General features: G+C 41.0%; 4 protein-coding genes across 6 annotated transcripts; 1 reads left to right on the top strand and 3 right to left on the bottom strand.

Moving 5' to 3' along the window:
• The first annotated feature begins 8,134 nt into the window (after window positions 1-8,134).
• Window positions 8,135-11,309, top strand: foxb1a (forkhead box B1a). The gene is given in 2 exon segments (XM_063911546.1): window positions 8,135-8,826; window positions 8,829-11,309. Coding segments are annotated over 2 exon segments (939 nt in total). The 5' UTR covers window positions 8,135-8,441; the 3' UTR covers window positions 9,383-11,309.
• Window positions 11,310-40,506: 29,197 nt separating this feature from the next.
• Window positions 40,507-44,731, bottom strand: LOC134860230 (annexin A2-like). Of its 2 annotated transcripts, none has more exons than XM_063877120.1 (13): window positions 44,628-44,731; window positions 43,950-44,007; window positions 43,756-43,849; window positions 42,925-43,019; window positions 42,710-42,823; window positions 42,443-42,533; window positions 42,148-42,227; window positions 42,009-42,068; window positions 41,628-41,721; window positions 41,448-41,543; window positions 41,232-41,290; window positions 40,881-41,003; window positions 40,507-40,803 (listed from the first exon to the last, which is right to left on the bottom strand). In XM_063877120.1, the coding sequence occupies exons 2-13, from the start codon at window positions 43,995-43,997 to the stop codon at window positions 40,744-40,746; spliced, it is 1,014 nt and encodes a 337-aa protein (XP_063733190.1). In that variant the 5' UTR covers window positions 43,998-44,007; window positions 44,628-44,731; the 3' UTR covers window positions 40,507-40,743. The 2 variants fall into 2 exon arrangements, with proteins under 2 accessions (XP_063733190.1, XP_063733199.1); XM_063877129.1 differs by having other exon boundaries at window positions 43,950-44,146; window positions 44,628-44,673.
• Window positions 44,732-44,948: 217 nt separating this feature from the next.
• Window positions 44,949-53,237, bottom strand: ice2 (interactor of little elongator complex ELL subunit 2). The gene is given in 16 exon segments (XM_063897873.1): window positions 44,949-45,335; window positions 45,849-46,092; window positions 46,620-46,670; window positions 46,966-47,050; window positions 48,280-48,409; window positions 48,496-48,668; window positions 48,756-49,545; window positions 49,648-49,760; window positions 49,763-49,825; window positions 50,415-50,574; window positions 50,850-50,966; window positions 51,170-51,304; window positions 51,397-51,516; window positions 51,604-51,952; window positions 52,051-52,152; window positions 53,113-53,237. Coding segments are annotated over 16 exon segments (2,805 nt in total). The 5' UTR covers window positions 53,127-53,237; the 3' UTR covers window positions 44,949-45,176.
• Window positions 53,238-54,417: 1,180 nt separating this feature from the next.
• On the bottom strand, window positions 54,418-223,046 carry roraa (RAR-related orphan receptor A, paralog a). 2 transcript variants are annotated; one of them, XM_063909074.1, is made up of 11 exons: window positions 222,756-223,046; window positions 114,447-114,476; window positions 69,660-69,745; window positions 67,940-68,081; window positions 64,996-65,391; window positions 64,235-64,356; window positions 64,001-64,133; window positions 62,914-63,021; window positions 61,843-61,953; window positions 61,523-61,635; window positions 54,418-61,128 (listed from the first exon to the last, which is right to left on the bottom strand). In XM_063909074.1, the coding sequence occupies exons 1-11, from the start codon at window positions 222,907-222,909 to the stop codon at window positions 60,964-60,966; spliced, it is 1,560 nt and encodes a 519-aa protein (XP_063765144.1). In that variant the 5' UTR covers window positions 222,910-223,046; the 3' UTR covers window positions 54,418-60,963. The 2 variants fall into 2 exon arrangements, with proteins under 2 accessions (XP_063765144.1, XP_063765152.1); XM_063909082.1 differs by lacking the exons at window positions 114,447-114,476; window positions 222,756-223,046 and adding an exon at window positions 100,331-100,476.
• Window positions 223,047-260,593: the final 37,547 nt, after the last annotated feature.

Here is a 260,593-nt window from a genome sequence, read left to right on the forward strand (position 1 = left end):
TACAAGTCTACAAGAAGTACAACTAAAAACTGAAAACTTTGCACACCGAGAGGCAAGCAAAAAAGTTAAATCAGACCTTATTCATTAAGCATATTTACCTTTTTGTTATTACTTTTTACACTTTTCCACTACTTTTGTGGTTGGTACTTTTTAGGGAAATGTTATCTGAATGGCACTCACTATCTCGCACCTTTTGTTCCTCTTATCCAATCAGAACACAACAATGAATGAAGGCACACACAGTTCAGGCTCCGGTATCAGTCTGTCATTGTGCTGTTTAACAGTTGATTATTCATTGCGTTATTTCTCGGCATACACCCACAATATACCATACGGACATTTAAAAAATATGTTATTTTAGGAATTCAGCTCTTTATTTGAGTAGTTTACGATTTTGTTTGTTTTTGAAACTTTGTATTTTCTCTCGGAATAGCACCGTGGAGAATCATGAAAAAATGTATGGAAAGCTTTATAGAGGTTGCAGTTTAAGGCAAGCCTTTAATATGTGCATCAATTATTCTAAATAGAAACATTAGAGGTATGCATGTCAGCTGTATTAAAATAACACACCTTTCATAGATGACATGTTTGAACCAAATCTCTGAATGTGTTATTGAGGACTTTTTCAATAGACTTAGAGATTTAGTAAGATATCTTTTCTTCATGTACATCCTCTCATCTTAGTTGTTACGACTCATGACATCTGGCTATCCAGCTGAAAGTTAATTATTTGGGATTGTAATAGCTTTGGTTTAGGCAGGGGATATGAACATTTCCCCAGCTGATAAGGCTGTTAATACTCTGTCTGTACCTTCAGTAGAGCTGTGACCGACAAAGAGATCTCCTGGCATGCAGCGGTACTTGACATTTCATAGGATTCCTGCTGTGCTTTTTCCATCAGTGCATTATAATAGCGTAAACCTGAACTCTTGATTAAACTTGTTTGATAGAAATGTAATTGCATTCTTTTGTATGCATGCAGTCTGTGTGTATTTCCCATCTATAATTCAAATGCTTTCTCACATGGAGTACTCGCTCCTGTTCGGGTCAGAGTCAACAACATTATTTTCAAGTGTAACCCCTTAAGGGTTCAGTAATCAACACCACAGTTCACTGGTTCTATAACTATCCTTCAAAAAACACATCTTTTTGTATATCAGCTGGAACGCTGCTTCAAGAACCCTTAATGAACCTGATGCCAGACATAAATACATATTTCTCTCTAGACATTAGCCATGCTTTCCAAGGTCCTTGGCCGCCAGCTAAGGGTTGCATTCTTACACTGAGTGTCACAGCAGTCTGTTGGAATAATGATGCCGAGTCTGCACTGTGCCCTTCCTTATGAGCGTGCTTTTATAGACACACAAATATTCAAGCGTTGCCTTAATTAATATGGCAAAATCTTTCTGCAGGGTTGTTTCCTGCGACCTTTTGATTAGCCGTGGATTAACAGGACCTTTATGTTTTCCTCACCGCACCAATGTTTTCAGCACAGGTTAGCCCCCCTATTACTAAACAAATGAATTAGTGCTTGGAAATGTGTCATGCATATTACCTTTCAGCAGGAGGCACATTGAGCTGGTCAAGCATAAAGGAGCAGTGCAAAGCGCACCATGCAACATCACTTGTTTGCGTTTCTCTTTAAAGGTCTTTGTGATTTACTGTGAGGCTGGTTTATGCTTAGCTATGCAAATGTGAGTCTTACAGCAGCATATATCACACACCAATTAAAATATATCAATACAAGTAGCAAGTGGTGATTGGTCATTGTGTTAGTCACCCGGGAGCAAAGGTACTGCCTGCGTGGCGGGAGTCCTGTCTTGTAAAATATAAATACTAAGTGACAATGAAACAAGGAAGAGTCCTTTGTCTCTAAAACAAAAGCCACCTATATCTTGTAGGTCAGAAAAACACAAGAATGATGTGTTCAAATGTGTCTCTCTTCTGCTTTGATAACTGGACGTCAACATGTGGAGTTTAAAAACTTTTCTGTTTAAAATTTCTTGTGATATCTTTTTCTTTCCGTTACCTTCCCTTTGGGTGTCCCCAGCATCAGCCTTGTGTTTTTGTTTACGTGTGTTGTAAACACTCCTGTATTGTGTTGTTCTGGTCTTTGGCTCTGTTAGCCACATCCTTGGAGACCAGGCATTTCCCTGATGTATAAGATGAAAGACAACAAAATGCCCCTCATTTGGTCCCAGTTGGTTAAGCGTGTTCTGATCACTGCCAAGGTCTGGATGAACATAAGCCACACAAAGGACCGTGCCTTCCAACCACACCAGCTCACAATAAAAAAGGGATTTGCCTCTGTTAGATGTCTAATATGCCAACCCCCAAAGGAAAGACTTGTTGGTGGCTTTGCCAAGGAGAAAACAACAATGTCAACTTTCCCTGGATTGATCCCAGAGTTCAAAGATTTTATCCTTCATTAAAGCATACTTTACAAGTGTCATTAATTCGGGGCAAACAGCCAAAGTTAAAGTTTCCTCCATTACTTCCCAATTCAAAGATAATAGAAACAAGACAAACGGTTTAAGGTTAAATCTACATCATTGACCTAAAGAGGTTGCAATTTCACTTAAAGGGACATATTATTATCTATTATAGTTATATTATTATTGATTGTACTTTTTACCCCCAGTCAAAAGCAGACATTTTAAGGACATTTCACATATAGACGTTTTAATGTTTATTCACGTCATTATACTTTGATCACACAATATTGATTTGTGTCTGTAATTATATATACGGAGTATGCCCCTTGTGCTTAACACAAGGAAATGCATCTATTTACAAACGATAGAAACTCCACTGTTGTCACACTCAAACCTTAAATGTGTTACACTAGCTGAGGCAATTTCTTTTTTACGTATACAGTTGGACAATTTTACAATCAACATAGTCAAGCAAAGGAAATCAAATATCCTGTTGGCAATACACTAAATCCACTGAAAGTTAACATGACATGTTCACTTATTGAGGCATTCAGTGCATTTGGTATGTCTAAAATCTGCTGCAGAAGTTCTCATTGTTCTACATTCTCAAGGCAAATTCTTTACAGAAAATATGGAAAGAGGAGTTTCTCAAACACATCGGGGATTACTGAACTAGGGTAAATTATGTTGACAAGGTAAATGCATCAATGGTTCACCATGTCACCTGACTTCCCGAGCACTTCCTCTTAATGGCGTGGCGTGAAATGGCCTTTTATACATCCGTGCAAGTGACACCAGGGAAAGCCAAATGCAAAAAGCTGAAAAATAGGAATTTACCTCTTATACTAGATTAAGTGAAAGCTAGTCACCTGCCATCTGGATTTGTTGTACACAGTTCTGGGTAGCTTTAAAAGCCTTTTTCTCAAAACTTGGTATACTTTTAATAATATTTTATTATACGGTGTGATCCTTGATGCAGAGATTCATACTTATCCACCTCAAAGCCTTCCATCTCATTTGTTATCCTCTGTGAAAGGTGACTCTTTGTATGTGATTGAACCATGTTAATTCATACTTCTTTTATTTTGCCCTTTTATCTTTCTGCTCAATGGTGAAAGTTCACTGTTCTGTTGAGTTTGTTGTTAATATATTATGATCTCATATTGTTTAATATTGCATTATTCTCTCATTTTCAACAATATATACAGTAACTGAGAATTATTGTTCATATGAAATTAGTTCATTATGCAGTGATACATAGTAGAGTGAGGGTTCCTGCATTTTCATCTCAATATTGAAATGGACTCGTCATATTGCTATTCTGTTTTTTCTCTCATCTTTCTTCCCATTTTACATTTTTCCTGTCTCACCATCTTCGCAGTGACTTTGTTCTTGCTCTTTGCTCCTTCCCTTTAATATCTGCCATCTGAGTATGTGTAGTTTAATAGGATGATTTGTTGTTACGGAGTCATCTGTCAACAAAAGCTGAAATGATAAAATGAGAGAGTGAGCGGCACTGTCTTGTCTGTAATGAATTATGCAGTGGGTCAGGGGCCTCTGTTTTGGTTACAGTCGACAGCACAAACACGGACCTCAGGTAGTACACTCATCAGTCCTGCTGTTTCTCACCATATGGAGTCAATGAACTGGGACAGCCTCCCACACACACACACACACACACACACACACACACACACACACACACACACACACACACACACACACACACACACACACACACACACACACACACACACACACACACACACACACACACACACACACACACACACACACACACATACACACACACACACACACACACACACACACACACACACACACACACACACACACACACACACACACACACACACATATGCACCTGCAGAATCAAATGCATGGTAACACAGTAAATGTGCTTTATATTGTCCAAAACTCTCCCATTTATTCTTCCAAGTAACAGTGACATATTTAACTATTAATTATACCTTTGAAGTCATACATTTATTTCAGGCACACACGATTTTAAACACATTGTTAGACATAATAGAATAGATAATTGGTCAACCTTTATACCTTTTTTTTTTTAAAAACGTCTTCCAGTGTTTAATTGCATGAAACCATTCACAGACAAATTAAATGAGATGTTCCCGCCTCTGTACAATTGAGATATCGGTTACAGATGATGTGCCGTATAATGAATACCTAATTTATGTAATTAGACCATTAAGCATAATCCGAGCATATGTTGTCAATGCCCTGAGGTCTTCTTCCAGGTAATTCCCTCTGATGTCACCCTAGAAACAACTAATGGGCCGGGCTGCTGCAGGACTATAATCCCGCTGTTTGATAAAATAAACAAAAGCAAAAGCAAAAGCACATTCACCATGCTTTGAATTCGAACATATAAAATATGCTTATTCTGATTTCCTTTTCTGCTCAAAAATCCCTATTCAAGAGGAAAGCATGTTAAGATGGCCTTTAAATAGTGTGAATATTCCGTCATATAGGCTAAATTTGCCATTGAGGAGGTTCTTTTGAGAGCCCTCTGTCTGCTAATTAATTGTCATTCTGCTGAATATTCATACCTTATCATCAGCGCGTCCTTAATTGCACCGTAAAACATCTCTGGGGGCTGAAATCACCACGGACTTAATTAGCAGCACAGGCCTATTGGAAGGGTTTGAGAGTCACATTTTGCAGCAGACAACAAGGTGTAACTGTTTTCACCGAACGTGTGTTTTAACATACTAGCCAGGTAGATAACAATCCCTTTTAAATCCAGGCCTGCTCATGATTATCTGCGTGAAACAAAATTTATAAAATGAAATTGCGGAAATGTACACTCGTAATTAACTTGGATTATAAATGTTTGTTTTAAAAATGAGAATGTGTTCACCTCTAGCGATGATTTGTGTAGGCTATTTACAGGTTGGTTAGTGGCCTAAATATACATTGCCTACAGTTAGCAACCTGCTCTGAGAAACTGCAAGGGAAAGTAAAAAAAGAAAAAAAAGAAATCACGTAAAATTATATTTTAGTGCCAAGAAAAATGTAGACATACGTTTTCAATACATGAAATAAAAAATTAAGATCCAATGCGGATCATTTTTGCTGCTATTAATTAGTATTTATTTAAGCTCATCCCCTGAATAAATGTTTTCCTGTGTAATTACCATCACCTTTAAATTTCTCTTAATCGTTCCCTGAAAGGCAGATTTTTCCCTCTCCGTATACTGGGTGGCAGCATATCTCAACTCGATTCAGTGTGACAATATTGTTTGGCTATCATTCGCTGCTTTAGGATGAATGGCATCGATCCTCTTTTAACAACATTTGTTTCCTATTGTGTTCGGGGGAGCAGCAGAGGAGGGCAGACGTGTGAAAGTGGCTGTTTGATTCTCTTTTTCATCCCCATGACCTCAGCTTTTGTGTCTCGTCACCCTGGGAATGTCACGCCTCACTACTCTACTTTAAGATGTTTCAGAAAGTGCCCTTTGTTTTCGCTCCTCTTTTTTGAAAGCTCACACAAAATTGTTCTTGGTCCCCCTCCTGCTATAAAGGATACTTCAGGCTGAGGCACGGTTCACAAGTGCAATGCAATTTGGCTTATCCCAACCTTTGTTCGGGTTTCTACAAATGACCAAACATAGTGCAGACTTGATCTACTGCTGCTTGAACTCAGGAGTTTGGGAGCAGCTAAAAACCCTATTCAGATTCAGAGTCATGGTGGTATTTTCAGTGTGTGCATTCGACGGGGACAAAAGGTCTACCAATATCCCATAACCCTGAAGCTCAAAAAGCCACACCGTCTGTGTGTGTGCAGAGAAGAAAAACGTACTGCTCCTCTGTGGCTCGGTTGGTTAATGCGAGTGTTGCAGGTTAACTTGGAAGGTAGCTACTAACTTGGTGTGGCAGCGAGTTTGCAGTGCAAACATTAACAAATAAAAGAGACAAAGATTAGTCATTTCAAGAGTATAATGTAAGATTAAGCATCATGCGTAAAATTGTTCATCAAAGGATTTGCATCCTTCATTGTTTGCGGAGCGATTATCAGCTCATATTAAACACATTTCAAAATCATATTCTTTGCACGTAACAAAGTTAGTCTACCGATCTAAATTATTTGCATGCACACCGTAATAATAATCTGAGTGACACCCAATAATATATGTTTTTGAAGGAATGAATAGGCTGGATGTCAGAAGATATTTGGTACTTGGCAGTGTGTTGTCATTATCCGCGGAGTTTGAGATGGGTTGACTTGGCCACTTCCTTTTGGGAAAAAAAAACCTTTTCAGCTCAACATTAATGGGAAATGACAGGTGTTAAAAGCCACTCTGCAGGAGAAGAAAAAAGAACTGCACACTGGAAGTTTTAGACAAGACACTTACCACAAAAGATGCCTTAAAATAGGCCTTTTATTAAATAACGTATCGTATAAAATGATTTACTCAAACTGGATAATTTCTTTGGAATGGTCCTTTTCTCGATATATTTTATGTATTAGTTCAGGCTTTCAGACTGTTACACAGTGCTTATACAGCACGGGGGAAGCTCCTCTTCAGCCTGCCTCGGTTTCTGGGTGAAAATAGCTCGGTGTCCCCCGCAATGCGATTCTTTTCGTAATCCGTCAGACTGGTGATGGGGTGCATTGTGGATTTATGGGGGGAAATTAGCATAAATTATGAGCAAATCTGCGTGTGCGTCTGTGTGGTCCCAGGCATTGCAAACCCTCCAAGCGGAAAGGTGGCCCTGGCCAAAAGCTTGAATAGCAATAGCTCAAAATAGGCTTCCCATTTGGTTTTCACATTCATATAATTGACTTATGGATATTTTATACAGTTTTCACCACACCATCCTCAAGGGTTTATTTGCATTTCTGAAGTACTTTTGGATCTTCTTTACATAAACACAATAGACCTGATTGCCTCATGAAGTTTCAGTTTGAACAGCGTTGTTTGCATTGTGTTGATGTTTTCATATCGTCTACTTCCTCTGCGCAGCTCTGGGCCAAATTAGCTGAGCAAAACTAATAGTAGGCTCATCAACAAACTTGCTCATGGCAAATTATTTTGTATGGCATTTCGTAAACAATGTGAGGCTGTAATTAGAGCTGAGCGATATGCATTTTACCAACATTTTATCTGTTAGATTAGTGTTCATTCAAATCCACATCATAAAAACGGTTAACACTGGAGAACTGCACTCATTGCACACACCACTGCACAAACAGAATAATTTTTAATAATTCCATCTATATATCAAATATAATACACACCTGCATTAACAACTATACAAAAAGCACATTTTATCACGTAATATAATTTAATTACAACATGCCGTATATTTTTTTTCGTTTCCGTTAAATCAAATTAAAATGTTGAATTGACACTGTAAAGTCCGCTGAAAAAGTATTAGCGCATACCTTCACACACTGAGTGCCATCGCAGTTCAATTCCGGTTGCCGAGCCTTTTCACCCCTTTTTCTGTCTTCAAATGGAAATGATTTCCATTGGCCCAAGGTGTCCATGTAAATAGGTGTAAATGAAACCAGATTATGCCTTCCTCCAAGCCCCCTCCTCCCATGGCAATTGTCATGTGATAGCAAAGAGGTGGCACATTAATGGAGCGCCTCTACAGGGGTCTTTTCTGCTCATGTCACTACATAAAACTATCAGATGGTTAGAGGAAGGCCATGGAGGCATCCACTTAGCTCGTCTTATCAAGGACGCCAGATGAAGTCTATTCAGCTCTGCTAGCGGGACAAGCTGACTTACTTTGCAAGAAAGACATACAGCAGTCGTCCCTCCATAAATGTGCACCGTCCGCCCTCCTGCACACTGCAGAGGCGCTCAACCTGCCTGTTTTACGCACAACGCAACTCCAGCCTTAGCGGCATTGAAACTTTTCTCCGTTGTAGTTTTCATGAAGATCGGGAAGCTTTCATCAAGGAACTAAGGGAGACTACTTTTTTAATTGCTTTTCTTGAAAATTTCGAGGATGCCTCGCCCGGGAAGAAATACGTACAGCGACCAGAAGCCACCTTATTCCTACATCTCCCTCACTGCCATGGCCATCCAGAGCTGCCCGGAGAAGATGCTGCCACTCAGTGAAATTTACAAGTTCATCATGGATCGATTCCCTTATTATAGGGAAAACACTCAGCGGTGGCAAAACTCTCTGCGACACAACCTTTCCTTCAACGACTGTTTCATTAAAATCCCCCGGCGCCCGGATCAGCCAGGCAAGGGCAGCTTCTGGGCTCTGCACCCCAGCTGCGGGGACATGTTTGAGAATGGAAGTTTCTTGAGACGCCGCAAAAGATTCAAACTGTTGATGTCCGCCGAGCACTTGGCCCAGAGTAAGCAGTCAGATGCTGCCCATTACCTCAGCAGCAAGCCAAGCTGAGACTGAGCGCCCTGGCAGCCTCTGGCACACACCTGCCCCAGATGTCATCTTACAATCTCGGAGTGTCTCAGTCCTCAACTTTTAAACATCCATTCGCCATCGAGAACATCATCGCCAGAGAGTACAAGGTCCCAGGGAGCCTGGCGTTCTCCACCATGCAGTCCATGTCTGCCGGGTACCCGCTGCACAACCAGCTGACGACAGCCTGGCCCCACATGTACAACACCAGCATGATTGACACGGTGGCACCGATCTCCATGGCGAGCAGCGACTACAGTGCCTATGGCGTGCCCATCAAGTCCCTGTGTCACGGGGGACAGTCTTTACCGGCGATTCCTTTGCCCATCAAGCCCACCCCGACCTCCATGGCCGGCTTCTCAGCATTACCTCCACACATCCCCGCGTTTCTATCAAACTCTCCGCAGTCTCTGAGCCCGACGTCCCCTCAGACAGCAACGAGCCAAAGCAGCCCTGCGACCCCGAGCGAGACTCTGACGAGCCCCTCCACATTGCAGTCTGTGGCGGTGCACTGACCAGCGTGACTGTCCCCAGCAGAACAAGCTGCTGGCCGGCTCACAGGCCGCTTTACCAATCCCAAAGTTTATATTTTCTGTCGTCGGAAACTATCAAGGCGAGTTGCAGTTGCATATCGAATTATTTGTGTACGTGTTGAATGTGTCGCTTTAAATTGTGTCATAGAAGTCCAGCACAGGATCTCACAGCGAAGTATTGCTCTTGAAAATATAAATTATTTGATAGTTCTATTTTTCAGTTTATTTGTGAAATGTGAGTGTTGAAAGTGGAGTTGTTTTGGCACCATCAACTCTGATTTTAAGTGCTTGCAATTCCCGTGGCAGTTTTTCAGTTTTATCAAATAGCAAAACTTTTGCACCGTTTCTGTGTGACCACTGTAATGTCAATGAAATTGCGAGGCAATGCCTGTGTTTTTTTGCTTTTTAATACTGGAATGATGGATAAGGGTATACCAAATAGGAATAGGATTTAGATTTGTTCTTACCATCCCTGTACAAAAAAAGAAAACAAAACGAGTTATTAAATCTTTTCAAAAATGGAAAAGTAGTATGAGACTTCCTCAGAATGCAAGATGTGAATATTGCAAATAACTGATACTGAAATGTTGTAAAATGCACTTTTTAGTTTTATGTTTTAGATATCTATTTTCCAGAAAATGTTCTGTGAAGAATTTAATTTAAAAGGCTGTGGTGACCATGTTATCAGATGCTGTAAATTTGTACTTTTGTTTTTTTTAGGTAAAAGCATGCATTCTAAAAATTTGTGTTGGTACTGTTGTTGTAAATGTTGTTGTTTGTTTTTGTTTGTTTATTTTTTGCAAGCATGCGTGCTTTCGAAAAGTGTGCAAAATCTGCAATGAATTGGAAAAAAATGGTCATCGAAATATTTTCTCATTAAAAGTGAAGTAAACAATCAAACATGTTTCTGAAAGTTTAATGTAAGGCAATGTCACATATTATTATTATTATTGTTGTTATTACCACATTATTATTATTATGATGATAGATCTTAGGAAAAACGGTTATTATTCAATTGCCAGAATTATTTGAAATATCTTTATCACTCTTTCATTTTCCTTCATCCATATTTTTATTAAATGATAAAATGAAGTAAGTAAATTACGTTAGGTAAAAATAATGCTTACTTATTCAAATTCAATTTAAATTGGCCCTGTTTTCAGACCTGTATGATTTGAGTGTGAGAGTACTTCAGCAGCAGTGGGGAGAGAAATGAATCGTGCAGTCGATTAGGATGCATGGAGTTGCAATGCCATGGTCACAGCGCAGACAACTGGCCTCATTCATCACGCTGTTGGCTAAACACAATTAAGCCCAATAATAAACAAGCATTTAAAAAGATGCAACACAGTGTCCGAATTTCTGTTGTTGCAGAATATTGACAAATACCAAATAAACAAGTGTCATGAAGCGTTTTCTGACCTTAAATCTACCTTTCATTCGTGAGAATTGTATTCAACAGGTTTACAAATACAGACGGGGAAAACAGATGTAAAAACATTTTATAATTTATTTTACATTCCTTTATTCGATTTGTTTGCAGGATTAAAAAAAATAACGCGCTTTATTTGCCTCCCCTATAGAAAGCAACAGCCTATTTCGGGGTATTAAACAAATACATTAGAATTCCGTCACTTTATGCAATCGAGTAGATCAAATAAAGGGTCTCGGGCCACTTCATTCTCCCTCATTCACTTGAATTGAAAGTGCAGAGAATAGCAAACTTAGACTGGGCCACCAATGTAGATTTAGCCTTTTTTCAGCAAGACAAAAAGACTGATTTTTTTCACAAACACATTGCTGACTGGGGAACTAGGAAACGAGCTGCAAGACCCTTTTGGAATTTAAATCCACCCCTCCCCCATGGACTGTTTGGACAACAGTGTTAGTTTTTTTTCTCCTCCCTACTTTGTGCATCTGTGTGTGTAACATTAGTCCTGACTCTGGATGATTAAATGTATTGAAACTGCAACTGCAGATTACAAGCTTTAATTTTAAATCAGATTTTATTTTTTCTGGTTAGGCTATTCAATTAAATTTAAACAATATTAACACATGCACATCACTTTTTCATTGAGAACATTAAAGCAATGACTACTGAAAAACACTGCAAGACCACATAACTACACATTTAAACTTGTGATTTTTTTCTAGTAAATTGGATTTCAGTGTACTTGTCTCATTTGGTGTGTATTGCACTCTTCTAAATAAAACTGTTGATGTTATATAAATAGATCAATGTCTTAAAATAACCTGTGTAAGTCATTCATTGTATATTCATCACGGCATGTGAAATGTAAAAATAACCCAAAGTTATTATTTGATGTATTATGTGCTGCTCTGGAACATAAATGCAATATTCAAAATGCAACATCCTGTCGTCCTATAATAATGTTTTGAGACACAGTGCATATAGGCAGATGTTCCAGGGGAATTACTGAAATGTTGTCATTTAAAAAAAAAGACTCTTTGGTTGGCACTCAAACGATTTACTGAAGCACCTTCAGCTTTTTGCACAAAATGTTCCCGTGAGCTTTTGAATTAAAACCCTGAGAGAGAAAGTGCGAAACCACAGGTTACAGGTGGGAGAGAGAGGAAACTCCTATTAGACCTCATCATAGCAAACTACTTTAAAATTGCAATACTTAGTGTGGATTTCTATTAAATAAAACATTTAAACAATACTGTTTCTGGCACAACATTTTTTTAAATCTGCAAACAAGGCCCTAGAGTTTTCTTCCATAATAAAAATGTATTATTTTCTTAGATTTTGCCTACTGTGCAGATCATTTATTCCCATATTTTCGGTAGCAACACTATGAATTTAGTTGTCCAAGTCTGCATTGTCCTTGTATTCTCAACTATGTTCCACTTAGACAAAGAAGAAGGTCATCTTAGGCAGGGGATGAAATATAGACCACATGCAAAACCTCAATGTTGTAGTTTAATTAAAATAATTCATTAAAGTGGAGGCCCTAGGTAATTAGCATGTATAATTTATGATTTGCTTAATGCATGCAGGCAGTGGCCTCTGCAATAAACTCAACTTAACCTCAAGTAGGGAAGTGATACGGACAGGGTGCTGTTATTTACTGTGTGTTTATTGTTTGGATATTTGTCAAAGAGAAAGCACATGTTTCATAAAACCCTGGCCGTATCTGGCTTCCATGCACACAAACAACTTATTTGTTTATGAGTTTATCTTGTGGATTTATGCCCACTCATACGAGGAGCTGTCAGGTCTGTTGTGAAGGGGATATATTGGGAATAGCCTTCCTTTTTTTCCCTTTTTTGACATACATTGTGACGGTTATACCACTGGTCACTAGTGTTGAAAAGTAGTTTACTCTGTTTCTTTGAGCTGACAGAATGAGGACATGGATAAACACCACATGGTAGCTTCGCTCCTCTCCCACAGCAGACTGTCAGCACTGACTTTTAGAAAAATAATCAGTGATAGACAAAACTTGCATTAATTATGCTCGGCAAATGTGACAAGCCTTTTGACATTTTGAAACATGGCTAGTGGCTATATTTTATTATTTCTTGCAAGTACTTGTAGTTTTTTATTAAAACAACAAAGTAAAACCAATATTTTCCGATGGTGCTATGGACCTAGTCAACAGATTTATTTTAGTGGAAAATAGAGCAACGCTGTTTTCTCCTGATGGGAAATACGCTACTAAATGCATGCTATCATTCTTTAAACAAGTCTGTACACATAATACCCTACATGCCTGTATTACATTTTACACTTAATTAGATCAGTTTACACATCATATTTCTGTTCTATGATTTGAAATCAAATATAAATAAAATGTTGCATGGTGATTTTGTCCTGCAAATGAATTCCTTACGGTGCACATCATCATTATGAGACTCTGTGGTTGAGTCATCAGTCATAATGTGTGACTCCCAGGTTAAATACATTACATGGCTGTGTCAGGGGGCAAAGGGCAGGTATAGTGGGCAGCTCAAGGGAGAGACAGAGGGATTCAAGGCTGGCTCAGCCAAACACCCATGTGTGCATGAAATTAGAGTGTCAACATCTGATTCATGCTGCTGGGTGGTGACTGTGAAACAAATTATGTCAGCGGGTGGCAGTAGCAAAAATTCCACTGAGCTGCAGCAGACGTGGAATTTACAACAGGCCGTAGATTCTGTTTAATAAACTGTGATAAAACTTTTTTAAAGAGATAAAGTTAAAGATTGTCATTTCATCCTCAATCTCATCATACAGTGAGTGAAAATGCATTTTAAAATAATTGTTTTTTCAACTTTTTCTCGAGCTGCAGAACCTGATATTTATACTCTCTGGTGGGAGTGGGTGTTGTAAAGAAGATCTAATGGTTCCAGGAAATGGGGTGATAATTGTTATTCAAGATAAGGATGCATATTGTCACTGACACAGTGTGAGGTGCAAATGGATGAGTTCCTATTCTCTGACATTGTCAGCAGCAAAGAAAGGTTCTTATAGAAAGAAAAGATGTCTAAATACATTTTTAAACAGTAATCCATCTTTTCTGACTCTGGGTGTTTCTTTATTTTTCTCCATTGTTCTGTGGAGTTTCCCAAAACTGTAGGATACTGGTTTCACAGTCTAGTGACTTTCACAAACATATTTTCCATAAACAATATATGGTGTAACACGCTGTCTCTGAACACAGTTGGATCTCTTGTTATTGGATCCTGAGTGTGTGCAAGTGTTGGGCGGGTTTAGACATGTTAGCCAGACAACCAACAGAAACTAATACATCAAACTTCAGGCTCCAGTGCTGTCAACCTCGACCTCCAGCCATCACATCTGACATCTGTACTTCTTAATTTCATCGTTAAAGTGGGGTCAACAAATGGTTAAATTCTGAAATGTTTGGGCTTGTATTTTGGCTGTGTACACATAGGGCAACAGTTTCTTATTCGGTTGTGATAATTGCCGATCAATCTATTTTCCCCAGTGTTAAATTTGGCATGCCTGTAAAAGGTGTGTTCTGAGAGCAAAAGTGCTTGCTCTGTCTCAGCTTGTCATGTGTAGTCTACATCTGTTACACTTGCAGGGTATTATATTAGAGACTTGTCTTTTAATTCAAACAAGTCCAGCAGCTACAGTTTGACCAAATGCGTGTTCAAGCGGAACTTCAGTGTGGGAAGCAAGCTTAATACAAACATGCTGCTTTAATGAAGGTACTTAACAGATTTGACACTACAATGTTTTTGCTTCTCAAGTGCTTTAGCTCTTACGTGTTAGAACTGTAACAGATTCTGTAGATTTTTAGCAGCCTGCCATTTCCCCTTTCAAATGTGAGACGAAGAGCTAATTTATCACCATTCTTTGGCATCTTATCGTACCCTCTCCAGCCATAAACTAACACTTGCACAGGACTTCAAAGGTGCGCTAGGTAGCAGAGGTGAGAAAAGGGCCTACATCTACTTGGGGCCAGTTCCTTCCAGAGATGAGATGGAGCTGATTAGCAGGAGTGTGCAGCGAGCCCCGTGGGGGCAGCAGCTGGAGGAGCAGGGAGAGGTGTGAGTTTTGACAGCTCCTGTCTCTCCCCTCTAGATACTGCAGGGTCAGGGCACCCACAGCGGGCCCGGGCTCTGCGCTGCATAGGAAGTCAGCAGTAATTGCTATTCAGCCAGTGGGACAGAAACAGTGGCAACAATAACCAGTGAAGAACACACAACCTGTTTCCTCTTTGTCTTGATGTGTTTGAGGAAGGATGCTACCTCCTCTCTGACAGAACAAAGCCGCAATAAAGTTCCCACAATCAAATACCGTCTTGAAGAAGTAACAGAGGAAGACATTTCATTCTGGTGTAGCTGCGCACTTTTCCTACCCCAGAGAAGGTCCAGATGGCTGCTTGTTATTGCATAACAAGGCTGCATTGTTTTGTTAATGTAACTTCATCTGTCTTTGATGTAATCTCATGTTGGCATGGCCAGTGTGAAAATCCCCATCAAGTGCATGATCCAGCACTACGCTCATTGTGATTGTGATAATCTCCTGCATTGAAATTCCACTTTGTTCCTTTGTTTCTTTGTCAGGGAACACAATGTGAGGTTAATTAGCAGCCACTGGTAACCTCTGCGTTCCTGGATCCTTCATCACAGCTGAAGTGTACTCTTCACTGGGGCTGCTGGCACCAACAAGACCAAACACAGGGCCTTGAGCCAATTGAAAGTGAGCAGAATATAAACGCAGCAGCAACTTAATCCCTTTCACACTAACACACAGACTCCAAAAGTATCAACTGTAATTGTTTTCTTCACGTCATTAATTGCTCCAGCCATTGTTTCCTTTCTTTGAATGAAAGTACACAGAGAACAAATTGACTAAACCAGACCACTATAAATTGATAGTTGCAGAAAGGTTGTAGAGATACAGTTTTCCAAACATTAAAAGGCTTTAATGTGGTTGTTATCTGATTCCAATGTGTCACAGTGTAGTTTTTTGTTTCTTCTGTGGTGCAGAGGCTCTCAGCCGCGCATTTATCTGTAATATTGCCCTTCCGCCACTTCAGATCTCCCCATTCCCTGGTGGTCTAATTTATGTTAAGTCACAAACCTCCCCTATGGCTGTTTTGAAATGTTCAGAATGGAGACTGTGTGCTCCAGGTTTATGCCAGCACCACAATCCCCTGTATAATTGTTCTCTATGGGAAAGCACATCTCAGTGAAACCATCTGCAAGTCCATGGGGCAGTTTCCTAAGAATGAGTGGACTTCTTAGGGGGTTCCACTGCAATCCAGTTTCTCTTGTGAAGCAAGTAATTAATTCAAATCTCAGGAAGTCAATAGCTGCCTGGATCAGAGGCACGTAGCACACAGCTGCTGATACCTCCGAACACACTGCTTGTCTTCCCAGGAAGTCGCCAACAAAAAGGTTACAATGGGCGCACACACCCATACAAGGCTCAGATAACACTGGTTTTCAAACTGTGAATTTTGTGTACTCTTATCAACGTTTGTACTCTTCATTATTCTAAATTGTGGTGATGATAAGAGTCACCAATACTCTGGGGAAGTGGGGTTCTTTATGAATGATGCAATGCACTGCCATTAAACAAGCTTTCAAGGTTACAGTATGTTGCTCCTCTAGCTACAATTATTTTACCAAGCTTTGATTCGTCCTTTCTTTAAATTAATGTAAAAAAATATGCCACAGAATATATTTCTTTTCACAAAAAATGTATATTACTTGGAAGCTCCTTGGTTTTCCCAACTAGTTGATAAGCCTAGATGATGATTTAGAGGATGCTTTGCAAAAGTGATAGAAGTTCCTCTAATTTCCTACTTTTGGGGGGTTATTTAAATCATTAGCTAACGCTCAGAATGATGAAATATGATGAAAGAGCCAGGGCAGCACTTTAAGAACCACAAATGAACATGGCTTGCTGGTTTCATCCATCTTTCTTTTCTGCAGACTCTAAAGTAGAGAAAATGAGAAGAAAGAGACAGTTGTTATTTCTTACAACAGTTTATGCTTTGTTTCCCTATTGAGGAAGGATTCCAAAATAATTATTTGAAGGTGTATTTTAGAGCAAGTGTAGTTTCTTAGACTTGATGGTATGATCTCCGAGCTGCAGAAATCAGGGAGTGAAAGAGAGGGAAAGTCTCTGATTCACAGGCAGTAAACTTCCCTCTCTTCTGCTTCTGGAGACGGGGCAGGGCCAAGCTAAATGCCTCGCTGGGCTGCTCCCTACAGCTCATTGTTATCCAGCCCTTGGAGGAAGCCACTGCTGTGCTTCCAGCCTGTCTCTGACAACAAGTGTAAATAAGGATCTAAATAACAAACAGAGGAATGCAAGCCTGTGTGTCACAGTGAGCTTCACAGGGCTGCGCTTTAGCTTAACGCTGGCCACCTTAATGACTCGGTCAAAGGGAGCGTGCAATGGTCCGCTAATTTCTTTTCTCTGGCATCATTAGATGGCACTGTAGTGGACAAATGAAAAGAAAGGCCAGTGTGTGTGTGTGTGTGTGTGTGTGTGTGTGTGTGTGTGTGTGTGTGTGTGTGTGTGTGTGTGTGTGTGTGTGTGTGTGTGTGTGTGTGTGTGTGTGTGTGTGTGTGTGTGTGTGTGTGTGTGTGTGTGTGTGTGTGTGTGTGTGTGTGTGTGTGTGTGTGTGTGTTAGTTCTTATCATGGATTACTGCCTTTGGTCTTGACCAAAGATCTACATGAGAAAATGAGCACAAGCAACTACATTGTTACATGTGTCTTAAATGTTCCTTACACTGTGAATTGGGCTAATATATAAATCAAATTTGAATTTGCATTATGTAGGTCATTGGAGGACTTGTTGCATTTTAACACCCTTCTTCTATTTCTGCAGCTTGATCTTGTGTTGTTTAGTCATACCAGTTTGATGATGAATGTCTTTTGGAAATAAATACCTCTATGCAGAATGATTGACACCGTGTATGGGCCCTGCAGCAATGAAGGAATTACAAGCCTAATTTATGATTCAGGTGTTAAGTATTTCAGATCGTGCTAGATTCCCAGCTTTGTCCTTTGTTTTATTATTTATTGGAGGACTTGCAAAAAGAGAGATAGGATTTGTTTTTGACACGTCAAAAAGTAATCTCCCTGCAGCAGCGCTCAACACCTGAAACTTTTTATAAAGTAATTATTTATGTTTCTCTTGAGAGCAAAGTAAACATCTTTGTTTGTATATGATTTCCCAACTGAGACTCAATACCCATGGTGTCACCAGAGACTTCTTCCACTTGACCTTTGACAGCCAGGAGCCCCTTCTTCGTCCTGCATGGAGTGTGTGTACTGCAGCTTGATTGAGGGTCCTCGAGCATATCGGCGAGTTATGAGTCCACCTCCTCCTGAAACTCACTGCATGGTTTGGCGAGAGCCTTGTGCATGGCCTGGAGAAAGGGCTTGCCCTTCTGGCCACAAATCAGCCAGGGAGGCAAGCTTGTATCTTCAAAGGGTGGGCTTCCCCCTGGTGATTTACAGCCCCCACAGAGACAAAGTTAGGCACGGCCACTGTCTCTGCACCTGGGCCTTTATCAAGCAGCCAGGATGAGCTCTTTGCAGAAGACATTCAAATGTACAAGGAGCAGATTAGGCTGACTCAATCTTCTTTTGCCCAGCGAGAGGGAAAAAAAGAAAGAGAAGCGGCTGACTTCAAAAAGACCTCTTTCCTTCGGCTTCTTGAATGAGTGAAAGGAGGTCGCGAATGAAAACAGCCTTGTGTATTCAAAGTGCTAATTCACAACTTATTCCTCTAATACACTCATGAAGCACTTTTAATTGTGTTAGTTCGCATTCCAAAGACATGTTTGTAGCTTTTAATTGGTGGTCTCTTTGAAATCATTGAAATGTATGACTTGTGGGGCCAACTTAAACAGTTCTCATGTGCTTGGCTTGGAGGGTGGCTGGCTATTATCCCCAGGCCTGGGTGGTACTCAAATATTAGCTAACAGATTAAAAGTGATCTAAATATAATGGATGTTGCTTTTTTGTAAGTCATTTTCATTAAACTAAGTTAATTGCATAATTGCACAAAGTTGTTGTGATCATTGATGGTTCCTGAAAAAATATTAGATGATAAGTAAGCCAGTTTAAATGTTAAATGTTTAGATTAGAGAAAATAAAAGGCGTATAAACATATTGAGTCACTTTTTGGGGAGTTATGACGCTGTGTTTTTCAAGAACGACAAACTATATTGAAGCTTTTATAAATAAGAAACCAGAGAAGCAGTTTAATATCATATCATTGGATTAAAGTGTAGTATAATTTATAAATTCAATTTTCCAACTGCAAAAAAAATAAAATTATATATCTTTTAGAAATATTTAAATGTAGGTCTTAACTTCTATATTATAACTGAAAATGTTCCGGATTATATGTATTTCTGTGTGTGTGTGTGTGTGTGTGTGTGTGTGTGTGTGTGTGTGTGTGTGTGTGTGTGTGTGTGTGTGTGTGTGTGTGTGTGTGTGTGTGTGTGTGTGTGTGTGTGTGTGTGTGTGTGTGTGTGTAGGGGAGGAGTGCGGGCTGTAGCATATTCCTCTGTCAATCTTCACACATGTCCATAGTGTTCAATACACTTTGGCAACCTCTGCAGGTCTCAGTTACTTTTTTCAGATAAACTATGGACTTCTTTCTCCCTGAAAGAATTCTTAAGCCATTCTGCCTTCCTCCCCTGAATCATCCTTTAATCCAGAGAAAAGACCCCGAGAACTGGCTGTCATTTAATGCTGCCACTGCCAGGACTCTTAGCTTAAATAAAGTCAGTGTAGCATGAATCTAATTCTCTGGATGTATGGGCCCGGGACGGTGAATGTTGCGTCTGGAGAGCCAGTCCTCCTAAAAAACCTCCGTGCGAATGCCTGGCGACTGCACAGTTACCCACGGTGAAAGGACCACCCACTTAGGGTTGAGAGGGGATTTGAAGCTCCCTGCCTGCCCATTCCTTTCCAAGCCTTTCTGATACTGTTTGCAGCTCATCCAATTGTGCCACTCTTAACATTGCTCTATAGCCCTCTGAAAGCAAGCCCTAACTGTCAATCTGTCTTTAAGGATGATACCCATGTGTGTGTTGATACATCGTGAAGGATTTACTGATGACCCTGAGTATATTTTATTAGATCTTGTTAGTCGTTAAGTTCATGACAAATATAGACTTAGGTAGTATTTCATTTTGACTCTGCTTATACATCTTATGTAGCACAGAGCTTTGCTAACATCAATCTGCTTTACATTTTATAAGATGCACGGAAAAAGTGATATAGGTTTTAGAAATTGCTATTGTTGTTACTACCAAATTAAGATGGAGAAACTACTTTGAGGCACTTTATATAGAATTTTAAAGTAAGAACATTATTTATAGCTTTTCACAAAAGCACATCCAGAAGTCTTAGTACATTTTAGTGCAGTTTTCTCAATTGCTCCATTAGTTTGAATTTCAATGCTCCATACACAACATCCGTGGGGCTTCTCTCTTTGCTTTAGCCAGTTTTCTTTGAGGTCTTGTATATTTGGATTTCCCGCTTCACTGCTCCACCCCAACATGTTCATTTTCAACTGCCCATCTCCATTTACAACCTGTTTTTATCAACTTTTTTCACAAAGCGAAACAAAACAGAGGGAGGGAAGCCTCGCTGCTTGTGGGGTGCTAACACAGCCAGGAACATTGTCCATGAACTTCTCCTCATCTCTATCCCCCAGTGTTATAGACAAACAATCCTTTCCATAAGCAGTGGAAGGGGTCATGGCGTTAACAGAGGGAGGAATGCTTTGGGGAGAAAATATTGTTCAGCAATGACACAGAAGTAATTTGGGTCTCACTGAGTGATTTCATCGGGGCCTTTTGTTGCCTCAAAGTGTTTGACCTAGAGGTCCCTGTCAGCCCTGTTGTTAATGGGAGCCGGAGCAGAGTGACAGCCCCAGAAAGTAAAACATTTTACTACTAATAGCGGGCCTCCAGAGGCTTAGGCATAAATATTTAAGCTCTTCTCCCTTGTCCCAAATACTGGGGGGTCTCCATGGTGCATTTATATATAATGCAAGAAAAAGAGCAAATATATCCGATAGATGCTACTATACCGGCTTGTTGCTATGCTTTTCCCAGAGTTGCTTAATAAAATATAAGCCTGGTAAAAGTTTTTCTCTCAGCAAAAATATTCACAAGTCCTGAATTTTCTTTAGATTCATCAAGCTCCTCACTGGCTAAAAATATGAACTCCCATCATCAATGAGGTCTGAGAAGATTTCCCTAACATTGCAAAGGATAAAGAAAAGGTACTAGCTTTGGCCTATTTCTCAAAGTAAACTTCATTAAAAAGGCTATGTGGCTTGTGAAGGTGGTCTGACGTGCCCTGAATGATGGTCTCCACAAACAAAGCTGCTACACAAGCCATCGAATTATCTCTGTCAAACTTTGGCGTAATCTGAGCTGATCCTCTTAAAAATATTTAAATGAAAACATTTGCACATCAATGGGCTCCATGGCAACGCTGTGTGTATTCTTCTTCGGGGTGCCTCTTTAACACTGAGCTTTAGAAATGCACATCTCCTCTGTTGTGTTGACAAACAACAAAACAAACAATATTAAATGGAGGAGCTGAAGTTTTTCACAGCGTTGATGGATAGAGGAATCTGAAAGGCCGAAGGAACCCGAGTTGAATGAACACTCAAGTTCGAGACGCTGGTAATTATATGATTGGTGCTTAGGATGTGTCGTTATACATGGGCTATAAACCAGAGTGAGAGCATTTTGAATAAGAAGACCAAGGTTGTGAGAGGGAATCCAATGCAGGACTCTTCATAAGTATTCACTGAGCCGCCTCATCAGTACTTCATAGCTGAAAATGATGGCTCTCCACAGTAAGGCCTGTGAGGAATAGGATCTCTCCCCCTAGTGGAGGAAAAATAAATCAGCAAACATGAACCTACAATCCTCTCCCTGCTCAGGTTTTACCCAAACAGCTCCGGCGCCTTCTGAATACATTAAAACATAAACTCAGGCATTTTCACGGGTGCAACTGTTGCAACAAAATGTGATTATGTTTGTGAAAATAATAGTGCTTCCGTGGTACTTCCTCTGCATTCTGGGAAATGGGTGATGTATTAATATAGCTCGTGGCTCAATTGGGTTTTGGATGGTAGATTAATTAATTTGTGGCTAATAGGCACAAACATGAGAAAACAAACTTCTTTACTTTAAGCTTAGGCTGTACATGCATCTAAGTAAGTAATGTAAATTATGCAGACTGTGTTGATTATTCTGACAAAGAGGTTTTTGTAAGAGGTGCTTTAAAAGATTACTCTTTCCTGGCATTTTATCAATTGCACACTTCCATAAATAAGTTATGCTGCAGATTTGAATTATTAGTCTGCTTTGCTCTTACAAATATTGAGCGGTGATTAATGACACGGCTTGTTTATAAGTGAACTATCATTAAGTTTACAATTCAATAACTTGTAGACCATATAATACACTCTGTTACCTGTTTGTACAATATAAATATGAGTCTTTAAAACTGTCAGTCTTTTGCAAACTATCAGTACTCAGTCTTACCCACAATGCAAAAGTTTTGGAGATAATTATTCTCTGCTGTTCTCTAAATCTGCACTTTTATCTCCCCAGAAGAAAGTAGATCTCTGATGCAATACAAAAAAAATATGTGGGGTTCAGCTAAGCCTTGTAACTCTGCTGCAATCCATGCCTGCAAACTGATAGCTTACAGAAATAGAGCCCCCCCCCCCACCACCCCCCGGTCCTCAGTATAAAATGTGCTTTAATCAGCAGAACATCAATTAACAGTTGGAAATAAAATGTCACCTTGCCGTTTCAGGGGAGAAGACTTCCCCCCTCAAGCTTTCATTTGGAAAACTTTTGGATTCTTTCTTATGGTAATTTTCTGATTGTGCTGTGTGCTAATACCATTTTCATTTACTCGGGGTGTTAATTATATTTGCAAAGTTTTCTAACTCAACAAAGCAATTGGAACCAAATAGTTGTATCAGAAAATGTCAGTATTTAAACATGTTTCTCCAGGGATCCTGTTAATCTATGTTTTGTATTAGGAAATGTTGACAGAGATTTCCTTTTGATACAACCAAGATGGATTAATTAGAAAACACTGATTAATTAGACAGTCTGGAGAATGTAATTACACTTTGAGGGGATGTACATACATGTTAAGGCTTTAAACTACAATTACTTTGACAAAAACTTTGATGTATAAGCTCAAATAACCATGCAATACCTCTACAAAGTCTGGTTTACTGCTAATTTGGAAAACTCAAGCAATATGTGTCACATCACAAAATACATGACTGATCATAAGCATATTTTCACTTAAACTAACCTAGTACCACAAAAATATTATTTGTAGAATACTATATCTACATTATTTTAAATGTAATACAAATGTCATGCAAAAAACGTTAGTCAAAGACAAATGTTTCAGAACAATATATCCACTTTGTCTGCAGATTTGATCCAAATAATGGCTTTGAAACTCAAAAAGCATGATGGATACGAGACTCTGCTGTGGCGGGAATGTGCATCATATATCAGCGAGTCCTGCCTGTGTGATGATTCTCTAAAGTTAAACAGCCATAAAAGGCTTGAGAACTCTGACCTTCACAATCTAACTAAGCAAGAGGAGCCAATGATGTGGAACAGACCCATCGCAGCACTCACATGATGATAAACTGCGCTCCAGCTTTGCTAAAAAATAACTGTATGTCTTCGATGACATATATAGCGGCAGCATTTCAATACGATCCCAATTTATTTTGCACTAAAATGGTTTATTGTCGGCTATAAAGCATATGCAAGAGGCGGAAGGACGAGGCTGCTTCAGTGCAGCGAGTGTGTCTCAAAGGCATTTTGTTCTCTGTGCAGCTCAAGAGCACATCTCAGTGATGTGCCTCAGCTCCAACATAAGGCCGTAAAAACGATCAAAACTTATAAACCTTATCATTAGTCTGCCTCTTGTCACTCATTCCTGCTACTTTACTCACAGTTAGCTGTTTTTCGCTCCACGACTTTCTGCAAACTTGTGAAAAACTTCTATCATGAGTGGGAATTGTGGAATAACAAAAAGTAATTTGATCTCATAAGAAGTGTTTTGTAACAAACCCCCTCCACCACCACAATGCACCACGCACAAATTCAATGAATTTACAGACATTTAGGCTCCGAGCAGTATTTGTCACTTTATGTCAAAAAGTTATCATAGAGAATATAATGGGGGGGAGGAAAGAGGATTTGCTCGTTGTGAGGCTTGTGTGGTGATACAGGGTCATTTACAACCCTATAACATATTCAGACACTGAGCAGATAAGCGAGCGATACATCTTTCACCATGCCTGCCCTTCACACTTGTCATAGCAGCACCATAAACAGCATCCATAACAATTGAGCCCACAGAGGGAAAACCTCCAATATGCAGAGGAGCCGGGAGCTAGGGCATACTTTGCTAAGAAATAGATATGCTTTTCAAGTCGTTGTGAAAATATGAAAAACATTGTTCTTGTGACAAGCGATACATTCAGCAGGAATATTATTCTGCTGCAAACAGCCCTATTATTAATGAATAATGCAGTGTTTAGTGAGAGCGTTCTATTATTTGTATACTTGGTAGAGGAAATCTTCATGGGTATGTAATTAATCATAATTAAGAAGATTTTGACAAGAGCTTGGGGATGGAGCAGACAAAGCCTCTTACTATATTCCCAGGGAGGGCACTATGAAATGATGGGAGAGGTACGCAGGCAGCTAATGAGATGTGTTTCCAGCACTGTAGGTCTTGTTATGATCTTTGGTTTCCTCTGTGTTAAGGGAGATCATGGAGGGTTACATCCGCTGGCTGGAGAAGGGAGGATGCACACCTCCTTGTTTTTCTTAACCCCCTCCTTAGATCTATTACAGTGCAATTCACAAGGCTAAGTACCATTTAATTTAGTCGCCCTCCCATATTTATCTTCTGCTCGTGATTTATGGGGTTCAAATCTATGTGTTGAAAATGTCTCTTTACTGTGTCGCTCCACAGATTTTCACACTATGTTGTATAAACAGCTCATCCTTCCTCTGATTTTTAAATGTACGTCATGATAATTATTTACAAATTATTAAAAGGTATTTTCTGTGTATATTTGTGTTGTTTCTGGCTGAAGGATTACGATTTAAGCATGGCAGGAAAACATAAACAAAGTATGAACTCTGATATCTGTAGCTGTATGTTTGGTACATTGTCTACAATCAATCCATTGCATTTCCCTGCACACTACATATGTGCCTTTATGATTATATATTGCTCGTATTCATCCTGCTTTTAATTACATTTTGATTTGCTCCCATCCTTTATCTTTCTTTTCTCAAATCCTTATATTTCATAATTGTGTTTTAACGGAATTTCAGGAGAAAGTCTTGCATTTCACTTCACATATATATAAACTGTGTGACAAACTAATCTTTGACACACACACATGTTATGTATCTTCCTTTTACTATTTATGTTCATGTATTCCTCCCTTTAATGAAGAGACAATTCTTACATTGTACTGATATTGTAGTGTTCTAAAATGTACAAAAACAAAATTGAGCTGTTGCTATTTATTACAACACTAATAATTTGGCAACAGTAAATTAAAACAATCATGATCAGCTTTGTTGTTGAATATGAAGTATTTTTTGACACGAAGTACAAGCAAGCTCTGTTGTACTTACATGTCTAAGACAGGTGCGAACACAGTCTCAAATTACACGACTTGAGAGAGAAACACTGATAAGATGGAGGTCAGGGACCTCAACACAGAGGAAAGTTCCTGGGTGACAGCAGCTTGTCAGCACAGGCCTGACTGGCTGTGTTAAAGGTGTGGATAGCCGACTGTTTGATGAGACACTGATTCTCTTAAAGTCCAGAGTGTTAGAAGAAGAGGCGCCGGTTTGATGAATGACCCAGGCCCTCAGTACACCTCTCTAATTTTTCTTCTGGAACTGAACTGAGCTTGTCTGTGTCTGCGCTGTTGCTTAATTGCTCTTCAGAAGCAGCGTTCGGAAAGTGAGATGACAAAGTGAGCATACCATCTGCAGCAGCTGCTAACTGCAGGCTTATGCCCCGAGAGCACACATTCTGTCCTGACACTGGCATTTCTCACTCTGCACTGCTCCTCCGGTCAGGAGCAATAACACCTCAGGTTGAATAATTGAGACAGGCGTCATCTACAAAGAGAGCCTGAGGAGAGATCGCCTCAGGGCAGCATCGTTCACACATGTTCTGTTTGGTTTGGATGCTGTCAATAAAGAAACGGTAAAAGATGAGAGAATTGATTACCAGCCTTGTGATTGTCGAGATGACAGGGAATGTGATACTTTGTGTAATAAGCGGAAAATAGTGGAGATTTGTTGAGTGATCTGGAGAGCTGTCCCACTTGGCGAAGAGCTGAATTGTGTTTGATTTCATAAATAATTGCAGTCATCAGGGACACACATTGTTTTAGGCTTAACTGTGTTGTTTACCCATGCCACATGTCTGAGGGAGAGACACTGTTGTGGATACACATCGCCCTCAAGGAATCTTACCAAGGGCCCACAGTTGGCAAGTGTATTAAAGGCTTTTCCAGAGTGTGTGTGGATGTGCGTCTGCGTCTGCGTGTGTGTGAATCAGTGAGGAAGAGAACTTAAAAGGGGAGAGAAAAACAACATGCATCGAGTACTTGAGGTGTTTAGGCGAAGCTGTAAGCAAACACATCCGTAGCTAATGAGGCCTGGCATATGGAGGGATGATTGGAATTCATCATAGTTCACTGTTGCGGCAGTGCAGGAGTGTTACACTCCATCACTAAGACAACCACTATAGACACGTACAAAAAAAAGCTGTCTTTTTACCCCAGTGTTAACAAATTAACCGACACATATGTGGGCCAGAGAAAAAGTTGAAAAGAAAGGTGATTGATTGTTCCCTTGTTGCCTTCCTGTCAGCTCGGTTTCTGTCAGCAGAGGATACATGAAAGATGGAAAGCATTGACGCCTCTGGCCCAAATCCCACTTTGCTCTCACAAATGTAGAAATTCTTCGAAAATAACAAAAAAGCAAGAACTTTTCCCATCCTCATGACCCCAAGAGTTTTCAGAATAAGAAGGAAAGGGATATTACTTTTGGAAGAGGTGTGGTGCTCACTTCTACATTTGTTCATCAGAGCCTTGTGAGGAATTCTCTGTGGTGGACTGTGTGTGTGTACAGATGTGTACACTTGCATTCATGTGTGTGCTAAAGAGAGCTGAGAGGTGGAGGCTGTGGAAGAGAGACAGCTGATTAAGAATCAGTGTTGGTGCTTCCTCTGCGTGTGTTTGGTGCCGCAGATGAAAGGGAGTGGAGGTGGAGGTGTGGGTGCAGGTGCTTCAATCTTTATCTGAGTGTCTCCCTGCACAGTGGAGGGACTGATATGTCCCTATTATTAGTGAGTGCCGATAGTAACCCCTCAAAAACAGCAGCACAGTAAAACCGGCATGGTGCCAATTAGGATGGAGCAAGCAAACATATGCCTCTTTCAACAAAAAAAAAGAAACATCCTGATGAAAGTGCGTATTGATGTCATAAATTAGAACAATAGATTGTTGGGTGTTTGTGTGTAAATGTTTAATTAACCTGCTTGCCGACACCACTGCTGTGCTTAGCAGCTTAGGAATCAATCTACTTAGCAACCCATTTAACAATACAAGGCCTGCCTTGTGACACATTCATTGGGGACAGCCGAGCAGTTGTTAATGTCTTCAAATTAACAAAGCCATTAACCCAAGTGATAATGGTCTGTTTCATGTGTATGTGCAGGTTGTCCAAGGACAATAACTCTGTATAAAAGCCAGGTCTAATTTTCTTTATTGCTTCAGGTGAATTATCCGTACGGTATGTTAATGATCACAGACACATTCAAATCAGGATGCTAATGACCGAGGATGTGTTCAAACTAGCTGTATTTAATCAGGAATGAAAACGGGGAACTGTTGGTTCGAAATGTTGATTATAATTAAAAGAGTTGTGTTGATCCACTTTGTGAAATTACCATTTATTGATCACCCTCAGCTCTCAGTTTTCACTAAAACAAATATTTACCCAGACTTTCAATACAGAATGTGAGCGTTGTGGATACGGAAATCTTTAGACAAATCTTGATTTTAACAGCCATTTAGTTCATGGTTTTGTGGAACATAATAGTGAACAGTCTGCACGCCCCCTCCCTTTTTCGCAGAGATCACAGAACACAGAGGGGGCCATGATGACCCCATCCCAGAGGAGCCTGCTGCTTTGCCTGCAAGGTAAAGAGCTAGGATGCAGAGGAGTTTTTTGATTTAATCACCGTGCTCCACAGTGCACAATGTGTACTAGGAGGAGATAGCAATTATAACGCCCGTGCCGGCCTGCTGTCCTGCCTGCGTGGTGATGCATTCCCTGGGGCGTCACAGGGAGACGGTGGCGGGGGCAACGCTACCATGAAAGAGAGCATAAATCCCCCGCAGACACCAGGCTTATCACTCTGCACTAAGAGCCAATGACGAGCCGCATCACTGGGGCGTTGCATCACTTAGTTAGTGCCTCAGTTTGAGCAGAATAAACACTTCAACACAAGGTGCAGGCTATTTTTGTGTTTTCTTTTGTGTGCATTTTTCTGCCAATCCACAAAAATTCCAGCACCACACTGACCCAGTTTACCTTCCTGCTTCAAATCGATTTGATTACACAGCTTTGTTTACAGTGGTTTCACATTTTCCCTTAATCCTCACATTAATGCTATTCTCACAGTCCAGACTTAAAGAACCCCTTTGACTGTATTGTTTATACTGAGAGGAGAGGATACGGTATTATGATACAATATTGATATTTCCATAAATAAGTACTAGTGCCAGCTCTCCCACAAACTACCTTCGTCAGACTTCTTCACACTGAGAGGAACTAGCTCAACAACTTTTCATATTGGATCAATCCTACAAGGAATATTGTTGTTTATTGGCAAACATCCTGACACATCATCATACACAATGAAGCGGGCATGAATAATTAATATGCTCTCATACAAAATATTCACTCGCACTCCAATGGTGTTTACTCCCCTGCAGTCATCCATACTGAGGATAACCTCTGCTGTTTAGAGGAGCTCTGCGTCTCACTTCTCTGCTGCTGAATACTGAGAAGTTACAAGAGACACAGTAACAACATAAAAGCAGCGAGAAATAGATCAGTAAATACACTGCAGCGCTGTTTAAAGAGTGGCTCGAAAACACTGCCATCGTGTTTTTGGAACCAGGAAAAAATTGTGCAGTGCAGCAGCACAGCCAAGAAGAAACTGCAGAGAGACTGAGGCTTAAAGGTGGGTACAGGTGTAAAGAAAATTAGCTTAATCTGACTTTTGGCATTTAAATACAGGGCGTTTACACAGAGGACACATTTTTAACACACTAAAACAAAGGTTTCTTTAATAGCCCATAAAAAAAACCTTGTTTAAATGTGTCATTTGATTATAATGATGGCAATCTTTTTATTATCTTGAGGATACATAAGTTACTGTTTTCCTCTTTGTTTGGTGTGTTTGTTCAGGTTTGGCACCAGCTATTAAAACATGTTTGAATAAGATGTAATCTTATTGGCAGCACAGATTCATGGCGTTCTTCCATAAGAACCAAATGTTACCTAAACTCATTTTCAACTACATGAATTATGCTCTAGACAAATTGCTGTTATTGTTAATATGTGTGCTACATTTGAGTAAATTCATATTAAAGTTAGTACCTCTGGTTTAGACAAAAACTAACAGACTTACAAGTGAATTTTGTATACCTTAGTGAATGTAACCCAGTTGGGTCCTGTATGCATGTACAGCTGCATATTAAGCTGGAGACTGACTGACTGATGGAAGATGGTGCAGCCCTGGGGAGACGTCTTTGTGGGAGAAATGACACTCCTCTTGTAACTGTCTCGGAAGTCAATGCTATCACACTGTCAAACTCAGAACTTGCTTCCCGCATTTCTTTTATTTCCCCCCATCTCTGCATTCAAAATCATTCCCACAGCCTACAGCTATGAGCGCAGACTTTTAGTGCACGTCCGCTCTAGACGGGAAGTGTGGGGGACGGGGCGCATCCTGGGCCACCCTCACCAGGGAAAGTGACAGCCTGGATAATTGGCACTAATCAAGTGACTGCTTGTATTGAGAGAATGTCGCTATCTGCACACAGAGAGGAACAAGGTTGACCCACAGAGGTAGTGCCCAAGGCCCTTACTCTCCTACAATAGATTCTGTCAATCCGCAGAGTGTGACAGACATCATCTACCAGTCCCTCTTTGGTCAATATGCAAAAAAAAAAAGAAGAAAGTCAGAGATAAAGAAAGAAAGAGCGAGGGGGTGGTGGTGGGAGAGGAGGGGGAGTAAGAGACGTTTCCTATTTCACATGAAATCTAGGATGTTATGGAGTGCATACTACATTATTCTTTTTTATAATTTCTCTTACAGCTATTGCTTTGAATTACAGAGGACTTTTTGTCAAGAGCGAGAAGGAGATGAATCAAAAATTCATCTGAAGAAGTTCTGCATATGGGGTGAGGCGAATATATACCTCTGGTGGAACCAACATTTGCAAAAGTTCTATCTCCTTAAGCAATTATTAGCGGTGATAGTTTGACATGTACAAGAGTTGTCAACAACTGACTTTAAACAAAGTACAAAGCAGAAGTAAACAGTGCCTTGGGCAAAATTAACTTGGGGGACTAGCCACCTCATGAATTATAAATGACCATCTATTACTGCAGTGAGTGCTACTACCAGGAGGCTTCATTCATTGGAATAGACTAACCTATTTTCAACACATCTGAAAGTCAAGTGACAGTGAGGCAATAAAGAATGCAGTTCAGGGAAAAATGAGGCTGTTATTTAGTAAACGAGTTGTGTAATTTCTAAATTGTACCAAACTAACCATGGAATACCCTCAGGGGGTTTGTGTCATCTGTTATACGCGTTTGCCTACTAACTGCCATTCACTTGCAAATGAATTCCCTTCCCAGAGCACATTTTAATCCATCTAATTAGCAAAGTGGCCTATACATAAAAGCCTATGTTTTATCTTTTTAATCTTCACCTCCCTGATGCTGCCTGGAAATAATTGAAATTATGTCAACTAAGATTATATCGAGCCAGGGTGATTTTGACAAACTGGGCTTGGACTAATTTGTCCTCTTTGAAGATCCCTGTGGATGAGCGCTGTTTGTTTGAATCCCGGGAGAAACAAAGTTTGAACTTAATAACAGAAAAAAAAATCCACAGGTTCATTCAGTGCTTCTTCTCTTTACATACCTTCAGAGAATTTCCTTTGTTATAATTCTCAAGGTGGAAATATGGTGCATTTACTGACCTGAGACGACAAAGAAGAGGGATTACAGAAGCTCCCCGATGCAGCTGTGTAGGAGCCACGAGGAATCTGGCTGGTCAACATTGATAAAAGACGGCAGCGTGTCTTAACCAGGGACTTGTGCCTGCCTGCGCTTTGTGGGCTCTGCCTCAGAAAGGTGGTGAGACATCTGGATTGGCACCTCTCTGGATACACTGCTGTACCCGATGGAGAATAGTGAAGCCTGAACTGATGAAGCTCCCTTAAGAGCCAGGCTCCTACCAAAGGCTTCTTTAGACATGCATAGAGAAAGATGCTGAACGTCACTTTAGGATCTTAGAAATATTAGACTTGATTATTTTTGTCCATTTAAGGAAATGAGTCTCACCTTTTTGTTTTAGTTGATTAACAGAATCTTTATAAGGCCACAACGTGTCAAATCTATGGAGCTGGGCCGCAGATGCTGAGAGGGGCATCAGTTTCTTCTCCTGTCGGATAAACACAAGATGATGAAGTTGCACTAAATCTCTGCAACTGAAAGGGGAAAATACTTTTCCTGGTCTGACTTTTACTGCAGACACAACAATAAAGACACACTTTGCTTCTTTTTTTTAACCCCACATTCCCTTTATCGTCTTCCTTTCCTTTTTGCAATTTGCCAGTCTTTGCACAGCGTGTGCATCTCTGCCTCATCTTCAAAAGACCAGATAATACAATCTTTTTATACCAGTGGAAATAAATACAGTAGGGAAACAACACTGTGATCTAGCTCTACAAACACTGTGATTGGCAGGTGGATGGCACAAAGAGGAATTCAAGCACAGCTTCACACATTAATTGTAGCTGCTGTTAAAGGATGTTAACCAATATATATTCAATGCTCCCTTTTTAGACTCAGTTCTGAGGAGTCACTCTTCAAGCATTGCAGTGTTATGTGAGCCGCACCGCTGTAGATTTCAGGAGACTTGAAATACCTTTTTTAGTCGGAGCGACACTACAGAACAACATTCCCCCCCAGCTGTTTATTGGCAGCAAAATAAACTAAAATAACTTCAGTTTGTTTTCAATTGAAAGTGTTCATAAATGAAAATAAACAGCACTGCAGCTATGTGCTGCCGCATTTTCTTTCCCATAGAAAATCTACACTGTGTATTTACTCTGTATACTTTGGCACATCAGTATTTCATTTTCTTTTATTTGGTTTTGAGTGTTTTGATAAGATCAAGAATTATTTATCACCTTGGACACACCGAGGCCACTGTGCTTTGTTGTTTCTGATTAAGGCCTTCAGATACTATGCTAATCTGACGAACACAGGGTATGGTGAAGAACTTTACAGATGAAAGTAGCTGTGCTCTGATAAAAGGACAGTGAACACAACACCGCATAACATTAGCAAGGTGGACTTACTTCTACTTACTTATAATTGTCCAACATGCCTGGGAGATACACAGATGAGTTCACGGGACACCAAAAAAAAAAATCCTCGCCCCTTGTTTTGCATAATACTCAGCTTTGCATGGAGGCGGGGAGGGGCAGCAGGGAGGGGCAGGTGCCAGTGATCTTCCCACTGTCTCCAAGTCATTTTGTTTATCATTCAAATGAAAACCTTGTTCCATTATCCATGAGGGAGTGGGAGTAATGTGTTAATGTTCCTTTCTCATGGCTCGTCTTCTGGTCCAAGCTGACAGCACGGCACACATCCATGTCACAGATGATGAGAGACAAAAGGCAGACAGAGGGCGGCAAAAACAGGTAATTACTTCATACCTACACTTGTATAAAGGCAACTCCCCTCAGCATTCATATTTCTGTGTATTATAATTAGGCCAACCAGGCCACGGTGTGATGTTTGAGGACACACAGACTTTGGGACTTTGATGAAATGTGAGGTGTCAAGCAGACATGAAGGGACCTCAGCACTTCGCTGTGTCTTGTGTTTATGCTGCATGCAGTAAAAGAGTCTCCTCATAGGGCTACAGTGCCTTCAAGATGCTCTACGTGATTGATTATTTAGTGGAAAACTGTACAGCTCATATCAGTGTGAAGCCAGCAAATAAAGTCAAATAACAAGGGAGAGTGCAGGTCTGAGGGAGGGAAAGATCTCAAGATGTTTTTGAAGCGAGACAGAGTAGCCAAAGGCGAGTAGATCTTCACGCTTTCATATCCCCCCTTTTTAATATTTCTCCCCTGTTTTAATGATGTGCTTCCTATCCTTGAGTAAAGTTCTTCATCGCCAGTGTTTTTGCCAGAGAGGATTTCTCTCTTTGAAATAAAATGTAAGTATATATTTAGTCTCCTAGTTTAGAGGCTTACAGGCCAAGGAAGGAATTCAAATTTGTGCTTTTGTGAATAAGCATATTGACGGTTGTCTGGCTATTGCCGAAATGTTAACAATATATTAATAAACAGTGTGTGAGCTTTGCTCTTAAGCTTTGCTGCAGGAATATGAAGCTTCAGTTTGTAAATTAACAAAAATAATCAAAAACTACTTTCCTCTCACTTTCATCATCTGTATGTTAATGAGAAAAGAGCCTATGAAAAAAACAATATGCACATAAGAAAATAAACAGACATGCTAAGTGTGTACATGATATGCATAGGTATACTTTGCATAGAGAAAAATCTAATATTGATGATACAGGAAAAACCTCCAAAAGAAAAACACAATGAAAGCCAAAGCAGCAGGCGGTTGTCATTACTGCACCTATAAGTGTCTAAGGCCCTAGTATCAAAGCTGTCTCTTGGATGTCACAGCAGTCTGCTCTCCTTTAAGCATTTCTATAATGAAGGCCTCTCATCACTCTCCGTCCATCTCAATTATCAGTCCGAGCCCTGCGCTGCCAGTCCCAGACCCTGAGGCCGACTGAATATACCTGCGTGGTTTTTTCTCCTCCACTAAAAAGCGCCGGGTGCACTTGAAAGGACACACAGCTAGTAAAGTTTGCATATGTGACATTTCTTAGTCCGTATCAGGGGTCTCTACCAACTCAGGATTTTGAAATCATTAAAACTGTAAGACTGCCAACTAAAATTCAACAGAAAATGAAATAAGGGAAACAATGGAAGAATGTGTACTAAAAACACTCAAACATTGACTTTAATTACACGTATTATGTCGACAAATTTCACATAACTGTATTAGGTTTTTTGAAAGCAATAATATTAAGCAAAATAAGAAATAATAGCTCCAACTTAATATTATTGCTTTCAACTAACCTAATATACTTGTGTGAAATTTGTTGAAATGTTGAAAGTCAAGGTTTTAGTTGTTTCAGTGTATTGCGAACGAGCCAGGGTTTATATTATTTACATCATGATTACAATGGTTTTACAAACAACCCAAAATTCAAAAGCCAAATATTCCTTTATAGGATTTCTGTTTCTTGATACTACGACGCACTATATAGTAACTAAGTCCAGAAAAAAGAGTTGAAAAAATGTGTCTGTCAACATCTCACAAGCCGTTAACAAGCTATAACATTCATAGTTTACAATTCAACTATGAGAGGTTTAACAGTATTGCTGAACCTATTGTTCTGTTGCAAAATATTAACAACTTCCTGGCAAAGGCGTTGAAAGGGAAATATGTATAGAAGAACCCCCCCCCCCCTGTCTTAAGGCAGAGATAGCCATTGCAAAAGTGCTGGTTCAGTCTCTGTCTCTGGGCATAGCTTTGATCAGTCCCACCTCAAGACTTATCCTGGAGGGAGCACTGCACTCCTATTCTCCATGGCTAATCATACTTCCTGTCTTTGTCTTTATGTGCTTTAGACAAGCGTCAGATAGAAGCACAGGAACAGATTTGCCCTGAGAACATGGAGAATAAAGCCTCTGGTTGTGCTGCAGCTCGTCTTCTCCAGCGGATCTACTCATGAATATTTCTACTGTTATGGAGTGGATTTCAACCCACTGCTGCTTTAAGAAAAGGTGCATTTGAGAAAGGAGAGAACAGCCTTTCAGAGTTCATGATGCCAGGGTAAATGCCCTGTATGTCACCTGACTGTATTTTTAGCTGTACCTACAGTTATTGATGACAAGGTCAGAGGTTAAATCCATCTGTACTCTGAGCCACAGTCTTGCAAACCAGAAGAGACATGAGTAGTGAAATGGTTAAAAAAGTAATTTCACATGCACAGCATATTCTTTGGGCTCAGGCAATATTGCTCTGCCTGCCACCAGTGGCACTTTTCACCAAGAAACATGCTTTGTGTATTTCAAGTGAGTACAGAAAAGACCATTTCCGCCAGGAGCCAAAAAGAATGAAAAGCGATAGACAAAAATCCTTTTTCTTTTTTTTATTGAGGGGGGGCTGAAGGCGATGAAAACCATCTTGTGTTCTATTTTAGAGCTGATTTCCATATCCATGGCCACCTGAGGGAGGTCAGGCTGCCCTGGCCAACTTCCTCACAGGGAGAGGGACTGACAGTGACAGGGACACAAACCAAAGCACAAACCAAATTCTATCCTTTCCAACAGCCACGCCACTCACCATCCTCACTGGCACCACCAAGACTCTCACATGGAGAGGGAACTGAATCGCCACAAAAGAAACAGAAAACAACAAAATCATTTTCCTTTTTCTCCACTCTTGTTTTTTGTCTTCTTCTGCTTCAAAGCCTGCAACTCTCTGCTGCGCCCTAGGGTTAATTAACATGAACCAAACAGTGAATGATCAGAGAGAATGGGAAATCTCTAAAGGTTAAGTGTCACATGGGAAACGTGTTGTCAGAAAAAGCAGAAGACTAGGGTTTTTTTTCCTTTCCAAATGAGAGAGTAGCGTTGCACGAGGAAGACATTTGTAGACACCTTTCCAAAACTTTGCATTTCTCCTGTCAGAGGAGGCAGAGCTTCACAGACTGGCTTCAAACAATATCTGTAATTCTGTGAGATTTTGACGAACAAAAGAACTGCAGTTTTCTCTAACTTGCTGATCTTTCAATGGATTTACTCTCCTTTTTGTATAATAAAAGAACACACAACACAACTCCATAAAGTGAGAAGCAAAAGCTGGCAGAAACAAGCACACATTCATCACAAAGTTAATCACTGCTTTTAAAGACCTACTTATTGAAATTGTGTCTCCTCTTGGTTTATCCCTAGAGGGAAAAAAAGAAAATGACTTCATGAGCCACAGATATCCTGGGTAGCATGTCTTGCAGGTGAAATAGTGTGATTTCTCTCTGTTATAATTAACATGGGCTCCTCTTCTCTCCCTGTGGCTTGTCGCTGACATTTGGTTCATGCTTGAGTGTCTGCCTAGCTGATTTCAATCTCTTGCATGAAGGTGAGGCTGTGTGTGTGTGTGTGTGTGTGTGTGTGTGTGTGTGTGTGTGTGTGTGTGTGTGTGTGTGTGTGTGTGTGTGTGTGTGTGTGTGTGTGTGTGTGTGTGTGTGTGTGTGTGTGTGTGTGTGTGTGTGTCTGTGTGGGTGGCTGGGGGGGGGGGGGTCCAGTGGCCAGTCTTACAAGGACATTGGTGACAGGGCCTGTCTTCAGTAGATAGGATTAAGCATCATGACAATATGGATTAGACACCCACTCATTCAATCCTGAACCTCGAACAGGTTAAGAGGTTGAAAGCCAAATGTTGAAACACAAATGAGTCTTGTCAGTGCCTCTGTGTTCTTGCAAAATTGCATCATGTAAAAGGTCATATCTCACTCACGTCTGAACACATATTTTGACAATTTCAAAATTTATCACAGCGATCTCTACACATTGTGTCTGCAGTGACACACAGTATTGATTTACACCTTGCTTCGAGGATGAAAACACCTCAGAATTTCCACCTCATCCACCGCTGCAACAAGCCTTATTTTACATTATTACATTATGTATGCAGGCTTGAGTATGGATAATGGATGAATCTAAAGCAAAGCAGTTTAATTACCCACCATCATTCTGTCTCACATAGCTGCCGAGCACACATCTTATTAGCCATGGTGTAAATAAACATTAATATGCCACCTTGATGAAGTCTGTCCTCCTCCTGCAGCATCTTGGTATATTATCACCATCACTGCAAAATACACACACCCAATCTGATCTGGTGGCGTGTGCAAACATCGGAGGAGCTGCTGACGCTGGGGCCAGACCATTACAACCACTTCACAGAAAATTATCATTAGTGCATCTGGCTGGAGGCCACGCAGAACCATCAAAAGATTAAACTGTACACACACAGAGTATGCACACATGCATCCTGTAAGATATAAAACACAAACTTATGTCAGACATTTGATCAAACCAAGAGGATCACAGCAAGCCTGGATCTTTCTCAGAAAATTCTGTTGCATGTCGGTCCGGCAAGTGGCAGAATAGGCACAGGGGATGAGGGCTGTCTCTGTAGGCCAACTGAAGGAAGGGAGACAGTGGATACAGATAGAAAGCGTGTAGGTTAACCAGCCACAGGGTATACTCATCCCTTCAGCACACGGCATGAGAGGGAGCTTCAAGCAAAGAGAAAAGTCAGCATTCAACCCAGCCCTGAGCATCAAATACTGCTGATCTGATAAACTATATAAAAGTCTGCATATGTCTCCAGGCTCACTTTTTGAAACAAACTGGATTGTTACTAGTAGCAGACATGATTGATTTAATCTTCATTAATAGCAAAGCATCTTTCTTTTAATAAAACTGCGACTTATGAGTAAATACTGCAGTGAGGTTAAGCAGCAACACTCATAGCTGGCATCAAGTAAAACCTTCTTGTGAACTCTTTTGGCTTCTTAAGATGACAGAAGCTGAACTTTTCAAAGACATAAAATGTGTTGCATGTACACAAAGCCCTTTCATAAACTTATCAAATGTCTTTTTTTTGTCTGCAGATGGACTGACTGCAGCCAAAACCGAAGAGGAGACAGGCCTTATTCTGCTCTCTTATGTTGTTTCAATTACCAGTGTACTGTACAAAGGAGGCAGTCTGATGGCATGACGAGTGCACAGCGCTCCTCTGCCTGTGCTGTTGTCTCAGTTTGAGTCTCATAAAAGGAAGCGGGCCTGACGATGCCAGAGGCAGAGGATCTGGCTCTTCGGTCTGCGCCGAGAAACATCAGCAGAGCGCCTTTCTTTAGAAGGAGATGTCCTTCAGTGTGGTGCCAACTCTCCCTGGGGCAGCAGCATAAGACACAACCTCTTATTTACCATATGCAGGATCTCTGCGTGCCCTTTGCGAGCCGGGATATTCAGCATCACAAAGACAAAGGCCACGCTTTCACTGAAGAAGCTGTGGTTTTGCTGAATTAAATAATGATAATTAAGAAAATATTAATCAAACTCTGGCTCTCACGACTCTGCAGCTGTGTTGAGGGAGCAGGTCCTGCAGCTTAGCCTGTAGGAGTTCTCATTTAGAGTATGCCTGCGACCTATAGAGCTGCAGGCAAACACACACTCACCAACACACACAGATGCACACAATTAAAAGCAGACCTTGGTGGCCTACTACTCTATAATTAAACACCCTTTGGTGCTTTGCACAAAAGTCTGAGCTGGGTTCAGATGTGTCAAGGAGAGAGAGAGAGAGATGAGAAGAAGCTGTCGGTTTTCTAAGTTGCAAGTTCTGTTCAATGCAATGAATTAATAAAAAGCACAAACTAATACCTTCCAAATGTGCAGTGGGTATGACTGCGGGCCGGCAGCAGCTATACAGCTGTACTGTGAAACTTTAATGCTGCTGGATGCCTGCAGCGCTGCCTGGGCTTTGTCTCTGAGGTGAAGCGGGGGAGCTTTCCACATGTTCAATCTAACTGGGACACGTATCAGAAACAAGGAGAAGGATTTGTCTGACCTTTCAGGCTAAAACCACCATGATATCACAGCCTGACAGCTGGATTAGGTTCCTTATCAGTATCTTTGATTATCCAAAAAAACAAAAGTAATAAGAAATCCCCTTTCCAATTCAAACCTGTGATTATGGTATTATTCTTCACCTTTTAGGCTTTAGAGTGCTTGTCATTTGACTGTAGTTGTTATGGTAATGTGAGGTATTCCATCTCCTTCCCTGCATGCTCTGTGTTTGACATTCATGGGGTTAAAGTCCTCTGAATGATGAAGTGCCAGCGTTTGGGACAGTAAATTGCATCGTTTCAATTGAGAAGAGAGTTCCCCTTGGGTTTGCTGGAGGTCCCTACGGGCTGGCCTTGAACAGAACAGCATGTTGTACATCTATATAAAAAAGGGAAAAATATGGTGGTACTTTCCTCTTTATGATGCAGGGATTAATCTGTCACCACATCCTCGCATAAATCTCACTCTCTGCTTTGCAAAATACTGTTTTACCTTACTTTACACTATATTTTATATTTTTATTGCCTATAAACATAAACCATCACAAAGGGCTAATGTTCTCATCAATATTATTACAAAATGATCATAAATCCAGGGCCTTGTTAAAATGTGAAGCCCTTCTCCCTTCTCAGTTATTCAACCAGTGAAAATATTGGACAGAAGCCCTATTTTATCAGGCAATTTCTCTCACAATAATGGATGATCTTCTATCATATTTGAGCCACAGTACACCACTTTGTTTTAGATTATTAAGTCTGTGCGCTTCCCCTCACATCCTTCTCCTCATCGCTGTGTTCAGCAGCACTGATCTTGCCTTTTGGGGCCATTTTTTGTTATACTTCAGTAGAAATGCCTTGACAACACTTTGGTTATTTCATCCTGAGAGACCACAAACTAAACAGCAGAAACACACTGTATAGAAGCTTGTTTAGCGGTATGCAAATCATCTTTGCCGGAGGTAAAATTAACATTTTTAATTAAAATATTAGCACCAAACAAACACAGAAAAACACACTAATGATTAAATCATCTTGATGGAACCTCAAAGTGCAAAAGGATTTATGAAAATATCTTGTATGGACTTTACAGTGTGTTTCATTACTTACTCTGTGTGCTGCTGAAGTTTTGGATTTATATCCAATCAGTTAAAATGTCATTAAAATATCACAAACTGCAGTTTTATTATATTAACCTATTTCGTACAAATAACATCGATGCCCTCTGTTTCTTTTTTAAATTGTAATTAATTTACTAATTTAATACACACGAAATAATGATAATGGAATATATAACATTTGAATTTATTTAAAATGTAAGATCTCTGTATTTCTTCAGATGGAGGTTTCAGATGTCATAAGGCCTGGGACACAGAGGAGCTCGAGCTGCACTTGTTTTCAATGCTACTGTAGCGCCCTCTAATGGTCTTCTATGTAAACATCAAGCAAGAGAAAATAGGTTGAATGGAAGAAAGTGAGGTACAAAACTCCAATAAGGCAACTTTATTGCTGTTTTAGTAAAACAAAGTTAGATTTAATACGCACTCTTCAAATATCAAAAAGATAAATGCATCTTCTTCAATGTTGCATTCAAAGCGCACAGAAAAAGTAGGAAGGGCTTTAACCAGCTGTGTTTGTTTTGAGTATGATATTCATAAGCCCACCTTTCCAGTACACCCCTTCCAGTGTCAGAATTTGGGTCATTTTGACACCATTGATTCATTTTTACTGCTCTGGTCCGCATAGGCCGAGCAGCACCTTCTGGTAGTCACCCTTGGTGTGTTCCTGCAGAAACAGAGCAGGTGAGAAGGGCTACATGACAGAACAAGCCTTACTGTAAGTCAGTTATAGAGCACACCTACCAAAATAGTCTTTTGCAAAGACTCTCCAAAGTTGGTCTTGTATTCACAGCAGATCTTCTGCAGGTCCACCTCGCAGCGTGACACAATAATCCTGGTCACGATCTTCTCTTTGGCTCCTTTACTCTGAGCAGACAAGCACAAGTCAGCACTTACAAGTTGTTCGTTTCAGACTAAACTTCAGCAGCTGATGCAACGCTGCTGTAAGATCACTTTTGCCAACTTCAAATTCTGTGTTCCTGCAGCAAAATTGTTCTTTCACAAGCAGATGTACTTCTGTTCTAAAAAAAGAAAACAAAGTCTGGCCCTCAAAATAGCCACATTTCCAAAAGAAGAAAGAGAAAAGCACTGTACCTTCATGGCTTCATTGAGTCGTTTGGCAAAGTACAGCTGTTTGTTTTCAAAGCACTCAACTGGAGCAAAAGAAAAACAGAATAAACATCCCAGTTACACGTTCTGTAGTTGACAGATGATTGTCTTTTGTGTTTTAAATGTTATTATTTACTTCATATATAGAATAAAAATAAACGTGTATTAATGACATGAATATACGATAAGAAATGTGTGTACCTAGCACCAGGAAGGACTTTTGCAGGTCTCCTTTAACCTCTTTCACAATGCTCTCCTGCATGTCGTAGGGGCTGTAACTCTTGTACCTCTGAAACACTGACAAGCAGAGAAAAAGGATTTAGTTATTGAGAATACAAAATCAATACTTTTGTAACAACAAAAGAATACAGTGCGTCTTACCTTTTTGTAGGTGGGATACGCTTCTCTCAGACATAATGGAGATCCAGGTGGGCACATCAGTTCCTCTGATCTTCACCCCAGCCTCATAGAGGGCCTGATAACAATCAGTAAAATAGACATGCTTTATAATGGGACATGATGGTGATGCCACTCATTTTTAGATCAATATATCAAAATAAAGTTATTATCTTATTCACAAAACTGCCAACTGCATACACTTTTACCAAATGATCTGGGGCTTTAAATCTCATTTGGACATTTCAATTTAATCAGTGGTGAAATGCAAAAACTTATATAAAATATACAATACAATTAAAAATGACAGATTTCAAATGAATTGAATTTAAATTTCACAAACAAAGTAATAAACGGGCAACTTACTCGGGCATCTTGATCAATCTTTTCATAGTCTACGACAGCGCATGGAGCTGCTCTCTTGGTCTGAAACAACACAGGACTCAGGTCAGTTTAAAGTTTATAATGTTACGATAATCATGAAGACGGGCACAACAGATCTCACCTCCACCAAAGCCAAGAGCAGCTTAGCGAAGTTCCCAGAGGTGTCACCAGCCACGTCTTTCTCCAAATCTTTCTTGAACACTGGGGGAAACCATGAGGTATTTAGATTTCTGTACTAATAGTGTTCACATAGCTATGGAAAGTGTGGTTCGAGAACATTCATACACGTCTCAAGACCTCTGAAGTGAGCCTAGGTTTGACATTGTACATTAGCACAATACCCTATATGTGAGGCGTTATACATTGCAATGTATTTACAGCCCTTTCTATGAATGCTTGGCATGTTTTGGACTCACATTCCTTGTAGACCTTCTTGATCTCCACCAGTTCCTCATTGCTGCGTGAGCACAACACCTCAATCAGTGTTTCTTCATCTGTTCCTGCTCCCTGAAAGAGACAGAAATCTTTGTTATTGTCTATACATGATACTTGAGGATATACACAACTCAAAGTTAGGGAGTAGCATTAAAGCAAGTTCTGTCATTTGTCCAGTAGAGGGCAGTGTAGCCCTTCCGTTAAATCCACTGATGATGAGAAGCACTGACGCAATCTGTGTCCTTTACCTTGATAGATCCTCTGATCAGTGAGGCATCGTACTGGGATGTGCTCTTCATCAGTCCAAGGATCACTGTTTCCAGAGAGCCAGACAGCGCTCCCTTCAGGGCTGAGATCATGTCCTGAAAATACATCAGTGTTACCCTTATGTATCCATTACTGTTAAAGCCACCACAAAGTTAAAAATGTAAAGCATGTTGGATTTTATTGAGGCTTACTGTACCTTCTTTGCTCTCCTCTCATAAGCAAAAGCAATGTCTCTCCTTTGTGAGTAGGTACGCTTCGTTAGGATGTCGATGATGGTCTGCTCGTCCACCCCTAGTGAGAAAGACACACAAACATTACACACATCGAGTTAGACATGGGGGGATATGGTGTAAAAACTGGATTATAAATGGCAGTGTGTCAATATATTATAATGAGTGTTTCTATGGGGGGGATGTACAGTATAATATGTACATTAACATTTTGAATAGGGATAGCTCCTTTTTTTTCTCTTTTTTTTTACAAAGGTTCTTTCAGAGATCCTTCTGTCTCACTTTTGGGGAAAGGTTGTTCATTTTCTGAGCAACCTGCTAACACTTATAGTAAGAATCTAAGCCTTCAGGCAGTCTGTGTGCTGAAATTATAAGCGATGAGGGCCTACACATTACAAATAGCAAGTTTGGAGTCATTTCAACATATAACGTGTTTGGATTTAGCTTAAAAAGTGCTTTGAGAAAAATAAACAAATACAAGAATAGGCTGGCAGAAGGGCTAGCTTGCTTTATAACATGATGTGGTCAAGGTACTTTCCCAGATCAAGCCTTCATGAGTAATGAAACATCACGACATGTTGAACATATAATTCACAACAACAAAATGGTGGAATGTTGAGAAGTAAGCGGTCTGTTGCCAACAGAACAAAGCTCTGCCTGCTCCGAGGCTCAGACTTGGAGGTGTTCCCGGCATGGTCAAAACCATTGGAGCCAGGATGCTGACTCATAAATACCAGCCACTCATCAGTAGGAAGAAGAAGCAAGCACTGATTTTTTTTTTTTTTTTTCTTTCTTGCCTTTGGTTTTAATTGCAGTCTCTATTCTAGCAGCATCTGTGTCAGGGTTGATGTCCAACGCAGGGACCACGGTGGGGTATGTGGGTTCATTGGCCTGCGGATCCAAAGCACATTAGAGTGAGATGAAATTGATGCCATGTTATTTAATGTACATCATGCATTGTATGAAAAGTGAAATGAAGATGTGACATTACCCCGATGTTGAGACAGAGCTGTCCCAGGAACTCTGATACCATAGCCATTTTGACTGTCCTAGAAATGATGACAAAACTGTCTCAATCTTGTCCTCAAATCTGATTGTAATCCTATCACTGAGTTGTTTGAGCTGCAGGCATTGGGTGATGTTTGTTCTGTCTCAAGATATAGTAACTTCAGCCCACCAAGGAAACGTCTATTAAACAGAGGTTGTTTTACTGAGTCACACAAATCACTGCGAGAGACTTTCTCCATTTTATCAAGTTGATCTTTTGTTCTCACTTCCTTGCCACATTCACATTTCTGGTACAAAAGGTTGGCTACTATTAAATATCCATTATATTAAAATTATTATTGAGTCTGACACACTCCTTCACACTAGCCCCGAAGAGACACACCCTGGAAAATACTACTGTACTGCAGTCAACTAAGTCCATTCACAGACACACAATGAAACAGGTTAGAGGGCTCACACTGACACATTCTTACTTAGACAAAACTCAAGAAAAGTAAATACAAAGCATGTTTGCACCAAAGGAAATGGTGTGGAAGTGATTTGCTCATGACTCATGACTGCAAGTTGGAAAATTGCCTTAAACCTCCCCTCGTTGTAAAGTTCATATATGTTACAAAAATGAGTTAGTCCACAATAAAATGTACAACTTCACTGAACTTACCTTAGCTGTCAACGTTGAGATGATGCAGAGATTTGTCCAGGTGGTGTTTGAGTGGAATGGGTGTGAAGGTTTATCTTCCCGACAGAAAAACACCTCCCCTTTCACCTCCCCTGATTCAGACTCCCTCCCCTTTTCCATGCTCACATGACTCCACCCTGTCCCACTAGATACCACTGGAAGAGTTGTGATACTTTGGTTGTTTCTCCCAAAACACTATAAAAAAAAGTTACTGGAGCCTCTGAACCCTCAGGAGGTTTTCAACGTGATGTCATAAATTCATTCATTCCACACAGGCAGTTATAAAGACACACTCACATATGGTTTCTTAGACAACGTTTATTATTTATCTGTTTTCACAAAATATAATGACCAAAATGTACAAAAATAGAATATAAAGAAAGTTATAGATTCTGCTCTTAAAGTGCTTAAACGTTCACATTTATGTTCAAAGTCTTAATATAATACCAGTATGAACTGATTTCAGGGCTTTCATTTCCTTAGCAGTACAGGTTCAGCTCCTCTTGATATTAAATCCTTTTGAATGGGACTTTAAACGGACTTCTGAAGTAGGTTTTTAATAAACCTGTTACGCTTGGCTGCACGTTTCTTTTGATTTCTCTTCAAGTTGCCTCCTGTGTTCGGGTTGTTCTTTGCCCATCCAGCTCCACGGTTGTTGTACTGCGAGGGCGATGACGCCTGTTTCCCTGTCTGCTAGGATGAAGGAAGTTAAAAAGAAATGTAAATAACTTGGACTAAATTAATTTAGGATCATACATTATAACTGCAAATTATATGTTTATGTGTTATTCTCAAATGTACAAATGTTGCTGTTTGAAAAGCTTGCCATTGTGGTTAACAATCTGAAGATGTGTAAATGTCTTGCTATGTGCAATCAGACAGGCATCCGATGAATGTCTCACTACATCACTAACACGGCTGAGCAGTTGTTGATTTGGCTCTCTATTGTCTCTGCTGTTAGCTTTGGACATGGGTAGGAGAAGTATGCAGCGGTGCACTGGCTCAGCTGGTCTGATAAGAACAGGACTGACGGTTTTGCACCCACCGGTATGCATCTTGGGATTTAGAGAATCCCTGAGAATGGGTGTATACTTCTTCTGGTTTCAACACATTTCACCTCAGTGTACTTCTCCTCTCATGACCTCTATAGCGGTTGTTTCATAGTTCCATCTGTCAACGCAATAACGTAAATCCGGTACAAACCTGCACAAAGGGTTTTGGCGGGAAGGTGCAGGGGACACGTCCGTGTTTCTGGTGGAAGGGCAGCACCACAGATGGATCAACAGGTATCCAGGGGAAGAGGCCGGAGGTCGGGGGCTGAGGGACGGAGCTGTGGACCTGCTGCAGGTTGTATACCCCCTGACTCACTTTCCCATTAGCCACTTTTAATAGGGTCACAAACGGTTCCCCTGCCTTGTGCGCAATCAGGTACCGTCCTTCCTCTAACCTACAAAACCAAATTAAGTCATTGAAGGTGTGTTAGTATGAGAACCCACACACTGAAACATGTCCGAACATTACGAGGGGGGGGCGACAGAGCCTTAAGAAAGCAGAAGGTGACACATGCGTTATGTGCTATTGAGTAATCGCTTGTGTAACCCTACAACACGAAAACATTAAGGCAAACTACTGTCCTTCTATTAGCCCGAGGCTGACAGTCATGACTGTTTCATCATTTCATCATCTGGAACAGAGCATAAAGACAGCGGAGCACAGATAATTCATCTGCAGATGTTGCTTGGTAACTAAACAACAGAACTACAGACAAAGACCCAACCCATCTCCAATTTGGACAGTACACCCATCAAACCACATTTATATATTTCAATAGTTTTACACATTAAATATGTTGTGTGCTCCCTGTAGACCAAAGACATTTAAAACTGTAAATGCATGCCACTACCATTCTTGTAAGAGAGCTCAATAAATAATCTGCATTCAAAGCTAAGATAAACAATGTCCCAATCAACTTACCCAGTTAGCTTTTTCAGTAGGTGGTGCAGAATATTCAGAGACTTCGAAGGCCTGTGGATGGAACATTAATATTTCAGTCAGTTTTGTTTCTGGCAGGAGTTTTAATCATCAACACCAATTCAGACAACTAGAAGACATATTAGAAATCAGAACCAGAAAGCCTTTATTTGTTCCACAGAGGTGAAAAAAGAGTGTAAAAAAGCAACAGGAGCTACCGTTGATGAAAATGGCGTGGGTTTTTTATTATGCGAATACTTAATACAACTACATTCATAAAGGTATAATCATACAGGGGTTATAAGATCAATCCTAAACATCTGCGCACATCTGCTGTCAGGACACTCACTTGAACCCACAGGAGATGCTCTGTTTCCAGTTGTCGGGCAGCTTTCTGAGCAGAGCGACTTTTGATGTGAGCGCATTGATGTGAGCTGCAGAGACAGAACGGGAGGGTGAGAGACTCGCTGAGGAAAGATCAAGAGCTAATGAGCGCGCACATCAAGAGCTTCACTTCATCATCAATGCCTTTCCTAGTGCTTACTGAGTAATTAGCCTGTGTTGGTTTGCCAGCATTGTTACAAGCTTAAGTGGGTGGTAAGAAATGCTTATTGGTCCTGCCTCCCACTCCAGCATGTAATGCCTGCTTATTCCAACAGTGCCTTCCTTCAATTATGGACTTTTTTTAGAGCCTGCAACCATAGCCATAAATACACTACTGGGAAAGCCACATGATAAACCACATGACGAAGTACGCAGCTCTAAGCATAGAAGGAAGTCCTTTACGTGGGAGTTATGGTATAGTTTCATAAAGCTGGGATGTTATTACTGTGTTCTCACTGGCTGATCATTTTCTAAGAATTCTGGGACAGAAAACCGAGGGGATTTTCACTCTTTAAACACAGCTAAGGTTTTAAATGCCTGATTAAGGGGGACATCCACTTTTTGGCAAAGGTATTTCTGAGTATAAGAAAGCAGTATATTAACGTGTTGTACTGACACCAACACTAATGCTCTGGCCAGAATGTCAGCTATGCCAACGGACTGGAAAGGGGTGGGCTTTAGGGACTCTTTTTTGCCTAAGCCCTTCATGGGATAGAACAAATAACCATTATGCTGTCTAGATGACGGTGTACAGACCCAAAGAGAACACCTACACGAGTCAACAGATAAATTAATCTCTCACAGAATACAGATCAAGTCTTTCTCTGAGTCTTGAGCAACAGTAACAGTAAGCAGTTTGGAAAAAGTATTAAGAAAATTCGACTGAAGTTCAAAACAACATTTAGCTGAGCTCTGCAAACTGTGTTGTCTGTAATTCCCCCATAATCAAATGTGGCTGTAGTTATGGCAACAAAATAAACTTAATCAACACAGAGACGCAGCCGGACAGTGAGTCATCTGAAGACTATTCCATTGGTTTGTGGGAGGATTTGCCATGTTGACTCTACTGAACCCTCTGAAGGAGGGAGAGGAGAAAAAGCTTGTTTCTTATCCACATAAACAGTACTACTATTATCTTGGTGGCTTATATGTTAAAAGAAATTAAAGACTAAAAGCGGTACTCCCTAGAACACAAGAACTGAGCATTTTGGTAACATTCCTGTCTCTATTTTCACTGAAAGAATATAGTATGGGGTAAGAAGAGCTATAAAAGTGTTACCTATGCAGGGCACAGTGCTGGAGTGGAGCAATGTCTCGGTCCACAGCTGGCAGGCCTCACTGCTGTTCAGACACTCCACACCATAACTCAACTGGTACTCCAGCTTGGGCAAGATATGCACTGGCACATGCTGTGGTGAAGCAAAGAAATTGAAATCAGGCTGATGAAGATATTGAGTTATTTGTGACTTTTTGCAGGACGAGTGAAGACTAATACCTGGTTTTGGTCGTTTTGGCCCACTCTCTTGGTGTGGGTCAGTGACACAGAGCTTCGCACCATGAGCAGCAGGTCCTGCACGCTGTACAGCTTGTAGAACAGGTTGCCTTCTTCTGGAGCAACGTAATCTTGCTCATCTTCTGCACCAGCCTGCAGGTCTTCTGACAGTAGCTCTGTGGGTGGCAATAATGTACAATATGTTAATAAACCCCACAGAGAAACAACTTAAATCAATAAATGAAAATTCAATTGCCACCAACTTTTGTGCTCTGTATTGGAACTGTTGACCCCTGAAGCAGAGCAGCTCCCTCCATCCTGGTTGTGGTTTCTCTCCAAATATGAAGACACACTGGGCTTAACCAGAGACGTAGGATGGGAGTGAACTGAGGGTCCCCCACCTCGGATGGGTGAGTTAATCTCTTGGGATACGGGGGAGCTTTTGGCCGTGTCACTGCCACATTTGAACATGGCTGTCTGCATGCGCAGGATGTCGCCCAACTGGTCGCCGGATACCTTTGCTTTTTTGGATTGTCGTTTCTGCTTTGTTGCTTTTTCAGGGGAAGAACACTCTGAATTTAGAGAATCAGATGCGGGGGGGTCTGCATGGACTGGTGTATTAGCAGAAGACACAGAGTCATCAATGACCAAATTTTCCTCATCAGAGTCTCTCATAAAAGGTGAGTCTTCGTCACACTCCTGAGCAGAATCCGGTCTCATTTCTTCACTTTTTGGTGCAATGGCTTCCTTCACAACTGGCTGAGTTCTCTCCTCTGTGACGGGATCATCCTCACCTGCCAACGAGGTGTCCATCTCTTCTTGTGAACTGCTGCTAGCGTTTGCAGGATGCTTACTTGAACGTTTAGTATCAGTTGAAGGAGCAGAAAGTGAAGCTTTTGTTCTTTTAACACATGCATCTTGCTCATACTTCCCTTTTGCCGTCTTTGGGGTTTTAATAGGTTTCGTCTCCCCAAATGTCTCCAGGTCAGTAAGGTCCACCTCAAAGTCAAGACCGCTGTTTTCACAAGACACTACATTTCTTTTTGAGCTCTCCTGATTGAGGAACAGAAAACCAAATGATTAATGTTCTAATCAAATTAGACCACGTTAATGATATTACTTACAGGTATAAAGTGTGTCTGTGCGAACACATACACAGAGTTGCTGCTCATCCTCACGAAGCTCCGTCAATAAATGGAAGACATTTTTACTTCCATTCTTCTTGATGGAGAGCTTCAAACTCTCCTCATGGAAGACATGGCTCCTTCTTTCATCGTCATCTCAGTCTTCAGAAGGGGTGAGTCTATATACACAGTCTTCTTCTGTTTACTCCCTGGAAATAAAACATGTGAAAAAAAGGATCCGTCAAATAGTTCCACCATGAGGCCACTCAATGTAAATACACGCTTACTGGATTTCATTAACAAACATGATTAAGCATAAAAAATGATATAAACTTTTATAAACATTTGAATAACAATCCCATCCTTTCATATAAAATAGCTATTTAACAGTCTAGTGAAATATAATTGTTGCTCTAAAATTTAAAATCACTTAATGTGAAGAAATGCAAAAGAGTCACTGAATAAAATAACATAGTAATATGCATCTCCTATTATAGGTCTCTTCTATACACACTGCTATTTGTATCTTTGATATTTATGTAGCAAGGTAAATATCTGGGTTCATCAATCTAACTAAACTCATCTTTAGTGCAAATAATTCATTCCAACATCTGGCTTTGATAAGATACAATTGGATAATTTTTTAAGGCATTTTCGGCATTACTTGTTTCAAAGTATTCAGCAACACTAAGTAAAGAGAGAAAAATAAAAGATTTCTACCCATGCGAAGCAAGCCCTATATTTGTCCTATCTATCGTCAACTATACCAGCACGAGTATCTGAATGATGACGCTGTACCTTCTCCTGGGTTTGACTTGATCCAAACAGGCAATTCCCATTGCTCTGCAAAGTCAGGGCCATGGTTATCTAGCAGCTTTACTAGGGCGTCTCGAGTGAGACACACGTGAGGCTCATAACGAGCACACAGGCTGCTGGCATTAACATCACCGCTGATTGTCTGTGGGGGAGAACAAGACTGGGTCAGGCAACCAGAACTACAGTCAAACCACTACAGGTAACTTCACAACAGTCTACTTCTAACAGGACATCTTTCAGAATTATAAACACAATTAGCACTGGTTATGCTCAGCAATACATGAACACCCTCTGGTGTCTTTTGTTAAAACTGCAAGAAGTGAAATGGTGTAACAATAGACCTGCGGTCATGAATCCCATTCTAGCAGTAAATCAGCTTTGTGACTTGCTAATTAAAAAAGGGAGACAATTGCTTACAGCGTGCATGTCCTTGGCTTTTTTAGCTGGAGGATTCTGTGATGAAACACTCTGATAATCCGATGCAAGCTGTGCATCAGCAGGCACCATCGTGTGGTCTGTAATATCCACATTGCCCTGGAGAAATAAAGGGTACAAATATGGAAATGAAATGGTGAATAAACACCAAAAAGACGGTTTCTGCAATTCATCACTTCAAGTTGCAAAGGTTGAAAAGAAAACTGCACAATGGCATAATGAACAACATATGAAGTGGTGACCCTACACATCTGTGACTGGAACAGCTCCTGTGTGATAGTAGCACTTCAAAAGTTCATTACCATGATCAGCAGCTGTTTCTCAAAGGTCAGCTTCAGCCCAGGGTTGAATGTTCCCCCGGTCAGACTAGTCATCTCATAGATCTGGTAGAGCTCAGGAAACGTCCTTATATGCTCCAAACACCCCCCAAAGAACTCCTGAAGAACAAATGAAGGCTCTTATGTTTGAATAGTTATGAACATAAATCTCACAGGGCTGATAACGGGTGCAATCCTCGCAGTATCACTACCTCTGAATATTGCATGGCTCCCGGTGTTATGAAGTTATAGTCGTCAGCACATATTTTTGCCACATCTTGCAGGTACCTCATGAACTGCATCACTTCACTGTTCACACGTGCCTGCAAGTTCTGAAATGTTAACAAAATACATTTAGAAGAACATCTGGAAAAAGGACAGGCAGGATTTAAATACCATTAAGGAGATAATGTAGATACCTGTGGAGGATCACTCGCTTTCTTACTCATCAAAAAGCCAAGATAAGTCTTCTGGTCTTTGACAGACAGGCTGGACAGACAGGGGAAGGGCAGTCTGGGTTCAGGGTAAACAGCACCTGCCTCATTCTTAATCTGATGGAGCTTGACTCTCGATTTCTTTGTATCCTTACATTCTGTTGCACCCTGCACATCAATATCTGCACACGGATCGTCACCATCACAGCTCTCCGAACAGGATTCACTCTTGCTGATGCAACTGTTGCCTTTAAAGGCTGCAGCATCTTTTTTAGAAGAAGAGGAGGAGGATGCTTCTGAAGTCCCATGATCCTGTTTTATGTTCTGTACAGGACTTGTGGAAGGAGAAAAAATAAATATTTAGCCTTTAAAAACACAGTAAAAATGCTCTTGAGCTGATTTATTACTTTAAATGTTAATTCATCAACAAACCTTTGAAGAAACTCCCACAGCTCTCTTATATTGGGTGAAAGTGAATATTTGTCATAGAGATCTTTGGTAAAGAAAGGAGCATCAGGGACTGGGGGGTCCTCCCTTACATTTAAAGAAGAAAAAGAAAACAGTATCAGAGGCTCTGCATTGAGCCACACATATGCTACAGTTTCTCTGTCGCTTTTGTAGGTGGGCATTTTCTTTTGATATACAAGACAGTGGAATTTAATGAGTGTCTCCGAGGTTCTGTTTTAGGGTAGTGCTCATTATAAATGACCATTTGAACCAACGTAATAGATGACTCAGGAGCAGTGTCATTCTTTTCTTTTTTCCAAAATATACCACTACTGAGTTTTTGTGTATCAGCAAGGATTTTGACATGAAATTGATCTTCAGAAGCTGGCAACTCATTTTCAAAAGCACACACACACACACACAAAATTCAATTCCATTTGTTATTCCCTGTCTTATATAGTCCGTTTTAGAGCAAGAACACATTTCTATATCTCTATTAGTTATGGTGGTTGGTTAAACATCACACCAATAAGACAGTAAAACGATGTCTAGTCAAATTCTGGAAGTTAATTCAAGTCTAGAGTCAACAGTTAAAGTTGTGTTTGGCGTTAGTTAAATAGTTTAGGTAAATCTAGGAAGGGGGATATTTAGCTATGGATTAGCTTTAAAAAAAAAAAGGATACAAAACTGTTTAAAACCCAACACAATAAGTCAAACATCTCGTACAATTAAATCAATTAGTTTTATTTATTTTATTTTTTATAATAGCTTGACTGCAGCCAAGGCTAGCATGGTGCAGCTCTCTGGTTGAGTCTTCCCTGCTACCGACTAGCGTTTTAAATAAAGCTACGTCAACTAATAATGCATGCTGTCGGGTTTTAATGCTAATGTTTACCAGTAGTAGCTCACCTTTGGTTAGCATAGCAAGCGGTCAGTCACAACACTACCCTTTTAGCCAAAATTAAATAACCACAAAGTTAATTGCTTTAGTGCCACACAAACTACCATTGACATTCTGCTGACGTGTATAGTAAACATATGACTTACCATACTATCTCCATTATGTGCACACTAAACAGAGGTCTGCGTAAATAATATCATTGACGCTACTGTAAATATGAGTTAGCCACATGTGTTAGCAAGCTAACTAACGTTGGCCAGGTGACATTCTTCGTGTGCTGAAATTATGTTGACATTAAAGCGCTCTGTGGTCATTGCTGCCCCCTGCCGGACATCGACAGTAATTCATATGTCTTTTTAGTGTATTTGAATACAGGTCCCTCCTTAAAACAACATTCTTCTTTGCACCCTGACCTTCTTTTTATTTATCAACTTTTTACTTAATGTTCAAAAAGTATATTGTTTTCCTTGTAAAGAAAACATGTTATTCTTGTTTTTTGTTTCAAAAGGTTTATGAACATTACAAATGTATATTTATGTATGTGTCGTTATTGTACAAAGCTTTGGCCATACTGTATGCCATTATGGTCTTGCACTTGACATCCTTTTGTGTCTGTTTCTGCAGGCAACAATATCTTAAGATGCGTTTGAATTAAATGTCTTCACTCAAATTATTACAGTCCTTTTTTCTTGCATTTTCCAACCTAAAATCACATCATACCAACACAAGGTATATGCACCAACATTTTAAAAGATATAGGCAAAATGATTAAATATAGTGTCCTAACAATAATAGTATCATTTATATGAATATGTATACGGGAACAAGGTACTCAAAAACTCCTATTTGTCAACGTGGTGTCAAGAATTGAGAAAAGTTATCCTCTAGAAATATCTGCTTTTCCAATCATATGCACATTAACATTTTGAAGTAACCAAAGACTCTAATACTTCTCATTTGACAGATTTTCAAATTGTATCATGTCAACGTTTTTTTTTCTCCAACAAGTGAAACATGTCAAGACCACCACCAATAGATTCTCACGTTGCTTAATGGTTTTACAGCCTAATGTCTATATGGCCGATGATGTAGTTTACAGTCAAAGTATTTTTGACAGGTTCTCTCTATCTCTATGTTCTCTTAAATATTGTTTTAGTGTGTGATTAAGTTTATCTTTGCCAGTTGCACATCAAATTGAGATGTATTTATTTATACTAATATGTTTTGATCATATAGAAATTGGACAATACCTAGGTTACATTGGTTTGAAGCGGCTACATCTGATGGAAACATTGAAAAGTAATTTGTATGGTTAAGCTTGATATAATTATTGTAAATTAAAAACATGCAATATGATTATTAAGTTGAAAGGAGAGTGAGCTGAAGAGAGATTAGACAACAGAGACAGATAAAGAGTCAGAAAATAGAAGCGCATTACAAGCGGTAAATTTTATTATGGGATAACAGCACATAAAGCACATCTAAAATCGATGTGTCCAATGCACTTTTAATAAAGGTAATATTAAAGGTACAGTTTCTAAGTACAATATAACAACATTCATATTAGAATGAAAAGTATTTAAAAGACAACATTAAATTTCTTATTTTTCTTTACAGCTGTATTTACAAAATGAATCAAAATACTTATTTTCATATTTAAGAATCAGACAAGAAGGAGCAAAACTACATTTGTGAATAGACTACCTGCTAAAGAGACTTCAAAAGAGCTGGATAAAAAGTTACATGATCATCTGTCCCCATTTTAACATCAGTAGCAAACGTGTGACTTAGAAATTTGTGAAAACCACACACTAGTTTCAGCTTTCCCATAACTTGTACTGCTTTTGCATGGAAAAAGAATGCACCCCTGCTCCACCCCCCCTTCATGTTAATTTACCCTAACCATTGAGCGCACATTGAACACAGAACATTAAAGAAATCCAAATGTATGCTTGTATGCCTCTTTTATAAACCCATACAACTACTCGATATACAATGCATTAGTAAATCTCAGTGAAATAAAAAAAAGTTGATATAAAACAAGCACAACGTGAAGAAATGTGGGTTGCCTGTAAGTTTTGCCTGACTAAAAAAAGGTGAACTTTTCTATAGCATTGTCTGCGAGCATTTATTTCACCATTCAAGATCAACATGAAACAAACTTCCCAGTTAAGTTTTCAAAAAACAAGGTGAGGGATGACATGTACACTCTAAACGGACCATCTATACACTGAAACCCTTTAACATAGCGCAACAACCCATGTGAAAATTATTAACATCACATAAAGAAAGAGTCTGAAAAAGCATGTGAGTTGAGAATTCATCCTCGTACAAAATACATTGTCACTTCATTACACGTCTGGAAAACCACAAAAAAAGACAATCAAAACCATGTATGCATCTTGTTACACCGAGAGGCACTCAGTGTGATACGTTGTGTATTATTGCAAGCATATTCTCACTGATATTTGCTACAGAGTGGAGAGATAAGGTCAACTTTGTCCTCAAATGGCAATTATTTCATGTAAATTTGTAACACTTTATGTGGTGCAAGAGGTTTACACTACTGGTCTGAATACACCAGACTTAGGATAGTCCAAAATGGGGAATAACAAAAGCATACTGACGCTGTTTATTAAAATCCAAGCACCACTTCCCTGCATCAGGTGAAGAACTATGCAGACACAAGAGAGGTAAATATTTAGTATCTTAAAACCTGACAAACTATAGCCTCAGTGAGTGGTTTTACAATCAGACAAAGAAAAAAAACCCCACAATATACTGCTGTTTCAGTTTGACTATTATAATTTTTCCACAAACCAGAAAAGCAACCTTAAATAGCTTGTTAATTAGCAGATACTAGCTTTGCTATAAGTCATAAGGAAATAAGTGCCTTACCCCAAGACGAGCACACTGATACAGGTACTGGCTGGGTATTTTTTACCATTATCATTTTCATTATCTTTATTATTTATTGAGTCCTAATATCAATAATACATTAATATGCAATGAAATGAATGGACTAATAGGGTGGCCAGGCTTAGGAATCAATACTTGGTTCACAAAATTAACTTACCGAGCACCACACATCATGGCAACACAAAATAAATGTCAGGACACCCTATCTCTATCAAACTAATCCTAAAAGAAGGAGGCAAACTAGAAACAGAGTTATCGTACAATATGGTGTCATTGATAAACAGATAAATAGTTTCACTGGGTAGGCCTTAGTAGCAGTATTTTCCTCTTACTTATACAGACAGAAATTTAAAGCTACCTTTATACATGTGATCAATAATAACATTAAATATTGTGAATAAACAGCAGAGGATGAGGGAGAGAGAAAGAGTGAGAAAATAAGATATACAGCATACAGGCCATGTCAAGTTCTTAGTTCTCCACCTGGGAACGGAACCGGTCAAATATACAGATGAAACATAAAAACATCCACGAAATCAACACAAAATGAACCAAAATGTGATAAATAAGAGGTGTATTTACATGCAGATGTTCAAAGACTATTATGCACAAAAGAATTAAAAATAATACACAGACATATATTATTGCTTGACATTCGATTATGGCTAAAAGTTGCTTTTCATTTTTTCTTTTTAACTATACTCTTAAACATATTTTTAATCATAAATCCTTATCAGCTGTGCTTTGGAAAATGAGTTCTGTTAAAATGTGGCGACTGACTCATAATTCTGGGTAACACATCGACACTCCAGCACAACGTTAAGCGTGACATAACGCTGATCTTCACAATTTACGGCCGAGAACACTCATTTTCACAATTTACACTCCAGGATTCATTTCATTTCTTTTCAGCTCAGACCGTGGCTGCACTGTCTGGACTGACAGCGAACGTGTTTTCTCTGTGAAGCTGCTCAATGTTGCCTCACAGCGTTCTGCAGACTCTGAATTGTTGAAGGCATTATGTCACGCTTTTGAAACCTACACCTATTATGGATGGATCAAACCGAGCATTTCCAAAACCTTATATTCTTTAAAAAAAGTCCAAAATAAAATCCTCATCCATATAACCCTGTTCCTTTTGTAATTATTAAAGCCTTGTCTGGGGTTTATTTTATTCATACACTTTGAGAACAAACAGGCACACACACACACACACACACACACACACACACACACACACACACACACACACACACACACACACACACACACACACACACACACACACACACACACACACACTATTGCTTTATACAAAGACAACAGAGCAGAGACAGAAGGACCAGCACATTTTACTGTATACTATACACTGATTGAGTAGCACACTTAGCATAAATCCCTTTCTAAAATGGGATATCTCAAGTGAGAATATACAGAAGGACATCACTTTACAGGCCTTTGTGAAAACGCAGTTAATGTTTAGACACAAGTAACCATGTGTCTGATGACCATTTTCTGCTATCCTGTCAATATTGCAAACATACTAGTACATAAGATGAAAACAGAGTGATGGGGCTTGAGTAAACATCATCAGTTTGAGTCAGCTGAATGAGTAAAGTCAATTCAAATAGAGTGATGACTGCACTGTAGAGACCCGTAATTGTAACACAAGGCATATTGCTTGTTTTAAATATTGTAGAACACATTACATGCCACTTGAAGGAAAAACAAATGTTCACTTTATGAGAGAAGTTTTGGTGGTAGACCTTCGCTGATAATATTAGAGAAAATACTGAATTATTTTGTGAGCATCAAGCGTTATTACAATAGCTTAAAACAACAGAATAATTTTCAAGAAACAAACCGATTTATGATTTAAATAAATAACAGGATATTAGCCAAACCTCCGGCTCTTATTTATTATCTGAACAGTAAGTACTGTTCAGTGTGCTACGCCGTATCCTCTCAAGCGAGTGCTTTGAAGAGATTTTTAAAGAGCTCATGCATTCAGATGAGAGCTATTTAAATGCTCTGCATCTGTCCAGAGGAAAGCGAGCTGCTTCTTCGGTCTACCTGTTACCTCCCTGAGCGTTCACACCTCTTCCTCCCTCAATGCTCTCACTGGCCCGCTGGGCCTCTCAGCCTGGATTGTCTAGCAGTGTTCCAGACGGGTTTCTTTTGCTGGGAGACTGAGGTTTACTAGTCGTAGAGGGCTTGTGCATATCCAAATAACATTGGATCAAAACAGAGATTATTACTTAGGTACAGCATATCTACTACAACCCAAACACAACAGATTTAGTATTGCATAAGAATATTTGGTTTTTCTAACAAAGAGGGTTATCATTTTTAAAGACCCTGATGACACCGTTTTTAACCAAAGCTGATTTTTTTTTTTTTGTGACAAGAATATGCTGTGTGTTGATAAAACTGCAGCTTGTAAAAGTGATGGGGTTTGTTATTTTTGAGATGAGATTTTATTGAACTTGACCGCAGGGGAGCAGTGGTTTTTTGAGTGGCTGGGGGCCCCTTAGAGACATTAATAATAATGTAAAAATTGTGTTAAATATTCAAATGTTAAATCTCAACCACTTCTCATTGAACATCCCTGACAAAAACACAAACTATACCTATGAATACAAACAAATGTCCTCTAAAAACAAAAAGCGCAAAAAGGAACTCTTCCCTGAGGGGTGACAGCACAAGGCATTAACACCTTGTACAAATTGCACGGCAGAGGAATGATAGTGTGCAAACAGAAAACAAAAGACAAACAACTGGATGCTATGTTACGGTTGGTGACAGATGTATCAACATGCTTTGTTGGGTTTCTAAAGGGATATCATTTTTTTTCCTTTTTCTTTTTTCTCGCTCTTTTTTTTAAAAGATATTTCTAGAAGCCGCTACTGAGATTGCTGGAATGTCTTAGGAATCCATTCTACGTTATAGACGAATAGACTGGAAAGCAGAAGCAACGACTACTGTTTGGCACATCCAGGGTTTTTTCTACCACTTTACTACCACAGTGACAAGAAAGACACACTCAACAAAACAGAAGCACAACAACAAAGCATTCTGAAAATAGCACTTGTCCTACCATTTTTATGTTTCTCCCCTAATCATACAAAGAACAGCTAGTCTAATTATTGCAGGAATATAGTTAAGTGCTACCTGACATCTTTTTCTCTCCCTTGTTCTCTTTCATGAGTTTATTAACCAAAACATGTTACAAAAATAGAAGCTTTACTACCAGACAAGGCTTTGAATATTCACTTTCCCTTCACTGTTTCTTCTGTGTCCTGTTGTGGCGTGGCTGAGGCTGAGGCTGCGGTGAGAAGGCAGATAAAGTAACTCAAAAAACAACAAAAAAACACACCAAACATTTTGACAGAGGCTCATAAATGTGCTTTAGGGTCAGACAGTGTATGTTTGTCATTAGGCTGTCAGCTTGCCTGCTGTATCTTTACCTTCCACTAGATGGAACAATTGGATTACAGTCTATGTGTGTGCGTCGCTATGTGGATCTATCCAGTCCGACCGCACGGTGAGGCTGGGATGTTTCCTTGTAGCCTATTTTGTATGGTAAAATAAGAACCAAATATAAAAAAATAAAAACAATGTTATGAACGTCATGCTGTCACCAGGCAATACCGCAGTTTCTTGTCTTTAAAAAAGGTTTAAACAAATGCAGGTCCATTCATAACAAAACTAAAGAAGGCTGCAAGATTGTTACGCCACTGCAAGGTTGGTGGCTGTTTTAGTATGTGTTCACTTCTGCTAAAAAGCATTATCAGATCTATATTTTGACAGGGGACATGCAGGTTGAGGTAAAAGGTGATAGAGCTCCTTTTAACCTGCCTTCTCATCTTTGCCTCTTTGTTCACCCACCAGCAGCCTCACGCTAACAGACAGGCCTTGCACTTCCACACCATAATCATCTGCAGCTCCCAGGACTAGCCTCTGTGACCATGGTTCAACTTGTATTTCTTGTGCACATGCAACACATCACTAGGTAAATATACAATTCTTAAATTAAAGAAAGGTGTAAATAAAAGTGCCTTATCAATTCAACAGTTAAGAATGGCCTAACTACTAATATCATACATGTTATTTAAAATAGATTCTATAAACATTACTTTTTTTCTGTATAGTAAGTACTTATGACCATATACCCTGTAGTACATTATAAAACAGGTGGAATGGACCCTTTTCATTGTGTTGGTGCCCTGTGCTTTCCAGGGCACCAGTCCAGAGAAGGATTAATAGCAGATGGCCTTACATGATTTCACTATGCAACAATGGTGGATGGAGTCTTTGACAGCTAAAATCATTGCGTTTTCATTAGAATTACCAGAATTCTATGTTTCTTTTTTTTTTTTAACGATTGTCCATAGAGAGGTGCCGATTGCATCACCATGCCGACAGACCCTCCCTCAAAGTCGCTGTGAGTTTTCATTCCCAGTACTGCGTCCAAAATATATTCGACTGAACACAAGAGAAAAGGGGCTGAACTTGACCAAAATGTGCGCATTTTAACTTTGTTTCAGTTGTGGGGAGGTAAGGGATAAGACTATTCAAAGTTTGAAGGAGAAAACACTTAAACGTTTTGGGAATGCAATTTGAAAAATAATACTGATTTTTGCAGATTTATCTTCTAATTGAAGACTTCTTCAGCTTTTTTACTTCCAAGTGACTCAGTAATAGTTTGTACTATTACTGAGTCATATAGTAAATCATAATAAAGGCAATGCAATAAATACTGGTGAAAATGATTGAATAAAGTGAATTATGTCAGAAATGCGCAAAAGAGGGTCAAGTTCAACCAGACAGAAATTATTTGTCCCTATTTCCTCTTCAGGTCCCATGGGTTGTTGGGTCCCACAAGTCTTCCAAAGAGAACTAAATTCAATAAAGTAAACCTTGAGAATCAACTCCCTAAGCCCTCCCCTCCGATGTAAAAGAAGAAGTTGAACAGCGTGCCATCTGTCCGCTCTGGTGTGTGCAGGGCACCAATAAAGTGTCTCAGATTCCTCCTCCACATTCCCCTACGGTGGGCACACTGGCACCTGGCAGGGCTGCTACCCGTCAACGGGCATGGACTGCTCAAAGTCTGATCCGAACAGCTCCTTGTATAAGGGAGGGAAGTGGGCACGCACAATGTCTGGGTATATTGCTTTGAAAGCGGTAAGCTTCTCTGTATGCCTACTGCACAGCGCTCGCAGTGTCGACACTTTGCATATCAACTGTGGAGAGAGAGGAGACAGGCTGTTTAGATTCACGGGGAGGCAAGGACATGGAGCAATCGTAGTGAAAAACATTCCTCCCTACAGTGTATTCCCTCTCACAAGGGGGCAAACAGATTTGTAAATATTGAGACAAGCGCTCAGGCGCAAGGAGAACTTGACAAGTCATATTATGGGGCAGGTACAATTGATAAATTGCCCGTTCTTTACTGATAAAAAGGCATTTCATGTAACATTACTGTACTTCCTCTGATATATGTCTAAGTTTAATCTATCTCACTGTGGATAAAGATCCTAAACAGTGGGAGATTACACTGCTACAAGTTTAGAGCCTGCTGAGCAGACAGCTACTTTCAGGAGTAATGGATGTAGTGTGTACTGCTTCGCACTGTACCTTTGTAAGAATACCATCCTCTCTGTGGTTCTTCTGCAGGACGTGCTGGAGGGCCAGTTGGATTTTCTGCTGGAGTTTCTCCACCTTCACTTTCTCCTGGAGCCAAGACCGGTCTGGAAAGGTAAATTATAATAACTTTTAATTACTGTAAAAAAAAACACACGTAGGCCCTTGAAAAGTCAACTTGGCCCAAAGTAATGATGAAGTGGCACTAATATAAGGAACTAATTGACAGAGGAAACAGGAGGGCAACAGCGATCCTTATCGTGCTGATTGTTCGTCTACCTATTTTTTCTCTTTGCTCTGTGAGTGACACCTACCAGCAGACATCAACACGAAGGCGGAGAACAGGGCGATCTCATCCTCAGACAGGTGCATAGAACACAAGTTTTTCCCAAACTCGAAGACGGAGCTGATCAAGTCGTCACAGCCTGCCACAGCAAAGGACACAGAGAGAGGGCTTAGGATGAGGAAGACCAAAGAACAACATTCACTCTTGATCTTTATTGGGAGAGAGGCACACAGGGAGCGGAGAGGAAGGAGAAGGAATGAATAAGAGCGGCATGCTGACAGCACATGGGAGCATCTTAAGCAGAACAGGCAATGCTTTTACTGAGTTTTGCCTCCCAGACGAGTCACTTTTGGCAGTTGGGTGGTGTTATGCAAGCCAAAATGAGGTCACTATTGAGGCTTTTAGTTAAATCAATTATCGGGGATAGAGAGAGACAGCCGGATGCCACCGCAGCTCGGGAAGCCCATCACTCTGCCTCCCCCGCCGCAGACCCCTCAGTACAGAACACACAGGACACTGGGACTCTTGAAGCCGGGACACATGCTCACTCGCACACAAGCAGAGAGGTAAAAGGAATGGAAACGTACACCAAGAAACAGAATTCAGCATTTCTACTACCACCATGGGGACACATTTACATTTTTCTCCGTCAAAAGGCAGTCGGAAATGCAAGAAATTCCATCGTGACAGTGAAACTAATGTCATGGCAGTCAAACACGATTGCTATTTGCTTTCACCTGAGATGTTTTATATCAAACTATCAATGATGGTTTTGATAGCACTCTCCCTAAAGACTCTTCGTCTGGCTTTATGTATTCCACAGTTACAGGAGCTACTGTATATGCAGCAGAGTCAGGCTAACATCTCTCTTAACCATAAATAACCACTGCAGAGACAGCAATTCCAGGTGAGGCTAGGATACATGCTCAGGGTTGGCTTCCAGGCCTCCAGCAGTGTGTTAAACAGAACAGCACACTCTAATTTTGGCTATTACACCAAGGGAAGGAGTGAGACACTGCAGAATACAAACACCCACATGCAAGCTCATTCAAACATGCACACCTCCACCCACACACACATATACACCCACTCCACTTACCTAATGACTTGAACACATCAGGTCCGGCATACTTTCCATCAAAATAGACGGTGTTGTTTTGCGAGTCAAAGGCACGGCACATTCTGACAAACACAACTTCCAAAGAGCCTGTGGAGACAGACAGGAACAAGATGCTGAATCTGAGCGTTGTTTTCTTTTTTCCCCCAAAACAGTTACACATCAGTAAGGAGTGCAAAACACATGATTGTGCTTTGTGCTATTCTTCAACAATATGAATAACAAAACCACTTTGAAATAAAGAAGCCTGCCTTCAAAGGAAGAAAAAGAAACACTTCTGCAGATGATAATATCATAGACTGAAGGCTATTCTTCCATAATAACATGCCAGATAAAAATTGCCCTTTATTCAGTAGTGACAGTGCTTATTCATTCAATCTTTATTTAGCAATATAGGTAGAGAATTTATTCCATCCTGCAAATTTGAAGCACTCTGTGGGAGTGGATAAGAGGATCAAGAAAATGTAACAGAAGCCATTACTGCCTCTAAGGGAGATGCCACTGTTTTAAATGTCATGTCTGACAAGGGATCTCAGTCTTTATTTCAATATTCATATTGGCTGCGCTAATGTAAATAATACTCAGGGAAAGACCCGGGAGAGATGTTTGTTTGCTGCATGCGCCGTGTGTTTGTATCTGTGTGTTTGAGTATCTGTATTTATGCATAAATATAGGTGACAGAACGCAGAGAGCCATTGCTTTATTTAATATTTTCTTAGTATGTGTTCACGAGCAGCTGAATAAGCAGACATCATCGGTGTGTGAAATAAGAGAAGGGAATGTCAGCAGTCATGAGAGGCATTATCTGAGCTTAGAAACACACTGCTTATCTAATGCTGTGTCCGTTGCTGCTACATGTAATGGACAAAACAAAATAGAGGGCGACAGACAAAAAGAGGAAAAAGGCAGGGTGGGGTCTCTTCCCTGTGACACTGTCTGTGCGTGTGAAGAAGAGGGCTTTGTGCAGTCAGGTCAGCTACGCCCTTGTGACAATGCCAGAGGGGGGTGGTGCTGAGGGTGGTGGTGGGTGAGTTTGACGGCAGCAGGCCATGTTGACAGGCTGTCATACCTGCTTTCAGCAGCACTATCTGATCGTTCTGACACAGCTCCATGAAGCCGTCGATGCGCTTGGCGAACTCCACCACATACTGAATGGCCTCCGTTATTTTGATAGCACACAGCTGCCACATGACTTCCCGGGGCTAAGAACACATAGGACACAGAATAGGTTATCTTAAAACAATGGATTTGATGACTGTAACTGCTGTGGAGGCCAGCACAGGCCCAGTTGTGGTCAAAATACCTTGCTCTGGTAGCTCTCCACCTCCTCTTGCAGGAAGGCCTGCCAGGTCATCTGCTGCAGCTCCTCCCTCAGGTACTGACATGTCTCCATGTGGGACTTGGAGATGTTCTGGGCCAGGTGCTCTGCAACACAACCGCCGTCAGAAACCCACAAGATTACAGTTGAGATCTAAATATTGCTCACAAGGCTACATATGTGAAAACGAAGACCTCACTGCTGGAATGTGCCACAGGAAAAGAAGATTTATTTACTGAGCTTTCAGAAGGAGGAGAGGCGGATACGCGTGGGCTTTTTTTGACTGGGAAAAGGCTTGTTGACATTTCCTTTTACTGCCTGCAGGAAGCTCATAACTTAAGGTTGAGGCAAAGCCAATCTAGTTATGACACAAATACACAGAGAGGAGGAGGGGCGCCACGTTACTTACTGAAACAAAGGTCACATTTTCTCAGAGAGAAATATTGAGTATAAGAATTTAAATGGTTTTGAAAACACATCTGTTAAAAGGAGTTCCTAGGCACAGGGGAGCCTAAAAAAATGATTTCCCCAGACGCCTGCCCTGCTGGATCCTGATTGGCCCTAATTAATGGAAACTAATTACAAAAAAGAGGCTCTTTTAATGAGTGTTGGAGATGAGTCTCCAACCTCCTGCTATTTTAAGCAACCTTTGTGTCGTTTGCCCCACGGTTGAGTTGTTCTCCCCCCTCCTCCATTTTGCTGTCTCTCCTCTTGCCCCCCCCCCCCGTCTCTTTCCTGCTCCTTACCTAGTTCAGCCATGGACACTGTAGGGGAGGTTTCTCCATTGGTGAAGGAGCAGTAAGGGAAAAAGCCAGAGCCGGGGGCAAAGTCGCAGATGGGCTCCGGCTTGATGCCGTTGATGTCCAGGCCTGACTGGTCAGGAGATGGCTGGATGTCCAGGTAGAAGCTGCTGACTGCAGAGTCCGGTTTGCTGCCATCAGGAGTGTGACCATCCATGTAGCCGCTGAGGTCGTCATGGAGCTCTGTGAGGCCATTGGCTGAGAGGCCATAGCTAGGTGTGAGTGGCTCCGCCTCTCCTGGCTGTTGTTGGTGTTCACGCTGCTGCTGCTGCAGCCGGTGCTTCTGCACCTCAGCGTACAGGCTGTCTCGCTGCTTCTTCGACATTCGGCCAAACTTCACCGCTGTGAAAGGACAATACATAAGTCAAACTCAAGGGAAACATCACAAGTTAAGTAATATTACGAGTGGGATGGGTTACCATCAGAAGAAGACTCAAATTATATCTCACATAGGCAAAATTCTACGTACCAAAAACAAATACTCGGTTTCTCAATCTTCCACGCAATTACTTGTTTGGCCAAGGAAAATATTGAATACCGGATTTTTGGGCATATTAATTCCCTATTTGCAATAAAAATGTGTATATCATTGAGAGATTTGTGCTTTTAATTACACAGTAACACAACACTAGTCTGTCTAAGTCATATGTTACTTTTACAGGAGGAGATGCCTGCTAAAAGCATCTTACTCCACTATACTGACCTACAGTACAGTACATAAGAGGGATATCATCTTTAAACAGATAACAGTGACAAAAAATAAAGTAATTCCCATATTTCAGGAGGGATCAGTAGTGACGGAAATGATTACTAAAGTAAAGAGGCAAAAGTGGTAAGTGACTAACAGCTTACCAGCCACTCAAACATTAAACCGGCTAAGTTAGTTCCTCCTGTTTCAAGGCTTCCAGACTAAACATTGGGACTGAGAATGAAACTCTTTGGCCAGAGTTTTGGCCTGGCAGGATGTCAGCCGATCACAGTATGTGTGTGTGTGTGTGTGTGTGTGTGTGTGAGAGAGTTTGTCTATGCACAGTAGAAGGTGAATTGAGCCACAAGGAAGAGAGTGCAGGCAGATGGGCTCTGGTGTGTTGAGTGAAGGCAAGAGTCACCTTCGATGTCCTGAGTGTGTGTGTGTGTGTGTGTGTGTGTGTGTGTGTGTGTGTGTGTGTGTGTGTGTGTGTGTGTGTGTGTGTGTGTGTGGCTATGCAAAGGCACTCATAAGTGCTAATTTACTTCTGTGTTCATTCTCATTTATGAATAGTTATGCATGAGTGTGTAACTGAATTTAAATAGTGTGCATAAAGAAAGGCCAACCTCTGTTCATGTATGTTCAGGTTGTCTTGTATCCCTGTGAATTCCTTTGTGTGTTTTACTAAAATAGAAAATATTAGAGAGGCTTTGTTCTGACAAATTTACCTCAGCTCAGCCGAGTCTGGACTGGCCTAGCCTGGCTCAGCAGGAGCACTCCAGCACACATCCCCACCTGTGTGCTCCCATTACAGCATCTCAGGTGCAGCAGCCCTAATGACAACCTCTAACAACCTCCTATTTCATCAAACCTAGTTTCTTTCACAGCAACAAATTAGTCCCGCAGACAAAGCACTCACCTGCTACTGGCAGACAATGAACATAGACTGCCGTCTTAGCATGTGTTCATTTTACAATTATATTGGGATATGTCTTGTGTCTCTTTGAGAATAATGACGGTCATTATCTGTATGTGTGTGTGTGTGTGTTTCCTCTGTCTCCATACCTAAATATACAAAGTCCTAGAGCTGCATCTTCATTATCAATTAATCTGCAGATTATTTTGCATTGATAAACCAATTCATCTTTTGGTCTACATACGTTAAATGTGTATCCCATTTCGTCAAGTCTTAAATAAATGATATTCTCTTTAATTTGATGAGAAAATAAAGAAAAGCAGCAAATCTCAAATGTTTGAAAAGGCTGAAAACACCAATTTTGGATGTTATGTCTTTAACTTTTTATTGATTCAAAAAAATGTACCACATACTAAAGGGCCAATAACAGCTAAATAAATAAAAGCTCACAGGCTTTAATTACAACCGTATGTTGCCAGCAGTGGCTCAGTCAGTAGGGGCTTGGACTGGGAATCGTAGGATCGCCGGTTCAAGTCCCCAAACAGACTTGAAATATGGAAAGTGAACTGCTACTTGGAAAGGTCCCAGTTCACCTCCTGGGCCCTGCTGTGGTGCCCTTGAGCAAGGCACGGGACATCTCCAATCCCCCCTCCCCATTGCTCCCCGGGCGCTGCACGGTAGCTGCCCACTGCTCCTAGTACTGGGATGGGTTAAATGCAGAGGACCAATTTCACTGTGTGTGCTCTGCTGTGTGAATGTATGTGACAATAAAGAGGGTTTCATCTTCCGATTCATCCTCCGATTCAAATAGTTGCAAAAGAGTCATGATGTTGTTGGTTTTACAACTACTCTTTCTTGAATATACCTCAGGCTCAAAATGTTGACCGTTTACCTCTTAATATACACCTACAGTATATAAGAAAACTTTTGTTCCAGTGCATACCAAGAAGTTGCACTTCCTGCTGTAAGAAGATGCTGACTAATCCTCTCCTTTTCTGTGTAATTGCTAATTGAATCCAATATTCACTAAATCTTATCACAAATAACCACTATCAATAATTTCCTGAAAATTACAAAATATATTTTGATCTCCTGAGGACATTAGTTTCTTCTCTTGCTTGCCTTCATAGGGAGGTCAGAGTCCACAGCAGCTTCTCTAAAGCTTCAAAGGCACTTCAGCAGAGCAGATCCTTGCCCACACAGGGGCTTGAACCTGGGCACTTCACCTCCCCTGACTCACCATGTCACCCTGCTGTTTCTACCCACCTTTCCCATTTCCCACTTACCATCTCGTGACATGCCCACTGCCAGGCACTTCTGCAGCCGGCAGTGCTGGCAGCGGTTGCGGCTGGTGCGGTCGATCAGGCAGTTCTTCTGACGGGGGCAGGAGTAGGCTGCATTGCTCTGCTGACTCCTCCTGAAGAAGCCCTGCAAAGGAAGGGGCATGGAAACACTGAGGGTGGAAAAAATGTTCTGGGCCTGCAGAATCAATTCATGTCATCATAGAGTTTTAGTGCTGACAAAATTCATTACTGATTGATAGTGATTTACTATATTCCTAGTGGTGATATTTCTATTTTACTGCTGCCAAACATTAGGTAATAATACTACAGTGACAGTATTTTCCTGGCTGTTATGCTGTAACATCTGGCATTCAAAGAGCGCTTCATTTCACCAGTGTGTACAGCATGAGGGTGGTGTGTTTGGGTAGGAATGATAACAGTGGATGGTATTTTTCTTCAGTGGGGTTATTAGTGTTGATTAACGCAGCACTGGCATGTGCAGTGCTAAAGGATTGCGAATGCACACCGACTGGATTCCTCATGCTTTGACTTAATGAATTGATTCCAGCACATCATTAACATGCCCCACTCCACGGCTCCATACACATATGTCTTAATTAGCTGCTCATTGGCTGTTTAATTACAAGAAAAACAGCTGACAGCTGCCAAGTTGCTTTATAATGGACGCCATTATGGAAACAGGCTATAACTGCCAGTGACAAGCAGCACTCTTTAATAATGCTATGATTTATGGTCCAAACTTTTGTACTCGCACATATCATTAAAGGCCTCTCTGCTGTGGACTAATTAGCAATCATTAAAGATAGATTTCAGCAGTTTATTCTTTAGTGGTTTGTTCCTTCCAGCTCCTGTGTGAGGGAGAGGAGCACTGGGAAGAACTGGTCCCTCTCTCTCTCCTTCTTTCTATCTCTCCCCCTTAATATACACTCACACACACATACACACACACACACACACACACACACACACACACACACACACAGACACACACACACACACACACACACACAGCAAAGGTGCAGGCTGGCTGAGGAATGCTAATGATGTGCTTGGTGACAAGCACAGGGACAAGAATACACTCTAAGCACAAAATTCCCCTCACTGTGAATGGCTGGCGTATTTGAAACAGTACAAAAGGCGGCTTCAATGGAAGCAACACTGTAGCAAACAGCCAACAATCTGTTATAATTCAAAGCTCTCTCCTTTTGATCATTTTATTTCAAGAAGAGCAGGCTGCAGCAGAAGCAAAAAAAAATAACAGTGAAAAGACATGTCCCTGGGAGGGAAAGGCAGAGCAAGGCAGAGAGATGACTCTGTCCTACTAATTGTAGTTTTCTGTGATGTCCTCTGTGGTGCTTGACCACTTTAATGATCATGTTCTATGTGTTTACGCTTCGCAGTCCCTTTTTCTAAATCAATGTAAAACTTTGGAAACATTTTCAAACATTTTTCCTAGCAAGCAACTTTCTTTACCTCCTCAATTTTCCCTGTCTTCCCCCTCTAAGCTCTCCTGTCACACACACACACACACACACACACACACACACACACACACACACACACACACACACACACACACACACACACACACACACACACACACACACACACACACACACACACACACACACACACACACACACACACACACACACACACACACACACACACACACACACACACACAGTCTCTTGCTGCTTACCTTACAGCCTTCGCATGTTATCACACCGTAATGGATGCCTGATGATTTGTCTCCACAGATCTTGCAGGGAATTATTTCGATTTGAGCTGCAGAGAAGAAAAGGAGAAAAAAAAAAAAAATAAATACAAATCAAGATTTTGCTGTCACAAGTCACTGTACAACACCCTCACCATGGATCCATGTTGGTACATGAAAGAGCACTGTGCTTCTAAAAACATCTCGTACGGTGGCTTTTGAATCCACACTTCCATAGAGCATTAGCTGAATATTTACAGAGTTGGAAAGGTGTGTGTGTGTGTGTGTGTGTGTGTGTGTGTGTGTGTGTGTGTGTGTGTGTGTGTGTGTGTGTGTGTGTGTGTGAGTGAGAGTGATTGGAGAATTTTAAGTCTTCACACGCAGCCAATGTCAACACAATTTACACAAGGAAAAACCCAACTACCGATAACTATTAATACAGTGCAGTAGTACTAATAGTCTTGTGCAATGACAAAGGCTTATTAGGTCTCATGAGGCAACATATTCGCTGATGGAAAACTTGACTTCTTGAAGCCTCTTAAACTTCAAAACCATAAAAACCTCAGGAGTTAATCCACTGCAGCCACAAAGACCCACAACATGGCTACCTTGCAGCTACTGTCTTCTTCTGTCTATGCCACAGGGAAAAGTGTTCAGTGGCTGTGATGTTGTGTCGTTGACAGGCCTGTGATATACCCGCCATAGAGGACAAAGGCACAGAGAGGACATGCCTCATCCATCGTTGGCCTTCTCTTCAGGAGCGGACCACAGGGCAACACAACAGAACACACACACACATCAGAGACACAGAACTCCCAGCTCGTCCCACTGCTCTCTGCTTTATCACTGGAGCCACCGATGCTACATCGCTCTCCACCTCCACCTCCCCCTCTGCCCCCCTCCCGCCTGTCTCTCTCTCCCTCCGGAGATCTCTATCTCACAGCATTCCTCCAGATCTCCAGCATCTCAGTCCCACCATCCCAACAGTGCACTGCAGCGCCAGACGAACTCCGCTATCTGATCTAAATCGAGGAAAGATCCCCGCAGGATATTTCCTCACCATGTAATGCTTTTTCTGCAACCAGCCATGCAGCCAACCAATCAGAGCTATTGCAACACAAGTCTTTACCAATTAGGGTAGGAATATTATGATTTTTGCCTTAATAAGATGCATTAAAAATTATAATAATTAAACAAGTGGAGATACATTCACTATGTCAGAGCGTTACATCAGCCTCTCCCCTCTAGCCAGGCCTAACTGTCTCTTGCCAAGACTAGCAGCTTCAAATATCCCTCGTACACCTTAACATCCAACCTCTTTAAACCAGTTTGATCACATCAAAAGTACTTCTGCTAAAGTTCAATCCAGAGATCCCTGCCCATTTTAATCATCTGCCTGGGAGCTTGTAATGTGTCATGTGGATAATGTCCTTGTCCCTGAGGCATGCCCGGGAGAGGCCCTTAACACAGAGCCTCTAATCCACTAACCCCGGAGCCACACTCTATTCATTCAGGAATCTGTGTCTGTTCTCCTCGCGCTGCTGGAGTCAACAAGACCGGCCATGTTTACATGGAATTAGCCTACATTTTAGTAAAATGAACAAAAGGGAGTGGTGGAACATGCACAATTAATTCTCCTCCAGACAACACCTCCTGCGATTTGTGATTCTCACATACAATAGAGGGCACTGCACCTCGTCGGCCCGGATTAGAGTGAAATCCAGTCAGTAGGCGGGCTGTGACAACCTAACTGAGAGGGTTAATTTATAATTAATCTTTTCCTTACTGTGCGCAATTGCCTGTTATTTCGGTAAGGTCTATCTCTGTATGAGTGCACTCTATTGTTTGTTTTTGTGTTCTCTCTGCATGAGCATTAGCAGTGCAGTGTGTTTCGACTCCTTTAGCGTTTTCAGCCTCATTACTTACATAATTTGTTCTGACATGCACTCACAACAACTGAAGCGTGCTGTAATTATGACTAGCTGTGGTTATGGTGAGCTAAAGGTTGTAGTGACAGGCCCCAGCCATTGGGTGGCAGTGCAGGGCTGTGCCTATGCTTGTCTTGCCAAAGTTAAGCCAAGCTTCCACCCACCCTATCCAGCCCACAGGCTTTTGGCTCTGAGCTCCAGCCTCTGATAGCTCCAGGCTTAGGCTGCTGCTTGCTTCCCCCACCCCCACAGCATAGCTCTGAGATGCCTTCATCTCTCCTGAAGAAGCGGAGCTGGCCAGGCGCTCGCTCAGGCCTGACAGAGGCTGTGCCACATCAGGTGAAAGCAGTGGGAGTAGAGACGCGGGGGTGCCAGGCCGGGCAGGGCATACACAAACATGAGCAAGCCTCACAAAGCCCTATCTGCAGCAGGAAGACCTGAGTGCACATAGCCTCACCAGCTAACAACCTCTCACTCCACCACTGCACAAGCCCATAGATGCTCAGTGCACTCAACAGTAAAAAGGGTTTGTCTCTGGACCGGCTGAGGAAGACTCTGTAGTTTCTTGTGTAAGAAAAGACCTCAGTCTGAACATATAGTAATTTTCACAGTAGGATAAGCTGCTTTCACAAAGATGTGGAGAGGGGGGTCAAGGAGAATAAATACCCGGCAATGATACAATGGAGATCAAATACACCATGAAGTCACCTACAGCATCAGACTAAGTCAGTGTTTGTATATCTGTATGAGTGCAAGTTGTCCTCTTGAGTGACTGGTCATGGGGCCCCTAAGCTACACTTTGGACACTGAGGATGATTTAAACTGAATTCACAGCAGAGAGACATTCAAACAAAAAGGCCGGCGCTTATAAGCACTCCCAATCTGGCGGTCAATATCTATTGACATGAGCTGCGGTGTTAACTGCCTCTTGGTGTGAAACAGGCAGCTGCTGGCTCGCTTGAGCTTGACCATCGCAGTGCCACTGATCCCATTCACTGCGCCTGCCTGCCTGCTTGCCTCCCTGCCAGCCAGCACTGCCTGCTCTGTTTACGACATCAAAGCCAGGCACAGTCAGACGGGCAGCCATGCTAAAGCCTATCCCCGCAGCCTGACGCTCCTCATATACTGCGAGATGGCCTCTGCACGCAGGCCACTTCAAAGACACCTGCTGAGATGCCAAGATTATGTGTGATTCACACTGCAGCACAATCACACTGCGCATAACCATAAGGGCCGGACTGTGGCTAAACACTGATTTCCTGTACGCAGCATTGCAGCCTGGCGTGGGTGTCTTGGACAATGGGCATGGCAGAGAGAGGAGACAGTCAAGCCGAATGCTAAGCCTTGTTCTTTGTCTGTCTGTGGTTGAGCAGTTCAAGGACACTGATTCACCACACCAGCAGGCCCTTTGAGGGGATGACGTGTCACTCAGAGCACATGTACAATAGGGCAGCTAGGCCTCCTCTTGTTCACCCAGTGCCCTTCACTGTCTTCTGCACAGGCCTTAGATCAACCCACTGCTTAACTACACTACATTATCAAAGGCCTGGAAAGTGACAGTCAAATGTGAACACCCAGAACAATTTGCCAAATGCACACTAACAGCTTACAAGGGCCCTGTCACCGTTTATATTTTTATGAGCACCGGATAGACAGACTACGTCAGACAAGAACACTTCCTCCCTATGCACAGCAAACGTGGTGCTTCATTCAAGAAACATGAAATCATTCACAGGACAGGTTGAAATTGTGAAGCGGAGAGATGTATGGAAAAAGTATTGAAATATTTAATAATGCTAAAACTCGATGAAGATGAGCCACTACCTTTTACAATTATATTGTTTGAATTTTCAATCTTGCATGCTTGTAACCAACAAAAAGCTAAAACTTAAAATCCTACATGCTTGTGCAAACATGGAAAATCAGTTGTCAAAATGTCCCGGCTGTTCGCACTGAACCCTTGGACTACTGACATAACGTCGAAGGATTAAGATTATCCCTTACATTACAGACCCATGCCCAGGCCACCGTCATAATGCTGAGAGCTAAACCCATTACTCGATTGGACCATTAAATCATTTTCTCATTGCCTGATGATTCATGATAGGTGAGCACAACAAATGAGGTCTGAAATCAAGGTTTCTGTATACTGACCTGTCTGGCGTTTTCTCTTTTTATCATTGGCTCATCTACAACACACATTCTGAAAAAAGATGTGAAGCAGTTGTAGAAAAAGATCCCACATTTGCCTCTGCATGGTTGTGTGTGAGTGAGTGTATTGGTGCGTATCTGTGTGTGTTGCTGTGTTGTGTTGACAGCTGTCAATGACAAGAGTGACGCAAGCCAGCAGGCTCATGTCAGACATTATGTAAGGAACTGAACAGGGCACAGCATTATGAGCAGATTAACAATGCACTTCCATCACAAAAACTGTGTTAATAATACTTGCCCCCTTTTTTTGCAACAAAACCAAAATAAAGCTTTAAAGGATCGCATTCCTGCTTTCAAGACTGCTATAAAAAAAGTCTGCATAACAGAGCATTAACACATGGTCAACAGACAAACACTAGAGGCTCTGAAACAGCTGGCAAAAGTGCACTGAGCAATGTTCCTGCATCATGATGCGCTGCGAGCTATTCATTTGCTACATGAACTTCCTATTTGGTGGTAGAGATCAGCTGTCGGTTGATAAAGAGTCTTCTTTAAACAGATACCCATGACAGTCAGATCTCGTTGTAGAGAGACGACAGCCTAACAAGAGCTGGAATCAGGATTCTGCCTCGTTTCATCTGCCAGGCTCTGCTGTCATGTGAAGCTGAGCAACACAATACTTTTTTATTCCCATTTATGCAGCAGAAGAAAGGTTATTTGAATGTCAGCGGCAAAGGACAGTCGTGGCACGCAACACAGGCTGAATAGTATAAATGTGTTATTTATTTAGGGATGGGGGCTGTTGGCATATTACCATGGAGCTGCTCTAATGGCATTTGCTGGTTTGTAGCACAAAGACACACAGCGCTGTACAGAAATTCACCTGCAGACCGAAACTCTGTATCATCACTTTAAACAGCGTCCATTCAACCTATAAACATGCTGAAGTCATCAAAAAAACATTCTGACCAGAGGGATAAGAGCAAGGAAAGACATAATTGACACATTTTGATGTCTCTATGCAGCGTCTTGCTAATTCCCCCCAATCATTTAGCTGCCTAAGCACTGATCCCCCTTCACTCGAGACCAGCTATATTTGAAGATATTTCCGGTGCAAAAGATAGGCTTTTTAAGCCTTTCCCTATTATTCCTTCATAGCAGTGCAGTGACTTTGCTAATGCTCAGGTCTGGACCCTCACCCTGGGTGGCTTTTTTGGATGAACTCATGCGTACATCTCTGTGTTTGTTTTTGTGTGAGGCCCATTAATATTTCAACACCGCCCAACTCTAGATGCCTGTACAACACAGCAGTGCTTCTCTCTTCATGTCTCTCCCTGTATTTACTTGACTGTTTTATTGAAGTGCATTCTGACACCCTCTATGAGGGGGAGCAGGAGAGGGGAAGATGTATTCCCAAACCGCAGCACAAGACATCTCTCTCAATGTCTCTTTCTCCACCGGCGTAACAGTAATTTGGGCACTAATTTATGTGTTGTTGTGGCAAAGATTGACGAGCTTCCTGACTGGGAGTCTGCACGCCTGCACTCCAGGGGAAACAACAAAAGCCTGGGTTTACCGAGCAGACGAGCACCATGAAGGGTAGCATGTGTGCGGCGCTGCTCTCCCCTCCCATATCTGCCCCACCTGAACTCAAATCTCTCTCCCCATCGCTCCTTACCTCCCTCGATCCATCTTCCCCCACCTATCCCCATCTTGTCTGTGACTGCAGTGACAAGTGAAGTTGTGACCGGGTGCTGGGGACCGGAGGGCACGCCCCCTACGTGTGCGTGTGCATGTGTGCCAGGAGGGAGAAATGGTCACACTGTTTACTCTGATGGCAAAATACAATCTGTAGACAACACTCACTTATGCATTCTATCAGCCTGTAGTTAGAGAGCCATGAGAGCTGAATAAAAAAAATCAGGGTTGCAAATATTTACATGTTTTTGTCTGACTATTTAGATCATTTGGTTTAGGTCCTTCCTAAATTCAAATGTGATAAACCCTCTATTATAATGACATGCATTTTTGAAGTGGAATGGACGTTTTTACAAGTCAGAGATGCTTGTGCATTGTTTGCTTTACTCATGCATTGTGCAGAAAGGCATCGGGATGCACCGAAGCTCAAGATCACTGAGGCTGAAATCACACAGGGCCGACTGATTGACTGGTGCAGGAGCCGCTGTTTGAATTCTAAGCTTTAGCTGGGGATCATGTGATGCTTCTGAACCTTTAGTCTGACCACTTGCACTAAGCAGGCATTGGTTAAAGCCTTGATTGTGGTACAGTGCCTTAGTTAAGCACCTCTCAGCTCCCCATCTCCCAGCAGGGACAGCAGCCTAGTCGGCTCCTTTAGAAAAACACAGGAATATATAAATAATGAATCCCTCAAAACATCCACTGCAATTACACGCAGAAACCTTTACATAACAACAAAGAGCCTTGTTCCATTGCACCAGGGAATTTGCTACTGCCACACTCTAAAACTTCCTTCCTCCTATAATTGCTGCATTAGTATGCATTTTTTGTAAGACAACCAGGATTCTGCTGTTAGTTTTTGAATTTCTTCTGTTTCACACAAAGAAATCAAAACTTACACCCATACAACTTCCTGCATTGTCTTTTTGCCAGAGGCTTGACAGAGTATATGAGCATTTTATTTTTGCATTTTAAAGACTTGAAAAGTCAATGTTTGGATGCTTCAGTGATGGTGGATATTTAGGTGGAGTAGTGGGGGTAAATGAGGAGGGAGGCTGGGGTTCCCGTCTCATGCTGCTGCTCAGGGTCATTGGGTCAGAGGCATGCAGCCAGAACACACATGGAGAGCAGGCTGAATAGTTCAGCTGACAGTAATTGTCCCTCCGTGGTGTCCTTAGGAAAACATGGATCCAGACAACGCAGCCCGGCTGCACGGGCCAGATAGTAATCACAATCTTGATTTGGTCCACAGAAGAGGGGAGCTCTGCATAAGCCTGCAAATATGGTGCAAGTCAGAATTTCCATTGAAGTTGACATCAGCTGAAACCAGCTCAGTGGAAAGGCAGTATACATAAAAAAAAAGGTAACGTCATCATGTAATGTCGCTACAAAAATAAACATAATAAGAAGCCACAGCGTAAAATGTGCATTCATCAATAACATTGCTTTGATTTTGATTTTGATTTATTATTTCAATTGTTATATTGTTTCCTCTAAACCAGGAGTTAGCATATCTAACTGCAGATAAGAATATCAAAATACAAATACCTAAGACTACATCGTCAGTGAGCTCCTGCTTTATAATGCGGTGTTCTTCCCCTACAGTTTGTTAAAGTGTATATATCAATGCACGTCACCCTTATCGTTCATAATAATATAAGATTGTAAAACTTTAAATTCCCAAAAGCTCCTAAATCATATTGACATGCACATTATTATTTGAATTAATTTCAACCTAAAAAATCAAGTCAGTTTCCAAGACAAGCAGATTGCTTTGCCTTTAATAAATTCCCAAAGAAATGCTCTGCAAGTTTAACAAACGCTGCACACAGCCCTGCCTTTCCTCCAGTTTTTTTTCCCGGCTACACTGATGAGCACTTTTTACAGAAGCTCTGACATTCTGCTTGAAGGTCTTTGGTTTTCATCAGCTGAAAAAGAGCAGGCAAGGACAGGGAAGATGAATGACATCAATGGCTAGCCGATACTACCAGGGACGTGTGATTGAGACAAATGAGCCTTGTTACATTAGCTGGTGATACTGAATCCTGCTGCTCAAAGATCCAGAGCTTGATAGAGCTGAAACTAGAGGCACCCAACCTTTCCACAGATCACTGGTGTCATGGGGCCCGAGAAGAAGAGCTTTTCTCAAAGAGCCTGTGCTTCACTGCGCTCACACTTTCCGTTTTTACCTGCACCACTTTAGTTTTTCCTCATTTTAGGCAAACTAACATGCTGCTATTGGGCCTTCAAATATTTTTTTACGCCCATTTTTGCAGGTGCAGGGGGAGAATATAAATGAGACGGAGCAATTATCTAATCCATATACAGTGCCCTAGCCTATTAGTGTCTTAATAATTGACTGGGAATACTTCCATCATGCATCATTTATCTTCAATGCTGCTAAATGTACAAAATGATTCAACTGGAACGTTTTGATCGTAAACCATGCAAAAATATTTACTTGCGATGAAATTTGAAAGTAAAAAAAAAAGAAAATCAATCTGTTTATTTCATTTTGCTCCTGGCAGTATCAGGGGCGTGATAAAGTAGTCTGAGGCGATGAATCTCAATGGCTTGCTTAAGTGTCAGCACACTCCTATGTCACATCAGTAAGTGCTTCTCTGAACGGGCATCAAGTGATATTTGATGGGCTCGCAGCAAAACACGTGAATATATTATATAGCTATATCTAAAAGTGTGTGTGGCTTTCCAGAAAAAAGTGTATTTAATTTAGTAATAACAATATTTTAAATTAACTTACCTTTTATTATGTATGCTTCTTTACCATGGGCTATACAACAGTTTTTAAAAATGCATTATCATGGCGCTTAAAACGAGACCTTGTTTCTATAAATGTTTAGTTATTACAATATTTTGAGCTCTCACTGAGAAGATGCAGAGCAACACAGCGTGGTCCTCCCTCTCCTCCAGTTGTAGCAGACCGTATGAAAGGCATTCCTAGACGACAGGGGTGCACGAGGAGTAGCTACTGCCACACAGAGTTCACAGACTGCTTACAGCATGTGAGGCACATTCCCTCTGCACTGCTGTTTTCATAGTCCTACAAACACTGGCCTGGTTTTGTTTAACATGGCAGGATTAAGCATCCATGCGCAAAGCATGCCTTCCTCCTTGCACGCTTCTGCTTACAGTGGAAGGCCGGAGCACTCGCAGCTACCTTTTGCAAACCCAGCTTCCCTGGACCCTGAGCGTCGGTGAATGTGCCATGGTGCTCTAATCCCAGGCAAATAAACAAGTGCCAAGATTAATGATTGCGTAAACTCATCCCAAAAGCTCTAGAATAACAATCAGCTCTTCAGCTTTTTCTGCTGCCATTGCAAAGGCTCTTTGAGTCAGCTGAGAGCCAGTATATCCCTCTTTCCTCTCCTGCTGTCTCAAAACAGCCAGGAATTGTCCGGCTATGTTGCTTCATTAACAACAGAAAGCTGTCAATATTTTCCGTATGAGAGTGGGGGTGTATGCAATGGTGCACTAGGAGGGATTTTTAAGCCAGAGCAGGACATATGGTCTTTCACAGATCGCCAGCTCTTCGCTTTTTTTAGCGAAACAAGTCACTGCATGTCTGGCCCTCAGCACCAGTCTTACTTAACACACATGTTGAGGCCATAACAAGGATGTGAAAAAAGAGAGAGGAGATTCAGACGCAGTTCTGATTAATAAATAATTCATCATGTGTTTTATTACAATGTCATCTTACACTTGAAAAAGACATTCAAGAATATCTCCTAGAGGACATTAGAAGTGTGTGCATAGCAATATATCACACCTATAACAGACCAAACATGGCCATTAAAACGACATTAGGAGCATGGACAGTCCTCTCATCCCTGTCATCCCTGGTCTGCGACTACAAGGCGAGCTGCTTTGTGATGAGGGGGACGAAGTGAAGACAAGGTGAAAAGAATAGATAGAGAGAGTTCAGTCCACTGGTCCAGGGCAGGGGAGCGTGGGACGTTCAGATGAAGTGGGAGGCCCCTCTCCAGGAGGTTGCTCCTCAGCATGAAGGCAGAGGCAGCACCCCGCCTAATGAGGGGTGAAGTGGAGCCCCCTGCGGGACCCCCCCAGGCACATTCATTAGGAGATGAAAAAGCGTTTTCCGCAGCAGAGCAAGTGCCTGTCTTTGTTCGGACATGTTTAATTTAGGGCCATATGAAAACACAAGGCCACACTGGCCAGGTCCGCTACCATGGGTCGGGAAACTCAACATCACACTAGGTGAGTGAGCTGGAGCTCCACTAAATGAATGCGCAGAAACAAATTATGGTGTTTCCTTTTGAAAAGGTTTAGGGTTTGATACCCCCTTATAAACTAACAACATTGAGATCATTAAACGGTCAAGTGCGCTGATACTTCCAACTATAAGTTAAAAGTCTGTTGTAGACAGGCTATTACAGAGAAAATGTGCTGCTTATCACAAGTTTCATTCCCTTCAATGCATTGCATGTTGTTGCATCTTTTTGGCTCCAGGCTAAAATAATAGATTCATTTAGCCAGTGGTGGTTTGTGGAAGGGAACCAAGGATTATGGTAATGCAGCACTGAACGCTGCAAGCAAAATACGGTAAAAGAGAAATTGCAGCAGTACGAGACACAGGAAGAATATCGGAGAGGTTAATTTATATGATTGCTCAAATCTGCATTCACAAATGCATCTTGAAAATCTCATATCGCACAAGGTATGCTGTTTGTATAGACAATAGAAAAGACAGTGCTTCTTTCCTTTCACTTCATGAACAAGGGCATTACAGGGTATCAATCTATGGTGATTCAAATACATGTGCGCTTATCACAGTCGCTTATCCTTGTTGCAGAGGAATCCTCACATTTATTAAGGCTGTCTTCTTGCCTTGTTAGATATGTATAACCAATCTCCTGTAATTAGCAACTGCTAACCTTTGGGGTGCTAATCCTCCATGAATTGTGGATTTGTACATCAAAGCCCACACTCTCCCATATAGCTGGTGCTTGAAATTACACTTGATTTGAAACCTGCAATTATTTGTATAGCATGGATGCAAACAGTCTCCTCTTTTATGTCTCTGAGAATCCCGTGGGTTTGCAGTAAAGAATCCTTAATCCACTCCAATGGAATCCAAATATAGAGTTAACACTAGCTCCCTAAAATTTAGATGCACAGCCAAGAGCCTGCTGTGCACGTAAAGTGGAGAAAGCTTCTCTCCCTTTTTTCCCTTTGCGTAGTTAAGATTAGATTTCCATATGCATCATAAGAAGCAATGAGGATTGCCCAGGGGTACAACTCAACCATTCTCAACAATGGAGCATGGCTATGCTTGTGATGTTGTCCTTTTCACAAGCAAAAATTGGTAATATATTAAATAATCAATGGTCTCGCCTCTTTGTTTAATGTAATCATATGTCCAGGCCTCTGTCGACGGGGTGAATGCCCAGCTGTTTAGAGTCAGCTACAATTTGTACTCTCTCCCATTCAAGGCCAGTCTAAATCCATTGTGCAAGGAGGGAGAGATTATAGAGAGGGAAAACAACTGATATAGCTTCCCACACACACGGGCGCACACACACACACACGACACACACACACACACACACACACACACACACACACACACACACACACACACACACACACACACACACACACACACACACACACACACACACACACACACACACACACACACACACACACACACACACACACACACACACACACACACACACACACACACACACACACACACACACACACACACACACACACACACACAAAGTTGATGCTTTTGCAGGGAGGATGCCTGAAGCATTTATTTTCTTTAATGAGAGACAAGAGTCTCACATGTGTCAGTGATGCACAGCATGGGAACAATAGGATGGGCTTTAATTCCATCAATCTACTGCATTTATCCTTGTATCACATCAATACCTGTCAGTTAAGCAGGATGAGATAAATCATGTCAAGCAGGCGGAGGCAGGGCCACACTGAGCTCAGTAAATATGCAGACTTAAAACTCATCCTAAAACTCGGGGGGTGAATGCGGTTCCACACAGTCAGTGACAAATTTAGAGCATGGGTCTTAAGCGAGGAAATACAAGAGATTACCTTGTGAGACAACATGACACAAAGATCATCCTTTCTGCAACTACTTTAGTAAGTGATTAAATAGCTATGAATTAACAATGATGTTGTTAGGTACTTAGAGGAAACGCTACACCCCGGCTGACACCTAAGCCTCCCATGGAAATCTCTTTACTTACTTCACTGTAACAAGGATCCAACAGTTACATTCTTTTACCATCCTAAATGGGAACTGACACCCCACCTTCCGACACCTGACATAAAATGCATACATACGCGGGCAAAGTACCGGTAAAGGACATGGAAAACTTGACTGTGACAAGCAGCACGGAGATTCATACAGCTCATCCGTGAGTGTTTGTATGTTCTGTATGCACATGATGTATACTATGTGTGAATCTGAAAAATACCAGGCAGCGGGTTCTTAAAAAATCTTCCCACATATGTGCAATAACATCAGATTTATCATCAGATAAAAAACATATAAAACACTTCGAAGATTGGCTTTGAGCGATTGCAATAACCCTGTAGGGCGGCCAAATTATGATTTATGTACTTTGGCTTGAGAGTCCATGGGGCAGTAATGTACATGTCTATGGTAGCTGGGCTCCTCACTGTAGCATAGGAGCGACTCAGAGAGAATACATTTGGTGTAAAATTGCTTCATCTGTTTACAATTCCATTTGGAGTTTATGAGAAAGACAGGCAAACACAGCCTGATATATTGCCCCTGTGTCACGGCATGGCAGGAGCATCCACACAAAGATTCATCTCTCACTTAGAAGCCAAATGATACGTCTAATTTGCTGCGAGCACAGTTATTTTTAACCTCTCCAGCTGTCAGATAATGGAGCTTGACTGTCAGCGCTGGTGTGTGTGAGTGTGTTAAAAGGTTGCAAACTCTTTTCAATTTACCATTCCCTTTGAGTGAATTACAAAATGCACATTCCCATTAGTGCACCTGATTGACATTGCTTTTTCTTTTATCACAACCAAAGGGGGGGGGGGGTGTTAAAAAGAGTTGACTGTATGAAGATGGAGACTTCCAACGGCAATCTAAATTTGGTTTTCACATGCTTTACTATTTCTTATTTTTGCAATGCCTTGAAACACTCCAGAAATCACACAGAAGCGAAGGTTGTTTTTGTGGTTATTAATTGGACAATCATGTGATGCCTTTTAAGACTATCCCAAATAATCCTTTTGTGCAGTATGCTACCGTACCATCATGTCAAAATCTGCTACTTTGCCTACCCGTGATAATTGTTCCTACATTATTCAAACCCCATTTAGGAAGGTGAGTCGTGCTTCATATTGGCAGCTTTTATTCATTTAGGTATTTCTGTCTGACAAGAGCAAAATCTAACTCTAAGAGCGGCAACAGTGTTAACTACCTATGCAGAGGGCCGGTTACATAAAGCCATTGGAAACAGTTCTTAATCAATGAGTTGGCATTGGACTGCAGGCTGGTGTCAGTGGTTGCACTGATGTAATTTAGATGGACACTAATAGATTCCCCAGCTTCTCTTTATCCAACATAGGTGTGAATGATTGCACCATCATTGTTAAGGGACATTCAACATTTTTAACAGGCAGCACTGGTTAGGCTGCACTGACATAATAAGGTAATAGGAAAACATCATGTCCTTAAGGCATAGGAAGATCCAAAGGATATAACAAAGGGCTGGCTGTGGGTAGCCTCACAGAGACATGGACAGAATACAAGAAGTCACTTCAGTCTAGTTTCCATTTACATTCACAAACCCTCTATCCTTACCTTATATAGAAAAAGTGGATCAGTCAAACACCAAAATAAAGTAATGTTCAAATCATAATAAATGCAGAAGGAAACCCATTGTTTGCCTCACACAGCTATCTCATTTTCCTACTGTAAACATTTCTCCAGTGAATGACTACATGTCCACTGTTCCAATAACCAGCTGACCTCTAATGTTTGCTAACTCCAGCTTAACAGCGTGTTATGTAACAGAAGTGAAGGGGGACATGTGGGGACTGAGCTCAGTTCACTTCCAGCAGGCCATCAGAGGCAGCCGCCTGCTTTGCTCCCTGTCTTTGTGTATCATAGTGCTCTTGCAAAAGGTAGAGCATGCTCTCAGTGGGCAAGGACACTTCAGATTGACCAGGTCTGACTTCAGCTCTAAGGTAACTCCAAATACAAACCATACACTGATGGCACAACCCCAGCCTCTCTCAGCCCAGTGCTCACTTGAGCAGGCCTGGAGCTCAAGTGAACTGTTATAGAATAGTTCCTGACCTCAGTGTTAAACTATAATCTGCAGTTGTTATTGCCTTTAAAGCGCCCTGCAAGGAGCTGTATCAGAGCAAAAACTGCTACAGTATGAGAGGTGGAAAAGAAAGAGAAAGTAAGATTTTGTAGTAACCTGAAATGTGGCAAAATAGCTGATCTGAGATGCATTATACGATCAGGTTGTTCTTTTATTTAAGATTCCCTTCATTTGGAGTAAAATTATATATATTTCAGTCATATAGAATCTTGTTATTTTGAATCAGAAATTAAAAAATCATGAGCTGCGTTTGAAAGTGAATGTGCTCCCAAACAAAAAGGGGCATCATCTTTTTTTATTCCTTCAAAAGATGCATGCTTATCAAAACAGAATTTTTGCAAATAGGCTGATGTTGTACAATGCTGCTCTTGCTCAAAAAACCTGCTGAAAAAGCCTTTGTGTTTTCTAACCAAGCACTCACAAGTGAGAAGCCACTGTATCGTTAATAATGCTTCCATATTGCCATATTGGCAGTGTGTCCTACTTCACTTCATAGGCAGCTAAGCTTCATACTCAGGTGCCAACAGTAGTGCTCTTCAAAGGTTACATAAGTAGCAGCTAATGGTGCTGGGTCAGTATTTGGGATCTAATCCTCAGCTGCAATTTGATCCACAACAACAACTTTCTACATGTTACACTGGCCCAGCAGGAAACACAACAGTCTTTATGAATCAAAACAAATCATATACAGTGTGACTAGAAGGAAGAATGATTTCTCTCTCTCTCTGCCTACTTGACACACTAGATCCATTTCTCTGCCTGTTCAGTTGGCACAAACATCGCCCCGTTACAAAAGAACACAAGGCTTGGGGAATTTTCTAGGAAACCCGTTGCCGTTCTCCTCCACGCTTGTTAAATTACAGAAGAGGTCGCAGCAGGGGAATTCGGAACACAGCTACCACTCAACATCGGCAATTCTCCTGGTGTGTTTGTCAACATTGATGCCATGTGTAATTGCCGTAATTGTCAGGTTAAAGCTCGGAAACATACTGGACGTTCTTTTGGCAGGCACAGGGCCATGTCATTAAAAGGACATGTTTCTGGAGGCACTGCCGAGGACACACAACACACAAGCATGTTAGGACGACAGCTCGCCTGATAAAATGGCTGCCTCTTATCTCTACTATGCATATGAAAGGCTTATGCCTTCTCCCTGACAGATTCTACGCCTCATCACCACGGGATTTGTCCAGATACACCAGAACAGAAGCTGGGAGAAAAACAATGTATCACATGTATAGCTTCATCTTAACACTGTCAACTGATGTTTGTGTGTATCTGTGTGTGTATCTGTGTGTGTATCTGTGTGTGTATCTGTGTGTGTTTGTACATACTTGCTCACTTAAGAAAAATACAGAGTGAACATGAACTCACCAAAGCTGATTTAATGCCAGTTTGCTTTGGATAACATAATGTGTGTTTCTCTCCTGCCCAGTAATTCCCAGTTCATTGGAGGCACAGGGAGCTTGCCATTCCTGGAGCAAGCTTCAATTAACTCTGTAATCTGTAGTGAATGCTTGATATAATAATGATATAGTATCTATAATCACCATGATGAGGTGGGGTAGAGTGTGCAGAAAAATAATCGTTTGTATCATCACCGCTGGGTAGCATCATTATTAATCTGACAGCACTCATAAAGCGCTTTGTTTGTTTTCTCTGATTGCTCTTTTACTACCAAAATAAACAACTTGGCTCCTTTGAGTTTCAGCAGTATAATTTGCTGGAACAGCAAAGGCATTTATCTATAAATTTATTTTCAATTTGAGGTAAGCTGCAGTCATGAAAGCTAAATCACTACCAGGGAGAAGATTATTCTAATTACTAACCAGCTGTCGCACATGCTGCATGAGCACAGGATGTGTCAGAACACGGAGCAACCAGTAATCAGTTTCACTGAATCATTTGAGCACACATTTACATCTTGCACTAAATGTTAAACATGAAATTGTCTCCATTTGTATGGTAATGTTGTAAAACTAAAAGAAGCGTATACTGTACTGTAACAGACGTGAATGGATCTAGAAACATAGATTTTATGGTCAATTTGTAATGCAATCTCAGAAGCTGAGTGTTTATTTGCAGCTGAAATAAGGCTCATGATATTTTAGTTTCCACTCAGATTATTCTGAAGGATAAGTTAACTAACGGCATGCTGGAGTGTGACTTGTGTACGATTAATGTAATGTTTATTTGAAATTGTAAAAAGCGAGTCCAAAGGTATGCTGTGATCCAGCCACACAGCAAGCTAAGAAGGCAAAGTAGGAGAATTTTCGGTCTTTTCCGAGCTATATGTGAATTAGACCATAATGCGAGCATGGCTCGGTCCCTAGGGTTTTCTTTGCCATTTTGCACTGCTAGCGCTGCAATCCCCCTGACAGGCCTGTTTATGACTGCTCTGCTATCAGAGGGCTGAGCAGAGCCAGGGACGAGCCTTCATTAGAGATTAAAGTGACCGTCACAAAGTCCAAAATCATCGCTGCTTCCAAACAGCAAGGCGAGGGGAGACACTGAATAGGCTTAAGCTCATGCATCAACAACAACTCAGTATCAGACGGATACTCTGCTTAACCCACAAGTTCCTTTTAGATTTCAATATGCATTCCTGACTGAAATTTCTAGACATTTTTTAAATCGGATAAAATCAATCTAATGGCGTAAAAACAGAGATGCATTTTGGCAAATACCATGCATGACATTACCTTTTTAAAACAGAAGCACTTGAAGTATGGATATGTGCGCTTCAGCAGCCACATTTGTAACAGAAAAATAAGGATGTACTACATGATATCAAGATTAGCTGCATTTTATTGCCTGTTAGAACTATCATATATGATTTCAACTGACCACTGCGGTTTAGAGTGGAGCTTCTCGCTTTTACTGGAAACATTTATACATCTCCTGATCCAGAGCCGCTGGACATTAGTACTGATAGCAATGAATAAAATGAGGCAGAATCTGTGTAGCTGCATGGTATTCCTGGCTTTCTGACCATATCCACTCAAGATGTCTTCCCCTCCAAGGCATTGTATGCCATGTACTCATCCATCTCTTTCCCAAAACCCTCATAGGACTCGCAGAGAGGAAGATGCTACTCTATTATAACGGTTCTGTGGGGAAAACTCACTGATGAGTTTAAATTCTGAAAAATTCTTGAGTTATTTTACACCTACACTGAAGGGAACAAAGAGCAATGTAACGCATAACAATACTGCCTGAAAATAATGGCAAATAGAGGTTGAACAAAGCATCAAAGCCATTATACACATTACGCACTCATTCCTCCTTCCATCAACATTTTTCCTGTAACTCCAGAACAAAGCAGCTATTCTCAGAGGAACATGAAAGACAGACACCTGTCAATCACAGCTCCTGTGACTCTATATTTCCTGTGTCAGAGGCTGCAGGATGGAGAAATGTGCAATATTCTGATAATATTTCATGCAAACTAATGCAAGTCAGAACACTTCCCTGCTGGCCAGAAGGAGGGGAAATGAGAACAGGTAATTATCGGATTGCCTCAAGGCAAGGAATGATAGAGATTGCAGAGAACGGGATATTTAGCCCTGCTAATGAAGGCCCATGTTGTGGGAGCACCAGGAAGGGGGAGCAGAGGGAGCTAGGCTGAGGCTCAGCAGGAGGTAGAGCCTGATAAGACCATCTTACATAATGGCCGCATCCAGGCCCAGCTCCCTGTTCCTCACGTTCTCTCCCATCCACCCTGCATGTCCGGCCAAGGGAGAGTAACATTGCTTCAGTATTTCATTTCCCAAAACATGACCATTTAATATGTTAATCCACACCAAGTATTAACATTTACAATGTTGAGGGCTGGGGGTTGGGCCTGTTTACAGATGCACTGATGCAGACAGCGGTTGCAATGCAAATGGTGACTGCAGCATGTTAAATACAGTTAAATACATACAAAATTGTTACTGATTATATTTACCAAAGAGAGACAAAGAATTTAGTAATTTCAGTGATGGATCAGCCCCCACTTTGTGCAGTCCATTAACCCTACTGAAGGGTTTAGGTTAGCCCATCACGAAAGACATACTTAAAGCGCTGAAAAATAAAAAGAGATTGCTTATTTTGTATATGCAGCACTTCCCCCGGACGGATATGAAAGTTTAATCATGGCATTAGGATTCACAGGCATTCCCATGCCAGACCTGCTTGCAGACATCAGAATTGCTAATTTGCTAGTTTGCCCAGGAAGGGCTGGCTGCTGGGTGAGGAGGGGATGAATGGAAACAGGAGTCTGATTTGTCCAGATAACCTTGAACCCCAACGCTCAGCTTCCTGTGGATGTACGGCGCTCAATCAGTCCCTCTTTATCATGTTGATCTGAGCCGCTGTCCACTGCAGCCGCCGCGCAGCACCGCGCTCACTCTTACCTGACTACTGAGAGTGTGATTACCGATTACAAAATCATTTCCTGCTCTCTTTCCTGCCTGTTCTGACACAGCCATTAACTTGCACTCAAATGTTGTGAATGAAAAAATAATGCAAAAAGATTGCTTTTGAAGTCAATCTTGGCTCTGCAGTAACGTCCCGATCAGATATCTACATTAAGCCAAAACAAAGCCTTTGACAAAAATCACAGTAATCGTGGCTCGGTTTCTAATCTGAATAATTAATTCTTATTGCTTGTGATGAGGGGCCACCGGAGACAGACATGATAAAGAAGAAAGGTCCTGACAGGGTTATGAGTCAGCAGAGATGTGAAATTCAAATTGGCCAGGCTAAGCAGTTTGGAGCTGATGGTGATTCGAGTAGACTCACTGGTCAGCCCTACAGTACAGTACAGGAGCCCAGGGCTGAAAGATGGTGCAGTTTCTCATGGGCACAGGTGCTTTATCAGCAGACCACATGTAAGGGGTGAAGCAGGAATAATTGTAAGCTTCATCCAATGATACGCTGTACTTCCAATGTTACAGTAAATTATAAAATATCTTCATACAAACAAAGCGTTCTATTCTTTTTTTTCCAATAAAAACAACCACATCTTTATAATTAACAGTTCGAATGCTGTCCAGAGTCTGTCCTGAGCGGACCTGTGCTATATACAAAATTAAAGTGTAGATCTATCATTGGCTGAAGATGAAGCAGCAGGAGCAGGACTCTCACTGTTTTCTGTCACAGCCTCAGCTGTGTGCACACAGTCTCCTTGCACACTGCCATCTTTCACTCAGCCAGGCACTTGCCTCCTCACCCACTGCGCCCGCCAGGCCCGGGCAGCACATGCCACTGCCAAACATCCATTTACTCCCTGCAGGACTTCTGCGTATCTGAAGTGAACCTGTTTAAATTTCACTACACTGTATGCCCGACACACAGGTGAAAACCTGTTATTTTTTCAGCTGCACATACAAACACACACAATTCACATTATGAAATGCTTGGTTTAAATATCAGCTTTGATAATTTCTCCAGTAACACCCTGTCAAGCTGACTGGCTAGACTCAACAGAGGGTGGTAATTGCATCCCTGTTGAGAGGCCTGTAGCCTGCAAGGGTTTGTGTGGAATCACTGTACACACACATGGCCGCTGGATTCAGCTAGCTATAGCTGAAAATCATGCAGGCAATAGCCACTATTCAGTGTAAATGTGCATCTGTAGGCCTATGTTTACCTATGTGTTAAAAGGTTCAAGCTATGCGAGCAAACATACAAACATTAATTGGCTAATATATGAGCAGCATGACCTGATTACCACAGATATGTTCTCTCTACAAAGAGTCCCACCTCCAACATCTTAGCCTGGAGGCAGGTTTAATGCTTACCTGCAGATGCTGCCTTTGTCTTTGAAGTGGAGCGATGGATGCAGCAGAACAGATGGAGATGTTGGATGCTTTCAGGAATTATTAATGGCATGCTATGATCCCACATGACCTTCAGCAAATAGTCTCCCATCACTGGAGTACACAGGCGGCTCTGCACATCCATATTGTATTTAGACAACACACCTGGGTCAATGGAGGAACACCGAGCCTTCATTACTCTACTTTGAGCTCTAATCCTGCCGGGACTCTGCTTCCTTTGCCACTCAGAGGCAACGCAAAAGCATCCAATCACATTAAAACACAATCATATGTTTCAGGAATAGATTTGAGATTTATGCAGCAAACACACTAATTCCTTAAAGCTCAATTTGTTTCTCCCACAATGAGAACCATACACTGGAATTAATCTGCAGAAAGCCTTTCCTGTAGTTTTAAAAATAAACCCTTCATCATTGAAGGCTTTTGTGGTTGCTCAAGGGATATGCTATTGTGACATCAAATCTATCTAACGAAAGTACATCGGTAACAGCCATAAAATATCTGTTGCCTATGGATAGCATTATGTTTACAGTCAGGACTGAACAATATCAGGATTGCCTTGGAGAGAAACGGAGCTGCTGAAATGAGCCACCTCTGCTTTTCCCTTTTATGTGATAGAAACGACGAATGCAAAATAACAAAAAATCTGGAAACTTGCTCATGTTTATGCATATCTGTAGAAATATTAAATGTTTACAACGCTGGAATTACTTCCTCCTGGAACCAAAGAAATAAGTCTAACTTTTTGATTTAAAGTTGACAGGATAATTCAGATTAAGACCGTTAGACATATAGTTGGATTGTTTACTGTTTTCTACCTCAACTATAGGAAATTACCAAGTCCTTGCTAAAAAAAAATGTAGCTTTTGGGGCCTTTTAATTTTTAAATTTACTTGTATTTGTGTCAGTGCGTGCTGTTAGCATGTGAGATTCAGGGGCAGCTACTACTTATTCAATCAGTAAGTGAGACTGCCCTCCAGGCACATTCATGTAGAAACAAAATTCATTTACAATGGATGCAATTAAAGCCTGGAGCTGCTTTGATCGCTGGCAGACGTGTTACGCACCATATTGAGGTATTGTTTTACTTTACTGTCACACGCTGATTCTAGAATTGGTCCCAATAGTTATCCAAGCACCTTGCATGGTACCTGACTACCACTGACGGGTGAGCAAATATGTAAAGCTGTTTTACCTTCTGATGGAAAAGCAAAAGCTAAGAATACAAGATTTAAAAAATGTAACTGCACACTTTCTAAAGGATATTAATTATTTTACTGGAGATCTCTTAACGCCTTTTGATGAAGCACTTACTATTAATCTGTTACAATTAAGATTTTCTTTACATTGGAACCATATTCTAAAGTGCCTTTATCCAGATTCCTATGCACAACTGGCCATCTCAAAATCCTTCGTTTTGCACACTGTTCTTTAAATGCATATTATGAAAGAGACATGTTTTTCTGCTCTCATGAAGTTGTGCCTCAAAACATAAACATCATAAATAATATGGATATCTCAAGGCAAAGAATGGCAAGAAAAAAAGATATGAATTACCGTAGCACCTGTATGTGAAGATGAACAGTACATTGCCAACTCTGAACTGAAGCTGCCGTGCTGCAACATAGGACCGGAATGTGATGGTTTACACCTGTATAGGTACAATTGAGGTTATAGGGTTCCTGTATTAAAGGGGAATAGCTGGTTATTAGGATTAGGCAACAATGCCCTGCTATGTTTGTACAGTATGCAAGGTCTGCAGCCTTCAGCTTCTCGAGAATAAATACTGTGGTGGTGCTCTCATAAGACACTGCATGTCTTCAAAGAGCTACATCTAAGGGAGGAATTGATCAGACACTTTTTCTCACACTCGGTAAGAGTAGAAAGGAATAAATTATTTGAACAGTGTCTATCTCCTTATATATACCACAGCCTCTGATTAATTACCTAAGGGCTCTCTAATGAGAATGTGTAAATGAATACAATGTTAATCTACTATGTATACCATGTTTACTCAAGTTTGCTGAGGCTCAAGAAAAAACAAAATCCCTTATGTATAAATTATAATAATCCCACATCAAGAGAAAGAAAAAAATCCATGGTGAGATCAAAGCAGAACGGTCCGATGCAATCATGTGTCAAAAGATAAAAAACAACTTCCTTACCCACTCAAATGGGCAAGGTATGTCAAACGTACAGTAGTTTGATCATCCTCAATTTGAAAGAAATCTGCTTTACCCATCTCCCATCATGCCTTTTCTTGTTTCCCCTCTTGCCTTTGGTTTATCTGCAGTGACAGCTAAATAAGATTCAGAACAACAAGGCTGATATGACGAGAAGAAATATTAAGAATGGGAATTCTCCTGTGCTTTATGTAACAAAGATGTCACTAAAATGAAAATCTGACATGATAATCCTGTGGTTAAGCAATTCCTTTCCTAAAATAAGATTCCTAAAAATACTATAACAAGCGCAATACATTTGCTATAATGTATACATTCATACATGTGATAATAAAATGTTATATACATGCAATAAAACTCAAATTCACAGTGACAAATTAAACCCTGGAAAAAATTAAATACAAGCAGACATAGTCTGGGAGGACCCCTCCCCCCATCACATCTCAGACACCGTGGTTAAGTCTCTCACATGGAACATATTTAGTGTCTTTCATCACAGCAGTGAAATACCTGAAACCTTTCATTTACACGAGACAGAAAGAGCAATAGCCATTTGTTTACTGGGACTGATGTTGGCACATCTGGAACTACATTAGCTTAATTGTTCGTAGTAAAGCCAAGCTCCGTTACACAACATGCAGTAAGCCTTCAAATTCAAATACACAAGAGCAAAGGACAGTTATCTTCCTTAGGTTATTAGACGATGCATATCTTATACTTCAGGTAGTGTTTTGATTGCAGCTGGAACATGTGCAGTATTTGTATTTTCAATAGGCAACACAAATTCAAAGCATTTAAGCAATAAGCAAATATGTAAAACTGTGGGTGATGCGTTTGACAGTTGGACGTCATTAGCAGTGGGCTCTTCAGCTTTGATAGTAATTGAGATTGCTCTGTTTGGGCAGATTCCTCTTCTGTTGCCCCAAGTCACACATTAAAGAGATTAAAACAGCCATCAGCGCAGAATGAACAGGACTGTCTTCCTCTCGTATCCAACTATTGACAAAAAGAGAACTTAGAGACGACAGCCACTTATTTGTAACCAAGCGACAGATCCCTGCAAGCATATAAAGCAGGAGTGCGAGTCTCTTCGCAAGAAAAACTCTATTTGTTTCCTTGTGACAGAAATCCGTTGAATGCCACATAAACCCTTAAAAGTTTACACGAGGACACATTTTGGAGAAGCTATTTCTTTCAATTTATCTGATGTCTTTGTCCCATGTATTGGATTCTTGGAGCTGTGGAAATGAGCAAAGGGAGACTTTTTTTTACATCAGGGATAAGTATCCTTTTTCTTCAAAAATGATGCTCCTGCAAGAGGGTGATCATAAGCACATCCCTTGACTTTGAGCGAGGGTCTTTGCTGATGCTGCTGTTGTTGAGGCTGGACCAGGCTGAGCTGAGCAGCCAGGTTGACAAGGACCTGTGCTCAGCACGAGGAAATCTCTCATCCAGAAACAAGAAGCCCAGGGGAACAAAGACAACAATATGCCAAAACACCCACTTGAAAACAATAAAACAACCCAAAAAGAGTCAGTGGTGTGTGATTGCCAGCTGCACTCCAGATTACCAGGCTCTCTGAGAGTATTTCAGCAATTGCTGAGAGCTGTAGCATCATCTCCAGCTCCTTAATCAGTTCAGTCGGAGAGGGATGGATCCTGACATGCAAAAGGCTCAGCACGATGGGGAATAAACTCATAATCAGCAATCAGATATTCCACATTGCCAGAGGGGGCGGGGAGCTCATCTCAGATAGGTCAAGTATCTCTCCACAGCCAGTTAACCCCTTTACTCCAGCTGGGAAACATGCACGCTGTCATTGTCTAGGACACTTATTGTTTATTTGGCTGTATTTAGACCGACACGTGCAAAAGAAATGCATTTTTTCTTTCTTGTTTCAAACTGAGTAAATACAGTTTCAATTTGAAAACATACTCTACAAGCCTATAAATGAGGTTGGATTTCATTAAAGCACCATGGCCCTGAATAAGCCATGTGCGGCGCCTTTAAACAAAGTTCATTGCCTTGCACATTTTACCTCCTTTCATCTTTGTAATTAGCACTGAAACAGCATTTCTTTTATTTCAAATGAATGCATGTGCATAAAAATCAATCTTAAGCAGACCGTTCTAGCAAGGCTGTTTTTCTTTGTTATTTATGATGATAAAATTCCTTTCATGAATCTTAGTTGGGGTGAGGAGGGCCTAACGCTGCTAACCTTGAGAATTTGTTTTTCCTTCGTCCTGCACCGAATCCTCTGGGAGATTCAAACATGCTCTATTAAATCTGCTGCGGCAGTCAGATATAAGTTAGGAGGCTGTTACAACTTCAAAAGTCTGTGGTGGAGATTATTCATATGATTTGTCTTTCTTGAAGAGCACCCCCTAGTGCTCAGGAGGCTTTTCGTCATTGCAGTGTAAGTGATACCTTCCTACAAGTAGAACCCCTAATGGCCTCTGCTGGGACATGTAATCAAACGCCTCACACACTTCTCTCCCTTTTGTAATCAAGCGGATGAGTGCATGTTGTGACAATCTTTGTTATAACGCTGCCTGATCCCTCATCTCATCAAAATTCCATGCACCTCTCAGTTTTCTTTCTTTGTTCCCTGCCAGGATCCCTAGATACCGCACTCGCTCTCCATGGAGCGGAGGCGAGTGTGGCTTAGTATGCTGTGACCTCTGACCTTTACCAACTCCATAACTCTACAGCATGCTGCAAATTGGCAATGCGATCACTATTTACAGTCAGATTCCATAGACGTCCATATGTGCAACCTAGGTAATCACTTTCAATGAAGTTCACAGAACATGGCTATAACCACAGCATAAGAGCTGAGTAAGCCATGAAGGTGACAGCTCTTATCAGTGGCTGTCACTGAGAGCTCCTTTTTAGTCACCTCAGGTCACATTAACACCAGAAATCTACTCCACTCTCATCTCACCTCTGCCAGGCTGACACTGGAGGAGGATAAAGGTGATAAAGCACACAAACAATGCTTCTCTTCTTGCCTGCTGCCGGCATGCTTGCCTAGCAGGGAGATCTGATTACAACTGAGAAGAGAGCAGCTTGGTGTTTCATGGAAAAGCAGGTCAACTGGAGAGTGCTGTCAGAGAAAGGGAGTCACAGGCCTGATGGAGGAGAGGAAAAGCTATCCGACACAGCGGGGAGAGACGGAGGTTTGTCTCCAGCTGTACAGTAATGGGCTTTATTTACTCTGCCATTAAAAACAGAAAGGAGAGGAGAAATGATGGAAGTGAGTGGACTGAGTATAAGACTCTAGGGAGGGATGCGTTAGTGTTGTCTGGTGTTCCTGCTCACCTTCTACCTCTTTTAGCGGTTCCTCCTGCGTCTCCCTCTGGCTCGCACACAAGAGACGGAGCTGCCCCACTGCCAACACCTAACTCCTTATGTGTTTTTCTGTCCTCAGTGTTTGAGTCAGACAAAACGCAAAATCAATAATGCTTTTTCTCCCCCATTTCCTCTTTGATGCAACTTCAAAAAGCCAATGGACAGCCCTCCAGAGGCACAGAGGAAAAAAGCCAATGGTACGAAACACGCTCAGAATAAAAGTACAGCGGGGAAAAACTTTCACCAACACCCTTCACTCTCCTAAAACACTTAACTTCTGAGCCCCTGGTGGCAAAACCTATGAGGGTAGAACAGGCCACACGAGGCTGAAGAAATGTTCTTTTTTGTAAGTCCCGGCTGAGAATATGTAAACTTTAAATGAACAAAAACCGATATAATGGTAATGAAAAGGGTTTAATCCCTACTCTTTGTTAATACTTCACATTGAAGTTACAGGAATAAAGAGAAGAAAAAAAGAAAGTGAAAATGTTCTTTAACTCCATGGACTGTGGTATATGATTATCTAAGGAGTGCTGACAGAGGGAGTATTCTATCAGCACCTAAATGCTGCATGACAGGGAAGCACTTCAAAGGATCTATAAGTGACTCCTGAAATACTGAGTGAAAGTTAAGCAGGAAATGACTCTTAAGTTAGAGGCATTTGAATAAGCTCAGCTTGGTGTTTTACCTGACAGGGGAGCACAATTGAAAAACCTGATTGAACTCGTTGTGAATGTTTCAGAATGAACAAAAATGATCTATTTTAGCCAGATGGTTATCTTGAGCTGCGGCTGTATGCAGTACCCTGCTGTTTGATTGGGCATAGGACAGGGGAGTCATTTAACCTCGCCTGCGATTGGACTAATCTGTCAAAACAACAAGGTGTGACTGACAGGACAAGATGACTGACGGGGCTGTCTGGCACCCCGGGAATGGCTTGGATGGAGTCGTAGCTTAATGTTTGTATAGTAAAAAACTATACTTGGATGTAAAGCTTTAAAAAGACGGTATTCAACATCATTTGGCTTCCCTTTTAAGTAGTGTATGGGGAATACACACTTAAAAAAGATATGAACAATTGTAGTTTTTTATTTTGTATTGATAGTTATTATGCACTTCTGTAAAAGTATTTTCAGAATAAAAAAGATAAGTTATTTGTTGTTTGTATTATCTATATATTTGTTTTATGTAAAAAATAAAAATGTAAAAAAATGGATGATGTTACAAACAAGCACGCAGCAAATCATGATTTTTAAAAGTGGAATTACTAGAGGCCAATATATAAATCATAAACAACAGTAAATATTAGTAACTAAAATAAACTATATAAAGTTCAGAAATTAGCACCCATCTCCCATTCTCTCCTCTCCAGAGTGCACCTTCCTATCTACCCAACTACTGTGGAGCCAAATCAAAAATCCATGCTCTCAATGGGCAGTCAATATCTCATTAAGCAGTCCCTCCACACACACACTCAGGCAGCCAGGATGTTGGTTTCAGTGTGCACACACAGACTGGCACAGCTCACACACTTTAATAACCTGTGGGGACGCCATCACACTTCCTCAGCCAGCAAGAGACCCTCCGTCTCAGAGTGAGTCTTGTTTGTCTTTCCTCAGCTCAGATATTATCTTTTCAATTTGACTAGGACATGTAAATGATCCCTTGAAAAAAGTGAAATTCAATTAAAACATCATTCATAAATGCACACTTTATGAGATACATCATTTGAGGGGAGTGCAAAATTTAATTTGATATTATTTGTACTGGTATTGGAATTATATTCACATTCAAACTCAAATTAATTTAGTCCCAGAGTAAACTAAATATGCACACTTGTTAAATATTGTCTCTTTTTAATTGGGTCTTTTATTTTAGTTCCTTGCAGGAGACTTGTACTATATTTGCCTTCACCTTAATCTGTGGCGATTTCTCCTTAAGCTCTCCATGTCCTCAGTCTCTAAATGGATAATAGCCAATCTTGTTAACCTCTGCTTTAATGTGTGAGGGCCTGCAGCACTGGGTAGTGAACACTTCAATCGGCCACTGATAGAAAGAGACAAAGGGTACCAAATCTACAGCAAACATTTACAGCCTTGTTAACATAGCCTCAAAGCGCCTATCACAAGACATTTGGCTTTACCTTCTCTACGGACCCAGAACATTTTTTACAGTCTAGTACACACTCGTGCTAAATCACATATTTATGTGCAGTCTGCATGCACAGTAGGGGCTTACAGGGCCTTGCTTTCGACAATTTAAAACATTACTGCTATGCATTGGCGGAAGAGAAATACAGATCTGCTTTTTAACTAAAAGTATCATTACTATACTGTAAATCTGAAAGTATTATCTGGAAAATGTACAGTATAAATGAAGAGAAAGTAGCTCATTTTGGTGTAAGTATATTTAACGATACATCAATTCTATTATATACTATTCTATTAAATCACGAGTATTTCAATGTTTCTATTATTCACTACAAAAAATTGTGAGCAATGTTATCTACAGTTACCCAACTCTTTAAGTGACACCTTCAGAGGTCTTTCCCGAAAACAATCCAAACCTCACAACTATTAAGATTTAATTGAAGTAAATATAAGACAGTGGTTAATTGCTTAATCCTTTAAGCTCACATTTTACACACTATAGATTTCCAAAAATACAACATGGAGCAGAAGAAAGGGAAATACTCAAATAAAACAACTACCCGAGTACATTTACTCAGTTACATTCCATCGATGCTCCTACCTATACCGCACAACGATTGATACTCTTCATGAAGAGTACACAAGAGGTACTGAGAAAGAGACGCACACTTTACCTTTACTGTCAATCTACAAATCTACACATCAAACAACTTTCTTTAATTATGTAATTGGAATTTTCATCCTAATTGTGCTGAGTAGGCTGGCTAATTTGCATGGGGTAATGAGAGGGATGTTTCCATTACAGGTAATTAGGTACTTGAGAGGCGGTGGTGTGGTAGAGAGTCTGAATAGAGAGGGAGAGGTGGGTAGACGGGGGGTGCAGTGGAGAGACAAAGCCACAGACATTTTTGGTACAATATATTAGAATTGTTTTTGTAGTGCACAATAAGAAAAATCGTTTTTTAAACACCGAAAACGCATGTGCAAGTGTGAGCAGTAAGGAGAAGATGTGCATGGAAAGGGAGCAAGTCATTCTTCTGTTCATCTATTTCACTGACCATTTTCAGGAAGAAATTACTACTGCCGTTTAAATTAGTTTCCAATTATACAGCTTGTTCACATTTTAATTTAATTTCCGACATGGTCACAGTGTCCTATCATGACACCAGCAGCTCCTATCAAACTGAAAGCACCAAAAAGGGTAGAGACAGAGCTAAAAGTAGACGAGAAGACAGGCAAAAACTGGCTAGGTGTAACTTAGATATCAGTATGTCTCATCTTTAATAACATGACTAAATCAAAACAACATAAATATATACATTAATTCAAGAAAAAAAGAAACATATACATTAAAATGCTGTGTATGCAGTGCACTTTGAAAAAGTCATAGAAAGCTAAACAGCACTCCATTTTATCCAAAAATATATGAATTCATAAAGCCCTTCACTATAAATTGCATATAAAGGACATTAGGTCAAAGGACATTTTTCATAAGCGTCTCATTGAAAAATAGATACAAGGCTGCCCTTCCTTTCACACATTTCCCAACTGAACATGAGCCACACTTTATAAATGAATTCTCACACACTGTGATCAGCATGGAAAAATAAATTAACACTGTTATTAGAGTCCCACACAAAAAGGAAGATATTTAACTAGAATCAACATCAACATGACTAATATTGACAGTAATAATTACATATAATCGCACATTTTTTTTAAACATATATTTTTATATTGGTATAAATTAATAGGTGTTCACACAGTATGTTGCATATTCTACAATGCTATTTTGTCTTAACATTAAATAGGATTTATAAATAAAAGGGAATTTATTTCTGGACAGATGGGGAATTAAAAGAGCAGCAAATATCAAATGAAATGATCATTACTGATATTCCTCGTTGAACACAGAATGACAGCTGCTTGTGCCTCCTCGTGGTTATTGTGTTTGACTGAATCATGAGCAGATTTATTTGGATATTTCCACATTTCTCTATATGGAATGATGAGTGTATTCATATGTGCAAAGAAAATGATTATGTGCTTGTGTGCAAGCATGCATGAGAGAAGTGTGTGCTGCACTGTATGTCTGACTGCACTTTCACTGTCTGTCTGCGCGGATGCGTGTGTGCGCATGTATGCCTTCATGATGGAGGGGGAGGAAGAGCTGGGATTAAGCATACTAGATCAACATCATAGCGACTGGGAGGACCCAGTCCTGCACTCATGTACACATGTACACCCGACTGCCCCAAAAATAGGTCAGTGGAACACAACACACTATCACACACAGATGAACACACACATGCACCGGTATCAACTCATAGAATCAAAGTCTGCCAGTCGCGCCAGTGTCTTGTCGCCCGTCTGCAACCCACGTTTAGCACTGCCACGCACATCTTCACGCGGAACAGACACTTCCTCTGGACTGGAACAACAGGATTAAGAACGGGGCAGAAAGAAAAAGCGACAGGAACCCCCGCTCCCCCCTCTCTACGCCCTTTTCCCCCTCTCCCTGCATGCTACCTTATATCTATTCCAAATAAACTTCTGTTCTGAAGCTCAGAGGCTGTTCTTGTCAGAGACGTGCAAGAATTACACCGGCTGTGGCTTCCTCAGCACACCACACAACAGTGGCAGCCAGGAAACACTCAGATGAATTAGAAAAATCAAAACCAAAAAGTACCTTTTTACATTTTAGAAGTTAAATCATTACAGCTCAGGCTGTTTTTCTGAAGTAAAACAAAAAAGAAAAATCTGTTCATGCATGAAAAGAAACATAAAGAAAGCATAATTCACTTGAACACATTTTAAAGCATTGTTTTACTGTATTTCTTTCTCTCTCCCTCCCTCCCCCTCTCACTCTCTCTCTGTCACACTCATGCCTTGCAAATGAAATGCAAAGAGTTGGCAGGCTATGAATAGCGGAGCCATACTTCCCTACTTGTTACTCAGGGTGCAGGATAAGCATGCATTTTGCTCTTACCTTTCATAGCTGAAATCACAAAATACATCATTAAGCTTCGAGTCCATAAGAGAACAACTATCACCAGCGCAAAGCCCTCCACTGCTGTCTCAGCAGCAGCTGGCCAGCACAGCTCTGTCTCTCAGCCTCCGAGCATGACCACACCAGAATCCATGTGACTGTGACATCAGTGTTCATGTCTGACTGCTCCCCACCCACTAGCCTTTGATTGGCACAGCATGCAGCCAGTAGGGGCGCTGAGAGCTCAGGCAGGGAAGCTGGCCCTTTTCCCACTGATTGCAGTCAGAGCCTTGTGTACCGGCTTGCTAGACACAGCACACTCTTGCTATCTCCTCTGGTTTATCTTTTTAGTGCAAGGATAAAGTCAGTTCTTGCAGACATCAGTTTTTCATGCTCTTGTTCTGTCCCTTCTACTCTTTTTCTTCCTTTAAAAAATGGTGCAATGTCAAGGATGAGAAAAAAGTCAAGGAGAGAATAAAAGGCAAGCCGGGTTGAGAGAGGGTTGAAAGAGAAAATAAGCTAAGCGAACAACAGAGAGAGGAAGTTATGATAAAGGAGTGAAGAGTATGGATAAGAGGGGGATCTGTATTTTTTCTGTGGCTCAAAGATGGAAGTGCTCCGCTCCTCTCCTCCTCCCTGTCTGTAGATTTGAGTGATCAGTGTGAGGCCAGATGTCTGCGAGCAGCGGTGGGCCATACACAGCGAGAAGATGAGTGGAGCCTCAGCTTCCATCCCTGACCTCTCAAAGGACCTGCATGCCCCTCTCTCACTTTCACACACACCGACGGCTTTCATACACTCTTTCTGACAGGTGAAGAAGGGTAGATAGTGACGGAAGAGTTTAGATGATCCCCTCCACCCCACAGCGACCGGGCGATGAGTTTCCTGCTATAATTTCTCCTTCACTCCCCCCTGCGCCCCTCGCTCGCGCCCCCTGCTTCCCATTCCAGTCCCTACCTCTCCGTCTCTCTACTCCCCCTCTCCTCGCTCATCCTCTCTCATATGATAATCTGTTCTGACTCCTAACCAGCTGCCTCTCTCTGATACAATATTCTGGTTTTAGTGCAAACCAGCCTTGGCCAATAACCACGTTGCATTTGGCATTTCCATGAATAAGCTGGCGCTCATATCATCTCGTCTCAAGAAAAACATCATGCAGCTTCGGTTTCAAGCGCTACAATATTTGTAAACTAAAAATTCAAAAGGAAAAAGTATTTTTTTTAAATACCAGATATATTTAAAATTTCGATATTTTAGAGGCTTGTTTCAGATTCTCTACAGAGGTACGATATGAATAATACAGCAGCACTGTATCTTTGCAAGTACATTTCAAAGCCTCCAAAGGGCAAGCATTTCAAATTAACAAGGCTATTGTAAGAGACATTTGGATTCATTATTTATTCTCATTTTACACACTAAATATCTATATTCATCTGATGCCTTCTATTGTGTTCTGTTCATTGAATAAAGGTACTTCTAACCACATATAAAATGGAAATGAGGACTCAGCAGCTTGCAACATAAATCTTCCCATGACAATGTTTCATTAGGACCTCTATGATCCATTAGAGACACTAAACACATTAACTCACATTGTGTCAACAGTGGTCTCTTATTGCACATCGTCTAATGAACAAAATATCATTCAGAGGCTGATAGCATCAAATGAAGCGTGCCTGGGATACAAAGTACACGTAGACACGCCGTGGTAAACTATTCAAAACAATGTAATGTCAGAGACAGAGCAGTTGTCTCATCGCCTTGCTGCTGTCTCCCCATTATATCTTCAAAGTTCACCAGATGAGTCAGGGCCAAGTCCCACACAGGAACATGTTTAACTGCCACTGTCTGTGGTTGTCTCTCAGAAACTGGCTGCTCTAAAAGTGTTTTCTAAAACAACTTGGCTCAATACACTGTGAGCCATGGTTGAGGGGGAAAAAAAAACATGATACTGCAGCAAGGGTTACGTCTTCTAGCTGGTTATCCAAGAGCATCTGAGAGGAGGATAACATCCATATAACCGTCTGAGCCCCAGGAAAGAGTTGGAAGGAGCGCATGTTTTGTCTTCCTGCAATCTACGCAGTGAGGATCCCAGAGAAATCTCTCCATGTTAAGAGAGTTATGAAACAACTTACACTAATGGCTATTTCCATCATAAAAAAAAACAAAAACCTTTTAAATGTTGTTTCAAAATCAATGTGGCACAGAAAAAAATTAATTTGCTTTTCACAGAACATTTCAGTGTACTACAAGGTACCAAAGTCCCCATTGTCCCTTCATTTGTCTTCTCTATCCACACTTTCACGTTTAAAGGGTTGGTTTACCAACATAGCAAAATACATTCCATACTACCTTTTACCAATGAAACAGTTCCTGTAAAAAGCGTTCACAGGACTCTATATTGCATATGTAGGGTAAAAGGTTTAACTGACCATGATGCACTAGTCTGTTATCCATCATCTCCTGTCATGTCTGTCTTTAGCTATATCATAAAGGAATAAGATGGCCTTCAAAAATCATTATTTTCAATACTGTTAGCTCCACTAATACAATTACAGTCATTGTACCACAACGATCCTTTGAGAAAAAACTTGTAAACCAATCTTGATGTTGTTCCACGCTTTCAGCTCAACAACAAATATACTGCCTCCAACTGTATATAATTGTGCTTAAAAGACCAGGCCTCCCTAAGGAGAAATGTTTCCTGCAAAGCTGCTTCATTTGCTCTTAATCACGCTCCCCCTTGACTGCTCCACATTAGCAGTGACAGTATGCCAATACCCTGCTGATACTTTTTCATTAGGGCATTGATTAAGCCACAAAGACTTTGATGGTCAAAATGTCTGCAGTTAATAATGGGTTAATTGTATTTCATTTCTTTTCATCTGAATTTGAAATATAAGTCGAAGAGCCTACCTCACTAACACTGTTGTGAGCGGGGATAATTGAATGAATGCATGAAGATTGCGTGTACTGTCCATGAGTGTGTTGCATTGTGTACACGTGTATGTTTCTGTGTAGTGCTTGTGAAAACAGATATCCCTCTGGGAAAATTCATCTAAATCTAACTAATGCAGTTGCGATGACTCCAGGAGTGACTGGTACAGATACTATACTGTACATTTAGACCAGCCTGGTCATGTGTCTCACACTCCTCTTGGATTAATTCAAGCAAATGTATTTACTGTAAGCAAGCCCTGAATGGTATTCAATTGAAATGAGGTGCAGAGCAGCCATGGTGCCCCTCTATGAGAGGAGAGGATTGGGGCTGATAATGGCCTCATTAGCAGTCTGTCAGTAGCCATTCCACGCAAAGACTCAGCATGCAGCTGATCCATGTTAACTCTAACAGCTCCGGACCGGCCACAAACATCTACTCCCCGGCCTTTGACCCCACAGGATAAACAGTTATGGTCTTCTTCATTCGGTGTCTCGATCTTGTTGTGAGGTGTTTTAAAGAGTCAAGGCTTTTTATTCCACCACAAGAACCACCTGGGTGTTTGGATCCGCCATACCCTGCCTGAAGCAGCGGTAGAATTAACAAGCTTCAACAGGCACTCCATGAAAACAATACAGATCAATTTAATATAGATGCCAAGGAGAAGAGGGCATAATATTAGAACCATAACAGCACTGACCCACACCACACAATCATAAACCAATTTAGGGCCATTCCAGGCAATTTCCTGGGGGCTTCCACTTGTGGGAAGACTTCAATAAATCACACAGACAACAAAGGGAATATCTATTTCAGTAAAAATAGAGGACAATATGTCCAGAAGACTGTTGGGGGTTGCGTTTAAAGACAAGTTTAAATAAGAGAAGTGAGAGTTTAAAAACATACTACATGCAGCTGCTGTGTCTGGGTTTATTCTGTGCTGCTACAGGAAATGCTGTTAACTCATTACAGCTAATGGATTTTCCATGGAGTAAAGCAGTGTGTGTAGTCTAAAAGGTAGCAGCTGTAGTTAAGTCTTGTGCTTTTTACAATCTTAACAGTAACACTCTGATCAGGTGACTGTATACACTGCCCTCCTTTATATACACAGCAACCCCGGGGCCAGCTCAGCTCTATTCTCTCTGTTTCTATCCGTCACTCAATACACACACACACAGTCACAATATTTATAGAACGGCAGGGTCAGAAGCAAGAAATATGAAAGTATCTCATTCCTACATAGGTGAAGTCTACACCCGTCAACTGTCATGTAATCTGAATCAACAACACAGTACTTATAGTGAGTGGTTGACAAGGCTATAGCCTTTTGTTTTACAGTCATGGTTATTTATAGTATAATTTAAATCTTTATTTTCTTTTAACAAACACAAAAATAGGAGCCTCAGGTATTTCCAAATCAATTCAATCAAATTGTCAAAGAGAAAAAGTACTGTCACTGTGGTAACAAACCCAATTTGTCCTCGACAGACTGACCACACTTCACATGATTTATGGCATGCATACCTGCTCAACATTCGCAGGTTACGAGAGGCTGTGAACAATATTATGAGCACTTCACTTTAATGAAAACATCAAAAGGCTTACTTTTTAGTCAATGTTTTGTTTCGTGGAAGTTAAGTTGTTGCTGTTATTTCTCAGCTCGATTTAAGCTAAGTGAAATGCCATTTCTGCCTGTCGGTGGGCACTTCAGCAGCAACAACAGTGTTTACAATCTGCTCACTGGAACTAGATGTTCAGTTGATGAAAAAATATGTGCTTCATTCATTCAACAAAGGTTATCATTTCAGTGGCTGGAATAAATCAGTTTATTTATTTGCTTTATCAGATGAAAAGGCAGTGTTAAGGAGGGATCATCAGCGCGGCTGGAGTGCTATCATATATCTCACGGAACAATGTTTCAATAGATCAATAGAAATCAGATTTAACAATGAATTGCACTGCATCTCCTTTGTGCAAAACTGCCCTTGGGGACAGAATGGAAAGGGATAGGAGGAAAGAGAGAGAAGGAGCGAGAGGGAACGAGGAGGGGAGATTATCGCAGGCATGGCAGTCTGTGTGAGAGGCTTAGCCTGGCTAGGCAGGGAGGTGGAACCCTGTGAATTCTAATGAACTGGCAAGACTCCCCCAAAACCAGCTCCATCTCCATGGCAGGAGGACGACAGGAGGGAAGGAGGAGGTGATTAGGAAGGCGCAGCCCCTCCACCGCAAACCAAACAGAGCAGGTCATTCTCCCTGTGATAATTATGGCTATAACCAGGCATGAGGGATTGGTAATGGACCTGCTTATTCGTTATGCCCTGCAAACGCAACCACTGAGCCTGTCAAGGGGAAAACCATGATGATGTGTTTTTCTCTTTTTTCTGTTAGTGTTGTGACTCTAGTAAGAGTTGCGATAGCTGTTGAAAAGGGCAGCAGGGGAACTTGGCCTTTGAGGGAGAAGTTAACGAATGAACTTCATTATTGAGGAGCATACCAGGGAGACCCCCTGGAGTGTGTGATGTATTACCCAGCGTCAAACTTACACACTCCCCTAACATCACCAATATAGCCCGACATAAGCTCTGGGGGGAGGTGGGCGTGTAAACTAAAACAGTTAACCTTCTGGCTTAAGGCTATAGAAGGAAATAAGATGATAGAGAAAGAAAACTCTAATGTACTATTTTTGCGTTAATAAAGTTGTTTTCAATAGAAGAAAAATCTATTTTAAAACGTTAAATCACTTATTTCTGCTGCTTTTAAGCTGAACAATTCCACCATTATTCTCTCTATTGAAACTCCAAAGTGAGTAATGAGGCAGAGCCGTTTCCTGTGACTGCTCAGTGCAGAAAGCCTAAGAAGAAAACTGTTTTAGTTTAAACTAACACATACTAAATGTTCTCCCTGTGACTTCAGGTAATGCAGTGGGTCCGCTGAGGCAGTCCAGATCAACGTAATGTAGATTGCTCTCATTTATTAAAAGCGGCTCTGTTGAAGCATGAAAGCAACTTCTCCTAAGTTCTATGATCTTTATAAAAACAAGGGAACCACCAGAGGGAATAATGTTTTCTCAAGATTGAGGGAGATCTTCAGGCTATGCGCGACTTGCACCACTTAGCCTCCCCCTTCCCCTCCTACATGGGGCCTGGATGGAGTTTCTCTATGGTGGATGGGACGAAGGAGCTCTTTTACCGGGCACTCTCTCAACACTTTTACTCTTGACTTATGAGGATGCCATTGGTGCGGGGGAGTGATTCATCACTGGGTGTGCTCCTCTTGCACCCTCACACATTAGTAATGTGGTCCGCTGAGGAGGAGTCCTGTCATCAGTCTGTACCTGGACCCTCTGAACAAGGTAGGTCAACAGGAGGCAGCAGCGGCTGGCCCACTTTTAGTCTTTCACAGCACCTTTAAGTTTCCTCCAGCTCTGCCACAGCTCAGCCTGACGGACACAGTAAGACCAGCCTGGAGAAGGGGGGGACACTGCCTCGGCTGTAACTGGTGTACCCGCTATATCTGTTGACTCAGGGAAGCTTGGCCAGGTGTAACTTAGTGAAATGTAAATGCAAGGAGGAATGGTATCTTCATTCAAAATATTAAGTGTGAAAGCAAAACAATTAAAATAAAATGTATATAGAGAAAAACAAACAAATGATTCATAGTTAAGATGAAAAGTTCCCAGACTTATCCATCTGAAACCGCCTGGGGATATTTCATCACAAGACTCACTAGACTTCTGTAATACAGAGGCAACAAAATAAGTGGCAAACACATGATCGTCTGTTCTTTAACAAAAGGCATAGCCACTTTAAGTCAGCATAAGCCTTTGACCTTAACATAGCAGGTAATGCACATTTAAATACCTACCTCAGTATTCATGTTTGTCATTTTACTTGTGAAGATTAGGTGTAAAAAGGCTATTTGAAACCAAAACACAGGATTAAGGGATAATGCTGCTCTGTGTCTTGTGAGTCGACCTTGATTCTGTAATCCAGCACAATACTGGAGAACAGCATATTTCTCTCTCTTGTACGTTCAATACTCACACTGAAGAACAGCTCATGCTGATGTAATGGCAAAAGCATAATGGTGCCAAGTTGAAAGAGAAAGTAATCTGAATTAAGGGGCGCTTCATTGTGATGTTGTATTGTTGTAGAACTGGAAATATGATTACAATATTTGAACAAATACTGTTGCCAGTACCTTTACATTGATTTGGTTTAAAAAGAGGCTAGGTGAAAGCATAAGCTGACATTTTTTTTGCATGCTAGAAAGGAAAAAAAAAAAAACATGTAGGTGAATTGATTTGAATTAGGCAGACCTGCACTTTAATGACCATGTTGAGGAATGAACTTGATCTTTAAAGTGAACCAACCTGCAGTCGGCCCCGGCGTTATTAAGGACTGCGCCACTTAATCAGAGAGGACGCCTATTTAGCAAGGAGCTAACTATGCAGGAGGGACCCTCGGTGGCACAAACACATTAAAGAGCACTGGGTCACCTGACTGGCGCAGGTACGAATACATGCTCTCCTCTCTTCTCCCAATCTGCCTTATTTTCCTGACTGCATTTCTCCTTTCCTGTTTTTTTTTCTTCTTGTGCTGCAGACACAGTAGAATAAAAACCTGCCTTTGATGTCTGGGATCCTATAATGCTGAGCAGTAGAAATCCGCATGCCTGTTATCTGTAGAATCTTAATGATGACGGCTAACTTCACAATGGGTTAACCGCATCCCTCTGTTCTCTCACTGCACACCCACAGAAACGCAAATTAATGGCAACGGGGAAAAAACAGCATTTCTCTAGTAAAGCAGATTCAACAAAATGTGCACAATGCGATCAGCACAAATGTCAATGTATAATATCACCAAAAGCTTTTGTGAGCACTTCTGCTTTCTTCTCTGTCGATGTTACTTTTTTCCCCCTTCTTTAGCATCTGAGCAGAATGACATTATTTGTCGGAAAGATGAGATCCTCACTTTGAATGTATCTAATTAAGTTAAATAAAGATTTCAAGCTGGGTATACAAACACTCTATTTTGTTGTGTTTTGTCCCAACATTGTTTTCTTTTTTCTTTGTTGCACTGTGACAATTCTGATTGTTCTTGAAATGGTGCTTACAAGATATTTCAAAAATATTTTATTATATGGGACATCTTACTCGTTGCATGGTTTATTCAACAACATTCTTTTGAATAATTCAGGAATGAAATTATGTATGTTAATTTTACCCGTCTTTATTCATGCATAATATTGCATCAGAGTTTTCCCATCCTTAAAATCCATAATGGGATATTTCTGACAAGAGTTTTTTTTTTTTGTTCTACTTCACTTTAGTCTAATTTTGTCTCAAATTGCAATTCAGTGAGAATTGAAGACCATTAATATCAGATACATGCTGGTCAGAGTGATAAGCTCTGAGAAGGAGATAGTCAATATGTATAGCTGTGACTGAGGAACTTGATGATGGCACAAGGACATTTAATTATGGCCCACATCTTGAAGCTTCCCCATCAGCATCAGTCAGGATCATATCTGGAGGAGCTCCATGACCTCCGCTTCTGTCGCCCTCCATGAATCAAACCTTTCATTACATGCTGACACTCTTGTCCTGCACTGATTTTGTGTACACCATGGGAAAGTGATGAGACATCGGAAACCTGATGAGTGACGGATAACCTGCGCTTGTGCAAAGTCTGGCCGACTGTTTGCCGCCATGAGCGCCAGGCCGTCCATGCCCTTCCAGCCATGCCAACTGCTTCGCCTGGCAGACGCCACCTTCCCAGCATAGCCCCCGGCCCCTCTCACCTGAGGTGGCAGACATGCGGCAGAAGAGAAATCGCCCGCAGCAGATGGGGCCACTTACTTTGGCTGGCCAAGCCGAGCATTGTGTCCTTGTCACATGTCACTTACTCTTGTTTTCCGGTCTGACAACACTTCAAGACAGGGCCTTTCAGTTTTCATTGAGACACAAAAGAGTAGGGGTGAGGAAAAGCTGACGAGGCCTCTCTTCACTCCAGCTCAAATTCTCTGAAAGAGCCAGCACCAAGAGAAGAACCAGATTAGGAGCCAACAAAAGCAGAGCTCCCCCACAAAAAAGCAGCCGTGCACCCCTACAGTTCTCCTCACCATTCTCCTCCTTATAAAACACTCTGGGCCCCAAGGAGGTGATAAAAGAGAAGCGTCTATACCCACAGAAACATATGCAAAAAAAAGGCATGTACAAAGGCCATTTGCAATTTTACAAAATTGCAGAAATACTGCTTTTACTGAAAAAGGACAACCTGCCATATTGTGTTAGAGAAGAAAGAGTATGGAAGCAGAGGAAAAATGGAGAAAAATCATGCTGGCCTGGTTTACGACAAATAGATAGCTCTATTGATTTCCCTTTTACAGTGACTGTCCATCCCTCACTGTTGTGATTACACTGACCTATTTCAGAAAAAAATAGCCACCTATTATAGATTATACCAAAATGTCCAAAAAGAATACTGTTTTCGTGGCCCAAACAAATAGAGTAGGATGAAACGTAACCTACAGTAAAGAGGGAGAAAAAGATTGTGTCAATTTAAGTGGTCAATGTTGCTCTGGGAGAAGAGGAAACAACAAGTTCTGGTACCATGCTGAGAATCAAATAACAGAAAGAGTGGCTGTGCTTACTCGGGCCATGCACTGTCAATTTCAATCCTAACAAAAAAGGATACAACATTAAAATATTTTCATTGTTGCCCAAACAACGCTTAAACATGATAATGGCAATTTTATAAAGTTGGAGTTATGTTTGGTAAGAACAACAGAGTATAACATGTATGATAAAAATGTAATGCACTATTGTATTGTGTTTCTTGCTCTAATACACTACAGCACAGCTCAGTGTTGTATGCTTTGTGCTGATGATTCCTCTGCGTCTGTGTGTACTGCTGTGTGTGCTCGTCCTGCTCCACTATGTCTGTGCTGCGCGTCTCACTAGACTATCTCTCTCTGTGCGTAGCTCAGGGGACTCTGGCTGGCTGATCTTCATTATCAGCCCTAGCTTAACAATGTACTGGATGCACTTCCCACATGAGTGCAACTAACAAATCCCCACAGAGCTGAATCAAGGCAACAATGTGATGAAATACCTTCAAACAGCCACTGAGCATGGAACACTGAGCTATGCAGAGACAACTCACACCGCCTCGGGCGATTCCACAGGAGTGCGCCTGTTGCCAAGCAAAATTAGACAGCAACTGGGACATATTATTCTCCTAAATTGGCAATGTACAGCACTATTAAGGACCATAAATCTCATGTTTGATTAACTGAAAATATCACAACTCACAGAGCCAATGCTTTGTATTCCACCGCTCAAATGCTTTACGGAGGGAAAAGCTGCCATTGTGCTATGTGAACACAAAGATTATAATTGAGATTAATAATGCTGTCTGTATATTGTTCCAAACATCCACCAGAATACTTTAATAAAAGAAAATGCAAATGCATAAAGACATGAAACCTGCAAACTTTTGCGTATGCTCAATGACTGATATAATTCACTATAATTCTGCACTCTTGAGTAAAGCCCCTTTTCTTTTTTGAGACAGTGCCAAATAATCTAAATCATCTAGTTCCTTTATAACAGACTGGCTGTGCTATTGCTATGTGAGACTGACGAGAGAAACTCAATACAGGCTGCTAGCAAATAAATGAAGATGCAGGAGCGAGGCGATGTTTCTCAATCAGTGTAAGGAGACTGTCACCAAAATGGAGATAAATATAGAGTGAAAAAGCTGGGACCCTGTACAACGTATCTGTAAGACTGAAGAGAGGAAGCCTCATTGGTCTCTTTTCTCTCTTCCCGGAGTTACATTTGTACTACTGCCTCCCTCTGGCCACTCTTTTCCCAAACTAAAGTCAAACACACACTACATATAGCATACATTACTACAGTTAACTGGCAGAAGGACAAAAATAATTGTGAAATATAATGAAATTAAATACAGTGACAATGCATGAATAGTGCATGAATTATAGTTGTTTGATTTAAAGTGTGTTTAGGATGCTTACAGCACTAGTTCATACTGAAAATTCAGCTCAATAGTGAGTTTTCGGGACAAGCTTTTGGACTTCATTAAAACATTTAAAGGTTTTTTGTTAAGCATTGCAAACATTTATCTTGTATATATATATTTTCAAATCTGATATAAAGCACACTTAAAAAAACAAGCAGCTTGATATTGTGTATCATAGTCAGTCAGACATCAGTTTATTGTACACCTACAGCTGCAAGAGAGTGAGAGAGAGAGGATTAGCTGTTGGTAATCAGGAGATCGGCTGTCTTCGAGGAAGAGCATCCTGGCTACACGACCTGAGTGTTAGCTAGCGCTCTGTTTCTCGAGCTGTGAGACAGAGCCCCAGACTGCTGATGGCAGATTAGAGGTGAAGCGTATAATCTCAGAGTAATCAGCTGCTGCATCTGATCCTGCGCTCCACACCACCATCTCTCCACAGGTCCAAACAGACACTCATCTATAAGCAACGCTGCCTCGCTGAGTTCAGCGAAGGTGACACTCTATATCTGGTGTCCGGCTTCAAAGTTAAACTACAATGCGAAAACTAAGCCCTTGATCTTTTGCTATCACCTCTGTTCCAGGCAGTTTAAGGGACACATCAAGTCAATATAACCAAGCATATGTAAAACTGTCAGGGAAGTTTACAGGAAAACCACAGCTGACTTCTTGCTGAGAATTATAGCTTTGTGGTTAAAGACAGAGCTGGCGAGGGGCCACCCGTTATGGTAAAAAGAAGAAAAACAAGAGAGAAAGAAGAAAGAAAAGAGGGTGATGCCTCACACTGCAAATCTACGGAAGACTTTTTAACGGCCAGAATTGGGAGACGACAACACAGTCATTGGCACAATGATATAAGTATATGTTTTCATCTAGAGTACTTCACCTTCTGATGGGCTTGGTGATTAGTCCAGCCGGGTGGATGGAAGAGGCGAAGAGGAGGAGAGGAAAGGAGAAGACAGTGGAGGAGAGGAAGAGGAAGAGGAAGAAGAGAAGAGGAAGAAGAGAAGAGAAGAGTAGAGAAGACAAGACAAGACAAGACAAGAGCAGAAAGGAGAGGAGAGGAGAGGAGAGGAGAGGAGAGAGGAGAGTCTGCCAGTGAACAGCTGCCCCTGTAATTTATATTGATGAGGGGACTGGCATGGCGGGGAGCTTCCAGCATTTTGATCACTCAGGCAGAGTGGGGAGTTAGTCAGAGACACGGCCCATCCCTGTGGTCTGGGTTGGACTAGGAAGACCTCCTAAACACACACATACACACACTTGCACACACATGCACAAGCATGACTGCCAAGCTCACATTACGAGAGGCAGTGTGCACTGTTGTAGCGGGGAAGCCAATGTTTTCACTTTCGAGAACAGAAATAGATCTACAGCCCGATTATTAACATGTAGGGCAGAGCGATGTCCCTCATTATTACTCCAGCAGCCATATGATCACTAGGCTTCTCTGAAAAAGACCTCCCCTCCATATTCTCAATGACCATTAACTGGCCCTTGAACTTCTTCTTGTGCACACAACTCTGACAAGGTTTTACAGCCGCTTCCTGTCTGTGAGGCACAGCAATCAACTACTTGTTAAGGGGCTTTACTTTGATTTCCGCACATGGACAAGATTTGAATATTTCTCACAGATATGAGGCAGCGTAGTCCAGTCTCTGCCCAGGACTTTGAACCCAAGACTCCTAAATCATGCTCTTTGATATGAGCCCCCTTCCGGTGTAGAGGTGCTTAGTGCTGCACTAATTAAGATAGTGGAGCGGTGGATGGTCGGTCAAAGCGTTTCTGTTCTACCTTGAAGATATTCTGACACAAACATGCATTGCACACACACACACACACACACACACACACACACACACACACACACACACACACACACACACACACACACACACACACACACACACACACACACACACACACACACACACACACACACACACACACACACACACACACACACACACACACACACACACACACACACACACACACACACACACACACACACACACACACACATCAAAAAAGAAATACCACAGACCCTCCAGACAAGCAAATAGCTTAACACACAATCATGATGCTGTTTTGACGGGCTGTTTGAGTAAGGTAGAGCTGTCTAGTGTAGAAGATCATATCCTTTGCCCCGCTGTCTGATGTAAGAAAGAGCCAGGGTGTTTTACAGGGTGAGATGCAGCCTCTCACAATCTGAAACACTCCGACCGCTCTTACAGAAAAGCCCTCTGGCCTTCCCTCTCCACAAGTTTCATCAGAGTGATCAGAGGGAAAGGATAGCCTTCAGGGCTAGTTTCTTCCGTTCACACAGTGGGGTATGAACACACACACTAGCTGTACACACGCTCAAACAGAGACACACTGCAGTACACTACACAAAAGCGTTTTTACATGCCTTTTCGATTGCACTTCACACGTGTCAAAATACACTACAAATCTCCTGGAAATCATTGATTTTAGAGGTTTGACTGTTCATCAATTCTTCATGAGCTGACTCAAATTGACAAGACAGTGTTGGTTAGACAAGTCGAAGCCTGTGTACTATTGTTGTAGAGCACAATGAAGTCTTGCATCTTACATGTGAAACGTGTCATATACTGCGTTTGTATCTTTCAATTGCAGTGATATGATCTGTGCTTGAAAATACAAACTCTTGGTAGTTAATGCAGCCCCAGAGGTTACAAACCACCACACAACACCACATCCGCGTTGCTCAGCTGCAAGGCCTTGCAGAAAACAAAGAGGTGCTTCAGCACACAGTCTACTTTTACGGTGCGTGATTATCAAACAGTCATGAGACTGCATCCATTTTAATTTCCTCTCTGGGGTTATCATCTAATTTTCTCCACAATAGAGAAGAACGAAAGAGTGAAAGTGTGTGGCACGGATCTAATTGAAGGTATCAGTTTATTGCAATACTAGTGAGGCTACAATATGCATAAAGGCACTGATGAAAGAGTCAGCAGAGATAGCAACACGATGTTCTTATCAACGCTATTGTATTGACGCACAAACATTTGTTTCTTCCTATTTAGTGTCTAGAACGAAATGACACTTTTACAGCTTCAAATTGAACAGAAAATAAAAGTAATTACAAAAAAAGATTTGTACTCACAGGTATGTGTCTTCTTTGTTACTGAGATACCTGCAAAGAGAAAACAAACAAACAAACCATAAAATATATATAGGAAAAAACAATAATATACACAGCACAAAATATATTTTACACGGAGCTCTGCTCATTGCTAAAAGAGGATAAGGATGGTGATGATGAAGAGGTAGACCCTGTGGTCCAACAGACTGTCACTGTCCAAGGTCACTGAGGTGGCAGGCCCAGGGCAATTATTTGTGTATGCTGGTGTCTGACCTGAGGCCATGCTACATCAACATCCACGACAAGGTGGTGAAACTCTATCCTCTCTGGGCAATGAATAAAAAATTATACTAAAACAAACAACATTTGGAATGCTAATTGTGCTGGGCAGTCACACTGATTGGACCCGAGCACATGACTAACCCTTCGGCCCAGAGCGGGATGGAGGCACTTTGACCTCGATGTTGGTTTGTTAATCCTTTATTTAAACACATAGTCTCATTGAGATTAGGATCTCTTTTTCAATTAATAACACAATGGACAAAAAAACATATAAAAAAGCATAACACATAGCATAAATTAAAATAAATCAATGACAAAATAAGTCAGAATATTTGTATACACAGTTAAAAAGACAACTTTAAAAGGAAACTGTTTACCCATGAATGATCTATTATTATTTTAAGAAGATAGTGATTGATAAGAGAGTCAAAAACATACACATCATATTGAAATAATCCCAGATTCAAAATGACTGGTTAATATCACATATTGTACTTATACAGTAAGTGAATTATTAGTAGAATTAAAAAGACCCAAAACAGACCCTAGTGGGACACCTTTCCTGACAATATATCATTTTTCACCATTAAAATCAACACCCCTAGACCAAAAATTCTAGACTAGTTTATTGAAAACCTTTAAATGAAAACGGCAATGTTCATGATCTCAAAAGCTTTAACAAGTGAATAAAAAGCAGAGCACTGACAATGACAACAGGCAGTTACAGGGCTCTGTCATCGTATAAATTCAGCCAGCCAGACAAGCTTTTGTGCATTAAAGACTCAAATCATTTAGCCAAGTATGTAGTTTTGAATTTGGACGGTAATTATTTTAATCAATGAGACAAACTTTCATCGATGTAGAATTATACTGCATATAAGAGTAAGGTCAAACATATTAGCAAGCCGTGCTGCAATTAAATCAGCACTGAGGCAGAAAAAATGAGGGATCTAAATCATAATCATCTCCAGTCTTCTTACAATTAAACCCACCAGTTTGTTATGAACCTCAATCTGAAAGTGAGGTCTGAGAGAAAATATAAAACCAGTATAGGTGGAAAAGATGTGTTATACTGTACAAAATACAAGATACAAGTAGTTATGTGTGTTGTTGCAAACTGCTTATCAAACAAGTTGCCAGCCTGAGCACTGTGAGTCAGACCTGGCGGAGGCTGAGGTGGAGCGGGGCTGCCACTGCTCATGCTGCCTTTCCTCGCCCCTTCGGGTGTCAACTCATCGAGTGAGCCACTTTGGTTCTTGCTGTGGCTCCGGCTGTTTCTCCTGTCTGCAACATTGGTCTAATGCCCCAGGAGCCTGAAGCAGGCGAGCGCACAGCCAGCCGTGGTCCCCAGCGGCCAGTCGGATGCTCATGCTTTGCAGGGCGATAGCACACTAATAGATCCCACTTGTCATGCGGAAGCAAGGGCTAATTTTTCTACAGCTTGCATTTGAAACTCGGGGGACGGCGAGTTGACATGATTCAATAACTCTCTGTAAAAAGGGCGTCTGGCCGGAGATAACAATGTTTCAGACACGTTTGAGGGTAAATGAGTCAAAGAGCAACGAGGGGGAAAACAAATAAGCCCTTCAGCCTCCTATAGACATACACTCAGAAACACATAACTAACATCAACTCCACGGAGCAGAAAGAGGGAAACAGTCACCTAGGGGCCAGCAGTAGTTGATGCAGCTCTAGCATTGTTCCAGTGCTCAGGGCCAAAAGCTTCTGCTCTGTCCAACTGTGACTTTACGCAAGGAAAAAATAAACAGTAGTCTAGTCTTAATTCTGCAATTCAATCAAATGACATGGATGCCAGCAAGGGTTGATGGTCCATCAAAGAGCTGTGGTCTCAAGGTGCTGCAAATAAGGCAAATGTAAAAGCTTATATTAAGCAGTTAACTGGCTCTTGTCTTGATGGGTGAGACAACCTCTTACTAAGACACACAGCTGGTGTGCTTAGTGGAAACTGTAATAGAAAGAAATAGCGAATAAGCAGCTTTTTCCAGGCTGTTTGTCAAACTTGTTACTGTCACAAAACACAGACTATTTTAGGGAAGCCTGGAACAATCAGTTATTATTTAACAATACGCCATTTATTTCAAATAAAATGTGACATATAACTGAAAAAAATGGCTTGAGTGTCTTTGGTCTGACCACAGATCTTAAAATGTTATAAACCACTATTTGTTATGCGAAATGTCTTTCGCACAGTAACAGAAAGTCACACGTCTGCATGAGAGAGAGTGTTTAAGATATATGTGTGCTATCGCCCAATGTTACCCACAAAAACCACACTGACAATACTCAGTAGCTGTCTGCTGTCACAGGCTGGGTACTAACAAAGTAGACATGTATCTGGCACTGTGAATTGTCACGTAAACCTCAGATCTTCAAAGCTACTTTAAAGATGCAGTACATAAACAACCATTATAATCATTACATATCATTTTTAATGAAATGAGGCCCACCAGAAATGTTCATTATAGTGCAATTCTGATTCTTACTAAACTTCAATTTACCACACTGTAGTGCAAATGCTAAATCTAAATGCTACAAGAGGTCAAAACTATTAGAGGAGGAATATTTACTGTTAAAGTACCCTGCGGAATTCTTTATGTAAAGAAACTGTTTTGTTTACTGATCTTTGGACTTTTCTATACACAAAGGATTGTGTGCATCTCAAGGTCCTACAACATGTTCTAAGAAAATGTGAAGAAAAACAAATGTGAAACCTGCTTTGTTAAAATCTTCAAGCATCAGGTTTCACCTCTCTTATTTGCTACCTGTTGTGGCGTGTTATTGGTAAAGGCTGGGAAAATGCAATACCGTCTTCAGTCAGCAGAAATGTGTATCACCACATTGCTTGTGGTGTGCAAGTGTGTCCTCGTGCCTGTGCTACAGGGGACAGAACAACAAATGATTTATCTATTTTGCACCAACTGGTCAGAAACTCTGCAGCATACCTTTAGAAAGGTGTGTTAATAAGTTAATAAAGAAACATATTCACAGAACTATATGCTATAAATCAAAAACTTCCTACAGAAACTCAGCCAACACAGTTAGAGCATGTTGTGTGTGTGAGGGCTTGTGTGTCTGTTTAATAAGGAGCCCTGACAAATTGAGTTTGTCTCCCACACGCAACATCATGAACACCTAATGATATGAAAACAATTTCTTTCATCAATTCGTTCTAAGGTGCGCAGAAAAACTATTCTATCTTTTTACAGCAAAGCCACATTTGGCCTGTTGCTACGCAGGTTAGAGGAAGCAGGAGGGGTGGTTACTGGGCCCACTTCCTCCTCTGCGTGTCATTCAGAACCCTGTGATTGGAGGTGGCAAGGAGAAGGGGCCACAAAGCCAATGAGTGAGTCAGGCGGTGAGGAAGAAGGAGTTCGCTCTGGGCGCTGACATTGGCAATGCCTGCCAGCTCATGTCTTCTCCACTGGATGGCAGGTTCAGAGGTCACTGTGGAGGTGAAGCTCTCCTTGGTTGATTAACAGGCTGCTGTAAACATGCTTTCAACTTAGGTATCAACGTAAATAACAGCAATGTACTTTGTGGAGATTATTTCTACAGGTAATAAAAAATATTGAAGTTAAAAGGCAAAATTGTTGTCTGCACGAGCACCTGAATTCTAATTTCCACATTACCATTTGTCACAATGGAAGAAGGGACAGTTGTCACTGTGTGGCGCTTGATCAGTCATATTTTCTGTAGCATTGGTAAACAATTCAGCATACGTTCCTGTGAGACATCACCTATGCTATAGAGGAAAGGAGGAACTGTGCAGGTGACTGGAGGTTAACCTCCACCACATCTATCTGCAGGGCGGCACACATCCTGTAAACATGCCACTTAGACAGGAGGAGAGTGAGTCTGGCTTTTGGCAGCCACAGTTCTGCAACCGGCTGTAGAGCGCGGTGCCATCGCCGGCGTCTCAAAGTGACAGCGCTGTAATGAAGTCTGAGGCACATGGCAGGCTGTACGTCATAATTTCAGGTTCCTTAAAGCCTGACAGGGAATGATTATCATGGATGGTTATTGTCACCCTGCCTCCCTGGGAGACGAGGCGTGCTCTGGGGTTGTTGCACCGTGACATTCAAAGTTACAGTCTCCTTCATATAATGGAGCTGTCCTCTCAGCGCGCTAATGGGAGCGATCCATTTAACCTGTGCCAGAAACACACAGACGAGGAAGTTCCTAATGCGAGGCCTCTCCCGTGGGGACGTCACACTCCCCCCCTGGCTGCTCCCTTCCTGCTGCTTGATTCATTGACTGGCGCTCCTCACTTATCCTCATTCACTGTTCAGTCTGGGGAGACAGGGAGGCTTGCATCCTGCCGCCTGCTCCACATGCCACTGATGCACGCCCGCCGCACACAAGGACACAGCCAGCGCAACGGCCCCAGCTGCAGGAAGAGACAGCGAAGGCCCAGTGAGGGACGGGATAGACACCTACAGGTCAATACCAAAGGCCTTGGAGAAAACCAAGAGTACACAGTCCATACAGTTAATACGAACTGTAGAAAAAACTGTTTAGAGGAGGTTTGGTTACTGTCCTGTCTTAATGATGGTAGTTGTATGGGAATGTTAATTTTAGGCTACTCCTGAGGTTGCTGCTTAATGATGGTGCCTAAGCCATGGTCATCTTAGGAATGATAGATCTAGCCACGTTCAGTAGTCCATCTTGTAAGTGCTGCTCCCTGCCCGACTGACAAATTGCTGCTACATTCCTGAGAGAAAATAATTAGAAACAATGAATGTGTTTCTCTCGCAGCCACCATAAGCCTCAAAAAACATTTTTTGCTGTTATTCTTGGTACAGTAAAAATGTAATTTAGGATCAATTCAGGCTTGAAACAAACTGTAATATTCATTAGGTGACTTGTTTAGACAGTCTGTTAGGCAATTGATACATGTATCTAATATGTATTCAATAAAATAGTGTAGTTTAGGTTGGAAAACGTAAAGTGCAGAGATATAATGCAAAGTTACTCTTGCCATAATGTAACTCATCTTATCAAAAGTCATAAAAAAAGATGGATGAGCTGATTCTAGGACCTCTGTGCTGTTTCAACTTTAAGTGTCTTTGGGAAGGCCAAGTTTCATACACAAAGTCATTTAAACAATCCTCCTTTTTGCAGTGACACACTTAGCCTTATTAGTTATTTTACTGCTATAAACCATAAATGCAAAAAAATTTAATGATTAAAAAAGCACAATGATTCTAATCAGCTGCCCCCTAATATACTAAAACACTTAATCCATGGAGAGGCCAACTCTCTGGGGAGGCTCAAGAGAAAAATGACTTCCCTGTCTCCAGGCGCTGTTATTTCTGGTCATTTCTAATTGGTTTTAACTAAAAGCAACCACTCAGAGACTCCACAGGTTACTCCAATGCATCACTATGGAATTGTCTGCAAATAGAAGATATACATCCAATTTAGTTTTAGAGGACACCACAATTGTCTTTCAGAAGATGAAAGGAGAAAGGGCAAGAAAAAAAGCATAGATGTCTTACTAAGGAAGACAAGAAGTCTAAAGATCCCAACGGAGAGGCGATGTCATCAGAGTGACCCTGAGATCATAGAAGCCTGGGCTGACTTGAGGTACCATGTCACCTGCACCTCGCCCCCTACAAATGTCTCCCAGGCCTCATGTACAACGTCTCCCCCTGTGCAGTTCTGCATTGCTGGGCCTGTTTGTCTCCAGGTGATTCCTCAGTGCTGTTTGGTGGCTCGTGAATTATACATTGCAGCAGAGGAATTGACGTGGCCCAGGAGGGCCGAGAAACAGCAGGCATGGCTGGGAGGCAGATTGAAGACTCTGACGGAATTTTAATTGTACCGCAGGGAACACCGCAATAAGTGCTATTGTTATTGGTAAGACACTGCTGCACGGGTTCACCAGCCGAGAGCTTGAAAAAAATGACAAGATGCAAAAACGACTCAATGTCAAAGGCTCTAACATGGTGCCAACAGTAACTAGTCTGAAGAGTATGGTTCACATCAGTGTCGTACTACTATGTATCATTACCCTCTCTACACCCAGTATACATCTGCAACATGTTGAGAGGACCGGTGAAGGTTGGCTACGGCAAAGGAAAAAAAAACTGAGACATGTACAAACTAAAAAAAAGAGCAGCTCAAACAGAACTCTCAAAGGCATGCCATTCAGTTTTATGTTGTGCGATTCTGTACTGTACTGCAGGTGAAAAGCCAAAATGTTGGCCATTCTATTGCTCTGATGTTGTTCACTCTGATCCTGGCTATAGCTGAACTATACAGTTATTCTACTCTGAGTGCAAGCTGGTCCCAGGGGGCCTGACGGATACAGGAAGGCCCAGAGTGTTGGTCAAAGTGAGGCCAGGGGCACAGGCAGGCCTCTGTGTACTCTCTGCGCTTGCGGGTCCCAGCCCAGCGGTAATCTCCCAGTGATCCTGCTTCAACCACACATGAAACCCAATAGCCTTTCAGTCCGCACCATAAATAAAGATAAACCACATTGAGCAGACCACCCTGGCTTACTTTACAGCAGTCTGGATAGGCCACCAGTGGGTGTGTGTTACTTTTATATAAAGGTTTTAACTACAGGTGTGAAATGGAGGGGTTGTCAAAGGGATGCTAATTTCAAGCTGTGTAATTAATAGATAAAACTATCATTGAGGCCTTTCAGTATTTTATTATTTACACAATGTACAATGAAACTACATGACAATTGCAATTATTTCAAATCAGAGGTTAGAGTTTACACATGTAGATTTCTACTTACATTACAATAGCCCTGCACAAGTAAATCTGAAGGGAAATACAATTACCTACAGCTCCTGAGGCAAACACTCCAGTTATGCACAATAGGTTGTAAGAGTATTACAGTCGACCAATAGAGATGTGACCCTGAGGGCTCACTTGTTCAGAATTGCTTAAACAATCACAAGACGCAGCACACTGCAGTTAGATGAAGAGGATCTCTTTCTACAGTTGGCTTAAATGTGCTTGTTTTCACTTTCACTGTTTTTTTTCTATTTTTGGTTTCTATACTGCATTATTATCCACAGGCCATCTACTTCAGGAAACCACAGCAGGAGGCAGCTTTTGCTTAAAGGTTAATGTAATTTGAACAGATAGTGTTTATTTGACTCCCCTGTATGAGCTTGATGTGCATTGCAAATCATTTAAAAAATATCGGCTAAAAAGATGGGATTAGAACAAGTGAGTTGATATGTGATCTGACAGTAAGTGACAATCTGTTACCGAAGCTGTCCAGGTCTGTAAACACACTGAGCACACACTCCTGCTTGAATAATCAACTGGGACTAGAGCTTTGATGACAAACTAATGTCAGCTAATATCAGCTCTATAAAGGCTGACTCAGAAATATATTGCAACCCTTTCATTACCCTCACTCATTCAGTCTCAATTCTCATCCGGTAAAGTACAGTACAGCAGACACTCGTCTAATGAACAAGGGTCTATGGGGAAGGATCACTCTGTGCGAGTGTGTTGGAAGTCAAGGTCCCACAACAGTGGACTCGTGGCTCTGCTGATAAGGACTTGGCTGTAATTGCTCAAAAGGGAGGGAACTGCAGCCCCATTAGGTCTGGTCTTAGCACTTGCCAATAAGCCAAACGGCCCCTCTGAAGCCTCCCATGTAATGAAAACTTCCTATGAGATAAATTACATGTCTGTCAATCCACTAATTAATATCACAGACTCGTCTTTTTGGCTTCTCCACATTAACAAAATGGGAAAGAGGTTTTTGTGAGCACTCAAAGCCAGAAAGGAAGGAAGAGCAGAGGCAAACTAGCAAGCGCGCTCCTACTGTGATTCACTGCAGTCATGGTCGGCACTTAGTGCAGCATCTATTTTTCATGTATTTCATAATTAAAACCTGCGAGTTCTATAAGCCCTCCATGCTCCATGCAGATCAAAGGTAGTCCTATTAGCAGGGAGTTCATCAGTAGAGCCACTCTTCCATTTGCCAGGCAACAGAGCCATGCTTATAGCACAAATATCCTGTAATTACACACATGTGTGATAACGGGACAGCCACAGAGCTGGACTATGATTAATAGAACACAGATCACAGTTTCCTTCTCCTGTTCAAAGCTAACACAACAGAGGACTTTACACGAGAGGATAACCCATGCGTAGCAGATAAAGAGGTTGATGAAAGACTGAATACATATTTCACACATCGCCTCTTGTGCTGCAGGTGGAGTGTGATTCAGTTTGTTGCCTTCTGCCTCCCCGCTGCATTCTCTATGTAAATGTAATCGGAGGATAACACAGGATAAAGCTCTTCAGAGCCAAGACATGATGCCTCCTTTCTGCAGGGAAAGAGGGATACAAACCTACCTCACATGGTATAATCAAAAAAAGGGAGCTGTGTGATGTTATTTATTCGTCCCATTGACTCTTTGGTAACTTGATGTCACAAAGAATACTGGGTGGAAGCTCAGTTTGATAAAGATTTGTTTTCCCACCAACACTAGAAAGCTAATCTTTTATTTTTAAAAGATATAAACAAAGGGTATATATACCGTTAATACCTTTGGGTGGTTTTATTCTGTTAGATTTTATTCTGAAATATAGTGGAGTAGAATCAAGTTTCTTATAAATTATATATTCAACCCAAGTCCCTCAAAATGAGGATTAAATATAGTACTTATATAAAATGCACTCTTCCCACTACTTATGTCTTGACCACTTCACCGCCCATTATCAAAGTCGATCAGCCTCATACAGTGATTTAAAATGTAAACATTTATACTATATCGGAAAACTGCCTACTGTATCTTGTTGCTACAAACAACACAGGGCGGTGGTGGCAAAGTCCATAGGCCTGGGAACTGGATGGTCACCAGTTCAAGTCCCCGAAAGACCAGGTACTACTGTGGTTTCCCTGAGCAATGCACCGTTCCCTACACTGCTCCCCGGGCGCTGTGCATAATGGCAGCCCACTGCTCCTAACACTAGGATGGGTCAAATGCAGAGACCTATGGGCGGTGGTGGTGAAGTCCATAGGGACTTAGCCTGGGAACTGGAAGGTCACCAGTTGAAGTCCCGGAAAGACCAAGTGCTACCGTGGTGTCCCTAAGCAAGGCACCATTCCCACTGCTCCTAACACTAGGATGGGTCAAATGCAGAATGTAAAATTTCCCCTCTGTGGGACGATTAAGGGGTCCTTCTTCTTCTTTCCTCTCAAAGCTTCCTGCTGTCAAGGGGGTTATTCTTATTTCGTTGCATAACGATGTCAGAGGCATCACTTGGGGTGAAGTCATATGAAAGAGGAACTATAATTAGCCATACAAGCATTTGCACACTCATAATCATTGCGGTTGAAATGTTTATGATTTTTTTTTGAAAGAATAACAACTCTCCACTACAGAGCCAAGTTAACAGTACGGAGCAAGCCAGCAAACATCCTCCAGGCACATGAGGTCAGTCACAGTACATGGTACACTTCCCCTTATTATAACAACTGCACAAGGTAACAGGAATGGCCAGTGTGTTTTTTAAGTAGGAAGATAACCACGGTAATATACACTCCAAATGTTACACAATAAAACAGGGCATTGTTCCAGGAGGCATAACAGACAACATCCTGCAGCCAGGCCATGTTACAGAAAGAGACAGAGGGCAGGAGTTCTATACCAGGAAAACATCCAATCAGCAACAGCTATCCCAAGGCTGGCCTATAACAAAGGCACCTTCCCTGAGGTTTTCAGGAAGGTTTTGTTTCATACTGCCCATTCTTTAACAAAATAATCTACATTATATTATTTTTCATGCAACTATCAACATTGTGATACAAACGGCACATACTGTAGTTAGAAGAGCATACAGTATAAAGAATGGCCCAGTACGCATCACAGACATCCACAACGTATGCACAGACAGCCTATACTGACACTCAATGCAATGAGAGTCAAGAGGGGTCTGAGGTTTAGGCTGAGAGCGACTATAATGCAGCCACAGCTATACATCCTCAGCAATATAAAAGCTTGCAGTCGTGGCGGGCAGTAATAATTAATAGCATAGTCTATAAGCATTCCATTAGGTGCAAGCAGCTGTCATAAACATCTTAATTAATTTACAAAGCAAGCAACTAGGGAATTATGGCGACGTAAAAATCTGCTTCCCTCTGCCGCTCCATAGCACTGGAACAGATCGGGCTTTTAAATTTTTAAACATGCCTTTCATGTTCTCTAGAGCACTAAAAAGCCTTTGAACAGTCAGCTTGTTAGGAGATGCACCTAGCAGCCCAATACCTACGGGTCGTCTTGCTATTCTTTTCATACAGTGACAAGAGGTTTTGGGCTGCTCTTTGCAGCTTGACTCAAGGAATCTCTCTCTTCCTGTACACCGTCCACCCGAGCAGTTTATATAGTGACATAATGTTTTGTGTGCCAAACACTCAATCTAAGCTCCATCTGTCCATATTTATCAGTTTGCCTGTATGTTTCTATGGTTTTCTCTTTTTTTTATTTTTACAAAGAATACAAACATATTTAATTAACCTACAGATGAGAAACAGCATCCATTTTTCCTAAAGTTGCATATTTGAATCTGAAATATAATTGCAAAAGCATTAACAAGGGTTTCACACCTAGAACAAAGCCCTCGCACTGTGTGCCTTATGTAATAGGGACACCCTCCTGAGGATACTGCATGGTGCAGCTGACAGTGGCAAAAGAAGGAGGATGCCACTCTTGCACTGCACTGTAATCTGGGCAGTGTAGTGCCACAGCACGGGTCAGAGTGTTGTGGTACAAACTGGCTGCCTTACCTGCTCTCACTCAGAGAGGGCAAGATTAGACTGGCCACTCCATTATTGGAGAAAGGCTTAAGAGCATTTCCACTTTCAGAGCTAGGATATCAGCAGCTTCTGACACTAAGCAGGGCTGACCCATCATTTTGGAGGGAGCTGAGAAGAAGGTGTCAGCTTTCTGCACAGAAATGCGGTCGGGTCTGGGCTTGGAATCATTAAAAAAAAAAAGACACTACAGTTGAAAGAAAGAAATACACAGCACACACGGACATCAATAAATGTGTGATTATTCAACTAACAAACACCGCCCCATGTCATTAATATACTGTATATATTCACCATCTGCAATTACGAATCAATTTAACATCTACAGTATGCCATTTACCAAGCCGACATTGAATTTTAATGTGCCCATTACTCTCTGATGATAGCCAGGCATCAAATATCCCTTTTTTCTCACTCCCATTCTAACCTGTCTCTTTCTCCCCATCTCTCTCCATTTCAGCCCATGCCATATTTGCTTAACCCAGTCAGTGTGACAGCACTCAATGCTAAAGCACTCCCAAGGCAGATGATCAAAGTCAGCAGTCAATTCACATTACAATGCATTGATTTGATGTTTCCTAACCTCCCAGGCCTTTCTCTAATGCTGCCAAGGACCTTCAGGATATTTCTCAGTGTACCTCCTTTCCCAGCTTTTCCCGGTCTACTCTCTCTTTATGTGTGTGTGTGTGTGTGTGTGTGTGTGTGTGTGTGTGTGTGTGTGTGTGTGTGTGTGTGTGTGTGTGTGTGTGTGTGTGTGTGTGTGTGTGTGTGTCTGTGTCTAACTGAAAATATGGTTGACAGAGATGTAACTCTGGTCTTGTTTGCATATGATTTGATATTCAGTCTAGTTCAAAACAGACGGTTAAAAAAACAACAGGACTGACTTAAGCACAGCAACCATTCATCTGAGGGGCGACCACTTCACAACTATCCTCCTTTCACAAGGTAATTACTGCTCTTCATTCACCTGCTGTTTCAAATATTGTTTTAGAGTAAATCACTCCCTTGTTCTCATATACCACACTTCGTTTGCTTCCCATCACTTATTCATTTGCAGCTCTTTATTGAGTTGGCTTCTATGCTTTACTGACTGCCATTTCCCTCTGAGGGGGATGTTCAGAGCACTTCCATGTTTTATTCAATTATGAAAACCTAATATGGTGGAAAGGTGTGCATGGCGCTCACTCATAACCATGCATTATTTCACACAAATGTATTCCGCCTCTGTTGATGGGCAGCAGAAACTTGATCATGTTTAGGCTGCACAGTTGCCATGTTTAACAATTGAATCTATTGCAAGTGTCTTGCTTTTGGGTGGGAGGAGAATTATTTTTTTCTCCACTCAGAGCTTGTCAAAATGTGTAAGCGTCATGGCCATGGCACAGTGACACACTGACCTACAAGCACAAAAGAGAACTTTGTCTGCTGTGATAAACACACACACACACACACACACACACACACACACACACACACACACACACACACACACACACACACACACACACACACACACACACACACACACACACACACACACACACACACACACACACACACACACACACACACACACACACACACACACACACACACACAGAAAGAGCAGGGGGAGGAGAAGGAGAGAGGGAGTGTGTGAAAGAGGAGGAGAGAGGAATAAGAACTATTGTTTTTATGTAAGAGAGGCATTCCTTAAACAGCCTTAGTCATCATGGTTGTGTGAAGCTACCTAGCTCTTTAATTATTCCTCAGAAGGCCTACGAACTCAGCGCGGCATGAAGAGCGCATATTGATTTCTGACTGGCAGATGGGACACACTGACCTATAGCAATTCACAGAGCAGGTGGCTGATCAGATACCTCCTACTCATCTACAGAGCAACAACAGAGCAACAGTTAAGTCTGACGATTAGACAGGTAAGTCAAGCTCAATAGTACTTTGGGTCAGACTACAGAGGTAAGATGCCCTGTTGTTTGGTATCAATTGTACACAAACAGTGAGAGGCACCTATTGCGTAAAATCACAGTAAGAGGTCCCGCCAACGGAGAGGAAGACAAGATGAGCTAAATGTTATAAAGCTGACTGTAAGGACTGGGTTTAAAGAACCGTTGATGATGAGATGTGGGGAAAATATGGACAAATATTTATGTTTCAATGAACTTTAAAGGAATGAAACCAACAATTGGTTCCATTTACTTTTTTGATTAAATAATTGTCTTTCTAATTTCAAAGAAACATTTTCAAGATGACGTCTTTAAAATGTCTTATATTGTTTGAGCAGTTAATGTTTGTTATCATTCATATATTATGAAGTGATTATCAGAGTTTGTCATTCAAATAATCAAACAATTGATTAATTATATCATCACTTTCGCAAAGTTTAAGATTCATTTTGTTGTCGTTGGTTAAGCTCCTGTATACATACGGTGTGTGTGTGTGTGTGTGTGTGTGTGTGTGTGTGTGTGTGTGTGTGTGTGTGTGTGTGTGTGTGTGTGTGTGGATGAAAGGGAGTACTACAGCAGAGATGGAGTGTGCCGTGTCTGCTCAGCACATTTACATACGGTAAGTTCTTTGCCCAAAAGACCAACTTTGAAGAAAAAGAAGGATATTTAGAGGACATAATCAAAAAGAACTGTAAGAGCTGATATTTAACATTATGGTGTTGGCTCCTTGATACACTCAATATGTTGTAGGATAATAAAATGTTTCAATTATATATCAAATAATCCATACAAATGTGAAAAAGGAGTGGAAGGCTTTAGTATAAAAGTCCATCTGTCTTGCTAGTAGCAGCCGACTGCTCATCTTCTGTGAGGTCTGCATTTTAAAGTGCTACTCTATTGTAATTTTATGAGGGGGGCTGAATGCAGAGCCAGAGCCCGGTCTGAGCTGAGGGGAGAGAGGGAGAATTCCCCTGCATGGCAACACACATTTAAAGATGTCAGCCCCTAACTGGAGAACAGTCATTGAGGTGAACCCACTAACCCCATGTCTTCCGCACCATGTCTAGCCAGCCTGCTCTGGAAACCCCCGGTTAAAAATGCATTTGGTGTGCATGTAGCTGCAGCGATGGGCAGACCGTGCTATGGGGCATGGCAGGCGAGCTAGTGGGCTCACATGTGCAGCTCACAATCCTGGTAAGTGAAATGCCACTACTGTATGCCTTATCACCGCTGCTTCCCCTGCACTTACATAATTTACACAAGCGAAGGGAGGGGAGGACAGCAGGGGGGGTTGGGTCGAAGAGTAGGGGGAGGGGGGGGTTAGCTACGGGGAGCTCACGTCCAATTGCGTTTGGCCATGTAGAGAGACAAACACGGCAGGATGAGGGGAGCTCATGCCACAGCGGGCTTTGATGACTACATGCTGAGACGCCCCTACGACATGCTGATAGACAGCAGAAAGACCCCACCCCTCCTTTGGATTTACGAAGCAAGCAGAATATAGACGCAACAGGAACAAGGCAGAGAGTCTGAGCACATTAGAGGTGCACTGATCCAAGACCTTGGCATGGTTATTTATTAATCAGCTGAGCTTAGCTAACTGCCTGCTTAGATGAACAGCACAGGCTTGTGGTACATTGCAGCATCAGCCACAAGACAGCGAAACTGTTGACATAATGCAACTTAAAAGACATGATGCGTTTACTTCAGAGAAAGCTGTTTGCCAAGGCGATTTTGTATTTCCGCATACTTTCATGTAGCAGGTCTTACTTTTCCATTAATGATCCGAGAGAGAGGGAAAATAATACAATCTAACACGGAGGACACACAATCTAAAGCTTAGCACTGTAAATCTATTTGTGCTTATTTGGCTGCAAAACAAAACATTACTTTGTGATCCAAAGTACATACTGTCAGAGTGTACAGCAAACAAAGAATGTTTGCCCATTTGCACACTACTCATCTCCTAGGGTGAAATACGTGATGAGTAACAGCACGGCGATGTTGTCGGTAAATACAATCTAACATACACAAAATCACCCTTTTCATGTTGTACTTTTGGAGTTCGCTGGCACCACAACACCGAGCGCTGACAATGGTTTTTTTTCGCCAATTTCAACACCTCACAGTTGGGGTGTCAGCACATTGAAATGGTGTTGAGAAACATAGCCTTTTAACTGAGAAGAAACATCTCGGAGAAAAAAAAAATCCAGAGAAAAGGAAAACAGAATGGGATGCAATTCTCCAGAGTGTATCCCCCCCATGTCTCTTCCACTGTGTTTTTGGCAGGCCGGGTAATACACAGGAAAGCACTGGCACACAACACTCTGTCTACCTGAACACAAAGGGAAACATCTCAGCCTGGAGTTTGGGCTTCAGAGACTAATAGGAGGCTTGCACATCACCAGAGGGAGAATACGTGATACGCTGTCCATTGGCTTATACTGTTGATGCAAGCTTTACAGAATGAAGTGTTTGTGTTAAGTTCTTCATTACCGGGCCCGGCCGTGCCGCAACTGGCTGGGGCACCTGCACCGTACGCCGGCGACCCGGGTTCGATTCCCGACCCGTGGTCCTTTCCGGATCCCACCCCGACTCTCTCTCCCACTTTCCTGTCACTATCCTATCCAATTAAAGGCAAAAAGCCCCCAAAAATAACTTAAAAAAAATAAATAAAGTTCTTCATTACCTCAGGAGCAATTTAAGGAGGTACCATGAAGGAGTGATGGAGGCTTCGCAAAACATTTGAGGAACAGGCGGTGTACAGGAGATGGTGTACAGGAGAGGTAGAATATAGATGTGGTCATTACTACACCTTCCTTTCATCATTTCTGAAACTACCTCACACTCTCTGATTCTAACAGACTTCTGCAGCACTGAGCTGAGAGCCTAAGCCTCTTGGACAGTTCATTTAGGATAATACAATGATGAGAAACGGGGAGGGGGGGGAGTATGTTTACGTGTGTGTGTGTGTGGGGGGGTTTTCAAAATCATGTCTGATAAATGTATCTTTTCAAAATGTCTCCTCCTGACTCACAAGCATTTCAAGTGAGATGCAAAACATGTCAGCAAAGACAAAAATGATTATTTTCCTAACCTGCTAAAACATGAAAAGGCAATCTAAAGTGCAGACGTATAATTATTTTATGAATTCAAACAACACAAAAAGGATATTTCAAAGACATTTTCACATAAAAAAGATGGAATAGAAATGATCTGGGGGGTTTTTTCCCCCCTTTCTTCAGACTTCAGAAAAGAGAAATTTATTTCTGCCTTCATCTCTAAATTGGATGCAATTTATTGCCTCTCCAAAGCTCATTTTTCACTGGCTTGCAGGATCCATGGGCCATGGCAGGCAATGCGTATCTGCCCGCCTCCCCTGGCCTCGGGTGCTAATATGTGGAAACTGGCCTGGGGATATGGAGCTCGACCAATGGAAGAGGAGGCAGAGGGACAGAGGAGAGAATCAATCCCTAATCGCTGAGGAGTAAGGAGTAGGAAGGGAAAAGAGGAAGCGGGGAAAAAAATCAGGAGAGAGAAAAGACAGAAAGCAGTGTGTTTACCAGCAGACATTTGGGTGCTGTCAGCTGACTGCAAGAGCTCTGGGATGTCTGAGAGAAAAGGGAGTTATATAACCAGGCTGTTAAAGCAGGGGGAGAGGGTGAGACAGACAGACAGAGACGAAGACAGAGAACGAGAGGACTGGAGGGAAAACACAGAGCCATTTAAAGTGACAGGGACAACATTATCAAAGCAAAACATACATGGCGCTGCCTGCACCGACACCAGACAGAGGCAGGTGAATGTCCAATGAGCAGGGATCTCTGGTGATTAGTTAAAAATGCAAACGCCAAACAGATGTTAGCACAGGTCAGAGGTTTTTACATCCATCCTGTCTGCATTATCTTGGCACATGGTGTCATGTAAACAATGCTTGCATGCCCCTGGAGCCACTTGGTTGCCTGGTTACCTGTGTACTTTTTGGGCTTCATCCAGCTCTACAGAAAATAATCTCAGATATTCCAAGCTGCACCACAAGCCAATACCCACTAAAGCCACTAATAGCCTCTAAAGGTCCACTCAACCCCGGAGTGCCCACCCATCGACTACCATTAGCATTGCACTTGAGCTGGACTCCATCAGTTTGGTTTGTGGCTCACTGCAACCTAATAATTAATCTAATAGTGTGGATGTTGCAAAACAAAATCATTATTTGAGAAATGTGTAGTGTTGTACACCTCACACGCTGTGCAGCCACACATGAACATTAAGTACAGTTAGCTCAAGGTGCATTCTGTCCTGTGACCTTGCTGTTACACTTCCGCAGAGCAATGAATAACTATCGCATTTCTTTGGCTGACAGCTGACACCACGAGGCCCAGGTGATATACGAGACATGACAAGTGATTCTAATTAAATGTAGAGCTTGTGGATGTAAAGTGGCAGGAAGGGAACAAATCCTGTCCAGGCAGCAAGCGGCAGAGCGGCATGCTTGCTCCAAACGAGATGAGCCGGGCTGTCAGGGCTGCCTCAGCTGTCCTGTAAACCTGGGCCCCGCTCCCCTGGGGGACTGACAGGTTTCAGCTGGAGGGGAGAAGGCTGCACCGCAAGCCTCGTACCCCTCCACAACAACAAACACATGACACACACATACACAGGCAGTCGTGATGCAAAGCAAAAGCCATGCGGACCATGTGCATTTGTCACATAGCTGTGTACGAACAAGGTACAAAGCATGGCCGCCTGTATCCTGAGCCGAGATGAAGACTGTCATCTAGGTTCCGGTGTGATTTGGTGGCTAAATAAAAAACAGGCTACAATCACAAAGAATCAATACATACAGGAAGCAAGACACCTCTGTTGAGGCTGCATCCCGCTTGTGTTTTCACCGTGACTGAATTTATCCAGCTCAGGTGGAGAACAAAGGACTAGACATGGTGAGAGTTTTTTCAGACTGCCAGGTTTGTTTTTTCACAGCAGAAGACCCAATGGTACTCAAGGCAAACATGAGTGTGTCAGTATGTGACACAGGACTGCACTTTACAGAGGACACTCACAGGGCCGTCAGCTTCCCAATCAGACCCCCGGAGACAACCCTCACCAAATCAGTTAACCTTTGACCCATCTGGAACAACTTGGGTGGGGCCCGAGAGTCACGGTCAACCCTGCTGAAAGACACTGTGCATCACGCTCCTTTCACTGACAAATTGTCATGTTTGATGGCGTCGGTCCACTCGGACGGAGTAAATGAAGAAACATCGGTCTATCATGAGCCCATCTAATGCCGGCCGAGATTTTTTTTTTTGATAAATCAAAGTCATGGCTCAGTGCTCCCTGTTCTTCACAGCAAACCTGGAGCTCACTTCATGAATCCGGCTTACAACCTGTCGATTTTGTTCATTATGGAAGCAATGCTCATAAGAAATGCGCACAGGTGGCCTGGGAAATCTCTCATGCAAGTTATTTTAATGAACTGAGTTTGGCTAATGGACAGATGATAATAAAGAAATTTGCACTGATGGAGAATGCAGCAATATTTTCAACTAGTTGTCAATAGTTTCAATTTATGGAGAAGTCTTACGAAAATGTATTACATGTATAATTTTCTCTTGTTAAAAGCCAATATTATAATGCATTTTCTGTTATTTGCTATTACTTGTAAATGTAAATGTGTATTAAAATAAATACAGATAAATACAATATGCTACTGGCCTTGTATTGAGAGAACAGTTGATATATTGATCCTCAAACCTTACTCTTGCCAAGAAAGTGTATTTCCCAAATCTGTTCCAAAACTCTCACAAAAACCCCTCTGTAATACTAAGTGGACTTCCCTATAGCAGCTCAATGTATAGTGATACTCAGGATTAAGTAACTGTCCCCAAATAACATTCACAATGCGACTTGTTTGACTAACAAAACCCTTAAATGAAATGTAAATAGCACCCCATTCTGTTTTTGTGTAGTCGAGTTAGTTACCCCTTTCATTTGTGACATCTGTCTTTTTCAAACGCTTGCTGTGGGGCCCCAGTCCCTTTACTCCTTTGGCCCCCAGCTATACAGACCCTTCAGCTTGCCCCGCCTCCAGTAAAGCCCACAATCCCTCTATTTTGGGTTCCTCACAAAGCCACTGATGTGATTATAGAGGATGATGATTGCAGTTACATAACAGAATCAAATTAATTTGTGACCTGAACACAGCGGTGGCAGCAGGAAATCACTCAGGCTCTCAAATCTCCCTTTCTCTTGGTCGCTCCTGTGTTCCCTATCTTCACTTAACACCCCCCTCACTCCCTTTTCCATGCCCACGCTGCCCCCCGCTTAAAACACACAGACACACCCCTCTCTCCTCCCTGCCCCTCCCTCTAGTCAATTAAAGTCACATCGAGGGATTAACAGGAAGTAGGTCAGTGGAGCATTGCTGGGGGAAAAAATGCAACAAACCACGTCAGAAGTCACTGAATCGACCTTGTGAAACACAGACCAAACTAGTGGCGGTGTGTGATATCATCCTGTCTCCACCAATGCTTGGGCTTCTCACTGAAGTCAGGTTCAAATCCCACGGACCAGGCTTTGCCCTCAACTTGATTTCTCTGCAGCTCACGGGAAACCCCCCTGGAGGGCAGCCTAGGGAGCTGGGCTTTGGTGGCGGACACTTGATACCCTCTACAGAACGCTTTGTCTCCAGTCCCCCGAACAGATCCTCTTCAAATACAGGATTATAGCAGGGCTACAGGCAATGAGAGCCCCATAGCTCCACTGTGAGCAGACAATGCCAATAGCCACCATGTGAGGCAGAAACAGTATACATGCTGTGACGCTTTTTTATCCCTCTCACACAGTTCATGCACAATGACTGAATGCACGTTTGAACTGCCTCTGACCCATTCCTTCTGTACTATACAGCTGCCACCTTAATCTCCTGCCTTTATAGTTTAGTCTCAAATCTGCACCTGTATTAGCATATGAAGTATTTATAAATAACAGATTGGCAATCACTGTAATTGCATCACATACTGTAAGAGGTATTAAGTTAACAATAACACGGTTTCTTTTTAGTAAATTATACATTTTTGCTGACCATTTTCACAGCATGAAAGATATTGAAAGCCACTTCTTTTTATTCTGTTCCACAGGGTACAAAATCAATACGCTCATAAGTCTGTATTTGTTATGGTCAATGTAAACGTTATTATAAATCTGAATTGCTTTCATTGTGAAGACATTTTAAGAAATGTTTTAATTAGACTGTAGCTTTTGTTTGAATGTAAATAACAGTCATTTATTAAATTACATTCCTTAAAATAAATGTCAATGCGTGTTTAACCTGCCCAACTGTTTCTGAAGGTGGAGTTAGAAGTGGTCTCCTCTGTGAGATGAAATCTCAGCAGGGGAGAGGGTTGAGCAATGTCTGAATGGTGCTGCTGTCAACATATTGTTCTGCATTTGTCCAATTTAATCAGCCTCACATTCACCACACTTTAGTGGAGTGAATACTAATGGGAAACAAAGCAACAAGCTTGTCATCTCGCACATTAACAAGTGAATATTACCTGAGCTATAGTTCCACACTTACCAGCTGTGAACGACTCGACTAATAATGTAAAATCGGTTTTCTCTGACAGTCAAGAAAAAGAAGGTGACATATCTAATTGTACCGCAACACCGGACGCTGTAAGTCATTTGTTTACCTTCTTGATAGCAACAGAACAACACTTTTTTTTAGGCTGGACACTAAGAACAACAGAAAAAAAAAGTCAGTGTGACACTACAAAGTGTAACTTTTTTGATGGATTTAATAATAAAAATGCAGCACATTGTGGTGTCAGACATTTGTGTGGTTCATCTTTATATAGCAGGCAGGCATTTAGATGTCATTAAACTACAACAAATCAATTGAATAAATTGATATTATTTCAAATGACTACATTGATTTATTTCGTATTTCATTTAGTGTTTTTCACAAGCTCATCTTGTGTTTAATCAAGCTTACGAATCGCAAATATTCATCACAGCCCCTCAATCTGATAAATCTCTCCCCACCTTTAGGGTTTTCTTCCATTAGAAGATGTGACAGTTATTTCATATGCATTTTGCTATGTACGCATATTTTGTTATAAATAATATGGGAACAGGCCTCATATCCTTTACATACTTGTAGTTTAGACAAGAACCGTTCAGCAGATATAATACAGCCATCTCACTAGTCCTGAATTTTTGTTGTAAAGTACTGTTTCACATTTATCAAGTTCAAGAGTTACATTCAACTATCAACTAATGTTTGGGAGAAGCTCTGCTGCCTCATACGGTAGTTAGGATGTAAATAAAATAACACTTTTGTATAGAGCTGCTGCACACACAAATATCATTGTGATATGAATTAAACTCTTCACCTATTTGCACAAACAGACAGAGGCGTCAAACAGTTGTGATTGATTTGCAAAGATGATCTTTAGAGCCACGCTGAAATCGACTGAGTTGATTGAAGGTGTGGGCAGAAAAGCAAAGCCACAACAGCACCGTAGTCAGAGGCTTTTGCTGCGCCATGTCTAATGTTCCCTGATGACCACTAAAGGGCCTCGATGGAGGAAAAGACATAATTCCTTTTGACATCAGATAGTCCAAAAGACTTTACCAAGCTGAGCTCATATTGCCGCTCCCTTACAGCCCATCTAATTATTTCCAACATACATCTGCAGTGCTGCGGTACAACAAAGTCATTATTTATAAAGACAGTATGTAACAGTATGTGTATTATAGCTTTTATCATAATTATGTTGGATTCGCATCAATAAAGTAATATTTTACAGTGATTTTCCTGCTTTATCTAATAACCGCGACTCAGTACCTAGCTGAGTTTTGTGTAATTATTTCTGAAGATGAGGCATGAAGGAATCAATGAATCCTGTGACAACCTGGTTTAAGCATAAAGAAATGTTTTGCTTTGTGAGTTACCACACTCATTATTTCATAATTTTGAAACCTGAGGCCTGTTCAATAACTTCCATTAGTGCCATTAGCGATTCATTATACAATTTGGAAGATAAGTTAGTGTAGTTCAGTAAAATTAAATACAAAGTGCTGTAACACATATTAGGAAAGAAGAGGACACTTTCTCAAATGTTTTGTGAGCCTGGACTAATTTAAATTAAATTGGCAAGACATAAAACACAACTTATAATTATGAAGAAACTGCTAATTGCACGATGTAATGACTATAAAGTAATGACTAGTTGGGGCTTGGAACAAAACGGTTAAAGAACGGTAATATTGTTTTCCCCAAACTAGCCCAGTAAGTAATTTGCACTAGTGACATTAGCTGATGGTGGAGTAGCCAAAGTAACTGTAAAAAAATATAAATAAATGTGTGTGTGACGCATTGAGGACCCACCATGATTTTTAGTTAGAACCAAGCTCTGAAGAGAACTACAATTGTTCAGGTTGTGTGTACCACGGCGGCGCAGAAAATAATACAAATTGGAAATGCAAGGGTGGCATTCGTTTCCTTTTGCCACCACAACTACAAACAACTTTTAATCTTATTATCATCAGGTCATTGAAATTATGATTCCCTCTGTTTAGGAGAAACTTGATATCTTAACATAATCTGATGACTCGGGAAAACGACAACCGGATGCTTAAGTCTGCGTATTACTGCAACAGTTTACTTGTTTATGGTATTTAACAGGGCTCTATCTCAGCACAAAGCCTTCATTAAGGCATCAAAATAAAAAGCAAATTGCTCCACTCCCAAACAGCGGTACCCTGGGAACAATGTTGTTGCTGGTGATGATCAGCTAATCAGCTTTAGATGCGACTGGAGACACTTTGCACGCTTACTCAACTTCTCCTCTGTCTATGTGTTGTAAGATGAAATACTACACTGCAGGAGACATTGATGAATGATTTTTTAAAATGTGGTCAAGCCTGCCACATCAACATCACATCAAGGCGAGGCACTGGCAGTGATGTTGGCTCAAGTCCATCTCTTCAGACTTCCTCCATAATGAGCATGTTATCGCATCCTGATTTCAATTAGAGCAGGACACAGATCTAGACAGCTGCATGTTAAAGTGTCTGCACCCCAGGATTCCCCATCGTTATCAGATGAGGAGATGACTGAAACAAACCTGATTGGTTCCCTGACAAATTGTGCAGGTCACGGTTTTAAACTGACTTGAGAATCCATTTGTTGCGCCTATCATATGGAGAAATCCTAAGATTCAATGATATGAGAATTTTGATTAGATAAACGTTGTCGAGGATAACATGAAACTAATTTCTAGAACTCTCACATCTTGCTCTATGTGAGGATAAAGGCCCAGGCAACACTTGATGAAAGAACAACTGTTCACAAAAATGATTATTTTGTATTTTTTGTGATAAATATACAAACAAATAAGACGTTTAAAACCAACATTATGCATCTGTACATAAAAACAGAAGCACTCCTATTTTATCAAAGGATCTTCAACAAAAATAAATATCTTAAGAGGTAAATAAAAAGGATGAAGATAGCAATATTGCTAGCAAGATTAGCAATTCTGACCCTTTGTAGAGATGGCAGTGACAGTGTGAAATTCCACAGACTCGTCACTGTGAGGATGAAAGTCTAAGAAAAGCAAGGGATGAAATCTGCATCCCCGAAAGAGCCGGGTGCTCTAATCTTTGCATTGTGCAGGCAAAAGACGGGTGAGTCAGATTTACGTCACTATTTGTTTGCTCTTTTTCCACCCACAAATGCTTCTTCCTGCGTCCTCTTTCAGGATTGCCTTTAGGAGATGAATCGTATTACAGTTTAGTCCCTCATTTAAATGAAGTGGGCGGGATGTGGGGAGGGTATTTTAATCACTTATATAAATATTTGCATTCACATGGGCTGACCCTTGGAATAGTCTATTACTTCATCTCTTTCACCCGCTGGCCCCCACCTCTCATTCAGACACGCTTATTTACCTCTTCTGCTCACCCATTCAATAAGACTCCAACCAGCCTAGAGACATTAGCATAGCCACACAGCTCCACAGAGCAAACAGCTATGCAGCTTTGTTCTCCGCTTTGTTCTGAGGGGACAAATAAAGCCTGCTATGTGAGACTGGAAGCAGAGGAGGAAAGGGGGGTTGGACCACTTGGGAGACTGGAAGGTCCTCTGTTTCTACCCTCTAATTCTTTGACAGCGGGTAATAAATTGATCATAGCGTTGGACATGATGCCGACCTTGAGATTTTCTCTAAAAGCAGCCGGGGAGCGAAAAGAGATAGGTGGTCATCACCCGACTGCAGTGTGTGTGATTTACTGGGAGGACTCAGCGATAGTGATCTGGGATGGATCTCAGAAGAGACAGGGCTCCTGCATCTTTAATTGTTCAGAGGAACAGAGCCTCATCACAATTATAGAGCATTCAGGAAGCCTCCAAACTCATTTAGCTCTCCTCATCTGGGAACAGGAATCCACTAAACACAAATTCCTCTTCTGCAGCCTGCGGCAAAAACCTTCTTTTTTTCAGATTAATAAGATAAGAGATTTAAGAATATCCAAAAGACAGAGGGAAAGATTCATTGTTGAAATGTTATGTTGAGGTGGGAAAAATACACAAAATAACATATTGTCAATGTCATTGCTTTAATTAAAACGAAAGTGTGCTTTAAAAACAAACATTTTGGGTCTTTCAGTCTGAATATAGTCTGCATGTGTGTAGTGATCGCTCATGAGAGAGAAAAAAAAGCACAATCAGTACACCTAACATTCATTATGAACCTTTTCATCTCCCTGTACACTCATAATCTACTTCCTCACTGCATGAAGTCAATTATGAATATAATTGAAATATTTCGCATGTTTAGTAAATTTGAGCTCTCTCATTCATAAGGAGACGAATGAAGGAAATGTATTTAGGAAAAATACAAATACAATCAATGCTGCATCACACAATTGTCAAACATAAACACACAAACCACTCGTGTCAAGATAGGCCGATATAAAGGAAAGTAATGTTGCAGCAGGAATAGCAACGGGCCTGTACACAAAATGCCAGAGACTTTAGAGTCCCATTCTTTCTCATCTTAATGGATATATGGACGTATACATCGTAGTCATTGTGATGGATGTCCCTGGGCACCGGCAGTAAGTGCACTCTGAGTTCTTGCATGGCCCTTAGTGCGATGCAGCATCACAGGAGGAGACCCAGAGTGATAGAAAGGTGTGACCAGGTATATCTCTGACACTCTGACACACACACACACACACACACACACACACACACACACACACACACACACACACACACACACACACACACACACACACACACACACACACACACACACACACACCTCTATATTTTAGCCCTTCTAGCGATACGCGTTGAAGCTTTCAAGGGGCCATGAGTGAATAAATATTTGAGGTAAAGTACGAAAATGGTTCCTTTACCTTTGACAGTATACATTTTTAATGCTGCCACAGACTGGGCGACCACTTTATTGTTCCTTTTCAGGAGAAACAGTGTTTACAAGTTGTTTACGCTTTAGTCATGTGGCCTTTACTGATATTTAGCTGCTTGTTTCTAAAAGCACTGAAGGTTTCATCTGCTCTCTTCCAGGATTTATGATTTCACAGTAAATCATTGCACGACTCTAATCAAAACGAGAGCCATGCATATTCAGTTCCGAGATATAGTCATACAAAAATATTGTCACCAACATACACCTGTAGAGGGCATTGTGATGCATGTAAGGAATGGCGCCCCTGCTATGCGCCTCTTCAAAGGCACTGAAGAAAAAGCACACACGGCACAACTGTCACCATGCGAGTTTCCCTCGGCATAATCACATCACTCTGATCAGGGCTCTTTAGTCATCATGGTCACATGAGAGAGGGGAAAAAGAAGTGACATAATTTCCTCCATTTCAGCACATCTGTTCCACATCTGACCGCCATCCAGACCGATTTGGTGAGGTTTTCTCCCCCTGCTGTGGAGATTGTAAACAGGCCATTCAGCTTGTGTTGTTAACTCAAACAAGATGTGAGGCCGGGGGCCAAGTCTGCCTTCAGCCTGGGGCCCACTGATTAGGCTGGACTTGGGACAGATTGGGCTCCCTCACCAAATGTCATTCTAAGCCCCAGCACCTGGTCTGAGATCAGTGAAGGGAGCACAGAGAAGGCACAGGCTCTGAGAAGAGGGGTTTGTCCTGCTGTAAGCCGGGGCTGCTGGGCAGATAACTGGGTTGCGTAACACTGCCCACTTCAACACTAGCCCTAATGAGAAGAGAGCCTTTCAATTCGCCTCACAATGACGGGATGTAGAGGAGGGAGTGAGAGAAGAAGAGCGCGGGGCTGCTGGAATCCCATTTGTATTTTCAAGATGAGCTCTCACAGACAAAAGTGTCCCTCATAAGTATCACTGTGTAATGTGGCTAATCTCGCACCCAAGTTATTGTAAACGACTGCTTAAAACCTCTCGTTCATCTGTTGCACTGCTGGCACTCATCCATTGGATCAGCATCATTTAGCACGTAAACATGCTCCCGGTGACAGGTATCAGCGCTGCCTCTCTAATCATACACATACCTCAGCACTGTGGCATGTCCTCATCTATCTCCCTTTCCTCAGAGGCAGCACAGCCTCCCGATCAGAATGGATAATACCCTGTGGACCAACTACCACAGTCTACATAGACAGAGGAACACTCTGCAGCTATAATGAAAAGACAGCCCAGGCCCATTTAGCATTGGTGTGTTGACACTAATGGACACACAGACTACACCCTCATGTTTGAGAATAAGGACATTATGTAGACATCCTGCTATTCCTTCCCTTTCCTCCCTAAAGCTAACGGTGGCGGGGGAACAATTGGTTTCATGGGTGCTGTGGGGTATCATTCGGTAAGGTCTCCCTGTCTCTGCCTCTACTTTGTGAGCTGGAGCTGGTGGAGTTTAAGAGGAAGGGGTATTATCTCAGACTCTTGCCAGCCCAGTGCACTCTTTGGGATAATGTTCTTATTGGGCGTGATCCTCCAACTGCAGAAGTCATGCTGTCTTTACTCAGAAAAGCAAAAAAGCAAAAAAAAAAAAGGGGGGGGGGGGGGGTGTCTGGCTTTGCCCAAGCAGATTTAAAAAAAGGGGAAAAAAAGTTTCTGTTACACTTCCTTGAACCCACATGTTTGCAGAAAATTGTAAAATTAGTAATAACAAGGAAAGGGGTTCATAGTTCCATAATTGCTCTTGAAGTGAAAAGAAAAATACACCAATTTATAAAACATCACTTGTAAGATTAAGGATGTATTCTTACATTTCAGATATGTACAATAACATGAATATGACCTTTGCTTTAAATACCCAGTTTTGGTTGACTTTTGCTCGATATTTTGGGGTGAAAACTATACCTAAAGAATGTCTTCACCTTGTGCACCTGTTTGACTTTGCTCTGCTAAACAAACAAAGCACTCAGGAGGTCAGGTGGACTAAAGGGAGAACACTTCATCTATTCTCCGCTCTGCAAACTTTGAAGAACAGTTTTCAGTTGTAACTATAAGCTATGTCAATATTTTACTCAGAATCTGACAGGATGTGCAGGGGGAAGCCAACAGGGATATACAGTTCCATAAGTACATTATCACATAGGAATGCAATAACAGTGTCTAATAACGCGAGCATACTGCAGACACAGGTACAGCTTCAGCAGACCCGAACAGGATCATAGGTTGGTGCCACGATTGTCTCTGCGAGCACAGAATTAAACATGGCATTATGTTAGCATCTCCCCTCCAGCATCACATCAGAGATTCTTTTGAAGAATAAATAAACAATCTATGAGGCTTCAGGTGACAACACAGCGTACTGGCAGCTCCTCAGAATCTGATAAGGTCCATCTCCTTGCCCGTGGCACACAATCGGAGAGATCAATTTCAATCTGGAGACGTGATAAAGAGAGATGACAATGCGCCCCTGCAGCTGTAAATACACAATGTCATGTCTGAAAATAACTGATGAGAAATGATCCAAGCTCAAAATGTGCATTGATTTCATTGCCTCTCCCTCATCCCATTCCAATGATTTCAGCTATCATTTCTGTCGACTGTGCAACTCCAAAAAAAAGTAAAAATCAACAGCAGAGCTCTAGCCTGAAATGTAAAAAAAGATCACTCTCTCTGCTAACATATGAATAAAAGATATTGCATTACAGTCTTTTTTTTCCATGAGGTTTCCCAGTTAGCTAATCAAAACCACACCGTGTCATTTCATACAACAAATGTGTTCTTTATTAACCAGCTGACATTCTAGTCAGACAGTGTTGCTTGCCAGACGGAGGTGATTGTGTTATCTGTGAGGCCGGCTGTGCTGCTCTCCGCTGGGCTCCTGCAGCTCGAGGATTGTCCCTTACCTCTCCACTACACCAAGCACTGCTTCTCCCCTGCACTCTAATTGCCTCCATTACTGTATCTGCAGTCAGATAAAATGCTAATTTCACAGCACATTAATTTCTCCAGGCTGAACAATAAGCAACACAAAGCCCAGGCCGCCTGTCTTTGCCTGGGCAGGCACGTCTGCAGCGCTGGGCTCCTTCCCAATGGTAGAGGAGTGAGAGCACCATTATGCACAGGTCAATGAAATGAAGGAAAAATCCATCGATTCTACATTTGAAAAGAAAACACAGGAGAAGGGCTGGGGCAGGGTGATTTATCAGTCTCAGACGGAGTCTGGCAGTCAGGGCTGGAAAATGCTGAGGAGAAATGCTCCATCCTCATTGGCCTGCTTTGGCCCTGCCATAATACAGTAACATCTGTCTATGAATAGATATAGCTTTTCAACCTTCACCTGTTACATGAAAGACTTTTGAAATGGGATCGGAGGGAAGATAACACAGTAGGTTAACAATTAAACTCCTGTTGTGGATTTTGGAGTGAATATAAGCAGTGTCGCAAGTATATCACTGTTTTAATAAAGCTTTAATTTCCCTAATTTGATATACATTATTTCTTCCTTCTGGAGTTCATCGATCATCCCGTTTTCTCTTGCTCAGAAGCACCCATCTGTATACATCAACCTAATGTTCTCATATTATATGCATGGCTTGATTCCTCCCTCCAGCATCCCCCAACTGTCTCTGGATTAGCAAGTCCACACCCCACTTCACAAATCAAAACGTTTAACATAATAGCTCCCACCCGTTAATAGCTACACAACACACTTCATTTGTTCACCCACAGTTTTTTAATAAGTCATTATCAAATTCTGCTTAATTCTACTAAGCCCGCCCGGATAGCGAGAACAGTAAAGGAAGTGCTGTTAACCCTGTGCAAAATGTACGTTTGTTTTTTTTGCTTGTGTTTGTGCCAGGAGCAGAGAGAACCCAAGTGCAGTCTCTCTTCCTGGGAGAGGAAGATTTGCGCCCTGGAGTGGGGCTGGCCTCGGCGCTGGCCTCGGCGCTCTCTGATAAGCCCTTCACATGAGGAGCACTGGAGGCTCACTACAGAATGCACCAACAAAAACAAGTCACATCAAGTCCCAATTAAACTCTTTGATTAAATTCACAATGGCTGTGGAAACTGTAATATGTTACAGGTTGTTGGCTGGGTTAAATAATGCCCAGCTGTTCTCCATGAGGCCTGCATGCAGCATATAGGATGTGAGGAGTTAGATGGGAGATAAATGCCATAATTAATGTAAATTGGTAAATTGATGATAACAATTTTCGGTACAAAAAGTTGAGATGGCAAATAGCCTTTTGCACATCAGGTTTGAATCACAGCTGACCCAAAGTATAATAATGACAGGGCTGTATACAAAAAGCCGACATGGTTTGTCTGGGCAGCAATGAATCTTTGCCTGAAGACAGACAATTGATAAAACCCTCTTCAAATTAATTCAAAACAAAGTATGTCAAGTGTTTCCAGTAGATTCTTTACAATGTATACTAACTACTACCATAGGTATATTTTAAACATTGGAATGTGTTTATTAACAGAAGGATGTTAATTCAAGACAGCAGAGGATATAATGAAATTGCATTCAAAACACACCAAGAATACTGATGCATATACTATGGTTGGAAACACGTTTTATCTTTTTGTTATTCAGATTGAAAGTTTTTGTATCATAATGTTAGTGTTTTTAAGATATCCTCCAGCAGGTTAAATTAGAAAAGCTTAAATATAAAGAGGGAGGTTGAAAGCATATATTAATCAAACAATTAGAATATACAATACACTGTCTGAGCGGCTTGGTGGTTTGTAGCATGTTTCCACGTATAATAACAGAAATTGCTAATGTCCAATACAAACCTGCACAGCGTTACGATATAAACATTTACTTTTCATAATATTTACCACCAACACCACTGCTATGAGACTGAATATCTACTAAAACACAGACGGCTAGTGAGTGGCTGAAGTGTAGCAGGCCGAGCTACATCATACTCTGGCTGCATTAACCCCCTGGTTTCTGAGGCCTGTCCTGGCAGGTTTGTGTGGTTTCCTCCTGTTTCCATTCAAACACTTTGAGTGCTGTGGAAGTGTTGACAGACTGAGCACGCCCACACTGGCTGCCTGGCTGGGGACTGGGTGGGGGGGAGAGAAAGAGAGAGCCTGCTGGAGGAAAAAGGAAAGGAAGCCCTGGTCTGCGCGCTGCACGAGGGACAATGAAGAGAAGAGCTCTGTTAGCTCTGCATCTCCGAATGCATCAGCAGCTAACAGCTTAAAAAGATATCAATCATAAAGTGTGTATCAGTGGGGAGGACTACTGATAGGTTGAGAGGTGTCTCTGTTGAAGAAATCACTAGGTGGATGTTTGAGAGCGATGGCAGGTGGGATGCCATGATGCCTGCCCCCCCTCCCCCCTCCTAATTAAACCATTACTGCAGGACGTGGAGACTTGGAGGGGATTACATAATGCACTCCAATGTGCTGGAATGGGCCAGTCCCAGTGGGCAGCAGGCAGTGAGGAAGACAGACAGAGAAAGAGTCGAGGAGAGAGGCATTTGAGATTAAGTCCCTTTCATCTTCAACCAGACTCATATTTCCTAAAGTTAAGTACTAGATGAAGAGTGTGCGATTACTCTCTCCCTCTCCGTCTCTCTCTCCGTCTCACACAGTTTTGCGCACACACACACACACTCTCTCTCTCGGTCTCTCTCTTTTTTGCCTTTAGTGGAGGACTCACGAAATGTGCATTCAAATGCCTGTGGAGGACTCGGGCTCCCAATCCCCAGTGCTAAATACAGGAATTTCTAAGAATCGCAGTTCAAAAAGGAGACACTTAAATATCTGCTTCCTCATTTCGCAAGAGAAACACAGTCAATGGCTGGGAGGGGATGCTTACAGTAGATGCTTCAACATTGAGTGGATTATCTTAAATGTTTTAGACGATGCTACAGTGATCTCAAGACTCATAATATCAATTCTCACTGTTGCTTTTTGGAATAAGGACACATGGAAATAAAGTGTATGAGCAATTGGTATCTGCCGAGAAACTATTCTCACCAACAAAATCAAAAAGGATGGAAAAAAGATGTCATGAAAGAAATATGTCGGGGCAAAAAGGAAACAAAGACATGTGCTTGTATTTAAGCGACCATTTTTATGATTTACACAGAGCAGATGCACATTACACTTCCACAGTCTTTCAAACATTCTTCATACTGAGCAAACACTTTTGTTTCTACCCACATGGGTCATGACTCACATTGTACGGTTACACTTGAGGGAGGCTCCGTGCAAAAACAGTCCTTACCTAAACAGCTTTGTGCGCTGCTTTCTACTTGTGAGAGAATGACTCCACATAACCATGCACATCTCTAAACACAGAGATACTGATAGGAAGTCGTAAAACAAACAGGGAGGCTCAGAGGGGTCACATGTGCGTGAGTAGATGGATATATTATTCTAAATCTCACGTGTGATGGAATTGTCACAGCAAGATAAAAGGCAGAGAGTAAATCACAGTGATTGCTCACAAACAGTCGGATTCTACTGAGATGTGCTCAGGTTGGGGAGCGATCACTCAAGCCCCGAGAGACAGGACACTCAAATCCGCTCTCTCTGAGCCCTCTCCATGTCAAGTGGATATCATGACATGAAAAATGCCTATTTTCTGGCTCCAATCACTGGGCTCTCATATGATTAAGGTATTGCAGCAATCAAGCCAATTTCTGGTTGTGTGTTTATGTGAGAAAGGGAGAGATCTTCACCAGGGCAGGGCTTCTCCACTCAGCAGTGTTTGCTGAAATAAATCCTGCATCTCCAGTGGTGCCAGACAGCAGACGCTGTTTTTGCCAGCTGTCTGCCATGCCGCTCTGCTCCGTTCTACTCGCCGTTTGCTGCTGCGACTGCTGTCCGCCGCTCAGCACTCAGCCCCTTGTTTTCATAACAGCTCCGGCACGGACGGCTGGCACAGCTGTTCTGTGGGTCCCCACGGCCTTTTAAAAAAGGCAATAAATCAATCTAGGCACTCAATACAGGCGGGAAATTGACCAATTAGAGTGGCCCAAGATGCTTATGTTCAGGCGGACGATTTTACAAATTGGCTATCTATTTATACCAACACAGGCACTCTACGAGAAAAATTCACTGGCTGAAGTCACTGCATTAATGTTTTTTTTTTCTTTTCTCAGGCAATAGAAACCAGACCTTAGTGTTCTGAGGCCTTGACTGCTTAATCACACACCCCTCATTCAACACAGCCTTTGTATAGCTAATACTTATTATATACAAAGAAAAGACCTGATCAAACATCACATGGTGTAATTTGTGTTTGTTTTAATTACAAACGCGCAACCATAAAAACAGTCTGGTGCAGACCTTGTAGTAATGAGGTCTTATTATCATGTGCACTCACTTGCTTTGACAAAGCCTAATGAGGAGAGGCCACACAAACTAGAACTTAAGTGCTACAGAGCAGTGCTTGAATAGCAATCATTCATTTGGTCTAAAGCACACATAGGGGCACGTAATGCTGTGGTACATCGGCAGACAAAAAAAGTGATGTGATTTATTTAACAATGTTTTCTTTATTTGCCGACTTTATTGACTAATTAACTAATATTTGATATCCTTTTCTGCAAGCCTAATACTGTTTATTTCATCTACTATGTACATCTTCTTTATGATCCATTAATCACATGATCTTTTTTCTTCAAACTAAAGGCCTGTTGCCTGTCGAACACCTTTCTTCCCTCTAAAACCGAAAATGTACTCGATTAGGAGCTACAGGTGCGCTGGCATCTGTTAGCAATCTGTCTGTGTAATGGCATTTTTTTATTTTTTTTGCCCAATCTGAAAAGCATCCTGAGTGAACATCAACCTGATACCTTTGTTGTATGATTATCAATCTCCAGGTAACAAATAACAGGCTGCTTGCACCTGCACGGCGGTCTCTCCATATGCTGCTCTCATAACAGGTAGAACAGCAGAAGTTAGCATTCATCGCTGGAACTGGCTGATGCAACACTCGGGCTAAATCATGCACAAGATCCAGAAATGAGCCACAATGGTGGTTTTTGTAGAGCCGCTGGCTAAACGTGGTAAAGCCTAATTAGTGCTACTCTGTAACAAAGTCCACCGACTACGTTCTGAAGAATGCCATGAGCACACGCGGCAGTCCCTTATGTTATGCTAAGTAGAACTCAGGAGCATCATTATCATTCACAGCCTACTTGCCTGCAGACTCATTTATGCTTACATGTCACTTTCCTCCCATACAGTCTAATCAGCTGATTAACACACACATACATACACACACACTACACACACACACACACACACACACACACGCACACACACACACACACACACACGCACATGTACACAGAGCAAAGACCTTAAAGGTTACTGTCCTTCTTCTGAGTACTTAATCCAGATAACCCTGTGTAGCAGAGCATATTAAAATAAACAGGAAATGGAAACAAATAAGCCTATGTTGTTTTTCTCTCTCATTCTTTCTGCAGAAAAAGCTGGCCCGTGGCTCTGTAGCTGCAGCAAGGGAGAAAAACACCACTGCTTAAAATATGACTCAATCTCCTCTGCATGGAACGACTCATCAGACATTTGTGTTTTTCATGCTCGTCTGTATGCCGTTCACATCTAGGTTCAAAGGTTAGTTTTTTACGCAATCATGTTATCATGTAAAAACAGGGGGATGGGTTCAGCTCCATTTTTAGCACATACGTATTGTAGGAGGGTTCAAACACTTTCATTTTGATGCTATCAATTACCCTCTTTATTCCTCAATTCCAACCCCTTAAATATTAATATGATTCCATAATGAGGCTGAGTGGTCGGAATCACTCACTGTCCCTCAAGGCAGCTTCGCAGTGGACGAGTGCACAGACCTCGCTTGATGAATAAAACCATCCCATTAAGCTACACTTCACCACTCATACATGCCTCTGTGGAAATTGTGTCTTCCTCTTTGTCACAGGAGAAAAATAAAAAGCTCCATGCACAGTCTGCAGGTGCCTCCTCTATTAACTACATTCTTCATGTGGTGTCTTTGAGCCGCTCGCTGCAAAGGTGGATTTAATAAATCGTAATAGGTCTGTGTGTGTGCATGTGTGCTCGCACATGTGCATCTATGTCTGTTTTGCGGTCTCTGGAAAGAGTACTCAACTGTAACACTCAAAAACTCAATACACCAGCATATTAAATAATTATCCACAAAACATTTTCCTTTCTTCTCTGGGCCTCCTGACGGGCTTTAGAAATACTGTTTTTCTTGTTTCTAAATGAACTGCATGATAAATTATATGGGGTCAATGGTTTACAGGCAAAGGAGGACCTTTCAATTACTGCCTGATGAGGCCTGAACAGAGACAGTCCTCAGTGGAGTGCACAGAATGAGAAATGAGATGCTTAACATTACTGAAATTGTTACATTTCAAAAAGCAATTTTCTTAAATTGCTGAACAAGTTACTAAAATCAGACACCCAATTAGGATCTGATTTTTAAGAGTGGAATTAAAGGAGTGGCTGTGCTATCAGCACTGTCTGGGGTACAGGCAACCGTTGCTCATCTCCACAGCGAGGCTTTTATGTTAGGGCCCCATATCATGCAACTCACACAATCTAATTAGCTCCTCTCGAATGGAAGAACACTCATTTTGAAATGCAGCTGAAAAACGGCACGAGATAACATGGGCTTCTGTTATTGTCGCATTTATCGACAGATCCTCCCTTTCATGTGTCACGTGAGGAAGAGTAGCTATGCTACTGAATCATCACTATTTAGACAGTCAGCTAATACACTGTGAAATGAGCACCACTTCGCCATCACAGAGCAAAATAAATCATGCTTTGAATAGAGCTTCTGACAAGAGCGTTTATTATTTCTATAATACTAGCAGCTTGATACGTCTTGTAATAGTGCATTAGGAAATGATCCTCACTTGGAACTGCAGTGACCTTTCACTGAGCAACTTAACATAAAATCCTTCAGAGAAATTAAGTGGCTGCAGAACTCGCTCCTCACTTACAAATTCAAAGTTACATAAAGCACTTCGCTTATGCGAATACATGCACATACATATATATGTGCACTCAGAGGCATACAGACAAAGTGAGACGTGCAGATTCAGACAGGAACGCGTACACACACACACACACACACACACACACACACACACACACACACACACACACACACACACACACACACACACACACACACACACACACACACACACACACACACACACACACACACACACACACACACACACACACACACACACACACACACACACACACACACACATACATACCTACGTACGTACGTACAGACACACACAGGGAGAGAAGAGGCAACCATTGAACCATGAAACATCTTCATCCATCTCTGTTCCCATGGCAACAAGTGAAATCATATTCCTTTTACAACTTAGTTCGCCACTCAAACATGTAGCCATCTGCTAAAAACATATAGTCACATGGAAAAGTTATATGATGAATATTTTAGGGGGGCTTTGCGAGCGGCTGCAGGCATTATGGTCCCTGGCCAACGTCTTCCTCCGGGGGAGAAAAACGCCACATCCTCCCCCACTGAGGATGATGCTGAGGGGGGACGTCGTTCTTCAGGAGAGCCTGGCTGCTCGCGCTCCCGTACGGCTATTATTCTTCAGACAGAAAGCCACAGAAATACAGCTGACCTGTCTTTTTTTTTTTCTTTTAAACCCAAACATCATTTTTATCAGGCGTATTTATAGTTTAGGTATAGGTGAGTTTTGTTTCCAAGTACATCTGTGTACATGTTCTGAGAGTGTCTTTGTGATCTCTAAAATGTGATAGAATTTAAAAAAGAATTCCTGAAGAAATAACTCACTTTTACATGTTGGATATTCAGTTTTGCAATATTGTGTTGTTGTTGTTGAACAAGAGGTTTTAAATTATAACTTTAACCAGCTTTGTAATTTCACACTGTAGGCAATATTGCAAAGCCATGTTTCAGACATGGATTCCTCAACGTTTTAAACACTGAGGAGACATTCAAGTGATTTTGTTGTTTTGTCTGTTTTGTTTACTTGTGTGTGTCAGACTGGGGGTGGGTGTGTGTGTGTGTGTGTGGGGGGGGGGGGGGGTGCTCTTGGTGGATTAAGTTTGTTTTGTTGTTTTTTTTCTCTTGTGTTTAATAAATATATTGACTTACTAAGAACTGAAGAACCAAATATCTAAAAACATTTTTCCCCATGTGTGTTTTCTTTATTCATAGTTTTGCTACAGTTACTCGGGTCTGAACAGTTTTCTCTCACAAAGCTGATTAACAATCATGCCATCCAGTTATGAATAGGCCGCAAGGTAACACCATTTTAACACCTGAACAATCTTGATGGTGTATATTTCACAGAAGTGTAATGAAAGAAAAAAAGTACTTAGGTACTTATTAGTACATAGGTACTAATTGAAAATTATTTCAGTCATCCTCTGAACCATGAAATGACTTATTCTCAGCTATAAAAGAAAACAATTTTTACAGGAGAGTCTTTTCAGGAGATGTTACAAGCATTATCGACCACAAGGACTATCAAGACAACCATGTTAAAGTTTCACTCAACTCTGCCATTCACCAGGTTTCTTAACTATTAAGTAACTATTACTAAAGAATTAAGCTTAAGTGTTAATGAAGTTACTGAGAGTGAGAATTATTGCAATATTTATTTCTGCTCCTCCACTGAGCAGAGCGGCCTGTATACTGGCGTTTGACAATAACATGCACATTTTGAGCATGTTAAGGTGGGCAGGGTGCGCAGGCAATTACTTCTTTAGGATCAAAACAACACAAGCAATTTAATTTTAGTGTATACAAAAAGTACTATTTTAATTTATGAGCTCAACATGAATTATATAATAATCACAAACAAATTAATGTAAACTACACATAACCTCTATATGGTTTTAATTACAGGAAAAACTCAAACGAAATATTATGGCTCTATAAAGTTGTTTGCAAACTCTTGCCAACAGGTGTGTATTGAAGCATCCAGCCAACTACCTTATTCATTTGGATACATGATGAAATGACATCCAATATTTACTCTGCTTCAATTTCTATCATTTGTTACAGAGCAGAAAAGACTGGCAGTTTTTAAAGGTGTCCCCTTACTTCCTCAAAATGTATTTAACATTTTTCGTAGTAAGCTATTCTTCTACAATTAAAATACATAAAGATCCACTTTTGATGGCAATGCTATAGAGCAGAAAACAGCTTCAGACAGCACAGCTCTCACTCTCAGTCTGGACCAGAGCCAGGGAGCTTTACATGGGCTGAAACCCCATTGTGTGCCACTGAGTTAGCTCCTTGTGCAATACATCACGGGGGGACAGGACACTGCGGAGGAATAAAAAGGGACAACTGAACCGGTATATTAAGTACAACAGCATCCAATCCATAAAAGTCAGCATTAATGGCCAGGCTGGCTATTTAATATTTCATCTACAATGAGGCCAATTTGGAGGTGTTGAAATGAGCTGTTGGAAAGATGCCCATTTTTTAGCACGGAGTCACAAGACACAGCCACATTATTTATTCCCCTCTCTGCCCCCTTCACCTGACAGAATTAATGGCTCACAAAAAAAGCTAATTATCCGCTTTAATCTGGATTATAATGTATGTTCTCCTGACCAACAGCAACAGTTTGTGAAGCATATGTAGCGAGTCTGCGGTGTTCTGCTGACCTCGTGTCGAACATTACTCTGGAGGACTGACACTCTACACACCAGATGGGGAGGACCAAGCTCACTGTGTTCAGGAAAGTGAAGAGACTCACATTAACACCACAGCCAACAACTGTTTCATCCTGCGGCTACAGCTGAATTCGGCTCATTTTTATCCTGCCGCTTTCTGGTTTTCTTGGAGCAACATTCACACACGCGACTGACCAGGCCCAAGACGCAGCATGTGGTCCGGGGTGGATGTTTGCCTAATTTTCCTTTGGTGTAATAAGAAGTTTGAACACAACCACAGACATGTTAGTAGCACTATTGTGAGCTTCTGAGGCTCCTTTTTCTTTGTATATTGGAGTAGGAATTTGCATCCTCCCCTTGGGATTCTCAAAAAAAAACTGTAACCAAACATAAACCTCACACGCTTTAAAAAAACAATCAAGCGGACTAAAATAAGAATGAACAACAGAGCTTTGTCTGGAGATTTCATAAGAGGCAGAGTGAATTGTAAAGGAAAATATTACCGTAGTTATGAAACAAATTACACGTTTCCACCTGTTTTGGGTCAGTGCCAGGTATGGAGCCTGATGCTTAAAATAATTAATAATGGTGAATAATGTGTAGCTTTAAGATTTTACAGTGCTCAAGAGAGTCTTCTGACTTTCTGTTTTAACCGTGCAACCTTAAAGTGTCTCTAGTAGTAACACTGACACCTGCTGGGAAAGGAGTGACTCCTGGCTGAATTTGGGGACAGGTACAGGAGCCATCTGTCCCTGAGAGTTCAGCAAGTTCAGAGACTTTACTTCGTCTTAAACATGTCTAAACTATCCACATCATAAATTCACACAAACCCCACCGACGCACACTCTGTAAAGACAACAAACTGCGGCAGGATGGGGGTTGTGCTAAGTGGTGGGTGCAGGATTTAGCTTAAATACAAATACTATATCTATCCTTCCCTTGTTGACTGCATCCCCAGGCTTAGAGACAACTTCAAGTAAATCGTGCCCCCTCCCTCCACCCCTTTACCACAGCTCTGGAGAGTGGAGGTGGCAGTGGGGGGAGGAATAAATAATTTGGCACTTGAGGCCCCATGAGGAGACCAACTTTGCCGGTAAAATAATCACAAATACAAGTGAAAATGTTCCATTTTGAACAGCATGCTTCCTAATGTAAAAGTGGCAGGTGGCATATTTCAAGTGGGCTTTGATTGATCCCCAGCTGCTTGTAAAATTGTTTGTCGTCACAGAATTCAGGTCAGAGTGATAAGCATTGTGGGCACTCCCTCTGGGACTGCTGTTCACATGGTCTCATTCAGATGTCTGTGTGCGGCACTGAACCTCTGTGGCAGTGGCAGGCCTAGCTACGCTACCGAACAGAGCTGAGGATGGAGAGAAAATAAGAGGAAAGGAAAAACTAATTGTATTTGAAATAAAGTAACATAAATCAACCCCTAAAATGACTGTACATTATTTTTACCAATGGAATATTATTTCTTGATCATCATTTATAGCCATAAATGTAAAAAAGCAACATATTATGTGTGTAACTTAAAATGTATAGAATATATTTGATCCTTTCCCAAATCAAAGTGAGTTTTCTACACAGATACCGTGAGAAAAATAAGCTACTGCCATTATAAGCAAGAGCATTTTAAAACAAAGTAAAATCAGAAGAGATGGCAGCTGTAATTGTTTCTTTTTTTAACATTCACTTTAATGTTTTTCAACCTGGCACATAATCAAAGCTTGCAACAAAAGGAGGGGGTGTGGGGGGAAATGAAATACAAACTACATGAGCAGTCATACATTTCTAATAGGAATCTTTTAATCTTGCAAGGGAGACTTTCAATAGTGAATTAGTCTTTTTTTGTATTCCTTTAATGCTTCCAAGAGAAATATATGCAAATCTCCGGCTAATGCTAACAGCAGTGACAAAGGAGCCAGCTCTTCCTGCTACACTGTGTTACCCAGCCGGCAGTGCACAGTGGCCGGCATAATGCCTCCAGATTTCAACAAGGCCTGCTGGATCAAAACCAGTAATGAATACATGTGAATGTTCTCCGCTAGAAAGATTTCTATCTTCTGCCAGACGGCACCTTGGTCAAGGCCTGCTGTGTTTCTTTAAGCCTCACTAGGATATGATTTTAACCACTCGTGCTTGTGGACAGAGAAGACATCTCCATCTTCCTTCTAACCCTTAAAAAAGATAACTTGACATCTTTGGAGTGGAAAAAAAAATCTCTATGCCTCAATTACAGGCAAGAAGTGAGGAGGAGAGTGACAGACGGCTTATTTTAAAATGAAGCAAATGTAGATTTACATTTAAATAAATATGCATATTAAAATATCTGAATATAAAAATACCATAAACACCACAAATAAAATATCAACATCATAATTATAAGAACCTGTTAAATGTACTAAACTTCTCTAACCTGTAGTTATTGCTTTTACAATTATTGATAAATGCATTGCCACATAATACTTGATGACACACAATCAACACACATTGATGTAGGCATTTGAAATCCATCTATTTTCATTTTGAGGGCCTGCCTGGCAAAGTCTAAACGTGGTTAACTAGTAGAGGCAGAGTTAATCCTTTTATCTAGATCCCTGCTGCAGGGGATCCCAAACACACTCTGATTAAAAAAGGAAACGTGGGCAATGAACAGTTTAAGAATCATGGGCCCTAAACAGATAAAGGCGGAACATCTTGTTGCTATGGCAGTGCATATGGAATGACTGGCGACAGTTCTCTCCCCGTCTAATATATTCACATTATTTATGAAATATTTTATAAGTAGCATAGCAAATGCTAAATATAAATCCCAAGGAGATGCTCTGTGCTTTTCCAGCTGGAGTAGTGGAATGCCAGTGCCCGTGTTACATAGCTTCTTCTTTGGAAAGGCAGGGTGTTTGTTCACAAGACACACTGCTTTTGATTCCCCCATCCTCCTATTCTTCAATAAGTAAAAAAAAAAAAAGAGAAGAAAAAAAGAAACCTCGATCTTTTTACATTGGCAGATAGAAAACATGAACAAAAGAGACAATTTGATCTGCTCATGTGGGAAATCAGATTTCCGTCTGAGATTCATCCAACGCACTCCAGGATACAAGTGAGGAACGGACAAAAAAAAACAAAAAAAAAAGTGTGGGAAATTATAATATCATATAGAATAGTTAACTTGCAAAAGAAATAGAAATGCCTAAAATGTAGATTCGAAAGGGAATTGAAAAATCATCAAAAGCAGTTAATAGATTTTTAAGTCACTCTGTATGAGTCAGACAGATGTGAACCAGACATCCAGAGTATAGGATGTCTACCCCCCCCCCCGCTGCACTCTATATGCTGTGACAGAGCAGGACAACTGCACTGCTATTTCTCCTGTCAATACTCTCCCGGCATCCATTTTCACCTAGCTGACACCTTTTACTGGTCAAGGGATGAATAAATCACACTTAGTGTACTCCCCTGGTAGTTTGGCTAAAAAAAGGATATCAACATGAAGGAGGACTGCAGTGTTTTGCTGTCATCGCTGCCCCTGAGGTACGGTGAAAAATTACCGTTGATAAAATATCATTTTTCAAAGCGCCTTATTGCTCTTTTAATCTATCCGCCACAATGGATGGCTTCTGGGATGTGTTTCATTTCATCTGAACACAAACAATCTTTCAAAGGGCTTAATAACAGTTACACAAATGAGAGTCATTAATTACCTGCTAATGGAATAATAGATCGAGTGCAGCTCCACAACAAGAAAGGTGTGCGGCTTTAAAAAAAAAAAAAAAATGTATCTAGAACTACACTTGTCTCTGAGCTTCATTAGTTTCCCCAAACACAAGCAACATAATGCAAATACAGGCACAAAAATATGCTGATCATATTTCTCTCTTATTATGGTTATCTGTTTACATAATGATAGGAAAATAATTTGAATTGCAGAGAAAGGGCAAAGTAAAGAATCAATGCAAAATGTGCTCTGCGCTATATAATACTGTGTATGTTTCTAAGACATGTTTATGGTTAATTTTCCTTCACATAAATGTATGTAGCATTATTTCCAACGTATGAAATAATGCAGTTAAATGCATTCCAAGCACTAATCACAAGAAATTACTTATATATTGAGGTTTTTTTTTAAATGATAGGAACTGTGTGCCACTTTGGATTCTCGCCGGAAACAAACTCGACGAACGCGGGAAGAATCGCTCTTGGATTATCAAATCAGAACTGACTGATGTGACACACTTGCAGTCAAAAATCACATTAATCTTCCTGCAGAATCAAAAACTAACACAGGTATTTTTCATCCTAACCTTAGTGATAAAACTAACAAATAGAGACGGATTTGGGGGAAGAAAAGAGTAGTTAATGAATGATGAATTAGAGACGAGGGGAAACATCATAAATTGTGACAAGGCGCTGTTGTCTGCGGGATGATAAACAGCTCTGCTGGATGGAATCTGCCTCTCTGTGTATCTCTCAGACGCAGGCTGCCACTTTATCTCTTCTATCCTGCTAGATTACACCTCCAGGGTTCAGGTGGGAATCAATCATTGCTATTATTACCTGAAGTCACAAGATGCATCTATCACCACTAAGGTTACCATAACCTCAATATTAACAGAGGAAAAACCCCTCTAATAAACAGCAGAAAGGATGGGCTGGCTGGAGGGATTTCATCTTCCTTTCACTTTTAATAAGGCACTCAGAGGAATAAAGATTACAGGCCATATTTAGCATGCAGAACAAATCAGGCTCTTCCAGGCTCTTCCTCTCCTCCACTTCTCATTCTGGTTAGTCATTAAGACTGAGGACGAAGGGGGGGGGGGGGGGGGTTCTAGTGTGGAGAGGCGTTCCCTGTTTCTCATACTGCTGTGCTCCGTGTTCTCCTACTGCCTGCAGCGGCTGTCAATACGACTCTTCTATAAGGCCCAATAAGTGTAAACCTAACAGTGAGCCTCTACATGTCTCCAGAAGCAGGGTTAGACCACTGGCACTCTCAGAACCAGTGGTGGAAGAGAGGTTGAAGTCCCGGGGATACAACCCGTTAGTGTTCATCCTTCTCTATAAGCCACCATTACACAATGGTGTCTCTGTAAAACAAGATGCAGAAAGAGAGTGAGCATCAGGGCAAAAATGGCTAAGCTTCTTTGAGGATTAATGGAATTTAGTCAAGTAGGAGTCTGCAAGTGCATTAGAGCAGCTGACATGGGGTCACGGCACTGCCGAGTGTTTTCACACGACACCCCTGACATGAATCATTCATTTCCATTCAAATGAATATCATCAGCAGGATGAAATATCATTAACCACTGCTAAAGCCATTCCATAATAATATACCTCCAATTAAACTATGATCAGAGCATCAGGCCTGATAATAGATTCATACCAATTAAGTTAGAAATATATTCAAAGGACTTTTCACTTTGAAACCAGTCTTGTTATTCCCCCCGACATCCAACAACAGCACTCATTACAGTGGCTCCAAAACTAGAAATGGAGAGACCATGTAAATATTTAAAACCCTCACAAATATATAAATATTCATTCCAGAATGATTTGATGCGCTAAATAAATAATCCCTTGTTAAATAAATGACACCCTAAATAAAACTTTAAAAACAGGATCTGGGGAAATGAAGATGAGATGAATCAGAGGGGAGGATTCTGGAAAGAGGGGAGTAAGGGGGAAATGTCAGCTATCACTCCACCCTGTTTGAATTCCTAATGGCAGCCATGCAAACGAGCCAGGCTAATTAAAGCCCGGCAACCAATTAAGCAAGCTTTAGATGAACCTTTTGGGGAGGTACTGAGGCCCTGCCACAGAGGGGGGGATCTGTTTGGGAGGTGGAGTTATGGAGGAAACATTCCTTCACTTTCATTTTGAAACATGCTCAAAAAAACAGGTTTTTCACTTCTCTCTGTCTGGCTTCTTAGATCAACACACTGTGGGCCAAGTGCAGCATCATACAGGACATGCAGGAAGGGGATGGAAAGGGACAAACACTAAGATACTGATCAAAAACGTTCGATAAAAATCCCATTTTGACCATCTTTTACGACTTGACTGGAACATTATTCTTTCTGCTGTGACGTCACACTGTTATCGCTTTACTTTTCCCCTCTTCTCATCATGTGTTCTGAAATTATAACTGTTCTATTGCTTCGGCCCTGAGTCTGACCTCTTCTGATGGATGTCTGGTCCTACAGGTCTGCCTTCTCCCAGCACGACGGACGAGACATAATCTTGGGTGTCTCCTGGCCTATTCTGCTTCCCATTTGACTGCTTTTTGCAGCCTCCTGGCTCTCTGGAGGGCCGGAGCCTTTATACTGCCGGAGCCTGTCCTATCACACACTGGGCTGCAGGAACAGCCCTTTTGTGATGGCTGTGATTAGTCTTTTGTGTTCCCAGGTAGAATTAAGATGAAATTCTACAGGCAGTCATTGTGTTCCTATCTTCAGGACACTCAAAAGAAATATGTTGGGTTTTGAAGGGGTGAAATGAAGCCCGCGGGGCCTTGGCAGACCCTGCTCTGTGGGGAAATACACAGCGGAAACACAATGGGAACAATCTTGTCCTTCAGTTTCCTTTTGTGCTCTGCTGAACCTTAGTCAGTGGTGCCCATTTACTGTAGTCGCTTTTTAACAGAGCAGTATTGTCTCACTCCAGTCTGCCTTTCCCTTTTTGCTAGCTTCTGAGAAAGACCCAAAGGCTGATGAGATGACAGCCGCGACTTTGCCAGAGTCTGGGAGACCCTCAGGGTTTATTACCCGCATTCCTCCAAGTGTCGGGTATGCAAATAAAGTTTGGGATGGCGGCTTTCAGATGTGATAATTATGGATTTATTTGTAAGCTGTCACTTCCCTTAATGCTCAGGGACATCAAAATAAGTTCAAATGCAACCATCAGAGAGGATCACATTTGATAGTGTACCAGAGATTCAAACAACATGTGATTCTCACGACACCAAAGGTCTGTCAATAACCACTCATTGAGACAGCAGTGTGCTTTGGAGACCCTCACTGCATGTAGTCCCGCTCAAAATGTCTGGCAGAAAATATTTACATTTTCTCATTCGGTTAAATATTCAAACATCAAGGCACTTGTATCAGCGGGTAACGCACAAACAAAGACAGAGAGCAAATCTTTATTGCCACCTCATCCCCTGAAACAGACTGGAGCTGTGTACAAGTGCTTCAATCAAACCACTGATTAAAAACACAAGTAGCTTTTAAGATTCAGACACTGCAGATCAAGTTGGTTGGCTTAATGTTGCAACAGTCCTCATTAAATACCCTTACCCTATAACATCTGTAGATTACATCAGCAAGTTTGACGGGAGGACAAAACCGAACAAATACAAAAAGGGATAAAAACCCTAAAATAGGGGCTGTAACTATTTGAGTCCTGCCAGATGTCTGAGAAAGCCAACAAAGTGCCTCACAATGAATTGCACATCTTTTGTCTTGCGTGAAGTGTTGCCTAATGGGGCGAGAGTAGGTGAGGTTTTCCAGCTGCTGTTTCTGCAGGAGTGAAAGGAAAAGCAGAGCGCCGAGCGCCGCTCCTACCTGAGAAACAGCCTCACATCACACACTCTCTGATGGAAGAAAATGGCTGGGCCCGGGGAGTGCTATCTCCTTCTAGCTCAATTCTCAAACATTGGTCTGTCGGCCTCCAGGAGACTTCTCTGTCATTGTATAAGTGCACATTATGGACTGATAAAAACTCTGGAATCCAGCTATCTGTCTTGATTTGCCGCTGTTAGAGAGCGGGGGGTATGAGCACCGAATACCTGCCACTCAGTGGAAGAATACTGCAACTGTAGGTGGCTGGCTTTAGACAGATTCCTACAGTATATGTAGGATATTAATTACATATAAAGAAACGGTTAAAATGATTAAGTTCTGTTTAATGCTTTTTGCCTCTAATATAAAAACCTATCATTGTAGGAAACTGGTCAAACATACATCAAGCCCTATTTTCTTACACGGATAAATGTCTCGTTTATCCAGGCATACAAAAATACATTAATTGTTAATACATTTAGGAAACCAAAGTAATAAAAAATACAGTTTAACTGACATACCTTACGTTTACAACAGAATTGCAGCCAAATTTAATTCTAAGTGGCCTGAGACATATCCTAAATATGTCTTGTTTCATGTCCGGATAAAAACAGATTTTTAACTTATGAAAAATGTAATCACACTGGTGGTTGCTTCACTTATGGTGATCACAAACTTCATGCTGAGGACATTTATAGTCTTATTGTGTCACTCGAGGGTCTTAACATTTAGAAGGACAGCAGCCCACTTACCTTCTTTCAAATTCAGGCTTAAATAAACTGAATTAAATTAATTGGTTAGCTACAGATAGAAAAAGCCAAATACATCAGCAATCACAATGCCAACATGTGCAAAAGGCTGCTGCACACCGTGTACATCAAGTATTTTAAAAACCGGGAGTTTAATGAATGGTCTGATGTGTGGTTTGGAAACAGCACTTACCTTTATAATGTGTCGAAGAAGACAGGAAGGAAACAGCACCGAGAAAAGAGAAAGAGACATTTATATATATTTTTCTGGACACACAAATAGTTGACAGCTTATATCAAAAATATTATTTTCAAATTAAACGTTAAATAAATCTAAATTTGCTGTGAGGGATAATAATATGAGTGGCACTGAAATTGCTCTTTAACAGCACAGTTCACACATTGCCATAAATCAAATAACAGCTCATGGAGGACAAGTGGAGACAAAGACCTTAAAAAACCGTCTGTATTAGCCCTCTGCTGGTTACTATCAGGAATTCAGATGATAAGCGATGCACAAAATGCATTGTCTTATTACAGCATGGTCTGTTCATTTCTAACTAAATTAAATGTAATGATAACAATCAGTGCAATGACAAACTGAGGTTAATACTGTACCCTACTGGCAAATACGTGTGTTATACTGATAAATAGAGCTAGTTCCCAGAGTCTGTCCCTCTGTCGGTATGTTGGTCTCTCTGTTCCTTCATCACACAGACACACAGACACACAGACACACAACACACACACACACACACACACTAAGCCAAACACAGATAGATAGAACTCACACACATTCACACACGCTGAGACTGTGGCTCTCTAGGGGCTGTTTCACAGTGGTGCTGGGCTGCCTCAGAGCACATTCTATCACCAGCGCAAGATAGCATCTGATGACTTGTGCGATGTAATTGAAGTGTAGATTACTATCTCTCATGTGCTTGCCAGATCAAAATAATAAAAATGTAGGGAGGGAGTGGAACGTGAGCGGGCTACTCCACTGTGGCAGAGATGTACATGCCTCTCTTCTGCAGGAGACAGTGAGACACCTCACCATACTTCTCAGGAGGACGATATGCCACGTAGAAAATTGAATCTCCCCCCACCTCCTTCCTAAACTGCGCTCCGGATGAGTGTATGACAGGCCAGGACTTGTTCCCCTTGCACAGAGTGAGATGAAAGGCTGGGTGTTGAGGGACGGAAAAGTGTTGGGAGGACATGGGCGTCACAGAGAGAAGACTGACAGCTGTGACAGTGGCGACTTGTCAGACGTGGGTTTTACAGGAGTCAAACCTGGACTCACAGTTCAAGGACACCAAATAACTTCCAGACACAAGATGAACTGTTCTGAAGAGGGTTATTGAGACATGTAGACAAAGAAACATAAATGTCAATAGGGTGAATCATTAAAGATAAATAAGAGCCATAAACCTAGTGCACGATTGTGGAAGAATCCTACATTTCCCCTCAGCTGAAATAAAGAGGGGATCAATGAAGAAAAAATCTGAGGGGAGACATGGAGAAGGTGGAAGGAGATGAGAGACCGAGAGAGAAAAAAACAGTGCGAGAGGAGGGCAGAGAAACAGAGCGGCAGAGAGCAGAAAAAGGCAAGCGCACAGAAAATGAGAAAATGATCAGGTTCACATGAAGCGAGGCCACCAAATTTGTCGTTGTGTGGAAGAACCCCTCATTACTGCACCTCATGGGCACTCGGCGTGGCCTTTGAAGTGCTTTGAGGTACATCATCCCATGAAACGAGCATAGTTAATCCACTTGTTAATCAAGTGTGCTCATGAGCTTATGTCTGAAGTGGCTCTTTTTCCTCGGAAGACTCAAAGCGTTCAAAGGAAACTGTGGTGGGGTGAAAAGACAAGGTATCGAGAAATTCAGACAAAATCCGAGTGCAGCTGTGTCAAAACATACACAACATCCACATTTGTTGCACAAATATGCTCTGCAACAAACCATGAATTCTACATTGCTGGTGGGGTTACACTTCTTTAAAACAATTTGAAATTTGAAGCCTTAATCCTGCTTAATATATACTGGATATCCAGTTTATTTGCAACATCTATTCAAGATAAGCATCTCTCTTTATCACAACAAACAAGTCTTTTCTCTCTTAAGTTCTTGTTCGCAAACTGAAATGTTAAAGAGGTGACTGGGAAGGCTGAAGGGTGGCTTCTTCTCTCACTAGCCATGCGTTCCTGACGAATGGCTTGTCTTCTTTTCTCTCCACAGCAAACAGGAAAAAGACAGAAGTGAGAGGGATGTCTGCCTCTCTCTCTCTCTGCCTCTCTCTCTCTCTCTCTCTGAGCCTGTGGGCCGCTCTGAGGCACAGCTACGGAGGCCTGGCGCTGCCTCCCCCTGCTGCGCCAACAAGTCTCCTTTTCACTTCAATTAATGAGCCATAAATAACCCAATGAAGGTGTCAACAAAGAGCGCCATTTATCATGGCTTTCACCAACTCCACTTCATGTGACGAGGAGAGCTCATTCCCAGCCTACAGCTTGCCCAAACAAAGACAATGCAAAAAGAGAGAGATTTATTCCTGGACCAACAGTCCAGCCTAGCATTCATCTTGCGCAGGGACTCTCACAGGTGCAGTGATTTGACAAATATATCGGGAACAGCGGGCCCGTGCTTTTGTTGGATTTCCACAGTCAGACTAGAAATACATTTGGTTAAGAGTGGGGGACAACACTCTAACAAAGAGTCCCATGAGATGCCAGGAAGCCAGTGTTAAAGACACTCCTTTCTGTCTCAAAGTCTACTTCGGAGCTGTGGATCACAAAAGGCCGTCTGGGTCTCCAAGAAAAAAAGTTGAATACACATGAAAGAGAAAATCTGTTCAAAATACCGGCCTGGTCTGAGCAGCGGGAAGAATTGCTTTATCAGGGTGTCCCATAAATGTCACTTTGAGTCAACAATGAGGGGAAAAAATATACAGCACTGAATCATAGACCCTCCTCTGAACTGCAAGGCTCCTAGAATCATGCAGCAGGCAGAGGTACAGTACTATAGCGAAGTGCTTCGGAGAAAAGACGAAAACTCGCTGAATAATATATGACAGCTTGGGTTTTGGATCAGACATTAAAAGTGATGACGCGAGTACAAACTCAGCTCTGCTTCATCTTGGATCCACAAATCAAAACCTAAGCCATAAAAGTAAACGTAAATAGTCCATCTGCACAGTGCGGGCATTTACAGCGCATAACAAAAATAACAACAACAAGCAGGAGCTTTTGAATACATCTGAACGCAAGTATTTTCTTCCTCACAGCTAAGCCGGAACTAGAGTCTATATGATCCTGCTAAACCAATTAATGGTTCCTGTTAACCCACTCATCTTTGGGGGATTGTCTTTCTAAATAATACAGCAAGATGTCCCCTATCCACCTCGCAGCCCACACACACACGCTCTGACAAAGACGAGCAGATTGTCACTTGAATCTGGGGCTCCTCTCACACCACAAACACACTTCAACTCATAGACGCTGCACAATGCGGAGAGCTGTGGAAGTCTTTGTCTGGGTGTGGAGTGAATCCCCAATCTAAACGCCTCCACACGCCAGACACTTCGATGGTGTCTGATACATGCTTCATAAAATAAACTAGCAAGTACACAGCATATGATGTTGAGACTATTCAGACAAGGGAGACGAAGGTATGGGAACACAATCAAATCCATTACTGCAAAAGGGATATTAAGTGCCGTTATCACAGAAAAACATAACATTTATACAATTTTCCAAGCCACCCCCAGTGATATAAATGTCCAGCAACCATAATCAGTCTGGGTTACAGACACGGCAAGAAAGCAGCGATAAATGACATTTCCCAAAATCACGCTGACATTTTCTCTTATCAAGCAGCAGGCACTGGCATGGTGAGAGCAGGCTTGTCAGTCAGAGGCAGACAGGCCTCACACCTTATCACAAGGGCACTCAGCCTCTCTGGAGCTAATGCTGAGGCTGGGATGGAGTTTAGAGATGGGGCTAAGGGGCAAAGAGCAATACTGAAGCTTAATCTGGAGCTATTCCCCCCCCCAAAAAAAATGAACAGTAAAGTTACACCAGGTCTTGGATCTTTGGGTGTTTAGAAATGCTAGCTGTTAACTGGACTTCAGATGTAGCCGATGTGGAAAAACACAGCTTTACTTGTGCTTTGGTTGGAGCTGACTTTAAAGCAGCGGATGCAGATAAGGCTGACGCTATAGCACAACTCTTTCCAGCCTCTCCCCCACCCCCCCTCCCCTCTCTGCCGCTGCTCTTCCAGTCAGCCTCCCTTCGGAAGCAGACACAGAGCGGAAAATTAAATATTTAAGGTTGATAATGACGCTCTTCATTAACATGTGATTTCGAATAAAAAGTGGAATACATAAATAAAGAAATAATAGAATGCCTATAAGCGGACATGTTGAATGAATTTCGGTAGGCGATAAAAGGGAGCGAGCGAGAGGGATTTCTTGGTTGGGAAGAAAATGATTGAGGCAATGGGGGAGAGATCAAAAAGAAATGGCAGTCTGGGGGAAGAAATGAACATATAGTGTGCATTACTGATTGTCATGGTTTTTCTGTTAACTCCATATAGATTATTTTTGCCTTTTTATTTATTTATTTTACTGCCCCAGCTTATTGTGGCATTACCGTTTTATGTTTTCTTTCCATTATCATAGTAGTTGTATTCCTTCATTTCCAGAGCCCAGATGGCACATTTCTCACTGTCAAACTGAGACTGGACTCCCAACTTTGTTAAAACATCTGGCTCTGCTTCACAACGTTAGCGACTGTCACGGAGAAACCTCTCTCCTGACAACACGCAGTCACCTAACGCACCACAACGTGAGAGAAAACCCAACACACACTCCTGGCAGATTCACCGAGGTGCTCAGATTGCAGTCAACAGTCTGATCGGCCTGAGTTACAGACTCAAGGGAGAAGTTGTGTTTTTCTTGGGACGAGGGACGCAGTTGGAGATGGCAGTCTGAGGCAGCATTGAGGCAGTGAGACAATAAAAGTGGGGGAGAAAGCATCTTTCCCTGGCAGCACATGTTTGAGTCGGAGCAGTAGATCCTGCTAAGCCTCAGTGACTCACAGCACAGCTCGCAGTGCAAATCATCAGCAGTGTTCCTTTGGTGTGTAGGAGCTTTTCAAAGTCAAAAGCATTACTTCAGGAATGCAGGGTTAAAATCTGCATGAAATGAAATACCAGGCAAACAAACACATGTGTTTATGGAGAGAGATTGTACAAAACATATGATGTTATGAGGAGAATTTCTGTGTGAATGAATGCCATTTGGATATTTGGCTGCCTCCTGTAGATGAACAGCAGTAGGATCTTGCGATTAGCTTTCTGCAGGGAGGTGAGGGATGGGTTAACAGGGTATAAATTATATAACAGCAGGTAAACGCAATACACTCATTAGATTCCAATGCTTTTATTTTCCCCAGGAGTATCTACAATAATTGATGTCTCGCTCCTCTGTCTGTTTGTTTTACCCTGACAGAATCAGGGAGATAATTCACAATCGGCTGCCGCACTGAAACTACACAAAGCAACGGTGGTTTCCCTGACTGCATTGAATAAAACCACTGGACAAAAGTAATTTGGGAGATGACGATGAAGCAGGGCTCGCATCAAATAGAGGTCAAATTGTGGGGGATTTTGCTGTAAAATATTTGGCCACATTGGGCAAACAAATCTTAAAATACATAAAAAAACAATTGTTTAATCGGTTTACAGGGTGAAGAAATAAAGCATTTTAAACAGCCACTGTAGACAAAAGACAGAAAACAAACAACTGGGTTGAACTATCAGCTGACTTCCTGTCTGTACGGGTCAAACAGGAGTCACAGAATCCACATGTAATGAATCCAAATTCCGGTGGATTGAATTTCTGTAATGACCTACTGCGCTGTAACTAAAGACCCAGTTATGGAATAGCATCCACACAGGAACATCATTATTTGTTTACTGCTGCCTGTCTCTGGAGTCTGTGAGTTATCTTGGTGTTTATGCTCCCTTTGTGCAGCAGTGACTTCACTGCTGTTGACATCTCTTACAGAAAGACACACAAGAAGAAATTATTCATGACACTGTGTGAGTGAGTCCACCGCTAGCCTATGTGATATAAAAGAAGCACTGATGTATGATTTCATTTCATTATTCATTATTATCCTGTCTTGAAATAATCTACGACAATATGGCAAAAGAAATGTATTTTTTGGTTGCTTTTTACTGATTGAACACACCAATCATGGTGAAACGTGTATCACAATGCAGAGGACTGAATCACATATTAATAAATGCTTTTAGTTTTAATTACCACTAAGAGACACATGTTGTTCTGTGTCTTCCATCACAGCTCTTAGGCGTTCTCCAATTGGTGGTCTTTTGACTTAATCTCAGACAGACCAAACATGACAACATAAAAACAGAAAGCAGTTCTTCATATTGTCCGGAGCATATGGGCTGCCATTTCTCTTTATGATCTTCATGAAAGTTCTCTCTAGCAGTCTGTTACCGAGACGGGGCTACTTAAAAACCGGGGCCCGCATGATGGGATGCTGTCTGGGACATGGGTCCTATTTGTTACCCTTTGACATTTTTTTCTACTTTGTGTAGTGCGCTGTGCCTGCAGCCAGTCAGCTGGCTCCCTGTCCACTCTCTTAAGTATCTAAATAAGACAGCACAATTGAGAAGATTTTTGTTTTAAATGTAATGGGACCACACTCACGACATAAACAAGGCTGATCAGAAATGATCACGTCAAAGAGATTCAATTATAGCCGGAGAATGGAGAACAAAAAATTTAGACATTTTTGATTAAGAACGCACAAAGCACACATGGCTATGATGCTCCTCTGTTGAATAGCAAAAAAAAGTAGTGATGCCTACCATTTGACATTCATTTTTCAGGGAAGATATCTGACGCCCAGCCCTCTAGCTGTGATCAATATCTAATCTGTAGAAATAAATTGCCCCTGTTTGTCTTTCATCTTTGAGGAAATGTATAAGCATTCTGACAACACCGTGGAAGCATTAATCAAATAATGAAATAATGATTTGGGGAGGAGGGAAAAAAGAAGCATACTGTAGCCTGCTCTGATATTCACTGCGACCCGGTGCTGTTGACATCCTTGCATCTTGTATCACATCTTGTTACTTCAGTGCAGTCGGGGGGACTTCAGCAGAGATCATCTCCTCTCTTTGTCAGAAAGCAAGGCGATGAATTGGATATCTAAGAAAAGGTATCGGTCCCCTGTGTACACTGTGAATAATACACTGTAACACGCATGGATGTCATACACTTGTGCTTCTGACCTTCCTCTATCTGACAGTAAAGAACTCTTTTCTCCATTTATTCTCAGCCCTTGTCTTTGCAATTACCATGTTCCAATCTTGCCGGGTCCCCACAGTCACCCACAATACCCAGAAGGATCGGCAGTCTTTCTTCTGGTGCAGCAATTACCTCCCCTATCTCTTTGAAACAAAAAGTTTGGTGTAGGATATTAGAAAATGTCAAATTCAGGTTATATTTCACTTAAGTCCAAAGGCGATGCGGTGCGCTCTCAGGAAACAGTATTTTCACAGCCTTTGCATTATGCATGAACCTTGAGGTCCATCATTATTTTCTTGAGGAGGCAAAGGACTACTGTTTGCTATCAGCCATGTGTACATTTCATGTCTAAAAAAAAAAAATCACCAAATCATGTCTTCCAAGTACAAATTTAGCAACTCAATTAGCCAATTAAAGGTGATCGACTTTAACGTGTATTTTTTTTTTAAGCAAGTCTTTATTAAATATCAGTCTTTGAGAGTCGAGTCAAACTGTTCCTCCTTCGCTGATATGCATGAACTGTGGCCTCTTATCACAATCCTGCAGGACGGACTAATCACATTCCAGTCTTTCACCTGCATGCCTGACATGCTTTGCTAGAGCTCATGATGAAGCTTCTCAGGCAGGCATGACACCCCTCTGTCACTGAGGGTGCCAGACTTTCATCTGTGGAAGAAAATACCACCACTGCTACTTAAACTACTACCGCTGTTACTACCAGTAATAAGTTCACTGAAAATAATGTGTTTTACTTTGACAACATATTTATAAATTGTTTGGGTTTTTTTTGCCCGTCACACAGTGTTCTTAAATTAAAAGCTTTTCCTAATAAAAACACTTGACAAGAATACCAACAAGTAAACAGGAATAAAAGCAGGCCAAGTGTTTTAACAGGGGACCATACAGAAATGTGAGTTAAATATATAGTTCAAACCAATGCATTTCTTGGGGCAATGACTTTTTCATCACAAAGTTTACTATATCATTTCTATATGTTCTAATGATCTGAAAGCGAGATGAGGGGCTGGACAAGTGTTTCTGTGTGTGACTCACTACTAAATATTCACTTTAAATACATAAATACATGTCTATTTATATTATAAATAATACATAATATAATATTCACTATAAATAATAATAAACATGTTATGTTAAAATGGTAATATTTTAACATAACATGTAACAAATGCTAATATTGTTTACTAGACTTTTATTTTGCCTTAAAACAGGAACAGCCGCAGTGCACTGATCTGGTTTTATTTATTTTGTATTATTTCGATACCATGGAATTAGGTTATTAATATTAGCTGTCTGAATGTTTTAGTTAGAAGTACTTAAAAAAATATGTATATATTATTATTATTATTATTATTATTATTATTATTATTATTATTATTATTATTATGTTATTTTAAAATATAAGAGTTGGATTAAAAACTGTTTTTTTTTAATTAACTAAAGTACATTTTATTATACTAGTTTTCAAATGCTATGTTTTCAAGTTATGGTGAATATATCATTTGTATAAATATGATTTATGGAAACTTTAAAGTGTCTGTGTTGTCTAATAGTAGCTCAGTAGTCAGCACGGTTGGATAGTTTCTGTGTTGAAAGTTTCATCCAATATGTGCAGGCCAAATGTATTTCTGATTTGTAGCACCCAATACAAGACCTACATATATAATGTATAGATGCACGTACAAGGAATATATAATTTTTAATGAATTTCTAAATATGACGACTTTGCCTTGGGCTTTTTCCATATTTCTCACCTTGTGAATACAATTGGTTCAAGCCAAAGTCAACCAGAAGTTTAAGCCAAACTTTTGTTAACATTTCAGACCAAACCCCTGAGTCTGCTCAGTGACTCCAGTCATGAGTTTCAGTGTGGTGAACTATGTTTGGCCTGATGGAAAAGTGGGAAAGTGTGGTGATGTAACACCCTCAGAGGCTGAACGCTCCACACCCTGTTCCTGTCTCTGCTGCCACTGCATGAGACCTATACCCTCCCTCTTATATTGTCGTATCAGAGACAGTAGAATCAGAGCATCACACATTTCATAACAAAGTATTCATTTTAATATGGGTGACAAATGAATATGAAAGGAATGCTAATTCACAGCCTTCCTGATGATGTCACTCCTCACAGAGAAATGTAAACCGACTTGAAAATAATTCATGGATGACGTGTTATGAAACGGAATGAAGCTGTTTAACAAAAAAATGACTATGGAGTGGATTTGGCAAACCGTCCGTGTACATCTGTTTTCTCCTAGTTTAGCAACTTTACTTGTTCAGGCTTGGTAAGGCCAAGCTAAGAGCTGCAGTTGCTATAGTAACAAAACAGGATGGACAGTATTGTTGGCGCTGTGGTTGAAGGTCTGGGATGAATAGGCTTTCATTGTGTCTGGTGGGCCATTTGAGGGAGTTTTAAGTGAAAGAAAAAAACAGTAATATCCTGTGTTGGCCGTAGCAAAGCTTGTGTAACCTTTAACCCATCATGTAATGTGTCCGGAGGAAAATGAACAATATCTAACAGGCAGACTCCTAGTTTGGGAAAGTGCGGATGAACCTGAAGGTAAAAGAAAAAAAGAGTCCTAGTACAGAAAATATTACCTGAAAGTGGACAGATGGTGATGCTCCAATTTGAGCCTGAACAGTTTAAAGGAAATCATGCAAAAGAGATAAAAGCTTCCCAACAAAGGAAGGCTGTTAAAACATAAGAGACAGGTTGCTCATTTTCTCCAGGTTAGTTCAGGGAGGGTTTCTACACTTAGTCACTTTCAATCCATAGATAGTAAATCAACAAGAAAACAATGCGTTTTTATTACCCGACCTTCGTTTTAAGGGCATTCTTTACCAATAGGGGATGTTTTCAATTACACTGGGTGTCGAAAGGGTGACGAGAACCAGACAAGACAGAAATTAAGCTTGTTATGGACGGATTTTCAACTTCACTTAATTCAGCTTCTCTTCACAGATCCCTCCCATACGCTAGCGTTTCTCGTTCCACCCCCCCCAACCCCCCCACTCCTCAACATGGAGAAGCAGAATTTACATATTGCAGGTAAACTGGGGAATAAAGAATGCAGATCCAATTAAACCTCTAGGGAGCTAATTAGTTACAATTAAGTTTCTGCTTCACTTGTTGTGTGGGATTATTTGGTAAACACCTACAGAATGTTGAAAGAATATTGGCCTTTTCCCTGAACTTGAGAAGTGCTTTATTCATCTAGAGAAAACTTAGCCTTTTTTTAATCACATTAATTAATCTGTAAGGATCCTGTGGTGAGTTTTTGACATCAAAGTTGATGGAAACATGCTGAAGGGGCAGAACACTCACTTCATGGCTTTTAAAGGGAGGCTAAGTCAAACCAATTGAAGTATCTGACACCATGACAGTGGCCAGTGTTATTATCAAAGAGGGTGGAGGAGTCATTGTACAACCAAAGCCTGCTTTGAGTGATTCACATGCTCACTTCATTAATCTTACGTTCAGTATTAAGCACCACTTCCAAAGTCATTATAATGAAACCACAAGCCAACAAATAACACAAAGGTAACAGAAGCTTTTGTATGCGGCTTGCTGCTCAGTTGAACTGTTAGCAACAAGCAAAGAGCAATGTCACATAACATTAAACAATGATGGCTTAGGCATTTCACCTGCCTCTGCACACTAGCCTGCAGCCAGTCATAGGTGTGTTCAGTGGCTTTGTCCTGTCATCACATATCACCATTTATTTGTGCACAACAAGGTTCCACACGACATGTCCCTTTCTGTTATATCGCCCACTAAGTGACAGGCACAGTTTCAGCTGGCCTGTCAAACAGTCCCATATGTATCTGAGATAAACAGCAGCAGAGCCTTGCATTAAAGCAACGCAGGACTTCAAATAATTGAGATGCTGTGGGTTTTTCATTCAGGCCTACAGTGGGTATTAACCTTTATATATACAGTCTATGGTCCAAACATGGCCTCAGTGGTTGTCCTGCATTTCTGGTATTAGGTGTGTTTCTTTCATAGATCAAGATGAGGAATTACGTATAGAGACCTCACATCACAGATGATACATAGGAAGTGCTAACAACAACCATCCTCATTGAAATTGGAGTGAAATTATGAACTATTTTTAGTTGCTGCCCACACAGATATTGCACAAATCAAATTACAGTTGCAACATGGCCGGCCAAAAATCCAAGCCCCCTGAAGAAAACTAATACAGGGTGCACTGTGACAGCAGCCCCTGAGGATAGCAACATTCATTTGGGATACTACTCAACTTTAAGACTATAGATTTTGGCTTTGATTAAACACATAGTGACACATGACACTTGTTTTTCTGTCCAAAAAAAGGTATCCCTGATTGCATGTAGTGCTGCGTACCGGTACGCCGAACCGGTACTGGCCTTGTAAAAAGTTTCGGTTCAAGTCCGGTTAAAACTGGAACGTCGGGAACCGGTACTTGGACTCGCAAAAAAACTAGCGCTTACATATATTCTCCTTTTTGTTCTAAACCATCCAAAACCTTCCATAGATCGAGAAATTTGCACTGAGAAAAGACGAAAAACATCGTGTCGCTTCAGATATGGCGGCCATTACTGAACTCAAGTCTCGCAAAATATCGCAACTGCTCGCGAGATCTGTGTGACGTCAAGGGAAGCTAGCGATGTGATTGGCTTAGACATAGTGGACAGCGTGGGCTGCTGTGGTCGCCATATTAGATATTTGTTAGTGTCTGAACCTGAACATCTGGACTTGAGTCCGGACCTGAACCTGAATGTGAGTCCAGGTACGCAGCACTAATTGCATGCATGTGAATATTTGAATGAATCAATTTGAATTAATTATAAAATCACAATAATAATGTGATAAATATTTGTGTAATCAGTATCCCTATTTCCTTGGAAATTCCAGAGAAAATTATGTCAACTGTTTTCACTGGACTGACTTATGTAAACAGTTCACGGGGAGGTCTTTGGGTTTTCCAGAGAAACTGCAATGTTTTCATCTGGAATGAAATGTTGCTGTGGATATATTTACATGTCATTAATTTTTAAAGCAGAGAGTATGAGGAATAACATTTGAGGTGGATACAGTTATCTCAAAGACCTGGTTCAATAGAGCTACAATTATCTCTATAGCTGCATACCATTAACGATTGGTGAAAAAACTTTTTAAATTTGAAATTAAGGTGAACTAACACTTTAAGATTCAAGCTCTAATAGAGTTTAAAACATCCCTTTAATACCACGTGAGTTTAACAAGCAGCACATTACTGATGCTTTTTCCAGTTGGTGCAGGAGGTGTTTAAAGAGGAGGTCTGTGAGCTACAAGGCTAGGTTGACATTGGCATTCAGTGTGCTAGCAAAGCAAAGTGTTTCATATTATGGCAGAGAGGGAAATGGCACCTGATGGGCAAACACGCCATATATTGTAATGTAGCTTAGCAGCACTTGCCCAGCTCATTGCACTACAAAGCAGTCCATCAAAATGAGATCTGAGAGGAGAGAGAAGGAGATCATGACTCTCTTCACACATTGTCAGACTGACTCGTCTCTGCCAGGTCCAGATTGGTCAGTGCTTTTTCCAAACAGCAAGTTAGATAGCTTCTGTATAATGAGAGACATTTGAAAGCAAGTTGGTTTAGAACTGATTGGTGTGGTCTATTTCCAACTCAACCAAAATCAACTATTTTTCATTAATTTCCTGTGGTAAAACATCCGTAATATACAATACCCTGTCTTTTTTATTTTATAAAGTTAATTTCAGATGTGAATGACAGGTACTTTTTAAAAAATGTTTATCGCAGTGGTGTATCTGTGCGTTTTTTATTTTTGTCAATCGAGTTACCTTACTTAATGTTAACATTGGCCCTTCAGTGATATTATGCATGGAAAACAAATGCATTCTGACTTTGTCCTGTATATGTCTTCATGTTTTACTTGATACATTTCACAAAGCAGGATAGTAATCTACCAAGTTAACTAAAATAACACTTGGTAATATGTGGAAAAGGAAAAAGTCTGTGAACTAACATTTGGCTTTCCACTGGGCATTGGAAGGGTTTGCAATAGAGTCAAAGGAGGGGAATTTCCATATTAATGACCTGCCTGATGAAACTCATTTAAATGCTAAAAATGTTTCGGAAAACCCTCTCACTTTTTCTTAATGAAGAAAATGAGGTGGAGTTGTTAATATAGTTTGGTGAGATTTTCAAAAAACAGACCCTGTTGCTGTATAGAATAATAAGATGAAAGTAGAACAGGATACATTCCCATCTGAGGAACAACCTTTCAATAAAGAAACAAACAAAAAAACTTTTGCAGAATGTCAGAACATTTTAGAGGACTTTTCAAAGAGATTCATGAATGTTGTAATTTGTAGTGTATGTTGTTGTACTGGACTGCTCTGCGTTGAAAGTATTCCAGTTATTTTGTCCACCACTGAATGGATCTTTTCTCAGCTGCTGCCGTTATCATTTTGGGAATGAGTCATCCATACAGGGTAGAATTGTTTTTTTATGATTTAAAACATCTAACTGTGCCACTGGAGGAAACAAACATACAATGCTAAATATCCTCCACAACAGGTAAATTACAAACCAAACTGAGCACTCCTGCTGTGCAGGGGCGTCATAAATGTCACAGGAAAAGCTTTGCCACATGCCAAAGGCACTCATCTCCATTAACACTGCGCCAGGGGAGACTTACTTAGACTGACAGGCGGCAACAATACGGAAAACTCTCCCAACTGTGAGAAGAGAGACATAAAATGAAGAGAAGTGAGAAAAACGAGTTTGGAACTTTCATTGTCCTACGCCTAGCCTCCGCACAGATGCGCAGCTGAGCCAGTGCAGCTGGCCGACTGACAAATGGGAAAAAATAGTCCAATTTGAGCCGGTCGTTAGCAGTCGGAGCGCGGCATTCCAGATAAATGAGCGGCTGCCTCAGGTATGGCAGGAGATCTTCCTGAAGCATTCCTAGGAGACCGGTCCGTACCACTGCAACCCCTTAGCCATGCCTTCGATCCGACAGGCCCGACACCACAGCAGAGGTGACCTTGCAGTCCCACTCCTGCCGGGCTTCTTATTTTTACACTCCCCCTCACAGCCCCCTCTTCTCCCTTGGCCAGCACTCCTTTTTTTCTAATCCCCACTTAAAGAGACAGTGTGGAGGTTTTATATCATTAACTTCCCCTTCTCTCTACTTTTTCGTCTACAGACAGAGGCAACGATCATGACAGAGCGACTGTGAAAGAGGTGGTGGCGTTCCGTCTGGGCTGGATCCAGGGTGAAGGGTGGAAGGAGAGCCAACTCCATTAAAAGTGTCAATGAGGGGTTGAGCGGAGTCAAACACTTAGTACGGATGTTTGGACTCTGATGCTCCCCTTGTTGACAAGATGTACAGTAAGTCTGCCTCTCACTGCGTATGTTTTTGTGCCAACGCGTGCCACTGTGCCTAAGTATATATGTTTCAGTGCCAGCTGCCGGAGCGAGGCCACTTTCTGCTGCACACCCACTGTGGCCTGTGGGACTGTAATCTTTGTCAATGCCACGCTGGTTAAGTTTCGCAAGATCCCTGAACGGAGAGGGACAAACAAACACAGACATGGTTGATTTGGCTTGTTTTTCTCTCTATTTTCAGGACATAGCTAGTGAAACCTTGATCCAAAGGCAGTATTTAGACATTACCAGATTAGACATGAATCAGAAGCCAATTCAGAAAGTGGTTGAATGCCCTCAATGAACTGTCTGCCAATGCAACCAAATACAGAGAAACAATGAGGTGAGCCAAAAAATAGTAAAACCTTACCATCAAATAAATTAGCTTTTTAACTCACTAGTACTTGATCTTTAAAATGTGTTTATATCAGAAGACAGTTTATGTCCTGATAAGATAATGAACAGCTCTCTATTCACTACATCTGCACATTACACACTCTTGGCTTTGGTTAAAACAAAAACCTCCCCATCCCTCTATCTCTGTGGACACTAATACAAACCAGTGTATGTCTCTCATCAGCCTCTCCACATTTCACACAACCACTTCCTGACAGCTACTTCATTGAATTAATCATGACTATTGATTAACATGCACAGAACAGTCTGCACAGGCACATTCTGAGGTTTGTTTCTTGAGTGCCAAGCTCATTTAACATGGGCTCTTTCATGTGAGTAATTGTCAATGCTTCCAGCCATCTACAACTGCCATACATAGAAAATAGAGAATATCCAAGCCATTTCTCCCACAGAAATTAGTGAATTGTGATGGGGCAAATTGAATCAATTATCGCCTTAAGGTCAGAGCCTATTAAAAATGTTACCCCTGTCGCCATCAATTACCTGTTCTTATGTACACAATCCCTTTTTGTGCACTAAAACAAAGTGTGACACACCTTTTGATTGTAATTATCTGTTAGTATTCATTGGTTTTTTTCAGGGAAAGTGTAGCACTCAGAGCATGAATAAATGTTTCACATTTCTACCAAATATTATCATTTTGTCAAGACCCTAACAGAGACAAATTATATCTTTGCAAAAGCTTCTTCTTTTAAAGCAGAGCAAATAAAATAAGATTCTTCATGTCATTAATCTTGTTTTATTAAGACATAAATGGAGATTCTTTGTCTACAAAGTGCACAGAACATGTTTTAATTAAGAAATAATTTGACTTAACACTTCTATATCTAAGTACAAGGGCATAAGTTTTGTGTTGCACTCTTTGAAATGTCATCCGGAAAAGAGAGGAGAGGAGAGGAGAGAAGAGGAGAGAAAATGAAAATAGAACTGAAGGGGAAAGGAAAGGAGAAGAGAGGAAAGGAGAAGCTGGGCTCCAACTGAAACAATTTGGAGACATGATCCAAGAGACAAGGTGCGCTCTGGGAAATGTTCAGTCACCTCAGTGCTACAGTGAGTATGTAGATCCTGCCCGCCATCCGTAGACGTCTCTGGTCATCCCTGCCAGTCGCTTCCCTAACCAACAAATGAGCCCCCACTCGGTCAGACAGGCACGCTCATTATAAATGAGGATGAGATTTGTGGGTGGAAATAAGGGAGTACCAAGACATGAACAGCAGGACTTTCCTCCCACTTCGTCCATCCCTCTTTTTCTCTTGTGGAAAGTTGAGGACCATGAGGACGGTGAAGGCATCTGGATCATGACCTTTCCTCAGGCGCGTGGAGACAAATTAAAGCCAGACATCTGATGAGAGGAGACTGAGGAGACCTTCCAAGCTGCTCCAAGAGCAGCCTCAATGCGTACACACTTTCAAGTCACTGAACATAGAACAGGTTACATTGTCTATTTTAATAATAACCTGGGGGGGGGGGTGCTGCATTGCATCCCACTATTTTTCACCAGATTATGTAGAAAACAAAGTGAGATCACAACTAAACTATATATTGCGGTTCTAAAATGCAGGGTCTAAACTCTTTGAATTCATAATTCCAGAAACACAATAAGCAAACATTTTACTTTAAGAATCTGCTTCCTTTATGTAGATTCCAATGACACAGCGAAAGCCTCAGACTCTTAGGCAGCATCCAACCACACAACAGACTACCTCAGCTATGGAACTAATTGTTTCAATTTCCAAGCCGATTAGCAGCCTCAGGGAAACTCTGACAGTCGGACACCACAGAACCAAACATCCAGGAAGAGGAGATGAGGCTGGGGCTCAGGCTGATCACCCAGCACATCTGCTTTTTCTGCACTGTGACAAGAGACTCACTTAGCATCATGGTCCATCACAGTCAAGACCAACAGAAGCTGCTATGCATTACGGACTAGCTAGACCAAATCAAGTGTTCTTCCTGAGGTCTGAATGGAAAAGACTCTTGGAAAATCCTGCTTTACATCGTCTTAATTGTTGAGGAACACAAGGAGACAGAAAGGCAATAGCTTAATACATAAGGAACAGGTGACGAGATTGGTCTGACATGGACAGAATTAACCGGGGTTTCAGAGCTGGTAAGAAAACCTGCTATGCACATTAACAGAGCACGCAGATTTCAGATTAACATGCTATTTCCAGTAGAATATAACTGTAAAAATGGAGCTCGGAGCAAAATGAATTTTGCTGATGAAACATTCACAAAAAAGTTTTTAGAAATGTGTTAATGTTTTTGTGATGGAGGTTAAAATAAAGCTCATTTTCCTGACTGATGGACTGCTCACATCTGCCAGTGAACCTTGTGTTTCAATTCATTAGATCGTTTTTTTCCCCCCAAAACTTGGAGCAATATCTTTATTTTTTAACGCAATTAAAAAATGAAAAGCCAACAATTATATATTAACTACAATTTGTATCGGAAAGGTTACCTTTGCCAGAAACAGAGTAAACATATGAATGATTACTTACACTTCATGAGTTTTTGGACAAACAAGGACTTGAATAAAATCATTTTCTTACCTGAGATACAGAAGGAAGAGACCACCATCAATGGAACAGCACCATAAGGAAAGAAAAGAGAACAGTTCCAATTAGGCGAGCTGTGGTTTATTTCTTCTATTAAACACTGTATATGGTCGTCAGCCTAAATGTCTTTGATCAGACAGCACCATAATGTTTATTACATACAATAATATGCAAACAATTTTCCAAGAAACTCAATCGGTTACAAATGTGGTGGCATCCAGCAGATAAATGCTCTCATAACCTTCATTGGGTTACAGGCTTTTTCTCTTTGACAGAGCTCAAAAGAAACAAAGCTTGGGACATAAACACTCTTGGAAGACATCTTGCCTCCCATTTCCATAAATCCATACAGACAATCAAAGTGGCATTAACATGTTGGAGTAAAAGTCAAAGCATGGGAAAAACACTATTGTTTGAAGTAGGGAGATTATGCGGAGAGGGCTGTTGTTACACCAAAGTAAGGTTTGTAAAGCTGTAATAAAGGGGATCTCTCTGCAGGAGAGCCTTCAGCCGGGCTGAATACTGATGCGTCTGACTGATTGCCACGTCTGTGGGATCTAATTTGAAAGGTGGACAGTGATGAATGTCTTTTCTCCACTTACTGGCCGTCTGATGTATTATGCATCCCCATCTGATCAGAGAGGCTGATGAGGCGCGGGGAGATGAGGGGTGTCCATGTCCGACGCACCCTGACATTGGTTATATAAATGACTGCACCTCCACGCCTTTCATTTCCCAGCTCACAGGTCACGGGAGGAGCTAATAGGGCCATCGTTAATAGGGGATGACTGACTTCAGCTGGGGCCGCCCGTGCATTTTGATGGGCTACACATTTGACAAAGTCTCTTAACACAGTGGCTGAACCATGCTCCCCTGTCAGCCTGGAGTCTAATTGTCAGAGACACAATCGTGGGCAGTAGCCGGGGGATAATGCTATCGGCTGCCCAACCGCCACTGTGATCATCTGTCTGTGTACATCTTGGCTCTGCTTGAGGAAAGGTATGCTTACTTCAGTTGTTTGGCAGACAGACATGGAGGAAAAAGGACCCTTATTGTTACAGCCTGTCAACGCCCAAAACTATGATTTAAGACCATCACTTTGATCCGTGGCTACTGAATAGCATATTAAGGTGCCGACACCATGTTGCCAGCTTGATAACAGAAGTAGTGAAACCCTTCTTTTAGCTCGTAGCAAAAAGCCTGAGCTCTGTACCCATTTTTGTTCTCTCCCCAGGAAAAACAGCATTGGTAATTGTGCTTCTGCTGAGGGAGTGGAGTCGGCTCATTCTTTGTTTAAGTGTCCACCAGGAGAGCAATCCCTGACACTACTAGGGCTCCTAAGCGCCCATCAACCGCACGTTTTAATGTGCCGAAGCAATATTAACCGCAGCGGCAAATAAAGAAGCCCAAGCCCTGGCGAGCGCGACGTGGGCCCTAACAAGTTTATGGCTGCACTAATTGAGCCATTTTCACATCAGCTGCTGTTTTTTTGTCAGATCAGGAACTAGTCTCCCACTCCTAGCTGTGATTTCTCTCTAACAGTTTGCTCATTGCCCCCATATCAACCCTGCATACAGCAGGGCGCACTTCGTACAAATAAAGTCACTGACAGAGACCCACACACTGAAACACACAGAGAAGAAGTTGCAGTTGAGAAAACATCTCTTGTAAATACAAAACAGGACGTATGATGTTTGTCATGGCTGATAAGACCGAGCACAAGTACAAAAGTTGACAGCGATTAAGAGCTCAGAGTGTACGACTGCATCTGAATCCACATCCACTGTTTTTGAAAGTCTTTCATTTCCAACCATTATCGGAATTCTGAATTTAACCATGGCATTCATTTGTATAAAACCGTATGCTGATTATGCGGCAAACAGCAGTGTTTACCAGCCAGAGAGCAAGGAAGCCATCTTTAATTCATTAGAAAAACACACTTTGCTGAAAGACTTTCAGTGGAGGCTTTACATTACTGGGGCTGCTTTAATACTTGCTCAGTATGCAGAGGAGGCATATGTTAAAGTCCTGGATAATAGGTGAAAAAGGCTGGGGTGAAATTCAGTCCTCCTCCAATGAGCTATTAATTAGTGCTGAAGGAGGTGAACGACGTGTTCAAAAGCTGAGGATTCTTCATTAGTCTTCCAGGGGCTACACACTAGTCATACAGACACACACAATTAGCCCTCCCACTCTGCCAGCGACAGCCTCTCCTATGTGGAGCGGGCCAAAGGGGAGCAATGCCACAATTTGACGGACACGATGAAGCCAATGTCCACGCTGTACGTACATGGTGTCAGTGTCAGCACTACTTCCCCATCAGCAGTCTCTGTCACACAAATGCTTTGATTTAAAATACATGTGTCCCATTACGGCATATCTGGCCGTTATAATTAGACTATGGGAGCAGATTTCAGAAGGAGACACTGCATGTGATCTAATTAGCATTGTATTAAAGCGCTAAATCAAAGTTGTAGCGCATGTGCTTTTGTTTGAGAGTTCTTTCATCTTTGGGGGATTGTTGTAAAGATTGTTCATGTCATTAATCTCTCTTCAAGATGCTAAATGAGCCAGAATATTAAGTACATGATTGACATACTGTAGCCCAAGTGGATTTGGTACACATGGTTTGATTGTGAAAGTTTTTAGTAATGACAGCCACTGATAAATGTAATGGATCAGACATATATTATCATTATTGCCGTGGCTTGTACCTAGTGTATAGTCAAAATACAGCGAGAATGGATTATTGAGCGACAAATACAACTTTATTTTCTCAATTTCTTCTTTTGAAAAAAACTTAAATAAAAAGAATAACTGTATTTTAACTTCGCAATTTCAGTGACTGGTCTGTTTTCAACCGAATCTCCACCTAAGACTTCCTTCAAATGTTACACATTTTGAGCAAAAATAAACAAGCAAAAAATAAAATAAATGTGAGCTTGAATAGAGCTTGGTCTTGATGGCAGAGTTCAGCATTGCAGGAGCGGAGAGAAGAGCAGCATGGTAAAGAGGAAGGAGGAAAAAAGACGACAGGCCTCACTGTGCTGAGCATTTTCCTCCATGCTCATGCAAAACAGAGGCATGTGCGCACAGGCAATTTCTGTTTTAACAGAAGAACACTGATAGCCCTTATTTATTTTTTTACGTGCTTCCTGTCGTGATTCGCTGATAAGTGGCAAAGAGACCAAACTGTGAAAAGTAAGAAAACAACAGCGATATAGTCATTTAAAGAGAGTCTATTTTGAGTCAGGGACAGCTTCTCTCCGTTACTGAATTAATCAAATCCAAAGGACATCATCTTCAAACTCGACATCCCCCTAAAGGCGAGCATCTCATTCTGTATGCAGCTGAGGAAGCTTCACAACATCCTAAAAATACAGCGCTCCTGGAAGAGAGGTGCTCTACCAGTCTGAAGGGAGGCATGAAGAACTAGCAGGCCCATGGGAATAGACATTGTGATTAGATGCAAAAACTCTGCTTTCATAAACAGCATTAGTTCTTGTTAGACATCCCACCCCTCCCACAGATGCAAGCCCTCACTGTTTTGCCAAGCAGGGAGAAGGCATTATTGTTTTATTTGCATTTTCCTTTCCTGAGCTCTTTACCCCCACATGTTAAACACTATAGGCTAAAGCTGTTTATGTCAGACAGGTGTTTGGACCAAACACGTTCATCATCTGCTGATGCCCGTCTCTGGAAACAAGACCATTTTACCAACAGCTTCTTTGAACTAATCAATTTGCTCCAGGCTATTGCTCTCATGTGATCATATAATATGAGTCCAATAAAAAGGCCTAATGCAGCGCTTGGACAGAGCATCGGTTCATTTTTCTGTTTCATCATCAATGTAGGCTTGGTGTGCAAAGGAAAATGAAACACACGCTGATGAGATGCTTCACGGATTAATATTTAATCAGTATGAATAGCTTTACTACTACAATCACAACATTTCCTGTGTTTTAAGTAATAGAGCAACAGATTGCATATTGATTGAAATGAATGACGTGATTATTGTTTTTTATTATATTATTGATATTTGATTTAGGGTCTGTCGAGGTCTATTGGAATTGCATGCCATACATTTTCTATTCAAGCATTTTACTTATCAATAATCAATGTCAAGTGATGTGAAGGTACTTTTTTTAATGTTGAAGGTCTTAGTTTCAAGGAATAGAAATGATACAGCACAGCATGTGTTTGCATTCCAAGAGGTAATAGGAGCAGACAATGTTGCTACCCATCACTCAGTGTCAGCTCCAGTTATCAACAAATTAGTCTTTCTGCCAGGTTGTCACTCTCTGGACTTACCTATTATTCTCAGCCTGAATTCAAGACAAAAATATAATTTCAGACGCAATTAACGCTCTTAAAAACAAAAAGGAAACATGTCTACTGCTTTGTATAACTAAGCAGATGTTGACTGTGGGTATCAGCCTGCCATTGGTGGGTTTTCAAACAGCATTGATTTCTTCTTTGACTATCTGCAGGTCACCATTTTGCACGGGCATCGTCCCCTTATCATTTACAAAGTGTCCTTTGATCACCGTTTGATCACATGATCACCGTTGGTCATCAGTGGATTATTCAAAATGAATGTTGCTGAGATGTCATACTGTATATCCTAGGATATCTTATGAAGTTAATATATACATTTTGTAATGATATTTTGACATACATGTGCAATAGCTCGCTGTAAATTGAGAAATGTGCAAAACTTCCCTTATCCAGAGGTTTTATCACACGTTGACGAGGCATGGTTTTGGAGATTTCTGAAAAAATGTAATGTCCGGATCGCCTTGAGCAACTTCCTCCTCACTATGCATGGGAATGGTAATGTGTTTTGCACTTAAGGCATGTTAGTATGGATTATTTCTGATACAGTGCTAAAACACTCATGTGCACAGAGATCGTGCAGACGTGTGAATGTAGCCTTAGGTCATGCTGTTCTGTCTCCCTTTTCTTTTTTTGACGTGAAGTTGTGTACATGTGTACGTACAGTATGTTGAAATGTCTTCATTGGCGCTCAGAGGCTCCTCCATATCGTTACAAGAGACAGATCTCGCCGAAAAAAAAATCCTTAGCACTGTTGCAGTCTCAAAACAGCCAGAAGGAACACATATTAAATTCCGTAATCTATTTTGATTAGAATGTCTTTTCATCTAACTTTAGAAGCCATCCAAACTAATAGTGCTCTGTGCTTTCACAGTGAAGAGGATACATTGGTCTAATGCATCTTGAATGTTGTTAAAAGAAAACACACTCTTATAGCCTAGAGTCAGACATGCATTGTCCATTGCATTACACACATTCATTTAAATGTAGAATATATATTAACAGCTTAAGATAATTTAAATACAAAATGTAAAATGTAAATGGGCATCACCTTTTGGAAATATGTGATTTGTGATGTAGAAAAAAAGCATCAGTTTAATGTGCATGATTCATCCTTTCTTATTTACATCAGAGATTTTAAAGGGCCTACAAGCATGATGGAAGTGTCAATTGGACATAAATAGCTCAGTGTTGTAGATTTTTCAATTTTTCCGTTTTTGGAGAAAAATCACCAATACATGCATCTCCTCTAAGTGGCGGACCCTGCTGCATACAAACTGCCGTAACTTTTCTGATGTTTTTGTTGCTTTATTGTCTGACCTTTGCAGATTCTCCTAAATGGAGGCACTTCTCTGCCATGACTTTTTTTTTAAATGGACTGTTGGTATTGTTAGGCTAATTTGGTATATGGAAGAAAGTCATTTTATGAGCATGCAGTAGTTCTTATAAAATGAAATGTATATAAAGTATATAAAGTAATAACATGCAGGAGGGTCTCCTTCTCTGCACCATGAATGAGTCGCTCCTGCCGTGGGGAGTTGGTGACATGATTGTGATTGGACGAGACACAGAGAATCCAGATCAAAGCAATCTCTAGTGTTTTGGCCCCCAGCGCAGAGTAGAGCAGGCCCACACACACACACACACACACACACACACACTACTGTATACAGACAAGTATGTACACATGCGCACACAGCCTTGCACAAACACTGAAACACATGCATCCTCTCTACCTTTTCACTCCAACACATTTACACTCACACTTGGTGCCACACATTCATGCACTTTCCCTCACAAATTTAGCCTATCTCTCCCGACACATTCACACATGTACCGCAGACACTCTAATGCACTCAGTGGCTGTTCAGTGTTGATTTGGATGAGTAAGCTGCAAGAGCTGAAGGACACTACCATGCCTTTGTAGAATTGGTAGTGCATGAGAAATTTAACCTCGAAAAAATTAAATCCTTACTTTTTAACATTACATTTTTAAGGACCACACATGATTCATACATTTCCGCATGTTAGGGTTCTTATAAAAATAAAAATGCATGCTTGTTTAACAGCACAACCTTTAATCATGAACAGAACAAATAGTTTTACAGTATGAAATTATACACAACACATCAGCTTCTTTTCTTTTAGAAGCGCAACAATTTATGTTAAATGTAAAACCCCATGTTATGCCTTTCCTGTTTTACAAATAGTATAAATAAATCCACCTTTCGAGCACTGATTAGGTTTAAAAAGGATTTCCAGAATTTCCAAGATCTGCCCAGTTACTAAGAAATAAAAAAACGTTAGGCTAGTAACCAGGTTTTGTTTCAGTATTTAGACATTCAAATGTTAAGCCGCGAGCTACAATATGCGTTACAATATTTGCCTAGAGAAAGCATGTCATGTAATGTATGTTGATACTTCCGCTTCACTTCACATATTGGTCAAATTTGCTTAATAGCAGTTTTGTCTAGTCTTAAAGGATATGTGTCGAGATGTTTTGTATGTCTGTTATTGTAGACATACATAGTGTACTGATAATAATATGCACAGCTGGTTGGGGAAATAATTCAGTCTTTTGTAAAGCCAACAATGTACATTTCTACCGTTTCCAATCTTCAGAACAAATGAACCTGGGGCCTAAAGTCAGACAGGGTAAAGAAATAAGAAAGACACTGTTGGCTTTGGTGTATTCAGGATATATGTTGACACTAAATAAAATATACAAGATCGCCACAGCTTTTATTAAACTCTCTACATTCAAATAGTATCATTCCTTGGAGGAAAGCATCATCAGACAAAGGACGATTCAGCTTGTGCTTACCAAGCTTTCTACACTTCCTGTTTAGCCGCGCTGTTTCCTTACAGTCAGCGTGGTGCTCTGCCTTTCTATGTTTTCACTATCACCATAAATGCTGCCAGCATGGCATTATGATAACATTTTAGAAAAACCTCCCCAGAGTGACCCAATAAAACACAAGTTTTGGGAATAAAATATTTATATATTTACACAAAGGATCACATGAAGGAGTCCACTTATACTATTGCATATTGTACACGATACTGCAATGGTGGCTAGTCGAGTAATTTCTGAAACCAACCCTTTACAATTATTCAATATAGAATTTGATAATTTGGGGTTTACTGTAGGTCCTCCCCTGTCTTCCCCCTTCCAAAACTGCATCTATCAACATAGCCAGTGTTTGGTCCCAAAAATATCTTTAAAAGAAATCAATAGATACAAAAAATGTCATTAAAATGTGTGTGATCCTATAAGTTCAAATGTACAGAAATGAAGAGGTTGCAATCCTCATAGATGTAACACTTTTTTTTCTACACATAGTTTTAATTGTTAAATCAATTATTAAATTGTTAGTTTCACCCCAGTTATTTATTATGTTTTTTTTGTTGAATGTTCTTGCACTTTTATGTATACAGGTGCCTCTCATGCTGTTGCCTCTCTTATGTCTAGCCTGACTGAAGAGTCGAGGTGAATCTGAGGTGGCGATGAAGAGAAACGCGCTGCCTGTAGCAAGCAAAAACAGCAGACATTTACAACGCTGCGGTTTAGAATATAAAAACAATTATTTTACAAATATATTTAGCATGGTGGGTAATGATCTCACCGTGTCGAGCTGCCATGGTACAAAACGCATCACAGTTTGATACTGAGGTTAGGAGAAGCATAATCAGATGTAAGCGTGCCTTGGTGTGCATGTAAACAGTCTTTGTCTCGCCTGCACAAACACTGCCACTGGGTCACACTTGTTGTGAATACACTGATGCAAATTCAAGTTCTCTTTCTTTCCCTTTCTATTGAACACAGAAAAACACTCCTTGTATTTATTGGCTGAATAGTAGGACTGGGTTCTGAGGGTTGGGGTAAAACCTGGAACTGATTGGGAGGATGTAGTGCTTTCAATGTGACCTTGCTGGTGACATCAGAGCAGTGCACACACACACACACACACACACACACACACACACACACACACACACACACACACACACACACACACACACACACACACACACACACACACACACACACACACACACACACACACACACACACACACACACACACACACACACACACACACACACACACACACACACACACACACACACACACACACACACACACACACACACACAGCCTGGTTACAAGACTCTCAGTCTTATTTCATACTTTCCAGTGGTAACTGTTAAATTGACATTTTCTGTTCCCACCATCCCATAAATGGAAGCCTCCGGTTAATTGCTTTCATATGGTTAATCCAAATTAAGCATGCCCACAAAATAAGATATTCCATTTCATTTGGATAGCTGGTGATTCCAACAAATCTTTCTTTTCCTTCTCCATGTGCTCGCAATACCACGGCACTTCTGAATGCATAACTTCAAACCCTGGAAAAGACCCAATTTTGGGCAAAACTGTTTGTACAAGACAATCCTCTACATTTGCCATGGCATGAATGCTGAATACAGCAGTATTGAAGAGCTATAGTGGCTTAGAGAAAGTACATTTCAGTTGGAAAAAGTTGCTTAATTGAACCAGAAACCCTATTGTGTAACATTCACGTTCGGCCTCTAAAACCAAAAGAGCAGAAATGAATGTGTGAAACAGCCGAAAGAATGACAGAATTATCTTCATGTCGTAATTCATGCGGCTCTTTATGCCTGCTGATTTATCTCAGCAGTGGTCGGATACATTTCCTCCTTCATAATCAGTGGTGAAGAGGGAATTAGAGCTGCGTTCATTAAAATCAAACAATTTCTTTATTCTAGCTCTACTGCTGTGCGCCTTGTTTGAGAAATCAAAACAAAAAGAATGTATAGATACTTCACAAAAAAGGCTATAGAAGTTCTGAAGAAATACTGTAACTGTGTAATTTCATCCTATTCATTTAAACACAACTTGCGTATTCCATAAGACGCAGGCTTGCTTGTCTGTATTCATTGTTTAAGTGTCTCTGGAATGTCTAAATGTGATCATTTTAAGCACATCTTATTTTACTAAAGTAAAGTGAGTGCTGGAAAACTGGGAGCCAGATGTAGAGTAATGCCTGTCTCAGGGTTTCAGGCTATAAAATATTAGTATTAGTTCTGCTGTCAACTCTGTCTACACTCGTATAGCCAAAAAAGAAGGACCTTTTTTCTCCTCGCACAGGACTGGCAGTGTCACACAGGGAGTGCTACCACTACTCTGAAAAAGGGACAGGGCCTTCAAGTTGGAAAGTATACTCTTTCCCTTGCCTCTTTTTCTCCCTTCTTCACACTCCATTCCCACAGGCCTTCATTGATTCATGTACCACAGTGTTATACAGTGCAAACAGATATCCCCTTCATCAGTGTACTAAAGTCTGCATTGCCTTTTTTAACCTGTCTACTGATAAAATTGTGGTTTTGAGTTTGAGGCATATTCACTGATAAAGGCAACCCTGATATTTTCCACAAAAATGCTGCATTCCAACCATTAAATCATCCCTGTAAGCACAAACACACAGTCAGTATTTACACCACTGGTGATGTGTAGGGTCAGATGAGAACAGGGTAGCGGGAATAGAGTGTTTCTCTTTTTATAATGTGGACAACAACAGCCATAGCAACCTTTCATTGTTGGAATTGTGGAGATGTCCTACCATCCCGCTGTAAACAGGATTTTGTGCAGACAAGTCTAGGAGAAAGCCGAGGAGCAAGTCTCGAGGTGACTCAGTTTACAAGTTCAAGTCAGGACACACTTCGACAGCTGGCTCTACGGGAGCTCTTGTGCAATTATCAACAGCAACAGCAGGGAAAGTGGAGAAGGGGCCAAACTTTGTCATCCAATGGGAGCGCACCACAGCCAATTCAAGGATCTTGATGATGAAGTGTTCATAAAGTGACCATTTCAATTGAGCACATATCAGCTGGAGATTAAATATCTTTGAGGAATATTGTTCAAAGTATCCCCAGAAGGAATTACACATGTGGCAGGGTATTTTGATAAGTGGTCTCTGCTGTATCTTGATATTTCAGAACAGCTACACCTTTAAAACGGATAAGTGTAATTGCCTCACATTAACTCATTGTGGATCGAGACAATGCAGAACAAACTTCGGAGGGTTTTTAGCTCTTATCTTTGGGGCTGCATGGTAGAGTAACAGCAGCTGAAAGCCATCTGCTGCTGAGGAAGAACTGGCTGCCTTAACAAGTAGGCAAACTGTCAGAGAGGATTAATGCTCTACCTTAAACCTGAGTTAATAATAAATGGGCTGTTTACTTGTTCAAGGGGGAGGCCATAGATAACCGCTCTCAAAGCCCCTCCTCTTACTGCCAAAAAGATAAATTCTGGTTAAGTGGGGACCTGCCTGCATTTTGGCCTCCAGTTCCCCAATCATTATGAACAAAACAAGAGTTTTACTCTCACTTATTAGTGAAAAGGGTGGGGTTGCATGCATGTGTACGCCACAGTTTGAAGACCCTTTCTGTATGTTCTGTAAGGGGCCAGTTATCATCAGAGCTGGGTTGGGAGAAGATTGTTGAGAAAGCCTTTTATTTTGTTACTATTTATGACATTGATTCTATTAAAGGGTTCGTCCAAACTTATTTGTAGAGTTGGGCAATTTTAATCCATCACTTTTGTAAAAATAATTCCAGAGGTGTTCATGATTATTACTTACAATTGTCAGTTACTCTTTTTGTGATAGCAAACCAACAAGGTATAGTTGGGGTAGAGTGAGGGGAGATTCTTAACTTTTAAGTCAATCATGATTAGTGGTGCATCGACAGATGAAAAACAAACTCCACTAAAAATGCTTAAAAAGGATGGCGAAAGAAAGCCTCCTTTGGTTGCCAATAAGACACCTGGGCAAACCTCCATGTAAAGTTTATGTATGGAAAGCAGTGCTCGGACCACCACTACATCACCCAGCAATGTGAAACCCCCAATAAAGAGCTTCAACAGATGCTGAAGGCGGCTTCAAAACTGGCGACGTGCATCACCTTCTTAGCTGCTGATGCATGCAAGAAAATGTGGGAAAGAAACCCCTGAGAAGGAGTCAAAAAAATGTCTTCTTCTCTCCCCCTCTCTCCTTCGCTCCTAGAGGGCTGTATTAGCCCACGGTGGGGATTTAACTAATGAGCCTAGCTGCTCTCCACTGAGGGCATCCCAAGACAGCCTTTCTCCTACAATTGGTTCCAAAGGGTTTAAATGCGCTGGTCTCTTGCAAAGCTCCACTCTGTCCAGGAGATTATAAGGTAATAAAATAGATGGAGGAGATGTAGGGGTAACTTTTTACATTATTTGCTGTTGTGATTATTGCTGAGCATACAATGCACGCTGGAAAGTCAATACATTTGGATATTGAATATATTTTTACACCTGTGTAATTTCTTTCAGCGTTTTGCATAAAATAATTAGTTTACAGTGCACAGAGGAAAATAAAGAGGGTGAGGGTGAATTTAATATTCCATGATGGTGAAAATAAGTGCAAAGCTCATTGTTGGAACGTAATTTTACCTTCCATGCCCAAAGAGATTAACTTCCATTGGTGATGACTTGTTGAGCTATCGCTGCTGGACCGTAATGGATCATATAGCCAGTGCTTCATTTCCTGGCTGCTACAATCTGACTTCACGTAGGTCAAATCTTTTGGTTTCTTTCTTAAACCATGAATTGAGTATTTTGTAGTAATAATTTACTGTAACAGTTTGTGTAGAGGGCAAGGATAATGCCTCAACTACAAAGATATTAAATGTTATCCATAATCCATGATTTGCTTTTACAATTTAAGGTCTTAGCCAACCTGTTAAAAGAAGGGTTTTAGCAAACAATGGCTTACTTACACTTCCAGCAGGCAAAATTTGGATTCATTTTGAAATCAGACTGGAAACACGCCACAACTGGCACACAATAAATGTTAAACACATATAGTTAAACAAGGAGCTACAGCAAGTTGTGAATTAAGTTATTTTTTTAAGAGAGAAAAAGGCTGAGAGATGTTTAGTGTAATACCGTTTTTCTGCTATTCTAAACATTCTACCACAATGCCGGCTGCACCCTCATTTCTACTGTGTGACAGCCTTGCACTCTGCATATTGGTGGTGACCAACGCAGACTGGTCACATATCTGAACATGTGCTCTCAGAAAATATTTCACAAATATCAACAGGATGTTTTGGTGCAAGCACCGATGATATGACGTCAAAGTAAGAGGTTTTAAAATCATACTCACAAGGTTCTGTAATTGTATAATAACACAAAGCAATCTACTCGTGATTCCTGAGATCAAATGGAAGATATTTTTACCAAAGCATCCAACTTGGCAAAGACCCATTCGTTCAGAAGGATCTATTTCAATGTGGTGTCCAATGTGGAAACAAAACCTGCTATAATCCTGACTGTGGAGCGTGTTTGTAAGGATTTGATTCTCTTGACTGTTCCTGCAACATGAACAGCTGACAAAGAGCTTATCACAGCGGATTAACTTTTGCTTTTCAAGGTGTTTTTCTACACATCAAAACTGTAATTTTTGGCACTCCATCAAATAGCATGGGTGTGGCAAGCAGCACATTTTCGTCTTTCAAAATCCCCCTTGTGATGGTCGAGCCCAACGTGACAACTTGTCTAGCAGCAAGCAAGGTAAGCACTTACAAGGAGTATTACGGGGAAGATAGAAACTGACACGCACCCTGATTACTCTGCGTATACAAAGCCAGTGAATATATTAGCCTGACGAATCAGAAAGGAAGTGCACTGATGGTAAGGACAGATGCTAAACAGTATTTTCATCATCTCATAACAATCCCAGCTGACTTCATCTAAGCTGAACCGCAACAGGGGTGTGTCTCTGAGCAAAGATGTCAATTTAACAGTGCTTTGCTTTCATGACAACCTATGATAAATTAACATTGAACCCTGACTTTACAAGTTCAAATCTTGGGTTCCTCGACCTAGTGTCTAAAATAGAAGCTCAGAATATCAAAGTGAAGTGTTTAGGCTGTCTCTTCTGCACTCTAGAAACAAGGGAGTGTAATCCCTTTTCTCAAGACTGGTATCATTTTCTCTACAAAGCCAGCAAAGGGGGCATCTCCTCACTTTTCTCAGCTCCTCTTCCTCCAATTAGGCAACCAAGGGACACTCATTTGCAACACTGAAACAACGCCGTGAATATCACCCTCAACTGTTAATTCTCAGAGGTCTTTGTCGCGGTATAAATCATTAAGACAGATACTCCTCGGAGATGCAATGGTGGTCATATACATCTTGCGCCAAAATGCATTTGATTTCATTTATTCTATGCTCCGTCTTTGGCAAACCACATAACAAGCCGAGTGATGTTAAATTTTACATCTTGTTTGGCTCATTTGCATTATTTTCAGCTGATTTACATGCCATGCTGTAGCAAGATATGCAAAAGGAGCGTTGGCCGGGGACAGTGTCTGAGATTAAATGATACATAACGTGTCACTTGAGTAATTTGCAATCCAAAGATTGATGAACAAACAGAGTAAATTCAGTCTCTTCAGATGCTTATAGGTGTGCCTTCCATCTGCTGCAGATACAGTGATGCTATATGGAGGATGCTCATTGTGAGGGAACCATTGTTCTACTGCTAATCCTGGCTCAGCTTCTCAACCAACCAGCACTGGAGGCTTAAATGCAGCAGCCCTTTTAATTCACCACTTTGTGCTGCCGTTGTTGTGCTCTTCTCGTAAATAATACCAACAGTCTCAAGAAACAGGCCTGCGATTGAATATGAAGCATGTCTGTAGAAATGCATTGTGACTTGCAAATTAAGTTTTCTCTTTCCTCCTTCCTTTGGAATGGCTCTTGTCGTTTGGCAGAGATATGACTCTGGTGTCGAAGAGCACATCAAAGACGGGGCCTATGAGAGGTCTGCTTTACCTTTGAACATAGAATAGGATTGGAGGCTGCGCCAGCTCTCTGCAGGCACGGCTCAGGCTGATCAGAGGCTGCCCAGCGCAGCAAATGCAGCAGCAGTGGGCACAAACACTCGTACTATAGTCAGTTTCAAAGGAGCCCTCTACCCACCACTGATAGCCTACACACAGAGTGAGAGCAAGCTTCGCCACTGAAGGAAACTGAGCCTGTGTGCCAAAGCACAACACCCTGCAGAGCCGAGACGTGTCACAGACAAAGTTACTGATTCAACAGTCTCTCTCATAGTTCTTCCTAAATACTGCATTTCCCACTACACCAAGCAAGCATGAGGAGAAAAAGGTAAGTGAATACTTGAATACCATCTCTCAGGGGGAGCTCCAGAGTGTCCACAACATTAACCAGAAAAACTAATCAAACGCACACCTCTATGTCTGCACCGGCCAATAGGAATCGGATAGCAGCGATAAATTCATCTTGTGCCTCTGACCTGTTACCAGGGACTGATTCAATTAAAATGAGCTTTATGTTTCTTTTTTTTTTCAATCCTTCTTTGACTTCTTATGAACAAAATATTAATTACATGAATCATAGTTCACAGTCTCTCAGTTAATTGTTCAGTAGTGGAGCATTTCACAGAGCCACAGCTGAAGCCTGGGAGATGAAAACAGGATGGAGATGGGGGGATGTAAGGGGTTTGGGAAAGGGGGGGGAGGGGGCACTAATGCTATTCCACTGTCACTGGACTGTAAAACGCAGATGGGACCCTCATTATGTGTCACTTGCTTTGAAGAGACACAACCACCTTTACAACTATTAATAAGTTCTGTTCTCAATTATTATTATTCATGTCGAAATATTATTTGAGCTACTTTCCTGCTCAGAGAGAGAAATCTAACTGCATGTAGTTGTACAATAAAATCCTGCTAAAGTCCTTTCTCCTCCTAAAGTCCTATTTTATTTTCAGTAACATGATAAAGGCACTAATCATAACGGATATTCTTGCCACTTCTGAGCAACGTGATTGTTTTAAAATCATTTGGCAAATTATCTCGCATAAAATGTGTGTGGGCAGAAAAGTGTTTATGAGCACAAACGATTATCAGGTTAAGCAGAAGAAAGCCATGAGCTGGCGGTTTGCTTGCTTTTTAATCTCTACCCCCATATCTTTGTAACAAATTTACTATGGACTCCACAGCTTACAAAAAAAAGAGCGTACTCCGGCAGTAGCCCACCAATTAAACAGATAATTATGCAAATGTAGCCTTTACTTAGTCAGCGAGTGGGCAGCAACATCAGCCAGCGCTTTCTACAGGGCAAAGGCTACTACTGCACTCACACAGGAGAGTCTATAGTACAGATACATACTCAGGATGTAGCCTCCCTTTCATTTACACACACATAGACACTTGCACACACTTCACCTTTAATTATCAGAAACAGGAAGCTTACAAGCTGAAGTCAATGACCACAGGGAGAAAAAGAGAGACCCTGCTGACTGTGCATGAATAACATTTGAATACAACCACTGTAACTGTTTACTGAATCAGTAATGGCTGTTTTCCAGAACTGATAAGGCACATTTCTTTCCCAAATGTATATTATTACTGGTGGCAGTTGTCAGTTGTGAACAGCAATCCATTTGCCATGATTCAAATAAATGAGGTTGGTAGAACAAAGCTGACAAAAGTGCCAATGCAGTTTTAGTATGAAAGCAGCCTCATTAGTATTGGATGTATCGCCTTTTTAAGACGCCTGCCAGATTGAGCAGTTCTAGAAGCGTACCAAGCCATTCAAGATGCACACCACAACAAAATGCTAATGGAAGACACAAAGCACTGTGCTGACAGGATTTCGATACGGGGATTGTTAACAGTCGGAGAGGGAGAGATTGGCCAAGTGCTCTAATCCCACCTGCCTCTCCATACACTGGGGGGGAGACAAAGCAGCCCCTAGGAAGTTCAATATCTGCATCTGCTCGACCACACCTCAGCATCCTCGATGAGGAGCAGTCTTTCCGCGTAAGGGTGAAGCAGCATGGCTGAAAGAGTGTGGGATTAGGCCCCACTCTTCAGGCAGACCTCACAGCACTGAGCTGAAACATTCATGAGGCTTCCAGCATGGAGGCACGTAGGCAGAGGCCAACGTCTGATCCATGAGCAGAGCCCCCTGCCTGAACTGGACCCCCAGCGGATCCTTCAATGGGGTGAGTGTGACAAACCTTCTCACATAGCCCATCAGCCACCAGCTGGGGGGCTTGGTTGGGACCGTGGTGTGCTCTGCAGGTAGTGGCCACAAACCAGATTCCTCATGGGAGCTCCTGTATCAACGCTGAGGTGCTCTTTAAGCTGAGAGCACTCGCACACCGGAGGCAGAGGTTGGGGCTTTCCTTTGCGGAGCATGTGTTTGTTCGTTGGTGACTAACAGAGTGCTGCTTGTGCCTGCGGAAAAGACACAGTGAAGCTGACATGTTTAGATTGGAGAGCAGTCAGGCCTGTCTACATAGTCGCAGTGAAGCGACAAAGGGCTGCTATAGAACTAATGCTGACAGAGGAAATAGGAAATAGATGGCAAAGACCAGGATGTGTTAATACTGTATCCAGAATGGACACTGCTAGAATAACAAAAAGGCCAATTACGTACTGTTGCCTGGCAGTAACGCTAATTGTTACTGTAATCAAACCTTGTTCCAAGCTCTGAGAACCTCTATTAATAATTCTTTCAAACTTATTTTTACCTCTCCATCAGTCGGATTTGTTACACAATTTGTGAGATGCCAAATAGTTTCCTGTACTTTCCACAGTTTACATGACCATAGTGAAGAGATGTGCCAGACATGTGTCAGTTACAGTAACATGAGTCATTTGTACCTCGACAGACAGCCAACATTGAATGTCAAAGAGAAAAGAATGTCCACTGAGGAGGACAATAAAGTCAATCTATCCATTTGAACACTGCGGCTCGGCCTGGCTTCTTTTCTTCCCCATTACAATCATTATTTAAAGAGGAAGAGCTACAAAACAAAAAGCAGTAATTGTCTGTGGATGGACTCACACTTTGCAGGAAATACATTGGAAGATACATTATGGATTTAGAGTGTTAAGCAATGTTTCAGGATTTCCTTTGCAGAGGAATACAGAGAAAAAAAAACCATTCAGATACAGTATGCTTGATAATGAAAATAATTATTAATTGCAGCCCCACTAATAAAATGTCTCACAATTGAATCTGAATAACTTCAATTAAAATAACTAATTTCATTAAATGCTTTATGAAATATCATTTACTCAACAAATTGTGGAGTACATTTAATGTGTAAACAAAATATACAGTAGACGTGTGCAGTTCTGAGTACAGTTTATCTACAACCTAAGAGCAGAGGTGCCTGACAGCAGAGCTCACTGTGAAGGAAGTAAATCTCAGAGTCTCCGTTACCTCTCCACCGCCACGCTGCATGACAATCACAGCACTACAGACATAAAGTTCAGCTGTGTTAATTTCAGCACTACATATCCACAGGCAATCTGCAGAAAGACACCAATTACACAGAGTTTTAAAGTGTCTAATTGAGGCCCTTCAGTCTGAATATGTTATTGCCAGTTCTGATTCAAGGATGAAGACAACATGCGCGGCTGCAGCCTGCTGCTTACTCTTCAAGGGATATGTGCTGTTAATAGGATGGATGCTCAGCCTTTGGTTCAGCGTCCTCCTACTGAACCAGCTCGCCACAGGGTGATAATCCTTATTTTGTTGCACTGGCTTATTACAATGCTAGCAGTAAATTTTTGCATTTAACCACAGGCCCTAGCTGCTTGATGTGAGAGCAACCCTCTGGAGAGAGTGTCAAGTCAACAGCATATCACGAAACGGCCTATTATGCTGTTAAGAAAACTTTTGAAGTAAAAAAAAAAAATGCTTGGAAAAACCAAGCATTATGATCGAAAAAAACTGCAGACTGTTCTAATTTCTGAAGCAACTTGTCATCATCTTCCCTTGTTCTGATGTTACATTACACTTAAAATAATAACTTTTGATTGCAAAGCCAAAACTTTAAGACAGACAGAATTTAAGAAGACACGAGGCTGTGATGAATGTGAATGATTTCTCAAACTTGAATCAAAACTCATCTAAATTGGATTCTGATGAACTTGGTTGGCCTTTAATCCCACTTCCACTGAACCACAAGTGTAAAGCTTTGTCCACAGACTCGAGTTCGGGTCTCACTGATTTCCATGACTTTTACTCCAAAAACAGCCACCAGACTCTCATTAGGAACCCCATGTTGGAGAACATGAATAATGCAGCGCACTTAGAACACTGGCCAGCGTCTGTACATTCACCAACGTGTTTGATCTTGTCAAGTTTAGCTCACATTTCTGCATTTATTCTGTGGCGTTTAACTAAGCAAGTTCCCCGAATGCACACAAGGGTGTCTCAGGCAGTCACTGGTATTTGATGGGTATAAATATGGGAACGTTTGAAGATTAACCCAAAAGACTAATGCCGCTGTAACACTTGCAACGGGTATCAGCTAATGAGAAGCCAGCCCTGGTCTTTGGCATCATAAACATTTTACCAAATGTATTCAAAAGCCCCCTGGAAAAGCATCTTGAGAGTTCTTCCCCTTATACTGTTCTTCATCTCATTACTAGAAGGAGTCAAAAGCATCGGCAGGAACTTTGAAGCCCTGAGCTCTTCTGCAAACGAGAAGGCGCAGAGGTGAGAGTGGGCATATTAAAATGAAAAAAATCCCAAAATAAAAACTCTAAATAGTCCATCCAGTCCACCCACTGAGGTGTTACAAAATACAAAATGAACCGCAAGTACATGCACCCAACAGTAATAAAAGGTAACTTTTAAATGAGAGCACAGTGTGGTTCACAGTTTGGGGTCACACATTTTAGCAATCCAATCATCATATTTGTCTTAGTTTCTCAATCACACCTAAGTGGATCTAAAGAAAGAACACTTAAACTTCCAAACTGAGTTGTGGTTTCCTTTTATGTAACCGTCCCCTGCATGTTTAGCCATGAAAAAAGCCAGGGCATAATTAAGGAGACACATCCCCGCACACTCTTCTACATGTTGCTGGTCAGGGCAATAAAAAAAACAGCCCGAACAAAACTCAACAGCACACAAAACAGTGGTTTGTTTGCTAATTCCTTTATTAAAATACTTATCAAATAAAACATGTGCAATCATGGTAATTTAAGAGCCCATTCCAAACTAATTGTGGTGAAATTTTGATATGAAGCAGAATAAATCAAGATGAAACGTTTAAGAGTATCCTCTCAGGGATAGACCTCTAAAATTCAGCAACACTGAACCTTGGAGAAATGTGGTAACTGATGGCAGTTAATCTCAAGCCATCATGTTACAAGCCCCCTGATTTGAAAAGACTTGAGTAAAAAAAGGGGGCAATAGGCATGTCAAGCTTAGCTTTATTGAAGGTCAGAGTAGCCTACTTGCAGTGTGGGCAATCTTCCCCTTAAGTCATTTAGCTTTAATTTCCACATCTGATATCATAAAATGTGCTCCCTGTAAGAAGGATAAGCTTAGCATTGGCCAAAGCTAAAAATAATAAGTCCGAGATGTTAAGAGACCAAGGTTTGTTCTCCCAACTCATTAGCTGAGATAGCCGTTATACTGACTTTTATTCCCTGAGAGGAGCGCAGGAGGAACGGTGCACTGCCCGACCGTGCCTTCAAAGTCATTGCAAGTTTGGTCCCCTCAAAATAAAACAAAATTTCCAAGAAATTTGAGTGTGCAATAAATAAAGATTGAAGACACAATCAAGCTCTCTTTTCTCATTTGAGCACGATGCTGAAATAATGCTGTTACAAGTTACTTATTTAGTCACCGAGTCAGAACCTATCATGTCAATTTAATGATGATTATCCGAGCACACTCCCCAATGGATGACAAGCTGCACCGGCTGCATGAAGATAAGAGCATCTTCAACGCACACTGGGGAGATACTATCAATGCCCATGTGAAAGCAAAGACGGGAAAGTTCAGCAGAATTACCAAGTACTCATGGAAGAACTCAATTACAGTAAACAAGAATAGTTAATTTGTTGCCAGCAGATAATCAAACCGGATTAGGCTGATAAAAACTGATTTTAAAAAGGTGCCGTGGCAGTGAATGTAGTGCGTGAGCCAAAACGTTTCCAGCTTGATGAGGCAGCCGGCTCCTCCTTAAAGCGACACATTGGTGTACTTGATACGCAGTCACTCATCCTGCCCCTTTGACAGCAGTGAAGGTAAAAAAGTTAGGGGCTATAAAAATGATATACATGACAACGGCATTTCATCATGTGTTTTACCGGCTCCCAGATACTCGCTGTTAGCCCAGGACCCAGAGGAGCTTCTGTATCTCCACGATAAACTCATCTGGCATGATTTATTAACTAGTGAATCACACTCTGCTCTCGCTCCGTAATGCAGACACAGGCGCGTGCAGACACAGGCGCGCGCGTACGCGCACACACACACACACACACACACACACACACACACACACACACACACACACACACACACACACACACACACACACACACACACACACACACACACACACACACACACACACACACACACACACACACACACACACACACACACACACACACACACACACACACACACACACACACACACACACACACACACACACACACACACACACACACATCTCTGTAACAGTAAGCCTTTCCACAGGGACAGTCAAAGTCATTAGCACCTCCAAACTTTCTCCATGCTAATTTTTGCTTTGATACTGGGTAGCTCATTTAAAACATAGTTCAGAAACAGTGTGCTAATGTTTAAAACTTTCACAACCAATACAACTTCATACCACTCTCACACGACGGAGATCACTCACAAATTGTGCAAACTTTAATAATGCTTTTTGGAAAGCGCATCTTTCAAGTTCCACAGTTTCAAAAAAACACAACTTCTTTTACTTTCAACTCATCCATCTTTCTGAGGATTCGGGGGTTCCTCCCCTCATAAGCGCGATATTGCCTGAATGACCTTGTGGAGGTTAGGCTAAGGCAGCTGTCTTATCACATCGGACCTACCCTGGTCTCAAGCGGTCCATCGAGTGCACTGCTGGCACCACACTGCACAAAGAATGCTGGCATCATTTCATTCTTTGAGCCTCCATCTGCCACAACTCTGACCAAGGGGCTACTTCTTATTTTAGACCATCTATTCACATCCCTGCATCCGTGTCCGCTCATACAGACCCCCACCGGCCCATCACCCCCGTCCCATTTACCCCTCACATCCACTCTTCAAATGCAAAACTTGGGCTCCCAAGGCGGAGCTGGCCTGAACTCTATGAAGTAGACTGGAAACATCCGTGTCCTTCCCCAAACTTTGTCAGGTGAAGGATAGTGGTTCTGCTCTAATGGAAAGAGGAGCAGCTTTGCCCTCACACTTACACAGCACTTTAAAAGGAAATCCCGGACAGATGGCACAAAAGCGGCATTCAGACCCACTTTGTAATGACAAAATGTTATTACTTATTAAAGTGGACATTTTCATAGCTTAAACCATGTCTTAGAGTTTACAACTGGGCACAACCTGGCAGTTCAATACACTTTTATCTATATCCCTTTTCCTCATAGTTTGAATTAAGCTTACAAAAAGGTCCCTGACAAGCAATGTGTGTCTTAAATATTCAGAGACTCTGTTACACAGTTCAGTAGACTATATATGTTTTTAATGTAGAGCTATTCTGCCGTCTACACAAAGAATCATGTTTCTTAGAATCACTTACTCCGACTTAAATAAATGCCCCTTTTTTGTTGCTGTTCCCTCACACACATAGAGTAGATATGTAAAAACACACACTGTGCTTTTCAGAGGGCTGTGTCACAAAAGGCTTCTCATTTCCACGACTGCTTAAACAGCCTGACACACCACGCTGCGGACAACAACATCTGTAATGATGGATGGCCCTCACATTAAAGATATCAAAGTAACCTCAAAAGAAACACGTTTTAAGTGACATCTATGTATTACAGAGGGGCGATCGTTGCACATAATTGACTTCATATGCAGCGTGAGTGAGATCTGGCGTGCTGCAGACAGCTCTGAGGAGATAGTGAAATGTTACACTACACAGAATGTGCTGTGGAGGATGATGGACTGCCAGAACCAAACATTTGGTGAAGGACCTTGGTGTGTTTTAAATTGAAAGTGAACCTTCTTTTTACAGGCTTATCATGTTTATCTAGAAATGGAATTGTCTTACAACCAGTCATACCACTAAAGTTGTATGTCTTATTATCTGACACCTTCTGACGTGTACGCTTCAACATTGTTACTTCTGTAAGCACCTTGTGGCTGGGCAAGTACGAACTAACTCCGAGCCAAGGCAGGTAGTGAATGTTTGCCAAAGAAATGTCTGGCAGAATTTCTCAGTTGCTGCATGAATCTCCACGGTAGAAAAGTACACCGGAGGCCACTACTGTACCAGAACAGTTGACTTTGACTTTTTTTTAATGTTTTAAGTCTCACAGGTGGGAACAAATTAACTGTAATCATACCCTACTTCTAAATTAATACACCTCGATAAGCACAAGCAAAAAACCTTGATATCGGAAGCCTTTTTATACATTTTTTCCCTTAAAATTATGGCCAAAAATCAACCCTATGCAGCTCAACTGACAGATGGCGTTTTGGACAAAGCCATATTGAGCAGCTTGTTGCTTCAGTTTCAAAATGTAGTCCATAGGAAGACGTATCTTCAGTTGTTTTTGTCCATGACCTCCATTTCTTGAACTTTTGACTTTGGATCCTTTGTTCCTTGTGTCCCTTGGCTGCACTGTGCACTGTATATTGTCTATTTTCCAGCGTTTACAGAAGACAGGACTTTGGTGAACCTGAATTGTTCTGTGTTTTAAGATTACTCCCCAGAGTGGGAATCACAGCCCGACGTTGAATTTAAAAGGAGTGCGGATTAATAAATCATAATCCCGAACTCAGCACTCCTCAGTCACCTTTTTTGTTGTATCTAACACCGCAATTCCCGGCAGGCTGGGCACACAAAGGCAAGTAAGATCTGTGCTGCTCGGGAAAGGGAAACAAACAGGTGGTGTAAACCTCGGCGGGCCCTCCATCTCTGCACGGAGCCTCCCTGACTCTGTCCTATCAAAGCGGGTGGTGAGACCTTACTGCAGTTCCATGGTAGTCCCTTGCTATACGCACTTAGCAGCCTCTGGGAAAAGCACTCCAGGTGCTCATTGACTTGCATGAAGGCTGACTTTAGTTCTCACGCTGGTGCATTCCAAAGACTGATGAGCTGCTATTGATCTCTTGCAGTAGATGCTTTTTCTCATGTACAAAGAAGATTATATAATAAGTAACAGCAAGAGAAGAATTTTACCAATTATCTCCACTGGTTAAGCCGGAAATAATTACAGCAGGAGAAACATTTAGCATCCTTTTTACCGCTAACCATTGTTAATGCTACCAGCGGAGGAAGCATGTGAATCAGATTGATAAAATGTGAACGGAGTTGAAAAAGTAGACTGCTATTACCCATGAGTACTGAAGGATGCCCAGCATAAGTGAGATGCCGTTTGCTTTCAAGGACACTTTGGATCCCAAGGTACTTGTTGAAGAGGAGGAATTTTATTAACCCCAGTGGCACAGCCTTCCATTTCTTTATGATTCACAGGCAGAACCGTCAAACCATTATATTACAACATTTCTCTGAATGCTGAAAGCTAATTTGACTTGGGGAAAATTGTTCTGCGTAAGGTCAAAACAATGCCACAACAATGGCGGAAATGGGGCATTTTAAAATAACTAGACGGGAGGAAACTTCAGCAATACAAGCTGTTCTTTTTTTTCTAGGCCAGTGTGCAGCAGATGCAATGACTAGACACTTGTCCAAGTAGAAAGAGGGAAGTAACACACTTTTACTTTAGAGAAAAGCCAGATGAGATTTGATAGATGAGCAACTTGCTTTTAGATTTTCATTGTTCACTTCGGGAAACTTCGTAAAAGACCTTGAAAATACTCACATGACAAATGTGTCTCTCTTGCAACCAATTTAAGCTACAATAGTATATCTGGTAGGGGTAGGAGCCATTGAATTAACAGTGAACATTGGAGTAAACAGAAGCAGTTTCTAAAATTACTTTTTGGACTCCGGTGTTAGTGACAAACATACATATATTCTTAGAGCTTTGCTACCTCGAGGGCTTATATCTACTGCTTCCAGGTCTTATAGGTTCAGTTTTTCCTGTGTAATGTATGAATATGCACACAACATATAATGAGAGGGGTGCAAAACAGAAAAGCAATTACCATAATCAACTTCTGGTCACAGCTAAATTATATCATTAAATAAAACTACATTCTTAATTTGGCGTAACGGTGGCACCATATAAAAAAGGTCACATAGTGACCACAATGAACAAAGTTTATACATGGAGTATGACAGTGTTCAGTAAAGTTCATGGTAATCTGCCCTTTACATTTGAGAGACATTATGTACAAGTGAAAATGTTGGCCCGAGGGTGGCGGTAAAGTAAAGGTCAAGGGATCTCCACAGCCATGAACCATGAACGCATTTCCCAGAGGATTGCAGGAGGGTATGACCGGGGGCATCTCATCTAAACAGGTCTGAAATAATTTGTTGGAAATAACAACACATTTTATTATGTTTTGGGCTTACGGTATACTCACGCTAACGTGTGAGTCCTGATGGTAAAGGTCCAGCAGATTCCTCTTCAAGATTTCAAGGATGAAAGTGTTTGTTAAGGAGAAATTTTGACATTAATGTGGAGCTATAGGAAGGGTTAAAGGATCACCAAAGTCATTAGGAACCATTCTCCGGGGACCTTGAATATATATCAGACCTAATTGAGGTGCTTCCAGCATTTATCAAGATACTTTGCACCAGACCAAAGAGCTGAATGAACCAACAGGACCAAGACTGACGTTTCGTTAGACAGACACGTGGAGACATTCTTGTTTTTGTGTGAATTATAGTGTGTTTTTATCCAGATGATGTTTATACTCTATAAGTGTATAGTATAGACAACACTTTCAACAGAGTTGGTGTAACAGGGAGCCAGTTAGCAGCCTTTATGACACACAGCAGCAGATTAAGTCTTTGTTTAAGTGAGGAGCTTGACACTTTTATTTATAAAAAGGTCCTGGGAGTACTACTACTACTACATAAAAAGAATAGTCGTAAGAAGCCTATTGTGGCTTCAAAGTTAGCTATGTGAAATCTGGTAATTGCTTCAAGTGATGTCATTGAGGAAAACGAAACAAGTTAGGAACAAGTGAGCTTTCAAGACCTATGTAACTTAGTCCTCATCAAAAATTCCCAATTTGGGATAAATAAAGTATTTCTGAGTCTGATTTTGGATAGATTAGCCACAAATTAAAACCTGACTCTGATCAGTGTTGTTGATTTAGATTGCAATGACAAATCATCCGACTGCTCTTTAACTTCCCCAGGCAAGAGAGGTTTAAAATTCAAAACATACAAAATTAAAATGTTAAAAAAATCCCCTAAAAATAACAGTGACCTATCAGTGCATTGGAGTGTTATTACTGATGTATCCACTGAACACTGTTTAACAGCTATTTGTCACCTGTTCATTCCAGACCTGGAGTGAAGTGACTGTGGAAGAGGGAAACGCTGCAGAAACTCTTGCTGAGCAGGTGTCTCTTACTCTTGTCTTTTCTGAATAGGACATGGCAGTATGACAATATTCTGTCTACCATCCTTAGTGACACAAGACTCTGGAGCTTCCCTATAATTAACCCTGGCTGAGCTCCAGCGCAGGTAGTGCAGCAGAGAAGGCTCACTGACTGCCAGCATGTCTGGCAGACACCATCCATTCCCCAAACCTGGAGATGATCCTGCACAGGAGACACTTTGACACTCTATACCGCACACACGGCGGACTCAGCAGAGCTCCAGCCAACTAACCCATCTGTGGAACTCATTATTAGATCACTGCTAAAGGCTCAACCAAGACCCTCCTCACTGCAAATTCACTTCTGCAGATATTTTTTTAAAGATGCCTTTACTGTAGGCAATATCACTATTGCATCAGCACATTAAGTATCTTATTTTTCCATTTATATTCCTCGAACACATTTTGTTCTTGACAGGTTGATGCTCAACCTGAAAATCTGATGGCCATCTCCTTTGTTTAGAAGGCAAAAGACACCAAAATCTACTAACTGTAAGATGAAAAGGCATTACAATGTTAAAGATGCATAGCTTGGAGAGTTCCTTCCACACTGCTACTACTACACACTGTATATAACGCCTGAAAGCAGTTCCACAGGATCCAGAAGTGCTGAGCATTATTGTGCATCAGCATTTCTTAAAAAGGCCCATAAGAGCTCTAACATACTAGGTATCATCTCAGTCGTTGTTGGATAAAGAGAATCCATAAGCCCCTCATTGTTTGCAGTTTGACCAGGTGCTTGGCACATAAAACCCCTACATTCATCTGCCAAAAACTGCTGGCTCGCACACAAGACTGAAACATCTCCTCTTGCTCACTGCTCTGAAAATCATTTTTGTAAGGAACCATGTGAAAACACAAAACAGTTTATAGACAGATATTTCAGCTGGAAATGGAAGAAATTAAATAAAGATTCATCTTAGTTGTGGATATAGCGTAATGTTTTTTTAACAATGAAACATTATCTATACTGTTTATCTGTCTTTTGTCATAATCTGTTCCTTGCTTTCAGTTCATGAAATGCATACCATCAAACATAAATCAAACGAATCATAGATGCCATATTTATCTAACGCTCCTGTGTAAAACCCCACGACAGCCAGTGCAATCTATTCTTTTTGGCTGCCTAGTGATGAATATGAACCTGGGGTTAACTGATTCTTTATAAAGACCAGAAATCAATTAATATTTAATTTGTCTGCATATTAAATATTGAGAAAATAGGAGGGCTTCATAATATCTCTCTAAGTTTTTAACTAGATTAATTTGAGTGTTTTTCATCAAAGCTAATGTTACACAAAAGCTGCCACATCCCCTCCGCAGATATGGCTGCACTTTCAAAATGATTGATTCATGAATGGATGAATGAACAGGCCTCGTGTGCAATTCAGTGTTTCTTTCATGCTGCTAACACAATCTGCTTTTAAACACCTATAAAGGTTTCTGCTATGATACTTTACATATCCCATATGACCAGAATATATGATAATATTATTCAAAGCTGACTACACCCACTGTCTGAGGATAATAACCTTTATTGTTCTAGCTTTTTCTAACTATTGTTTAACCAAAAAGCTCCTTTTGTTCATGCGGGTATAACATACAAAAGATGCTTGCAGTAATTTAACATCATTAAATGATCCATTATGAGCTGTCACTTAAGAGTGAACAGTTTCTCCAATATGTTTGACTTTGTACGTAAAAAGGATCTTCTGAGCGAGTATGACACTAATTGCTGCAAACAAACTCTCGAGTCGAGCAACAGATAAACATAAGTGACATCTTGGCATGCATATCCATGCTTTTTCACACTGAGGAGCCTTTCTGACGGTTTTGATGTACTTGTGTCACCCTGATATTACACTTGTTTTTTAGTTTTCATTCAAGATTCAAAGGTTTGTTGTCGTAACATAAACACAACTATGGTGTAATTATGTAATGTACGACAAACTCTAACCCTAACTTTACAACTCACATCCAGCATCGCAGACTCAAGCATAACTTCCCGTCTACAAGACTTTGAAAGAATATAACAGCGTTTTTAATTACTGGGAAGCAAAATACTCTCTTTATCTGTGCTGACCTAGCCCCTTAATTATGATCTTAAGTTTTATTTTAGATCCCTATTCCTCAACTTTCTACCAAACTGATGTTCAAAAGGAACAACAAAGGAAGGGACCATCTGATTGGTTACGAAACAATTAAAAGCCAGCAATGCTGCTTGTTAAGCTTCAACATGTTCAGCAGATCCAGCTGGCAGACCATCATTACCCACAATCACAGTTGCTGGCAACATCCTCTCTGAAAGCTTTAAAACGACTGTCTTTATATTTAAACCTTCATACCTACATTAACAGCGGAAATGTCAAATATAAAAGATACCAGATGTATCCGAGATTGCATGTATTTGTGTTCACATGGTTTTAAATGAATATATTTTAACCATTTCCAATAAATTCAGAATTGTATGAATCATTTCAAGGGAATAGATGGTTAAACCTGGGCTGTCGTTATGGGTCAAACATTATCCAAATGTATGACACAGGTTTAAACCACCCAGTGCTCTGCGAATCAGCTGCGCACAAAATACCCTTCTGTTCCTTCTGTCACCTCCTGGTACCTTCACGCTTTGTGGATATATCTGCGCGGGAGGGGGAGGGAGCGCAGAGCCAGGAACCAGGGGCTGAGGCCGAGGAGCCTGGATAAATTAGCCAAACCACTTAGGTGATTTCAACTAAAATTAGCAGTGCTGCCTGTGGGCTCCATCAATTCTGAACTTGCTCAAACTCTGACAAGCATGGGGAACTTTTCCCCCCGGCCCCGCTATCTAGGAACCCTCTCTGTCTGGCTCTCTCTTTTTCTTCCTTATACACTATCTTCTGCTTTCCCTTACGATTCTTATAGAAAGCTTAAATTAAAAGGCATTTAACCACTGCATGACCATTACAGTACATCCTGAAACTCAAAGATATTATTCACTTTTTCAGTCCATTCTCATCAGAGTGGTAACATTTTCGAAGGTTTGCTCTATACTATCAAGTGGTAGCGTCAAGGTTGATTAAAAATTATAAAATTGAAGATTATTAAAATTATTTAAAAAAACAGGTGTAAGTGTTTCAAAGCTGCACGGTGATTAATTGTCAAGGTTCATACTCAGTTTTATGGTCATGTGCTCTCAGTTTCTGTTGACACACAACAATGTGGTAGCTGAGAAACCACATGATCTGAATAGGCTGGAACACAATGAGCTGCAATTTCAAAAGGCTCCTTTTGCAAAGCTGTTACTGAAACATTAGTAACAGAGATGTATCTTTTACTGTATTTGCAGTACACACAATGCACATATCTTGTGTGATACTGCTGAACAATGTACATAAAATGAGAGATTTATGCTGCATTTGTTAGAATGCAGATGCATGATGATAGACAATGTCCTTTGTAATGAAAAGTAATTTGATGACATATGTGCAACATTTATCTACACCTGGCACTTCTTGGCACCATTTTTTCCCTCCTGGCCAAACTGCCAGTCTACCTAAACTGACAGGTGGCCACCCTGAGATGAGAAATTTGCTACACGTGTTCTATTTAGTCTGTGTTAATGGTCTCTCTCTATGGCAATTCAAAAACACTGTATCTTAAACAGGAGTTAATGTGAAGAAACTGTTAAAGCACACACAAAGCGACTGAACTTTGTCAACAAAAACAGTGAATCCTTAATTATTTTATGAGCAGTCGGGGTAGAAACCTCTGATTCAGCCACACAGAAACAGCATCCACTCAGCATGAGACATCACAGACACCAAATGTGTTATGTGGGGAACATTTCTGTTTCCACATATGTTTATGAAATCAACCACACAATTTTAAGGTGATTTTTTATTAGCGTAATTAATTGCTCACAGTAGTGCAAGCTGCAGGGTAAACATCACTTTTCACTGCTAATCAGACAGAAACTCATCAGACAGCAGGCGTGCAGGAGCATGAAAACCAAAACACATGTCTGCACACACACTCTCACACACTAATAAAAACTAAATTACGGCATTTAAAGGATGCGGCTATGACTCACTAAGAAATTCAATCAGACATGTAAACATGCATAAAATAGTGACGGATCATATTTGCTGCTCGAGTGACTGTCGAGCGACGCAGCCCCGGCAGATGAAGACAAAGACATTTCATGGGAGGAAGTGCATGGCTCTAAGCAGCCAAGCAGACTAAATTGACCTATTCCTTAATCGTTTTTAATGAAGACAATGTGAGCCCTGAGTGCCGCTGAGACCTCGGGCGCTTGCGATGCGTGCGCACTCCCGAAAACTGGCTGCCACACAAACAAAGCCAAGCAGCTGATTTTTAATTCTAAATTGTGAATTCCAAATCATCTCTCCCAGAGATTACCTTTCCCCCAGCAGACTTTCTCTAATTTGTTCAATTAATGGGAATAGTGTTCCAATTAAAATGTCATATCAAAATGAATTTAATTTGAGAGGAAAGTGCCTGTGACAACTGGTTGGTGAACGATCCATGACAATGGAAATGAATAAAGTGGTTATATTAACTTCCATCAATCCTTTTTTGACTCACCCTTTTTCCCAACAAAGGTCTTTTTTTTATTACACCTGAAGATACTGCTCCGAAACAAATGGTCATTGCTTTAAAAAACCTCACTTGATTTATTGCGATGACCCATTAGTACTCAAAATAAACCCGACTGCACATTTTATTCTTCAGTTTCAGAGCTGTGTATTTGGACCTGACGGGCTCTGGTCTTCATTCATCCTGACCTGTTCGAAGACGCTCCTACCAAGAGGCAGCTCAGAGAAACAACTGAGACAATGAGGTCGGATCAAATTAAACTATTTCATTACACCACTGTACAACACCACAGCCGGTTGCTTTTTTTCTTGCCATTATGTAACTGCTAACATCTGTTACCCCTTCATGGATATTATGTGCAGCCTTATATTGAACAAGAGCTTACATTTTCATGAACACAACGTTGAAAAGATTAAGCGGTGCAGACCATATATGTATCAAATCAAATATCACAAGGGTAAAGGTTCTAACATGCAAATTGGATGACTTTTTGAATCTTGCAGGTGAAATAGCTTGATTGCTGACGTTAAATGAATTAATTTGGCTTCAACCTCCATTTCTTCTGGGCCAGGATTGGTACAAATTCATGCACAGAAATGTTCTCATGCCTTTTGGGAATATATAGCGGAGGACATTTCTCAGGGAATATGCGAACATTCTTTATACGGCATAACAGGTCCTGCAAACCTATTGTTTTGGGTTGACAAGGTGCTCCATGGAAGCACGTCAGCTCTTATTTCAAATTCGCCATTTTGACCCTCAACCTAGTTTCAAGTGGAGCAAAAAGATTGCATGTGAAAAAGATTGGGAGAGGGAGAGGGATAGAGAGAGTTAAGACAGTAGAAGTTATAGAGCAGATTTCCAAGGACGACTCCAACTTCCTAATGGAGTCTTCAGGAGCTAAAGAAGGGCAACAGGCACAACACCCCTTGGTGAATAGACCGGGCACTGGTCAAGGTTACCGGTCATATAAGCAACCATATAACACGCAGCATCAAGGATCCATCAACTGTACAAGTGCAGCAATAAGACACCGTATTGAGCTATCATCTATAGTGTAGATGTATTTTTTAAAACACAAACCCACTGTTTGCTTCAAACACTACCGTTGGTTTTCTCTTTTCTTACGGTAGATGCTCTTGTCATCCTGCTTGGTTTGTGAACTATAGACGATTAACCGCCTGTAAAAAGTATGCAAACTGTCAAGGGGCCCAATTTCAAACACAGCTGCTTATTTTGTTATTATAGACCTCCATGTTCTAAGCTGTGTTAGGAATATATCTCCTTGAGACTGCTGCTGAAGCTCTTTTCGTGCAGACGCAAAGTAAAAATACCTTTCTTAAATAAAACATGAACGAGGGGAATTTAATTGCTGCTTTCTCTCTTGACATAATGCATTTTGGCGAGCCATTACATACACTGATCCAGAATCAGCTTGTTGACATTAATGTGATGCAGCCTTTTTTGTGTCTTCAACTATATGTAACGCTTTATATATTAACTTGTTTAATTTACAAAAATTCTATAGCCACATTATTCTTTATCAGACGAGGTACAGAAAAGCCAAAAACAAATCTCCTTTGTTATTTCAAGCCTGACACGGTGCTCAAATGTTTTTGCAACACTTTCTCCATATGCCTTCAGACATCATCAAAAGACTATTTTTACTTTTTTATTGGTAAATCATCAACTTTTATTTGAAAGTAAAACAAATGACAGACGTTACAGCCCCTTGGCGCACCATCATGTGGGCAGGACAGCAAAGCCAGGCAGCCTGACGAATGCCCAGCCAAGGCAAGCTGGAGGGAAGTAAAAGACACTCCTCCTCAAACGGGCAGCGAGCTTTCAAAGAAGCAACCATTAGTGAGTGCTCATCAAGCGGGAGCAGGGGCCCGTCCATTCCCCTGGTGACGCAGAGCAAACGGAGGCCACAATGCCTCTACAGGAGGAGGGAGGCGGAGGACTACAGAGATGAGCCCTGGACCCAGTGGTGTTTCCGAGTGGAGTCGAGCCGCACGTCCCCGGCACATTCAATTCCCAGCCCAACTGTCACTGCTGGCACTCGATTCAGCCCCTTCAAGCACATAATCTGTGCTCGTATGGCTGTTAAACACCACACACTCCGGCCCTTCACTCATCTCGTGCCATGGTATTGTTATGTCTGCTGTCTTTCGGTTTATTATTGAGCCATTATAGAACTTGGAAAGAGAACCATTTCTAAGCATATGGTATCTTGATCAGCGACAAGGCAACTTAAGGACAATAGATTCCTTGCACATTTATAAACAGATCATGTTCAGGTAATACAGAATACGATACTCAATGTATGTAGTGTGTGCTTTGGAGCGTGGTTTAACAACTGCGATCATTTGCTCATTGGTTCACGCAGAGAGGAGCTGTGTGTGGCGCTATTACAGCGGAAAGGTGAGAGCTGACTGAGGTTCTTGCAAGTTGGAGGTGAATCATTGCATTAATCTCAGCGAACACAGTGGGGTCTAAGGTGGCACGGTGCCATGCCGGAGATTCCCACTTACAGCCATCTCTCCCTATGACAGAGCGATAATGCCACATAGGTCCAGGTGAGCAAAAAATGGCAGCCTACTTGATGCTCAGCCGGCTGCTTTAATTGGCTAAAACAAAGTAATTTGAGAGCGGTATGGGGGGCGCGAGGGGGTAAATGATGGGACAGAAGGTCACTGCTTCTCTTTTACTCTGCAGTGTGCCTTCCACCAACACTCCCAGCATGTGTTACAGTTAATATGGAGATCTATTATACACTAGCCTTTTACCATCTGCTTCACACACTGAGAACCTGTGCTGCACATGTAGTTATTGAATTTTAAAAAACTAAAATGTGTTTTGCTACAATGTAAGGCTGTTTGAGGTTGTTGCAGCATACTTTGATTTGCGGGGAAGTTAAGATGCTCTGATGTTAATGATGGTTGAGGTATTATAACAGATGATGTAATAGCAGCAAAAGCGCAAACAGCAGAGTATTTTTTTAAAGCCCTAAATACCAATGTGAAGGATATACTTTGTATACTAAACTATATAAAGATATATTTGCAACCAAAGATGAGTTTCATTATGAGTTCATCGTTTGATTAATTTTCAACACGTTAAATATTTGGTCTCAACAGGTTCAAAAATAGACGAGAAAATGAATACATTTCACCATAGCCTAAATGGTGTCTTCAAAGAACTTGTTTGTCCAATAAAGATATATGATGGTTATTAAAGAATCGAATTGTTGTTGGAAAGAAAGATAATGGGAAATCAGGAAGAAGGCTTACATGTGTTAAAATATGAATCGAGTATGACATGTAGGCTCTACACTGTAGTATGTACTCAAATAATATGAATGTAAGCTTATTCGTTTTTTTTCCCGTGTGTTTTCTTTACCTGCTATGCCACTTTTGGTGTAACAAATGTAGATTTCCCCGCTCTTGGACTAATAAAGGATTTCTGATTCTGAATACTAGTGCAGTACTGTATATTGGTAACCAATAAAAATACTCCAACGCTCTGAAAAAAGTCATCATAACCCCTTAAACGATGTTTCAAAGGTATTATATCTATTATGATATATTCCCCAGTGATATTTCTCTTCTAAAAGACTTAAAATGTGACAGAAACAACAGGTCATAACAAGAGGTGTTGTACTTCACGACATTTTTCCAATATAAAACCATGTGTGCAGACAGCATTTCATTAACACTTGTGTATCGTGTGTGTGCATTCGGGCATGTGTCTGTCTCTGAGCGTGCGTTGAAGCATGCGGGTACGTGTGGGCATGTGCTTGTTTGAGTGCTTGAGTTACACGGTGCACCTGTGTTAAACAAATGACCCCTATGCCTGTGTGGGTTTCTTCCAGGTGTGGCTGATGCATGGATCATGTGGTGCAGAGTGCTCGGGGCCACATTGGCTCAATCGTCCTGGGATCATCTCTGAATGTGGCCCCGAATTTGCATTGAGTGAAGGAACGGTTCACCTCCTCAGCACAGCCTCTGATGCATCGGAGGTGCAGGGGAGGAGTGTGCTAGACTAACCCCCTGCAGGCAGAATCAGGTGTTATCTGTCTGACTGGGGACACCACCATCAATCTCTCCTGTCCACTTCCCTTTGCCCAGAATCAAATCAGCACAGGGTAATACATCTGCGCTGACGACGTGCAGACAAGATAAGCAATCGAGTATGCCAAAATTTTGCCAAGCTGGCCTGACGTGTGAAAGGACCAACGATAATGTATTTATCACAAGTGGTTTCCTGCTATCAAAGAATAGGACAGATAATTAATTTGCTACTATCATCATGGGAGGGGATAGTACAAAAAACTAGAATCATCAGTAAAAAAAAGTATGATTTAATAGATAAGTAAATATTTCAAAAATAGTATAGTAGTACTTGATATTTCAAATTAGAGGATTGCGCATAGAACATTGCACATGACATACTTGTGCTCTACCACTTTATTCTTAAACTAATTCCTCAAGTTTCACATTCACCTCTATTGCAACAAAAAAACCAACCAGGATCAAAGTTATTATCTGTCAAATAAGAGCTTTTGTTCACAGAAAGAAAATGCACAGTGCAGATTTAATCCTTGTTAAAGTTACCTATACGCTTTGTTGAACAAAAGAGGAAGATCTTGTGCTTTGAAACTGAACAAAGCTGGAATTGACCGTCTTAAAAACTGAATGCATAAAGAAAAAAAAAACAATAAGTGTAATGGGTTCAGCCGGGGCTGTTTCGAGTTTCAATTGTATGTCCAATCTTATTTACCATTTTCAGTCTTACACTTTTCATGCAAACAGAAAACAAAATGTTGCTCCTGCTGCTCTGACAACACACAGATGTACCACAGCCTTGCAGGCCATGACTCAATGTGTATCTTATTTGAAGCTTCAGTTTTAAATCTGCTCTGGAACATTTTTGAGAAAAAGCCTCACCGATTTCAAGTCATTTCAGTGCTTAACTAACCAGAAAAATTGGAAGGTTTTTCAACTGTAAAAATGTGAGAGGAAAAAAGTGTTTTTTTTTCTACTTGGCGATATTAAAAAGTATACATCTGTTAAATCACTTGAAGATTATGTTCATCTTTTAAAAGACATCTTTTTCCGAATGTTGCTCTAGCAAACACTAATGTGCTCCAAAGTCAAAATAACAAATGCACTTTCTGGTAATTAATCTGCAAGACAGGGCTCATTATGCCCAGGGCCACTAGGCGGCCGGGAGTTTAAAAAGCAGCACAGCTCAGGGAGGATCTGAAAGTCGACCAAAAGATGCACAAGAGAGGAAGAGGGGAAAAGTGAGGTGAAAAACCTCTGTCGACACCTGGTCTGTATGATAATCTGATCTGTGTATGATGGCTCGGAGTTTGAAAGGCACTTTGTCCAATTAGAAGTGTGCAGCAAATTTCCACCTGCCCCTGACAGAGATGAAGTGGCTCTTTCAGAAGACGCTGTGGCACTGAGCCAGCGAAGAGAGCCCAAACACCGCAAGTGGAGCAAGCCCAAATTAATGAGCATCACAAGCCACACTTGTTTAACACAAGATGACGTCCAATGAATATTCCCTTTAGTTAAACTGTTCCATACTATATTTCAATTACTCAAACGAACGTACAACCTCAACAAAGGCTGAACAAAAAAAAAGAATTAAAAAGGCGACAATAAGTTAATGAAAGTTTCCTGTCCACAGTCATTCATTAGATATTTACACATCTGTTGGATTTGTTTTCTTTTAACCTGCCACTCCAAAGTACCGTCCTAAAGCTGTTATCTGAACACGTTTGGACAAATAAATCCAGTTTTGTACAAAAACATTTGACAAAAACACTTGAAAGCAACAAGAATTATTATGTGCCAAGTTTTTCACAAGTTCATAGTACAGTGTCTAAGGAACTTCTTCGCCACGTGCCACTATCAACATCATACAGAGACTTTCATCTTCCTATTTCTGTATGTCTATTTCTGTCTGTCACATAAAAATAGGCTTTTAACAACCCAGCATGGCATTAATTATTGCCTCTTAAGTACTGCATTAGTAAAATAAAGCTGCAAATATTGATTGATCAGACAGCTGATATTTGTCAGTGAACGAGAGCAGGATTCGTGTAGCATACTTGGTGAAGAGTGACTGTCTTTCAATCACTGTCAGAAACAGCACAGCGGCAGCATAGCGGCATTGATTGAGCCTCATCGTGCCACACTCTGTCTTAGTACGCCTCCTAAAGCAATCAATCCAAAGACACCAAGAACCAAATATTCATTAGTGACTTATTCATATTCAAAAGCTGCCTTTTGAAAGTAACAAAAGGAGCAGAATTGTGCTTGACAGGCCCATTACAGTGATTCTATGACATACTGTGTGAGGCATGAACAATCATGATCATCAATTATTTCATGAGTAAAACATTGTCTGTATTATTTTCAACTGCCAGAATAAAACATCTGTATAAGCAACTTATCTTAAAATATTACAGGGCTATGAAAGAAATATAAATGGCGTCTTATGGTTCACAAATTAAGAGAGAGTTTTAAACTCAGATGTTTTTAAAAGGACACAAAGGTCAGTAAAAAAATCCAGTTAGCACAAATAGAATGGGAGGTTTTAATAAGAACAAGCTAACAGCTTCACACAGCGTCGTTCAACATGATTAATACTTATGGGTATTGTTTAAGTACTCCAGCCCATTGGCCCTCTGCAACTGGCAAAAAAAGAAAGAGAGATGGGCTGCAATGTTAATAATTAGTTGGTTCTGCGTTCAAAAAAAATCTGTCCAACCTCACCAGATTTTAATCAAAGGCTGAAAATAGTAGCTGATTGTAATCGGCACTCAGAAGTCACCAGGGGTGTTTGAAGAGCCCGTCAAGCCTGAGAGTGGAGCTAATTCGATTAAGTGGCGGCAGTACCTGGAGGGGACGGATCTGTATCTTTCCCTTTTTTATTTATGAGATTAAGTTGCGCTTGTTATTCCAATATAAATAATCAAGCCAACAGAAATGACACTGATTTTCAAGTCATTTTATCTCCCCTTGTTTCCCAAAGTTTTTTGTTTATTTCAGGTGACAAATAAACTTTTTCGAGTGATACTCCAGCAGAGCTGATCTTACAAAAATTATGTTGGAGGATATGCGTGCTTTGACTTCCTCAGCAGAATTACCTTACCCTATGTGATGGGAGCAAAGGAATAGCAAATTATAGGCACTAGAAAAGAAAAATCTGCTGCTGCAACTATATTATTTATAATACGTGTTCAATCTAATGAAGGATTTGTGCAAATGAAAAACAAAAACTTCTTAGTGTAATGATGCAGAGACTAATGATGTGTTTTTAAACAATACCAATAGTTTCAGCAATTCCTGAAACCACTTCCTCCAGTCTAGACTATCGTAGTTATATTTGACACTCCCTGTAAAATGTACGTGCAGACATTGTTAGGTCACATTATTATCACTCTAACCATTGCCAGAGAGAACATGGGTTCCTCTCTCTTGTTACTGTAATTCATCCATGCTAGACGGCTAAAAAATGCAACACAGATTTCCATGTTCATCTTAGTCTGATGTCATCGTCCACCACTCAGCAGTCCTTCAAACAGAGCCGCCTTGAGGGCCATTTAGCCTCCAGAGTGCAAGATAAATAATGTTAAGAGGCTCTTGAGGTGTGCTGCTTGACTAACATACTTTAGATTTTACGACATTACCTCTTCCTGCTTTACAGTGTGCACGAGCACACAACGTCTGGGCAAACCTCCGGAGACCATCCTGATTTTTCAAGTGCTCAACACATGTCAGCACTCTGCACCCAGGCTCTGTGGTAAAATATATACATTTACTCTGAGTGTATAGACTCTCACGGCTTTATGTTCACATGGCTTGACATAAAGCAGCATGAAAATAGCTTGTATGATTGTGTTCAATGGCACAAGAGTGATTTTAGAGATGCTGTTGGTCAAAGCTCCTGACTGAGTGCTGGGCTAACCTAGCTGCTCGGGAGCTCTGCACCCTTCACACTGGTAGAGATGTGAAAGGCTTGGACCTAGATGCAACATAAGAATTCCTGGGAGTGATCCTTCAGACCTCTATCACCAACTGTTTCCATCCAGGGACTCACTTCATATCAGAGATGCCCCGGGCAGCACTGAGCCAAGCAGCAGTACTTAGGTCACAGTGTACCACATTAAATATAGACTCCTTTAACACCCTCCAATAATGCATCTGGAGTATTTCCGGTCATTACTATTCAGATTTCTCTATCTAAGAAACAAACTTCTGTAAATGGGCCATAGATCTGAGCTGTCATTCACCACAGGAGATTTCACATCAAGTCTGGTGTCTGTCACCAGTTGAAAATTCCTCGCCAGCCCCAGTTAGGCCACTGGTGAATCAAACTCCAAAATAAACTGTCCCGAATGAATAAAACTTTCAAATTTGGTCTAGGGTAAGTTTGACAAGTCTAACTTTTTTTAAATTAATATAGCCTATTTGGGCTTGCATTGCCTTGCCTACAGTATGCACCTGATACATCTAAAAGACGACTTACAGGTTCCCAAAAATGCAGCTACAACATGACCGTCATGCTATGCACTGTAGTATTTTATTCACTATAAAAAAGGACATTTACAGTGAAACTAGCACTGCATAATATGCTGATTGAAAGCACATGGACTTGGACACAAATAACTTGAACATTGACCCTTGGTAAACCCAGTTTCCTGCATCATATGAGATAAATACAGAAAATTAAATGTATATAGACAAATGCATACTGATAAGGTTTAGATATGGAGATATTGGCCCATATGTTTAGTCTTGTGTAGATAACCTAGGGGTCGAGTGTTAAACTTGTGATCCTGCTACAGTGAGCAATGTTCTGTCAATGGCTGGTATAGGACAACAGGGCTAAGCAGTTTCCTACAATAAAATCCAGGAGTTCTTTCATGGAGATCTCTCGTAATGAATACAGAAAATGTTCCCCTCTACATCGTTACATCTTTAAAGGGTTATTGCATTACTTTTTATTCCTTCATACATGTATAATAGGTATGGAAGATGGAATGCTCAAATAATATTAACAAAAACATGACCTAAAAAACGCTATCAAAAAATGTACTTCAAACTTATAAAAAGGACCACAAATATCTTGTATAAAGAGGTCCCTTTTTTACACGGGCTGTGTATCATTTTGTTACAAAGTTTGACACGTTTATTAGAATCAGGAGGTGCTTTGTTGAAATATTTTAATTTAACAAGTTTAAAAAAGGTAAATCTGACGCATTCACATCATCGCTAAGACATATAAGGATAAAAATCAGTTGTGTTAATGTAACGAGACACCCTCTTAACTTTATTAGTTTTTACAAAAACATAGACATTAAAATCAAAGATCACATTTTATTGGACAAAGTTACAATGTTCACACACACAGCAACAAGAAAAACTGTTGGAACTTTACAGGAAAATATTATATTTTATGATAGAAAGTTATCTGGAAATGCATGACTACATTTCTGGCATAAGACAATGGAAAGCAAACAAATCCATCGAGAAAATTGAGGAAAGAAAATAAGAAAGGGATTGGAAAGGGAAGAGGTCATGGAACCTTGAAAATTATAGAGCGATTGACAGCAGTTTACAATTTAGTAGGAGAATTTGAAAGAAAGGTATTTACATTATTTTATAAATGTTTTTACTTGTTATTTAAACCATCAGAAAGAAAGAAAAAGCCTTGCACCTGACATGATAAAAATCTCAACCACTGCTTATTTGACTAATCCTGATGTTATGTTGACATTCACGGTTACATCCTCCTTACAGTAGATAAGCTCACGGACGCTCAAATGTAATTTGAACTTTGAAGCTCATAAAAACAAAATACCTTTTTTTTCCTAAAAGGTAGTGGTGCCAAAGTCTGAATATAGAGCAGATGTCCCATCTTTGTAGCAGTTCAGTGTACACAGACAAATAAATACCTGTTTATCTTTTCGGTTAAACTGTTTTGTACTGTTGTTTTAAGGAATAGATCAAATACTGCACTTTGCCTTTAAATGGATTATTAACATTTAACAACTGTCTGACAGGTACCAATATAAGAGTTTATGATATCAACACCTCACCAACATTTGAGAATTGAAAATGCAGGATGACTGATACTTCATATTTTACAAGCAGCCAGCAAGAAAAAAAGAGCCCCCTAAAAGAGTTTCTCTCGCGGACCCGTCCGAAGCGAAGGCTCAGCTAAAAGCCTGTACCTGGATCATCTGTCTATCCAGCCGAGAGCCCAAATTCATTGAATGAGAGAATGCCTCAGCCTCAATAAAGTTGCTGTCCACTTGAGTGGCGTGCAAGCCTCATGCCAGGTCCAAGCTTTTTAGAGATTTGAGTGAGTTCCTGCACCTCATCCGTGTTTTGTCAACAACAACTGAATAAATGCTGCCACTCTAGAAATTAGAACTCTAATTTCAATGCCCAAAAATAAAACTGCTTGATGAAATTATGGGTTCGTGTTCATCAAGAGAGACTCTTTTTACTGTTCCTTTTCAGTTTGGATCAGCTTCTTAAACTGCAGTGTCAGGTAGTATTTTCTTGTCCACATGAAACATTTAAAACACCTGTATTTTTTCAACAAAAAAGGGGATAACAAACTTGTGAAAAGACAATCTACTCTAGGAGTCGTGAAATTAAAGGTTTCAACTGGTGGTTAGTATACTATGATAAAAAGCAATTCCATCTAGCTTTGACAGTGAGGCTTATAATAAATAAACTGTAACACTGCGTGCCTTTTCTTGTGTATTTCAGAGCACTACAGTACTACAACAAGCACATGTACTACACACTTTTGGTGCTCAAATTCATGTTACAAGAGGACCTCAGCCACCGGAGGTCTGATCAGATAAGCAGCTTCAGAGCTTCCCAGTGCGATGGTGGGGTGTCAGGACTATGCAGAGACCACAACCTTACATAACCAAGCCATTAATATTGATTGTTTCCAAATTTGTGAAAACGAGGGATCTTGCGATATGAAAATAACACCCTTTCTTCTTTCCAGTAATGATATCCACAGCCCTCCAAGGCCTGTTCTCTGACCCACTCAAGTCTTTCTGCACAGCTTCTGCTGAAGTAAGCCCTTTATACTTAAAAGGTATTAGCACTCAGGGTTAAAACAGTAAACGCTCTGCATGCAGGATAAGAAATGTGCATCTTCAGAAAGTATAATACAGCTGGTGTAAAGAGGGAAACTGTGCTTGAGCAAGTGTCTGCCGCCCTTCAGATGTTGGTTTCTGTGGCTGGTCTGAAATGCCTGAGCAGAGAGCTGTAATCCTAAATAAAATGTCTTACAAAACTATAACACTACTGTGAGCAATGAACGTTTTTTTTATTGTTTTATTTATCCTGCACTGAACTGTGCCGACGCAATAAACCAACTGCAGTTGCTTCTTATTAGAAAACTTGTACTTTTGCATCAATGCCTTATTTAATAAAACCATTAAGCCATCATTTCTTTATGAAAGAACACTTTTCTTCTGCTCTCCTGAGTGATGAATTTTCTAAATATTTCTGCATGATCACATTTATAAATAATCAGCATTTTAAGCCCAGTTAAATGTTTTTTAACGCAAATTGAAGCCAACTGTTGAAGTGTTATAATACCTTGTAAACATTTGTAAGAGTCGACCACAACAGATTGTCGTTACTAGTATGTAACTGAACATCAAAGCAACAGATGGCAACTTAATGATTCTGCAAGATAAGATACACAAAAATGAATTGCCCGTTGTTACCCCAGCCTTTTGAAATTTTAGCAGGCGTCCTGTATGACGGAATACACAAAGAGATAGGTTTCACATATAGAAATGTAAACCACACAATTAAACTTAACAGATCTTAATTTAGAAATATATTCTTAACGCTTTTCAGGTAAATGCCGACTTTTTTTAAAGTTCACAAAACTTTCTAAAGCTGATGTTTTCAAGCAACCGTTTTAATTCTTTGTAGAAAGGTGAACACAGAGTCTTGGTGCAGGGAAACTCCTTTTGAGCTGCAGAGGTTGTCCAACTGAACATGTGTTTTTTTTGTGTGTGTTTTTTTCACCCATTCAGCATTATATAACAGACCGAAGGCGTTCTTTTTCCTGTCTTTCTCTATCCCAGACACGCTTTAATCCTGTGCATAAAGGGTGGGGTGAATATGGGTCAGCAGGTTAGGAGTGTCTGAAAGTCAGACTTGAGAAAAAAGAAATCAATCCACGAAGACTCCCAACTACCTGTCTTTGCCCCGCTATTACATAAGAGCTCCGGCAGTGCCAGCCCACAAAGTCACACAGTTTCCCTTCACCGGTGAGCACATATCCGCTGAAGTGCACAGATTTATTTCAATTTAACAGCCGATATGTTCATGGGGAATGGGGGAACTCTTGTATAAAGTGAGGAGATCTGCGGTGATGATTTGTGCTTTCAGTTGCGCGCCTGTGTTTATGGCTAAACCTGTTACATAACCAGCTTACATTCCACATTCACTATATCACACTCTAAATATACCCTCGCGCACAGGAAGAGTGCGCACACAAAACCCACCGTGTAATACAGTAATTGTCACATGTATATCGCTCGCCTCACTGCCATATACATCGACTGTGATAGTCAAGAATGAGCAGAGAAAAGAGAATTTCTCTGAACTTGGATGAGCCGGGTTAGCCTGTGCTGGAGACAGCCGAGAGGGGGTGTGGTTAAATAATGTCTGTACTGTACAACATGGACGGGACGTGGTGGATAAATCATGTAAAAATGAACTACACCTCAGCAGCAACGGACACACACACACTTCTAAACAGGCATATATAGCCCGTTTAGTTTTAATTATCTGATCGTGCGGAGGTATATTCGCAAAAAGGCGTGCAGCGGCTCCACGCTTGCAACAGTGTTTGAGAGCAGGCGCTAAACAATTCCCAGCTGCTGGGCGTCTTTCTGCACAGGGACAGCTTAAAATCTGTTCGCTGGAGATGTGAATACCCTGCCAGACAGCACAGGGTGCTGGATTAGGCACAGAGGAGGACACAGCCTTACAAAACAGGGGATTGATCGATAAACTAGCCCACAGTTTCCAAAAGTTCACTTTTGACACTTTGACAAAATATCTTTCGAGGGGACGGTTTGGCCCATTTTGACACAAAAATAAGCTCCAGTAGGTCATTTTTAAGTTGCTGGGTAATTGATTTATCTTGCAGTGAGAGTAAATGTGACATATGTGAACGTATCACCCCCCTATGATTCGAGCTGTCAGTGGAGCCTGAAAAGCAGCAACACACCGAGGCACTAATTACAGGCGAACGGGTAAAAGCCGCGGTGGTAATAAATAAAAAGCCGTGTCCCTGTGGCTTGGAGGTTTTAGACAGTGTGCAGTTATTTATGGAGAAGCGATTAATTCATTTTGAAGTTTGATTTGGAAAATCCGCGATCGGTCTTTCTTTCCCATGCCGTTAAAAGCGAAGCACGGTCCGCTTACCTCTGTTGGTGCTGGAGCAGGTCTGCCTCCGAACCGGGGCTGGATGGTCCGCTTTTCGGAGCGTCTCCAGGTTTACCGGGGTTTCCCTGACCGGGGTAGCCGGCTCCGAGGCGCTGTTGCCCGGGTCGCTCGCTGGATCTGGAGGGGACTCCATGTTGAATTTCAGATTTGCTGTTTAACTAACGCTAGTACTTCAAACTAATTCTATGCGAACTGTGAGCTCCGGCACTACGTCTTGCTATCTAATTTAGACTAGAAGTAAGAAATGAGAAATGCGAGTGTGTCTGGAGGTGGGTGTGTAGGTCTGATTGTCCACTAGCAGCGCTAGTGAGAGCTCCAGTCATGCACACTGGAAAGGGAGAGGTTGTCAATAGCCGAAGAATAGATGTAGGCCTGAAAGTAATCCATGCTGATCGACCCTGCGCAGTTTTACACATGAATTTCAATGTTTTATTACTGTGTAACTTGATCAGCAATTTACTAGATCTATTTAATATCTCATTTATAATGGGTGCAAATAATGATAATAATACATGTGGATTGCTGCTGCATTTGAAACTGAAAACCTGCCAAATACACAATTATGACGTGCATTTGCATCATCTTGTGATCCAAACCATATAATTAAACTATACATCTGAAAATCGCATAGCCTTCGATAATTATCATGAAAACTGCAGCTCCTGTGGTTGTTATGCCTACTTTAATCACAATCTGTAAATTGCTGCTTGCTAAATGTGGCCACTGTTCAATTCACGATGCTCAACAGTGTCTGTGTTTGCAAGTTCACATTGAAAAGCTGCGGAGATTCAGACATTTACTGCTAAATCATTCAGTGAGGATGCCATTCCTGACTGTCTATAAGCTGCTCTTCACCATAAAACTACTCCTCAAAAAATAGCTATGTATCATTATCATCGTCATAACGAAGGGTTCATTTCATAGTCTGATTATATGTATTTGAATGTCTCTGCTCTGATAGAAGTCAAGATCGATAGGATAAACTGTGCTTTAAGTCAGAGTGACGTTTGACTGTTATCAAACGTCACTCTGGCAACCGGCAGCCATGCCCGCTTGTTGCGCAGCAATTACAAACAGCATGCTTCCTGCATCTGCATGTGATCAGCGGAGCCCCGCCCCTTCAGAGCGGTGCACGTGGACTTTGACACGGTCCTGCCCTCCCGGTAAAGACCCAGACTTCAGATAGAACCAGTCAGCGATAATAAAAACAAACCGCGCCAAAACTAAAAGTTACCATAATTTAACATAAAACAAACCAAATAACAGTGTATCATCTAGATTACATTTGGTTGAAACCAGTATGTCTGCAGTTAATGTAATAGACTTTAAATTACATAAATACTATCTTTTTTTAATCACCTATTTCAAGGCGAATAGTGTCTGCACTTGGTATGAAGAATTTAAATTTCCATCCTGCAATACCAAATAGATATGTTATAATTACAAAGATATTTTCCTTTTGTGTTCCTTTATTTTTGTTTTAATTGCTTAGGTTTTACTCTGCTTGTGTCTGATCATAATTGGTGTTGACCTTTCATGTATGTGTTTGTTTTCAAGCTGGATAAGCACCTCATTAGTAAAGTGACATAATTTACATTAAGTCAAATACTGCCAAACATGGCAGTGGAACACAATGTGAGAGATGCAGAGCAAAACAATGCTATTGTGCACTAATTAAGACAAATCATTTCAAATTCCATGTGCATGTGCATGTATGGACAATTAAAAAAACATTTAGACATCAAAGTGAGATATTTTATTAAAAAAAAGAAAATGAATACACTAAATACTAAGAAAGTCAATATTTGAAGTTTGGACTAATAACCGAGGGGTATTTTGTCATGTAATAATCTGGTTTCCAGTACAGTGCTCCTTGCATGTAACTCACCAACAAGAGGGTGATATAACTTTTGGAGCTCTGCTGCGCTGAAGGCCGACTTTTTGACAGAAAGCCAGAAGGAATCTCTCACTGCCAAGCGAAGAGGCCAAGCTCCATTCCTGCAGCTCAGCTTTAGCTCCTCCAAATTTCCCTGACCTTGTGACCCACAGCAATTTGACCATGTGAACTCTACTCTCACAGTCCACGCCTTTTGCATGTTCAGCATCCATGTCTAGAAACTTGAACTTCAGCCAGACATATGTTCGCTCATAATTGTATGTCTGAAATAGACAAAACTGCCCAGATGTTCATACTTGTTAATCAAAATATTATTTTTAAAAAGGTTACAAATCTAAACAGTCTGACAAGGACCTGCTGGCCACTCCCTGCACCAGATTGGGAACTTTTGGGGACAGGGCCTTCTCTGCCAATGCTCCCACACGCTGGAACAGTCTACCACTCCATGTCCGCTCTGCCCAATCCCTGCCCATGTTCAAAAAGCACCTCAAAACATTTTTCTGTACTAAGTCCTTTGATCCCTAACCCCCACTCCCCTTTTCCCCTCCCAATTTGTAAAGCGACCTTGGGTACCATGAAAGGCGCTATATAAGTTTAAGGTATTATTATTATTATCATTATCATTATTATTATCATCATCATTATTATTATTATTTGGGTGTGCATGCATTCGATAAGATAAGATTACCTACGGAATAAAGGTGCACTATAAACCCACATTCGGCCCAACCTACTACCCTGTGTATAAACCAAAAGGATGCAAGGACAACTTTGATGCTGCCTGTTTAATTTTTGAGTTAAAATGAATTATGCTGCTGTCACATTGTTGAGCAGGGGAAGGATGTGTCGGATGTGAAGCGAGTAGAGTAAGCATGCCTGCCTGTGTTTAAAAATGATTGATTAAGCTGACACCGGCTCAGGGGTGCAACACCGCTCTATTTTTCTCCCTCATTATGTAAGGCTATATTTCAAATCAGGAGTGCACTGGAGGAAGACACCAGAGACACCAGATAGGACACCCTTCAAATAAAAAGTTTATCAGTCAACAGCCAAGGAGACTGATGAGTTTTCTTTCTAATCTAGTCTTGGGAGTGGCGAGAGAAAAGAGAAAGAATGTTGTTTGTCAAAGGATAAAAAAAAAAATGTTTGACCAGTTTTGCCACAAGCCTTCTTTGTACAGTTCATTTTAGGAACATGTTTTGTAAAAACTCCACTCACAATCAGGCAGATTCACATGTAAACTATGCATTTTACATGTTGTATTTATCTCCTTATGAACAGATAAGTTCAGCTGTTCACCTAAATGTAATAAATTCAGATTAGTGCAGAAATGTTGCTTTTTTAAAGCAGATTCAACCCTTCTCCTTGTACTGCACTAGTTGTCTGTTTAAACGGCAGGAACAAAATACGAATTCTCGGAATGACTTTTTTTACCAGGCGGACTTCCTGACATATCTTTGTTCCCTTACAAATCGGACATCAGAACCCTGAGCCCAGCAAACATGCAGTTCTTTGCATGCTCATGCAGTGCAGAGTGCCAGAGTGTAATGAAAGAGACATATTAATGGCCTTTCACTTATTCATGCGTCGGAAATGAAGAGGCACAGTCACATTTTGAAACGGTTGACAGAATAAAGAGCCAACATTGGGGAAATGATTGTATTTATGATTTCACGCTGACATATGAAGGTATCAAGAGAGAGACAGAGTGACACATTTCTGACAGTTCAAAGTGTTAAATGATGTGATGTATGGCAACATACTCGAGCACGGGGGCACCCGCTCTTATATATTTTCACTTTAAGGATCAGCGCCTCACAAGTGCAAACCTGGGAGGCAGCTGAAGTCATTTCTGTCTTTTCAGCAAACCGGGAAGTACTGTATATTGTACATTATATACACATAAATAAAATCATCATTGAACTGCAGGAGAGCTATTTACTGGGTTGGCTTTACACTTGTTTAATTTGGGCAGACGCAGATAACACAGTCCACCCTGATTTTAGCAGTGTCTCCCCAATAGCACCACCTAGCAGCAGCTTGACCACAGTAAACCTATGTCCACACTCAGCCACATCGTGTCTACATGCCTGCATGAAGAAGAATTCCTTTGTTAAAATCACTGAACTAAATTGTGAGCTCTTCGATGTGACTCATCAGTTATTCTTCTAATTCTAAAAGTTTTGTTAAGGTCACATTAGCGCAGATGTAGTAAATAAGTGTACAATACATATTGTACAATGTATTTCACTTCACAATATTTAATCTTACATTCGGTTCTTGATGATCTATTCTGTTCTGCCTTTTTAGATTTACATTTATTGTTGATAACAATTACACATTTCTAGAAACTGAATATTGCCAGTACTATCTGCAACCTGCGGACTATATGAGGATACTTACAATTGAAACTGAATGCTGCAGCATGAAATAAAAATAGCCAAAGTGTCCATACTGCATGCATTCATGCTCGGTGATCCTAGATAATAGTTAGAAAAAAATGCATTCAATTAGTATTTAATTTAAGTATAAGGTTTATTTTCTAATATAAAGTCCATAATATCATTCTTTGCAACAGGCGTGGAGTGAAGATTTGCAGGTCAGAGTGAATTCTTTTCTGACAGAGCCAGAGTTGACTCATGGCATGTGTGTAGAGTTCATATGACTGGGGACCGGAGTGATTTTCTCAGTTAAAAATCAGCAGGTGAAAAATGGCGTGGTTATTTGTGCCTGACAGAAGTTAAGAGCTTTTCCCTGAAGGCCGGCAGCCTCCCTGCTGACCGCAAGGCAGACTTCTCCTCCAGCATCCACTCACCTTGTGAGATCACACCTCTACACCGGCAGCTGGAGCGCACATCCCATAACTCCACAGCAACACATGTAGCTTAAGGACTCTTTGAAAGTTTGTTTGTCTGTTTTTGTTTGTGTGCAATGTTCACAGAAGTTGAGTGCGGAGGATAGGCACGGAGGCAGGTAAATGAAGTGCAAGGTCATGGTTCTGTATGTGTGTAATTAGTAGTGTAATTGCTTCCGGGATCTAAGGCAGATGGGAGAATCCTGTGCGGCATGAACAGGTCCCACAGGAAGAGATCAAAGCAGTGTCTGGGGAAGGAGGACCTCCATTAGAGTTTATGCTTTATAAGGTTCAGAGGATAGAAAAAAAATCCCGTATGCAGAATAAAATATTTAACGAGGACCTATACCTGAATACAGGTAAATAAATGACCGCAGTCACAGAAGTTCACCTAACAGTCCTGAACAGTGGAAAATCCAGCCACTGTCCACAATCATATTAATAATTTCAGTATTATAAAACAGTAATTTAGGGAAATAGTCGTCACAGACCATGATGAAACATACTGTACATGTGATATATTACAGCCATAAGCCCTAACATGGCAGACTTTTAAAAGTCTCCAAAATATGTTGTGTTTTGCCATTTTCTAAATTGTGGGTCGATTAACATGCTGTTAACAAGAACATAAACAACAGGGAAAAAAATCCCACAGAATGTAATTTGCAAATCTTGCATCACAGCAAACATTTCTTTGACTCGTCAGTCACCAAAGTGATGGTCGCCAGCCTTCGCTGCTGCATGGGATGATGAAAACAAGACAGCGGCACAATGCCTGCCTGATCCTATCTGACGTTCTTTGCCCGTTCCACATTACTGTGGGGTCTGTGATGTGGGGCGGCTGCTAATTTAGCCTTTAGCTTCATGGTACCGTAAATCACAACACTCAGGAAGACAAATGTCAGAACACATGTTGCCAGACTGTCATTGAGCAGAAGATTCCTTTAATTGGGTGTGCAGGGACTGGGTCCAATCCCCAGCACCCTCTTCTTCCTCCTCCCTCACTCTCGCTCTCTCTTTGCCTCTCTCAACATACTAACAAAAGGCAAAGAGATGAAAAAGACCGCGCCAACCCATCCCTACTTTGTGCCATTATAGAACAGACACACTAGGGGTAAAGAGGTACGATGCTCAACATCAAGGAGAGCTTTATATAACTCTCTTTTTATTCGCCTTGTTTCATGTTTATTTTACTTCTTCAAGCTATCATGTCTGATTGACACTGCTCCCTGTCATAACAACCATTATTCATCGAACCAGCTTATGGAATACAGTGATAGCTTCTGGATATATTTGTCTGAGTTTAGGAAAATGTGTAAAGAATCAAAAATGCTCTCCAAAGTATGTTCGGTGTCATCTCATCATCAGTGTTATGATTCCACCCTTCCCCTTCCTCCGCTCACGCACACTCTGAACTTCAGCAGAGGGAATAGAGATCATAAAGAATAGATATTCAAAGGCTTTAACACAAAAAGACTTTCCTCAAAGCCGGCTTCTCTCTGGATCCGCCGGGCTAGGGAGGGTGAAATGTCCACACAGAGAAATCACAGGGCTAAAGTCAAAACTAGTCATTTTAATTCTGTTAACATCTGTTGTCCGCAGTTTAGATATCATTAGTGATGGAGCGGCAAATGTTTATTTCATCATGTGCTGCAAGATCGTAGAGTGTGTACAAAAGGAAAAGTTATACTTTGGCCAAGATTTTGGTTCAAATGATTAAACCTTATAAAAAAAACAAATACAAGGGTAGCACCCAAAAAACTCCCTCATTAGAAAGACTAACTAATAAAGCACAGTCAAAGGTTACAGACACACTGAAGAATATTCAGACTGAGCAGGAAAATTAATCTAAATGTAATATACTCTAGGACCCAAGTTTAAACATCACATGCTTCCTTCTGATTAATCTCTTCCGCAAAGTTAAAGGATTTGTTAAAATAATTATAATAAATGTGTATTTCTTCACGTTAAGCACGAGTTAACTCAGTGGAATTATTTGTTCAGCGTGAAGGAGTCTGATGAGCTCAGTTCAGGCCATGCAGATTACAGGTGGTAAAAGTAAAGCGGAGCTGTCATACCGCTGCAGGTAAAAAGGAATATATTGCATGTAGGATTGATGAAGCTGTTCTGAAAGAATCATAGCTATCTTTTATCATAACGCTCTCCTAGCAAAACCTAGAAATGGAATATTTTGTTTTACTTTTGAAAAAGGAAAAAGTGATGTTTTTCTGAAATGATAAGCAAAAGTTTTGTCTAAACCAGGTAACAGGGGCATTGCGCCATCATACCAAAATGTTGCTTTCCCCCTGTAAAATATAAAAGTGACACCAGAAAACAATAGTTCTGTTCGTCAAAAACTGTATAATTACTCCAAAAATATGAAAAGCGTGTCAAATAAACCTTCAGGCGGCATAGATAGCTTTTTGTTTTTACAAAGCTCCGACGTTGCGTTGTTGTTTATGTACGCTGCGCCATCTTGTATAGGCCGTCATGTTCTCTCGAGAATTGAGATATCCTTTGTATAACATCAGCGCTACAGTGTCATACTATATTTCTATAGGAAAAACCCTGATAAGCGCTAACTGATGACGCTGGTCCACTGAACTTTGAACAACTATTTATTATTTATAGTAGCAACTATTTTTTATGTTATTCATATACTGTGTGTAATCTGTTAATGTCAAGAACTGTAAACTAGCCCAGTTTAGCTCACTAATCAGACCATATAAAAACTAATAGATTTGAAAGGTCTGATTGTTGGTAATTCTCTACCGTAATTTCTTGTCCCTTATAATCAGCCTATACACAGTATGTGCTGTCGCCGATGTATCAGGGAATATATGAGGCTGCATTTTGAATGGAAATTGTATTTATTCAGGTGTATGCCAGTAGAAAAATGTACACACAATGGCAGGTTTACTTAAAGCTAGTCTTATTCATCATGTAAACTATATATGATATGCAAATAACCTGTCTCGAACCTAAGTCAAAGCTCACATGTAATCTGTGTTGTAAACCTGTATACTGCAGAAACACTAATTCCCTGCAATAATCTAACATGTGATTCCTATCATATGTTTGTTTAGGCCAGGCCTTGCATGGCAGTGGGGAGCGACGGGCCATGAGCTGCACAGCACCATCCTAATGAGCGGAGCTGGACTCAGACAAAGAGTCTGGGCATCTCTGCCCATTATCTGGCTCTGGTTCAATATTCATTCCTGTTCCTTTTCAGCAACTACGGTTTTATCACTCTGCTCTCATAAGCTGAGCAAACCTTAATTAATACGCCTTAAATCAATATGACATTTTTATGTGAAAAGCTCCTGTAATCTCGAGCACTGATTTAGTTTAGTAAATTTATTTCACAATATTGTAGATATTTATCTAGACTATTCTTGTTAAATCAGACGACTGGGATTCATATGTATTCCATGTTATCAAAGACAAGAGAGTGAAATATCAGTTCACATTAACTGACAAACTATTACCTATAAATATAATGCATTATACAGAATATACAATTTCTTACTGAAGGAAAGCAACCTTCATTTATTTTTCTACACATGCTTCATGAATGGATCACAGTGTCTTCATTCTCTAAACATTGTGTTCATGTGGCTTAAAGTGTGACAAAAGTTGGAGATTTTTTAAACTATGCTTTAGAAACATTGTGGGTTGCTTAACGTGAGTCTGAAATTCACCAAGACTAAAATAGACAGCCTGTAAAGAAAATTACACAGACGCAACAGCCAAAGCTGTCGTTTCCCCCAAGGTTTTCTAAAGCCTGAATTGTTCACAGTAATGTTTGTCTTCAACAACAAAACAAGTCTTTTCTCTTTTTCCTAGGTGGGTTTTTTTTCCCCAGCCAGACCCCGTAGTGAGCAGCAGGCACCTTTTATTGATCAACACAAAGTCCCAAATAAATGAGCGCAGAATGAGAGCTATGCTCCAGAGACTTCAGGGGAGCTGGAGCTCCATAGGTTCCCATCAATTTTAATCACTCCGCTAATGAAGAGGCTCCTCTCTGTTGGGTGTCCATAACTCACCGTGCCAGAGCTACCTCCACTACCTCAATCAAATCATATCTACACAGTTCGCTTCTCTTCACAACTCTAATGACCTTTTCAAAATAAACAATGCCCGCATTAATGGAACTGAAAAATGGTTAGATATGAATAGAAGAGTAAAGTGCTTTACAGAAAGAGTGCACAAAATGTGATTAAATCAAGCTCACTTCAACTTCCACGCCACGAGACAAAGCACTTCTGTATTGTATTCACAATGTGTAAATCAGCTTCTTAAAATGTATTTAAATTTGGAAAACATTTCAGGTAGGGTGATCTGATTGTAAGAACAACCAGTTTGATAGTCACTCAAGCCAACAAATAGAATGATATTCCCTGCTAAACATTTATCTATTTTAATAAATATGTATAAAATGGTGAATTGATGTACTTATTTGTTTACATTTCAAATATAAAAAGAGTTAAACACTGGGAAATGCTGTATACTGCCCATTTTAAAATATAATATGTTAATAATATGTTCATGTTATCCAAGTGCAGTTCCAAAATCCTTTTGTCTCCAATGTGTCGATGAAAACTGTGTAATGGCTTTGAATGCAACTTGAGAGATCTAGGCCTTCCTGGGGAGAAGCTCCTCACACAATGATGCAGTGTAATCTTCTTCATCTCATACATTTTTACCCTCCAAGTATTTCAGAAGTTATTGAAACTCCGAAACTCTGTGAAGTAGTGCTTCATAAAACACACACACACACACACACCCACACCCACACAAAATTCCATGCTCATATTTTACTTCTTGTGACGTCCAGAATCTTTCTCCAGCATCTGCTCCTCTCACTGTAGGTAAGGGAAAAAATCCATCACCTTCCCCCTGGGTTTGCATAAGCCTCTCAAAGAGGTGAGTCACTGCCATTGGGCTATTTGTTGCCACGTTTGGGGATTTGCCCTGCCTTTTTGAATTTGATATCTGAACTCTCCGTAGTGGGCATCTAGGCGAAATGCCTAAGTTCTAAAGAAGCTGATGAGAGGCATTAGATGTTTGCACTAAAACATACTATCTTCTTAAAAAAGGAATATGATATTTATTTATTTAGTTATTGTATGACTTAAGCGGTCTGGGAATTTTTTATGAACCAGAAAGAGTAAAACAACATAAAAGAAAGCCCTTATATGCCATTTCATCCAATTCTGCTTTGGCTGTTTAATAATGTGTGCACATTTATGTGAGGCCATGTTTAAAGGAAGGAAGAAAAAAAAACGACTCAATGAAACACATGATTTAACTGGAGTACTCTCGGGTGATCTCTGGACTGGAACACATTAAATTCACTGTGATTAACAGCTTGCTCTGAGAACCTATGGTGAACGGTGATGTCTGATCTTTCATTTGTGATGTAGCACATGGGGCACTCTTTGTGTGTTGTTGTTGTTGCCTGTGGGCACACTGCGCTGTGTGCGCAGGAAGGGGCAGCAGGCCAAGTGGACAGAGACTTTGCTCTCGTCTCCGCAGCTGGCCTGACCTGTTCATACGGCCACATTAACAGCAGATGTGACCACATCCAGTGCTGCTCTTTAGACATCGAACTGGGAATACTCATGACACATTGCGCATTAGAGAAACACTATTACTGTAGATTTTGATAACAATTAAAAACGATTTTACGGCTGGAAAAGTGGCACCAGGCACAGGACATCTTATTACATTTTCATTGTCAAAATGATTCAAATTCAATATATTATCCTGCTTCAAACTCTTATAACATACTGGTATTCCTGGACGTTACATTTAGTATCCTTTTTAGTGAAAACAAACAATCTTAAATGAGGTATTCATACCTAATAATGCCCTACCTGAATAAAAGATAACTAAATAAAATAGAGACATCACGGTTTTTTCTAACATTATATGTATTTTTTTTAAACCAGGTCATTTTTTTCAATTCTGAATATACACGATAATGAACATTTACAACAATCAACTCGTATGTTTTATCAGAATTCGTATTAATAAGCTATATTGCTTCATCTCTAACCTATTGCACACAACTGCATGCTCCTGACAGACGAGGATTAAATATTTCTTCACGTAAAACAAAAATTAAAGAGTAAGATAATGACTACGAGCTGATGAATGAGTCTGTGAGGCAGGCATGTCTATGTTACGATGCGTTGGTTATTATCGATCAAACTAAACAATCTGACGGAGCTGACTGAAAGTCACCTTGATATAATTCTGGCTATCAATCATTTGGAGTGCACTTTTAGTCATGGTTGGCAGTGCCATTAGCATCACCATGGCATTGTTTGGTGAAGACGACAGGGCTGTTCCGCTGTGATTAACACAATGAAGAATCATATCCTCCTGTCCCGCTGCACAATCTTTTGTTTCCCATTTAGCTCACTAATCTCCTCTGGATGCTTCATCTCTGTCTGCATTATAACCATCCCAAAATGTCTCAAATGTCAATTGGAAAGTGTTTGTGTGTGAGATATAGTACACTTGCCTCTGTATTTGTATTTTTAAGCCCTTGCATTGTCAAGCATTTGTATCACAATGAGGAAATCTACCATGGATAATTAGTTGAGAATAAGGTGCGGAGAAGCCAGGAGAATGCTTACGTTTTTTTTCGTGTTTTTTTTCTCAAACAGACCTCTTCAGTCTTTTCTTTTACAAACAACACTGAATGTTTAAAAGGCACTTACATAAACTGAAATTAGCCTTGACAAAAACTACTCCCCGGGTCAATTTCCATGTGTGCTTTATCCTCACAATAGCAGTATCCGACCTTACTGTATATCCTCGTCAGTATCGAATCAAGCTGTTTCATGGATCACTATTTACAAAGCTAAAGTCCTCCGGTCATTAGACCTGGCAATTGTCCTTTATACATGATCATTACCTTTATTATACAACGACATCTAACTATTAGCCGTTTTGCTGCCAATGTTCACAACAGAAGCACAGCAAAGCAATGCTCTCAACACCTGGTCTGGGATCAGGGAGCAGAACATTTGCCCTCTGGTCTCACACGGTCTGCATTTGGAGGCGTTACGATGGGTTTCCTAAAGGTTCTGTGTGGTTGGGAGACATATGGCTTAGCCTGGTGTTATGTAACCCTTCAACCCTCACCATCTGCCTTGAAGGCCCAGGTGTGCAGAGCTTGCCAGCCACCAACTGAATCCAACACCGCTGGAGCTCTGTCATTCATGGGTTTTTAATTTCGCCACCATCCCTTCCCTTGTTCCAATTACCAGACATGCAAGTGTACAAATAAGCTGTATTAGTATCTGTGGAAACACTTCTCCAATTTGGCTGGACAGAGCTATAGGAAGCGCTGGAGAAGCTGCAGTGGATGTGAGAGGGAAGGTGCAGGGGGATACTCGTGCCAGGTGATTGTTGACAGGAGGGCCCAGTGCACAGAGCAGGCTGGGAGTTATTGGAAAATAAATCATAAATCATCTCACCTTGGTGACAAGGAAAGGCCCTCACAGAGCACATCTCCAGTGTGGCCAGTGTAACTTCGTGTGATCGCCTACTCCTGTAACACTCATGCTAATACAGTTCTAACGAGTATGCAGGCAGCGCACCGAGAACGGATCATTAAGAAAAAGAACTGAGACATGGATGAGGAAGGAAAACTTGAGTCCCGCTCACAGGGATAACTGTGACCTCTCTGTGAACACTAATAAGAGTTCATCCCACAAACCCTCTGTGCTCCCCTGAGGCATCAAGGCTTGCTCCTACCCAGAGGTGATTTAGCCAACAACTCATCCCTTTAAAATATTGGAAGGGGGGAAATCTATAGTGGGCTTAGAAACATTGTGGGTGGCTTTATATCCAAAGCACTGACAGGTTTGTCGTCAGAGAGTGCAAATGCTGCAAAACCAACAAATGTATTTGCCTTTACAAATACAGTGCATCTAGTCAGGTGATGGAGCCTTTGGTAAATATTGAGTGGAGGGGTGTCCCAGCAGCGTGGTCTGCAGGTTTATCTGTAGAGAGGAGTACAAAGATGAGCCCCCCTGAGGATTCAGGGAGAGATGGCTTGTGTTTGATCACCCATCAGGTGTCAGCGATGTTTCGGCTGTTAAAAACACAGGAGAGGCTGCCGCTCTTGTTTGTGCCAAGCACATCTCTTCAAAGAGCCTCGGAAGCTCTGTAGCTCCTCATTTAAATGGGAAAGTTTCTTTCCGCTGATAGCGAGCGCTGGTGGATCTCCTGTTGACACAGGACATTTTTTTTTTCCTGTGAAATCACATCACTGTTGTTTTTCTGCCTCGTGGTGAGAAGGTGATTAATGACCAATTTTCAGATTCTATCAAAGCAACAGCGCTGCAAATCCACTCTAATTACTACACATTGTTACAAGCGTAGGAGAAAAAGAATATCACATGAATGCTGAGACCAGAGGATAGGAGAACTTTTTGAGTTTGAAATATGTATTAAAGGGTACTTTAAAACAATGCTGAATCATTTTTACCCAGATAATCACTTAATTTGTTCTTGAGTGATGATTTATCTTTTTTTCTTTAACCATCGCAGTAAAAACCCATTGTAAGCATGCTCTCAGCAAATACTGCATACATTTTAATTGCCACAATTCTCACCCCACTAATATAAACAGAAAGTTGAAAGTAAAAGTAACAAAAAAGAAAGAATGAAATGTATTCCTGCATACTACGATATGGTAAATGTTAGCGCCTGCTGCATCGCACTCCATATCACTTCGCTCCATATGAAAAATAGTTTGCTATTTTGGAACCCCCTGGCAGCCATAGTGGATCACCACAGACCCAGAGCTCATTTATCTTTTGTCAGAGATGAAGCCAAACTAACGCCATCTCCTGAAGCTGCTAAAGAATGAGGAGGGACGTAGGGAGGGTAAAAATAAACCCGGAGCCCAGGTACCTACACAAAGAAGTCACTCCACAAGTAATGGGTGGCTTCTGAAAGTGGAACTCTGTTTGGAAGTGTCTCTATGCTCGGGAATGACATTATTAAGTGTCTGGGTTTACTCAATTACCGATGCAATTTTATGAAATTAGAGACGTATTGAGAATAGATTTTACAGCAACGTTCCCCGTCTAGAATACTGACCAATTAAATTGTGATTTTGTTTGGTCCCACTTAAAAGCTCCTGCAAGGTTCAAATAATCCTCTTGAAGTAAATAAACAATTGTAAAATTGCTGTAAAAGGCACAGCAAATGCTTTATAAATGACATCATTATATGTTTTGATTATAAAATAGAAACAGGACTCTAAAGTCTTTAAATTATGATTGTACATGGATGTATATATTTAATTAGTATCTGTAAGAATACAAATCTTTCATCTACAATATTTTAAACACAATTCAACATTTATGTTATCTTTGTCATGGACCTGGAACTAATACTAATGGAAACACAGCTACAGTAACAAACATAGTGAGATCAGTATTTCTTTAGACACCTTTTTATTCAGTCTGAAACTGAACTGTTTCTTATGTCGAGTCTTAACATGTAACCAGAACATTACAGCTTCATACTAGGAGAGTCGGAGCAATCGCCCTAATAGAGTCACAGTGCAAGTCCGTTATTCATCCTAGCATTAGATAATATCAATTCAATCCATTTTCAAAACAACAACCAACAAGAGCAATTGTTCGACTCCCCTCATCTCTGTCCATCCTCTTATGGCACCTGGTAAGGAACAAGGAACACACACACCTGTACAGCAGTCTACAACCCAAAGCAATCCTCAAGCCATACTGTGCTACTACAAGTCTTAAACTATTTTTACTTGACTTTAGCTGTTCACAAAAAACCTTTGATACCCCGTTGCCATGAATAAGCCAGTTTAGAGAATATTCCTTTACACCTCGATGCCCCAGATAGATCGGTCTGCCAGCAAAAACATGTAGCCGCCAGCTATAGCCTCCCTGTTTGACTCAGCTCTAGAATCCTTCTTTTACAGGAAGTATTAATGATAAACCTTGCCTTAATGATGATTTGAAATCTTGTTAAATCAGACTTGTTATACATCTTAACCAGTTGTTCTCACATTTAAAAAATTAGCCTTACAAGGTTATCTGAATATAATGATAAAATGAACGTGTCTAATTAATATTGCTGTACTGCATTAAAGAAAACAGCTTCTGACACCATCCATATTTTTGCTCAAACAACTGTTAAGGCAGATTTACAGCAACAGATCTTCACTTTTTTGTAATCATCCCTTTCAGGCCTCTAGGTTCAGATCTCAGTGGGCTTATATATTTTTATATTGGAAGGTATGAAGTGCAGATATCTGCACACACAATCACATTGTCAAGTCTCAACTGGAATTGGTGGTTCAACATTAAAATAAGTGCCCCAAACCTTTTTAGTCCTTCCTAACAACTCTATAAAGGTATTTCTTCTAAATCTCTCCACAGGTTATAAATATAAATGGGATGGCTTTCAACGTGACAACAAATAACTGGAAGTAGCACATATACTTGGGAGGGAAATACATGCAGAAATACTGTATGTCACGGTGTCCCACACATCCAGAGGCCATTGATAGCCATTCTGTGTATTTTTTCAGCTATCTACATGATTGACCAGATCTGCAGGGCAATAAACTGTAGCTGTAGTGTATCTCTCTGACAAAGCAATGATAGAGCAGTCTGTGATACTCAGAATGAGCCATCTGTGGGTCCCGGTGTCGGGGCTGCTTTGCAGACAGTATGACAGTCCTCAGGTATATCTCCCAGCATGGCGCATGCTGATAGTGTATTGGGCTGGTGTGATACACTGCTTGGTTACCGTTACAGATGAACAACCCCGATGTGTCTGACTTGCCGCCTGTCTCCACCTCCGACTATATCTGTGCACCTCGGAGAAGTTCCACGGCGGACGGTGGGAAGACAAACGCACCCAGAACCAACACACAGCCAGTGGGCTTGTCATTGGGAGAACACACCATGACTAAAAAAGCTGTGATTGCTTCTCCATGCCTGATGTGGTCTGATGATGGCTCATCCCTGGCCCGGAGATGAGAACCTGATGAACTGTCAGGAGGCAAACAGCTTTAAATGAGAAATTGACAGACAAGAGCTGCATATAGGTAACATAATAGACAGTGGGATGTTTGGACTTCTCTTTGCAGGTGGTAATATGATGGCTTCTCTTTGTCCCCCTTGAAAATACAGTGAACACAATGCCACCAACAACATACCCGGATTGTGCCTTGTACCCATACTTAATACAAAAAAACTGGCCACATTTCCATCGCAGACTCTTGTTAATTATAAAACTGCTGAAACAGACTATGCATTGTTTCATGTTGCACAGCTATTATCAAAGAAATGTATTATTCTTCCTCGCGGTAAAAGATTTCATCACATCTGCGGAGCTGGAGAGCCGCTCCACTTTGATCTTAACGTGTCTTTTTAATCAAGTTCCAAAAGAGACGTCTTCATTGTTGCAGGCCCTGGCCAGACAGCACTGGGAGACATATGCTAAGTTTATCTTCAGCAAATAGATCAGCAGCGCTTTAATATTTTCGCTCTATAATGGTCTTCGTTCCCATAGCACTGGGCCCATTTGGCATTATTTGCTGCTGGGCATGACTTCTTAATAGAATCGGAATTCCAATTTGACTCTCCCGCTTAGCAGCCTAAATTTGAAGACCGGCTGTCCGCAGCCTTGGAAAGTGAAAGGCAGTAATTTGAGCAGACCCCCCCCTAGCATTACAACTGCTGCATAAAGCATAATTTCTGGTAAGGTTTCTCTTTTTTCTTTGAAGGCTACAAATGAACTTACAGTATTTTTACACTTTTCACATCTATTCAATAAGATTAAACTGCATTGTCGTGTGATATAAGAAGTCAATCTGTTTGCTTGCCACCCTCCTGCAGAGTGGTCAAGGTAGAGGGTCAGCCACAGAGCAGCTCGACCGGGGTAGCTAAAGATTCACTCATTTGCTCAAGGACACTTCAAAAACGATGGATGTTGTCTGTCATGGGGGCCTGAACTCAGACCCTCTGGATGAAGGACAGTCTAGCGCATCACAACCGTCTATAGTGTTTTAATTCACTCAGAACAAAGAAGCCAAAAGATTGTGCACCTAAGCTCTCATAGCGAGGGCATCAATAATAAAATATTAGCTTTAAGGCAACAGACACAAAGAGGCTGCTAATTGAGTGTATAATTACCAGAACATGAAGGGAGGCACAATGGCTCATCAGAGCACTAACAAGCGTGTGACCAGCAGTTTCATGAGAAGCTCTTTGAGAATTAATTTTATACACTTGCCCTGAAAGTGGCTGCATCCTAATGGTGCGTTTGAAAAAGAGCTCCAAACATTACATTGTATGCTCCCTCATAAAAATATTAATTGGATGTCTTACGAAAAGCGATAATGAATCTGTGTTCAGCCACACAGGTGACATAGCATCGTATTATATTTTCCTCACTAACTGATCATTTTAACTATACTATCCATCACACACATACATTTAAGAAATTAATCAAGTTAATACTCTAATGTGAATACAAAAAGACAAGGCAGTTCTGTGTGTAAGCAGACTGATAAAGAGGGAGAGAGGAGAGAGATGAAGAGAGAGATGGCTGCCCAGTCTGCTGGCACTCAGACCCAGCTGGGTTGGGGGGAGGCAGTGGCTGCCTAATGAGCCTCTCTTACCCCAGAGAGCTCACCCCACTCCTCCCCCTAGAGTCCCTAATATAAGGATGAAGGACTGCACACACTCCATCACTATCACATGTGTGGCTTTTCCAACACACAGCAGGGGAGCTGATGAAAACACAGTCTTCGTCTATAAAACGGCCACTTGCTCACCAGTTAGCGGCGCACTCATATGGCGTTAAACCACAGGAGAAACAATGATACACATCAGCACAAATACAACTGAGACATTTTTTAATCAGCTCTCTGTTTTCTCCCGTCAGCTTTCCCCACAGACCCTGCTGGTGAAACAGACTCAGGGGATCTCTTTTACAATAAAAGCACCATAATGTCGTTACTAATGACCACCAACGCTACTGTGGCAAAGGTGGACGCTGCTTTGTGTTTTACAACACGGTGAACACATTTTCCTTGGCAGGTTTAAAATTCATGGCTTGTCCATGAAGTACATCTCGGTTTCTTAGGCTTGTAAAAACCACGCTTAATGGCCTTTGCTTTGTAAGGCCAAAGCCATAGTTCAACCTCCGCACACGAACACTCCCCAGACAGTTGTAAATTCCAATAAAAGGTTCATGCCAAAGTAAGCGTGAGTGAGTTATTCTGTTGCAGAGGTTGGTGGGCAGAACTGCAGTGGGCCCTCTTTCCATTACCACAGCTCCCCTGCGCCTAATGGTCAAGCCCCGTCTCCACTGGGTAAATGTTTACCCTGCAATAAGAAGAGAAGAGGCCACAAACAGGAATACAGAGGCCAGCATGGGCAGCGAGATAATGAGCTACTATCAGCCTCCCTGCCTCCCTGCCTCGGACACAGCCAACGCTCATTAGAGCCACGGTGATGGGCAGGAGAGCTGAATGCACTCAGTCAAGTGGTTCTCCACTCTTCCACACAGAAAACTGCCTTCATATTGAGAACAAGAGAGAAAGAATCAACAGTAAAAATATTTGAACAATCTATTCAAACACCTTGTGGATTGTACTGGAGGCGGGCAGCCAGAGAGCAGTTGTTGAGAATGGGCAATGAAGAGATGGCGAAGACTCGCAGGCAGTTCAGTGGGTTTTTTGTTATAGGCTGCCAAAATGGCTTTGATTTACTGAGGGACCTATTGATAATTAATTGTATCATCTGTTTCCTCCTCCACTCTAGCCAAGAAAAGCGAACCCCAAGTCTTCATCAGAGGCCTGGGCACAATTCATACCATCAGAGAGGGCGATTGGACCGGAGCTGGCTGTGCAAGCTGTCAGCAGATGGCAGCTAAAACTAAACAACTCTCAACCCCAAAGAGAAAACAGACTCGTGAGCCCAAAACTTTGCCAAGGTGTGGAGCAAACAATTAATAGTCTACTTATGGAGCTACCATTTGAATGCTGCTTACCTAACTAAATAAATAAGACGGTGGGGAGCTTCCTTATACCTGGTCCCCCCATTAAACTGTAATGGCTGACCCTGCAAAGTAGGGATATACCAAGTAGTTCGAACCTCTTTCATTTGCAGATAACGATTAGGTGACATTAATATTATTAATATTACTGTACACTATTTGTAGAATAGGATTCCAGTTACAGCTGCGTAATGGTAATGCGAGGGTTGACTCAATGATCACGCAGAAAATGTCACAGAATCAGGAAGGCAGGTGACCAAGCACTTTTTTCAAGTAAGTAAGTTTTAACTTACAACTTCAGAAAGCAGCATCACTCACCTAAGTATTAATGTGGATGAAACTGACAAGTGATGTTCATTTTAAGAAAATGTATTGGAATTCCAAAAGACTTCATTTAATTTAATATTTGGGTGTGTGTTGATGACACCATGTTGTGATGTAATGCCTTTATTCCTGACATTCAAAACTTAATTTAAAATCCCAATAAAGGTTTTCAATGATTTTCCTTAGTGCTGTATTCAAAACGGTCTTCTTGTTTTCATAATTTCTTACTTCTGCCGCTCAAATATGGCAACCCGTTCTAGCTCAGTTTCAAATATCAAGAGCGTTAATAGTTAGTGTCTGCCCGCTGTTTCACACAAACTCAGATCTCCCACACATCTACAGAGTGGGTGCGGTCTACAGCAAGCTACGGTACGTGGCCTTATATGGAACATACTTTTAGCTCAATAATTCATAATCTTGGAGGGATGCTGAATAATTGAAGTGAACTTGGAGGCCTTTCAGCTCAGCCGAGCTTTGCATGTAGCTGATGGATCTGTGGGATTCAATGCACATTACAGGGGGAGAGGGGAAATATAGTGCTACGCTGTGTTTCTGTTTTCACTGCACATTGATTGATCAATTATTCAGCCGGGCCCTCTGACTGTGACCTACAGCTCTGAGAAAAAGGCCTGAGTCTTCCCCGCCTAAGACGGGTCTGTGACAGCGTTGGCTTTTTTTATTGTACTGCATTTCAAGCTCCAGCCAGCATGCTCTTATACAGTGCGCCTCATAAAACTTCTCTCTGAAGCGCCGTCATGTTGTTCAGTTGTGGTGGCCGCCGTTTCAAATATTACAGTATCGTTCTTTCATCTTCCTAAATGAGTCAAAGTGGCGAGGCTGCTTCTGAAATGAGCAGCACGGCTACTTCAGGCAACTTTGTTCTCTCCCTCTTCTCTCTAGTCTGGGGGAAGAGGTGAAAAAGAGGGGGAGTTTCCTTTTAGAGAGCTGGGGGGTCCCCCAACTGAGCGTGGCTATATCACACAGTGTTTCTCTTGAGTGCTGGATCTTTTAATCAAAGACATTATTTCACAGCAAAACCAGCCTCGCAGCCAACATGACTGGGAGTGTCTAATTAACACAAAAGAAAAACGCTGTGCTCGGGCAAAGTCCCTCAAACAGCGACCTCCATCACTGCATCCGTACGTTCCCCAAGAAATCTGTTTTTCACAATTAATGTATCCACTGTGGCTATTTTAGCATGTTAAGCATAGTGCAGATATTTTTATCCAAACAACAAATATTGCAAATGGAGTATAACGTTACTATGAATCAGTCATGAGCTCAATTAAATCCAAAAACAGAATCATAATGTTGACTGTAGGACTTGAGAAATGGTGCAGCACAATCTCCCTTCTCAGGTCTGTCTGAAAAGTACAGAAAGAGCCGTTGGACCAAACCAGAGATTGTTTGTTATGCAGAATCAGCCCGCTGGGATTAAGTCGGCATTGTTCAAAGCTGAAATAAAGTAAGTATACCTATTGAGGCCAAAAGACATCCGCACTGAATCAGAATAGCCTGATATACAACCGTTTAGAGGTCAAGCTGAGCTTTCTCTGCTATGATTTATGATCCACTTGCTCACCTACAGCTGTAGGGGAGAATACATGTCATATAACATTGCTTTGTTAGAAAAACACAGTTTGATACCGTTTTGATAGATGGATTTGAAGTTACCCGGGCTTTCTGACATGAGCTGAGTGTGTTTTAGACAGAGGTGTTTAATCTTCATCCTGACTGGTAGGCTCCTCACGTCCCCTGAGCTCCTTGTTTTCCTGTATTGATTAAAATCTGCCCTATCCACCTTCCTGGTGTAAGAACTCCTTCAAAGAAGGCTCAGTGGGATTATTCACTGAGAGAAACTTACCCCAGTCTTTGTTCTACTGGTTGCTCCAGCTTGTTCAATGAGGCAAGTCTCTGGGCCAATAATGGTACAGATAAAAAGTTGTTTATGAACAAACTGTTTGTAGTGAGCCCCTTTGTGACGGATGTATTTTCATACTGTACATCAGGCAATTTATCTAGATGATACATCACAGAGCTTTTTGGGGTGATCTAAACTGCAAAAAAGAGAAAGGCAAAGGTGACCTTCGTACGGCACGGAGCGCTTCGCTGTTATTTCAGTTTGACCCTTGAAACAGCGGTGTGCGCAGAGACAATGTAACAGGGATTGAGACGAGGGATTAGTTTGGAAATGAGCCCTGCCCTATCTTTTAACACGGACAGGCTGAGGACCGGGTAGCTTACCCCTTATCTTTTTTTCCATTGTTGCCGGAGCTGAGGAAATAATTTGAACGCACACATTCACAGGTCCATGTCTGTGGGTATGTTCTACAAAAGGTACGATGGCAACAACCACTTAATTCGTGATTAGGGCTCTATTCAAAGGCGTGTTTATTCTCCCAGGAATTCATTAGATCCAGAAGCTGCTTCATTTTTTTTTTTTTTTCGTGCGACTCATTCCCCCAGTGAGGTGATTTAATGCTAGTCTCTAGGTGATAAAAAACTGAAGAGCATGACCACAAATACACTGAATACATTAGCTCTTGTTTTTCCTACTGAACAAGGAAGGTTATTCTATCATGCAAATTACCCAGTGCACCAACACATTTCTCCTGCGTCTCTCTCCGCAGACATCAAATTATTTTAGGTTTAGTGCCAGGTGACTTACCTGTTTTAATGTTGCCATTTGAAAAAAATGTTTAGCTGAAGTTGTTGTTAAAAAACAATTTGAAATGAATACTGTTCCATGAACTTTTGAGTGAGGATAAAAGTGATATACAGCACAAGAGTTAACAATTTAAATAAAGATAAATCCAGATTATAAAGTGATATAACTTCAAAGTTGCAGTCACAATAAATTCAATTCAACAAAAATGTATATACTTTTGGCACAAAATCAATCTATTAACAACATAATACATACTATAATACATTCTATACCTGAGTGCCTATAAGCATATCTATATTTTTTAGCTTTTTGGTTCAACAACAACACTCGGTTTGGGGATTTTTGTATATAATACAAAACAGTTGACTGACGAGATGTAATAGAAGAACAATAAAAAAAAAAGTAAGCATCTGTATGAAGATCAGGACGAAGGAATCACTGAAGAAGGTACATCTGCAATTTCAAGTTTTATTTAAATCTGAGCAGAGTGTCACAAACAGATATTGTAACACCTTTTAAAGTTTTACAGAGTCAATAAGAGTTTAGATCACAAAAAGGTCTGGAGGTTTTTCTTTAGTTAAAAAGAAAATCATTCCACATACTTTTTATTTTACTCATTGACCTGTGAAGATTTCCCAGACAGTTTTAAAATAATAATTGCTTTAATGTAATTTACAAAGGGCAGAAAATATTGTCCATTGGTTTTCATCTTTAACAACAAGAAAATGTATCACCTGCAACTTCTTCCTTCAAACAAGACTCTTAAGACACTATTAAAACCAGTGAACCTTCTTAACAAGGCCTTTGTTTGACACTAATATAATGATATTCTGTACGGTACCGGGCCTCAATACAACACTGAAAACCTGGTGATGGAACTTAAATATAGTTGAAGCACGTTAACCAAGCTCGACATGCAACAAAAAGGTTCAACACTCACTGTGAACCAGGAGCCGCACTGTATGCTGCTTTTATCTTAGATAACATACATCCTGATACACATCCCATGTGAAATTCTGTATGAAAACACAAATGCATCCAAAAGGAGCATATGGGAAAGCAATTATTTCTCACATAATGAAATGAGGTATGTTTCTAAAAGGTGTAATTGCAATTAAAAAGACACCCAAGTCAAAAGCAGCATGTTTGGGACCTGGGACCATGAAGCGCTGCCGCTGCTGAATTCAGTGGAGAACTTACTCAGTTCATGTATTTTTTTTCTTCCTCTTTTCTTTTTGTGAGCATCATTATAAACCCAAAGTATAAGCCGTTATGTGGACGAGCAATTCTGAAACCCACAGAACTTCATTTTCGTTTCTAATCAAGATCAAAGTCACCAGATGTGTCACACTGAATCAAAGGCAAACGTATATGAAACGAAACAGGAGTATTATATACTCAGTCAGTTATTTTTGATGGTATAGGGTTCACTCGATATACACAACACATAGGTTAGATAGTTTCACTGAAGTGTCAGAACACAGATACAAAATATACTCTGTGATATTGACAGTCTTTTTTTCTGTCTTTAAAGCTACATAAAGAGCTTGAGTAGCCAAAGGCTCACCGGGGACTTTGAGGGTTATATAGCTAGCACCAGCAATCAGATCGAACACAAGGCAAGGCTTTTTTCGTTGCTGTTGAACAGAAAATAATTTAAAAATATAATAAAGGCTGAATATTTATTTGATATTATACAAAATATACATTACACTTCAGTACGGAGTAATCTGTACGATGTTAGAGCCTGCTGTCTGTGTTCAGGGCTGATGTGTGTGCTGTGAAGGCTATGTTTCCAGACGGCTTTGAGCTGAGCTGCAGTGCACCATCTGTAGCGGCCAAAGGGACAACTGTTGCTCATTAAATTAGCCAGTTCCATCATCCTGATGCATCAGAGGAAGACCTGGGATCTCTGTGACCTTTCTCTCCCCCTCAACCAAGCCCTTTCCTTCACTAATATAGATGCAAACTCAAGTAGGTCAAACACCAGGTATAAATCTTCCTTGGCAAGTTGCTGCGGCGTTTGCCAGGTATGCACTGCAGGCTGCCGTGACGGACTGTGAGTGGAGGTGTGGCTGAAGCCTGAAGTGGGCACGCTGTTGCTGCTGCCAGCATGCTGGGACCAGCTTTCCGCTGGCCGAAGGGTTGCCTCCTACATGGGGACCAGTTGGCTGTTACAATGTGTTCTTGAAAACAGGTATTTGTTATCAGATACCAAGCTGACGGTGCATTTATATGAACAATGTGTAAAAACTACGGTGAGCACAGGTTCTAAAGTTTCATGGAAATGAAAAATGCGTTTTTACGTATGCAACATTATCATGAGTAGGGTCAAGTTTTCATTTAGAGGGCTTCTGATGTGAATAAATGAATAACTAGCATGGCCATAAAGCCTTTTTACTATGCAGTCTATTTAAAATAACAGCAATTGATTTTGATCTTTGACGTTTACTGCCAAAAGAGAGGTCCTGCCCTTACTGGGTTACAATATAACAATGAGGCAAATCTCTTGTGATTTAAAGAAATGCAGAACACACTACAGAATAGAAAGTCAGGGTACCCATTTAATTCGGTAAGAGCTTTTTTTAAATGTTGTATTAAATGCCTTTTTTAATGGACATTTTCAACAAACCTTCCTTACAGTGATTTGCAAATGTATACCCGCTGATTAATCCAACTCCCAGCTGATCAGCTAATGATTGTAGCCAAAATAATTTGATGAAATCTGCTAATAAAATGTAAAATAGCAAATTGGTTAATGATACAGTGCTTAAAAGGTGTAATGTACTTCTTTCTTCCTACTAAGATCTGAAAGCATCACTCCAGCGTAACAGTAGATTCAAATTCTCCCCATCAGGACACAAAGATGGTATTGTGTCAAGCTATCATGTAAAGCAGCATCTCCAGTGCCAACTCTCAAATACTTAGGTCATAGAACAAACACTTTGACATGTAGGCTGTTACTACGTGTAAGTGGTCAGCAGTGAATGTAATACTCGTCTCATGACAGCCGGCAAACAATAAACAATGTTTGTTAAACAGGATTTAAATATTTTTGTTCTCTGGTTAACTTTGTTTAGCATTTATAGTTATTCAGCATATTAACTACTCTAGTTTTCCTCATTTACTTCTTCTTTACACACGGGGTTGTTTTATTGGAATATTGTTTCTGTATTTACTGTAAATGTAATAAATATGAACTAAAAATGGTTGAACGAAGAGACTTATCTAAGAAGAACACTGACTCAACAAACTATTTGTCTCTAAAACCCTGAATAGAAATGATGATAAGATAATGTTTCAATTGTTTTACTTTTCTGAGCATGCCATACAGTTACAGATATGTTTTAACACTTGATAGGGCAGGAACAAACTTTAAAGGATGATCTCCATCGCAATCAGAAATAAATTGACAAATGTAGAAGTAGTAGCTCGAAAACTCTAAACTCAAATGAATGACAACGGTACAGAGGTGCACCCTGGTGGCTTAAGGCTTGAGGTGTCGTCTGTGAATCATAAGTTCCCAAGGGACCTTGGTCGCATGTCATTCCCGTCATACATCAATAATAAACTATGAATGAATGAAATGCCCAATAAGGAATTTAAATTTCAAGATAGTTTAATGTATGATAAGAGATGAATTGTCATTATGCATCACACACATATTTTGTAAAAATGTAAATGTTATCAGAAGTATTTAAACCCTTAACCATACGCAGACTTTAGTTTCAGATGTATAATCCCAGTAAACAAAGATTTGTTCCCCTCTAAGTCTTTGAACTACTTCAGTGACACAAATAAAACATGTCTGGAGGAGCGTTCCCTGAGTTTCAGAGGTTGAGGAGAGTTAGCAGAGGTTGCTGTGCTTAGCCAGTATAAAAAATGGAGGCCTGTATTGAGTTTGTAGGCCTGCAGCTTCAGGCAACGGTGATAAATCCACCTGTGAGAGAGCTTGTATCAGACAGGCACAGGCCACTGGCAGATAAATGGACTGCCCCATGCCCTGACGGGGAGACGCACCCCCGTGGGCTTCCCTGCCGCTGAGAGTTATATTTCCAGCTCCGTCCCTCGTAGGTTGGAGCAGCGCTTCAGGGTACGAGCAAGCTAAATGAAACACTAATGCACCAAGTTTCCCCATCAGAAATTTCCATAATTCATTTCCACACATTTCCTTGAGAGCACACTGTGGGATTTGAGGGAGGGGCTGGGAATCTTAATGCACCAGCTGTGTGAAAAGAGGAGTCTGATCAACAGCTCAGTGGCAGGGCCCTTATGGAAAGAGCCAGCCACCTGACCTTACAGGTGTACTCCCCATCTCTCTAACAAGGAGGGTTTCTTTCCACAGTGCAGGCTGAGTAAGTATAGAGAACATTTGCTCTGCCTGCTCTCGCATTTCTTGTTGGATTTAAAGTTTATACAGTGGGAAAAAAAAATCTATTATTTTATGTTGCACATTTCAAAGAAATCCCCCTTCTCAGCCATTTTATTTTCATCAATAAATAAGCCCGATTCTGCTCTTTCATTCAGCGCTTTAATCTATGATGAATGATTCGAGGGGCTTAAAACTGCTCCAGCAGTTCTCTTTGTGTTCCTGGTTAAAGGTTTCCCCCTAGTTTGTTTTGTTGCTTTAAAACTACTTGCTAAAACCATTTGTTCTCTGGAAAAATAGTTCTCTCTTAAGGTTGCAGTGCAATGAAGATATTACTTTGATGTTATTCTCTCACACCAAAGGCTGTTGGTATTTGTCGGTGTATTGAACATAGCCTGAGAAATAATATTATACTATGCTCAAAAAGTTCAGAAAACATTACATGAAGAAACATAATCAAGCTTAGGATGTTTAAGTACAGTCGCTAACTCTTTGTTCATGGATTATGACTTTTACATCCAGTAAGAATTCATTTTAAATAACGATAAAAGCAAATCACCCATTTTTAGATTTCACCGCAAAAATCAGATTGGAAATAACTACAAAATACAACATATACATTTTAAGTATAACCAAACAATTTGCTCTATAACATTTATATTCAAGATGAGTAAAAGCATTCACAGAATAATGGAGCCGTAATGAGGCTTTGCAAGCTTTGTTGGATGGAGAACAAATGGTTTGTACCAACAGTGTTTAGAACACAGAAATAGTCTGAACACCAGGTGCTGTAGAACAATATTCCCTGCAGTGTGATGAATTGGTTGACTAAAGAGGGTATTCATCCAAAAGCACCATCCCCTGCAATATGTGATTGCTAATCCTGACACAGTCTAAGAGAAATGGCATTTTTAAACCTTAAGACACATCAATTGTATCCTGAATGACACATGTAGTTTATTATGTTGAAAGCAAACATAAAAACCATTTCAAATCTCAATAATCATCATTGTTGTCATAAATGTTCAGTATTATAACCAGTGTAATATATTTTCACATAAATGATATGTATCTTCACACATTGTGCTAAAGCCACAAACAGACAGATGGCTTGGTGGTAAAATAAAGTGTTCCATTGTCTAGAAAACAATCCTAATAGTCCTTTTTCCTGGGCTGGTAGAGAGCGAGACAAAAAAGGAAAACAATCCTCCAGGGGAGCTTTTGCCCGAGGTAAGACACAGGTGGATGGAGCCCAGAGCAGGGTCACAGTAAAGATTTATACTATGTACAAAGTAAAGAACAGAAGAAAAATGGCTGTTCATGTAGCATCTCAGTGAAGCGAGTGAAACAGCTGTTCACGGAGTGAGGAAGTGGTCAGGTAAGACAGGCCTGGAAATAATAATCACAGGCCCATCTGCTGACCTGGGACTGCATGGCCCCCGGGCTCCCAGCACAGGCCCTCCGTATGGAGCGCAGCACAGCCTTCGCCCCGGGAAACCTGGCCAAGCCGCACTAGGCTGCTGACACTGCCACATGCTCTCTTTCTGTGGCCGAGCAAGCCTGTGTGCTCCGTCTACATCACACACTCATGTTAGGATGCCACTGCAGATACCATCTATAACCAACCGACTGCTGGTAAATGCAGTGTACTCTAGGATCCTATTTATACTGTGTACCTAAGGGAGGATGCTTAAACTTAAAGGAACAAAAGATCCCAAACAAACCTCCGTTATGAGTAATGATGAATAGTTGTTTCATCATAAGTTCTGCTGAAAGAAAGGGGTTCATTAGATAAGAGGACAAAGTTTCTGAGCACACTGACCAACAACAGGGGATCAAAAGGGGCCAGCTTCGTTCCAACTGCCAAAGCGGTTAATTCTGATCATTAATTTAGTGAGTAATAGCAGTGTAAGATGGCATTTTAATGTAACGTTGGATTAAAACACATTTATCATATTAGAGAGCATATCAGTGATTTCCTGGCTGTGCATCCTTGATGGTTTCTCCGGGAACAAATCAATATTGTGCTGTAATTGAGCGATGAGGAGGGTGAGAAGTGTGAACAGCCTAATCATAATTAAAGAGCGGGCTGCTGAACATGAGGGTGAACTAAGGCCCTGAAAGATAAACAGTGGCAGCAAGAGACGCTGTACCAAAAGGCAAGCTTTGTTACAACTTTCTGGTGTCGTCTGAACTTATATCACAGTCATGATTAAACACATTCAGACCACAATCATACCCTTGGAAAGCAAGGCAAGGCAAGGCAAGGCAAACTTATTTGTATAGCAACGTTTAACACAAGGCAATTCAAAAGTGCTTTACAAAAATGAAAGACATTAAGAGCATTAAGAAATAGTGCAGCAGAAACACATAAAATGGCATTTAAAAAACCGTCATTAAAAAGCAAAGAGAATAAAATAAACATCCTTATTCTTTCTATTTCCTGATGTTGAACTCCCGCATGCTCCCCTATTAAGGGCGTAGTCTACTTCCGGTTTGCTTCAAGGTTCTTCGTAGGTTCTCTTTACTCTTGCTAGCAAATTTACCCACGCTGCAACAGTGATAAACCTCCATAATGAAATCAAAAGGGTAATAGATATTATTGTTAGTCTGTAGTACTATACACCAAATATTAAGACCCATCATAATTAGTCTCATTATTCTCTTCACAGTCTGAAATGTGATGCAGAGAAACTTCAAAAGAAGATGCTTCCTCAAAATCCACCTGCACACCCTTAAAGCAAACGCACATAAACAAGCTCCCGCTTAATCACTCTCCCTTTCTGTCTCCCTCACACAAACACATCACACACACACATTCTTTGCTCTATGACACGCCGTCAAAGCACGCAACACAAAAGCATCTTTAATGTATTGGAAGAAAAGTGGTAAACAGATTTGCATCACTACCTCACATTATCTGCTGACACCCAGAAATGATTTGTTTTATGCACACTTGGCCTTGAAGTTTGCAAGCAGGTTGTCAGTGATGATAGAATTGAGGTAAATGGTGTAGACTGAGAAAACAACAACTTTGCTGAGGTCCCCACTTTGAGTTGGAAGGGGAACTGCTTAACGCAAAAAGGCAATTTTAATTGTATCGATTCAGCCATACAAATGTAGAATTCTCTTGAAAAGTGTGCGAGTCAGCACACTTTCTGTCTTCTAATGCAGCCAAAAGGAGCTAGTTTATTTTGAAAAGCCCCTCTACCCAAGTAGACAGCACACAATCATAGGAGGGGGTTTTAGTTTTGCATTATCCAACACAATGCTCAAAAGTTACTTGACAGAAAAGAAGTGCAGATTGTTCAAAGCCCTGTGTAAATATGATCAGCTTTGCAGAAATGCAAACAGCAAGATAAATATGAGTTTTTGCAATTGCAATTTTATGTCAATTGACAAGTGGGGAATAGAGAAGTGGCCTTTGTTACTTTTCAATAGCTGAAAAACGGCCTTTTGTTGTGGGACAGAGAAAGAAGTTTCAAAGATGTGCTACCAGAAAATGAACCATGCAAGAAATAAATTACAAAAGCTGGACAAATAATCCGCAATTATGACTTCAAGAAAGACAACTCATTCTACAATCCAGAAATTAAGATTTCTAGTTTCCATCAGTTGTTTGAAAGTCATTCAAAGCCAACAGTCTCGAGTTATTTATTGTTCTTAAGTGTCAGATGGTTCTTCGACCTGTGAATTATTCATTGTTCAGATACAATCATGATGAATGCCTCGGGCCATGCGGCTGCCTGTAGTTGACATATAATATAATCAAACAATCAACAAACACTCAACAGGAGTCACCGAGTATTCAAAGATTATGAATCGCCATTACATTTATGTATTAGACTTTAATAACAAATAAGAAATGCATTTCTGGATGTAAGTATGAATTAGGTAAGAATTGAGGTTCTGATTATAAAATAATAAGGCCTAATAGACATTTGAATTCCAAAAGTCAAAAGTAAAAGCAATCTTCCAATCTTAAAATCAGCTGTGCAAAGTAACAATTAAATAAGGACAAGTGACAATTGGAACTACACATCAAAAATTAATAATGGTACAAGTGGACGAATGACGTTATCCTAATCTAGCAGTTTTAAAAGCCTTGCTTGTACAAATGCAAATGAACAGTCACTGTAAAATGTAGTTATTTATTAATGATCACATTAAACTCGGCGAAAATTAACCACAGTTAATGCTAACTGTCTGGGAGTTTCAAAATTCATGAAGAAATCATTTATGTCACGTAGAAACAGAAGTTAGCTTAGACACTTTGATTTTATTAAAAAGGTATTTATCTTATTATTCAAATATATTTATTTAACAGTAAAAGCTGTAGAAAGAGTTATTACCAGGGTGAGTGTGCTATTGTTCCACAGGGAAGCACATGTATGTCATATACCTATTCAATTATATTTTATAAATCATTACATTTTTTCCACGAATGTTCTTTGTATTTTTCATTTAAAAAAATGGACATTTATGATTATTTAATCATACCTGTGGAACACTTTGTTGGAGTTTTTTTGTAACTTTTCTTATGTGCACTTTTGCATTTGTTAAATGGCATACTTTATTTGTAAAAGCATGCAGGCCTGGGACTGCATGTGTGTTTACACACAGCCTATCTGACCATATGAGGCTGCCTTTCACTGACATGCCCGGTCTGACGGGGATGGTCATTTCCCAGGTAGATCCGGGCACACCGTGAGGGATGGGTTCTGTGTGGCTGTCACAAGATATTACCAGACGCCACATACTGCTGCACACACCACAAGCCCATGAAGATGATCACATTTGATACACAGATGACATTCTTTCCCTGCTGTGACAACACGGGCTCATTTTTCTGCGCTGACATCCGTTGCTGTGTGGGTGTTATTCAAGTCAAATCTATCATTTTAATGGAGAAGTAGTCAGACCTGAGGATTATTTGAGGGATAAATATATCATCGTCTCTTCATTCCGTATCGACCGAATGCCATTGTGCTCTGACTAACTCTTTCAAGACGAATGCCTTGAGATAACATACAGTAGATGTTACAGGCCCTGTACCATAAAACATCAAGTGAACAAGTGTAGGGCCCTTCGCATAGGCTCTGATAACAGGCTCTTTAACATAAGCGCAGAGGGATACTGAACAGGGTAATTAAGTTACCCTTAGTGAGTACAAAGAAACAATTAACCCATCAATTAAAAATCCTCAGGACCGCTCTTGTTTAGCGCAATGACTCCAACAAAGTGAATTGTCCACCATGATTTTAGCTTTTTGTAAATGTCTTTAGCACAGTAGATCTGATGATACTCCAATGTGCCAGTAACCAGTGCACAGGGGCACAATGGAATCTTCCAGCATATTGCTTATACCATGGCCTCTGAAAGCACCACTAATTGCATCTGGGATTTGGTTATCCAATCCCACAGTGCATTGCAGCCGGGCGAGGAGCAGGGGGGGGGGGTGAATTAGAGGCTGGCAGGGTGAAGCTTCTGCTTGCTGAAGCCTTGACAGTGCTTTGTACTGAATGATTGTTCTCCAGACAGCTGACGGAGGTAGCGGCGCACGCAGAGTTGTTTGAAAGCCCAAAAGGATATGCGGCTGCATCATCAAAGTCCAGCAAGTCTTCCATGTGTCAGGGAGAGATTAAGCTCTTCCAGAGAGGGCAACGCCTCTGATCACTCTATTCAATCGATGGGATTTAAATAAAGGAATAAAACATCAGGCATTGTGTATCTGGGTGCTGTGCAACCGCTGGATAGGATTAAGGCATGCTGGAGCTGTAACAGTGACAGACGCCATCAATCACAAGTTCCACTAGTTAGCTAAAGTTGATATTAGCCCTAAATAGGACACATCTGTTTGTTGCTGCACACTCTCTGACTTTAATTAATTCTCAAGTCATTTTATTTTTAGGCACGGGTTTTTATTTGTTGCTGCTCCTGTACATGTGCACAAAAATGTAAATTGCATCCTTCCTTTGCTCACAGTGAGGGGCTCACGTACGCTGTGCTACACTGCAAATTAAGCCTGCACACACACACACGCACAAGTTCACATGCACAGCCGAGCACACACATGCGCACACACAAACACAAACAATATGAAAGTCACTGTGCAAACAAACTTCGGTCTGGTGGTCGGCTTCGGCCTCATTTTCCTGGCTGAGTTCTCTATCATCGCCGTGCGTCTCTTCCACAGGCTGTGTCAGATAATAGCTTCTTTTCTCCACTTTTTCAACAGAGAATGAGTCAATTCCCAGGAAACTGAGTTCAAGGGCAGGTCTGTGTAACCCAGAGAGACAGACTCTAGCCAAGACCTTGGCTTCAGATCCTTGGAAATGGCCTAGCACGTTTTATGCTTGATTTGGACTTCTACGCTGCACTGACCAGGAGGTGCGACTCTCCCACATCAGGCGGAGGTGTGTTGATCCAGTCCAGGTACTTGGACTGTCCTTGCCGTCTCAACCTCTAAGTCGAACCTACCTCTAATTGCTCAGACTGTCATCCTCTTGCATCAGAAAAAGTAGTAGTTTCTTGAGTTGCTGTGTGAAATACAACTTGCTCTGACTTGCGCCGTTTCTTTCCCCACTATTGTCTTCTCTCTCTTATCTTTCCTCTTTTCACCCATGATGTCACACAGTGGGGCATAATTACCAGAATCCTTTGCCTGGCTATGCTTTCCTATTATTAGCAGAGCGTTTAAGCCCTCTCCCTGGTCAGATGGTCAATGCTTGAGGGCAATATGTCACACTACATGGGCACAAAAGGTAGCCAAACAATGCCTATTGAGGACCAGGTGCCATTGCAGTAATATCATTTGGCTTCCATTCACTATTGTGGTTCACGGTGCTTGTTGATACTCTACATTAATTGCTAGTGGTTTCAAGCAACCATCTTAATTAATGCACCCATGAACAAGGCACTCAGCTGTCCACAGAAGCCATCATGACTGCTGTCTGGATTAGCTTGTTGGCATCCTTGAATGACTCGCATAAAGACACAATGACAGAGAAGAGAAAATATGACTGCATCCCAGATAAAAGAACATGCAGTACCATCGTTGTAGCATCATTATGATGGCTCTTCATCATTATGCTGCATGGGAGAAATGGCCTTTTCTGCAAAGATATTCTTGGCGATTAAGCCAGCCTCTTTAATGATGTTTTGGAGCTTTGTGTTCACTGAGAAGAATGAATTTGATTGGTATTTTCGACTTTCAGTCTCTTTTTCATTTTTAAATAGGTCCCCTTTTTTTTTTATGATATTATGACATAAAGCATCGAAATTGTGTGCACTTTGTGCTGCAACCATGGTACAAATATAATATTTTTAGGGGGTCATTTTGATCCATTTTTGCCCCCTATTTGAAATGTGGAGTAACCGAACCACATTCTTGAAACCTTTGATGGTTTTTATGTGGAAAATACTTTGAATTTTGGAACAATTTTGTCATTCAGCTCTGATTATTTCTGACACTGGCGTCTACAACTGTTTGCATCCAATTCAAATGAAAATACAGTGATACTGCAGAAAAATGTCTGATGGTTTGCAACAAATGATTTTTTTTTTATAGTGGTTTTGATTTTTGGTTCATCATGAAACAAAGCTACTAAAACACAAATCAGAAAAATAGGAGTTCAAACCTGATTGTGTTTGCATGATCTTTTTTCAATTTAAACAAAATTAACCAGCTCAAGAAATAAGTAATTATTCTGTTGATCTTTAGAATTAATCCACATAGCTTTTAATCACAAATAAAATAAAATAAAAAGGTGATTAAAGAATATATGCTTTAAACAAAAATGGCTAAATATTACTTAATTAGTATATTAAAATGAAAATATAGAATATATTATTTAATATAACCCATAGCTGGTAGCGATTAGTATTAGGGATTTCGAGACACTGTTAATCATTTGTTTGTTTAGTGATTGTTTGGTGGTGACCGGATGTTCCTAACCCTCCACAGGCTAGAGGTGGAGGTGAAGGTGGGATGGAGAGGCCTCTCTTGGTGTGGGTCAGGCCTCCTGCAGCAGCAGCTTGCATCATGGGTAAGAGCAGCAGACCCCGGTCTCTTTACTTACAGCCCGCTGGAGCAGGAGGTCGACACACACCTGAACCCTACCCCAGCACACGTGGGCCGCGGGGCCCGACAACACACAGGACAGGCGACCTGCTTTGACCTATCCTCTGCTCTGGGCCCCTGGGACCCCCGACAATAAGCTCAGGGACCACTCAGACCTCTAGCAGACTCTGCCCCCTCAGCACCTCAGCCGGAGAGCGCTGCACTGTTGAAAAACACACACCCACTCAGGCACGTACACATAAACAAAGAGACACACTCAAACATTATACAGGCATCACACACTGCCTCATGCAAACACAATCTGTCACACACAGCAGAGTAGAGCTTCTCTCTCTCCCTCTGTCTCTCTCCCTGTACCCTCTGTCTGCTTCATGTGGAGCCAGGTGGCAGCTCAGCGTTAAACTGGTGAATATCGCCATCTTGTGGACAATGTGTGCTACATTATCAGGGATGTCGAGGGGCAAATGTTCATAGTGTGTTTAAGTACCGGTCAGACAGGGTCAAAGCACAGATTTTTTTCCTGATACTGTTACCTCATTATATAGGCTAAGGTTTATCAAAGCATCTATACAGTAAACAACATTATATTCTCTAAATTTGCTCACGAGCCAATTGTCTCTGTTGTAAACAAGGCATGTTCATGTGTGAAATCATTTGTCCACATCCACAGCCTTCCAGGGTCAAAGAGGCGGCAGGGTGACTTTATCTTGAATGTCACTTTGTTTTTGGTTGGTTAGACAGTACCCTCTCTTGGATTGGCTTCTCGGATGAAGGCACAGGTGAGGCCCGCAGAGGAGCAGCCCCTCTCTCCACAGCGTTTCCTCTGCTAAAACAGCCCTACATTTTAATATGCAACATCTGTGCCGGGAGAGCCTTCCAAAATGGCTGCTCCTTGGAGGATGACGGTAGAGTCTGCTCAAACTTGGGGTTGGGGCATTTGGTACTGCAAGGTTCTGCACAGATGTTAGCATTCACAATGTCACTCTGTCCTTTGCTTCAGTACCCAGGGAGGTCTATTTTAAGGGAGGATGGTGTGTTTTCTTCCTCAGCTTCCTGAGATCACTTTATCTGTAACTGTCATTGGAACAATTCTACAAAGACTTGTTCAAGTGAACTGGGACTTTCTGTCGCTGATCAGGAAGGTATGAAGGAGCTCTCTGCCTGTTAATTCATCATTCCTATGTGCTACAAAGATAGACTTGTTTGAATAAGTCGCAGACCACTACAGACTTACAGTAGAGTACATCATGCAATCACATTAAAAGCCTTCAAAGAGATAAAGATAATAGACAAAGACACTGTTGTTTCCCTAGTCCTTTCAGTTGCTTTCGTAGAGGAACATTATCTCAGTCGCACAGAACCGTGTTTGTGCTGCTGTGCTTTCACAAAGAATTTAGAATATTTTCTTAACAGAGATGCCATGACCTAAAGGCTGCTTGTCAGTCGGATTATTCAACTGATTCTCAAACAAGACTCTAGACAAGGCTGCACAGAATCAGGGAGCGAAAGAAGGGACCAAAAAGGGAGAAAAGGCGAAAGCAAGGAGAGGGACATGTAGGGAGCCTAATGCATCGCTTACACAAAGAAGATGTTCATATTTAATGCTCATCATTAAGGCAGGGTTTGAGCATGGAAGAAGCTTCTGCTATTTTCCCACACCCCTTGAGCCAAGTCCTTGTGACAGCCCTCCACTGCATCCCGGCAAATTATCCGCATGAGCTGCGGTGAACAAAAACAGCCCAGTGCGGGGGAAGTGAGGCCCAGCCTCAGCTCCACTCCTGTGATGGGGAGACACGTCACTTTGCATCAGCTCCAGCCCTCCAAACCACATCATCGGCAAGTGAGGAGAACAAGACCCCTCCATGGGGAGAGGACAGCTGAATAGAACAAGGCAGATAAGAATAAAGGAGATAACAAGTAGGAATACTGGAGAGTGTGTTGATGCTTTAGGAGACACGCTGGTGTTCCCTCGGTGAAGTCAAGGCTAATCAGTGGAATTGAAACATTATCTCGCAGAGCCATGATAGTGATTTCTGTAAAATGTTTTGGCCAAATGATATAACATAGCCTTGGGCTTTAAACTGCATGACAAATAAATCATTTAGATTTTCTGAGTGAATACTGTATTCCCCTGAGCATTTGTATTACTCTAGGTAAGAAAAATGATAATAAGACACAACAAGTACTAGCAGTATATTGTACTATATATAAAAAATGGAACAATTAAATAAAAATAGTTAATTTAGGCTCATACTACAAATAGCCATATGAATCCTAATTCATATATTTGAGCCACATTGTGAAATGCAGGATGTGCTATGCTAGTTTCAGCCAGTGGTTGGTGCTAAGCAGTGCAGTGTCACAGAGTCAGGGCTCTCTCTACTGGACATGGCCCAACTTGCAGGCTGTGAAATAGACTAGACACTGTTGGGTTATTGCTAACTTCATCTTGAATGTTAAAAAAAGTACAATTGCCTATGTCCTCTTTCTCAAGGATATATCTCAACGGCCAAGGAGACTTGAGAAAAATTGAGTTACACTAAAATAAACCTGTCTTCCAAGATGCATGTGCTACAAGCCTAAATTGGCCTATATAAAGGCATAACCATAGACAGCCTTTGAATAATATTGACTTGCAAACTATGCTGAGGTCAAGGACAGGAAGCTAGACCACGTTAGTCGGCACAAGAGTGATGGAAAGTAAACCAGATACATCCAGGGCTGGTTCAAAAGTAAAAAGTCAACTATGCTATTTTTAAAAATAATGAATGATTGGGTTTCTGGCTTGAAGTAATCAGGCTCACAGGAAAAAAACAAAAAACAGGAATAATGAATATGTGGTTGTATTCTCGAGAAATTCAATCAACATTTCCATTTAAGAGTTAATTAACATTTCATTTGTACATTGAAGGATTTTTGACTGTACATTCTGCACCATTAATCTATTACCTTTATTGTGCGGTGCTGCTATTTTTGCAAGCTCTAATGATCACAAGAATTACACGCTTTAGAAGAGGATAAAAATATTACAGCAAGCTGCAAAACCTTAATACGGTACCAACAGAGGAATCTGCCATTTCATCTGGTTGTCATTTGGGACACTACATTTCATTTTAATAATTTTAAAAAAAGACATTTAATAATATTAAACATGGTATTGACACAGGAAACTAGCAAGTTGAAACAACAGTAAATAAATGTATATTTAAAATCGAAAATGAAAGAATAAAACAGTACAACAGGCATATTTTAATACTCTTATGCAGTAAAAAATATGAAATGCATCCCATTTTCTAGACAGCAATGTTCTCATAAACAGCCATTTAAAATACGTGTTTACTGTCCAGTAATCCCTGTGTTTTGTATTGCTTGAAAGCCTAATGACACTCCAGCGCTGGTCCAGCATTTATTGAACACACACAGAGTACATGCAGGCTGTCCGTCTGAATCATTGCCCTCTTGCTGCAAACCGCTCTGTACAGCCGAGCACACTATCCATATTCATGTGATTTTTGCCGGAAGGCATTGGTGTCTACTAAAAAT

This window comes from Eleginops maclovinus, chromosome 2 (assembly GCF_036324505.1).
Source record: "Eleginops maclovinus isolate JMC-PN-2008 ecotype Puerto Natales chromosome 2, JC_Emac_rtc_rv5, whole genome shotgun sequence".
In the NCBI taxonomy this organism is placed as follows: Eukaryota; Metazoa; Chordata; class Actinopteri; order Perciformes; family Eleginopidae; genus Eleginops; species Eleginops maclovinus.

Excerpts from the sequence above, each read along its gene's own strand:
- LOC134860230 (XM_063877120.1), bottom strand. The coding sequence starts at position 43,997 with ATGGCTATGGTATCAGAGTTCCTGGGACAGCTCTGTCTCAACATCGGG. Across the intron at positions 42,824-42,924 it reads ATGAGAGGAGAGCAAAGAAG|GACATGATCTCAGCCCTGAA; the intron begins GTACAGTAAGCC and ends ATGTATTTTCAG. Across the intron at positions 42,069-42,147 it reads TGCTCTTGGCTTTGGTGGAG|ACCAAGAGAGCAGCTCCATG; the intron begins GTGAGATCTGTT and ends GTGTTGTTTCAG.
- roraa (XM_063909074.1), bottom strand. The coding sequence starts at position 222,909 with ATGGAGTCCCCTCCAGATCCAGCGAGCGACCCGGGCAACAGCGCCTCG. Across the intron at positions 69,746-114,446 it reads AACAAAGAAGACACATACCT|CTCAAATCGAAATAATTCCC; the intron begins GTGAGTACAAAT and ends TCTTCTCTGCAG. Across the intron at positions 61,954-62,913 it reads TGATGTGTTCAAGTCATTAG|GCTGTGACGACTTGATCAGC; the intron begins GTAAGTGGAGTG and ends TTGCTGTGGCAG.